Genomic DNA, 288,358 nt, shown 5'->3' with positions numbered 1-288,358 from the left:
TTTAACTTTATCTTACGTAAACACGAAAACGTATGTATAACACACAATTATACTATTTAGGACCCATGCGTCGTCTATACTGCCTAATCAAAAATAAAATATTAAAAACAATAAAAGTATCAACTGGATAGATATATATAATTTAGAAGCATACGTGCATAGCTGTTAGACCATAAAGTAAAGCAAACATTTCAAGTTCAGTTCAGTTATACGACATCTAATTTGCGTACAGGCAGTACATTAGATGTTAAAGGACCCCGCTAAATTTACAGCGCAATTCAAAATTTCAAAACAAACCCGAGGTTGATGTGTTGTTGGCATGTAGAGTGTTTACTTTGAGCTGGCTAACTGTTACAGACACCACCCAAAACTTCATTTAAAACAAATTTCACGATGGACGCAGATGAAAAGCACAATTCCAGCTCGAATGAGAAAACTGTGGATATTCCTAAAGCGCCTTCCATCGAGGATTTCGTCGTTTTGAAGCCCATTAGCCGCGGTGCCTTTGGCAAGGTCTACCTTGCACGGAAGAAGTCCAATGCGCGTTTATACGCCATTAAAGTGAGTCTTTCTTCCATTGTAATCAGTACTAAAACATTAACTATGCTTAACAGCTTAGCCACAATATTCTCACTCTTTGTCTTCTTTTTCAGGTGATGAAGAAAGCAAACATGGTTGATAAGAACATGACGGGACAGATGAAGGCAGAGAGAGACGCACTCGCTCTAAGCAAAAGCCCCTTCATTGTTCACCTGTTTTACTCCCTTCAAACAGCCACTAAAATCTATCTGGTAATACCCGATAACATAAGACACAATCAACACCATATACTTTGGTAAGTTATTGTTTCTAGGCGTGTTATTTAATCCTTGTTTTCCTGTTATTTTGCAGGTAATGGAATACCTCATTGGTGGAGACGTCAAATCTCTGCTTCACATCTATGGGTATTTTGACCAGGATATGTCTATCAAATACATTTCAGAGGTTGCTCTGGCTTTAGATTACCTGCACCGTCATGGTATCATCCACAGGTACTTCAACCTTACATACATTTAATTTCTTTTTCAATATAGAAGTTGTTATATGTAGAGGCAGACTGATTTATTCAGACAATTATTGAGTAGATGTGAGTAGATTTACATCTTTGTTCATAGAAATGTATACATGCTGCATTTGCACTAAAACTTAACTCAAAAGTTAATTTACCAACATTTGTTTGTGTGTAATTAATTTGATATTCATTTCATATCTAATTTATAATAAGTACACATGCTAAATGTAGATTTCAGACACAGACCATATGGTGATGTTAAAAAAAAGGATCCTAGATCTGCTGGTTTGTCCAGATCCAGTTCCACCCTTACGTCATGGAAATCCGTAAGGTACATTTTGAGAGTTGGAAGTGAAACTAAAGGCTACAAAAACATCTTTTGGCAGAGGTAATAGATATATAATTATTAGATTGACGCCTTGCAAAAATACTTCTGATTGTGTATGAGCAAGTGTTATCACAAATCTACAGACCTAAAGGACAGGAGAACCCACCCAAGTAGTTACAGGTCCAGTGTAAAACACGAAGGAGTTTTTATTGCCTGAAAATTGTTTGTTTTTGATCGGCATTGGCTCTAGAAAAATCTATCTCAGTTGATGTCCAATTAAATGTGTGTAACACTCTTGCGTATCATGTTGTTTACCTGTGCATTACTTTTACAGGGACCTGAAGCCAGACAACATGCTTATATCAAATCAAGGCCACATCAAGCTCACAGACTTTGGCCTTTCTAAAGTCAAGCTTGACAGAGGTATGACGTTGTTTCAGCTCTACATTTAAATAAATTGTGTTTTTTTTTTTTATCTTGGGGTGTCTTGATTTAAAAAACGAAATATTCTAATAAAATCATGATATGTTGTTGCAGTAATAAGTCTTTTATTTCATCCATGTGCTTTTCTATCAGAGCTGAATCTTATGGATATCCTCACCACTCCCTCCTTGGCTAAACCTACAAAAGATTACTTCCGGACACCGGGTCAAGTCCTCTCCTTAATCAGCTCACTTGGTTTTGTAAGTATAATTATTTTTTTCCTCATACATCACACATGGTTCATCATCATTTAATTTTTCTTTTACTTTAAAAAAAAAATGTTTTAATTCAAACACAGAATACGCCTACAGGGGAAGGCAAGCGTCACTGCAGTGCATCGGCCATGTCCAGTCCCATTTCCTGTGGCAGAATAAAACCAAAGAATAACTCTCTTGGTTCACCTGTAATGAAGAAAAAAGATAAACTGCACTCTCCAGGTCACTACCCTTGGAAATCCAGTAAGTCATAGCAGTACCTTGTTCTTTCTCTCCATTTTGTTTTTATTCCTTGATCACTCATTTTGGAAAGACTGATTAATTTCTCTGCTGTGTTTTCTCTGTAGAACTTAACAACAGTGTGTTCAGTCCTCACAAACTGACTAAAAACCTCACGCCTTCACTGCTCAAGACCAGAAGTAGGTTTGAGACGATGAGTGCTGGCAGCACCACTGACACCGAAGGTGGCATCAGTCCACTGTGGGAGTGTGAGGAGGTCAGTGATCACAGACTTTTAACTAGGGCTGCAACTAATTATTATTTTCATTATCGATTAATCTAGAACGTGCATGGTCCATCAAATGTTGAAAAATGTTGATCAGTGTTTCACAAACAAAGAAATTACAATCTTCTCAAATGTTTTGATTTGTCCACCAACCTTAAATTATTCAGTTTTAATGATTTCTTTATTATATGGTGAAAAAACCCCAGAAAATATTCACATTCAAGAAGCTGAAAAATCCTACTCGACCATTTGACTCTCCCCTTCTTTTCACTCCAGTCACTTGACAAAGAAAACTGTCTGTTATTAATGCATATACCATTGTTATTGTTACTAAGACATTTTTCTTACAATAGATGACGCCGTTGTAATATTTCGCCTAGCATGTAATGGCAGCAGGAAATTCAGTTTTCTGTGTATCGCAGCACAAAATAATTGGCGTTTCATGGAAACAAATTGAAGGATTTAAGTAATTCCTCGTGACAATAACTTTCTACTTTTCTTTATTCTTCAGAAAGAAAATGAGCAGAAGAGGAAAGTGCTTTCTGAAACAAAAAGACTTCAAGAAGACGTGCCCACAAAACCTGGCACTCTAATGCCTTCTGCTAAAATCAACAGGACTCTACACAAAAAGTCATATCCAGACCAAGCTGCTGAAAAAAGTCTGGAGTCCGTTTCTGATTCCACAATTTTGGAAAAAGATGACCGTCAACCTTCGGTTCCCTCATCTGTGAAGAGAACATTTTCCGATGTAGCGAGGAGTCCAGAGCCACTAGAGACCCAAGCCAAGAAGAGAAATGCAGACTACAGAAGATGCTTTGAGATTCCTGAGGAGTCCGCAAGGTTTCACACTGGCCTGACGGGAACATTTTCCACCATTCAAATAGGCGACTTCATGGTCTCCACTGAGGGGATTGGGTCTTCTGATGACCGCGTCCCAAAGCGCTCCAGTCCCATTGCTGTGGCCAAGTCCCTGTTTAGTGAACTGGAAGAGCAATCGGAGGACGTGTTTGATGACGAACCCAAAGACTTGTCAAACTCAAGTTTCACGTCACCGATTGCTGGGAACAGTGACATTTGCAGGAGCTTGAGTCTGGACTCGGATGGTTCAATGCATGAAACGTCTCTCACGATAGAAAGCCACACTTCACTGAAACTGAGCAAGTGTCCAAAAATCGGGAATTTGGGTCGTGAGGAAATTAACGACTCGTCCATGATAGAATCCCTGCCACAAACTCCGTCTGCTGTCACTACAGAAACACCCAAACTTGGTCATCTTGGCCACAGAGGTGAAGCCCGTTGTTCCTTTCCCAGCCCGCTCAATGATTTCATGCGAGCAGTGAAATCGCCCTCTTTCCTCAAGCCGAGAAATGTAGTTGCTTTCCGCAGCTACAATAGCTCCATTAACCGCTCAAACATGTCGGCGGTTTCCCGTCTCAGCAATTGGTCTGTGGAGGCCATGGAGACGTCAGCCATGTTTCACTCTGCGTCTGGTGTCGCAACACCAGTGCAGCGCAGAGTCAGCTCCAGCAGCTCTCTGTGTCAGGTAAGCTCACGAGGTTTACGTTAAATTCTTCTCATCCTTTTCCTTCTCACATGTCATTTACACATCCAAATACTTACTTTTTAAATATTTTCAGAACAAAACAAGATGAATTTTTTAGTACCTAAGGTTAATTTTTGTTAGGTTTTGTGCACAGTAAATTAAACTGCTCCATCTTTCAGGAAACTCTGCAGCAGACAAATACCTCTTACGTCAATAATATGTAAAATTGATATTGGTGTCGTATCAGACACAAAAATGAGTCTTCCCTTATGAAAAGTCCCAAAATATTCATAGAAAGTCATTGCAGATTTGAATCCTTTTTTCCCCACTCAAGAGTTGAAATTGTAGTAGAATTTTTATGCCAAATGAAAAATTATTTCACCTAAATTTGACACACTGGACCTTTAAGACTACTGTGTCTATCCAAATATTGCGACTTAAGCTTTAGGAGTTGTAGTTTGGACTTAGTGATGAATCATCAAAGCAGAGTAAAATAAGCAGTAGATACAACAATAATAGTGGTTATAGATATTTTTTATCTTTTTTCTCACATGTCCTATTTTGCTTCTTCCCCCTCACGTCAGACACCGCAGCCCATGTCCACGTCCCACACGCCCTTCAGAACCCCAAAGAGCGTCAGGCGAGGTGCGCTGCCTGTTGAGGGGGCTCCTATTCTAGGAACCCCAGACTATTTGGCTCCAGAGCTTCTTCTGGGGAAACCACACGGTAAGAGAGTCAATTGTATGTTAAAGGGCATTTACCGCAAAAAATTAAACGCGTATTAACAGGCAGCTCGACACAGTCCAGTGTCATTGACAGTGGATGCTTGATTTGTGACGAGCATTTTCTTTTAGTTTCAGGAAGTGCTCAGCATGGTAAGTTTATAATGATATTGATGTTTATTTTGCAAGTGAGCTTGCATGTTTACGCAGCCTGCTAATACGCCACAGGGAATGAGCTGATTTTTCCCCTGTCCCCACTTTTTCTGTTTCTGCCCTGGTTTCATTTTTATTTATTTTTTTGGGTGAGCAAAATGTGGGCCTGATCTGAGGGAAGTGGACGCCATTTTAAAGCTAACACCAACGTTAACAGCTGAGGAATGTGAGACTTAAAGGTCCAGTGTGTAACATTTAGGAAGGTTTATTGGCAGAAATTGAATGTACTACCCATCAGTATGTTTGAATAAGTGTACAATTGCTTTAAAATGAAACATTATGCTTTTGTAACTTCAGAATACGTGTACATTAGGTACAGGATTTATAATGTTTTTACAGCAGCACGAATGGACAAATCGAAGAAAAACATAAATCCAAAGCATGAACAAAGGCGATGAGAGTTCTGAAAGAATGTTTGCTTTCTGGTATGTGAAGGCCACAGTAGTTCCCTGAAACATGTTATCAAAGGGAGGAGAGAGCGTCTGGAGTTTCATGTATTTTTGCAGTTTGCAGTCTCACCATTAGATGTCACTAATTCTTACAGGCTGGACCTTTAAATGCTTTTAGTTGGGCTGGGTTTTCTTCTCTAAAAATTCATAAATGTGTGGTAACACGTGCACATAATCAGTGTGTGAAACTGGATGCATCTTTGCTGAACCATCTAAAAAATCAGCTCATGATTACCTCTCATTGGTGTTTGTTATTCTTCCCACACTTAAAAGCAACTCTGATTTCCGTGAAATTCTGTGTATGGGTGGGGCACGACCATGGGAAGAAATTTCAGATGCGGGTAAACCGGAAGATCCAGGATTATGTTATTTTTACCCATTTACTTAAAATGGCTTCTAATTAAACATGCTGTTATGTATTCAGATGTTAATATACTGAGAGCAGTTTTTCTTGTCAGTTTGGTCACACGCTTTTCTATTCATGAACCGCTCTCAAGTCATTTTCTTAATTTGATAACAAATCCACATATAAACCTTGTTATTGTCCACCACTGCAACATTTTGAGACGCAAAATTACTTATTTAGAAGCACAAATATAAAGGTTTGTGTGTGTGAAAGATGAGTGGAAAGGATACTCCGGATCAGATCGATTAGTTGTTTGTTGACCAAGTGGAAAAAAATGAGTGAAATGGCTGTTAAACAGTAAAAGTAGTAGCGATGGCAGCCACCGGTGGGAATCCCATGTCAGTGTTGGTGAGGTTGCTCCCACTTCCTTGGAAATTCTGACTTTCGACTGCAACTGGAACACACCGATTGTGAATGTTCCATGTGTGAGTGAATGAAAGTGGGGAAAATAAAATGGACTCCCTTCCTCCTGTAAACTAACGTCATCCCTGCTGCTTCTGCCACTGCAGTAACTCCACTCTAGTGAGTGCTCTAATAATCACAGGATAAACTGGTGTTGGAAACCAGCAGCTGTTTTAAATGAAGTTAAAATAAGACTTTTCAATCCTATCCAGACTTCATGGTGGACTGGTGGGCACTGGGCGTGTGTCTCTTCGAGTTCCTCACTGGCGTGCCGCCGTTCAACGACGAGACGCCGCAGCTCGTCTTCCAGAATATTCTCAACCGAGGTGGGTTTGAGTTTTCTTTTGATCGTCCTTCAAAGCACAACCATGAAACGATCACTTTCTGTGAAGATTTAGAATGGATGAGGATATTCCGTGATTTTTTGGTGCATCTTTTACTAAATGTCAGACATCCCGTGGCCCGAGGGAGAGGAGGAGCTGTCGGAAAATTCAAGGAATGCCATTGAAATACTTCTGACGATGGACATGACGAAGCGGGCTGGACTTAAAGGTGAGGGTGGCTTTACTTTATAGTTATTTATCATTTTTCTGAATCCAAAACTTCACTTTAGCCTTTACGTTGTGAATAGTATTGATCTTTAGAAACGCAGATGGAGGACAGGACCACAGTTTTTAGTCAATTAAGTTGATTTATAAATGAGATCTATAAATGTCTATAGAAATCTGTCTGACTGTTTGTTAGAGGTCCAGTGTCAGGGTATCCGAGGGGTCTTAAAAAGCCTTAAAAAGTCTTAAATCCAATAATTTGAATTTAAGGCCTTAAAATGTCTTAAATTCTCCTAAAATCTCATAAAAGGTCTTAAATACCATTTTGAAAGGTCTTGAAAATCTATTAATATTACTTATTCAAAACATGCATTAACCTCAGTCTTGCTTTGAAATGTTTCTATTTTTGAGGATGCGATAACATAACTACAACACGGAACTAAAGTAAGCCACCTGTGCTGCCCGGTGAGGATTTATCGAGCACCACCGCAGTGTGTTACAGTTTAGCATAGCAGTGGAGAAAACTTGATGAAAGCCCACAGCTAAGCCTGTGTTTGCACAATAAATACGACAGATATCACACAGCTCTTTTGTAAGCAGTGTCTTCCCAAACTCTTTGTACGGAAACCCACTTTTTAAAGATTTAAAGAAGCAAATGTGCACATAATATGGGGTTTCTGACTATTTTAGTTCCACCTAATATTATTTTGAACAGACAAATCAGCCATTTCCATGTATTATGAAATAAATCTCAAGTAAAAGACCGTAAATGTAATTTGCTAGACCCGTGTGTGTGTGTGTGTGAATCCTGACACAATCTTTGTTAAAAGTTAATGAACTCCTTTTTATCCTTGAAGATAACAATGTGATGTGTTTATTAATCTTGGCAACAGATTGAATCATGATTAAAGGAACAGTATGTGACTTTTGAACTTTTTCTCTCGCTCTCTCTTTTTTTTTTTATTATTTGTCCCAGAACTCAAAAGCCACGCCCTGTTCGACGGCCAGGACTGGGACAACCTGCCCAACCAGACGATGCCTTTCATACCTCAGCCGGAGGACGAGACCGACACCTCGTACTTTGATGCGAGAAACAACGCTCAGCACATTGCGGTGTCTGGTTTCAGCCTTTAAAAATAACAAAAACAAAAGAAGCTCCACAGACGAGAGAGTGTTGTCTGCTGGTGAAGTGTGAAGTAATCAGTGCTGTTGATTGTGGATCATTTTTTCACGTTCAGGCCTGTTTATAATTTTAAAAACAAAGTTTTACCTACAGTATGTGCAATCAGTGTTTGGAGCAATAGCAGATATAGATTCTCTTTTGTTATGGCTCTTAAAAGTCAGTTCTTCTGTTATAAAATCCAACAAATGCCACCTTTTAATACTTTAATTTCTGTATTAATATACCGTTGTATTGATGAAACACAAACTAATAATGTATAAAAGTTGATGGAAATGTCTAATTCTCCTGCAGATACATGTTTTTTGTTTGTTGTTGTTTGTTTTTGTTCCTCTGCTGTATGAAAGAAAAAAACATCCTAATATATTAATGTGTAGTGTGTTTTATTTGTATATCTTGTTCATGTCATTTAGTGTTGTTTTAAGACTGCAGTGTGTAGTTTGTGGTTGTTTTTGCTGCTTTTATGTCACTCGTTATTTTGATGTGATATCACATTCCCCCCCCCCCATTTTCCACACTACTGGTATTTGATTCCTTCTTTCTTTTTTTTAATCATTTCAGTGAAACTCACTCGACGCTTATTGAAATTTTATTTTGTTCCGCTCTCAGAAAAAGGGGAAAATAGAAATAAAATCTGTTTGTAACATAATAGACTTTGTTTTTTTCAAGTACATTAAGGGAGATCAGGTGGAATGTGTGCATGTTTAAAAGAACTGTGATATTTTTGACCTTGGCTTGTATCAGTGATTATATGAGTGGGATTTTGTATTTTAAATCAGTAGTTACCCTCTTGTTTACTCAGTCTATGTGACTGAGCTCTGATGTCAGACTCTTCTTCTTTGGGATTGACTGCTTTAAAGTAAATGTAAGATAACAATGTAATGTGTTTTATTAATCTTGGCAACATATTGAATTGTGATTAATTTTTGTCCCATGCACTATTTTTGATTATCAGTGGTCAGTATTTGTCATAAAAATCACTCTTCTTCTAATGTTTCTCTTGCAGGTTGTACCCTGAGAAGCAAGAAGTGAGTGCTGCCCTCCACAGGTAGGACTATGATTATTTATTCATTTATTCTACACTCACATATGGGGCAGTAGATTGGATAACTGCAATTAACAGATGAACATTTCCTGGATTCTAGTACCTGCACACCAGTGGTTCCCAAACACTGGGGTCGAGACACACATTAAGTATGGGAAACACAGCAGTAAACCGTTGTTTCTTTGGTTTGTGGACAAATCAAACCATTTGATTACCATTCATAATGTATGTGAGCTGTCAAAAATTACTCTTCTGAAAATAATTGATCTTACTTTATGTGAAGTGATGTGGACAACGTCAACGCTTTATGAAAACTTTATTAGGCTTGGATTATCACATGCAAACACCACTCTATCCACAGGCAGAGAGGGTGAGAAAGCCTCAGTACATTTCAGTAGAAAGTTAAACTATTACTCATTATTTTGTTCATCATCATCATCATCATCGTTATTATTATTAAAACATTAACAGCTCTGCAAAGACTGCAAACCTGTGTCAATATCATATAGTAGTCTACATTAATAATACATAGTAATGCAATTAAAATATTGCTTTTTAATCATCAGAACTATACAGCTACTGTATACAATGTTTTAATAGATCTCACCGCTTTGCAAACATGTTATGATTATCAGCTCAAAAAGAAAAAAATCTTTCCACAATATTCATACAAACGTTTTACAGCACACATTTAAATTATATAACGGGAAGAAACATGGCAGCGTTCATGACGACTACTTCATTAATTAAGCTGTGGGATGGAGAATCTCAACAACAGGACGTCAAATTACCGTCGGTTTTTGGTCCAGGGCTACACATGATAACGCTACAAATGTTAGAATGTATGAAATCATAATGCCACCTATGATTGTACCCATGATGTTGAGGCACTTTTTTTTCTATTTGGAGACAATTACGTGGAGGCTCAGATCTTTAGATCACACTACTGATGTAAAGCAACCACACACACACACACAGACTGCTGTCGGACGGCTGATGACAAAAAAACAACACAAACGACCTCGTTTAAACCTTAATCAAACATTCCGCAAATCACTTCGAATCGGGGTCTCAAACTCAAATGACCAATTGAAAGAAAAGTCCAAGTTTTGCGTAAAAGACACAAGAAATAATAATATTTATGATAATATTTCACAGAATTTCAAAATAAAAGTTTTTTGATATGGAGCGGTACATTTCTCACAATATAAATGTGAAACTATTAATAAAAAAAAAAACGTATAGAAATAACTCACTTCAATTTTAAGTGGAGGGTCACATGAAATTAATCGTGCCGGCTGTTTGAATCCTCTGCTCGAAACACAAAACCCTTCAGAAACATCCCGTAGTGCCTTCTTTACAACAAGTAAAAGCAATAAATATTAATTTAATCCTTAATTTTTTTTTTTCTCACACATTGATATCATTACATTCAATCCTCGCTTCTAAACAGTTATCTTTATAGCAGCATTAACTGGGCGACTAATGAAAAGTGAACTGTTAAAATTTATAATCACGTCAAGCTTTTACAACAACAAAGTGTCGGGCTCCTTCTCGTCCTTCGCGATGAGAACGGCCGACAAACTACTGTAGTTGGTATTTGAACGCGCTCCGCTCGAACCACGTCGTGGAGAGAAAACGGTCCCAGTACAGTGGCATCAACTTGGAAACAAAAGTGAATCGCAGGTTCACTCTTCATTTTTTACCCGCGGTTTACAACTCGCGTCCTGAGACTTTCTTCCTCTCGCTCTTCAATTCAGGTTTAGGTGCTTTCTTCATAGTGCAAAAGCAAAATTACAGGACTGTGGGTCCAACAAGCAGGGAGGGGACGGTGGCGACGGAAGTGGCTTCAGTTGATTCGTCTGTTACAAACGAAACAGAGAGGAACAACAAGGAGGTTGAGTTTATTTATATTAAATGAGTAAAACACAGCAAGAGAAAACACAAAATACTCAATAAAAGACGAGCTTAACTGGGACTAAAAGCCATTTTTATAGAATCTGAAGACCATGTCTTCTTTTCATATACCTTCTTTGAGTGAAAAGTGATCTAAAATCACATAAAATCAAGTTAAATCAAATATCAATGTTAACATTTTGTCTGTGTAAAAGAAAAATACCTCCTTCTCCTCTGCAGGAAGAGACGAATCAGCCATTGCACCACAAATGGCCACATCACAGCGAAGGCCAGACTGGTTGGAGAAATGTCAAAAGGCCACCAGGATGGCTTCTGGGTAAGGAAAAAAATAAAATACATTAGTGATAACATAAAAACTAAAGAGTCAACAGATGTTTAAATTGTTATGGTTCCTGTCGATAATCAGTTAAAACCCAGAGAATTTACTTCCTTACAAACTACAGATGCATTGATTTATTGGCGATAATATTGACTGTCTTCAGGAAATAAAATTACATTTGCTGCTGTAAACATGCAGTGAAGCGGTTATTGTGATTAAAAAGCCTCTAAAATATATATGTATCTAAAGTATAGTGAGACAGTATGAATGATTAAAAAGATTTAAAACATCATGCCATACACAAACGACAGCATAAATGAAACCAAAATATCTGTATTAGAATCATATATTTGTCATTTGTTACATTAAATATCTAAAGTATGTCTTCATTGGCCTAGAAATGTATAATTACTTAAAAAATATACAGATTACCTGACTCCTCTTGTTCAGTGGGGGTGGTGTATATGTAGGAGACAGAGCCAGTGATCTTGCCTATAGAGGGAAAATAAGAGAAAGAAAACGTATATAAAACATTCATGTGTCAGTAACTAAACAAGGATTCCTAAACACTTGTTTTAGTTGAGATTTATGTGCATATGTTTTTGTAATAGTAATGAATTTCCCAAACATCACTTTGAAATCATTCATTTACCAAGTTCAAAATGATATGCAGACAGTCACTACTTTATGCACAAATGTTCGTTTGTCACAATGGGTCCCTGTAAAGAAAGCTGAACTGAACTGAACCAAAGTTCAATCCCTTTATCTTCTTAATCCACACACTGAAATCATAACAGAGCAGGGTCTGTGTTAATTATTAAACTGTTACTAGTTACTGTCGAAAACACTCAAGTTATTTGTTCCTGACAACGGCCTTCACCTGATTCAAACTGACACTTTCATGTTGTATTATAAAGTCGTGATATAAATGGGCCTCGACAGCTTCATACGGTGTGAATATCAGTACTGAAATCCTCCGTGTTCTCTCCCGTAGCTTGTTTAAAAGAAACACAGAAAATCATCCTAAATATTGAAGTGTTTGACTCTTTAGTTTGTCAGTGACTCTGACCTGACTGGCAGACAGAACCTCCAGGGTGTGCAGCCTCTCCAGGACGCTCTGCATGTCCTCCTGCAGTCTCGCCAGCGCCACCACTATCTGCTCGTCCAGGCTTCCGCCTGGAGTCCCTGCTCCTCCCCGGCGGCCCCGGTCCCCGTCTCCACCGCCGTGCATGGGCATCATGGTTCCAGAGCCACGGTCTTGAGACCTGGAGCCTGATGGGGAAAAAAAAAAGCTGTTTCACCTCTGCTTCACCCAGGTAAGAAAAATACTGAGCACTGACCCAAGTTTTGCTTAAAAATGTATAGCAAATATTAAAGCTAAAGGCCAGAAGATTAATATACGGTACAAAGCTGCAATAAACAAAGCAGACGGAGAAGAAATTATCAAATTCATCTAGTTCTTGCATTCCTTCGTTTGACAATCAGAAACCAAGGCTGAGAAATACCAGCTTGTAATGTGGAGGCATTTGACCTGGAACTAACTGCCAATAAAAACACATTCCCACAGGTAAAATCCTGTTTAAACTATCAATCAAAAGTAGTAATGATGTATAAATCAAATAAAACTGCATTTTTATGCCTCTTTGTGGTTATGTAGTATTACATTTCCTTGGAAAAGGGGAAATTGAAATCCAGCTGGACAAAAGACACACAAATCCCCTGCTCAAAGAAAAGAAAGCTGTGAGAAAGTAAAAAGATAATGAGAAAATTCCTCTGCCTACTCTGCCTACCTTTAATCTTTCATTTATGAATCGTTGAAATCATCTTAGAAATGTAGGAGGGGATTACATCTATGTCAAATATGAAACAAAATCCCCAAAAATAAACTTTTAAATACAATATAACTGCGGTTTTTTGGAATCCTAGCGTTCTGTGAGAGCAACCTTACCTTGTCCTCCTCTGACAACAGAGCTGTCTGACATGTCTCCCTCCAGGCCCCGTCTCTGTGTCATTGTCCCACCGCTGTCTCCATCTTCTCCTCCACGCCTGACGACCTCTGCTGGAGCATAAAATTCATCCTGGATTCCCTGCGTCGCCTCCAGGGGCTGCAGCACGTGGCTCTCCTCTTCATCCAGGTCATCCAGAGAGCGGGTACGATCTGGACTCTGGAGAAGCGGCACATTAAAACAACTCCATGATGATTTAGTCACTAAATATAATCCATCCATAGGTGCGGGTGATTTCATTTTCCTTTAAATGTTACTTGCCTCGTCTTGGCCAAGCTGGTCCACAGAGTCGCAGTAAACTTCACTGTCCGAGTCGCTGGCAACTTGGTTTGGAGCCGAAACATCAGCGCTGAGATCTGAGATCAGCACAAAAACAACAGGAAACAAACAGGTCAGACTCTTCCTCCTCTCTACTATTTAAAATCTGCACTAAACCCATTTTTCATTTGAAAGTAGGGCTGCGACTCGTGATTGCTTTCATGATTAATTAATGTCGACTAATTTCTTGATGAATTGAGTAGTTGTTGGGTCCAAAATGACTCAGTTTTAATGTTTACTTACCAGAAAATATTCACATTTAAGAAGTTGGAAAAATCAGAGAAACTTGTTTTAATGAGCTAAAAAAAATAGACTCAAACCAACATTTTTTACATATATTAACTGCGTTTAAATCTATATTTTCTTAGAAATGATCTCTGTACCCCTTTAAGACTTTTTAAGAATCAGCCTCTGTAAATGAAAAGTCCTGTGAACTAAACTGCACTGTCGTTAACAAAGTGGCACTTAAATTTGTTGCCTGCTGCTTAATTTTCGCTGAAGCATGATTTTCCTCCGTTAAAAGGGTCCCATGCTTAGCAGATTATATCATCACCTGGTGAGCCGCTACAAAAACCAAAGAGCTCTGGGAAACAATTCCGAAACATTTCGAGGCACACGCTGCGAGTCCATGAGCGGCGTTTTCCTCACCTGCGTGGTGACCGTTGAGCAGAGGCTCGCTGACTGTGCCGTCCAGGGAGTGGTCACCGTTCAGTGCGACTTTGGACTGACTCCCGTTGGTCAGATGGGCGACTCCGTTGGCCAGTTTGCCGTTTGACAGGGGCTCTTTGTGTCTCCTGGTTGAACTCTTCTTCTTTGGCTGTGAGGCTGCTGAAGTCAAATCTGCCAAAGTAAATACATGAAATTAAGAATCCACTCCTGATAGTCTGGCATGCTTCAAAATTGAGGTCGTTTTTTGTTACCTTTTCCATTCTCCTTTACTCCTACTTCCTCCTCTTCTTCGTCGTCATCATCATCCTCTTCATCCTCTTCATCCTCCTCTTCTGTTTCTTCCACCGACGTCTCCTTCACTTCATTTGCTTTGAGTCTGGCAGGCCGAGTCTCCAGAGTGCCGTTCATTTCCATGGTTCTGACGATGCTCTTTGTGACGCTCTTTGAGTGCACCGAATTCAACATTGTACCGAACCCTGCGAAGAAAAAAAAGTTAGTATGCGTTTCTAAAACTAAAAGACAAGGCTTACCTTCAGGATTATAAAACACTCAGTCGCTCTCATTAGGATTTAACATTAGGGTCTGCCTTTTAAGGTCCGGTGTGAAACATTTTGGAGAGTTTATCAGCAGAAATTAAATATAATTCCCACAAGTGTAAATGTACAATTATTCTTGTTGCCTTAGTTTAATGTATTTAAGACAAAATCACAGCTCTGCCCACATAACAACTCGATACACTTGATGACAACAACATCTTTTCTGGTATGTGAAGGCCACCGTAGTTACCCAAAACAAATTTTTTCCCACTGGACCTTTAAAGCAAAAACATTGAACATTCAGTGTCTCACACATTAGATGAGCTGTAATTGTTCTGAACTAACCAATAAGTATGGGTAACTGCTAACACTAGAAGCACTAAAGCCATGGTTCTCAAACTGTGGTACATATACCACCAGTGGTACGCAAGCTTCCTCTTGCGGTACTTGCAGGAAATATCAGAAATACTGTCGTATGTGTATACTGTATATACCAGGGTATGTGATCGGAGTGGAGCTGAACAATTTTGACCATAGTGTGTAGAAAATGAATAAATTAAAAACTTACTCTTCCTCCATCTTAATCCAATTTCACTATGCCAGTGTGTGAAGTATATGTGAGGAAGAGAAGAGATTATGTTATTGGGAATAAATCTGCCTCCTGTGAAAAATCAGGAGCCAAATTTGCTCGGCCTCTTTTAACGTTGGCTCAATGTTTTCCTCAGGTGGTACTTGGCATAAAAAAAGTTTGAGAACCACTGCACTAACACCACACGTGTGCTTAAAAACTAGACCACCAGATGTTTTCACTGTCATGAACTTGCCTTCCAGCTGCCTAGCAAACTGTGTCAAACGGGCTGAGCAAAAGATGAAAGGCAAATGATTAAAGTGCCACATGCTGTTGCTGACAGAAGCATAAGAGTTTGCGCCACCTGCGCGAACATTACCTGCGCTCAGGTCTGATATCTGTGAAATCTTCTTCTTCTCCTCCACCAGCTCGTAAAACGGGCCGAGGACGCGCAGGAGTTCCTCCACCTCGTCCGTCATGGGCATCCCCTCCAGGATCTACACATCCAACAGAAAGTCGAATTGTAAGTCTGATGCATTGTAAATATTCCTTTTACACAATTTAACTTGATCATATTAAGGGTGAAACATACCAGTTTCATTTCATCAACATAGCCAGCCATTGCTTCTTCTTTAGACATATCTCCAAGAGAATGCCAGGCATCCCTGAAAAACAAACATTATTATCATTATTACAGCTGCAATTAATACTCGTATAATCAATTATTAAATTATTCATCAACTATTTTGATAATCGATTAGTCGGATTTTATTTAAACCATAAAACAAAGTTTAAATGTGCTTAAATGTGAATATTTTCTGATTCCTTTGCTCCAAGTTGTTGCAGCGCTGCCATAATTAAATATTTTTTTTGCTGGGAAATGAATAACTGCTTGGTTTAAAGTCACGGTCTCTTTGTGTTTGTTTTGCTCCAGTTTTCCCAATAAGCTCAGTTTATTCAAAGGCACCATGACATGTGCTATCTGTGGGTCAAAGGGTTCACACAGACATACAACAAGTTAATCTCAAACTAAGAGTCTTTACAATTTCCTGATTAAAAAAAAAAAAAAAATCACACCAACACAGCGGTGGCATGAGATAAACTGTCCAGCCAACATCTCTAAAAGGTCACATTCCAAGTCGCATTTCAGTGAAGTGCCGAGTCCAAAGATCGACGAGCTAAAAACTGAGCGTGCAGTTCAGACGGGGTCAGAAAACCCAGCTGAGACAAGTTTGCTTTGTCTTGTTTTGCACAGTGAAGTCGAACTGGGTAAAAAGTGAAATGTTATGCAACATGTGCAAGTCTGAGAGCTGTTTCAATTTCCACTGCTCTGTACGGACAACTTCAGCTTGTCATCTTGTCCTTGAAAGAAAATGTTCTCTCCAAAAAGAGACAAATAACAAAACCACAAAGGACAGAAATAATATTCCATGTTTTTATACCATTTTGCTTTGCCGACTGCATCCCAAAAGCCAGGTCGGGGTATATTGCATGGTCCCACTGTTGCTTGTTTGTAATAACTGTAGAACTTGAGCATCATGTCATTAGATGGCTGAAAGGGACCTGAAAAAGACAGCAATTTGAGGACAAATATGAATTAGTGCCTTTCATATCACCATTCATATCGGTGAAGCTTTCAAGGGCAACTACTTTAATGATAATGCACTGACTTGAAGACTGCTGCTAAGAAAGTGTCCACTCTGTATGCTTCCAGTAAAGTGGATTAAGCCTTTTAAATCTCACAGGATCCCAGCAAGCAGACCGAGCTGCTGCCCTGAATCTGACTCCATTAGTTCTGACACCATTGCGATTCAACCCCCATTCCTGGGGTGAACCTGTCAAACGGGCCTTAAGAAGGTATAACCTGTCTTTACGTACGTGCTTACTGTAAAGATCCAACCTCTGCTTATTATGGCGTTACGCAGAATAAATATTACCCTCAGCAAACTGGTATGAAAACAATTTGTTTTCCAGAAAAATAGCATTCTAATGTTAATAATAACAGAGTTCAGACCTGGTTAAGACTTTCGGTTTCTGTGCCATCAGCTTGTCCGGATGCAAATTAATTAGATCAATGTCTACGGTACAAAATCATGTGACTGAAACTTTACACTCGCTTCTGCAAACTGAAGACGAGAGGGGGAATGCGGGAAAACCACAACATTCTAGGACTAAGTGCAGGAACCAAATATTAGAAAACAGCAGCTACTTTACAGTCTTTAGTTATTTACATGTGCATACATTTTAAGATACCGTATAACGTGAATATTTAAAGTATCGTTTTCATTTTTCTGTCATGGAAAGTTTAACGGCATTGATGTGATAAATTTAGATGTGTGCAGGAGTTCTTTATTTACTCATTTATAGTGTATATTTGCTGTTTTGCCATGTATTGGTCTGAAATATGAAGTGAATTGATCCTCTTACGGTGTACTCAAATGATGCACCTGTTTATGCCACATGAATGCCTGTAATTACTGGTTATTCAGGAGATCTACTTACCATCAGGGGGTAAACTCTTGATCACTTTCACAGCTGCGTCAAATCTGCGCTGGGCCAACCGTTTTTCACCGTCCACCTCCATCCTGACACTGTCCACTTCCATCATGCAACACACGACCAAAACAACAACAACCTACAGACAGGCAACAAGTCAACACAGCACTGCAAGTATGTCAAACAAAAATGACAACAAATCAATATGAACTAAAAGCTGACGTTGCCCCTCGATAACTTGACAGCTCATGGATTCACACTTTCCCAACAATAAGAGGATTAGCTTAAGTTGTAAATGTAAGCTACAGTGTGATTTGACAGCCAGTAGGAGGACGTTGCACGGTTAGGAATCTAGGACACAACAACTAATGTGCGACATAGCGTCAAATAGAATCACATTTATACTACAATACACGCTGCATTTTAAAACTCTGCGGCGGAAAACGATTGGAAAACATCGACACTCACCGTTAAAGTTCCCCGGCCTATCTGTTTGTCAGACGGCGACTTGTCTTGAGCTCTTCATCAGACGCCATGAACAACATAAAAGCCAATAAGTGTGTGTGTAGTCTGGGAGGTGTAGTTTTCTGCGCGACTTTAAGATCTCCTACAACATCCACAATTCCCCGCTTCGAACAATGTTTTACTTCTTGCTGAGGTTTTTTTTGTCGAAAAATCAAACATATATTGGATCAAAATACGCAAACAAGTCAGATGTGAAATGTATCAAATGTCGTTTAAAACATGTTGCGAGCTTTAGCTTTGCGAATGGTACCATCTATTTGAACTACATATCCCAGCATGCTCTTCTCGGAATCCAAGTTGGAAGCGTGATAGGCAGACTCGACTCGAGAGCAAGAGTTCTCACTCTGGTTTGATTTCGAATGACTAGATAGATAATCGAATATTTGATCGAAATTATAACGTATAATAATATATAACACCGTAATTGTGTGCATTAATTCGTTATGATGCTGGTACAGTTTTCAATAATCATAAATTTAAGATATAGACCACCAATAAATAATCAACTAATCATCGGATAATAGTAATAAAACACACAGTACATTATTATATTAAAACATAATACATAAAATATGAAATAAATAAAATGTGATAGAAAAATTTACCATTCGTAATAAATGATGCAGGATAATATAATATTGATTAACACAATTAAACAATGGTAATAACCAACAAATAAATATGAAATAGTAAAAACAACAACCATACAAAAAATGCAGTCATCAAATTGAGATAATTAAATAAATTATTATTATTCTTTTTAAAACTCTTAACAATAATATTATTATAAAATAAAAGCTTGTTGAAAAATATATTAAAAAATGCGGTTGAAACGCGGTTCCGTTTCTTAAATGTTGAGTGACTACTCCTCGCAGCCACATACGATCTCTGGTGTGTGGTGACGTCAAAGTGAGGGCAGGAATCCCACAATGGGAGGCGAATGACTTTTTCCTTTTTTCTCTCTTTCTTTTTTTTCCCCTTCAGAGGCAGCTCTGGGTTTGCTGGTTGTTTCAGTGTGAGGGCAGGCAGAGGGAGAGGCAGCCTCTGCCGAGGGATGTAAGATGGCAGAGCTACAAATGCTGTTAGAGGAAGAGATTCCGGCCGGTAAACGGGCGCTCGTGGAGAGTTACCAAAACCTGACCAGAGTAGCAGACTACTGCGAGAACAATTATGTCCAGGTAAGAAAGTGGACGAGCCACCGCCTCGTTTCTTATCTTTCACGCTGTGTTTTTTATCGCCCTGAAACGAGTTCGGGATTGAATGGTTTGTTGGGACAGGAAATGTGGATAAAGACCCAGGACTCGCCCGGAGCTCCGGAGCTGGAATAACAGTTTGGGTCACTGGGCTTATTTAAGCCACCGTGGTGCGTTTGAGGACATTTTCAACGCCGATTTGAACACATTTATTCCACTAACACCGAGGGTGTGTCTACTTTGTTTGCTTTATTCTTTTAGTAGACGAGTGTGTAGGTTCGAAAGTGCTTACACACACACACACAGTGAAGTAGGCCTGTGTATGTTTGTTTTAGCAGCAGGTCAATGAACTACAAACGTTAAAAGTGATTAAATAAGGCGTAATAAGTCGAAAGTTGCAGCTTTAATTGAGCCAGACACCGCTTCGCATAAACTGTCACGTCACAGTGCAACTGCCTTTAAAGAGACGGGTCAATAATAACGATATTATCGCGTTATATCGCGATAACATCAATCACAAGTGAATTATTAAAAGTGAACCCTGTCTCTTCAGCGACCTCATGATTTTTAATGAGTCATATTTAATGTTATTGTTTATCACTTTGCAATGCTTGCAACACATATTTGTAGTAACATCATGTTTGTCTGACTTACATTACAACTTTTGTAATGCTTTTTGGAAATACCACTTTAGGTTTATTTCACCTAAAGTATTATTATTATTATATTATTATATATAGCTGATCCTATTGAACAAATGCTTTGAACGCTTTCCCTTGTGATTGACTAGTTCGTGCAAACATGTTTTGGGCTACCTATTGTTAACAATGCCAGTCGATAATACAGAATTAATATTTTGTGCACACAAACAGTGTAGCAACATGTTTACAGTTTAAAAAATTGTAAAAGTACTACGTGTACAACTGATTTACTGAGAAACAAATGTGACTTGAATGCTATAAACAGTAAAAGAACCAGTGTTTCTATAGTGGTAGCCTTTTGGAATCCCGTGTTGGGGCTGGTGAGGTTGCTTCGAGTTTCCGATTCGGAAATGCGAGACGCAGGAATGCCCCATGACCTCGGAAATTCTGATCTCTGACTACAAATGGAACACACCATCAGGCTTGGGGCTTAGCCCTTTTATGTTCAAGTATATTAAACCATATATATAGTTCGTAACACAATAATATGGTTCGAGAATTGCAATATCATAATAATTGTGACAGGAACTTTCCATACCGTCCTATGCCTAAGTCTTTATGAATGTTACAGTAAGGTTGCAATCCATTATATTCAGTCAGTCGTTAAACTCACAATTTAATACCACAGAACAGCTTAAATTCCCCAGTGGGCCTGTGCAGGAATATGACAGTGAAGTTCTTATGGACTTGCTCTGCAAATAAAATGTCAGTGCATGACTTTTATTGTTGCTACACACTTCTGTAGAGCCATTAAACACTTTATAATGCCACATACATGTAGACATTCACTGTTGCTGATGGATTATTCATGTTGCATTTTAATATTTTACTACCTCGTCCCTGTATAGGTTTGGTGTATGTCCTTTTTACCTTTTATCTTAATATGTTAGTCCTGTACTTTTGGATTATGGAGTATATTCATTCTATATACCCATTCTATATACTCAACTATATAGAGAATATTATTTTATTTATGTCTTCTTTTAAGTGTTATTTACATTTTATTCAGATATTTAGTTTGGGCTGGGCAATAATTAAACAACAATATACAACAATATAATAAAGGCTCAATACATATTGTTTACACATTGTTTAAACACAATTTGATGCATGTCACATAATAATTATGATTTCCCCCTCACATATGTGAAATCAGTGGAGGTAAGGGCTGCAACAATTAACTGATTATTAATCAATTAAATAAGGAATCAACAACTATTTTGATCACTTTAAGTGTGTTTTTTCTAATTAAATTGAAAGCAACTTCTCATTTCACCCTACTTAATGTGAATATGTGTGGTTGCTCTGCTCCTTTGTGACAGTAAACAGAATACTTTTGATTTTCTGATCAAAATAAAACATTTGACATTGTCATCATTTGAAATTTGACACCATTTTCTGCAAGAGACAACTAATTGAACAATCGAGAAAATAAGCAACAGATTTATAGACGTTGAAAATAAATGTTAGTTGCAGAAAAAAAATAGGCCACCAGGCTGTGAGACTGGGAGGAATGTAAAGCCATTGTTAGATGGTCAATAAAGGCTGGAAGTATTGATTTTTCTCCCTCCTCAACTTGTTCATGGGAACAAAGCTTGCCTTTTAAATCTCTGCTGGCTTGTATGAAGCTGCACATCAGTCTTCTCCTGTATTCTTTCAAATGTTTAAGCTTGTCCTTTTTTTAATTGTTGTACAGTAACTTCAACTCAAAGACCTTCTGAGAACAATTTGAGGGACAAAGCAACAGCGGGTTGTGCGAGAGAGTTCTCATTTTTTTCGGCAGGAAGTCAACCCACCATATCAGCTACAGAGGGTGTGTCCATTCCAGCTGTACTCCCACAAGGACTCCCTGTAATTTTGTTTTCTTCCTTGTCCTCGGATGATTTGGCATTGTGAGGCACAGCTCTGCAGCTTTGTGCCAGTTAGTTACAGCCCACGTTTCACAAACACTGCAGGACCAAACTTTAACCATCTTTGTCCTATTTTAAGACCACAGTCAAGAGGATGAAGCTCCCCCCCTTAACTCTAATGCAAGATAGAAACAAATGAACCATAGCTTTGGCTACCACAGAATTTCTGGCAAGATTTTAATGTTGATAATAGTTTTGTCAGTTAGTCATGGTCTTTTACATTTAAAAAAAAAAAAATATTCAGACAAAGTTCTTGGTGGTTTTTTTTTGGGATACTGGACATTTAGAAAATGTTCTCCAGTCGTGTTTTTTAAAATATGGTGCCACAAAAAAAAATTAACAAACTCTGAAACCTGTCTTTTTTTCTCTTTAAAGTAGATTTTTTTTTAACTAAAGTGACTTCAGGGTGTTTAAATTGTTGCGTTTACAGTAAGTGCCTAATCAGATGTGTACTTTCTTATAATTTACTTCCTCTTGAATGATGTTTTTCTTGCACAATTGCTTGTAAACAAGTTTTGCAGAACATTTTGTGTTAGCATTTGTTAATATGTTGCAATTATATGTAGATCTAAATGTATAGGCAAGACCTAAACTAATCTTTTAATACTTTTTTCCCCCCATATTTTGGCCACATTTTGTCATCAGCTGCATAATTTAATTTTCAGTCCAATCTTTTTTTAATTACTCCAATGAAAGGATAAGCATTTTTTCTTGTGTGGCTGTTTCAGTTTCCATGACTTTGGCTTGTTTTGTTGAATAGGGTATCGTAAAATCTATTGTAATGGCACTTGTGTTATAGTTTTTAAAACAAAACAGCCCTTTAGTTTCGAAGACGTACACTGATGCCATTTTATTGCATACAGTTGGCGCTGAAGTGAAAATTACATGGCTTTAATTGGACAGATGCTTTTGTTGTATATTATTCAGCCACATGTTAAGGAGTAAGAGTGGTGTGTGTCATCAAAAACGAGAAGATTGTTTCAAAAATGAGGTGTAGTAAGTTGGTCGAAGCTGTAGACTTCAGGCTGTCATCTGAAATCCGATCACTGTGGGAACAAAATGTCGAGAAAGAATCGGAGGGGAACAAAAGTTGTTTTCATTAAGTGATGTTGACAAGCAGATGTACAGAACTTGATTTTCAATTTTGTTCAAACTTAAACTAAACCCGCCGGTGAGTCATGTTTTATAAGTGGTTCTGTTTTATTGCAGCACCTCGTTTGAAGGGCTGACGTAAAAAAAAAAAGAAGGAGCAGGATTTGAGGCTCATATTTGGAGCTTTGTGTGAAGCGGTTGTCAGACTGAGAGTCCACTTTTCAGAAGCCTTCCCTCTCTTTCTCTCTTTTCCCCTCTATGTCTATCTCTGTCTGCAGCAGACACTCATGTCTCTGTGCCTCTGACAGAAACACACACTAACATAAAACTGCTCTCCTGACTGAACCTCGCACATATCAACATGTCCCAGCTCGAATCGGCCCGTCCTTTCAGCACTCCTCTGTCACATTTGTGTGTGTGTTCCTGTCATAGGCTCTGGTGTTATCTGGACTGTGTGTGTGTGCAGCTCATCAGCCTGAGCAGATGGTAAATGTTCTGTTCAACCAAGGACACATCACTTTCTCAACCCAACAGTGACTTTGGTCTGTCCAACTACACTGTGGGGGTGCTTGTGTGTGTGTGTTCGTGTGATGTGTGACACACTGACGGCTCAGAGTTATGTTTCCTGTTTGCCCTGCTGACTCTGAAGATCGGCTCCCTGGAAATGCCTTCTTTCCATGTGGCAGGAAGTAGCTTAATAATAGAGTTTAAAAAAAAAAAAAAAAAAAACCTTTCACATTAAGAACCTCACACTGAGATTAATCATATTAATCTGCATTGTTGTACGCTCATGTTCTCTTGCTTACTGTAGCGACTTAAGGCTAAATGGTTGGCTCGGATTCATTTAATTTTTCATTGAATTAGATTGGCATCCTGTTTGCTGTAACCTATGTGACAAGGACACATGTCTTGTATGTAAAGTGGACCACCTGGCCATGTTGGCAGGACACACTAAAGCATGCTCTAGAAAGGTCTGTGTTCACTAAATAGTCCATGCATACAGATTGTTTTAGTTGTGATTGATATTTGTCGATCTTAATCCGTTTTAGAACATATCACTTTCAGGCTTTCAGTTATTTGACTTGACGAAGAAAATAAAATATATTTCTTAAGAATTGTTATTTTGATTATAAGAGTTTTCTTTTTTTTTTTAAATCACAATAGTATCTTAATATATATAACATTAATATAATATTTTGCAGTATACCGAGGGTTGGTATTTGAGATTTGAAAGTGTAATCGAATACCATAAGCCAAGACCTGGGTGGAACCAAGAAAAATTTGAATTTCTATTCTGCTTATTGGTTCCCAAAATATGTATTTTTTTTTATACATCAAAATTAATGGATTTAATTTTTTATTTTGCAAAGTAATACTTCAGATGTCTGCAAACGCAGGACACAGGTGGGAATCACCAGAGACGGAGATCCAATAATACATTTTAAAGCCAATATCGGTGTCTAAAACTCTTATTCTGTGTGTAAATATAGACGATATACATTAACTTGGAAAAAGGGAACTGGAATTAAGATGTGGCAAGACAAGACGTCATGGATAGAGCTGGTGTTGCAAGCTTGGGCCATGTGACTTGTGCTTGCTGAGCCAGCATGATGCACTCTGTTACTTTTTCTAATAAAAATGGAAAGTCCAGCCAGAATTAGCACTTTCGAAATGAGTGCTGTAGCAATCCATGCTGGTAGCATCTCATCTGAGCAGGACAGGAGTCTCTTCATTGTCCAGGTCTTTTTAATCATGTTGTCCCTGTACTTTTCTGTTTTTCCCAGAAGAATCCATGTGAACTCTTCTCTCAGTTTCCTGTCCTCCTTTTCTCTTAGTCTTTCTCAGAGTGGCCTGGTTTTTTTCTTGTTGCATGCTGAGGCCTAGTCACTCTCTTGGCCCACCAGCCAAGCCCATTCATCCTTTTGACCACCTGTCACCCCTCCCCAAGCTGACTGGAGTTGGTTTGGTCCAGACTGTTGGACTGATCTGCTACAAGCTGGTTGGAACGTGGGAGTTTGGGCTTGTTCAGTCTGTTCCTTTTTCACAGACAAAATTTGAATAATCCGTCCAAACACTTTCATGTGTTATAGTGAGTCAGCAAGTGCAGAAAAAAATCTCCATTTCAGTATATTATAGATGTGTTCATCAGTGACATACGTAGCATTAGCCAAACAACAGTGACTTTCTACCGGGATGAAGAAATTACTAAGTCAGCGATGGAAGTTTAATGACTTTCCTCCATATGCTTCCCCGTTGTGTCTCTGTGACACAATGAAGGTTAGTTCTGTTGCATGCTGGCAGTTCTTCAAGGTCAGGTAGACCTTATGGCGTTTCAGTCAGCCTCCATGTGTTGCACTGGAGGGAGAGTGATTATGAATTAACATTTCATGCAGATTAGTTTTTTTTTCTTAAGATCAAGGAAAGTTGTTTTTATTCCTGGCACACTCTGGTGTCACTTTCACTACCTTGTTGCTCCTCAGGTGGCTCCAGTGGCTTTTCGGTTTCTCCTATTACAACCCGAGAACAAAGTCGCATCTCACATTAACATCTCTGTGAGGATGAGATTTGTCTCTTTATTTTAATTTCAACATCAACAGACAAGCCCTCTTGTTGGCATAATGTCCTATATCTATTATGTCCTATTTCCGTTTCACTGAGTCATCATGGACTAATATGCAGCAAGTACGGCATGACCCTTTGTCCAGATTGTAAAGTTAGTGTCAAGGACAAGAGCCAATAAGTAAATTATGAATTTGTCGGCACATTGACCTATTTAAATCTAAAGAAGCGTGTCACACGGAATTAATTAAGTTCATTGCAGTTGTGTGTTGCACACACATGCGGTAGACTCTGAGGCGAGATAACGCCAGAGTGACAGGCACGCTGACAAGAACGTGGAAATTATCCTTCCTTGAAACTACATCAAACTTAATTTACACACAGCTCAAAAGTTTGAGCTGTCTGCATGGATGGTAACTTAATTTACGATAGTGTGAGCATTCGATAGCAGGATAGTGCTATAGTATGCACATGGATCTATGATGCTTCAACGGAGCACAAACTATATGTTATGATGGTGTGAGAATTATGAAAAGATTGCCTCTTTAGTTTGTCCTCTCCACTGTTTTTGGTGTATTTCTGTGTCAGTGTTACAGTGCCACAGCTCTGGCATATTTAGAGTCGTTTGGGCAGTTTTGTGTGTATGAATTAATTTGTTGAAACAAATTTTTTTTAATAAGAAAATGATTATAAGGGATAGTTCCGTTTCCTTGTGGATAAGGCCGAACTTTCAATCAGTCCCTTGATGTCTGACAGCTACATAAATACAACCATTCCCTGAGCTCTACCTCTCAGCTGCCTCTTGTCTCACATATCTCACCCCTTTCTAAGTGGTCGATACATCCAACAGAGCAAAGTGGCATCTCGTGAGCCTTACGACCTCCTCGTTGGATTTACAGAGCGTTCATTCTGCTCCCGTCTGGTGCTGCTTTGGCCACAGGTTTCACTCCTGCTGAGGTGTTTTGAACTTTTCCTTCCCAAACCTCTCCAGTTTACAGAAGAGAAAAATAAACCCCCGGCAATTCCATGTCGGTGTTTATTTTCTTTTGTTTCCCTGAGCTCATCCCTGACATTTGTGGTCTGTGAAGGAGTTCTTCAACAACACTTGAAAGTTTGGAGACGTATGACATGCTGCAGAATTCCAAACATTCCTGAAATGTTTTTTTCCCCCTGAGCACACTCCCCCCTTTGAACAAGTGAGAGCACATAAAAGCAAATGTGCTAGTCAGCTGTACTAAAGCATGGGCAGTTCTTAGTACCACAAAAAAGTCGAACTCTTTATTTCACGCCTTCTGAGGAATTGTTGCTCCAAACTTAGATGTCGCAGTGATGGGTTTTTAGATATTTCACATCCTCTTTTAGTTAGCAGGCATACTAATGTTGTTTATTTGCTAATCTTGCTCAGGCTTCTGGGTAGAGGGGCAGCTACACCTCCTCCAACCTCTGAACAGTTTCTGTCCTCAGGGAGGAAGTCTGGACTTTTCCTTCCTACTGTCTCAAAGAAGCCTGTAATGCCTGACTGTAAAGAAGGGAACCACCTTGTTTTTAAAAAAAAGAAAAAGCACATTTGCACTTCCGTGGCGGCAGTTGGCCGTTATCTTGCCAGACTGGATGGGTGATAGTCGAAGTGGTTGTTGTTACCCAGTTCAGTGCCTCAGAGCTTGAAAAACTTCCCACAAAAAGCCACTCCCGAAGTCATTATCCCTACGCTATTGAGGTCCGTCACAATTTTTCCTCATAAACACTGATAAACCGGTCACTTAGCTGCAAGCTACAGGTTCATTATGACCTTGCATTCCTCTGTACTCCATTTCTTAAACCTGATGAGGTGCTGACGGCCTGTCTGCCTCCACCTCGATACTCTGATACCTCCTTCTTTCTGTCATTACTCAGCCCAGAAATATGAGATTAAGTGCCCCAGGAACGCTGAAGGGAGCTCACCTCATTCTCTGCATCTCCCACGGCTGCACAGTACTGTCAGCCTGTGTTTTATATTGAGCAATCTCGTTCTTTGTCCCTTTCCTGGCAAATGTCTCAAGCAAATATATCCCAACATGTTCTCACTGGGGAGGGATATCATGACGAGTTCAGATTCTTGAGTAACCAAACAACACATCTGGTTAATCTGAGGATTTGTGACATCTGACCTTGGTGTGTGAACAAGCAGAGGCTCTAAGATGCCTTGCTGGGGATGAAATGAATCAAGTGTCACATCTGTCCTTCCGAGCGAACATCACTGACCTCGCATCGCAGCTCTGTGAGCTTATACAATTTGCATCACTAAACCCAGAAATACAAAAAAAGAGAGATGAGTCAGAATCTGCTGTTGGACTATTGCTTAATCAGTTTAACTTTTTCCCCTCTTCAAGAAATGTGTCAGACATCAGGGATAATGTGGGGGATGCTTAAGATCAGACGTCATGTTAACCAGGGGAAAAAAAGGAATATCCTAGATCAGCCTTAACCCTTTCCATTCCTTGTATCAGATTAATCTGACCTCATTTTAGCTGAAGTCACTTTTTCACTGGGAAAACAACAACTGGTGGTGAAGCAAAGACTCTTGATAGTCTGATTAATGTATGTTAAAGCATGGTTTTTCACCTTTATATTCATAAATAATACTCTTGTGTGGCTGCATCTTGTACTTGGTGCAAGATAAATGTTTGTTTGTTGTACCCTTGCCTCTAGTTGTCAGAGCTGCCCCTCTTTTCTTAATTTTATACCGCATAAAACCATGTTTTGTGTGCTTTGAATCAACATTTTAAAGAGTACATTTCCTTACACGAAGGGAATAAAGAGAGCATTCAGACAGCGAGTCTGATAAAGTCTAAGAAAATGAAAACAACTTTATCAATAGCAGCCATTGAAGAACATGGACTAAACAGTATCACATGTTGTGCTCTGCATGAAAGCGCAGTCTACTGTGAATAAATATGTTTGTAAGAAACACTGTTGTCTTAACACTGTACTGTGTCTGAGCTGTGGAGCATCTGTGCTGCTGTTTGTCTCTTTGCTTCACATCTGCAGGACGCTGAGCAAATCACAGCATGTGCAAATATATTCATGTTGTATATTTTCGCAAACACAATGCAAGCATATAAATCCACTGTATTTCTTTCTATGCTGTATATATGATTCATGCTGTTGCTTCAGCATTGTATTGAGAAAGCATAAAAACAATGTAGTGAACCTCATAATACAAAAAAATTGGATCAGTACAGGCTGAGGAGAGACTGTATGGACTTTAATATGCAAACTTCCATTTTTCCAGTACATGTAGATGATTTATTGTAGTGAGTTCTCACTGCTCAATAATTAACACCCACACCATTAAACTCCACACTTTCAACTTGACATATTTTTCTTATGCGTTTCAAGTTCCAAGTCTAATCCTGGGATATCCCTGATGAGTAAATGCAACCCATTCCACAGGCTCACAATATGTAAATGGACTTGATGCGTAAAATCACTTCAATGGTAATGTAATGATTGCAGTTTGAATTGCAAATCACACTGAGTCTCTATATTTATGTGAAAGGAGTTTCTACAAAATCTGTTCTCTATGGTTGCACATGGATTTAGCCATAGAAGTACAATCCTTCATATTTTTTTGTGTCAATGAAAACAATGTTTCTGACTCGCAGCTTGTCGGCATATGTCAGCCAGCAGTTCTGCACTGTGAAGCGTATGCTGTTCACTCATCTGTTTTGAGGTCTCGTGTCCCAGCGAAAACTGCATTCTCTTGCAGCTTAAAAGAAATGTGCTGTTGTGGATATGAAACTTGTTTTGTTTGGTTTTATTTGGTTGTTTTTACGTAGTATACTGCAGCTGCTCTTCCATCGCCCACTTCTCATATTGCCATGTCATTATCATGATAAATGTCAGGTGATTTTACTCTTGAATTTAAGCTGAAGAAACCAGTAAATTGTGAAAAACTAGAAACTCTTAAACACAGAAATATTTTAAACGTGTCTGTGTTAAAACAGTCAAAGTGATTACATGTACTGCAAAGATTGTTTGTGCAGGGCATAAACAATAGTATTGAACCTTTGTTATGTCGCGACCAAGGAAAGTTGCATCACTTTATATACTGTTATTGATTTATTACACAGTCCTAATTGCTAGTTGTCATTACATCGCTCCCTATCAACAAATGTGACTCATCCAAATAATCATTACCACAGGACTGTAATTAGAGTAAGCCCCAACAAAATTAAACAAAGATTATCTCAACTGTTAACTTCAAGGTATTATTTACAGTTTTATCTTCCTGTTTGTTTTTGTCAGTTGAGAACTAAGATTAAGAACTTCAGCTTTCCAGTAAATGTAACATGTTTAATCAAGCCTCTCCAGAATCATGTGTTATTATGTTAAAAAGGTGCATTTAAACTCGGGCTGCAGCAATTAATCAATTATTAATCAATAACTAGATTAATTGTTAACTATTTTGAAAATTGTTTAATTGGTTTGAAGGTTTTTACATTATTAAAACTAGTTTTCTGACTATTCAGCTTCTTCTTAATATTTTCTGGTTTCGACTAAATATAATTGTCAGTTGCAGCCCCAATTTGAACATCATATTGGGTGTCTAGTTTATATGAAGAATAGTTATCTGCATGTACACACAAAAGATTGCAGTTTCATCTGATGGACTTTTGGATTAAACTTTGTGGAGAAATCTAGAAGGTGTAACTGCACAATGTATATGCAAATCTGCCGCACCCAGGTTAACCAGCAGAGCTTTGAGCTGCATGGATTGCCACTGGATTAGTTTTGTGCTGCCATGGTGAATCATGCCTCTTCTCATGTTATCCATTCATCCCATCTTGCGGTGATCAAGTGATCTTTTTCTTTGTTTTTCACCCCCCCCCATAACCTCTGTGACCAGTAATCGCCTCCTCCTCCACTAACACCACCTACTACCTCCTGCCAGGGCAGCCTGTTATCACAGCCCCTCCAGGCAGTGCTCTTTGGACTGCAGCTTTATGAGTGAGCAGCGATGGGATGAGCCCACAGACATCAAACATGATGGCTCATTTTGGAGCTCAGCTCATGGCCTCAGCCTGTTTGATGTCATGTGAAGTGGCTTTTAGCATGTCATTACCACAGTTGGTGTGGTTTTGCCCGTTTTTGTGAAGTTTTGAGTACAGTGGAACAGTGTCTGACTGTAGCTTTTTCCGTGCTGTCCATTTACTTCCCAACAGACACAAGAGGTTTATTCAGAACAATGTCTGAATGTGAGAAGCAGAAAATAAAAAATGTACAGTAGATAGTTTTGTTGTCTAGCTCAGTTTCAGTTTTCAGTTTGCTATTTATAGCCATTAGATTACGATAAAGATTCATTTTTGCTCTTCAGTGAAAGTTGATGAAACCATTAGCTTGTGGTTTTGAACTTGTAACTCGTAAATGCTACATAGAAAACAAGTTTAGACCTGAATAATTATTTTCAACTTTTAGCCTTGTGTAAGCATATTTTCTGGTTGTTTTGGTCACAGCCACCAACAAAGTGTTAAATATTAACTATTTTAACGTTTACATGCATGCAGTGTTTGCTTGTGTCCTTAGAACCTCCGTTATTGTAGCCACAGGAGGCTGTGCATGTATCACAGGAAAGATGTCGTGGCTGCTCTTTTGACCTGATTTCAGCACAAACCTGACCTGGATACGCAGCTCAACTGTGTTACATGATATTAAAAGCACTTGGATTCCTCTTACATCATTTTATTCATCTGTTTCTTTTCCCCCTCTTCTCTTCTTTAATCCCTTTTTTTGTACAGGCCACGGACAAGAGGAAAGCTCTGGAGGAGACCAAAGCCTACACCACCCAGTCCCTGGCCAGTGTAGCCTACCAGATCAATGCCTTAGCCAACAATGTACTGCAGCTGCTGGACATCCAGGCTTCGCAGCTGCGGCGCATGGAGTCCTCCATCAACCACATTTCTCAGGTCAGAAACACACACACAGAGATATTCACACACCACAGACCATACAGCTGTGAAGAATGGTGCCCCACATTTCCCACTTCTCTTCTCACTTTCACACTGACACAGTTATTTGCAAACACAGTACGCGCCCTTCTGTAGTAACCATGGTTCCTTTTTTATTGCCTTATCAGTCTCGTCCAAATGTCTTGACTGGCTGTGTGTTTGGCAGAATGACCCATGTTCTGTTTGTCTTACTATTGTGCTTCTGTCTTCTTGCAAGGCACCAACACAGTCAGCTCGCAATTACAAGTCTGGAAAAGTGCCTATGCTGTTATTGTTAACTGTGTCCACCACCTTCCTCTTTTTCTTCCTCATGAGTTTGATGCCAGACATAAATGTTTGTAGGGTTTTCATGCGGCCATCATCAATCCTGAAAGAATCCCTGTTCAAATACAACTGACGTTATTCATTTGAAGGCTGCGCTTTATTTAATGTAATACATGAACACGTTGGAAGGAAGTTCTTATCTTTTTTTAAGCTTGTCGCAAAAAGGGTGGTATTTTTGTGTGTAAAAATATCATTTTAGGTCAATTATTGTCTCATCGCATTCTACATACTGAAGAAAACATCTTTGTTTCTCACAGAAACAACTGCTCAAATATCACACAGTAATCATTTTAAATATGTGTTTCAAATGGAAATGACAATAATGATGTAAAAATTACCATTCCCTTCTGTCAAATAATCACAAATAGATATTTATTGATTTATTTCTTACCTCGTGGTAATGCTCCATCATGTTTAAAATCTATAATGCATTGACTTATATTGCTGGCAGAAAATGCATGTACATATTTTCCCTAAAATCATTCATCCCAACAATATCTCTGGTACCTGTTGGGAGCGATAGTACAGTATGAAAAAGTACCACCGGAATCAGCTTCTCTAATCCTAATTGATGTTTTAACATTGAAAAGTCACTCCTATACCTATAACCTAAAGGTGCAGCAAGTTGCTGTAATCCAAAGATAACACATTTTCACCTTCAAACCGTTTTTCCTCTCAAGCACGAAGCTTCTGCCATGTGCAGGTAAATCCAGTCCCTCATCCAATGATGGCATTAAGAGCTTAGACAAATCAAACAAAGAGCTCCAGCCATGTGGCATCTCATAGATTGGAAGCTGGGATGCATTCACAAACCCTGGAAGACACTCATGATGGAATCGAAACATGTAGAATAATTGACGGAAAGTAGGATTTGGTAATTTCATGTCGATTTAATTCTGGAACTGGGTTTTGCTGCTTTGGTTTGGTCTTTCCAGCGTCTGCTATCTCTGTTTTCGTCTGATTGAGCTTTGCTGAGAGTGCCAGAAATTCTTTCAGGATGAACTGAAGGTCAGGTTTTCAGACTAATGGAGGGAAAGAGGACTTTAGAGAGCGAGAGAGGGAGAGAGGGAGCTGGCAAATCAGGGAGAAGGAAGGCACAAGGGAATGGAAGATGGACCATGTCAAGCATTGACTCACAACGTTGTGAGTCAATATCCTGACAAATAACATGAAGGCAATTCTAAAGTCACCATTACCACGCAGCCCGTCTCAGTCACCATGACAACCCTCTGGACCACATCGCAAATATCTATGAATGGCACGGTGCTTTCGATCGCTGTATAAACTCCGTGTTTGTTTCCAGTGAAGTCAGTGCTTTACTTTAGCACGCGTTCGTCACCGTCTCTTGTCTTGTGCCTGGGAAATTCCATACTTCCTATGCTGCAGCATGTGCCTGTGTAGTTTTTGTAGCCACACTGAAAATGAACAAGGTCAAAAATGTGTTCCCTAAATAAATAGAGCCCTATGAAATCTGTTTTATTTGTTCCAAATTCCATTTGCAAAATGTTCCCAGCCTCTCAGAAAAAAAAAAATCAGGAATGACAAATACCAAATAAAAAAAAAAATTTAATTTCTCAATTCCATGATTCTGTCTGCATTTTCTGTATCATGGAAATTGTAGGACCCTAAAGAAATGCAGGCAAATGAATTAAGTTTAAAAGTAAATCACAAACTACATCTTCCAGCTACAAGAATAGTCCACTACTCTGGGTTAGGATCTGCTGTGTCTTTTCCAAGTTATCTGTGGGAAATGTGAATGATTTAGCAGCGTTGGCTTGAAAACATCAACAGTAGAAAACACACACACACAGAGTCTAATGGTGCTGTTCATTTCAGAACATCTTCATCATCGTCTTGTTGTTTTTTTTTTTTTTTATGGCTAATCCGAGGATGAAGTCCTAAAGTGTTTCCTGTAATGAAGCGTATCTCTGTTTTAATAATAAAGAGGCAGTCTTGTCTGCTTTGCAGGCAGTGGGTGTGTTTTATTGCTCTCCACTGTCCTGTTCAGAGGTGGATCATTATCATGTTGCTCTCACTGCTCATGGATATGAGATTATCGCAGGCCCTCAAGGACGGTGTTGCATTCTGCTGAATGGGAAATGGAGAGGAAAGCCTGTAGCCTGTGGGAATGCGTGGTGTTTTTATAGTGAAAATTTACTGGTGCCAGTTCAATTATGATAAATTCTCCCTCGTACGAATAAACACACTTCAGAATTTGCTTGCTTTACATAATCCTTTATTTTAAACGTCTTTTCACTCTGTAATCCTGTTATTTTCAGTTTCGCTCCTAAGCCTGGTACCCGTTCATGCCTGAAGCTCAAGAAGCCTCAGGATTTCGTCTCCCTTCCATTTTTATTTCAGTCAGCGTGTGGTGAGACGTTGCCTGGCGTCTGAGACGTTCCTATTGGTCTGCCCACAGTTACGTGTGGCTCACTTTGGTCAGGGTGTGTCTGCTTAGTGGTGGCATTTCTCCCATTTGAACTGACTCATCCTACTGAGTCGGGTGCCAAGTGCATTGTATTTGATCACTGATTCCCAAAGACTGGGTCGTCCACAGATGAGTCACAGGAGATTTCTTTTTGGGTTCTTCAATCAAATTTACGGAATTTTCCCAACATTTTATTTAAGATTTATAGATTGTGTTTGTCACTACATTTTGTCTACAAATATTGGGCACTGAGAATTGAAAAACAACAACAATAGTTTGCCTCAGTTATAGGACATAGGTGAACATTTAAAATTCAAAAGTTGTTCAGTTTCTCATAAAGATACCATTTTCAATCAAGTGTCTACAGATTCTGACATGTGTGATTATGCAAAAAGAGAACATCATATTAAACTTGTTGGCTGTGCTTTTTACTATAAATAATCTTTATTTAAATTGCTTATTGATATTCAGTGGATGTCAGGGTTTTGCATCTTTGTATCTGTGTGAAGTCACAGATGCTGGAGTTTGTGCTGTCAGGTGTTTGTTGACGTGTCACATCCCCTGCTGCGAGTGCCTTTTGACAAACCGGGGGTAGCCTTGCAGCATTGAGGTGGAAAAAGGGCCGATGGGAGAATAGAGAAGCTTGCGGGGCTTCCACCTTGTGCCGAGTGTGAAGTGGCTGCTAAACGGCTGCGAACAGGGAGCGCTTTGTCTGTCTGGCGGAAGAAAATGCCTCGCATTGAGAACCACTCTGTGATACCCGAATAGAGAGGGAAGACTAGAGAGAATAGTGTGTGTGTGTGTGTGTGTATGTGTATACTTGTATGTGTTACCACTTTTGGACATTTTCTGGCAACTTCATGGAGATTGAAATCTGGTCCTAAAAAGGCTCAAGCTCATATCTGCAGTTAGGTTAAAGTTAGGCATTAACTGGTAACGTTCGGCAGAGTGAAATCACATTGCTGACAAACTTTGCTGGATTCACCCAGGTTACAGTTGCTATCAGATGCAGCCTAAGAATGCTGTATTGTGACACAGCTAGAATTAGCATTTTTATTAATAAAAATCACAATTTCCATGTGTCTCTTAACATACTTGTTTTAGCAAGGGAGGAAGTACTGAGTCAGTTCCAGGCAACGACTGTGGGAAACTCAAGTAGGCGTCTGTGCAAGACAACAGTAAAATGCTTTGAAAATAAAAATTGAATCGGGTTCACTTGGCCAAACCAGTCTCCGAATAATTTATAGCATAACTTTATTTAAGTCATTGTTTATTTTACTGTTGATCAACTAAGTGAGGGTTTGAATCATCATCTTTAACAATGTAGTGATAAAACAGATGGATCGATTGGTTTGACTGTAGAAAAGACATTGCACAACAGTGCATCTGTGTTTACAATGCTTAGATGTGGAGCTGGACAGTGTGACGACTGAACCCAGTGGCCACAAAGATGAGGCTGCACAACGACTGGCTGGAGGCAGAAAGTGCTAAAGCAGCTGACACACACACAGACACACAGGCTTGCACAGCTATTCTGCTTGGGGCACTGCACAGGATTACATTTATTTGGACAGCCTTAACAGAGTGATATATCCCCAACCTTAACCACAGCCAGCTAATGCCTAACCCCAAACTTAATCTAATTTATCTCTAAACTTTACCAGTTCCTCAGAAATGAGGTTCTGGAAAGAGGAACCTCAGAAATGAGGTTTGATGTAAGTGCAGCCTTTGATGCTGTAGATCACTCAATTATTTTAGATGGACTCCACACTTCTATCGGCCTCTCTGGCACTGTTTTTAGCTGCATTACAATCCTATCTCACAGATAGTCTAGCAAGCATGAACAAATATGGGGTTCCACAGGCATCAATTGTAGGTCATATTCTGTATAATCTATACATGCGGCCACTGGGGAGGTCATCAGTAGGCATCGCACTGGCTTCCATATTTAATGCGAATGATGCACAGCTTTATTTTGCTGTCTCTTGATGTCTCAGTCCACATTAAACTGTATTTGATATAATAAGTTATGGATGCCAGAAAAGGTTCTAAAGAGATTACAAATACATTCACACACTCTGCCAGTTTGTTCCCACAGTTGTGTGCCTAGCTACAAAGCAATTAGTTACACAATATTCTTGTCTGATCACATGACTCTTCATGGCGCTTCAAAGTAGAATTTGTTTTCTATGTTTGTGATCTCAGCCTGGCACACATTTTTTTATACACATTTTTTTTCATTCTAATCGTCATTCCAAGGAGGTACAGCTGCATGCCATTACACTCTGGTGGTGGTTGTGTGTGCGTGCGTGCGTGCGTGCGTGCGTGCGTGCGTGCGTGCGTGCGTGCGTGCGTGTGTGTGTCTCTCTCTCAGTGCAGTGCTGTGCTGTGATGATGTCCTGTTGGGTTTGTCTCTGTGTGCTGCACTGATGGCTTTTTGACCTCCCTTCGAGGAAGAATGGCACTCATCCAAACAGGAAATGAAGCCTTACATCTCGGTGTGTGTGTTGTCTATGTTTCCTGCTGATCCCACCACTGCATGCTTGCCTGTGTATGTGGGTCTCTCTCTGTGACCTCCCCTGGTGGTCTCTTCCACTCTGGCTGTGAAAAGCAGACTGTGTCTGTATTAATGTGCCTTTTTTGTCACATTTGGTGAATGTTTACTCCTCATCTACATGCCTCCTCCTTTTTCCACTGGATTATAACAAGGTATCCTTCTGTGTAGCTGGGTCTTTGTGTGGTCCATTGGTTTTGGACGGCCATCGGTCAAACATGTTTGGGTTTACGGTCTCCAGTGAACCTGGATTTTAAAGTTTTTTTTAAAGGAAATAGTTTATAGTCATCAGACTATTGATTTGTTGATTCATTCTTTTGTTTTTGTGTGATGCACATAATTGCCCAACCCTCATGGGTTTGTAAGACACCACATGTGAGATTGCATCAATCCATCAACAAGTTATTACATTGTTCGATTGCATCCTGTCATAAATAAATAAACCAAAGCAAATTATCTTTGCAACTCAGTTTCTAAATGGAAAAAAAATTTTTTTTTATATTTAAGTGATCTCCAAAAATGTAATTCTTTACACACAGGGTATATAATTGGACTAATTTCAGACGAATGGACCCAAGTGTGAACAATTGAGCGATAAACACAATAAGCAACACAACAGCCACTCACAAATATTAGTTTCCCTGTGTTTTTGTCCAGATGTATTTATATAGTCGTTTAAAACAATATGACATAAAAGTGTCAACAAAAGACAACACACTGTAACAGTGATTACTTCACACTGCACTTACACTGTTTTTTTTCTGTAAAAAGTAAAAAATAGCCTGCTGTTGTTTCAAAAGACCAACGCACTGTCCTTGAATTTAGTCCAAAACACTAAAATAAATATTTATATAAAATAATCCATTCTTTGTTTTGTCCAAGTAATTACTTTAAATGTTTTTTCTTTGGCCAATAACACCCAAAAAGCCAAAGAAAACGACCATAAAATTCTACTCACAGTTGCCAAAATTAGACCATTTGTCTGTCGACCTCTATTTTATTAATCACCAGGACTCCTCCCCATTAAGACCATGGCTGTAGTAAGAGCTGTAAAGCCTTGAATGTCAAGTGCATGACATCCGTCCTGCATGAATAGAGTCCTAATGGGAGTGAGTGACGATGTGAAACGACTGGTGAGTAACGTTGTTCAGTAAATCATCAGCCCTCTGCGCTGCAGCGACTTCCTCTACTGCTTTTCCCCTTCCTAACCCCACCCCAGCAGCAGCAGCAGCAGCATCATTACCAGTGCAGTCTTTCCCATTTAACAACCCTCTGCAATTACATCTCATCATCGCACCTTTGTTCTGCGGATCCTCCATGCGTAAGAATAATTATTTGATAGCTCTGTGTAAACATGGCTGCTAAGAAAACACTTGCTCTCCCCCACAGAAGCTGTTTGTTATCTCAATTGGACAAAATGTGATGCCATAATTCTCAGCTTCGATGTAAACTTAAGAGCTCAGTGAGAATGCTGTTTTGGCTGCAGCCCAAAGTAAAATTGGTGAAAGTCAGATGAGGTGTTTTCATATGTGCTGTGTTAGCAAACAAAGTGTCGACCTTGGCATGCAGTCCTGACTGGTTTTGATAAGTGTTTTTTTTTTTTCCTTTATTCTCTTCTGGGAGAGTGGGAGAGATGATATTTTCAGGGTTTCACACTTACTCAGTCCTTACAACCTCTGTGCAACTCATGGGTTGTTAGGAATCTGTTTTGTTTTTTGTCAGGGATGCTTAACAAGACTCTGCCAAACTCAGAACTCCCCCGTGGGGCATTTGACCTCACATTGTGGCTCAGAGTGCAAAAGGGAGCTCGGACAGCAAAGGAGCATTTGACAACTGTTGTACTCCACAGATGACTGTCTTCAGATGTAATGGCTGTAATCAGGCTGAGAAACAGACCCGACAACGAGGCATCTGCTCTGCTTTAACAGCCGCTTTGCCTCAACGCAGAGAAGGGAGTGTTGGATTGCACTGCTCGTACAGACTGTCAAAACAAGCAGCAGCTACAGCAGCCGAGAAACACAAGAAACAGACATGTGACCAGTGTTGCCCTTAAAATCTAGAACATGATGCCCTGGAGCAGTGGTTTAACAAGCTGGACCTCCCTGTGGGTCACAAGATTGACCTGAAGGGTCATAAGATGTCCACAGCAAAGAAGCAGAAGAAGAAGTATGAGACAAAGAATATTTAGGGCTGCAACTAAAGATTGTTTTGATCATTGATTTATGATCTGTAGATTATCTTCTAGATTAATCTGTTACATGTTCTGCCCATATAATGCCAGCAAATTTGGTATATATGCATAGATATTGAGAGCATGTAGAATATCTGGATAACTTGGAAAATCTGATGTAAATCCACCAGATGCCTTAATGATAGAGCTGAGTGATCACAATTCAAGCTTTTTATTAGTCCATGTTTCCAGGAAAAGGCTGTAGAAAAAAGCTCACACTAGCTCAAACTACTGTACTTGCAGCACTTTATCATTAAATAACCATTGGAACACACTGAGCATCACAAATTGTTCAAATCCGCTCTCAAGGGTGAACGTTGTTAATGGTGTGTGAATAAATCCGGGTTTTACTGAGAAACAGAAGGTATGTGGCCTCATTGCGTTGTCCTCACCTGTTAGCAGCTCTGATAATGTGATAAAACCTCTCACATAATGAGCCTGAAAATTTGGATGTGTTCAACAGGCATGTTTCAAATGTTTTCCTCTTTGAAATCCCACAGAACAAGGTCTTGTGCCTGTGTCAAGACGAGCTTATCTTTGCCAGAAATAATAGTGATTTTCTGTTACATCGTGTTTCAAAACCAACTGTAGAAGCTGTTTATGAAGAGATTTGCGTAAAAATACTTCATGCCTGTTTATTCTTGGATAGCAATACTACGTGAAATTAGTACTTTTTTAAGCTCTACGTGGGTGTAACCTCAGGGGAGAATGATGAAGATGTCTTGCTGCCAGTTTGCTAAAATATTTGTTTAAAGTCTTCTAATCTTCTACAGTAGAGCTCTATCATTACCATTGGCACATTTGTCTGGTTTGGCCAGCCGCTCATGCACACAGACACATTGGTATGTAGGGTGTGTTTAGCCTTTTCCCCACGGTGTGTGTGTGTGTGTGGTGTGTGTAATCGCCCAGTTCAGACCTACTACGCCTATGGCACATGCTACTGTGCAGCTTTTTGTGTTTGTGTGGGCATAATAGGCATTTTCTTGAAGGTATCATCCAGTGGTCACAGCAGGCCAACATGGTGAAAAGACGTTTTTTCCCCTCTCTCAAGTATGTGTTGAAGTGAAACCAGCGCCTCGATTCCATATCTAAGTTTACAGTTATCTTTCCTGTCCTACATCACTCTTCAAAGCACTGTGTGTTTGTGTATTCCTCTAGTGGGAAGTTGTCAAGTTATGTCTGTGCAAGGCTTTAAAATGCCTTCCCTGGCCCTTTGATTGGACTATTCTCTCCCCTTATCTGACTGAGGTGTGTAAATCAGTATGAGGGAGATGAGAGAGACTGCGGGTCAAGCAGGATCAGTGTGGAATCATTCCTCGTCCCAGCTGTCCAAAAAAGATGCAGGTTGGAGAAAGATATTGTATGTGAAAGAAAGCAAAGCAGAGCAGATGCACTGTGATCTCCACAGCATACACATAATTTATTGTCAAAAGCTTTTAATCAGACAGACACGAACCAAACAAGCACAGTGGAGGAAAACATTAATTACCACACTTGAGATCATGGAAGACAAGTAGATACTATGAGCATGCTTTCTTTTTTATGTCTTATTCCATGGGCTTTTAATATTTGACATGGTGAGGGAAAGGTAACATAAATGGAAACTAGGAGTGATTGGAATTGACCACTTCTTTGTCCAATAACCTCAGGAAAATAACACAAACATGAGACTGAATTCATTTTAAGACCACCTTGATCAGCCTGTCTGCTTTACAGCTCCAATTCTGTGTCCAAAAAGTAATTTTTTTAACTGTCAGAGAGTCCATCTCGTCAAATTTAAAATAAATGTCCCTTAGTGGCATTTATGTGCTTTCTGAAGAGCACTTACGATCTGAATTTAAAAGAAAATAAATATATCCCAAATATTTAGGCACTTGTTGCTATCACAACAAGAATCCTCAACCGTGGCAGCCTCTGCGCTGACTCACTTGTTTCCCAAAATGGGAAGAAATGTGCCACATCGTCCACAAAGCAGAGTTCAAAGTGATCTCATTGACTAGACTTTTTTCTGTGTTTGGCTAGAACATTTGCATAATGATGATGATGATGATGTTGGCAACAGTTTAAAATGTATGACTGAGCGCTTCAGACTGTTCATAGGTGGATTTGAGGAAACTTGGGTGGAGGTAGAGGCATATAACACTAAGAGAAGGTCTAAGTGGTGGAATTGTTGAACATAGACGAGTCGAGGAGTAAAAATAAGAATCTGAACATGAGAGTGCAGAAAGAAGAGGTCTGTAAATCCTCTCACAAAGCCGGATCACTACAGCACAATCAGCATTAGAGAACAGTCTGGCTGCTTCTGTTGGGAACTGTCAGTGCTCATCTGTGCTGCTGTGAAGTAGTTGCTTGGGGGAATTGTTTGGGTGGAACCGTTGCACTTGGGGGAGGTGAGGTAATTCCTTTGCTGCAAAATTTCTATGAAAAAAGATGGATATTCACTGTCAAATCATCCTCAGCATTTGTCATTTTCAGCATGTATGTCATAAGTTTGGATGTGGAGCTCGACGTTTCCCATAGCAAAGGGGATTTAATTTGACAAAAGTGACATGTTGGAAGCAGAACTAGAGAGTGACACCTGAAATAGGCACTTACTGGCAGAATGTGGCATAAAATGTATTCAACAATTTATTGTAAGTTGATATAATGATGACATTTTGCCCAAAAGGGAGAATCACTTAAAAATAGTCCCTAATCCACTAGTTATGTCTAAAGAAAGTAAACAACAATAATTGAAAATTCTCCAACTTACCAAATAAAACCACATTTGTAGACTGTTAAATATGGTGGATAAAATGTTATCCCATTCCTCCTCATAACATTTTCTGCTTTTTGCAAGTGACATCATCAAAGTCTGTGTGGGTTCAGGACTTAAGGGTTTGGGGGGGGGGGGGGGCGGGGGGTTGTGGATTGGGTCCTACACTGTAGCCAGAGAAGCCAAACACCAGAGCCAAAATTGCTCAGTCCTCTGGGAAAACTGCTGCTGAACTCAAACATATGGTTAACAGTGGTTGAGAACATGTGTGAGTCATCCACCTTTCATTTTTGGCTAGACTCGGTATTCAGTCACTTTCCTCTCAACACATGGCCCACTGGAATCAAATAAACACCTTTTGTGCCAGATAATGAGTCAGATGAGGAAAAAACAAAGGGTACTGACCGAGTAGCCACTGCCAAGATACGTGTTCTTCATCAAGTGAGTCTATAGCCAGAATGGGCTTTTCTACTTTGGATTGTTCTCAGATGCGTTTAAAGTTCTTTGGGCACCGGTCAGTGGATTAGCAACACGGTCTTGACCGCTAGTAGTGTAGAAGTGTGCAAAGGAAGGTGGTTTTGAACGCACCATCTGCCAGCTGTTGCCAAACAACTGCCTGTGCTGTTTAAATTTTTCTGGACATACAGGAAGGAGATGAGCTCATGCACCACATTGCTCTCTCACTTCCTGTTCTTCAGCAGCAACGTTGATGTTGTCACACTGCTCTCTGATGATAAGGGGCAGTTTGTTATTCAGCCATATGCTTTCCCGTTTTTATTTACATATATAAATATATATGTGTATAAGAACAGCTCTTCTTTAGAAAGAGGTTTCAGATAGTGAGGGAAACATTTCCTCTTGGTCTGCACACCCACCCACACACACACACACCCACTTCCTCATATTATCTTAGAACAATGTTCCACACTCATGTCTTGATAATCATCTTTATTCCAGTCAGAGAAGTCATCATGTTGGTGTTGTGATGACACAAAATCGTATTATACACCAGACCCAGAATGATTGAGTCTAGTCCACCTCCCAACAGATTCGCTCATAGCCGATCTTTTGAACCCCATCACTCCCCTGTGAATGAAAGCCAAAGATACTGATTAGATTTTTGGCCCAGCTGTTTTCCAGATTGTCATGATTTATGACGGTGTGAAATTTGAGTATTATCTCTGAGCCACAGCTATATTAAGTCAGAGACAATCCAGGCAGAGCTTGTGTACACTGGAGATTCAAATCCAGCGAAAACTTCACATTGGTACACTGTTTTGTTCGCCTCATTGGACAGTTTTCTCTCGTCGATTTTTATCCAGCTCAGGTTAAAAAGAAGACTGTAGCCAATGCTCTGTCATCCCTCCCAATTCAAGAAAACACAACGGGGTATTGAAACGGAATGGATGTTTCCCTTTTTTCTTTTTCTTTTTTCTGTGGGAGCAAATATGTGTGAACAACTTTGACTGTTATTAAATATTTATCCCTCTTTATTCCTGTAATTTCTAACAATCCACCCTCTTGCATCCTTGGGTGTGATGGCCGGTAAAATCTGCTTTGCTCCAGCCTGTAAACAGTGTAAGTTGTCAGTTTTCAGGTCGATATCTCATTAATGTCACATTTTCTGGCATTGTGCAGCTTTAGCTCAGTTTCTGACTTAATCCGCACAGTGTTGTCCGTGTCCTCAACTCTGGGACGAATGATACTTCAAGGCTAAGTCGGCCATACAGTGGAACAGTGCTGCATAAGAAGACAGTGCTCAGTCCAGCTCCAGATCCCTGTGAAATGAAAGGAATCCTCTGTTGGTGCTGGCCGCTCGCTCCTTCCTCACTGTGAGAGACCCATCGCTTTACTGGTCTGCCCTCAGCAGACATTGCAGCCTTTCATCTGTCAAAGGAAGGGCAGCTGCTCCCGGGCTCCTAGCGACTTGGTGGGAGTTAGAATCCAAGCAATGGTTTGCAGACTAAGGACGGGCATTTCTAGCAAAGATGCAAATCAAATACTTGATAGGATTATTCATCGAATATTGAAATTCCATTGCATGAGAGCTAATGAAAATAATGCAGGGTTCACAGTATTTTGAGCTAGGAGGAGCAGTTGATGAGATGCATATGAAGACCCTGGTAAATGTCCTCACTTCTGCGGGATCTATAGCTTGTTGAGCTTAGAAGAGCAGCTTCAAGATGCATTCAAGAAACCACTGATAAAGTGCTTGCTTCTGCTGCTTTTAAATCCTTGGAATCATTGATTCAGTTTTGTTACTTTTGAATACAATTATGAATAGTCACATTAACTATTTAACGTTTTGTCATGCTCATCCCTTTTGCAGACATTTTTAAACACAATGGTCGACATGTATATGAACCATAGGGAATATTGTTGAATTATTTCATAGACCAAAGGATTAAACATTTGTTTAAGACAAAATTGACAGATTAATTGATAACATTGATAATCATTTATTGTAGAACTGACCACCACATGTACCAATCAGTAACCAATCCATTTTTCAACATTTTACATACAGATATAATCAAATATTGGCTATAAGCATCCAGCGATGATGGTGATGAAAATACGATATCTGAGTTGTTATTCACAGAGGAGCCAGGAGATTCATTTTTAATATGGCTGGGTAATTATGTGAACATTTTCTTCTTCACATTTCTTCGGGGAGTCCCACTTGGTCTTTAGAAGAATAAATAATACATTGTAATTTGCCACTTGCAGTTTCAAATGTACGCAGTGTTCTTGTTTTTCTAAAATTAGGTTCTTAACATCACTCGATATCTTTCACATTTGTCAAATGTCCCCTGAGCAATCTGGTGAAATAAGACGATGAACTCATTCATACCAATTCAATGATTTCAGAAATGTTCACATGAACAGGCCTCCTGCCATCATTCTCTCCAGGATCTAGTTTGTCTGCACCACAATCGATTTTTATTTGTGTGCACTGGTTGTTGTAAAAAGATTAAGACCCCAGTGATGAAAAGCACAACCTCATGATTGAATTAAAACCTGCTGCATGACATGTTCATTGGGTCCCAGTGGACCCTGTTGCACTGGACATCATTGTGTTTCTGTTGTGGCATCAATCAATCAATCACACTCCCCTCCTCACCGTGTCGTTCACAGACTGTGGACATCCACAAAGAGAAGGTGGCCAGGCGAGAGATCGGGATCCTGACCACCAACAAGAACACGGCGAGGACCCATAAAATCATAGCGCCGGCAAATGTGGAGCGGCCTGTCAGGTACATCAGGAAGCCTATTGACTACAATGTACTGGACGATGTTGGCCATGGTGTGAAGGTGAGCATATCCCTCCTTATTTACCTAGTTTTATATTGTTTTATATCCTCTCCTGTTGAACCACTTTCTTCTACATTTTTTCCGACCCTTCCTCTCTTCTTTCTTGCCAGAGGTATTTGTATCCCCCCACTCTTCTGTCTCTCTCTCGCCCACTTTGACTTGTTTTCACACTCGTACTCTTATATCTCTTGTGTTTTCTCTTTCATCTTCACTGTGCACCTTTTCTGACCCTACAGGAATATGTTCCAGCGTGGGTTGGTGGGAATGAGTTGGGGGGTGTAGGGGAGCTAAAAAGGCGATTACATCATGTAGCTTTCAGAAAAAATGGCTCTATTCTTAGAGCGCTGTGAAAGACGTGAGACGTTTTTAAAGGCACTTAGGCCCTGTCCACTCTTGTAATCTTGTTCTTGAGTTTCTCTAAACCTTCACAGAGGAATGATGTTGTTACAATTGGATTAGAGGGAAAGATCACATCTGCACCATCTGAAAGGCTGTATAAAAGCTGATTTTAGATGTGCTGAATTGTGATGATCCAAGGGCAACATCTCCCCCTCCTCCCTGCCATCAGGGCTCTTGTTAGGGGTCAGTGGGTCGTACTGACAGCGGTGGTAATGACATCATTTCCTGATGGCCGCAGGCATTTTCACGATCTCCGTCCTCTCCCTGAAGCTCCATCAATCAGCCAATCAATGGTAACTGTCCAGCAGATTGGATTAGAGCCGCCATAACCATCCCGAAGTGTTCCAGGCATTGATAAGGCAGGATAAAAGCCATTGTGCAACTCTCCATTTATTGTGTAGGGAATTATATTAGACTGCTCTGTCATGGTGAAACGGTGTGATGGCTAATGCGGAGTGATGCTTGTTATTTGGTCGCGTTTCCCACCACTTTCGCAAATTATTATGAAGATCCTGTACTTAAAACTCAATAAAAACAATATTAAAACAAGTGCTTAACATTTGTGGGAATACATTTGTATGAAGGAATGTAGCACTTTTTTGTGCTAAGTAATAAGCTAGTGCCTGGAGGTTGTTGGTTTAGCTTAATTAGATCGTTCAAGGTCCTAAATCCTCCTAACAGAACCCATAAAGCCAAATTATGCATGAATCGTTTTCCCTTTTATGTGTTAAAACACTTTGTTTAGACCCACAGTTAGGTACAGAGACTTCCTGTTGCTAAAAAATAGTGTGTAGCTGATCATAACAGCAAAAAAAATAGTGTTATTTTTGTGTGTATTGACAGTACAGCGAAAAGGTATTTTGTAGGTAGATTTGGAGATCTAGGCTAGAAATGACCCATGTTTTTATGTCCTTTAAGGACTATTCTCTATTTATTCTCCAGGAATAAATAGAGCAAATTCATATATAAACGCACGAATATGAAGTGGAATTATTTTTATCAAAATAATCCAAATTCATGAATGAATAAATCATTTTGGGATTTCTTCGGCACCTACACAAAGTTTAATGCACCGTACTCCACGTTTGTTTTGAGACACTTATTTGCATCTATTTTAAGAACATGAGGCATCAACTCCTCTCTGAATATCAGTCAATTTCCTCTCGTCTTCACACATTTGCACTGCGTTTGCAACACACTCCCACAGGTGCTTGCAAAAGTACATCACATCACATATGCATGTCACAGCCTAAAGAGCCGATCAATATTCACCATCAGCACTCCATATTTATTCATACAGTGTCCTGTGATGGCTCTGGACATAAGCCTGGCTTGTATAAAATATCTATAGCCATGGTTTACTTACTGACCAGAATCAATACTTTAATGGGAGTTTAAATCATGTCCACTGGCTCCAGTTAACTGTCAAACTTGCTGTTGGTAAATGCGAGTGTTTGTGTTGGCCTAAATGCTGAATTGGTTTTATGGCCACTCGTAGTGTTTGTGTAGTTAAACACCAAACCAGAGCAGTAAAACTGAAGATAAACACCATCTAGCCCCTCGTATGCATTATTTAACCAGAGCTGGATCTGAAGGAATTGAGACAAATAAGAAGTTGGAATTAATCTGTCAAATAATCTAATTCTTCTTTTTCACAGTGTTAATCAGTGAAATCAGTTGGCCACATCAGGAATATAGCAGGTGACATTGACAGATCAGGTTGCTTCGTCTCAAGGTGTCCTGACAGTGACATAATGTTTTTTGGCATTAATACGAAAGGCAAAATTTAGTCTTCCAGTCAGCTGATGCTTAATCTCGTCAGTGGGGCTTTCAGGAATTAAGGGACGATGATGTCATTTGTTGCACTCGCTGGATATTAAGTGTGATGTACTTTAAAACAGTAAGTTACAGGAAAGGTTTTTAAAAAAGTAATGTTTTTGTCCCTTTTTCTGTTTTTTTTGTACATGCAGTTTTGAGGGCATCGAATTATTTTGTTTGATTTAGGGCTACAGAATGTTTTCTGATTTTTCAGCTTCTTAAGTGTGATATTTTGTTTGGTTTCTTTGCTCGATATAACAAAGAAATCCTTAAATGTGGAATCATTTTGGTTTGTGGACAAAACAAAACATATTTAGAGGTTTGGGAAGGACTGTTCCAACATTATCTGACAATTTTTGGACCAAAAGATTACTTGATTATTCAAGACTAAAACAGCTGTAATCTGAATTTGCGGTGGGGTTTGATTTCATGTGTTAGGATTTAAAATCTCCCTGAACTCAGTCACATAACTTAGGAGGTGATTACAAGTTCACTAAGTCAGTTTCCAAGTCCTGGATTTGAGTTTACAGAGTTATGGACATCCTTCATGTCACCAGTTACTATAGTCAATGTTCCACCAGTTCCACCAGACTGCAGCACTGTGGATTTTCACCCCTGCGAAGCCTTCGCTGACTGTATGGTCTGTGATACATAACAAGGACATACAGCAGTTGCCACAAAGATGAGGGAAGGCGGTCAGTATGACCTAGATCGTGAATTGAATCTCGTCAAGCTCTGATAATGTGACATTTGAACATAAAATGGATGTTTAATTAGCTGCACAGAAGGTTGTTTTTTTTCTTTTTTTTCAGATCATGACCCATGCGCTGAATTTTCTTGCCTCTGGTTTCATCCTCTCTCCTTCTCTCTCTTTCTCTCTTGTGATGCTACAATGCTTTTCTGCAAAGGCCATCGGGGACTCTGCATTATAGATGAGCCACTTGACTCTGCAGTTGTCAAAGTGCAGATCATCCCCGCTGCTATGTTGGATTTATATTCTCTTTGACATCACTTCATACAATTACTGTAATGTTTTTTTTTCCATTTGTTGCAGCCAGGATTAAAAATAACCTGGATCTTTGTCTAAAAAAACAAAAACATATGAAGATATGTACTCAGAAGAATTACATAACCGAGCTTTATGATGAAATAAGGTGAAATTCTAAATGACAGGGAGTCTTGGATAGATAAAACTGGTTTCATTCATGCACAATAAACGTTAGATCAGTTCAGTGTGGCTCTGAACTCTGGGTGTGGTTCGAGCTACAGTCTGAAGCCACAGTGTTTCCCTCTGCTTGTGTGACCTGCCCAGGTCTTGCTAAATGTTTACTCACTGTAATTAAATACAATGAGACGTCATTGTACTTTGACCTCCTGTGATCCGTTCAAACATGTCCGTTTTGACGTGCCCTCTTTCTGTCTGTTTTTTTCTCCTCCTTTTTGCCCACGCTTAAGTGGTTAAAAGCCAAGGTAAGTCTTGTTTGTCACATGACCCATTTTACCGTAATGTATTATTGATAGAACTCCCCTGCAACCCCCTTTACATGTGATTATTGTCACGACTTCCTATGTTATTTCCCATTAACTGACCTGTAGTCCTTTTTAAATCTAGAATACACTTCCCTCCCTGTCAGTTGACCCCTTTTGTACATGTTGTTGTCTAATTTACACGTCATGTTGTCGTCCATAACTGTATATTAGTTCATTTAAAGTGTTTGTAGGCTTCCCAGACAGCTCTTATATATTCTTTATGCTTTGTACGTTATACTGCAACAAAGTAAATTATGCTGATTCTTGTCTAAGTTTTGCTTGTTATGATTTTTTTTTTACATTACAAGCAGTTTAGGCTCCAGGTGTTATGCAAGAAAATGTACTGTAACAACACAAATGTGTCTAAACTGCAATCACACTGAGTGAATGAAGCTGTGGTGCCGTTACGTAACTCAGTTCAGCTGGTGAAGAGCTGTTATCTGGGCAGCCTACAACATCTGATTCTTGTCACACGAGTAGTAATCATGCTCTTTGTGTCTGAAGTTATTTGTCTGTTTCGAATAAGGATCTTCCTTTTTTTTTCTTTTCTTTTCTTTAAACCACAGCAACATGGAAACAATCAGGCCATTAGAGGAGGAACACTATCGAGGACCAATCCGCCAACGCAGAAGCCACCGAGTCCTCCCATGTCGGGGCGTGGCACCCTCGGGTAAGATTCACATTTCCGTGATAAAATCATAAAAGTCAACTAATTATCAAACACTGATGGTGGGAGAGACACAAGGCATGTGCATAAGTTAATTTGATTGTTTCTTCAATGGCAAACTGAGCCAATGGGACGTTATTTTTAACCGGTTAACGGTGTCATTTGTGATTAGAGCAGAGAGAGTAAAATAAAGTGAATTTTAATGGTATTTTTTTTCAGCACTGTTGAAAATACGGTGTGAAATTTAATAAACAGATGCATAACGAGTACAAATATGTGAAAATAAGCAGAAAACGCCAAGTAATTTGACCTAATTTTTCTGTTTAAAGCGGGACAGTGAACGCAACACTGTCTCAAAATAAACCACGATGAGTGGATTATGTAAAGAGTTATTTCATACAGTTTAAGTTTCATCTGTAACGAAAGGAGAACTAATTGTTATTTAATGATTAGTCTAAAATTTTATTGCGCTCATAAATGCTGGTGATAACTTATAAGGTGTGTGTATCCGTGCATGTGTGTGTGTGTGTTCATGGGGCCAGTAGTAGCTTCCTCCTGTATGTAATGATACATTTTGTCAAATATCACAACCCTAAATAGAGGCTAACAACCACCTGCGTTACAGTCAGAAAAGTTTCAGCTTCCTCTAACCGTGTCAGGTATTTGTTCGGCTCGGAAAAAAAATCCAGGATGTGTATCTTGTTCAAATCGGGTTTGGTCATATGCATGTGAAAAAGAACTTTGGGGGATGCAGGAAAAAGTGTAGAAGTTTATGCTAAATGTATTCACATCATCTAATCGAGACAGGGGTCATGTGCTGATGTCGCCAGTTGTCATCTGATGCAGCAGCGAGCGGCGACTCTAATCCGAGTAAACTTTGCACATTCTGCAGAATCCAGCTGTATAAACTGGATTTACAACGCTCCAGTGAACACTCACTCACAAAAGTGGTGCTAGAATCTGATTTATGATGTTTCTTTGTCTTTGATTTATCATTATTTTGTTCTTTGTTTTCCCGTTCTCTCACACTACTGCAGCCGCAACACGTCCTATAAGACTCTGGAGCCGGTGAAGCCGCCCACAGTTCCCAACGACTATATGACCAGCCCTGCACGGATGGGCAGCCAGCACAGCCCCGGCCGCACGGCTTCGCTCAACCAGAGGCAACGCACACACAGGTAAATGAGATCAGACAGATACAAAAAGGATGCACACACTCATTCACCCGTTCACACAGAAGCTTATTACTATTGTTCACAGTTTTATACGACTGTAAATTGACTGCTAAACCATGCTCAGTATGACCTCAGCACAAAGTGAGGAGACAAAGGCGCCTCATTAATTTTAATGAGAACACTGCAGTGTTGCCACACAGGGCGAAGATGCACAGGGTCTTCAGGTAACGGAAAAAAAAAAATAGGTGGAATCTGTCTCTAACTGATGATCATAAAATCCCAGCACCATCCCGATGAGCACTGCATTAACCAGTAAAATAATTAAAATCACAGTAAAAAAAAAAAAAGCTTTTGTCCCTGTGAAAATCTTTTTATAGCTGTGAAATAGCAGACTGGAAAATAACTGGATTTGAATTTCAGTGCCGTAAACAATGTGACTCCATCAGCACAGCACTTGAAAACAGCAGTTGGGACACCATTGGCCTAATAATGATTGACAATAATTGCAGCCCTAATGCAGGGGTAAATATTTATCTTTAAAAGAACAGACTCACTGAACCAATCCTTTTTGTTCATTTTAGCTATGTGTAATTGCAATATTTGTTCGAGTATTTATCAAAAACAAAAAGTTGTAAAAGAAAAATAGTGAAAAGAAAATACAAAATCATGATACTCCAATAAGGAGCAGATTGTAGCAGGAAAAAAAAATAAGTCCATTAATTAAAAGTATCAAGCAGGGAGCAGCTCACTATTGGACTCTTGATATCAATTCGATTACATTGTTGCCCCCTGCTGACACAATAAAACTGAAGATAATAATCCTGCAGAACTCGTTTTATGGATGAAAGTCTGGAAAATCGACAGCCTGATGACACAGGTTTTAATAGAAAGTAAGATCTAGCATTTGTCTTTTTTATCCCATTTTTGTAAAGATACGAGTGGATTTAGTATTCCAACCAACAGAATCTCATGTCCAACTTCTAGGTCCTGTACAAATGAGAATGCTACTATGTTTCGTGTCCTTTTGTCTTTTTATCCACATGTAACAAGCGTTTATGGGATCCCTAAAACATCTTCTTCTCCATTTTTGTGGTTGTTTTCGTGTGGTTTCATTTGAATGAAGCTATTTCTTGAATTGATGCTGTTTTACCAAAAATATTGATTAGGAAAGGTTGAGTTTCACTGTGGGTAAGGCCTTATAGCATCTCACATCTCTCCCTCTGTCGCTGCACTAAATCCAGCACTTGTCTGACTGGTTTTTCACTGAGTCTTGAATCACAGATTCATATCTGTAAAAGCGTTTGATATCAAATACTGTTTAAAAAGAAAAAAGAAAAGCAACTGCAGCATTCAAAACCCTTGGACACGCCTCCCAAAATTCTCCAGCGCAGAAAAAGCTGCGGACGCTGTGATCAAACGTGAGTTACGAGTGAGTGAAGTTGCCTCATTAGCTAAAAAGCTTATTACGCTGACTGTGATGCTCATAAATATTACATAACTTTGTATTTTGCCTACCCTCGCCTCTCACCACTTCTCTCCCCCGGCTCGTGTGTGTTTGTACGGGAGCTGCTGTCTGTTGTCAGAGCTGCTGCTGCTTCTTTTCTCAATGAAATCCAAACTCCAGGTTGTCTGTGTGTAATTAATGGCCTTGTGGGGCAACAAGAAAACACACAGGCCACATCACTGTTACTCATCTGCTCTAATATTACTTTAGCAGACTCAGACTCTGCCGCCCTGCTGATATTGCTGTGGCATGACTATTGGATTACACATTTGGCTGTGCTTCTTTTTTTTTTTTAGCTCATCAATCTCTGTCATCCTCGACAGAAGCCAAAATTCAATAACCAAACAGTGTCTTTGTTTCCCCGCTGTTATCTGCCTCATGCAGGTATCACTGTTTCAAGAAAATGTCCTCACTGCAGAGGCCTGGTAATGCAATCTGTTTTATAAATGTTTGTTTTTCAAGTGTTGCGTCACAAAAACTTGAATTCTAACTCAGATTCTTTCTGGATGGAAATTTTAATCCAAATACTTGATTTGTCAACTCAAGTCTTGTTTATATATGAAACACATTCAAAGCAGGAGTTAAGCCAAAAAGGTTTAGACCAAATCAAAATAAGACAAAGTACAAGTAACAAATAACACATTTACAGTTACATAGAATCAGACGACACCAGGATTAAAAGCATGATTGAAAAAAAAAAAAAGGAGATTTAAAAGTATCCGTTGTGATAGAGGACTGGAGATTATTCCAGATCTTTGGAGCTTTGGGGCAGAGGAAAAAGCTCTGTCACCTTTAGTTTTTAATTGAAAAATGGGGACTGACAAGATCAGCTGAGAGGATAACATCAGTCACCCAAGATAAAGTGTTCAGAGGATAATGGATGAATGTACAGTGTGTGTATATATATATATATATATATATATACACACACTGTACTGTATAATGTGTATGTAACTATACAAAAACAATGGCCTGCCCAAACAACTGTTTGTCTCCCCATTTACTCGTTGTCATCCTTCCTCCATTTAAACTATTTTACCAGTGATTAGAAGTTGCCTGGGTTACAGAGCCGTGAACCACAACATCCTCCAACTAACACCATCTCTCTCTTCCTCTGCTGTAATTTCCTGTCTTAACCTATGGTTTATCTCAAATACTCTTTTAGAAAATAATTAAAGAATCACTTTAAGTTTGTCTCCTAATCCAAGGCTTAATCCAAGCTTTTTAACTGTATTTATTATATAAATGGAACTGTTTTTACTTGCAGGGAGGCAGAACTGCAGAGGTTAAATATTTCAACTGCCCTATATATTTTTTTACATTTTGACATCTGTACTAGAGGTCGACCAATGTCAATTTTAAGAAATTGTCCTAATTTTGCAATTCTTCGACAAGACCGTGAAACTAAAATCACATATTATGTTAGATTACAGAGGACCTCATGTTAATCCTCTTTAGGATGCTCTTTAGATGCTCCAGGTTTTTTTTGCACATCTAAAGCCTCATAAACAATGTCCAGGCTTTGAAGGAAAGCAGCTCTGAGTCTTTTCATCGTAACATTATTCTCTGGGCTAAGATGGAAGTCCATTCTTCTCACTTGTGTAAAGTCATAACATTCTAAGAATAAACTTTGTTCATTTTAGTGTAGAATTTACTTTGTGGCTCCAGGGAGGGTAGCTTTTTTTCAGTTATGAACAAGTGAGCTTCAAGCTCACCTGTGTGTGTGTGTGTGTGTGTGTGTGTGTGTGTGTGTGTGTGTGTGTGTGTGTGAGTGAGATGAGAGTGATGCTGGACTGGGACGACCAGTGTGGCAGGTCTGGCACAACCATGGGGTTGTCCCACAGCATAGTGGCTGTGAGGGCCCACATAATACTTAAATTAAGTTATACATTATATCGTATCTGGAAATAACTGAGAAATGATTGTAGTGTCTAATAAGCCCATGAGGGCTGGGCACCATGGTGTTTGACACTTGAATAAACAAATCAATCAATCAAAAAAATATACATTAAAACTTTGGATCCTTTCCTGTTTAGTCTGTTATGCTGATTTATGACCTGAATCTTCAGTAGAGTGTCTGTTGTCTGGCTCACCTGGGTGTGTCTCTCTGCAGCTCAGCCTTAACAAGCTGACACAGCATGAGTCAATCAGTATGGACATATATACAAAAAATGTAAGAGTTCTAGTAAAAACAAAATTGTGATATTTGCAGTTTTATTGTTATAAACAGGACAAAAGCTCAGATGCAGTGGAGTCTTTACACATGTATATACACCTGGTGTGTCTATGCTGAGCAGGTTGCCCTGAATAAACCCATGTCCCCTTTCTCTTCTGTCTCTGCAGTGGAAGCAGTGGGGGAAGCAGCAGCAGGGAGAACAGCGGCAGCAGTGGAATCGGCATTCCCATCGCAGTGCCTACACCCTCCATTCCACCGCCAGGACCAGGTGAGCACTGATTCTACTACTTACTGCACTAACATGGGAAGTCATGCTGCATTCACTTAAAGTCGAGTTATAATGAGTTATTTCTGTCTGTTTTTGGTATTTATAGATTCATATATCAAACACTTATTTTTGAAATTCTGTGAAATATCGTCACAAATGTAATTATTTTCATATCATAATGGAGTATCATGATATACCGGCCCCTTCCTGCCCAGACTAGATGTTCTTTGGCACCCCAGTTCATTTGAATTTGAGACCCCTGCTCTTTGTGTACGACGGACTAAACATGAAACAAATAAGACAGAAGTGCAACTGTAACAGTAAAAGTATATTAGTGTGCTTATGCTACTGAAGTGGCAGTGGTTTTGAAATCCTGTGTCAGGGTTTGTGAATTCTGAAATACTGACTGGATTCTGGAGGATTATACTCAACCAGTTTTCTTTTCTCAGTTTGCTTTTTGAAAATCCTGCAATGAAACTGTGTTACAAAGTTGCTAAATATGGTTAAATTAGATATTCATCCTTCCCTTTGCTCCAACTCTGGTTTAAGTGAGTTTCTGTCCTGACAAGACTATTTTAAATATAATTGTTTTATTAGCAAATATCTGCTGTGATACACAATCAATTTTTTTTCTTTTACTGTTTGACCTGAGGAAAAAGGGATGACTTAGAATTTCCAAACAGTAACAGGCAGCTTAACCATGTCAACACACGGCTAAGCTGTTTGCAGAGTGCACATACCTGTCTTGCCTCAGCCAGTTTACTTTTATGCACTTAAAGAAACCACAGATGGAATAACTGCCATGCAAGATTACATACTGCCTCTAAGTATGCACCACAAGTCCTTATCTGTATATGATGCCATTAAAAAAAACACATACACACATTGAATATGCTGGCTGGAGCAAAAGTAGGGCTGGGTGATATGTCCAAAAACATTATCACAATAAAAAAAAATACTGACTTTGTAGACGAATAACAACACTTTGTAAACAGAGAAAAAACATCCCTTAAATATGAGGCATAACGGTCTTAAATGCATAAATATATCACAGCTAATGATCTTCTTCCTATTTTCATTGATTAATCCTAATATTGTTTTATCGATAAGTTGTTTGGTCCATAATATGTCAGAAAGCGTTGGATAAATGTTCATCAAATCTTAAAATGGTGATGTTTTCAAATGACTTCTTTTGTCTAAGAACTAAAATTAATTAGATCAGGATTTATTTTGTATATGGAGCACAGCCCTCAGGGAAAGTGTATGAAATATGGAGCACCGAAAAGAGGAGATATGTTTATTTATTTTTTTTAATTTTTTTTAAAGCGTGAGATAAGAGTTATAGTCACCACTCGACGAGGCAAAAATGAATGATGTATTTGCAGATCGTGAGACAACACGACACAAAGCCTGTGTTTACCAGGCAGGGATTATGCAGAGACCCTTTGTGTTCTAAGCACAGCTCATTCTCTATCTTACTGTGTAAATAGGCCATGTTGTGATGTGCCTGTACAGTGAAACAGTAACTACCACATAGCAACACGCGTAGGCTTCTCGTAGTACTACATCACACTATACACGTGCCAGAGATTTACATATCAGTGCTTCGGGGATTCTGCAGCCTGTTTTTGTGATTGTTGTGACCAAAAATGCCAGATTTTGCTGCTGTTTTTTTAAAATGCATATTATTTCAATGATTTATGTTTCCATATAATGTAAAATAAAAAAGGCTAACAACACGGCTATACTGTCCTGAGCAATTTAAACAATATATCTACATATTTTTTACCTTTTACAAGTCAAAATGAGCATACAACTAGTAAAAATTATGTTGTTGCTGTATGTAGAGCTGCAAAGATTAATAGATGACTAATTGATTTGGTTTGTGGTTTTAAAATGAGATATGCAGCAGGACATCTTTATTTTAAGTTTTGGTAAACACCCATCTACAATTTTCAACATTTTCTAACCTTTCATTGACCAAACAACTAATAAATAAATCTAAATAATTATGGACAGATTAATCAGTAGTGAAAATAATTGTCAGCTGCCGCCCTACATATACAGTATGTAATGCTGATCATGAGTTTGAGTGTCCTGCAACAGCTGGATGCAACATCTCCCTGTGTAAATGGTATTGTCCTGTCTCTTGACATGACCCATGATGAATGAGTGATTTGCCTTGTAGAAAAACTATATAGCTTTGGTCAAAGGCTGCGGTGATTTGGCAAAAATGCAAGGTTGCATTAAAAAGTCACGGTAATTGGTTGAATTTGTGTTGATTGCAAATTCCTGGAGGGACTGACCACATTTGTGTTTCTGGTTGAAGTAGCTGTTTGGCCTCGTTGCCAGCAACAGAAGACTCACCACAGCTCTCCATTACCAGCTGGTCGCCATGGAAACACTCATTTCTTACCACAGAGACTTGTGTCAGGGTGTGTGGAGTCAAAGTGCTCCCCCACCGCCACAGTGTTCTTGAGCAAAGTGATGTTATGTAACAGAGTCAAGGTGCAGGAGGCAGCTTTCACGGTTTAAACTAAAATGCAAACACTCCTTCCAGTCCCGCCCATGTGTGCTCCTCCGGGAGTTCCTCCTCCTCCCCCTCCTCTACCTCCACCTGCTCCTCCCATCATGGGGTTCGGGCCCCCAGCACCTCCGCCGCCACCACCACCTCCACTACCACCACCCTTAGGTGAGACTATTCCGAACCCTGACGTCTCTGCTGTGTGGCGGGGTGGACAAATCAGCACGTCTGTTATGATCTTCTCACGGTGGAGGTGGCACAAAATGATTGGGTTGTGGTGAATATGAGTGGGTGTCTGTTTGTACACACTGCAACTAAAGAGGCTCGTCTTCATCATTAGAGTCATGGAGCTGCAGCCAGTTACATTATGATGCGTTTGTTTAAATTCATACGAAGATATAGCTTGGATTATCTTGTTTTTTTAATGTATGTATGAGATACGACCACTACTGACTTTACCAGGCGCACCCTCACGAACATGGCTCCCAGAGAAGACGCACAGAAAATCAGATGTTTTCCACGTTTCCTCTCTGTTAAACAGCCTTTTGTGAAGCTTGTGTCACCGCTCACTTTCCCACACCAAAATCCATTCAGAAAATCATCATCACGCAGGAGTTGCTGAGCCACTGCTGCCTCCATTATTAATTTCCAATATGTTATTTTGAGACTTCTGCGATTGATTTCCTTTGTTTTGAATTATCTAAGTGACACAAACTTACCGAATGAGGCAACAAATAGCTAAAAAAAATATGATGATTTTCTCAATGGAATGTGGTGTGAGTGGTTTACAAACTGGCAGAATATATCACTCCTAACAATTAAAAAACTATGTGCTTACTAGGCAAGCATATTTAATCAAATGAAAGAACTTTAGTACTTTCTCTCGGCCAATAAACTTGTTGACCCAAACACATCAGCCAAAATATGCTGGCTGTTCAGCTCTGTGTTTGCTTGCCCTGCAGTGTGAACAAACTGTATACCTGCTTCTGTTTAAAAACAAAACAAGTTCTGTTTGCTCTGCCTTTACTGTGTGGTTTTCATATATAAAAAAAGGCACTGGCTTTTTTTTTTAAATTGGGTCTTCATCCTGTGTGGTGGTGGTGATCTACTTTCTACTTCTTTATTTGTCCGTTATTGGCTGATAAAGAAGTCTCCTTTCAACTAAAATCAAGATGCAGTCAATTATCAACTTCAGAATTGTTTTTTAAATTTAGTCTCAAGCAGCTGTTCGCTGTATGTCAAGAAATATTGAATCTGTTTCTATCCATGTTTACAACCTCAAAAATTCAAGGACATGAACTAAAACCTGACAAATGTGATGCTGCACCAGTAGAGTCACATAAAACATGTTGATGTTTTTAAGGCCTATGAGGCTTCTTCAGCACAGGTACGGTATGTCACTCTTTTATTTGATAACCCTGTTTTTCTGCAGTTTTGACATCGAAGCTACATCAGATTGAAGTGAAATGATCTTCTTCAGCACCATCTTTTTCATATGCAAACTAAACACCTTTTGATTTTTAATGAGACCTGTAGGCTACCATAGTTTCTCCGACATGCTTGGGAGAGAAGGGTGAGAAACATCCAGCTGCAATATGCAACTTCACCAGTAGATGCTGCTGAATACTACACACTGTACCTCTTCTTTTTTTTTTTTTAAGTTAGCCTCAGTTATACCTGTAATGTGAAATAGAATGTTCTGGGTTTGTGCACATACATTAATGGAGCTCATCTGTAAGACTTAATGAAGCGCCGAAACAATGTTAAAGACTAATATACGTGTCATATTGAGTTAAAAAAAGCTGCTCCAGTAAAAATGTACATTCTTCAACACCACATTTTCATCCACAGTAAACAACATTTCTGCCCATGTAACTACAGAGAAGCTCATTTAGGTGATTGTGTTCCTCTAAATCTTCACTTCCTCTCGTCCCACCCATCCCTATCTGAGCACAGGGCCTCCCTGGAGACGCTGTGTGATATTTAGAAATATGAACAGGAAATACTCGAGCAGGCCGGCCTTTAACCTCCTCGTCTCCATCTTCACACACGCCCACACTATCTTTATAACCTTTGAATATTTGTTCACAGTGGATGCTGCAATAATTCTAAACGGTTTTGTTTTGCGCTTTAGTCTAATCATTATTTAAAAATAATAATAAAAAGCAGCATCAAGGCCATGAAGCATCTAGATTGTCTTCTCTCTGTGTCCTCTTCCTGTCTTTGACGCACACATTGTGTTTCTGGATCAATATGACACGAGACATTTATCGTCACGTGCACAAAATAATTAGAGTGAGAAAAATGAAACTTTCGCTGTTGAAAAGTGAAAGATGAGTTGGATGAATGATGCTCTGTTGCTGCTCTGCTTTGTGCTGAAAGAAACATGACCTGCAGGGTTTGTTCTGTTAACATCCTGGGACTCCTGTGTTTCATTTTCCTTCATGAAATGTAACAATATCATCGGTTTACAATCTGCATTGCATTGCTTCCTCTGATTTTTTTTTGTTTATTTGGGCTCTGATCTGTTTGTCAAAGCTCACATCATGCTTGCTAACTCATGATTTGGGTGCCTTTTCTTCACCCTCTCCCACCTCTCTCCCTCTTTTAACCCTCGTCATCCTCTCTTTCCCTCTCCTCCCTCCATGTCTTTGGGTGTTTCTAGCTGTGGCCCCTGGGCCTGGTCTGGGTCCCGCTCCAATGTCCCAGTTTGGAACCATCTCGCGGCAGATTTCGCGGCACAACTCCTCCAACTCCTCTGTCTCTATGGTTTCGGCCACTGGCACCTACCGCCGAGCGCCGTCGGTCACTTCCCAGTTCTCCTTGCAGCAGCAGCAGCAGCAACTTCAGCAGCAGCAGCAGCAACTACAGCAACAACAACAACAACAACAGCAGCAACAGCCTCACATTAACGGAGGCACTCCTGGTTACGGCCAGAACTCAAGTAAGGCCCTCATGTCTGTGATTTACTTTACTCCAAATTATGCACAGAACTAAAATCAGTTAACCGTCTTAGCCACAGTCTGTTATTTGAAAGTGAGTGACTGATTTCTGAAAGTCGAGCTTTAATCAGAATTATTGACATTTCTCTTAACTCTAAAAGTGCACATTAAGGCCTTTTGTAATCTTAAAATTGAACACCTTGTTCTTGAATTCTGCAGCAGATAAAACACAAGTCAATGTCTCTGCTAATTATGTCACTTTAGGCATCTCGTGTACTCGTGAACATATTTCACTCTGCGTAATTAAAGCTTTGTCGTCTTTAAATTATAACGTGCTAGAGTTTAGACTCTCAGTTGTGAGACTTCTGATGTGTGATCAGGATCTGGAGACACGCAACGTCCAATTCATGGACCTTTAACCTTTCTCCAGTGTTTGGTCTTACTCATCACCTTTCATTGAATAAGGCAGCAATTTTAGACATTAGTGTGGCTTTTGAGACACCAAGTATCATGTTTTTTTTTTGCCTGCGTTGCATTCTCAGTGGAGCTGGTACGTCGCACACAGGACCAGCAGTGCAACATCTGAGACTGATTCAGTTTTAATTACATTTTGAAAAAAAAAAAACACGCACTCTCTCCTGCTGTGTCACGACTCGCAGTTTAAGAGAGAAGAAAGATTTAGAGTCGAGTGAACTTTTTATCTTGCGTCCGGATTCAGTCACGCCGTGTAAATCGCGTCTGCACCTGACTGACATCAGATCATCGTGTGTGAGCCAGATGACGTCCAGATGTGTGTGGGTGAAAGCATTTTATTACAATGAGTTTCATCATGTGTTTGCACCTTTTGTCTATCACACCAGATGATACAGATCACATGATAATTAAATACTTGACTCCCTGATAAGATTATCATCTACTGAGCGGAACATTTTACCAAAATCATTAAGGATTATTGTGTTCCCTAATGTGAGGGAAAATCGACAGCTGGTTTTAGGGAGAGTTCAGCAGCAGGGGTTCAGGTTAAATGCCATGACGAGTCAAACAGTGCCCTCCTGTGGCTGCTGTCAGGACTTGCCTAAATAAGATTGATGAGAAATTTAACAAAATCTACAGTTGATCCTGAGATACTGTGAGAAATCTCCCCACCAAACACTAAAATCTGAATAACATATGTCTGATCTGTTGCCGTGACAATTTTTTTTTTCTCCCCAATGACAAAATACTCCACGATCAGTTTTATTTGAGTGACTCAGCATTCCACTGCTCACTGTCACTGCTGCACATCACTCTGTCTGTTCAGTTTTCACAAGCTCACAGTATTTCCTGAGTCTCTCTCTCTTTTTGGCTTGGTATTAGGGTTCACTCTCTTGGTGACTGATGTTTTCTTTTTATTCATTTATTTTTTTTCTGTCTCTGCTTCTCTTGTCGTTTCTTTTGTCGGCTTTCAGTGTCTATCGCTCCTCCTCCTCCCCCCATGCCCCAGCTGACTCCACAGATTCCTCTGACTGGCTTTGTGGCCAGGATGCAGGAGAGCAGTAAGTGATGAGGCAAAAAGACGCGCACACTCCATCTCCTCTTCCTCACCCAGCATGCACTGTTCCTTTCCATCTTGTTGTCTGTGTGTCTGAGATCGATTTCTACTAACCTCTCGCACCACGAAGAATGTGCCTCCTTAGAGCCATGTCATAGAGAAAAGTTTATTTTTTGATGATATAGTTAATGGTAGAATCTTGTTCATGTATGAAATTAGAGCATCGACTAACAATTATTCTCTGGATTTTCTTTAGATTAAACGTGTAGTGGTTTGGGCCACATTTCCCAAACCTTAAATCAAGTATATTGATCATGTTTGTGTTTGTCCACAAAACAAAGACATTCAGTTAACTGCAATAGCAGAGCAAATACTAAAAAAAAAGTAAATCCAGTAGTTGATTATGAAACTAGTGGTCAATTAATTTATCATTAACTCTGTAGATTTAAGCCACGATTTATCATACTTTTGAGGTGGAAAAAAAGCCAAAGTTCACTGAAGGCCAGGTTTGGAGAAGATGGGAGCCTTTGCTGCCCCCTGCTGGTTTGTTTCTCGATTGAAAGTTACTTCAGTTCATCAGTGGTGGACATTAATTAATGATAAGGTCTAGTAATTATAGTTTAAAAACAAACAAACATAAAATTCATTATTATAGATTTTCTCCTAATGTGGATGTTGTCATACAAAACTGAAATGCACTAAAAAGCATGACTCCGCATGTAAGAGCAACGTAATCTCTGCTACTGGAACAAAGAGTCAAAGCAATAAACATGTTATATATGTTGTTAACAGTGATGCAGATCTCAAACTGGGTTTAATGTAATGCATAACTGTACATACACACACAGTTCTGCATGCCTTTATCATTCATTCTGCATGACTCAGCCGCTGCATGTCGACCTCTGACCTCCTGACACCCAGCGCGAGTGAAGATCTGACTTCCTGTGTTTTCTGCTCCATCAGTTGCCGATACTCCCACTCCTCCTCCTCCGCCGCCTCCGGACGACATGCCCATGTTTGACGACTCTCCTCCGCCGCCGCCTCCCCCTCCCGTGGATTACGAGGAGGAGGACGCTGCCGTCGTTCACTACAACGACCCCTACGCCGACGGAGACCCAAACTGGGCTCCCAAGATCTACATCGAGAAAGGTTTGCTCAAATTTTTACTCACTTTTACTGTTGTTCTGAATGCAGTTAGCCATTGGGGGCAACTCCACTGGCTATTTTTAATGGAAGTCGATGGGAAAATTAGCTTTTACTTACCAAGATCGATCTACTCATTTTAAGATGAATTTCACATAAAGAATGTGCGTAAAATTTACACAAAGTTGAGCAAAAATATTTGGAAAATTGTATTTGAAAATGATGATTCTGACTAATAATATTCAGAAAAACAAGAATGCAGACTCAGCATTCCTAATTAATATATCCAGGAAAACTAGAATACTGTATCAACTGTTAATATCTAGTAAAACCTAGAGTGTTAATATCCAGAAAAACAAGCATATTTCGTCTAATATAGACTATATAGACTAAAGCCTCCCTCTGTGATTTCAGTGGTTGCCATCTACGACTACTGCCAGGACAAGGACGACGAGTTGAGTTTCATGGAGGGGTCGATCATCTACGTCGTCAAGAAGAACGACGACGGCTGGTTCGAAGGCGTCAGCAACGGCGTCACCGGCCTGTTCCCCGGCAACTACGTGGAGAGCATCATGCACTACGCCGACTGAAGAGGACGTCGCCGCCGCCGCTAACAGTACAGTCTATTTATTCAGTCGTATCGTAGTCCACCAAGAGAGACACACGCAGCAACAGTCGTGACTCGTCCTCCCGAGACGCTTAGACACAAATGTATGATCCCTTTCTTTCTTTTCTTTTTTTTTTGATATGACAGAATGTTCTTTCTCTAAATGATTGCAAATAAAATTAAAATTAATATCTATTTAGTTTATTTTGGTGTTATATGGGCGGGGCATTTACGGAATATGTAAAAACAACAAAAGAGCTGGACTGCACGCGCTCGCAGCTGGAGGATGGTCAGTTGGTACATCCTGCCTGGACAAAGATTTGTTTGCGCAGAAAATAAAACGTACAGAGTGAGCTGCAGCCACTTCAGTGTAAATTCAGTGAACGTTAATACGACGTCATTTCTCCTCGACGCCACGAGGCCCATTGGTGCGGAAAAACAAACGTGTGGCCTGTCCATCATTTCCCAAATTTAGATACCGTTAATGGTAAAATACTGTAAAAATGTCTCGGTAACCATTACTCCTGAAGATCAGTCTTGGCGTTCAAGCATGCAAAAAAAATAACGTAACTTTATTGTTTATTGCCATTATGCTTCCATTATTTTGTAAGTGTATTCACAACATTTTTTTTTGTTTAATTTCTATTCCACTGTTGTTTTCACAGAACTTTTTGATACCGGTCAGGAATTCCAGAGGAGTTGCGCGCTTAAAGCAACACGATGCAACTCTTGGCAGTGATATCACTGCAGCAAACGCCCCTCCACATTACTAAACAAGACTCATATATGTTGCCCCCTTCAAAACAGCACAGTTAAGAAATACATCCACTAGAGGGCAGCACAGAGTTAACTTAATTCCTGACATCAATCGTGTCCCTTCAACTATTGGCCCCCTACAGTTTCTGGTGGTACTGCTCCATTCATAATTGCATAAGACATAGAAGAAGAGTATCAAATTGTATTTATGTAGCTAACATTAAGAATACATTAATCTTAACCTGATCTGGGCAGATCTTAGCATTAGCACTCTGCGTTTAAGGTATTAAGAAGTTGCATAGTGTTGCTTTAAAGTCATAGAAGTGAAATTGAATTTTCTCTCGTTTGCATTTAGATCCAATTTTTAAAATCAAGAGCACATTTCTCCCCCTTTCCTGCCACGTCTTATTTTGAAAATTCTGTCACATCACTGTCATTGATGCTAATCAGAAAAAAAAAAACGTCAGTTGGATCATGTTGGTACCTGGTGGTGCAGTGACAATAGCTGGATTTTACCGTACTAAACACTGCCATGCGACAATTCAGACATTAACACACACCGTCGACCAGTACACAACTCTAATACCTCCTGAATCTCCTCAAAGCGAACGACGACCTGCTCCGAGCTCGAGGACCGCGTTGAACGATTTGAAACATTAAATCCTCTGGGCTGTACATATTTAACTCCTATCAACATTAGCTTTCACTCAGGTCTCCATAACATCATCATCCAACGTCTTTCTCGCAGTGGTTGCATTTCAGGATAACGCCTTCATTTTTTTCCCCCGTCTTTTCTTTAGTATTTCCAATTAAATAATTAAACATAAAAACAATTAGGTAGAAATTATTGAAATCTATCTCTCTGCCTGCCCTTCATTTGTACATATAAAGTGTTGATTGAGAAATGAATGTACAGTCTTTTATAATAAACAATTCTATGTACAACATGCATATGTGTGTGTGTGGTCACTTTCAGGAAGAAATGAGGACGAAGCAAAAGGTTGGTTTTAAATAAAAAACAAAAAAGAATTGGTTTATTGAGCGCACAGTTGTAGATGTTAAGGCCTCTGTCGTTGCAGGACACTTTGTGTTACAGCGTCAACGCCCCCAACATTTCACATGTCAAAGAGGAGACGTGACCGTTGGGCCTTTTCAGGTGTGGAAGGATCTCGGAGGAGACTCGAGCGCGGATCCGGACGGACACACCGGCGACAGCATGTGCATGTTATGTGGAATTTTCACAGATGGTGCAGCGGCTCCACAGATCGGGGACTGAAATCACAGTCGCTGTGACACTGTGACGCAGCTGCAGGTACAGTACTGTTAGAAGCAGTGGCATCTGATTGTTTAACATTAACCTCCAAAAATCATCACGACGAGCAAACCAGCTGTATACTTATGTGACCCTGTTCAGACCTGGCAGTGACATCATTCCCAACTAATCCAAGATTAAGTAACTCCAAATCCATCCTGAAGATGCCGTGTTCCATTAGTGATCGGAACTCTGACTTTTTTCATTTTAACTGAGGAACAAACAATGCTACCTTTAATAGCACTTCTGTATTCTACCAGGGTTACTGCCAGGTCTGAACAATTTTGGATGATTAACGACAGTTCAAACAGACGTCTAACTGCTGTTTTGATCCATTGCTTTTGGTTCAGTGTTCTGCCATTTTCTCCACTCAAAGCTGGCACTAAAACCATCACAAGGAGTTTTCTCCAAACGTCCATCGTCTTTCTCTCACTCTCTCTCCGCGTCCGTGTGTGTCTTGAAGTTGGCCGACTATTGGTAGCTGCCTTGAAGTCGACACCGCGGCAGAGGGAGGTTCATTATTTGTCTCTGGTTAGCACCATCTCAGTGAGCCGGATGAGGGCGTCTCTCTCCGCCGACGGCCTCAGCAGACTGATGTGTCTGATGGCTTCTCGACCGTAGCGCTGCGCCAGGAAGTTTGTCTGCTGCACGCCATCGCTCTACGAGACAAACAGGTCCTAGGTCTTCATCTAATACATGTGTAGTTCACTGTGCTTTTAGCAAGGGACAATACAGGAGAAGCAGACTTATGTGAGAAACTTAAAAATAGTCAGTGTATTACATAAAGGTGACCAGGGACTTAACCTAATTCATTTTACATCAGATAAAGTGTGCACTATGTAAAGACTTTGTTCACTTCTTTACTTTGCTGTTGTACAGTGTCTTGCAGCAGGAAACTAACTTTAGGTCTGTAACAAATTAACCACAAACTATTTTGATCATTGGTTAATTAGTTAGATTTTTCTTTAATAATTAAAACTCTCAGATTATTCAGCTTCTTAAAATGTGAATATTTTCCGTTGTCTTTGCTCTATATGATAAAGAAAATCAGGAAGACACACAAGTTACTTCATCAGTAATATGAGTGACTTAAATTAATCCAAAGAACAACAAATAAACTAACTAAAATTAACAACAAAAGAACAGTTTAACACATTGTTTCCCGCATTCCAGTCTAAAGTCCTAAAAATATCAAATGTTTCAAATAATTTAAAAGGACCTCATCTGCAAAAATGATTGGTCCTACCTTGAGGACATACTGCCAGGCTCGATCTACATCTCCATTGGAGCTGAAACGTCTCATGATCATAGCATGAAGCTCAGGAAACTAAAAAACACCAACAAAAGGACAGAAGATGACACTGATGGACTGTGTTAAAACAAACAACAACAACATGATGTTTCCAGACTGAAGGATAAATGTTGGTCTCACCTGTTGACAAGCAAACAGAACTGGTCCAGTGGCCAAACCCAGTTTGAGATCTGCAGCTGTGGGCTTCCCCAAATGACTGGCTCCTGATGTGAAGTCCAGCACATCGTCCACCAGCTACGGGACAAACACAGACACGCTCAGATTACCAATCGCTGTTTAATCTGATTCCAGTGAATGGGATTACCGAGGTCTGGACGTACCTGAAAAGCGATGCCCACGTTCTTCCCGTACTGGAAGGCGATTTCGTGAACGTCGGGATCAGCGTTGACCAGGATGGAAACCTTCAACAAGCGAGGGACAGGCAGTCAAACAAGAGACAGCAGGAGCAGAGACCGAGTCGTCTGTCCATATCTTTGATATTTGTGCGGAGACAGAACGTACATACTGCTTTACAACTGTTTGCAATAAGACTCGCCGTCTTCTTGAAGGTTTTCTCGAGGTAGTGTTTGAATCTCTCGTTCTCGTTCTCTTTAGAGCCCAGCTGCATGAATTCACCTGGAACACAAGAGAAATTAGACTTAAAAACGGTATAAGTAATATTAACAGACTCTCACATGAAGCTTTAAATCCACTTGCATGATTAGGGCTGGGCAATACATCGATATTCTATCTTTATCTGTGATGACTCTTCCTGGTTTGAAACTAGTGCTGTGCAATAGGTTAACGCACATTAACACATGACGCGTTTCCATGACGACTGACCGGAAAAAGACGCACATGGCGTCATGTTTACGTGTCACAACACCAGAGACTGTTTACCAGTTAGCTCCATTAGCTCCTGTTTATTAAATGAAGAGCAGCGCTACAAATAACCAGCGTACCCGTGTACGTCTTTTTCCGGTCAGCCGTCATGGAAACGCATCGTGCGTTAACGTTGACGCCGTTAAACGACCGTTAATGTTTGACAGCTTTATTTGAAACAATTACTCGATTTCTAAATTAATCGTAAAATAAATACATTCTTAAATGTGAACGTTTTCTTTTTCTGTTAGAAATGACCAAATATTCCCAAAGTGTTCTACTTTACCTCGGACCAGGTCTTCTATGACCTGGGACAACACTTTGACCACAGAGATGTTTCCAATCCGAGCCAAAGCCATGGAGGCGGCAGAGAGGATGAAATCTCCGACCAGGATTGCCTGAAAGTAAAAAAATAAATATTAACATTTCCTTCCATTAGAAAAAACAAACAAACAGATGAATCCCAGTTTCAGATTTTTACCTTTTTTTCACCCCACACTTCGTTGATTGTTCTCTTCCCTCGCCGCTTATCTGATCCATCGATGACGTCGTCGTGCACGAGGCTGGCGGTGTGAATCATCTCTGAGATCATGGCGATGGCCTTCTGCCCCGGGAGCAAATCTCTGCAGGACACGGGCACGTATGATTCATATCACAACTTTAATACTCCTGTCACGAGGCGTGGTCGAGTCTTTACTGCAGTCACTGAATCACGGGTCACTTATGAGAGGGAGAGTCGTGTGGGTGAAAGAGGCTCAGGTGAATGTGGTGAAAGTCTCACCCTGCTCTGTTGCTGTGGATGTTGAGGGCTCGAGCCATGAGAACAACAATCATCGGTCGTATTGCTTTGCCTTTGCCATCGAAGTAGTAATCGCATAAATACTTCAGCTCCTCTTTGGACACAAACAGCTCCTGTCAATTCAAGGAAGAAAACGTGTGTCTTTTATTTCAGCCATAAGAGAAACACAATTACACTGTCAGTTCTGTCAGAAATTGAAAGAAATTGATTCCAAACTATACGTGTCAAAAAAATAACGTACCTTTTTGATGTCATCATATAAAGTCGCCATGTCTTTTTGGGCTAACGTGAAAGGATCTTTGAGCTTTGCGTCGCTGTGTATCGTTCTGCAACAGCATGACTGGAGTGATGGAAACTGCAGACGTGACGCGTGTCTGAAGAGAGACGTAAAAAAAAAAAAGAAACACGCTGAATTATGTGTCAGACTCATGATATATTAAAAATACATCGGCATAAGCATGAAAAGTTGAGATCCCTGGTTGGATCTCATCACAACTCACCTGTTCAGGTTTAAAATGTTCAGGTTCTCCTGCATATATGATGGTGACTGTGCCTTTAAGACAACATACAAAAAGCATTCAGAAAACAAATATTCAAGGAAAACAAGACGAGTTCCACCACTCTCTGAATCCTGGTTAAAGTTATCTTTTGAAACAACAGACGATCCTTTTTAAATATAGACTTTCCTGGTGTACTGATGCAGATTTTCAAAGTGAAATGAATGAATGAAAACTTGACAGGTGACTGAAGATAAGAAGGTCAGTGTGAAAGGTCTTGACCTTTAGGAGCAGCTTCTGTTGGACCGACCACCACCCTGCAACAAGTTCCCATTCATTTCCGGTAAATATTACAAAACACAGGAAACTCTTGCAAAATCAAACTTACAAAACAGTTATTGTGTCAGGAAATGTGACAGCGACAGACACGGGGGTAAATCGGTTAACCGCTAAGACCACACCACGGGGCAGAGGCACCGGGTAAAGGCTCGGTAGATGTGTATGACCTTCCCGGGTTTGACAGATTTCTCTTCCTGGTGTCCTGACTCCTGCCGGCCGCAGCACTCACCTCGTTCCCCGGCCTGGAGATCCATGACGCCCGGCCCGGAGAGTACGCCGGGAAAGCCGCTGCCCTGCCGTTAAAATGCCGCACGGTTTCCGCGAAACACGCCCTCGAACAGGTTGTACTCCATCTGCGGCAGTGCCTCCACCACGGCGCGGCCATGTTGTTACCCCCCAGCCGCACGCGACTGCGCGTCAAGTTACAAATCTGAGCGGAACCGGAAACCTGTCGGCGCTCGTGGACTGATGACGCAGATGTAAACAGGAAGCATCATGTATTACCTTAAACTCAATAGAATAGGCATTTCATGTAGATTTAACTCGGTTCCTTTCAATAATATTTCATTATTAAAACGGTAAAAATAAGTGTCAGGTGTTAACTGCAGGTGGCAGTTGTTTTTTTGTTTGTTTTTTTACATGGGCGTAAGTGTTCGGGATGAGGCTAATGGCTAGTTAGCTCACAGTTAACTGAGACAACCTATTAACCAGCTTTACGTCGTGATGTTTTCACAAACAAACATAAATACCATTGTTAAGCCAATACAGTTTATTGCTTTAGGTCTATATGCTTTACATGTTGACTTATTAGCTAGTTGTGAGAGGTGACCTAACTAGTTTCTTTTGTTTTTTAAAAAAAAAAACTTTTAAAATAGAGAAGACAGGGAAATCAAGTAAAACATGCAAATTTGGCCTTATTATTGTTTTTATCCATTATTATTGACATGAAATAATTTGAGTTATGCATACAGGCTGTGAATGATGGTGGGTTTATTTTCCACTTATATGAGTGAATATGACATTTACCTAATAAACCCAAGTTAACTGTGAAAGTTATTTTGGAATCCATTCTGTTTATATGACATTGTAACCTAACTAGTTTTAATGTATTGGTAAAAATTGAAAAATGATCCACATAAACTGTAAAAATGTCCTAGTATAGTATGTCAACAATAACTGTCCAAATATAAACCTTCAAAAATATCCTAGTATAGTATGTTGACAAAAACTGTCCAGATATAAACCATTGAAAATGTCTTTATGCTGTCAACAATGTAAAAATGTAACAGCAAATTAGATGTAACATGAAAAATGCTGCCAATGCAATGAAAATAATAAACCTGTATCCTTTCAGCAGCTTTTTAAAGATAAAGGGGGGGGGGGGGGATACGTCCAGCAGATGGCAGCATTTCCCATGGTGGTGGTGGTTCCTGTTTTAGCAAAAAAGTTTTTACCTGACTGCAATTTCAGCTGCAATTTCTAACATTGAATAATTACAGATGGAGCTGCTCCTGCACAAAGCTACATTGATTTGGAGGTCATGGTATACTTCTGTGATTTGGTACCTTCCACTCTTACCGGTCGGAGCAGGCAGGGGGATCTCTCTACAGCAAACATCTTGTGGGTAAGTTTGTAATGTTAAAGTTACACAGGATGTAGATAATATCTGTCACTGCCATATTTATGACTTTAAATTATGTTATTTTTTAACCCTATCACAAATTCTTTGTATTGAATCTTGAACTCAAAGATATCATAATGAGATTTGAACTTACAACCTCAGGCACACAAGTCTTATTCTTACAGGACAAGCTATTTTTTAAAGGACTGCATAATGACACCAACAGATTTGTACAATATTGAATAGCTCAAAAGTGGTGTGTCATTATTTACGCTCACATTATTTTTTACCTCATTTATGGCGTCACCAGATTTTTGCCAATCCATAAGAACAAATTTCACACAATCTCACAAAAAACGTAGGAAACCTTTATTTTGAGAAGGTACTTAGATTAGCAGAAATGTGAAATCATAATGTTTGCCCTTCAAGTCTAATCTAGTGTCTTCATGTTTCTGTGTCCTGCAAAGACAGAATGAGCAACAATTACAATAATACGTACAGTTTTCAATGTGGTACTCTCTTTTTTTTCATCATCGTCATCAAAGCTAATATTGGTGAGAATAATTCCTTTGTTTGTTTTACCTCAGTCACAACAGTTGGCTGTGGTGGCAAAGTGGTGTTACTGCTCGTAGTGTTACTGCTCGTAGTGTTCAACGCTTCTTCCGTCTGCTGCAGGTGAAGAAAATCAATATTTAATGTAACAAAAACAGATTTCGGGGTAGATATATTAACCCATAAAATATAGGAAAAGAAAATTTAAAAAGTCGTTTTTACTTATTGTTTAGGGGAGAATGAATGGAAGTTTTTTTTTTTTTTTGGCTTGTTTTTATTTCCATTTTGTTGGAACATCAGAGCATAAACGCTGATTTCACTGATTACTGTGGAAACGTTTCTTACCATTGTCCCATTTTCATCAGGAGGAAAATCATCGGGGTTGTCAAGAGGAGTCCAATCGAACTGGATTGGAAGAAAAAAAATACATCATTAGCGACTGAAAACATTTACATAATACTGAATTATTATTTAAAATACACTTAAATCTTGACTCAAGCATAAAGCAGTGTGATGTTCCTTTAATATTTTGTGAATTTGTATCTAAAAAAGAAAATTTGTAAAATAAAATATTCAGGAAGCTACACAAAAAAAATCTATTGTAAAAACAGACCCCAAGAAGGGAACTTTGCTTGAATAACAAGTGAAGCACAGTTCACTTCTTCATTTAACAGCTCAAAGTTACAAAGAACAAAAATGGTGGTCAGGAACTGTTAAGATATCCATGAATTTTGAAGATAAATGTAGATCAAATTTTACCATAAAGGTATTATTTATTTATTTGTTTTTTAAATATCGAAACTCATTAAAAAACTATTTTAAATATTTATTCATTTTAAATGAACCATTAAGACGGGGTTAAAAAATAGTTTTCAAATCTTGATATCCATGATTTGTTTTTGGTTTAATATTGTATTTTAACTATTTAAATATTAGAATTTTTAACTATTAACATAAATGCTCAGCAGATAAAAACAGTTTTTATGTGGCGAAGAATTTAAAATTTTGAACATATCCGTGTGTGGAGTGTGTGGAGTCTGTGACTCATCTGGGTTAGTAAACAAAAATAAGGTTTTAAATAAACACGTTCAGTTTCCTATCTAAGTCCAAAAGTTCACACTTTTGTTGACTAACGGGAAAATGTTCTGTGAGGCAAAATCGACCGACTTTTCGGTTTGTTTGTCGTAAAGTCAAAGTTCTGTTCTGACTAATCTGCGCAGGATTTTCTTGTTCACTTGTTTTACCCTTGAAATATAAAGGAACAAATGTGTCAAATACACTGACTGAGAATTTTTCATCAAATCACTGCATTTATTCTTCCGTTTTTGACACAGATCCCTTCACAGCTGCTTCAACTGAACCCAGACTTTGATTGAAACTGGACGTCGTGGACGTTCTTCTGTAAAGTTTACCCACCGGTATATCTGTATCACCGAACTCATGCCCTCGGAGTGTTGACCTGCTTCCCGGCGGCCACTGAAAATCAGTGTTTGAGCAGTTACAGAGGAAGGACATGAACACACATCTTTTTTTTTTTTTTTTTTTCAATGTAATATGAAGTCTTAAATTTAAGAAAGTATAGTATTTTTAGGAAAAAGAACAAAAAAAAGACAAAGATAAAATAAGGAGGAAACAGTCTTACTCGAGTTGATGTCACTGCAACAATGAGTCCCACCAAACAGAGTAGAGTTAACCCTCTCATCCTGAGAACAGACCTGTGATTTAGTGCCTGCGTGAACGTGAACATTCGGCTTTTATTCGGCTCTCGTCAGGGGGCGGAGCTGCCTTCAGTGGTGGTGGTCAATTTTAACTTAATAATCAATATTTTAAAGCATAATTCTTTGATAGTTTGTTTCCGACCCAGGACTCTCTCCTTAAATGTACAGCTGTTACAGTAGATGCTATTAACCCCCCAAACAAATCACTTCAGACATTTCATCATATTTAGTCTTATTTAACAATTCATTGTCCAACTAACTACATATACATATAAGTAGTTATTTTTACTTACTTTTGTTTGCCTTTATTGAACAAAACAGGGGTCCTTGTAACCAGAGCTGGTGTTTAATATTAACAGCCATAACTTAGGATAAGATACAAATTAGGTGCAAATTAGGACACCTCCAGATATGGACATAGGCTTTTAGAGATTTATATTCTATATTTTTTAATTCATGGACTTTCATATTTGTACAACCTCCCTAAAGGCCATAAAAAGTTTAAAAAAAAACACCAACAAATAACAAACACGTCACAAACGCAAATTAAACACCACTGCAAATCACAATACACAAAATATAACAAGGAAAAGTCAATTATTAAAGTATTTTACAATTAAATTAGTGATGGTTTAATAATGCAGTTATCGTTGCCTCCCTACTTTTTATATATATCTTTTAAAAATAACCAGAGACACCATGATATGATTTATCACGATATTTGCTAAATCATATATTGCGTTATATTGACCGCACTAGTGAAAGTTAGCAGTTGGCACCATCTAGTGGACTGAAATGTTAATGTATTTAGTTATTATTTAATGCTCATCCACAAAAAAGTTTAATGTTTATTTGTAACATCAGTGGAAATAATATAATAATAATAATATATGCGAAAACGGATGAATACTTGCTGTTTCAAAATTGTCACACAAACTGTTGCGATATTTCACTGTATTTGTTCCCCCCGAGAACAAATTTCACACAATCTCACAAAAAACGTAGGAAACCTTTATTTTGAGAAGGTACTTAGATTAGCAGAAATGTGAAATCATAATGTTTGCCCTTCAAGTCTAATCTAGTGTCTTCATGTTTCTGTGTCCTGCAAAGACAGAATGAGCAACAATTACAATAATACGTATAGTTTTCAATGTGGTACTCTCTTTTTTTTCATCATCGTCATCAAAGCTAATATTGGTGAGAATAATTCCTTTGTTTGTTTTACCTCAGTCACAACAGTTGGCTGTGGTGGCAAAGTGGTGTTACTGCTCGTAGTGTTACTGCTCGTAGTGTTCAACGCTTCTTCCGTCTGCTGCAGGTGAAGAAAATCAATATTTAATGTAACAAAAACAGATTTCGGGGTAGATATATTAACCCATAAAATATAGGAAAAGAAAATTTAAAAAGTCGTCTTTACTTATTGTTTAGGGGAGAATGAATGGAAGTTTTTTTTTTTTTTGGCTTGTTTTTATTTCCATTTTGTTGGAACATCAGAGCATAAACACTGATTTCACTGATTACTGTGGAAACGTTTCTTACCATTGTCCCATTTTCATCAGGAGGAAAATCATCGGGGTTGTCAAGAGGAGACCAAGGGATCTGGATTGGAAGAAAAAAAATACATCATTAGCGACTGAAAACATTTACATAATACTGAATTATTATTTAAAATACACTTAAATCTTGACTCAAGCATAAAGCAGTGTGATGTTCCTTTAATATTTTGTGAATTTGTATCTAAAAAAGAAAATTTGTAAAATAAAATATTCAGGAAGCTACACAAAAAAAATCTATTGTAAAAACAGACCCCAAGAAGGGAACTTTGCTTGAATAACAAGTGAAGCACAGTTCACTTCTTCATTTAACAGCTCAAAGTTACAAAGAACAAAAATGGTGGTCAGGAACTGTTAAGATATCCATGAATTTTGAAGATAAATGTAGATCAAATTTTACCATAAAGGTATTATTTATTTATTTGTTTTTTAAATATCGAAACTCATTAAAAAACTATTTTAAATATTTATTCATTTTAAATGAACCATTAAGACAGGGTTAAAAAATAGTTTTCAAATCTTGATATCCATGATTTGTTTTTGGTTTAATATTGTATTTTAACTATTTAAATATTAGAATTTTTAACTATTAACATAAATGCTCAGCAGATAAAAACAGTTTTTATATGGCGAAGAATTTAAAATTTTGAACATTAAGATACATTTTTTTTATAATTTAATAAGTCATTTTTTACCATTGACATATCCGTGTGTGGAGTGTGTGGAGTCTGTGACTCATCTGGGTTAGTAAACAAAAATAAGGTTTTAAATAAACACGTTCAGTTTCCTATCTAAGTCCAAAAGTTCACACTTTTGTTGACTAACGGGAAAATGTTCTGTGAGGCAAAATCGACCGACTTTTCGGTTTGTTTGTCGTAAAGTCAAAGTTCTGTTCTGACTAATCTGCGCAGGATTTTCTTGTTCACTTGTTTTACCCTTGAAATATAAAGGAACAAATGTGTCAAATACACTGACTGAGAATTTTTCATCAAATCACTGCATTTATTCTTCCGTTTTTGACACAGATCCCTTCACAGCTGCTTCAACTGAACCCAGACTTTGATTGAAACTGGACGTCGTGGACGTTCTTCTGTAAAGTTTACCCACCGGGTCTGTATCACCGAACTCATGCCCTCGGAGTGGTGACCTGCTTCCCGGCGGCCACTGAAAATCAGTGTTTGAGCAGTTACAGAGGAAGGACATGAACACACATCTTTTTTTTTTTTTTTTTTTTCAATGTAATATGAAGTCTTAAATTTAAGAAAGTATAGTATTTTTAGGAAAAAGAACAAAAAAAAGACAAAGATAAAATAAGGAGGAAACAGTCTTACTCGAGTTGATGTCACTGCAACAATGAGTCCCACCAAACAGAGTAGAGTTAACCCTCTCATCCTGAGCATAGACCTGTGATTTAGTGCCTGCGTGAACGTGAACATTCGGCTTTTATTCGGCTCTCGTCAGGGGGCGGAGCTGCCTTCAGTGGTGGTGGTCAATTTTAACTTAATAATCAATATTTTAAAGCATAATTCTTTGATAGTTTGTTTCCGACCCAGGACTCTCTCCTTAAATGTACAGCTGTTACAGTAGATGCTATTAACCCCCCAAACAAATCACTTCAGACATTTCATCATATTTAGTCTTATTTAACAATTCATTGTCCAACTAACTTCATATACATATAAGTAGTTATTTTTACTTACTTTTGTTTGCCTTTATTGAACAAAACAGGGGTCCTTGTAACCAGAGCTGGTGTTTAATATTAACAGCCATAACTTAGGATAAGATACAAATTAGGTGCAAATTAGGACACCTCCAGATATGGACATAGGCTTTTAGAGATTTATATTCTATATTTTTTAATTCATGGACTTTCATATTTGTACAACCTCCCTAAAGGCCATTAAACACCACTGCAAATCACAATACACAAAATATAACAAGGAAAAGTCAATTATTAAAGTATTTTACAATTAAATTAGTGATGGTTTAATAATGCAGTTATCGTTGCCTCCCTACTTTTTATATATATCTTTTAAAAATAACCAGAGACACCATGATATGATTTATCACGATATTTGCTAAATCATATATTGCGTTATATTGACCGCACTAGTGAAAGTTAGCAGTTGGCACCATCTAGTGGACTGAAATGTTAATGTATTTAGTTATTATTTAATGCTCATCCACAAAAAAGTTTAATGTTTATTTGTAACATCAGTGGAAATAATATAATAATAATAATATATGCGAAAACGGATGAATACTTGCTGTTTCAAAATTGTCACACAAACTGTTGCGATATTTCACTGTATTTGTTCCCCCCGACACATACCGACACATTTTAATGTCAGGTGTAAACTATCAAACAAATCTTTTGCTCTGAACAAACCTGGGCTAAAACAATTTGGTTTTTTTCTCCCCCAAAGGGCGTGGACGGTTGCAGAAGACGTTTGTGGAGCAGTAATAATATTGAATGGGCCCTTGCTGATAAAAGTGCTGGACTGAAGAACCATCACTCATGTAGCGGGACTTGTGTTGGCCACATGAGAGACATGTGTTTGTTTGCCGGGGTTTTTGTTCCTGTTGCTGCTGCTGCTGCTGCACCAATGTTTCCTGTGCAGTTTTGCGGACTGTCTGCTGGGGGAGAGGACATGTCAATTTGTGCACCAGCTGCAGAAATCTTGGCCTCACATTTGATCAGTCGTTGCTTTTTGATGAACCCATAAAAACTATAACCAGGTCCTGCTTTTTCCACCTCAGAAACATTTCAAAACTCAGGTCAATTGTATCTCACTCAGAACTTGAGATGATCATTCACGCCTTCATCTCTTCACGCGTTGATTACTGCAATTCCCTCTTCACCTGCCTCAGCAAAACCTCACTAGATCGCCTCCAGCTAATTCAGAACGCTGCTGCCCGACTCCTGTCTAGATCCCACAAATTTTCCCATATCACACCTGTATTAGCATTCCTGCACTGGTTACCTATTATACCAATTTAAAATCCTCACACTGACATATAGAGCCATCAACGGTCAAGCCCCTCCGTATTTAGAAGATCTCCTTTCTCTCTACCACCCTGCAAGGTCACTGCGATCTGCTGGAAGCCTGCTACTCTGTGTTCCTCAGTGCAGACTGAAAACCAGAGGTGACAGAGCATTTCAGTCCGTTGCCCCAAAATGGTGGAACTCTCTACCATCTGAGTTAAGAGCTGCTCCCTCTGCTGACATTTTTTGTAAAAAGCAACTAAAAACATCTGTTCAGGCAGGCGTTTGAATTTTAAATATGTTGGTGTATTTCTTAAATGTGCTGCTGCTTTTGTTGTTTTTATTTTGTATTTTATTTTTATGATGTTTTTATTATTATTTGTATTGTTCATGTATCTTGTGAAGCACTTTGTGAGTTTCCTCTGTGAAAAGTGCTATAGAAATAAAATGTACTTACTTACTTACATGTGTCTGGTGGATTTACATTTGCAGGTGGCAGTTGTTCTCAGTAGTTCTCTCTGTTAAACTTTGCCACATCTTTTGTCATAGTAGTGGTCATGAAAACATCTTACTGGGTGCTGGCTGTGGTGTATGAGGGGCTGGTCTGAGTACTGGTGGGGGAACAACAGCAGAAGAACAAGGATGAAAAAGTCCATCAGTGATGAGTCATATTTACAGTTTTTATTTTTCTTATTAAAGACTGTACACAGAACAAGCACATCATTATTTAAGAAAAGAGTTACACCATGCATTTATTCACTTATTTGCTATATTTGTTGCAAGTGCATAGTGTGGACACTGCTTAGGAGAAAAATAAAACTGCATATGTATATACTGTGACACACACCTGGTGTAGAGACTGTTGGCTGAGGACCAGTCAGCTTTTTCACCAGAAAGTGTAGCTCAGAAGGAAGAGGTAAATGTCTCTTCGCTGTGGGTGTTGTAGAAACTATCTAACTAATAGTTACTAACTATGACGTTTTTGTCAAGTTTTGGACCAAAAAAAGGTTTTTCAAAAAAATGGTCAGATTTTGGACGACATAGTATAGTATGTCGTTTTGTCAATTTTTGGACCAAATTTTTTTTTCAAAAATGGTCACATGTTGGACGACATAGTATAGTATGACGTACTACATAGTATAGTATGACATTTTTGTCAAGTTTTGGACCAAAAAAAGGGTTTTCAAAAAAATGGTCAGATTTTGGACGACATAGTATAGTATGTTGTTTTTGTCAAGTTTTGGAGCAATTATTTTTTTTCAAAAAATGGTCACATTTTGGACGACATAGTAAAGTATGACGTACTACATAGTATAGTACAGGGGTCTGCAACCTGCGGCTCTAGAGCCACATGTGGCTCTTCAGCCACTCTGCAGTAGCTCCTTGTAGCTTTAGAGATCAAGGCGACAAATAAAAGTGTTTTAATATCTTGTGCATCACATCCAACGTCAACGTAAAATTCAATATTCAGTACATGTTTCGATGTGTCCTGTCCATCTTTGGATCCACATACCGTTTTCTTGAGCATGAACAACATACAATCCAAATATTTGCTTCATTTAATTCAAAGTGGGTTCATTTTAATTTCTCTAATTTGCCGCAAACAATGGAAGAACCAGGTCTATGGGATCCGGAGGTTGGGTATAAAGATTTTGGACGACATGGTATAGTATGTCGTTTTTGTCAAATTTTTGACCCAATTTTTTTTTTCAAAAAATGGTCACATTTTGGACGACATAGTATAGTATGACGTACTACATAGTATAGTATGACGTTTTTGTCAAGTTTTGGACCAAAAAAAGGTTTTTCAAAAAAATGGTCAGATTTTGGACGACATAGTATAGTATGTCGTTTTTGTCAAATTTTGGACCAAATCTTTTTTTTCAAAAAATGGTCACATTTTGGATGACATAGTATAGTATGACGTACTACATAGTATAGTATGACGTTTTTGTCAAGTTTTGGACCAAAAAAAGGGTTTTCAAAAAAATGGTAAGATTTTGGACGACATAGTATAGCATGTCTTTTTGTAAAAATTTTGGACCAAATTTTTTTTTCCAGAAATGGTCACATTTTGGACGACATAGTATAGTATGACGTTTTTGTTGAGATTTAGACCAAAAAAAGGTTTTTCAAAAAAATGGTCAGATTTTGGACGACATAGTATAGTATGACGTACTACATAGTATAGTATGACGTTTTTGTCAAGATTTGGACCAAAAAAAGGTTTTTCAAAAAAATTGGTCAGATTTTGGACGACATAGTATAGTATGACGTACTACATAGTATAGTACGACGTTTTTGTCAAGATTTGGACCAAAAAAAGGTTTTTCAAAAAAATGGTCACATTTTGGACGACATAGTATAGTTTGACGTACTACATAGTATAGTATGACGTTTTTGTCAAGTTTTGGACCAAAAAAAGGGTTTTCAAAAAAATGGTCAGATTTTGGACGACATAGTATAGTAATGTCGTTTTTGTCAAATTTTGGACCAAATTTTTTTTTTCAAAAAATGGTCACATTTTGGACGACATAGTATAGTATGACGTACTACATAGTATAGTATGACGTTTTTGTCAAGTTTTGGACCAAAAAAAGGGTTTTCAAAAAAATGGTAAGATTTTGGACGACATAGTATAGCATGTCTTTTTGTAAAAATTTTGGACCAAATTTTTTTTTCCAGAAATGGTCACATTTTGGACGACATAGTATAGTATGACGTTTTTGTTGAGATTTAGACCAAAAAAAGGTTTTTCAAAAAAATGGTCAGATTTTGGACGACATAGTATAGTATGACGTACTACATAGTATAGTATGACGTTTTTGTCAAGATTTGGACCAAAAAAAGGTTTTTCAAAAAAATTGGTCAGATTTTGGACGACATAATATAGTATGACGTACTACATAGTATAGTACGACGTTTTTGTCAAGATTTGGACCAAGAAAAGGTTTTTCAAAAAAATGGTCACATGTTGGACGACATAGTATAGTTTGACGTACTACATAGTATAGTATGACGTTTTTGTCAAGTTTTGGACCAAAAAAAGGGTTTTCAAAAAAATGGTCAGATTTTGGACGACATAGTATAGTATGTCGTTTTTGTCAAATTTTGGACCAAATTTTTTTTTTCAAAAAATGGTCACATTTTGGACGACATAGTATAGTATGACGTACTACATAGTATAGTATGACGTTTTTGTCAAGTTTTGGACCAAAAAAAGGGTTTTCAAAAAAATGGTAAGATTTTGGACGACATAGTATAGCATGTCTTTTTGTAAAAATTTTGGACCAAATTTTTTTTTCCAGAAATGGTCACATTTTGGACGACATAGTATAGTATGACGTTTTTGTTGAGATTTAGACCAAAAAAAGGTTTTTCAAAAAAATGGTCAGATTTTGGACGACATAGTATAGTATGACGTACTACATAGTATAGTATGACGTTTTTGTCAAGATTTGGTCCAAAAAAAGGTTTTTCAAAAAAATTGGTCAGATTTTGGACGACATAGTATAGTATGACGTACTACATAGTATAGTACGACGTTTTTGTCAAGATTTGGACCAAAAAAAGGTTTTTCAAAAAAATGGTCACATTTTGGACGACATAGTATAGTTTGACGTACTACATAGTATAGTATGACGTTTTTGTCAAGTTTTGGACCAAAAAAAGGGTTTTCAAAAAAATGGTCAGATTTTGGACGACATAGTATAGTAATGTCGTTTTTGTCAAATTTTGGACCAAATTTTTTTTTTCAAAAAATGGTCACATTTTGGACGACATAGTATAGTATGACGTACTACATAGTATAGTATGATGTTTTTGTCAAGTTCTGGACCAAAAGAAGGGTTTTCAAAAAAATAGTCAGATTTTGGACGACATAGTATAGTATGTCGTTTTTGTCAAATTTTGGACCAAATTTTTTTTTCCAGAAATGGTCACATGTTGGACGACATAGTATAGTATGACGTACTACATAGTATAGTAAGACGTTTTTGTTAAGATTTGGACCAAAAAAAGGTTTTTTAAAAAAAGTGGTCAGATTTTGGACGACATAGTATAGTATGTCGTTTTTGTCAAATTTTGGAGCAATTTTTTTTTTCCAGAAATGGTCACATTTTGGACGACATAGTATAGTATGACGTACTACATAGTATAGTATGACGTTTTTGTCAAGTTTTGGACCAAAAAAAGGGTTTTCAAAAAAAATGGTCAGATTTTGGACGACATAGTATAGTATGTCGTTTTTGTCAAATTTCGGACCAATATTTTTTTTCAAAAAATGGTCACATTTTGGACAATATAGTATAGTATGACGTACTACATAGTATAGTATGACGTTTTTGTCAAGTTTTGGACCAAAAAAAGGTTTTTCAAAAAAATGGTCACATTTTGGACGACATAGTATAGTATGACGTACTACATAGTATAGTATGACGTTTTTGTCAAGTTTTGGACCAAAAAAAGGGTTTTCAAAAAAATGGTCAGATTCTGGACGACATAGTATATTATGTCATTTTTGTCAAATTTTGGACCAAATTTTTTTTTCCAGAAATGGTCACATGTTGGACGACATAGTATAGTATGACGTACTACATAGTATAGTATGACGTTTTTGTCAACTTTTGGACCAAAAAAAGGTTTTTCAAAAAAATGGTCAGATTTTGGACGACATAGTATAGTTTGACGTACTACATAGTATAGTATGACGTTTTTGTCAAGTTTTGGACCAAAATAAGGGTTTTCAAAAAAATGGACAGATTCTGGACGACATAGTATAGTATGTCGTTTTTGTCAAATTTTGGACCAAATTTTTTTTTCCAGAATTGGTCACATGTTGGACGACATAGTATAGTATGACGTACTACATAGTATAGTATGACGTTTTTGTCAAGATTTGGACTAAAAAAAGGTTTTTCAAAAAAATGGTCACATTTTGGACGACATAGTATAGTATGACGTACTACATAGTATAGTATGACGTTTTTGTCAAGTTTTGGACCAAAAAAAGGGTTTTCAAAAAAATGGTCAGATTTTGGACGACATAGTACTTAGACTTAGACATAGACTTTTTTTTCTTTTTTTTTCTTTTTTTTTTTTTCACTTTTTATTCTTGTCATTGTGTATTGTATGTTTTGGGTAACATCTACTGCACGTCTGTCCGTCCAGGGAGTGGATCCCTCACCTGTGGTTCTCCCTAAGGTTTCTACCCTTTTTCCCTTTTACAAGGGTTTTTTTTTTTTTTTTTTCCCTGGTAGTTTTTCCTTACCCTGGTCGAAGGTCTAAGGACAGAGGATGTTACCAACCCTGTGAAGTCCCGTGAGACAAACTATGTTTTGTAAACTGTGGGCTATATAAATAAAGATTGATTGATTGATTGATTGATAGTATAGTATGTCGTTTTTGTCAAATTTTGGACCAAATTTTTTTTTTCAAAAAATGGTCACATTTTGGACGACATAGTATAATATGACGTACTACATAGTATAGTATGACGTTTTTGTCAAGTTTTGGACCAAAAAAAGGGTTTTCAAAAAAATGGTCAGATTCTGGACAACATAGTATAGTATGTCGTTTTTGTCAAATTTTGGACCAAATTTTTTTTTCCAGAAATGGTCACATGTTGGACGACATAGTATAGTATGACGTACTACATAGTATAGTATGACGTTTTTGTCAAGTTTTGGACCAAAAAAAGGTTTTTCAAAAAAATGGTCAGATTTTGGACGACATAGTATAGTATGTCGTTTTGTCAATTTTTGGACCAAATTTTTTTTTCAAAAATGGTCACATGTTGGACGACATAGTATAGTATGACGTACTACATAGTATAGTATGACATTTTTGTCAAGTTTTGGACCAAAAAAAGGGTTTTCAAAAAATGGTCAGATTTTGGACGACATAGTATAGTATGTTGTTTTTGTCAAGTTTTGGAGCAATTATTTTTTTTCAAAAAATGGTCACATTTTGGACGACATAGTAAAGTATGACCTACTACATAGTATAGTACAGGGGTCTGCAACCTGCGGCTCTAGAGCCACATGTGGCTCTTCAGCCACTCTGCAGTAGCTCCTTGTAGCTTTAGAGATCAAGGCGACAAATAAAAGTGTTTTAATATCTTGTGCATCACATCCAACGTCAACGTAAAATTCAATATTCAGTACATGTTTCGATGTGTCCTGTCCATCTTTGGATCCACATACCGTTTTCTTGAGCATGAACAACATACAATCCAAATATTTGCTTCATTTAATTCAAAGTGGGTTCATTTTAATTTCTCTAATTTGCCGCAAACAATGGAAGAACCAGGTCTATGGGATCCGGAGGTTGGGTATAAAGATTTTGGACGACATGGTATAGTATGTCGTTTTTGTCAAATTTTTGACCCAATTTTTTTTTTCAAAAAATGGTCACATTTTGGACGACATAGTATAGTATGACGTACTACATAGTATAGTATGACGTTTTTGTCAAATTTTGGACCAAAAAAAGGGTTTTCAAAAAAATGGTCAGATTCTGGACGACATAGTATAGTATGACGTTTTTGTCAACTTTTGGACCAAAAAAAGGTTTTTCAAAAAAATGGTCAGATTTTGGACGACATAGTATAGTTTGACGTACTACATAGTATAGTATGACGTTTTTGTCAAGTTTTGGACCAAAGTAAGGGTTTTCAAAAAAATGGTCAGATTCTGGACGACATAGTATAGTATGTCGTTTTTGTCAAATTTTGGACCAAATTTTTTTTTCCAGAAATGGTCACATGTTGGACGACATAGTATAGTATGACGTACTACATAGTATAGTATGACGTTTTTGTCAAGTTCTGGACCAAAAAAAGGTTTTTCAAAAAAATGGTCACATTTTGGACAACATAGTATAGTATGACGTACTACATAGTATAGTATGACGTTTTTGTCAAGTTTTGGACCAAAAAAAGGGTTTTCAAAAAAATGGTCAGATTTTGGACGACATAGTATAGTATGTCGTTTTTGTCAAATTTTGGACCAAATTTTTTTTTTCAAAAAATGGTCACATTTTGGACGACATAGTATAGTATGACGTACTACATAGTATAGTATGACGTTTTTGTCAAGTTTTGGACCAAAAAAAGGGTTTTCAAAAAAATGGTCAGATTCTGGACGACATAGTATAGTATGTCGTTTTTGTCAAATTTTGGACCAAATTTTTTTTTCCAGAAATGGTCACATGTTGGACGACATAGAATAGTATGTCGTTTTTGTCAAATTTTGGACCAAATTTTTTTTTTCAAAAAATGGTCACATTTAGGACGACATAGTATAGTATGACGTACTACATAGTATAGTATGACGTTTTTGTCAAGTTTTGGACCAAAAAAAGGGTTTTCAAAAAAATGGTCAGATTTTGGACGACATAGTATAGTATGTCGTTTTTGTCAAATTTTGGACCAAATTTTTCTTTTTCAAAAAATGGTCACATTTTGGACGACATAGTATAGTATGACGTACTACATAGTATAGTATGACGTTTTTGTCAAGTTTTGGACCAAAAGAAGGGTTTTCAAAAAAATGGTCAGATTCTGGACGACATAGTATAGTATGTCGTTTTTGTCAAATTTTGGACCAAATTTTTTTTTCCAGAAATGGTTACATGTTGGACGACATAGTATAGTATGACGTACTACATAGTATAGTATGACGTTTTTGTCAAGTTTTGGACCAAAAAAAGGTTTTTCAAAAAAATGGTCACATTTTGGACGACATAGTATAGTATGTCGTTTTTGTCAAATTTTGGACCAAATTTTTTTTTTCAAAAAATGGTCACATTTTGGACGACATAGTATAGTATGACGTACTACATAGTATAGTATGACGTTTTTGTCAAGTTTTGGACCAAAAAAAGGAATTTCAAAAAAATGGTAAGATTTTGGACGACATAGTATAGCATGTCTTTTTGTAAAAATTTTGGACCAAATTTTTTTTTCCAGAAATGGTCACATTTTGGACGACATAGTATAGTATGACGTTTTTGTTGAGATTTAGACCAAAAAAAGGTTTTTCAGAAAAATGGTCAGAATTTGGACGACATAGTATAGTATGACGTACTACATAGTATAGTATGACGTTTTTGTCAAGATTTGGACCAAAAAAAGGTTTTTCAAAAAAATTGGTCAGATTTTGGACGACATAGTATAGTATGACGTACTACATAGTATAGTACGACGTTTTTGTCAAGATTTGGACCAAAAAAAGGTTTTTCAAAAAAATGGTCACATTTTGGACGACATAGTATAGTTTGACGTACTACATAGTATAGTATGACGTTTTTGTCAAGTTTTGGACCAAAAAAAGGGTTTTCAAAAAAATGGTCAGATTTTGGACGACATAGTATAGTAATGTCGTTTTTGTCAAATTTTGGACCAAATTTTTTTTTTCAAAAAATGGTCACATTTTGGACGACATAGTATAGTATGACGTACTACATAGTATAGTATGACGTTTTTGTCAAGTTTTGGACCAAAAAAAGGGTTTTCAAAAAAATGGTAAGATTTTGGACGACATAGTATAGCATGTCTTTTTGTAAAAATTTTGGACCAAATTTTTTTTTCCAGAAATGGTCACATTTTGGACGACATAGTATAGTATGACGTTTTTGTTGAGATTTAGACCAAAAAAAGGTTTTTCAAAAAAATGGTCAGATTTTGGACGACATAGTATAGTATGACGTACTACATAGTATAGTATGACGTTTTTGTCAAGATTTGGACCAAAAAAAGGTTTTTCAAAAAAATTGGTCAGATTTTGGACGACATAGTATAGTATGACGTACTACATAGTATAGTACGACGTTTTTGTCAAGATTTGGACCAAAAAAAGGTTTTTCAAAAAAATGGTCACATTTTGGACGACATAGTATAGTTTGACGTACTACATAGTATAGTATGACGTTTTTGTCAAGTTTTGGACCAAAAAAAGGGTTTTCAAAAAAATGGTCAGATTTTGGACGACATAGTATAGTAATGTCGTTTTTGTCAAATTTTGGACCAAATTTTTTTTTTCAAAAAATGGTCACATTTTGGACGACATAGTATAGTATGACGTACTACATAGTATAGTATGACGTTTTTGTCAAGTTTTGGACCAAAAAAAGGGTTTTCAAAAAAATGGTAAGATTTTGGACGACATAGTATAGCATGTCTTTTTGTAAAAATTTTGGACCAAATTTTTTTTTCCAGAAATGGTCACATTTTGGACGACATAGTATAGTATGACGTTTTTGTCAAGATTTGGTCCAAAAAAAGGTTTTTCAAAAAAATTGGTCAGATTTTGGACGACATAGTATAGTATGACGTACTACATAGTATAGTACGACGTTTTTGTCAAGATTTGGACCAAAAAAAGGTTTTTCAAAAAAATGGTCACATTTTGGACGACATAGTATAGTTTGACGTACTACATAGTATAGTATGACGTTTTTGTCAAGTTTTGGACCAAAAAAAGGGTTTTCAAAAAAATGGTCAGATTTTGGACGACATAGTATTGTAATGTCGTTTTTGTCAAATTTTGGACCAAATTTTTTTTTTCAAAAAATGGTCACATTTTGGACGACATAGTATAGTATGACGTACTACATAGTATAGTATGATGTTTTTGTCAAGTTCTGGACCAAAAGAAGGGTTTTCAAAAAAATAGTCAGATTTTGGACGACATAGTATAGTATGTCGTTTTTGTCAAATTTTGGACCAAATTTTTTTTTCCAGAAATGGTCACATGTTGGACGACATAGTATAGTATGACGTACTACATAGTATAGTAAGACGTTTTTGTTAAGATTTGGACCAAAAAAAGGTTTTTTAAAAAAAGTGGTCAGATTTTGGACGACATAGTATAGTATGTCGTTTTTGTCAAATTTTGGAGCAATTTTTTTTTTCCAGAAATGGTCACATTTTGGACGACATAGTATAGTATGACGTACTACATAGTATAGTATGACGTTTTTGTCAAGTTTTGGACCAAAAAAAGGGTTTTCAAAAAAAATGGTCAGATTTTGGACGACATAGTATAGTATGTCGTTTTTGTCAAATTTCGGACCAATATTTTTTTTCAAAAAATGGTCACATTTTGGACGACATAGTATAGTATGACGTTTTTGTCAAGTTTTGGACCAAAAAAAGGGTTTTCAAAAAAATCGTCAGATTTTGGACTACATAGTATAGTATGTCGTTTTTGTAAAATTTTGGACCAAACATTTTTTTCCAGAAATGGTCACATGTTGGACGACATAGTATAGTATGACGTACTACATAGTATAGTATGAAGTTTTTGTTAAGATTTGGACCAAAAAAGGTTTTTCAAAAAAATGGTCAGATTTTGGACGACATAGTATAGTATGTCGTTTTTGTCAAATTTTGGACCAATATTTTTTTTCAAAAAATGGTCACATTTTGGACGACATAGTATAGTATGACGTACTACATAGTATAGTATGACGTTTTTGTCAAGTTTTGGACCAAAAAAAGGGTTTTCAAAAAAATGGTCAGATTTTGGACGACATAGTATAGTATGTCGTTTTTGTCAAATTTTGGAGCAATTTTTTTTTTCCAGAAATGGTCACATTTTGGACGACATAGTATAGTATGACGTTTTTGTCAAGTTTTGGACCAAAAAAAGGGTTTTCAAAAAAATCGTCAGATTTTGGACGACATAGTATAGTATGTCGTTTTTGTAAAATTTTGGACCAAACATTTTTTTCCAGAAATGGTCACATGTTGGACGACATAGTATAGTATGACGTACTACATAGTATAGTATGAAGTTTTTGTTAAGATTTGGACCAAAAAAGGTTTTTCAAAATAATGGTCAGATTTTGGACGACATAGTATAGTATGTCGTTTTTGTCAAATTTTGGACCAAATTTTTTTTTCAAAAAATGGTCACATTTTGGACGACATAGTATAGTATGACGTACTACATAGTATAGTATGACGTTTTTTTCAAGTTTTGGACCAAAAAAAGGGTTTTCAAAAAAAGTGGTCAGATTTTGGACGACATAGTATAGTATGTTGTTTTTGTCAAATTTTGGACCAAATCTTTTTTTTCCAGAAATGGTCACATTTTGGACGACATAGTATAGTATGACGTACTACATAGTATAGTATGACGTTTTTGTCAAGATTTGGACCAAAAAAAGTTTTTTCAAAAAAATGGTCAGATTTTGGACGACATAGTTTTGTATGTCGTTTTTGTCAAATTTTGGACCAATATTTTTTTGCAAAAAATGGTCACATTTTGGACGACATAGTATAGTATGACGTACTACATAGTATAGTATGACGTTTTTGTCAAGTTTTGGACCAAAAAAAGGGTTTTCAAAAAAATAGTCAGATTTTGGACGACATTTTTTTTAGTATGTCATTTTTGTCAAATTTTGGACCAAATTTTTTTTCCAGAAATGGTCACATGTTGGACGACATAGTATAGTATGACGTACTACATAGTATAGTATGACGTTTTTGTCAAGTTTTGGACCAAAAAAAGGGTTTTCAAAAAAATCATCAGATTTTGGACGACATAGTATATATGTCGTTTTTGTCAAATTTTGGACCAAACTTTTTTTTTCCAGAAATGGTCACATGTTGGACGACATAGTATAGTATGACGTACTACATAGTATAGTATGAAGTTTTTGTTAAGTTTTGGACCAAAAAAGGTTTTTCAAAAAAATGGTCAGATTTTGGACGACATAGTATAGTATGTCGTTTTTGGTCACATTTTGGACGACATAGTATAGTATGACGTACTACATAGTATAGTATGACGTTTTTGTCAAGTTTTGGACCAAAAAAAGGGTTTTCAAAAAAATGGTCAGATTTTGGACGACATAGTATAGCATGTCGTTTTTTGTCAAATTTTGGACCAAATTTTTTTTTCCAGAAATGGTCACATGTTGGACGACATAGTATAGTATGACGTACTATATAGTATAGTATGACGTTTTTGTCAAGATTTGGACCAAAAAAAGGTTTTTCAAAAAAATGGTCAGAATTTGGACGACATAGTATAGTATGTCGTTTTTGTCAAATTTTGGACCAAATTTTTTTTTCCAGAAATGGTCACATGTTGGACGACATAGTATAGTATGACGTACTACATAGTATAGTATGACGTTTTTGTCAAGTTTTGGACCAAAAAAAGGGTTTTCAAAAAAATAGTCAGATTTTGGACGACATAGTATAGTATGTCGTTTTTGTCAAATTTTGGACCAAATCATTTTTTCCAGAAATGGTCACATGTTGGACGACATAGTATAGTATGACGTACTACATAGTATAGTATGACGTTTTTGTCAAGATTTGGACCAAAAAAAGGTTTTTCAAAAAAATGGTCAGATTTTGGACGACATAGTTTTGTATGTCGTTTTTGTCAAATTTTGGACCAATATTTTTTTGCAAAAATTTGTCACATTTTGGACGACATAGTATAGTATGACGTACTACATAGTATAGTATGACGTTTTTGTCAAGTTTTGGACCAAAAAAAGGGTTTTCAAAAAAATAGTCAGATTTTGGACGACATAGTATAGTATGTCGTTTTTGTCAAATTTTGGACCAAATTTTTTTTTCCAGAAATGGTCACATGTTGGACGACATAGTATAGTATGACGTACTACATAGTATAGTATGACGTTTTTGTTAAGATTTGGACCAAAAAAAGTTTTTCAAAAAAATGGTCAGATTTTGGACGACATCGTATAGTATGTCGTTTTTGGCAAATTTTGGACCAATATTTTTTTTCAAAAAATTGTCACATTTTGGACGACATAGTATAGTATGACGTACTACATAGTATAGTGTGACGTTTTTGTCAAGTTTTGGACCAAAAAAAGGGTTTTCAAAAAAATGGTCTGATTTTGGACAACATAGTATAGCATGTCGTTTTTGTCAAATTTTGGACCAAAAAAAGGGTTTTCAAAAAAATCGTCAGATTTTGGACGACATAGTATAGTATGTCGTTTTTGTCAAATTTTGGACCAAACATTTTTTTCCAGAAATGGTCACATGTTGGACGACATAGTATAGTATGACGTACTACATAGTAAAGTATGAAGTTTTTGTTAAGATTTGGACCAAAAAAGGTTTTTCAAAAAAATGGTCAGATTTTCGACGACATAGTATAGTATGTCGTTTTTGTCAAATTTTGGACCAAATTTTTTTTTCAAAAAATGGTCACATTTTGGACGACATAGTATAGTATGACGTACTACATAGTATAGTATGACGTTTTTTTCAAGTTTTGGACCAAAAAAAGGGTTTTCAAAAAAATGGTCAGATTTTGGACGACATAGTATAGTATGTCGTTTTTGTCAAATTTTGGACCAAACTTTTTTTTTCAAAAAATTGTCACATTTTGGACGACATAGTATAGTATGACGTACTACATAGTATAGTATGACGTTTTTGTCAAGATTTGGACCAAAAAAAGGTTTTTCAAAAAAATGGTCAGATTTTGGACGACATAGTATAGTATGTCGTTTTTGTTAAATTTTTTGGACCAAATCTTTTTTTTCCAGAAATGGTCACATGTTGGACGACATAGTATAGTATGACGTACTACATAGTATAGTATGACGTTTTTGTCAAGATTTGGACCAAAAAAAGGTTTTTCAAAAAAATGGTCAGATTTTGGACGACATAGTATAGTATGTCGTTTTTGTCAAATTTTGGACCAAATCTTTTTTTTCCCGAAATGGTCACATGTTGGACGACATAGTATAGTATGACGTTTTTGTCAAGTTTTGGACCAAAAAAAGGGTTTTCAAAAAAATAGTCAGATTTTGGACGACATAGTATAGTATGTCGTTTTTGTCAAATTTTGGACCAAATTTCTTTTTCCAGAAATGGTCACATGTTGGACGACATAGTATAGTATGACGTACTACATAGTATAGTATGACGTTTTTGTCAAGTTTTGGACCAAAAAAAGGGTTTTCAAAAAAATGGTCATATTTTGGACGACATAGTATAGTATGACGTACTACATAGTATAGTATGACGTTTTTGTCAAGATTTGGACCAAAAAAAGGGTTTTCAAAAAAATGGTCAGATTTTGGACGACATAGTATAGTATGTCGTTTTTGTCAAATTTTGGACCAATATTTTTTTTCAAAAAATGGTCACATTTTTGACGACATAGTATAGTATGACGTACTACATAGTATAGTATGACGTTTTTGTCAAGTTTTGGACCAAAAAAAGGGTTTTCAAAAAAATGGTCAGATTTTGGACGACATAGTATAGTATGTCGTTTTTGTCAAATTATGGACCAAATTTTTTTTTTTCCAGAAATGGTCACATGTTGGACGACATAGTATAGTATGACGTACTACATAGTATAGTATGACGTATTTGTCAAGTTTTGGACCAAAAAAAGGGTTTTCAAAAAAATGGTCAGATTTTGGACGACATAGTATAGTATGTCGTTTTTGTCAAATTTTGGACCAAATTTTTTTTTCAAAAAATGGTCACATTTTGGACGACATAGTATAGTATGACGTACTACATAGTATAGTATGACGTTTTTGTCAAGATTTGGACCAAAAAAAGGTTTTTCAAAAAAATGGTCAGATTTTGGACGACATAGTATAGTATGTCGTTTTTGTCAAATTTTGGACCAAATCTTTTTTTTCCCGAAATGGTCACATGTTGGACGACATAGTATAGTATGACGTACTACATAGTATAGTATGACGTTTTTGTTAAGATTTGGACCAAAAAAAGTTTTTTTTTAAAAATGGTCAGATTTTGGACGACAGAGTATAGTATGTCGTTTTTGTCAAATTTTGGACCAAATTTTTTTTTCCAGAAATGGTCACATGTTGGACGACATAGTATAGTATGACGTACTACATAGTATAGTATGAAGTTTTTGTTAAGATTTGGACCAAAAAAGGTTTTTCAAAAAAATGGTCAGATTTTGGACGACATAGTATAGTATGTCGTTTTTGTCAAATTTTGGACCAAACTTTTTTTTTCAAAAAATTGTCACATTTTGGACGACATAGTATAGTATGACGTACTACATAGTATAGTATGACGTTTTTGTCAAGATTTGGACCAAAAAAAGGTTTTTCAAAAAAATGGTCAGATTTTGGACGACATAGTATAGTATGTCGTTTTTGTTAAATTTTTTGGACCAAATCTTTTTTTTCCAGAAATGGTCACATGTTGGACGACATAGTATAGTATGACGTACTACATAGTATAGTATGACGTTTTTGTCAAGATTTGGACCAAAAAAAGGTTTTTCAAAAAAATGGTCAGATTTTGGACGACATAGTATAGTATGTCGTTTTTGTCAAATTTTGGACCAAATCTTTTTTTTCCCGAAATGGTCACATGTTGGACGACATAGTATAGTATGACGTACTACATAGTATAGTATGACGTTTTTGTTAAGATTTGTCCAAAAAAGTTTTTTTTAAAAATGGTCAGATTTTGGACGACATAGTATAGTATGTCGTTTTTGTCAAATTTTGGACCAAATTTCTTTTTTCCAGAAATGGTCACATTTTGGACGACATAGTATAGTATGACGTACTACATAGTATAGTATGACGTTTTTGTTAAGATTTGGACCAAAAAAAGGTTTTTCAAAAAAATGGTCAGATTTTGGACGACATAGTATAGTATGTCATTTTTGGCAAATTTTGGACCAAATTTTTTTTTCAAAAAATGGTCACATTTTGGACGACATAGTATAGTATGACGTACTACATAGTATAGTATGACGTTTTTGTCAAGTTTTGGACCAAAAAAAGGGTTTTCAAAAAAATAGTCAGATTTTGGACGACATAGTATAGCATGTCGTTTTTGTCAAATTTTGGACCAAATTTTTTTTTCCAGAAATGGTCACATTTTGGACGACATAGTATAGTATGACGTACTACATAGTATAGTATGACGTTTTTGTCAAGATTTGGACCAAAAAAAGGTTTTTCAAAAAAATGGTCAGATTTTGGACGACATAGAATAGTATGTCGTTTTTGTCAAATTTTGGACCAATATCTTTTTTTTAAAAAAAAATGGTCACATTTTGGACGACATAGTATAGTATGACGTACTACATAGTATAGTATGACGTTTTTGTCAAGTTTTGGACCAAAAAAAGGTTTTTCAAAAAAATGGTCAGATTTTGGACAACATAGTATAGCATGTCGTTTTTGTCAAATTTTGGACCAAATTTTTTTTTTCCAGAAATGGTCACATGTTGGACGACATAGTATAGTATGACGTACTACATAGTATAGTATGACGTTTTTGTTAAGTTTTGGACCAAAAAAAGGGTTTTCAAAAAAATGGTCACATTTTGGACGACATAGTATAGTATGTCGTTTTTGTCAAATTATGGACCAAATTTTTGTTTTTTTTCCAGAAATGGTCACATGTTGGACGACATAGTATAGTATGACGTACTACATAGTATAGTATGACGTTTTTGTCAAGTTTTGGACCAAAAAAATGGTTTTCAAAAAAATCTTCAGATTTTAGATGACATAGTATCGTATGTCGTTTTTGTCAAGATTTGGACCAAAAAAAGGGTTTTCAAAAAAATGGTCAGATTTTGGACGACATAGTATAGTATGTCGTTTTTGTCAAATTTTGGACCAATATTTTTTTTCAAAAAATGGTCACATTTTTGACGACATAGTATAGTATGACGTACTACATAGTATAGTATGACGTTTTTGTCAAGTTTTGGACCAAAAAAAGGGTTTTCAAAAAAATGGTCAGATTTTGGACGACATAGTATAGTATGTCGTTTTTGTCAAATTATGGACCAAATTTTTTTTTTTCCAGAAATGGTCACATGTTGGACGACATAGTATAGTATGACGTACTACATAGTATAGTATGACGTATTTGTCAAGTTTTGGACCAAAAAAAGGGTTTTCAAAAAAATGGTCAGATTTTGGACGACATAGTATAGTATGTCGTTTTTGTCAAATTTTGGACCAAATTTTTTTTTCAAAAAATGGTCACATTTTGGACGACATAGTATAGTATGACGTACTACATAGTATAGTATGACGTTTTTGTCAAGATTTGGACCAAAAAAAGGTTTTTCAAAAAAATGGTCAGATTTTGGACGACATAGTATAGTATGTCGTTTTTGTCAAATTTTGGACCAAATCTTTTTTTTCCCGAAATGGTCACATGTTGGACGACATAGTATAGTATGACGTACTACATAGTATAGTATGACGTTTTTGTTAAGATTTGGACCAAAAAAAGTTTTTTTTTAAAAATGGTCAGATTTTGGACGACAGAGTATAGTATGTCGTTTTTGTCAAATTTTGGACCAAATTTTTTTTTCCAGAAATGGTCACATGTTGGACGACATAGTATAGTATGACGTACTACATAGTATAGTATGAAGTTTTTGTTAAGATTTGGACCAAAAAAGGTTTTTCAAAAAAATGGTCAGATTTTGGACGACATAGTATAGTATGTCGTTTTTGTCAAATTTTGGACCAAACTTTTTTTTTCAAAAAATTGTCACATTTTGGACGACATAGTATAGTATGACGTACTACATAGTATAGTATGACGTTTTTGTCAAGATTTGGACCAAAAAAAGGTTTTTCAAAAAAATGGTCAGATTTTGGACGACATAGTATAGTATGTCGTTTTTGTTAAATTTTTTGGACCAAATCTTTTTTTTCCAGAAATGGTCACATGTTGGACGACATAGTATAGTATGACGTACTACATAGTATAGTATGACGTTTTTGTCAAGATTTGGACCAAAAAAAGGTTTTTCAAAAAAATGGTCAGATTTTGGACGACATAGTATAGTATGTCGTTTTTGTCAAATTTTGGACCAAATCTTTTTTTTCCCGAAATGGTCACATGTTGGACGACATAGTATAGTATGACGTACTACATAGTATAGTATGACGTTTTTGTTAAGATTTGTCCAAAAAAGTTTTTTTTAAAAATGGTCAGATTTTGGACGACATAGTATAGTATGTCGTTTTTGTCAAATTTTGGACCAAATTTCTTTTTTCCAGAAATGGTCACATTTTGGACGACATAGTATAGTATGACGTACTACATAGTATAGTATGACGTTTTTGTTAAGATTTGGACCAAAAAAAGGTTTTTCAAAAAAATGGTCAGATTTTGGACGACATAGTATAGTATGTCATTTTTGGCAAATTTTGGACCAAATTTTTTTTTCAAAAAATGGTCACATTTTGGACGACATAGTATAGTATGACGTACTACATAGTATAGTATGACGTTTTTGTCAAGTTTTGGACCAAAAAAAGGGTTTTCAAAAAAATAGTCAGATTTTGGACGACATAGTATAGCATGTCGTTTTTGTCAAATTTTGGACCAAATTTTTTTTTCCAGAAATGGTCACATTTTGGACGACATAGTATAGTATGACGTACTACATAGTATAGTATGACGTTTTTGTCAAGATTTGGACCAAAAAAAGGTTTTTCAAAAAAATGGTCAGATTTTGGACGACATAGAATAGTATGTCGTTTTTGTCAAATTTTGGACCAATATCTTTTTTTTAAAAAAAAATGGTCACATTTTGGACGACATAGTATAGTATGACGTACTACATAGTATAGTATGACGTTTTTGTCAAGTTTTGGACCAAAAAAAGGTTTTTCAAAAAAATGGTCAGATTTTGGACAACATAGTATAGCATGTCGTTTTTGTCAAATTTTGGACCAAATTTTTTTTTTCCAGAAATGGTCACATGTTGGACGACATAGTATAGTATGACGTACTACATAGTATAGTATGACGTTTTTGTTAAGTTTTGGACCAAAAAAAGGGTTTTCAAAAAAATGGTCACATTTTGGACGACATAGTATAGTATGTCGTTTTTGTCAAATTATGGACCAAATTTTTGTTTTTTTTCCAGAAATGGTCACATGTTGGACGACATAGTATAGTATGACGTACTACATAGTATAGTATGACGTTTTTGTCAAGTTTTGGACCAAAAAAATGGTTTTCAAAAAAATCTTCAGATTTTAGATGACATAGTATCGTATGTCGTTTTTGTCAAATTTTGGACCAAATTTTTTTTTCAAAAAATGGTCACATTTTGGACGACATAGTATAGTATGACGTACTACATAGTATAGTATGACGTTTTTGTGAAGTTTTGGACCAAAAAAAGGGTTTTCAAAAAAATGGTCAGATTTTGGACAACATAGTATAGCATGTCGTTTTTGTCAAATTTTGGACCAAATTTTTTTTTCCAGAAATGGTCACATTTTGGACGACATAGTATAGTATGACGTACTACATAGTATAGTATGACGTTTTTGTCAAGATTTGGACCAAAAAAAGGTTTTTCAAAAAAATGGTCAGATATTGGACGACATAGTATAGTATGTCGTTTTTGTCAAATTTTGGACCAAATCTTTTTTTTCCCGAAATGGTCACATGTTGGACGACATAGTATAGTATGACGTACTACATAGTATAGTATGACGTTTTTGTTAAGATTTGGACCAAAAAAAGTTTTTTTTAAAAAATGGTCAGATTTTGGACGACAGAGTATATATAGTATGTCGTTTTTGTCAAATTTTGGACCAAACTTTTTTTTTCCAGAAATGGTAACATTTTGGACGACATAGTATAGTATGACGTACTACATAGTATAGTATGACGTTTTTGTCAAGTTTTGGACCAAAAAAAGGGTTTTCAAAAAAATTGTCAGATTTTGGACGACATAGTATAGTATGTCAATTTTGTCAAATTTTGGACCAAATTTTTTTTTCAAAAAATGGTCACATTTTGGACGACATAGTATAGTATGACGTACTACATAGTATAGTATGACGTTTTTGTCAAGTTTTGGACCAAAAAAAGGGTTTTCAAAAAAATGGTCAGATTTTGGACGACATAGTATAGTATGTCGTTTTTGTCAAATTTTGGACCAAATTCTTTTTTTCCAGAAATGGTCACATGTTGGACGACATAGTATAGTATGACGTACTACATAGTATAGTATGACGTTTTTGTCAAGTTCTGGACCAAAAAAAGGGTTTTCAAAAAAATGGTCAGATTTTGGACGACATAGTATAGTATGTCGTTTTTGTCAAATTTTGGACCAAAGTTTTTTTTTCCAGAAATGGTCACATGTTGGACGACATAGTATAGTATGACGTACTACATAGTATAGTATGACGTTTTTGATAAGATTTGGACCAAAAAAAGGTTTTTCAAAAAAATAGTCAGATTTTGGACGACATAGTATAGTATGTCGTTTTTGTCAAATTTTGGACCAAATTTTTTTTTCCAGAAATGGTCACATTTTGGACGACATAGTATAGTATGACGTACTGCATAGTATAGTATGACGTTTTTGTCAAGTTTTGGACCAAAAAAAGGGTTTTCAAAAAAATCATCAGATTTTGGACGACATAGTATAGTATGTCGTTTTTGTCAAATTTTGGACCAAAGTTTTTTTTTCCAGAAATGGTCACATGTTGGACGACATAGTATAGTATGACGTACTACATAGTATAGTATGAAGTTTTTGTTAAGATTTGGACCAAAAAAGGTTTTTCAAAAAAATGGTCAAATTTTGGACGACATAGTATAGTATGTCGTTTTTGTCAAATTTTGGACCAAACTTTTTTTTTCAAAAAATTGTCACATTTTGGACGACATAGTATAGTATGACGTACTACATAGTATAGTATGATGTTTTTGTCAAGATTTGGACCAAAAAAGGTTTTTCAAAAAAATGGTCAGATTTTGGACGACATAGTATAGTATGTCGTTTTTGTTAAATTTTGGACCAAATCTTTTTTTTCCAGAAATGGTCACATGTTGGACGACATAGTATAGTATGACGTACTACATAGTATAGTATGACGTTTTTGTCAAGATTTGGACCAAAAAAAGGTTTTTCAAAAAAATGGTCAGATTTTGGACGACATAGTATAGTATGTCGTTTTTGTCAAATTTTGGACCAAATCTTTTTTTTCCCGAAATGGTCACATGTTGGACGACATAGTATAGTATGACGTACTACATAGTATAGTATGACGTTTTTGTTAAGATTTGTCCAAAAAAAGTTTTTTTTTAAAAATGGTCAGATTTTGGACGACATAGTATAGTATGTCGTTTTTGTCAAATTTTGGACCAAATTTTTTTTTCCAGAAATGGTCACATTTTGGACGACATAGTATAGTATGACGTACTACATAGTATCGTATGACATTTTTGTCAAGTTTTGGACCAAAAAAAGGGTTTTCAAAAAAATTGTCAGATTTTGGACGACATAGTATAGTATGTCGTTTTTGTCAAATTTTGGAGCAAATTCTTTTTTTCCAGAAATGGTCACATGTTGGACGACATAGTATAGTATGACGTACTACATAGTATAGTATGACGTTTTTGTTAAGTTTTGGACCAAAAAAAGGGTTTTCAAAAAAATTGTCACATTTTGGACGACATAGTATAGTATGACGTACTACATAGTATAGTATGACGTTTTTGTCAAGTTTTGGACAAAAAAAAAGTTTTTTTTTAAAAATGGTCAGATTTTGGACGACATAGTATAGTATGTCGTTTTTGTCAAATTTTGGACCAAAGTTTTTTTTTCCAGAAATGGTCACATGTTGGACGACATAGTATAGTATGACGTACTACATAGTATAGTATGACGTTTTTGTTAAGATTTGGACCAAAAAAAGGTTTTTCAAAAAAATGGTCAGATTTTGGACGACATAGTATAGTATGTCGTTTTTGTCAAATTTTGGAGCAAATTCTTTTTTTCCAGAAATGGTCACATGTTGGACGACATAGTATAGTATGACGTACTACATAGTATAGTATGACGTTTTTGTCAAGATTTGGACCAAAAAAAGGTTTTTCAAAAAAATGGTCAGATTTTGGACGACATAGTATAGTATGTCGTTTTTGTTAAATTTTGGACCAAATCTTTTTTTTCCAAAAATGGTCACATGTTGGACGACATAGTATAGTATGACGTACTACATAGTATAGTATGACGTTTTTGTCAAGTTTTGGACCAAAAAAAGGGATTTTCAAAAAAATGGTCAGATTTTGGACGACATAGTATAGCATGTCGTTTTTATCAAATTTTGGACCAAACTTTTTTTTTCCAGAAATGGTCACATTTTGGACGACATAGTATAGTATGACGTACTACATAGTATAGTATGACGTTTTTGTCAAGATTTGGACCAAAAAAAGGTTTTTCAAAAAAATGGTCAGATTTGGACGACATAGTATAGTATGTCGTTTTTGTCAAATTTTGGACCAAATTTTTTTTTCCAGAAATGGTCACATTTTGGACGACATAGTATAGTATGACGTACTACATAGTATAGTATGACATTTTTGTCAAGTTTTGGACCAAAAAAAGGGTTTTCAAAAAAATTGTCAGATTTTGGACGACATAGTATATAGTATGTCGTTTTTGTCAAATTTTGGAGCAATTCTTTTTTTTTCAAAAAATGGTCACATTTTGGACGACATAGTATAGTATGACGTACTACATAGTATAGTATGACATTTTTGTCAAGTTCTGGACCAAAAAAAGGTTTTTTTAAAAAATGGTCAGATTTTGGACGACATAGTATAGTATGTCGTTTTTGTCAAATTTTGGAGCAAATTCTTTTTTTCCAGAAATGGTCACATGTTGGACGACATAGTATAGTATGACGTACTACATAGTATAGTATGACGTTTTTGTTAAGATTTGGACCAAAAAAAGGTTTTTCAAAAAAATGGTCAGATTTTGGACGACATAGTATAGTATGTCGTTTTTGTCAAATTTTGGAGCAAATTCTTTTTTTCCAGAAATGGTCACATGTTGGACGACATAGTATAGTATGACGTACTACATAGTATAGTATGACGTTTTTGTTAAGATTTGGACCAAAAAAAGGTTTTTCAAAAAAATGGTCAGATTTTGGACGACATAGTATAGTATGTCGTCTTTGTCAAATTTTGGAGCAATTTTTTTTTTTCAAAAAATGGTCACATTTTGGACGACATAGTATAGTATGACGTACTACATAGTATAGTATGTCGTTTTTGTCAAATTTTGGACCAAATTTTTTTTTCCAGAAATGGTCACATGTTGGACGACATAGTATAGTATGACGTACTACATAGTATAGTATGACGTTTTTGTCAAGTTTTGGACCAAAAAAAGGGTTTTCAAAAAAATCATCAGATTTTGGACGACATAGTATAGTATGTCGTTTTTGTCAAATTTTGGACCAAATTTTTTTTTCCAGAAATGGTCACATGTTGGACGACATAGTATAGTATGACGTACTACATAGTATAGTATGAAGTTTTTGTTAAGATTTGGACCAAAAAAGGTTTTTCAAAAAAATGGTCAGATTTTGGACGACATAGTATAGTATGTCGTTTTTGTCAAATTTTGGACCAAACTTTTTTTTTCAAAAAATTGTCACTTTTTGGACGACATAGTATAGTATGACGTACTACATAGTATAGTATGACGTTTTTGTCAAGATTTGGACCAAAAAAAGGTTTTTCAAAAAAATGGTCAGATTTTGGACGACATAGTATAGTATGTCGTTTTTGTCAAATTTTGGACCAAATCTTTTTTTTCCCGAAATGGTCACATGTTGGACAACATAGTATAGTATGACGTACTACATAGTATAGTATGACGTTTTTGTTAAGATTTGTCCAAAAAAAGTTTTTTTTAAAAAATGGTCAGATTTTGGACGACATAGTATAGTATGTCGTTTTTGTCAAATTTTGGACCAAATTTTTTTTTCCAGAAATGGTCACATTTTGGACGACATAGTATAGTATGACGTACTACATAGTATAGTATGACATTTTTGTCAAGTTTTGGACCAAAAAAAGGGTTTTCAAAAAAATGGTCAGATTTTGGACGACATAGTATATAGCATGTCGTTTTTGTCAAATTTTGGACCAAATGTTTTTTTCCAGAAATGGTCACATGTTGGACGACATAGTATAGTATGACGTACTACATAGTATAGTATGACGTTTTTGTTAAGATTTGGACCAAAAAAAGGTTTTTCAAAAAAATGGTCAGATTTTGGACGACATAGTATAGTATGTCATTTTTGGCAAATTTTGGACCAAATTTTTTTTTCAAAAAATGGTCACATTTTGGACGACATAGTATAGCATGACGTACTACATAGTATAGTATGACGTTTTTGTCAAGTTTTGGACCAAAAAAAGGGTTTTCAAAAAAATGGTCAGATTTTGGACAACATAGTATTGCATGTCGTTTTTGTCAAATTTTGGACCAAACTTTTTTTTTCCAGAAATGGTCACATTTTGAACGACATAGTATAGTATGACGTACTACATAGTATAGTATGACGTTTTTGTCAAGTTCTGGACCAAAAAAAGGGTTTTAAAAAAAATGGTCAGATTTTGGACGACATAGTATAGTATGTCGTTTTTGTCAAATTTTGGACCAAAGTTTTTTTTTTCCAGAAATGGTCACATGTTGGACGACATAGTACAGTATGACGTACTACATAGTATAGTATGACGTTTTTGTTAAGATTTGGACCAAAAAAAGGTTTTTTCAAAAAATGGTCACATTTTGGACGACATAGTATAGTATGACGTACTACATAGTATAGTATGACGTTTTTGTTTAGATTTGTCCAAAAAAAGGTTTTTTTTAAAAATGGTCAGATTTTGGACGACATAGTATAGTATGTCATTTTTGGCAAATTTTGGACCAAATTTTTTTTTCAAAAAATGGTCACATTTTGGACGACATAGTATAGCATGACGTACTACATAGTATAGTATGACGTTTTTGTCAAGTTTTGGACCAAAAAAAGGGTTTTCAAAAAAATGGTCAGATTTTGGACAACATAGTATTGCATGTCGTTTTTGTCAAATTTTGGACCAAACTTTTTTTTTCCAGAAATGGTCACATTTTGAACGACATAGTATAGTATGACGTACTACATAGTATAGTATGACGTTTTTGTCAAGTTCTGGACCAAAAAAAGGGTTTTAAAAAAAATGGTCAGATTTTGGACGACATAGTATAGTCTGTCGTTTTTGTCAAATTTTGGACCAAAGTTTTTTTTTTCCAGAAATGGTCACATGTTGGACGACATAGTACAGTATGACGTACTACATAGTATAGTATGACGTTTTTGTTAAGATTTGGACCAAAAAAAGGTTTTTTCAAAAAATGGTCACATTTTGGACGACATAGTATAGTATGACGTACTACATAGTATAGTATGACGTTTTTGTTTAGATTTGTCCAAAAAAAGGTTTTTTTTAAAAATGGTCAGATTTTGGACGACATAGTATAGTATGTCGTTTTTGTCAAATTTTGGACCAAATTTTTTTTTCAAAAAATGGTCACATTTTGGACGACATAGTATAGTATGACGTACTACATAGTATAGTATGACATTTTTGTCAAGTTTTGGACCAAAAAAAGGGTTTTCAAAAAAAATTTCAGATTTTGGACGACATAGTATAGTATGTCGTTTTTGTCAAATTTTGGACCAAATTTTTTTTTCCAGAAATGGTCACATTTTGAACGACATAGTATAGTATGACGTACTACATAGTATAGTATGACGTTTTTGTCAAGTTTTGGACCAAAAAAAAGGTTTTCAAAAAAATGGTCAGATTTTGGACAACATAGTATAGCATGTCGTTTTTGTCAAATTTTGGACCAAATTTTTTTTTTCCAGAAATGGTCACATGTTGGACGACATAGTATAGTATGACGTACTACATAGTATAGTACAGGGGTCACCAACGTGGTGCCCGCGGGCACCTGGTAGCCCGCGGGCAGCCAATACGGTGCCCGCGGGCTCACTTCACGTCACCTCACTTGCATGTATCCGTATGATCGCTCAGTAAAATATCTTTGATATTGTTTATAAAAACTGGTAATCGTTAGGAGTAAGCACTGGAATGAATGTGTATGCAGTTGAATGCATAATATTAATCATTTAAATGGTAAACAAACAAAAAAATATTATATGGTAGCCCTCCATATAATTTTTTACCCTTAAGGTAGCTCTCTGTCTCAAAAAGGTTGGTGACCCCTGGTATAGTATGACGTTTTTGTTAAGATTTGGAACAAAAAAAGGTTTTTCAAAAAAATGGTCAGATTTTGGACGACATAGTATAAAGTATGTCGTTTTTTCGTCAAATTTTGGACCAAATTCTTTTTTTCAAAAAATGGTCACATTTTGGACGACATAGTATAGTATGACGTACTACATAGTATAGTATGACGTACTACATAGTATAGTATGACGTTTTTGTCAAGTTTTGGACCAAAAAAAGGGTTTTCAAAAAAAATGTCAGATTTTGGACGACATAGTATATAGCATGTCGTTTTTGTCAAATTTTGGACCAAATTTTTTTTTCCAGAAATTGTCATATTTTGGACGACATATTTTTGGTCCAAAACTTGACAAAACTTTTTTGTCAAGTTTTGGACCAAAAAAAGGGTTTTCAAAAAAATGGTCAGATTTTGGACGACATAGTATAGCATGTCGTTTTTGTCAAATTTTGGGCCAAATGTTTTTTTTCCAGAAATTGTCATATTTTGGACGACATAGTATAGTATGACGTACTACATAGTATAGTATGACGTTTTTGTCAAGTTTTGGACCAAAAAAAGGGTTTTCAAAAAAATGGTCAGATTTTGGACGACATCGTATAGTATGTCGTTTTTGTCAAATTTTGGGCCAAATGTTTTTTTTCCAGAAATGGTCACATGTAGGACGACATAGTATAGTATGACGTACTACATAGTATAGTATGACGTTTTTGTCAAGTTTTGGACCAAAAAAAGGGTTTTCAAAAAAATGGTCAGATTTTGGACGACATAGTATAGTATGACGTACTACATAGTATAGTATGTCGTTTTTGTCAAATTTTGTACCAAATTTTTTTTTCCAGAAATGGTCACATGTTGGACAACATAGTATAGTATGACGTTTTTGTTAAGATTTGGACCAAAAAAAGGTTTTTCAAAAAAATGGTCAGATTTTGGACGACATAGTATAGTATGTCGTATTTATCAAATTTTGGACCAAATTCTTTTTTTTTCCAGAAATGGTCACATGTTGGACGACATTATAGTATGTCGTTTTTGTCAAATTTTGGACCAATATGTTTTTTTCAAAAAATGGTCACATTTTGGACGACATAGTATAGTATGACGTACTACATAGTATAGTATGACGTTTTTGTCAAGTTTTGGACCAAAAAAAGGGATTTCAAAAAAATGGTCAGATTTTGGACGACATAGTATAGTATGTCGTTTTTGTCAAATTTTGGAGCAATTCTTTTTTTTCAAAAAATGGTCACATGTTGGACGACATAGTATAGTATGACATACTACATAGTATAGTATGACGTTTTTGTTAAGTTTTGGACCAAAAAAAGGTTTTTTAAAAAAATGGTCAGATTTTGGACGACATAGTATAGTATGCCGTTTTTGTCAAATTTTTGACCACATTTTTTTTTCAAAAATGGTCACATTTTGGACGACATAGTATAGTATGATGTACTACATAGTATAGTATGACGTTTTTGTCAAGTTTTGGACCAAAAAACGGGTTTTCAAAAAATGGTCCGATTTTGGACGACATAGTATACTATGTCGTTTTTTTTGTCAAATTTTGGACCAAATTTTTTTTTCCAGAAATGGTCACATGTACGACATAGTATAGTATGAAGTACTGCATAGTATAGTATGACGTTTTTGTTAAGATTTGGACCAAAAAAAGGTTTTTCAAAAAATGGTCAGATTTTGGACGACATAGTATAGTATGTCGTTTTTGTCAAATTTTGGACCAATATTTTTTTTCAAAAAATGGTCAGATTTTAGACGACATAGTATAGTTTGTCGTTTTTGTCAAATTTTGGACCAATATTTTTTTTCAAAAAATGGTCACATTTTGGACGACATAGTATAGTATGACGTACTACATAGTATAGTATGACGTTTTTGTTAAGTTTTGGACCAAAAAAAGGGTTTTCAAAAAAATTGTCAGATTTTGGACGACATAGTATAATATGTCGTTTTTGTCAAATTTTGGACCAAATTTTTTTTTCCAGAAATGGTCACATGTTGGACGACATAGTATAGTATGACGTACTACATAGTATAGTATGACGTTTTTGTTAAGATTTGGACCAAAAAAAGGTTTTTCAAAAAAATTGTCAGATTTTGGACGACATAGTATAGTATGTCGTTTTTGTCAAATTTTGGACCAAATTCTTTTTTTCCAGAAATGGTCACATTTTGGACGACATAGTATAGTATGACGTACTACATAGTATAGTATGACGTTTTTGTCAAGTTTTGGACCAAAAAAAGGTTTTTCAAAAAAATGGTCAGATTTTGGACGACATAGTATAGTATGTCGTTTTTGTCAAATTTTGGACCAAATCTTTTTTTTCCAGAAATGGTCACATGTTGGACGACATAGTATAGTATGACGTACTACATAGTATAGTATGACGTTTTTGTCAAGTTTTGGACCAAAAAAAGGGTTTTCAAAAAAATGGTCAGATTTTGGACGACATAGTATAGTATGTCGTATTTATCATATTTTGGACCAAATTCTTTTTTTTTCCAGAAATGGTCACATGTTGGACGACATTATAGTATGTCGTTTTTGTCAAATTTTGGACCAATATGTTTTTTTCAAAAAATGGTCACATTTTGGACGACATAGTATAGTATGACGTACTACATAGTATAGTATGACGTTTTTGTCAAGTTTTAGACCAAAAAAAGGGTTTTCAAAAAAATGGTCAGATTTTGGACGACATAGTATATAGTATGTCGTTTTTGTCAAATTTTGGAGCAATTCTTTTTTTTCAAAAAATGGTCACATTTTGGACGACATAGTATAGTATGACGTACTACATAGTATAGTATGACGTTTTTGTGAAGTTTTGGACCAAAAAAAGGTTTTTCAAAAAAATGGTCAGATTTTGGACGACAGTATAGTATGACGTTTTTGTCAAGCTTTGGACCAAATTCGTTTTTTCCAGAAATGGTCACATGTTGGACGACATAGTATAGTATGACATACTACATAGTATAGTATGACGTTTTTGTTAAGTTTTGGACCAAAAAAAGGTTTTTCAAAAAAATGGTCAGATTTTGGACGACATAGTATAGTATGTCGTTTTTGTCAAATTTTCGACCAATTTTTTTTTTCAAAAATGGTCACATTTTGGACGACATAGTATAGTATGACGTTTTTGTCAAGTTTTGGACCAAAAAGCGGGTTTTCAAAAAATGGTCCGATTTTGGACGACATAGTATACTATGTCGTTTTTTTGTCAAATTTTGGACCACTTTTTTTTTTCAAAATATGACATACTGTACTATGACTTATTTGACCATTTTGGGACGACATACTATACTATGACTTTTTTAACCAATTTTGACAATTTTTGGACGACATACTATACTATGACTTTTTTTTACCTTTTTTGGACGAAATACTATACTATGACTTTTTTTTAAACAATTTTGACCATTTTTGGACGACATACTATACTATTAATTTTTTTACCATTTTTGGACGACATACTGCTATGATTTTTAGGTCACCGACCTTGTGAATATTGTTCCTACACTGTGTTTACTCCCACATTTATAATAAAGACCCAATAACAGATGCAGTTAAAGGGATAGTTTGGGGTTTTGTGAAGCCCAAACTATCCCTTTAACTGTAGCTGTTCGTCTGTGTTTCATACAAATGTGGGAGTGGCTGAAACATTAGTGAAGTAGTGAACAATAACGGTATTTCGAAGGTGCAGTGAGCTAAACATGGATCATCTAAAGTGTTTGAATAAAGAAGGTTTATTATCCAAAATGAGTGTTTTTGAAGTTTCTGTGTTAACATCCCAACACTGAAGAGCTCCAAACAGCTTCAGGTGAGTTGGACTGGCTGAATCATAAAAAACGTGCCAACAAGTGAATGTGGTTTTCACTAAAGTCACATGTTAACAATGAAAATCAATGCAGACACATTAAACAGAGGCTCTGTTGACAAGTGCTGTTAACGTCCGTCTGAGGTGACCATTTGTGTTTGTTCTGGGCCTACAACTCGCCATTGTTTTCATAATGGATTAAACTGTCCATTATTGTCTGATGTTGATCAGGATTTTTTTTAAACCTGGAAATGATGATGTTATCAAATGTCTTGTTTTGTCCACAAACCAAAAATGATTGCGTTTGAATGATTTCTTTGTTTTTAATGGAGCAAAGAAAGCAGAAAATGTTTTTAAAAATTTAAGAAGCTGTAAAATCGGAAAGCTTGAGTATGTGACGCTGTTTGAGTGGCTTATTAGTTGTGGTGGTGGTGTTGGGGGGGGACAAATTTGTCACACAGTTTGTGTGACAATTATGAGACAGTATTCATTTGTTTTCGCGTATATTGTTCTGCTGATGTTACAAATAAACATCAAACTTTTTTTGTGGATGAGCATTACAAAATAACTAAATAAATTAACATTTCAGTCCACTAGATGGTGCCAACTGCTCACTTTCACTAGTGCTGTCAATATAATGCAATATATGACTTTGCAAATATCGTAATAAATCATATCATGGTTTCTCTGATTATTTTCAAAAGATATATAAAACAAATAGGGAGGCAACGATAACTGCATTATTAAACCATCACTAAACTAATTGTCAAATACTTTAATAATCAATAAAAAAAAATTGTTAATTGTTTTTTTATTACAAATGTTGAACGTTTCCTAGAGTCTTTGTCTTTGCGTAACAAACAGAAAACAACATCAATTGTTGTTTGTGAAGAGAAATGAAATGAAAGGTGTGCGTTTACTGTGACGTCACATTAGCATTAGCAGCAGCAGCAGGTGTAATCTGAACACCTGTGATCAGATCACTCAGGTCGGATGTTGTTAACAACAGATGTGAACAGAGCGTCAACAGAACATCTAAGAAATGTGTGGATCATCTTTAAGCAGCAGTTACCACATGTTTGTCCCCGCTGCTCCTCCTGCTCCCGCATGTTGGTCCCACTGGCAAACAGGAAGTGGATCATTCCAATTAGATTTATCGAGAGGGGAGGGCACGGACCGCACTAAACCAAGAGGAGTCCACTTTTCCTCGTTGTATTTTGTGTTTTGTTTGTTATTTGTTGGTGTTTTCTTCCTATTTGTGGTGGTGATTTGCACTTCAGGGCCTTGAAGATCTCTCCACAATCCCCAACGAGCAGACAGGCAGGATTAAGACATCCGGTTTTCAAAATAAGATAGTAAATGACTAAATAAACTGTTTTTGGATAGGTGGTTTACAAATAAACTAGTAGTTATCATTGCTATAATGGTTGATATAATAATCACAGACAGCTCCACAGTCCACACTTTTACGTCTGTAAGAGGACGTCTCTTTTACTATTGTGGTCAATGGGAAAAATATCTTTTGGGGCCCAATTAGTATTTTTTTGTTGCAGTACCCACAGTGGCCACCATGACAAAAGTGTCTTCAAGGCAATCATTCTCTCTTGTATGCAATATACACTTGGGTATTGAAATGTTATTAATGAAATAACATTTCACCCAGTCTTTAGGAACCACCATGTTTTCAATTCCTCAGAAAGAAATACAGACAAAGTACAAAAGACACCACGCGATAAATCAGCTTCTTAAATGAAAAGTAAAATTTATTATTCCTGAACGACAAAATAGACTTCTTTGGTTGTACAAATTCACTAGTTACAGTCTTGTATGACCTCTAACCCTCGACCCCCTGGGACCTCTGACCTCTAAAATCCCCCCCCCCCCAAAACAGAACTCAAAAAAACACAAACACTGCATTAATAATGTAGTGAAACCCACCTGAAAAAAAAAAAATGATTTAACTACTGTAAGTTTTTATTTTATTTTTTTTAAAAGAAAAAGAAATATCAGCCATTGAAAATGTTATCAAACAAACTGAATTTCAGTCAGTGAGAGAAACATAGAAAGCTTTAATTATTAAACCCTACATTAAATTAATGAACACAAATGCTACTATGTTGTGATTCTGCTAAAAAAAAAACTAAATACCCGTCGGGTCATGGACTGACAGAAGAGAAGGGATTTCTGACTGGGTTTTCCGCCTCTGGTGGCTCTCTCCCATTCACAAACCAATATACATGCAGAGAGCGTCTCCCAAAGCCACAGCCGTCAGCGACGGTCCAGGTCAAGACCGGCTCAGTTTCACACCCACAAGTTTTGCTTTTTTTCTCTCAGTATTTGTACATTATTCACACAACAATAAATGATCTTTTTTCTTTCTTTCTTTGTTTTTTTTTGTTTTTTTCAGTGGCATCAGATTTAAATTAACCATAGTCAGACAAGAAAAATAAAAACAACCTGCTACCTTCACACGTTCCCACACACTCTGCTGGAAAAACCTCCAGATTAAAAGCGAGGATAGAAATGAACGATTCACATTGATTAAATAATAAGGAGAAGAAAAAAAAAAAAAATCACCCTGAACGAGACAGAGAAAAGTACCATTTATTAGTAAAATGATGCTGAAGATGTTCCCAAACCTTGATGTTTAAAATGCTGCAGTGTGATGTTGTTTATGTGGGGAATGTAAACACAGAAACTGATCTATAGATATGTTTGACTCCAAATAGATCATTTTAACGTGTTGATAAAACATATGCAATTCATTTAAGGTCCAGTGTGTAACATGTAGAAAGGTTTATGAGTGGACATACTGTTAAAATAAGATTATAATCACTTTAAAATAGAAATAGTTAACTTGTCGTCCTCTTAGAATAAACCTTTTATATGTACTTTAGGTAAGAGGTCGCAATTTTAGAAAAAAATTCACATTTAAGAAAAATTTTAGATTTTTTTTAAAAAATATTTAAGAATATTTTCGGTTTTGGTTTTTGTTGTTTTTGCTCCACACTTTTCAACACTTTCCGACACTTTCCGGAACAACTGCCCCTAATTCTGTTAAAATAAACAGGGCTGCAACTAACGATTATTTTCATAACTGATTAATCTGTCTATTATTATTAATAATAATAATAATAATAATAATAATAATAATTGTTTCCTCGATTAATTGGATAATCGTTTTGTCCATGAGAAGTGTTTTTTGGACATCTAAATGACTAAACTTATACCATTTTAATAGGGTTTTTTTGGGATAAGAAGCAAATAAACCAGAAAAACATTTGAGAGCTTGTTTTAATTATATAAAATAGATAATGCATTATAAAATGAGTTGTCATAATGGATTAATAATCCAATAAACGCAGATTGAAGGGTTTCTTCCTTCATTTTAATGGCACTGCTGAGAAACAATCGGCAGTGTCACCAGCAGGTGTCGCTACTTCTTACACACTGGACTTTAACGTCAAAGCTCTGTCTTCATGATGAAACTGTATTCGAGGAAGAAAAAAAATGTGTACTGGCAGATTATCAAAGGTGTCAGTAAACGCAGAGGGATTAGATGAGATAAAATAGTATTTGCGTGAAAGAATAAATTAATATATGTTCTTAAAAAGCCGAAGTGTAACAGTGCAACATGAAAAAAGAAAAAGATATGTACTGTAATGTTTTGCCCACAGTTTTTTGACAGTGAAGGTAGCAGGACGTTCCCTCCTCAGTTCATATTTACAACCTGACATTTTACAATCTATTCACTGAAAGCCTAAAAATATCATTCAACAAGTTAGTAATAGCTATGACCCATTTCTTTTTCTCTTCCAGTATGTGTGTGTGTTTTTTTCTTAAAAAAAAAACCATTGGAGCAGGACAAAATAAAAAATAAAAAACTAAACATTTCAGTCACCTCTTGTTAAAATAGATCAGCTTCTACTTCGGCAGAGTGTGAATTCAAACATGTCTGTAAGTAGCGACTCCTAACTAAAGCACACCAGCTCTTTCTCGGCCGCACACTGTCAAGGCAAGACTGGCACGCAGAGCACAAGTTAGCATGAGTGTGTGTGTTCATGTGTGTGTGTGGCGACTATGAAGCGTTCTTAGTCTCTGCAGTGGTTATTATACGCTCTTCTGACACTGTAGTGTTGAGTGACCGCGTGTTTGCCAGTGTTTTCCACAGCGTTATGTCAAATGTGTGTGTGTGTGAGGTGTTACGTGGGCACGGCGGTTTCCAGGCTGCGACGACCCTGACGGAGTTTGCGCTTGTTGCTGTACAGGGCCATTTCCTCCAGAGCGGAAGTGGCGGGCAGCATCGTCGCCGTCGTCGTCGTGGAAACCTCTGCCTCTGGATTTGCTGCGAGCCCTACGCAAACGAAGACAAAAAAAGAGAGAAAAATAAAGTTAAATCACAATCATGCTGCGGCTGTATTTGACATTCAATGCCAAATGTGAGCAGTGTTGGAGAGAAAGAAGGAACAAAGCGAACTGGACAGAGAATTCCTGCGCAGTGGACGGATCCCTTAAACCTGCCAGAGACGCCCCACATTCAAGTCAGCAGATACAAAAAAAACACACACAAGCAGGACCCAGAAAAGTGAAAGCCTCTCCACACCGTGTGTGTGTGTGTGTGTGTGTCCCATGTCACATTTACCCGTGATTCTGCGTCAATTTACCCTTTACCCACATGCGACCTGACCCCTAAAGTTATGGTATACAAGTCATATTTGTAATTCTAAATCTTTAAAGAAACATCAATTCTAATATTGTGTTAAATTAGGCTCTTTTAGATTACATTTAATAAGGGAAATGACTTTGATGAACAAATATTTTGGAAGGTGACATGAATTATTCCTGAAAATATGGGGTCTATGCTAGTCTAATTTAAAAAGCTTGTTTACATGTTAAAGGGAGAGACCATACACATTATCTATCATTTTATTCTAACACTTAGCCTGTGCACATTATTCATATTTTACTTACTTTTTTTTTCTTCTTTCTGTTTTGGTTAGTCATTTTTGTTGTCACGAGCAAAAAATATATATATATATTTTTTTAAAGAGCTTTAACTTTAAGTGTTACTTTACTTTAAACATTGAGTTAAATTTAAAGACTTGTATCAACTCTTTTTTGGTGTTACTGTTGTTTTTTTGCATTTTACATATAAAGAGGGAATACAATTATGAAGTGTTTAACATCGAAAGAGTCAAATTTAAAGAGTAAAATCAAAAGCCTGCAAAATATTTTCAAAATAAAGCTCTTGGCTGAGTGATGTAATTGGCTGTATTTTCCTGGAGCTCTAGTGCTGGAAAGACTAGAATTATCAATGATTTTATGCATCCTCTCTGGGTGCAGATGCAGAGTCACCTCTGGTTTAAACCAGAGCTATAACACGCTGTAAAGCTTCATTGTAACCACGACTATCAATGTAGCTTTGCACAATAGTCATGCACGTGTCTGGATGGAGGTTAGTGATAAAGTCTTAAGGTTAGACGTGACTAATTTCTCCTTCGTTTGGGTTTCAACATCAGCCCTGATGTTCGGCAGCAGGTGAGAAGCACCTGGAACACACAGCTACGCCACACAACGAGCATGTTAGGGTTTAAATCCACCACACATTCAGCAGCCTGACGATCACACACACACACACATGATCCTACCAAAAAGAGTTGCTTATCCCAGGTAGACTCCTGAATTAAAGGGAATAGAAGAATTTGCTTTACTTTAGCTCTTTCGTGGAGCATTTGTTTCTCTGTTTTCATATAAAGTAACAATGACACCGAGTCACTTCAGCACTCACCTGGGCTGCTGGAGCCGTCGTCGATGAACTGCAAGTCGTCGACTGTGTCAGGAGACTGGAAGAAGAGAAAAGACGGTGAGTACGCGAGCAGAGTTGGTGTTTTTACTGCTCTGTTTCCTTGGGGAAGCCTTCACCGTGTGAGTAAGTGGAGCTGGCAAAAAGGGAGACGGCGACGAGGCGACGTGCCGGCCAGCGGCAGCAGCAATGCTCCAGCTCCCCGTGTGTCAGAGCCACAAAAGCTACAGTATCTCTACTTTGACTAATCGCCCAGGAGAGATTTGACATGTTAAAGCAGAGGCAGGTTGAGTTAGGTCATCGGTTCCGGGGTTTGTTTTTGTGCCGGCACATTTCCAAAAGAGATGTCACCAAACACGAAAATGAAAGAACCAACACCAGGCAGCTGTGTTATTAGATCATAGATGATTCTACGTCACCTAAAGTCACCTCACGAGCACCAACACAGAATAAGTTCTGACTTTATAAGTCGATATAATACTCACATGTCAAAGAAGTACAAGTATGAAGTTATCTGGGAGTAGACTAACAATACGTCATTTAAATTTCACAAAAATCAACGGTTGTCTTTTATGTGAACTTTTAATCCATAGTCCACAAATATCAACTGTTTTTTTAATTAACCCTAGAACACCATTGCCGGGTGGTTTTCACCCAAGCAAATAAATGTATGTGATTTTCAAGAAAACCATGTTTTCATCTTCATTATTAATTTTTTTTTTTTAGAAATGTTTTGTTCCCAAATTCCTTATTTGCCAGTAATTTTGGAGCATTTTTATATGGTCCCCTCATGATGCTTTCCTTTCATTTTGTTAGACATGACACAGTTTAAAATAAAAGAACACTACTCAAATTCGTCATGTATTGTCATGTTTTGATATATTTTGATGATGGTACTTTTTACATACTTTTTATAATACTTTTTATTTGGTGTATTTATTATCTTGTGTAAAAATCGCCCGGCGTTAGTGATGGTGTTTTGAATTTGAACGATAGTGTTCCAGGTTTAAATTCATTTTAGCACAAAGTTCAGAGAACAATGAAGTAATAATTATCTAAATTAAAGACCAATACAATAATCTAAGGATTCTTTTTTTTTGAAATGTGAAAGGTCAGAGGTTATGGCTATTATTTTCTTTGTATGACCAACAGACAAAAAAACATAACTGTGTCTAAGACTTGCTTTTTTCATGCTTCATTTGTGGTTAAAGACAAAATTATGTCCCATGTTTCTTTTTGTGGAGTATAATTTACAGCAGGGAGGACTACAGTGATATACAATAGCTTTAACATCAAAATAGACATGTGAGCATTATATTACAACAGAAAATTAGAAAGAAGTAAAGCATCTCCTTTACACAACACTGAAGTCAGGTCAGGTGATGGAATCCACAACAGAATGCAAACAAAGGGCTGAACTTTAATGTCACTTAAATTACACTGAGGAACTGGACAGAAACCCCAGTGTAGGACACACAAACCAACACTGACATGACGACCACAGACGTCTGACCACAAATAAACCAAACACCACTTCCAGACAAAACTCGGCTCCACTTCACAGCACCATTCACCTGCTTCACCTCCATCGCTTTATACACCAAGAACCGACATAAATCTATTGAAAGTGCAGCAGCAGAAACCTTCAGCAAATCAGTGTTTCAGAAGCTGGAGGGCGATGTGTGACACATGCATGGAACGGACACCTGACAGATGTTAATGTGACAGTGGATGAGATGCGCTGAGCCCCCAACCCCGGAACCAATTCTGGTTAGTGGGAACAAAAATGTTTGAATCTGTGCAGCTGATGGTGAGTGACCGACTGATTAGTTAGCTGAGATATTGAAGGTTATTGTTACTAGAGGTCGACCGGTTGAACATTTGAACTTAGCATTTGGCTTGAAGAGGACATTTAACAACCCATTAGTGGACTCTAGCCTGGTGCCTGATGGCTGCGCTGCCTCCACCCATCAGGTGGATGGGCACATTATGGGTCAATGCTCATTTAGTTGTGACTTTAGCTGAACATTTCTCCCATTGACTGATAACAAAAACAACTGTTTAAAGACTGCAGCTGGATCCATGAAAATTCCAGCACATGAGAGCTAATAAGAGCAATGCAGAGACAACAGGGTGTCGAGCTTAGGCTGGCTTTACACGACAACGCTCCAGGGTGAAACCGACAAAATATTTTATCAGCCAAACAACAACAAACATGTCGGCTTATATCCGTCAGTCGGACATTCAAGTTGCCTTAGCTGCTACTTCGCGCTACTAGAGAGAAGTAGAACGCATGCGCACGCTCCTGGTGTTGTTGTATGGCAGTGCTTCACAGTGCCACCTAGCCACCTGGCATGCATACTACATCAAATTTCACACACTTTTGAGTTAGCACCCAAAGACGCTCGTCTAAACGTGAAATAAAAAGTGGGAACGCAACGCCACTTTTGCGGTTTGTGTTCAGATAGTTGATCGTGTAAAGCTAGCATTAAAGATGCATTCAAGGAACCTCATAGATTTCATTACCTCTGCAAACACACATTCTCTAAACAAACACCTGCTGCTGACAATGCAAGCAATGGGTAGTTTTTATCTTTTTAATACGGTAATGACTGTTGTTTATTTCATTGCTGATGGGTTTCTTTTGAGTCTCTTTGAGTCTTTTTCATGCCTTAAAACTATAATAACTATTCTCTCAATCTTTAAAAATCCACGCTCGGTCAACCTCTATTTGTCACCACTAATGTTGCCCTTACAAGAGAGGGAGTTAAGAAAGAGACTAGGGAGATGGAAAACGAGGGAGACCCAGGGCTGATTTTGTGTGTTATTTAGCGTAAAAAGGTTTATCTTCATTGATGCGAGTGAGCGTTAGTGAGTTACAGCCACACCGCTGTAACAGTGACTGAGCAGGAAGGACCTCTCAGTCACTGAACCACAACTAAGACTGCATTTGCACCGACGCCTCTTGACTGAGGTAAACTAGAGAGGAGAGGCAGCAGGGAGGGAAAGCCACAGAGAAAAGAGGGGAGGGGCCCCTGGGGGGTGGGTGGGATCTCAGCATGCAGCCAATACCTGGATGTCGTATACGGGTTTGGAAGAAGGAATGGCAGCAAACTGTCGGTAGTCAAACTTCTTTGCCGACAGGCACTAGAAGGACAGTAAACAAGGTCAAGGGAGAGAAATACGAGGACAGGAAGGAAGAGGATGGACAAAGGACAAAAAAAACAGAGGAGAACAGGTTGCACATGTGGAAATAAACGAGAGGGAAAGGTATAAAGGTTGAGGAAATGGGAAAAAGGAGAGGTATAAGATGGGTGATTCACAGCCAGTTGTGGTATTTGGTGGGAGAGCAGTGTGTGATTCTCAGCTGCGATCGGCTAAAGTGAAAATGAGTAAGATGAGGGATTAATGACCGTCAATGTGTCTTTGAAGCAAATGTACTTTTGCCTTTTCCAGCTTGTAAACAAACAACTGACCTTGTCTGGTGCCTTTCTTTAATAACGCTCCTTAGATTTAAAAAGTCAACGTTACGTACAACATTAGTTCAAATAACTGATGTTTCAAAGCTCTTCAAGTCCTCACAGCAGAGGACACATGAAATGATCCAACACTGACACAAAGGCCAGGGGAAAATAACAAATCAAAATAGCTTACAAACAAAAACATTAAAATTAAGAAAGTATAAATAGATGATGTACTTACCAGCCTGCCTGGTGAGGTTACTCCACGAGGACTGAGCTCTGTCAGAGAAAACAAACAACAGTTTTACTTAGACTATAAGTTAGCGTTACCCTAACTTTTATTAGGGGGGGTGCTGCCCCACTTTTTAGAGATGGTGAAAAAAATAGTGATATAAATCATGACAAAAGCAAATTATATAGAACTATTTTTTACATTCCAGATCTAAATTGTACTACAGTATTCATTATATGCATGTGCCATTTAAAACATACATAAATTAAAATAAAGCCCTGTGCGCGAGGTCCCTAATAACTGCACATTCAGTGTGAATATAATAATAATATTAGGTCACATTGTGATTTCGATGACGGATCTAGTAAAAGCTTCCTCAGCTTCCTACCTTCCATAGGTGTAGGAGACGGTGTGGGTGCAGGTGATGGCGACTCTGTCAGCTGGTCTAGCGTCCCACGCTTCTTCCCATCCCGAGACTTGGCAATGACCATCTGAGCCTTCAGTGCGTCCTGCTCCAGAGACTTCATCCTGCAAGAGAAACGGCCACTGTCAGATAAATCACTCTAAATATAAGGACAGTTGAAGCCTTAAAGATGTATTGACACAAAAAGGCACACGCCACACCAGGGTCGGTGCAGTACCTAACACTACCACTGTTGGGCACTCCTTGTCCTGGGTTGCTCTGACAAACTGTTTAAATTTCATTGCACATTTTTTTTTAAGAAAAAGGGGGGAAGCATTCCAGGAAAAGGACGACCTACTGCCAGTAGGTTTACCCTGAACTCACAAAGCAAACTTACTGCAGTTTGTGTGTTAGTTTAAATACCAGTATGGAAATCAAGAGCAAGGTGCAAATGAAAATCAAAAGAAGAAAGTGAGAGTACTGCAGATAGAGAGAGAGGGAAGACAAGACAAAGGACAGAGAGGAAGGAAATAGAGGAAGCTAGGAATGGAAACGGCAAAACGGCGTGCAGAAGCAAATACAGCACTAGAAAGGCAGTGGAAGCACTGTCGCAGTGTCGTCACTGCGAGTGCTTGCTTTTAGACCTTTCCCATAAAAACCGGCCTTTAGCAAAAATACCCCAACGGCAAAGCACCCCAGCACACCCCACTGATGCCGTGCATCTGGCCCTGGTGGCTGGGGCCGCAGAGCAGACCTGAGCTGGGAGGCTGCAGAGGCGCAGGTAGAGGAGGAGGAGGAGGTGGGGGGCTGGGGGGCAGTGGTCGAGCCCTCAGATGCCCTCACTCGGGCCTGGTAGAGCCTCTTAGCCAGGTCCTGCTCATACTGCCTAACATCCTCCTCTAGGCCACAGGGCCTGTACCCAGGAGGCCACAGAGGAGAGGAGGAGGAGGAGGAGAGAGTGGGATGAAGTACACCAGGATGAAAGAAAAAGATAGAAAGGAGAGGAAAAGCACACGGACAAGAAAAAGAGAAAGAAGAAAACCAAAGAGTGGAAGATAAAAAAAAACACACCCACACAAATAGAGAACCAGAAATGATAAATAGCCTTTTTCTTTTCTAAATGCTTCAGGGTTTTTGTTGTTGTTTTTTAAAAGGGAGAGGGAGAGAGATAGGAGACAGATGAGAAACAGTCAGCTGTGAACATAAAAGTGCAACAAAAAACAAAATATTGAACCATATTATTTATTAGGAAATATGGGAAAAGTGTAGGTGTCATAATAAATGGTACAGAGAAATATGTCAGCTTCAACTTTCTGTGTAGTCTGTTGGCAAAAGAAAACAAAAATGTTTATCTGTCCAAAAACTTTAAATGTTTTTATTATCTTTTATGGATTCTATTAGTACTGTACAGATCTTTGGCCAACCGTGTCGCTTTAAAATATTGCTTTATAAAATAAAACTGGATTAAACTGGAAATACCTTCAGGCTGCACTGAGATAAATGTAAACAAAAAAACTGGAAATATTTATTAGTGTGGCAAGAAGCAGAAAGTCAAAGCTTTGAAGACACAAAAAAGAAAGAAAATGTAGGAAATTAAATGTAGAGGTGCAAAAAGTCCCAGTTTAAAGTATTTGCTTATTCACATTCTCATAATAGCATTTCTGTTGATAACGTACGTCCATTTTGAGAAGAATATACCGTATTTATCAATATGATATGCACAAATGTAAAGGAAATTAATATGAAAAGTTGTCATTGCAGCCATAGCGTAATCAAACCTTTAAGAATACAGCATATAAAACAAATAATTTATTCTCTTACACATTCCATTTCTATTCACTGCTGCTGTTATGATACACCTCAGACCTGACCTGGCCATTTTGTATCTCATGTCGGTGTGAGTCAAGTTTACCGTGCTGCTCTCCACATGGCTCTTTTCTCTGCCTCCAGAGCTCGTTTCTCAGCAGGTGACAGGTCCTTGTCGAGGGCCACAGCCAGCTCAGGGCTCTGCATGCGGAGCCTCTCTTGATGCCTGCGCTCAGCTTTGGCCGTCCGGATGGGAGCCGACGACTCCCCGGGGTACACCGGAATCAGACTAAAAGGACACGCACAGGAAGAGATGAAGTTAAGAGTTAACCGTGTTCCAGTTGAGCAGTGTTTTTACTGTTGAGTGGCAGCCATCGTACCCAGTCATGGAGTTGGGCCTCTGTTCCAGCCTGAAGCTGTCATCCAGTGAATTCCTCTGAGAGTCTCCCTTACCGTCAACAGACGGGGGTCTACAAAAATAAAAAAGGTTTAAGTAAAAGATATAAGAAGTTACAACTTTGTATAAAACAATAAAATATTCAGAGTTTCTCACCCTGAGCTGCCGCAGTAGCTTGGAGGAGTGGAGCAGTGCGGAGACGGGGAGGACAACGGCTCCACTTTATACTCCACACCGTCCAGCAACACCTTGCCGGTGGCCTTCATCTGAGCCACCTGCTTAGCCAAGTCGTCGTCCTCCTCATCCTCCTCATCTTCATCCATAAGGTATTCCTGCGCTCGCTGGTCAAACCTCCTCGCTGTGAGTGAGATCAACAGACACATGCTTTTTTGAAGTTTTGAAAGCAGGTCAAACGATTCAGGTGTCAAATAAGGGACACTGTGGCTAACGTACCTTCTTCCTCCCTCATTTTCTTGAGGTCATCCTCTCCAACAAGCGAGACTCGAGGTTTGGGTTTCTCGGGAGTTTGCTGCTTCACGTCGATCTCAAAATACTTCTGTCTGTCTCTGAATGAGCGTTGCTCTGGGCTGTCCTTACCAGCAGGTGATGGACTCTGTGGAGTAACAAAGGAAAAAAATGAATGCTGTAATCTTGGCACCTAAATTATACAGAACAAATACAGAAAATAAAAAGAGGAAATGGTTTCTGCTGAAAGGTTGCTTTTCAATGCTATTATAAAGCCATTTGCCAAAACAGCAAGGGACAAAGACCAGAGATACAAAAGAAGAAAGCGAAAGACTTAAATCAGAACCCAGCACCTGAGCTGATTTAGGCTTAATCATATCATAGTGTCATCACGAAGAGAAGGAGCGCGGCTGTCTCAATCTCTGAGAGCAGAGATACCATCACCACCGGTCAAGCCAAGCACACCACGGCCCAGATAAAGAACGGGGCTGCCCTTAGCAGCAGTGGTGGAGGTGGTGGATACCTGCAGGTCCATTGAAGGCCTGGACAGACGAGGCACTGCTGCCAGACTCATATACTCCCGACGGTCAGACGTGAGCGACGGTCGAGGGGAGACCTCGCTGGTCAGACCCTTACCGGCTCCCTTCTGACCATCTACGTCATCATCAAACACCTCGTTGTTCAACTCAGGCTGAAACGGCCACAAAGGTCGACACCAGGCGGTCAAACTCGAGCAGGTTTTTAAAGTAATGACGGTACACTCGGGATAATACGTAGCATCTGTGCTCATTTCCTCCATTCTCCATTAATCAAATACATTTTTGGTCCATAAAATGCTAGAAAACATTCAGTTCAATGATTTCTTTGTTATATCAAGAATTTACGAGAATCAAGAATCTGCTTTAATGATTTTGTTAATGGTTGAGTGCTTGAGATTTAAGTGTTTGGCCATTGTTAAAATTACTTTAAACCTAATTTCTTTGAATTTCCACCATGGCAGCAAAACTCTTATTATTACTCAGATCATTTGAAACTTCTGTGAACGTTTAGAGAAAACTCTAAATCAAACTATCCTACCGTAGCAAAATAAGGTGCTAGAGCCTAGAAGCGTCTACTGCTCAAATTATATTCAATGGCTGATATTCTGGGATGTGCAGCACAACAGAAAGCTGCCCTTTTATTATTTAATTGTTCGATATGTTTACTCACCTCTGGGGAAATTTGCTTTGGGGGAAAATTGTTCCTCACACCATACAGGTCCTGTTGAGAAGAGCAGGAAATAAGATTGTTAATAAAAAAAAATAAAGAGCCTCAGACTGGAGTTGGGACAGGACAGAGATACAGAGCAGGCAGACCAATTAGAAGCTGGGATACAATATATAGTATTTTATAAATGAAGAAAAATAGGTTTGAATATTAGTACACGAGTCACACATGGTTGTACAAATGGATCAAGAGTCAACACCAGTATGACAGATGATGGCACTGAGGTACAAAAACCAACGATGAAGGCATTCCACAAGTCACAGCACGTCACAGGACCCCCGACTCAGTGCAGGCTCCTTACAGGACAGCCTGCTCCAGTCAGGAGAGGGGGGCGGGGTGAGACCAACCAATCATGCTTGTATCGTGACCCGGGGAGCGAGTCCGGGCAGCATGGCCTACCTGCGGCGGCTCCATCACTGCCAGTGAGCGAGGCACGGCGGCAAACGCCTTGTATGCCTGCTTGACATTCATGGGGAACTCGTCGTTGGAGGTGGGGGAGGGGGCTCGAGGCTGCAGGGGAGGAGGACCAGGGGACATGGAGGGTGGGGGTAGGTCCATGTGGCAGGACGAGGAGGAGGAGGAGGAGGAGGAGGAAGGGAGGACAGACAGATATGGACGAGAGGGTAGACAATGAAAAAAACCAGCAAAGTTGAAGACGACTGTGGTGGAGAAAGGTGAACAGCATGGCAGCTGGTTTCATGTGAGAGGAGGAGGGAGTATGTCAGAGAAAGACAGACAGTGGGGCTCGGGCAGGTTTGCGAAACAATCAAGAAAATCAAATTCGCCAATTAAGCTATCCTGCTGCCAAGAGAAAGAATTACAAAGGGGAGTTATTTAATTTGGGAGCCAAGAGTTGTGTTGGGTGCTTTCTTTGTAGGTTTACTTAAAACACACGTAACGTCCAGGTGTGCCTGGAGGTCAGCACCTGCACATATTCAGCTCCACCCTGGTGAATTGTTTTAAACTCACTTAGAAATATTGAAAAAATCTCCATTTGCTGTACTGTTGTTGGACAACATGAGTGTGTAGGGGATGAGCAGTCACAGCACGCTGCACAGAACCTGAGAATGGTGGAAAACAGCACTATATGGTGGTGAGGGGTCTTACAGAGGTCTGGGAGTTGAAGGGGGAGGGGCCATGCTGAAAGGGGTTGGGACTGTGGCCATCCGGAGTGGCGGGAGAGGTGCTCGACCACACGCGGCCAACAGGCTGGATGGCACCTGGTCGCGTCTGCAGAGAAAACAAATTGCATTGAAGAGATGGAAATGCACCGGAGCATAAATTACAATTTGGATTATCAACAATGATTGGAAGATCAAGGAACTGGTGCAGAAAACAGTGAACAGTATCTGTTTTATAACTGAATACATTATAATACTCAATTATGCTTCTAGAGGCACAACTAAGAATACAACTTCCAGAAATTGAAATATAACCATGTACAACAGATACATGTGGCTCCAAAGACACTCACTGATGATGATGAGGATGGTGAAGTGTTGTCCTTTGCAGTGGGAGTGGAGGAATAATGAATGTTTGCCTGAAAAGTAAATAAATGAATAAAAAAAATGACAATAAAATAAAAAATGTATGGACCAAGATATTAATGTCACACCAGGTTTGTTGAGAGCCAATTTCACCAAGTGATTGTGGGCTTGCTGCCACATTTTATTTCATTTTGCACAAATTATTTTAAACTACACTACTACTACTACATAAACTTGCTCAAAGAAAAATATATTTTTTAGCGTTAGCGTCCTTTTAGAAGGCACAGCTGGACAGTTAAGAGACATGACGGACAATCTTTCATTCGGTCTGCATGAGGCAAAGCCACGGGGGGCCACGGGGAAGCAGTCACATGCTGTTCAGACTGGCAGATTTGATAGCTAGTTATAGTCTCTATTATGAGATGCAGAGCTCAGAGCAGCTGACACGTGCTAAAAAAAACATCCAGGCCAGAGCACAGAGGGCCAACAAGGCCGACTTACGAAGCGGGTCTCCCTGCCTGTACACAGGGAGCTGTTGGAAGAGTGGTGGCTGGGCTACAGGTGTGAGGAAACGTCAGAAGGGTCAAATGTAAAAGAACTCTTCTCTAGTGTTGGATGTGATTCATGGAGAAGGAGAAAATAAAAAAAAAGATGGTATGAAACAGGTGAGGAGGAAAGGGGGGTGTTCAAGTTGCTCACCGGCTGAATAGTGGGGGAGTAGGGTGTTTCTCTGATGGGACTGGCTGTCCTGGTGAAATCAGACGAAGGTGCCTGGACAATTAAGACAAAACACAAACAACACACTTAACAGCTGTGACTACTTTCACCCAGTGCACTGAAGAGAAAAAGACACAAATTTCACTCAAATTCAATCATCAACAAGCTCCTGCTGAGAAACATGCACTTCTCCGTGTGGCTTGTAGGTCGCATTCCTGCAAGACTTATGACCTTCCTCAGCTGTTGGGACAGACATTCTGACCGAGTCCCGAAAATGTGCACAAATACCTTGCGAGGTGTCACACGCTCCGTGTTCACAGCAAAAAAAACACATGCACACCACTTCGGCCCCTTATGATACTAAGATACTAAAACAAATCTAAGATCAAATCTGGTTTTTGTCATCAATGTTTTCACGAAACAACTTTGATCGGTCTTTTGAAGCATATTTAATTTATCTCTTACATCTCTAGAGCCTTCATTAATAAAGAAAACATGAGAAATTGATATACAAACAAACATTAGCTTTATGTGTTTTTAAGTCAATATCAGTCAAAATAAGCAAAAATTTAAGTTAAAAGTGAAAGACATCTATTTATATCATATTTGTGACTGCTAAAAACCTTACAGCTATACATAAATGGATGATGCATTTCTAGGGATATATGATACAGCAAATATAGCAAACTGTGTGCAGTAACACGCCATGCTGCCTCCAAACCACACTCAGGCAGGCGGCTTGCCTTGCTGAACAACCATGGCTGCAGTTGGCCTTGTTTCCCGTAGCCCACAGGTGGGCCCGACAGGACCTCCTGTCCAGGAGGAAGCCTTTTTCCTTTGCGATTGGCCACCAAGAAAGGGTTCTCTTTGAAGCAGATAGGCTGAGAGTCCACCAGACATTCCTCGCCCTCCTCTTCAGGTGCAAATGTTGTTGAATTAATGGTTGTCGAGGAGCCGGCACTGTCGGCAGTCGACGTTCCATTAGCGGAGAACTTGGATCCGTTAAGGAAATTGTGCTCTACATTTAGACCAGGGCAGCACTCGGGGTCCATGTGGCTGAGGGAATTTGCAGGGGGACCTAAGCTGAAGCTCAGAGGCTCTAAAGGGGCTCCGTACTGGGCCTGCAGGGGGGCGGCCATGGGACCAGTCACAGTAGCAGAGGTAGAGAACTGAACAGGAGTAAAGGATAGAAGGACAGATGCAGTAAAGTGACTGAAGGAATTAGGCTGAAAAACTCCCTTCACTCACACAAAAGAGGTTATCAAAGGTTTAAAAGCAGAATGTAGGTGCGTATCATGGAGTCTTCCTGGTTTACAACAACCATACCTGTATTTTCACACAATAAGTTATTATTGCTGAGTAATGTAAAAAGTATTTGCTGAGATTTTGGAAAAATATGTCATATTTCCAGGTTAAAGGAGCAAAACTTGTTTTTGAGGGTTGACAAAGATGCCTTATCTTACAAGACATGTCTGTTTATAAATAGAAACTTGACACTTAAGCTGCTACAAACACTTACTCACACCTCTAAATCTTTCCCAAAGCCTTTAAGATAAGTTTCTCCGTGGCTCATCATTTAAGAATTGATAAGTGATGATGTACTGTTACTGGACACAGTTCTGCGGTTCAGGCCTCTGCCTTAAATAACCACATTATCAGCGCAGTGAGACATTTGGACTCCAGGACGTCAACGTCAACTCCTGCTGTACTTTGCAGAGAAGACAGCTGAAGACACGAGGACAGAAAATATGCAACGTTTAAAGCAAAGCATGTCACGAAACCTGATAGTGTAAATGCTAATGTAAAGGTGTCATGTCGCAAAGAAAGCTTTAAGTTAATAAATAAAAAAATGAAGCATGCAAACACTGGAATTCATTGGACGTGACCTTGACATATCTGGTCATAATCGAAACAGTTGGAACCAGAATATACGCATTGTGAAGGACTTGTGCGTGTGTCTACTCGCTGATTATAGGAGTTAGTGGTGATATGAGGGTCAGTGGGATGGAATGTGTACGAGTGCCCTTTTGGCTCTGACACAGACTGTGAAGGACAGCTGGTGTTTTGGTGTGAGTGAGGAAACAGGGGCAGCGAACCACTCACTGGAATGCCAAAAATACCGAGTTAGCAACGGAGATAAAAGTCAAAGAAACCAGGAATTGAACAACTGATACTCCATTGACAAAGATCTCATGCTGAACTGTTGAACTGGTGTTGAAACAGCTGTTCATTTTCTCCAGGTAAAATAAGAAGCACACTTACACGTGTTCTTACCACAGGCAGCAACAGGACATAAGAGCATCTGAGGTTTTTTTTCATGCTTAAAGCCTCAGTTGTTCCACGAGTCACTATAAACACCGTAATCTTTTTTTATACCTTCAAAACAGAGAGTCTATAAAGAAGGAAGACAAACTGGGGTTGAGTGTAAAATAACCTACAGTAATATTAAATCAATGTTAAGCTTAATGTTGGTGTAATGGGAATATCACATCTGAGTAAACCAATGGTCTGGTGAACCACTTTCAAAGATGGACGACAATTGTGACCCAAATATCAATCGTGACAATACCAAATGTGTGCCTTGTGTATGTAACACCTTATATCATTTTGAATTAGTAAAATGAATGAAAATCTTAGGTAAAAATTTGTTTGGGAACCCATGTGTGGGCCCTGGCCAGGTCTATTGGAATCCCTGGATTACACTGTATGTTTTTTCATACTTAACTAAAACTGAACAATGTCAGTGGCTGTAAATTAACAAAAAAAGCTGAAGTGACATAAACATCAAATGCAGGCTTTAAGCAACATTCTGCACATGTCTGTGTTTGTAAGACTTTAAACACAGAGTGGGTTGTGATTTATCAGCTCCTAAACCTGTTTTACTGGGTCACTGTGAGACCACGTGCTCAAGCAGCTAATCCACTTCTGATTAACTGGCCCAAGTCCTTGTAGTGTCTAGTGGAAGCTTATACACCTCGCATTAAAAGGAAGAAATTATTTAATATAACTTAAATGCTTCAAAAACAGCAAATCACCTGCTGGTGTTTGACATAGTTTGATCAGGACTGTGTAAGAGAGTATGAGAGATTAAATAATCAGATTATTTCAAAAATAGTTTTTTGAATTGGTGTCTAAAACCAAGTTAAACATCAAGGAAAAGCACACATAGACAGAAACCAATCAGCGTGAAAGAAGAATCACAAAAAGAGGAATTAGAAAAAGCTATAAAACGTAACACTTGTCCCATCGGGCAGCATTTTACTTACTGTATGACGTTAACAGGACAGCACTGAATGCCCGCTCACGCTTAATCCTCCGACGACTTTGACAACTTCAGGCGAAACACTTGTCTGTTTGACGACACCCCTCCCTTCTCTGTCTGGCGCCCCACCCACCCATGAGACACCGTCCAATTCTGTGAGAGATGCAGGTTTAAAATATCGCCGAGAACAGGCCCGGTTGATAGTGGGCAGCTGTCCCCTTCCCCCATCACGCTGCCTCTCTCTTACACACTTGGACTCTTTATCAAACAGGACAGTGTCTGCTCTTTGGCCATGTTTCCTTTGAACTGTGTGTAGGTCCCTATTTAAGTCTTCTTCATTTCAGTCTGTGGTCTTGAATTCTTCTCGATCCTTCAGATCCTTCTCGGCCTTTATTCAATCCCAGAAAGTCACGTCTGCTCTTGTTTATAGACATTAGTCAGAGTTCATCATCAACTGACATGATACGTTGAACAAGTTTGGCCCTTGAGCCAGAGGTTAATCATCCATAATGTTGACCCGAGGTTATGGACAAGGATGGGAGGTCTACATTCCTGTTTCTGAAGCCGCTGTTGGTCAGTGGGTTTTCCATGGATGTTAACACGTCGTCCCAAGTCTATTCTGAGCTTTGAAGGCCATTTCCAACATAGCCGACACAAAAATCCAAGCAATTCATAATCCTGGGGATTTTTTTTCCAAAGTTGACTTTTGCCTACTGATGAAAACATTAAAATGGACACTTACCCTGTTCACCTTCTGTAGACTGGTGGTGGGAAGTGCAGCCAAGGTTTTGTAGTCAAGTTTTAGAGGTCCAGTGCCAATGTTCTACAGGGGAAATAAATAGAAACAGAGGTGAAAAAAGGTCTAGGACTGAGGCTTAATATGCAACAGGCATCTATTCAAGGTGAATTAGTTCAACTGGGAAAAGCCATGTAAGGAAGTATAGTATATCATTGTTATGAGGTTTAGAAGCCAATGTCTCCAATGCCCAATTTATAAAGACAAGTCAAAATTTAGATTTTAACTCACGGTTCAGATATGAATGTCACAGCATTGTGAATTGAGGAAATACAGGTTGAGATTTGTTATACAAAGTGAATCACATTAATACAACTGCACCTTCCTCATGATTCCATCATTCTGTGACTGCTGTAGCTCCACTGCAGTAAAAGATAAACTGAACACGACTCACCAGTTTAAAAAAATCATTTTTTAAATTATCATTGTGTCACAAATCCATGAGAAACTGGTGTTTTTAAGGTCTCACCACCAACCATCATCAGTACTAATATGTTGATATGAACAACTATCAAACTTCACCATGTGGACAAATCAATAATGATACTTAATAATAATTTAGAGCTTTCCCCAGTTAAACTAAGCCATTCTGAATAATGCCCTAGACTGATTTATTTAAGAAAATCAGAAAAAGAAGATTGTTTTCTCTCTGTATATCCAGAGATAAGTTGCCAAGTGAAATCATGTGGCAGCAGTTCAGTGGTATTTGTGGCTCAGCTGCCATTTTGCACAGACAAGAAAGCTTGTCTGAGGACCTGCCGCTGAGGAGTGTCTCACCTCGGTCTCCTCTTCTAGCAGGCGAGTTGCCTCCTCACGCTCCAAGCGCATACGCTCCTTCACCAAGAAAGGAAGGGGAGGAGGAGGAGGAGGAGGACAGTAGGACAGACACCCAAGCACACAGCCACACAGTGATGCAATGAAAGGTGAAATGAGACAGAGGAGGAGGATTTGCGGGGGGTGGGGGGGGGGGGCGAAGTGGAGAAAAGTAAGAGAGAAGAGATGGTATGGAGACAGGATGATTGGATGATTACGTGTCACACCAAACACACCAAAAGGGAGGGGAGATAAGAGAGAGAGAGAAAAGAAGGGAAAGAAAGGATAGAATCCACACACATTAAATAGTACTCTATTCATTAACTATGGGAACAGAAAAAGCGTGCAAGGTGGGACATTACAGTTCTGTCAAACACGATACGCACATAGGAAAAGCTTCATTCACCCGATAACAGACACGCCTCGACATTTGACTATAATGTTTTACTGCGCAGTAATATCGCTGAAAATTAGATTTTTCATGCCCCGTGGTATTCTGCTGATCTAACTGATAAGTTTTATGTTCAACTTACCACTTTCTCCATCTCTTCTCGCTCCCACTGCGACGTCTCTCTCACCATCTCAGACTCCTGGAGAAGAAAAACAAGATGTATGATTCTCACATGAGTCTCAGTAAAACCTCACTATGCATCTTGTATATCTTGGTGAAAGAGCTGCTAGCCTGCGCAGTTTAATCCAATGACATTTCCATACGGGATGGCAGCATGTGTTCAGATGAAAGTTGTATCACCAAAAACTAAATAGATCAGTGTGTGTGTGTGTGTGTGTGGAGGTGCAGAGGAGCAACAAAACAATAGCCTTCAGTAAACCAGCGATCCTGACATTCTTTCGGTGTGGGCTGCCTCCCAAAAAACGCTACACTAAACAAAGTGAACAACTGTGTTGGCGTTTTCTGGCTGCTCTGGTGGAAAAGATGGGTAGGAGTGGTTTGCATGGCTACATGATTCCATCTGCTAACACGAAAATGCTGTGGAAGCAAAGTGGTGGTGAATCTGCATTTGATCCATGTGTTGATTTGAACGGCATTTAGATGATACAATTTTAAACAAAAGCTCTGTATTGTGAAAAAGACCCATAGGCAGAGTCACTGAGTGGTAGTACCTGACCGTACCTTCTGCATGATTTCCATCTCCTCTGGGCTCAGATCACGATCTATAGAAGAGATGCTTTCCATGCTGTTCTTTCGTACAATGCCTGTTGCAAATGGGTTTGCAATGATGCCAGGAGATGCCTGCAAATTGTACCAGAAAGAGTTTTGTAAACACATTTTAAAAACACCTTTCTTCAATTTTTAGAGCAAACATGCTTATGAAATGCCAAATATTACATGGTTCCAAGAGGTCGTCATTTTAATATTTAAACAAGGTGATTAACATTGCAGTTTATACCCCTTTTCCCCCCGTCTCTACAAGTGAAAGTATAATTTTGGAAGGACTCTCACCTCCACAGCAGCCACTTTCTGTGCGTCAAAACCGTCGCACACCAGCATGACCAGAGAGTCTCCCACAGCACGAAGCACTCTGACCGCCTCCGTGTGCGTCATCCCCAGCAGGCTGTGGTTGTTCACCTCCAGGATCCGCATGCCAACCTGCAGTCGGCTGTCTCTTGCCGCTGCACCAGCGGAACTCACCTGATGGAATATCAACCAATGAGCAGCAGTGGTTTAACCAAGGGTGTGACAAATGAGAATATTCCCTGTTTTTAAGAGATTCAGTTTCCCACAGTGTCAATAGACTCCGATATCTCACAAGGATCAGTTGATGTGTGTCAAGATCAGGATTTTTCAACCAGCAACATAGGGTTTGATAGGATTACCTATATTATCTGAGGATCTTCAACATCATCAGTCCCTATTTTGGAAGGTTAACCGTTGAAATCCTGAATCTGAATCACCACCAAAATTCTTCCTTTGGCCAAAAAAAAACATACATCCCCAGAAAATGTAACCAAAAACACCACATCCTTGGTAGATTCCACAATGAAGTACCTTTGAGATGAAGATTCCCTCATCTGTGGGGTCAAGCGGATTTCCAGCGTGACCTCTGGCACCTCCGCGAATACTAATGCCGAGCTTCTCCCCCGGCTGCTTCTGGATGACAATCTCCTGCATCCCAGGCGGCGACGGGTCCCTGCGCACCAACATACGGATCTCCTGCTTGTTGGCCAGCAGGGCTCGCACTGCCTCCTGGTGGGTGGCATGACGCAGGTCGATGGTGTTCACTTCCAATATTCGGTCCCCAACGCGTAGGCCACTTTCACATGCCAGACCATGAGGAATCACCTGATGAGAAGAAGGGGGCAAGTTATATACTGTATGTTGTTGGGTAAGAGTTGCAGTATTGTTTAGCTGCAAATTTAAAGGGAAATGCATAATTATAATCATATTACATTTGCATATGAAAAATATGCATTAAAGGGGGCGGATGGAGTGGTAAGAATATGACATTCAGTCTACTTTGGAAAAATTCACCCTTTACAATAATACCTTTGAGATGAAAACCCCAGGCTCATTGATGCCGAAAGGGTGACTGGCGTGATCACTGCCTCCCACGATACTCAATCCAAGAGGGCCGCCTGATTTCATCAGGATCACTTCCTGTTAGAACAAGAGACAAACAACTTGAAGTGAAAAGAGCTTTTGACAAATGCAGACATGCAAGAGAAATGTACCAGATCATGACAAGCCTCCCTGTGAATAACCATCATGCCTACGTTTATCCATGTCTGTAATTTGTCAAACAAACACAAACCACTCTATATAAGCAGGCAAATAGCAATAGGTTTGTTCTTTATTCCCTGGTTGGGATTGATTCATTTGCTATTACCTGGTTACAATCTAAAGCACACCAATACTTAAATCAGATCAAGCTTTCATACCATGAACCATCTTCTCTGGAACTGGACAGCATTAAGAATAAGGCAAGGGCCAAGTAAACAAACATAAATAACACAGTGCTTTAAAAAGCCTCCATCAACACCTTCTAATAAAAACAAAAACAAGCTATTGAGAATTAGAGCACAAGTGGCTTCCCGGTGTCTCACCTCAATCGGATATTCGTCTTCCATCTGACTCAGGTGGTTCCCATGAAGACCTTCCTCTTCCTGGTCTGGAGAATCGGACGGTTCTGGAGGTGGAGGGGAGTGGGCACGTGCCCGGGACTGACCTGGAGAACCACCTGGTGCGTTCGGATCTCGCTCCACCAGGAGAGCGATAGTGGGGGAGGTGCCGGTAAGGAGCGCTACTGCCTGGTCATGCCTGGCCTCTGTCATGTCTACACCATTGATCTGGATCGACAGTAAAAGCAACCACGGAGGGTGTCAGCCCGCCAGAATGTTGTCAGTGACAACCAGCCACGTGTGTCCTTGGTAGGATGACCATTTATCTCTAAGAGAATTTTCTTTGATGATTTTACTTTACAGGGATTTTGTTAGTGCACGAATGTGAGTACTGTTGGTTAAGGAAGAACCCAAAACCTTGAAAGTGCAAAAGGGAAAGGCAGAGAAAAAGCAGGCAATTTAAGCTGTTGAGCTTCCCTAGAGGAAAAGAGGCCATGAGCAAGCAAAATTATTCCATAAATTCACTGTATAATCTTTTAATATATACGTTTTCTACTTTTTTAACCTTACTTGCCTTTGTTCACATAAAACACCATTGTACGTGTGTAATTTGTCTAAAAGGTTTGAGCTTAAGTCAACAAAGGCAAGCAGAGACATCTGCAACTATGCCATAGAAAAGGAAAATGTTAAGTAATTTTTTTTCCTTGTATAATAAAGGAAATAAAGGGAGTGACAGCTTTTAGGCATGCACAGTTTAAAAAAAAAAACATATTGTGGTCCAAAGTGACAAGCAGAGGTCAGCACTGACCCGACAGTACCAGCTCCTACCATCAGCTGATTCAATGTCGTGGTTGCTGTCGTGGTACACGCGTGTGTTACCATGACAGCAGACTGACAGCAGGCTCAGCAAACTCCTCCCCAAAACCATCCCCGCCACCAAGCAGCAAAGAAGATGCACTTTAAGCATTAGTGAGCATGCAGAGCTGGAGTGTGAGGAAGAGGAGGAGGAAGAGGAGGAAGGCTACGCAGTGAAGAAAAACTGCAACGTGAAAGAGGAGAGTGAACCCAGAAACAAAGCAGAGTTATAATAATAAAAAACTTGAAAATCTGTCATCAGTGGATTAACAGTACGAGTGAGTGAAGAAAAGTCATGCTGTAACTCTTGTACTGGCAAGAGAGCAAAGCCACGCAGATCAGTAGAGGAAACAGAAGAACCATAGATATTCAGTGCAGGACGAACTCAGCAGAAGAGCTTATGCAAATCTAAGAAGAGAGATGTGGTGTTAGATTCAGTTTGACTGCTATAATATTTCTGCTATTAATTGTTGAATCTGATGCATCAACTTGAAATGTAATCAAGTTAGTCTGCTCTATTTTAGATCAGGTCATATGTAGTGTGGGGCACAGCATGTACAGTTACACTGAAAAATCATACAACATACTTCAAATATTAAATTATGAAAATCTACAGCAACATTGTTGCCCATTTATCGGTCTCTAACCTAATTATTGGAATCTTTATAGCAAAAAGAAAACATTTCCATTGTTGTCATGTCTATAAAAGTGGCGTATAGGAAACTTCACTGCTTTTCACAGCATCTACTGTCGTGTCCAGATGGAGATGTGGGGGTGGTGTAGTACTCACAGAAATCACCCTGTCGCCTACGCGCAGTGTGCTGTCTCGGTCTGCAGCTCCTCCCTCTGCTATGCGAGAGATGTAAATTCCCTAAAAAGAACAGATAAAAGAAACCAACTCAAATTTGGAAGATGCACATCCTCATGCTTTTCTTTTAAAGCAGCGGCCACAGACTAACGAGTAATTATAAATGGCTTAAGTAATTATTTAAAATTACACACTGTTGGTGACATTAAAAAAAGTCTGGCGCAACAGGCTGCAATCCTGTGATGAATCAGTGTGCTAACTGTGAGCTGTCTGCAAGCGGGGTTATCATCAGTGAGCATGTGATATCCCGCTGAGAGGAACACAGCCCGAAATAGATTATTTTATTCATTGCCGATCCCAGGGTTTATTAAAGTAACTGTGAAACACCAGCAGCACACAATGTCTCACACACACACACACCCAAAACCACAAACAATTGATTAACAGGACAACAATTTTCCATTTAGACACAACTGAAAACAGCTGCACAAGACGCTCATTAAAAGAAGAACCCGTGAGATATTTTACCTCCTTTGCTCAGACAAATTACACAATTTGTTTAACCAAATAAAATCAACCTGAACTCTTGAGTCTTCCACAGCAAAACAAAACATGTAAACATGCAGAAGCAAAAGTTTACAACGTCTCCTCACATCAACTACCTAAAAAACATAAAAAATAGAAAAATACATCACTGCAACTGCAACCAAAAAAAGCTTCTGAAATCCGCTCTGAAAGAGAGGCATGACACACAGTCAGACCTGCCTTTATCAAACGTTTATGAGTCCTTTCCTCTTTGTGGGCTTCGTGAACTCCATCAGCTGCAATGTCGTATTGGCTTGGCCCAAATATACACCTCACCCTGTCCAGTTACACTGAACATATCAGGTGTCAAGGCTGGCTATTCATATCTCTGTCTCCCTGGTGATGACTGTAAATGCTTTTCCCTGAAGCTGAGACTGTCACTGCAAACACTTAGTGGCCCGACTCCTCCAACGTGAAGATCATAACGGTAATAAATAGGACATTTAATGATGATTGCATGATCGATTGTGTCTCATCTGTAACTTTTAATTGTTTTCTTGGGGCCATTTTTCACTCTCTCACTGAAACCTGTGATCGGAATATTTAACAGACTTCATCTGGAAGCATTTTCTAGATTTGCAATTCAATGGCAAGTTTTTTTTTGTGAGCAGAAACAATGTAACATTAATTGAATGATGCATCTTTACCTGAAAACAGGCTGAGGGAGTGTTTGTGTGTATACAGTGGCAGAGCAGAGGAACACACAGCTTAATGACTGGGTTTGTTGAGCAGTAGAGATAAATTCTTCTGTATGTTTTCAGCCATCTCGCATTTCGCACACTATTCTCACACCTGTACCTGTGCAGGGCGGGAATGCCACTACACTACATGAGATCTAAACACTGTTTCTTGGATCTACACCAACGTAATGACAAGTTCTGCGATAAAGAAATTCTTCTTAATCAAGATAGATAATTGAAAGCATTGTCTCACCGTGTCTCCTGTGCGGTACGGCGTGGAGCCTTTTCCCCCAGCGATGCTGAATCCCAGCCCCTTGTCGTTACGGAAAAGAGAGGTGGAAAACCGCTGCCGGGGCCCGCTGAGACTCGGCTCCATGTTGAAGGCGATGCCGCTGCTGCGTCTCTCCCGCGGGAAGTAGTCGTCCTCTGGCCTCAGGGGCGTGGTGGTGATGGCGTTCTCCGGTTCCACCATGCGCTCCCGTAGCACCGTCATGGAAACTGTGGCGCCAGAGCTACGGAGAGCTTCCACGGCTGTGTGATGTTCTGCCTCGTGAAGGTCGACTCCATTTACCTGAGAGACAAAAATGGAACATTCAATGCTCTAGTACTACAAATCTTACCATCAAGTAGAGCTAACAGTTGCTCAACTAGAGCTGCTCACTCAGGTCTTTACCTCTAAGAGTTTGTCTCCCACTTTGACCCCTGCTCTGGCTGCAGGACCCTCTTCAGATACTCTGGAGATGAAGATTCCCTGCAAACACATTCACACAAATGTCTCTTTCACTTTCACTAATATTATGACTTTTGATTTCTTAAAAACATACAGATTCTCGGTAGACCCCTTACCTCGTCATCTCCCTTATAAGGCGTGGAACCTTTCCCTCCAGCGATGCTGATACCCAGGCCGCCTGTTTGTCGTAGGATGTTGATGTTGTGCTGCAAGTTGAGGAGGGCGCAGTGAGCACAACTACAAGTGAAAACCTGCCTAACACCACTTAACTCAGGACAGAGGGAGAGGGAGAAGCCCACAATATATTGTTTGGTTGTTTTAGATTTTTCTTTTTAAATAGATAGGGATACAATATGATTCAAATTGTGGGTGATCTCCCTCTTCCTGCCAGACGGTGGTGTCAACCTCTTTAATGTCATCCTGTGATCATGCCAAACAGATGTTAACTTGAAAGGAGAGAAACTGTGACTTGTTGGAAGCCTAATGTCAATATTAGTGGAAGGTGGAGTGACAAAGTAGCGAGGCCTCACAAAAACAAGGCTACAGTAGCCAAACATTCTAGTCATCGACCACTTGACTGACATTAGACTCCAAACCTAAACTGAACAAACACAAGTGTGAGTTTTCTTCACTTGAATTCAGAGGCTAAAACCTAATATAGAAAAGGTACTGCTATATGTGTTCTGTAAAAAAAAGACTAGTCTGAAAATAAACTTTCTAAATGGTGTATATTCTATGTATATGCAAGCCATGCAATAGAGAGGAGTAGAGACAGATGAGAAACATGTGAAGGGGAAAAAAAGGAAATGACAGGATGAACGTGCCGTGTTCTGGATGTGGAGATGATATTAGAGTGAAATGATGTTTAAATACCAACATTTGTCATAAAGAAAAAAATGCTTTGTTCTCTTCATCAAAACTAAACAGCACACATGGACAGTTTTCATACACAATCATATACAATACTACAAACAATAACACAAGATTACATGCACAATTAAGTAATGTAACTGTCTTAAAAATATTAAAAAGACACTATTAATAAGTAAGTTTCTTCATCCATCTGGAGCTCTTCTCCTGGCAGTCGAGTTACAGGCGATTTCTATATTCCTGTGTATCCAAAAAAACAAACAAAAAACAAAAGAAAAACAGTCCTGGAGGAAGCCGGTGATGTGGCTTTGCCTCATCACAGTGAGACCAGCCCATTCATTCCAGGGCAACACAGCATAGACAAGGGAATGAAAAGGGGCAAAGCAGCAGAAGCGATGAAAAGGCAGGAGGCGCAGTGTGGCAGAACACTCGGAGCACTTAAACCTAACTTCAATAAGAAGTGCTATTTTGTGGTGAAAACGTCATTATTAGGATGTTTAATATGGATGTACTATTATGGTGGATTACTTTTGAAATATAAGCAGCATTTACAGTGAATTACTCAATGAACATTTGGCAAAAAGTCAAAACTTCGCACGTTGCAAGTTAATACATTGATAAATAATTAATAAATAAATAATTACACTGAGCTTTCATGCCAACAGTAAAGAAATTAAATCTGTTATATCTTTTAATTATTTTGAGTGCTTGATTCATGCTTTTATCTCGACCCGTTTAGACTACTGTAATACACTTTACAATGGCATTAACCAGGCCTCTCTCGCTCGCTTGCAGTTAGTCCAAAACGCGGCTGCTCGTCTTTTAAAAGGAACTCGTAAGCATGACCACATTACCCCCATTCTCGCCTCCCTCCACTGGCTCCCTGTCCATTTTAGAATACATTTTAAAATGTTATTGTTTGTTTTTAAGTCACTTAATGATTTGGCACCTCAGTATATCACTGATCTTATACATGTCTATACCCCCCCGAGAGCATTGAGATCTGCTGATCAGCTGCGCCTTGTTGTGCCAAAAAGCAGGCAAAAAACCAGGGGGGACCGTGCTTTTCAGTGGTAGCTCCTAAGTTATGGAATGAGCTACCCACCCATGTCAAAATGGCCCCCACCCTGGATACTTTTAAATCTCACCTAAAAACTAATTTTAACTCCTTGGCTTTTAATACAGCGTGAGAGTTGTATGGTCTCCGTCTGTCTTTTACTGTATTTTTATATTTCTTAGTGTTTTATCTGATCTTATGATTATGGTTTTTGCCTTTTGTATGCTTTTAATTTATTGTATTTTAACTTTCTTTATTTTACCATTTGGTATCTGTTGTGCAGCACTTTGGTAACTTTGTTGTTTATAAAATGTGCTATACAAATAAAGTGGATTGGATTGGATCTAATGTGTCTGGGGGCTGCAGCTAATGGTTATCTTCATAATTGATTAATCTGCTGATTGTTTTTCTGGATTCTTGTTTTGTCCACAAACCGATATTATTAATATTTAATGATTTCTTTGTTCCATGGAGCAAAGAAACCAGAAGATGTTCACATTTAGGAAGCTTAAACTATTGATCATCACTCAAAACTATTATCAAAATAGTCACCGATTAATAATAGAAAATTAATTGTTGCAGCCCTAAATGGGTAGAGATGAGAAATTAACCCTGTAGCTTTATGTTTATAATCAAAAGAACATAGGTAAAAAGAGTCAAAAAGTCCAACACTGTGGGAGCTATGGCAAAACAGAAAAAAAAACCTGCATGTCAAACAAAATTTTTGATTAATTTTCCTGATTTTCCTGAATTCCTGCTTGAAAATAATCAACTTGAATAACGTGGTAACTGCTCTCTTTCATCCAGGCTCTGCCACACTGCCGATCCATGTTAAGTTATGGTTAGGGGGTCCCTAGTGATTGGCTTGGTTTCACAATGGATTTCAATGGGTATTTTCTCCACCTGTAAACGCAGGTGGGTGAATGAGTGGGTGAGTGAGGGACACAGAAAGACAGACTGGACGGGAAAGAGTAGGTACAGACCTCTTCCTCCTCAATTCGAGCAGGTTCAATCAGCAGATTATTGACTTGATCAAATGACACCCCCTGTTAGGACAGGAACCAGCAAGAAGCATGCGGATTAGTCAGGCCAAAATAAAAATATGCTCACACACACACCAAGGAAAAACACTTCCTCACACGTCACCATATTCCTCACCAGACACACACACACAAAACACTCCACAAGTCTGCTTGCAGGTAGTGGGATTTTCAAGTCCACTGGGGGTGGACTTCACCTGGAAGAAGAAGCGACCCCACATTCGCTCCCAAGCCACCAAAAGCAAATACAGGCAGAGATGGAAAGACAAGACCAAGGAGCTGAGCTGTAGTGCAAAAAAACACACACAGTGGAGAGAGAGAGCGGACAAGAGAGGGCAAAAGCTCCCAAAACCAGATTAATCCCAACCTCCACACCACAAACAGCAGTTTCCTCCAGGAGTAAACCTTAATTTAGAAAACAGGCCTTAGACTACAAAACATTATTTGACTTTCAGCCCTAAATTAATCAAACATATCTGGAAGGTGATTTTGAAGCAGTAATTTACAGAAAGTGAAAAAAAATTCAAAGAAATGTGTCTTCCAGAAACTGATTTATAAAAAAGGATCTTAATATTTAATGGATTGAATATCCCCTAAGGGTTTATTACCATATGACACAAACAAGACTCGTTGGATCTCACATTCCAGCTCTGCCAATACATGTTCTGGTTGATCTGTGGTCAGCCACACAAAACAGACCCACAGCCACAAACACACACACACATACGCACAGTCATGATTCAGTGAGATGATGGTCTGTGATCACAGTGTTATAAGCATGATTAATCATCAAATATCATCTAAGTCCCCCCAAATACTAATGATCAACAAGATTCATTTTGAAGAGCAGCATCTCGGCAGACTTCACTCACTCCATTCGCACAAACAGACACACACACAATATGTTATAAAAAAGCAGAGTATGAAAACGTATTACAGTTAAAATTCAGGAGATGGTGATAATATGGTGAGTTTAGTGCTGAAATGGGGGCAGTGTTGTGCAAGAAAGGGCTGAACTCAGCCTGCAGCTGCTTGTGCTCATATCTGGTACGTCATCTCTATGTAAACAAAGATCAAGGTGCAATCTAGTGTGGAGAGAGAAACATTTCGAGTGTTATTTATCTGATCCTCCTCCAGATACAAGGCAATGTTTTCACATCTGCTAGACAATGGCACAACCACGTAAAGCGAGTTGACTAACTAACACTAAAACTAAAGGCAAGTGCTGCTTTCCTTTACTCTGAACTCATATTTGCTGTTATTTGAGTCTATTTGTCTGAGTCTATTTGAGAGTCAACACAATCCAGTTTGCCCTATATCTCTGGTCGAAGTATTAAAAGACGCTGCGTTTGAAAAGGTTGACGTATTTTCATCTCAGTGTGATGTGAACACACCCAGAAAAACAGGTGTGTGGAGTGTCTGATGTGCATCTCCGTGGAAAAAGTATGTATTTGACACTGCATGTGGACGGTCCCCTAAAGGGTTTACATAGAGGTGATGAGCAAGTACAAATATTACTATATTTAAATATATTCTTTCAGTATAACAAGAAGTGATTTGGTATTTAATTAACCTCTAGATCTACCTCTCAGCTTACTTTATGTCTGGCTTTTCAGGAGACCAGAAATCAGGTGAGAAAACTGATATTTCTCTTCTTCCAATTCCTTCTATTCTTGAACAGCATCCAACTACTTCTAGAGTCTTTCCTTTACCTTCACTTGGCTGGAGTTGACCTGTTGCTGACTGTCCTCCAGCTCCTCCACTCTGTGATGGTGCTGAGGGGTGCCAATACTGTGCTCTTCTTCCTCCTCCTCCTCGTCTTCCTCCTCAGCAGCCTTCATTGGAGAGTTGAGGCTGTCGGGATTGAAGCCCTGAAGCAACGCGGCCACAGCTTCGGGCTTGGGCAGCTTCGTGATCTTGAAGTGCTTCTTGTAATGCGGCGTGTCCTTCCTGATCAGACGCTGCTTCTCTGCAGGGAGAGGCGGCCTCTCGTCTTCCTCGTCAGTCCTCTGGCCGTCTTCCCCGTCCTCGTCTTCATCCCCACCACGGATGATTGGCTCTTCTGCAAAGTGCACAGTGGGCTGAAAGAAAGGAGATTTTAGGATTTTAAAACGTATTACTCACATACACTTCCTTGTAGACTTGTAAAAGCTGAAAATATTCACCTCAATGTACTCCACCTCCATCTCATCCAGTTCTTCCTCCTCATGATGGAAGTGGCCATCCACAAGGTCCTCCTTCTGCTGCGAGGTGGCGGTCACATTGTGTCTGTCCTCGTGGGAAGTTGCTGACAGTGTGCTGTTGGACACCTGCGAGTCGTGACTTTGGTTGGAGAGGTCACTGAGCCGTTTGTCCTAAAACCACCAGCACATAGTTTTAATTAAATACTGTTGATTACAACAAAGTGCAAGACCTAACATCATCATCATTTAACGGGATGTACCTGAGGGTCAGGTGACTCTTCTCCATCAGGTCTGGATGAGTAAGCCTCGTTCCTCCTGTCCTCAATCCCCTTCTTCATCACCTTCAGCTCACTGGGGTGTGGTGTGGCTCTGCGCTGAAGACCCTGCAGAGAAGAAAACTTGTGAAAAACGTGCTTTTAAAAGCAAACAGTAGCCAAAATTGGCAACAATCTGGCAATATTATACATATCCTGATACAGGGGTGGCAATGCAACACCCATAAAATTATTATTTTTTTAAACTAAGGGTAAAAATAACATAGAATATATAAACAATTTTCTATTAAACGGAATGGAAAAAGTGGAATAAAGTGATATGTTTCAATAGGACTTGGATAGGATAACTAATCTTCTGAACATTGGGACATAACATGACACAGATAGGATTCCTCACTGTGTACTCTGCTGCAGCTTCATCATCCTCCTCAGGCTTGGTCTCTTCCTGGAACTGAATGACCGACACTCTGTTCAAGTTGCTGTCTGTCCAGCTGTCATCCACGCTGTTCTGTAACAGGTTTTCTGAGAAAGAGGAAAGAAAAAAAGCAGTTGGAGACAGAAATTAAACTGGAGTTAATATCTGTTCATCGCCTTTGAATTTCTTCAACTTCAGGAATGGATGTTATAAACATATTTTAAAGCCTCACATGTGACCCAAATCTCCATCCTATGAATGTCTGATATAAAATATACCAAACCACTAATATTGTATTAACAAAGCGCTGCTCACCTAAGCTCGGCGAAGGCTGCTGCGGCAGTAAATAACACGTCAACACCTTCTCTCCCGTTCGCTCATCGTCCTCCGTCTGGAACTTGAGCATTGGCTGTGACTGGTTCTCTGCGAGCCACATGGCTTTCAGATTGAGGTTTGTCAGAGCAAAAGGCAAGTTCTGTAATCTGGATAAAAGAAGGAGTGAGGTGAGATGAGCTGCACACTTCTTCTAAGAGTACTAAAGAAGAAGACAATGACTAGTTATAAAAAATGTCTATCCCTTGGCAACATAGCTGTGAAAATACATCTATACAAGGGTATCTTGTTTGCTCCTGTCAAGTTAACAAAACGAAAATGGGTTGACCTTGGAGCAGAAAAGCTGATGTACGGTATTAATAGTTGAATGTTTTCAGAGAGACGGTACCTGTTTCCAGCCACGTCCAGCACATGCAACTCAGTAGCATCTGCAAGCTCAGCAGGCAGTTTGCCCAGGCGGTTGTCTCTCAGCGAGAGAACGTTGAGGCTGGCACATCCGCCCAGTTCTTTGGGAGCGCTGCCCAAGCGGTTACGGTCTACATTCAGGTTGGTCAGCTTCTTCAGTTTGCCCAAAGAGCGAGGAAGTGTCTTTAAAAGGGGAGCGAGACAGAGGCTGTTAATCATCAGGGTGACCAATATTCAAACTTAATAGCTGCTAATGGGACTTAAATATTAATGGACATGCATAAATCCCAACTGGGTCAGAACGAGAGCGACGTGAGCGGGTTTTATGGCTCCCCTACTTGTAAAAGGTTCTCTGTCAAGACGAGTTCTGTGAGGTTTTCACACTCTCCTATGGAATCAGTCAATTGGGTCAGTCTGTTTTGGTCCACCTTCAGGATTGACAGCTGTTTCAGACAACCTAGAAACACAACACACAACTACAGCAGTGAGACAACAACATCAACAACTGAAACTTAACTACAATGTGATCATGTATTTGCATCAATGATTTAAAAAAAAAAAAAAAAAAATCTTGTGAGTGATCATTGTGGATCAGTTTCTTTTATCCACTAGAGGGCAGTGCTCACCCATACAGTGGAAAATGGTCCACACATTTACTTCAACAGTTGTTAATAAGACAGTAACCCTGACCTTTTTTTGCACCAAAAGGTGATGAAAGAATGAAAATCCTTCAGCAAGCAAATACGTCGTTGGTCATTTGTGCTTCTTTTAATTTGTTTTGACCTTGAAACATTTGTTAATATATTACCCACCTGCATGTTTTAGGTGTTTCCCTTCTCCAACACGCCTGATTCAAATAAATGGGTCATTATCAGGCTTCAGCAGAGCTTACTGACGAGCTGACCATTTGAATCAGGTGTGTTTGAGCTGGGACAGTGGCTCACCAGGACCAGGAGTGAGAAACCCTGATCTAATGCATCATGCATTACAATAGAGGGATGGCCACAGTTTATTGTACGACATTTCCTTTCTTGTGTTTTCATGCATGTATTATTCACCTATGCTGTCTGGAATGACCTCCAGCAGGTTCTGTGTGAGCAGCAGGTCAGTGAGAGCCAGGAGGCCTTTGACCTCAGAGGGAAGCTCCTCCAGACGATTCTCCGACACATCCAGACACACCAGTCTCCGGAGGTTCCCAAGCTCCTACGCGCGCACATCAATAACACGGGTTAATAACCCGAGACACAACAAAATCATTACCCTCACAGCAAAAAAAACAGGCGGAGGAAGTCTGCAAGTGGGAGTTTTTCCTGCGTGTGTAGTTTCTAACAGAGCAGCTATAAAACAATATTGGTTTCTTGCGGTGGTACTCACTGGTGGTAATGAGGATAACTGGTTACGGTCCAGCCACAACTCCCTCAGGTTGGGGAGGGCACCGAGGGTGTCCGGCTAACAGAGAGGAGGAGGTTGTGCATTTTCATTAGTACTTCAAAGTGGAAATCTGCTGAAGTCACAGCAAACACAAATCATGTGTCTTGAATAGACACAAACGAGTTAGATTAATATTATGGGTTACTCGTCACTCACAAACAAATGTAGATATTTTCGGGCATAAACGTCAGTATGACTTACAGGAAAAAGATCTTCAGTTGAATTAGATTTTCATAAGAATTAGATTTTACTGATACAGATTGTGTCTGCTATAAAAAGCCTTGCAGCTTTCAAAGTACAATCTTTAAATGCTGTTCTTCTCTTCGTGGGAATTTCTCAAATTTATGTTTGCTGCCCCAGGCAAACTGGGCTGTTTCCCTAAAAGGAGCTCAAATTAAATTCAAACTGACTAAACGGAACTAAGGAGATCGTCTGTGGAGCAGAAACCTAAGACAGACACGCAGACAGGCAAGGTTTCATTGTGATGTCATCTGTTTGCTCGGTCTCCACCCTTGTCAGGTCATGTAGCGTTGTTTACCCTGCTCTATTGAGACGGGTGGGCGTTTCCCAGGTTAAAAGTGGCACTACACTGGGGTACAGTGCAGGCACGGCCTCAGGTCTGACAGACCGGCTCTGCCGTGTTTTGCAATGTAAACACGGTTGGGATTAGAGGTAATGTGGTGGGAATGTGACACGGATATTTGTAAGACATGTCACACCATGTGCACGAGCAGCAGCAGTTGCAGTGCACATATGCGATCTATTATTTAAAGAGAGATAACTAAGGTTGTTGTTTCAGCGCTAAAAATAATAGAATGAATCATCCACCAAATAGTATGTGATTAAACAGGATGAGATGTTCACCTACCAAAACTTCCAGTTCATTGCTGCCCAGGTCCAGTTGTTCCAGTTTCACCAGGAAAGACAGCGACCTACACACAAAATAGCACGGTTAAGTTGTTAGTCCCACAAATATGCAAAACAAAGGCTGAGGATTATAACAAAACTTTCATTCACAATGACATATGCATTTTTATGAAAAACAAGGGAGAGACGTTCTTATCCAATTGGCTTGTGTGATCACGGAGAGTGTGGTAAAGTAACAAGGGATGGAGCCAATTTAGTATTTAATACTAAGCCAAAAACCACCAGATTGGATATTGTTAAAAGAAAAAAAAATCTGGTAGGACACAAAAAATAAAACAAATGTTCACATGCACCAAACACAGGCTCTAAATAAAATAGAGATGTGCAAATCCAATATCACCAATTTCTACATTTGTATTCTGTATACTGTATGTTTGAATAACCTTGTCCTGTTTAAAACGTGTATATATAAGCAGCTACCTGTATCCGTGAGCTTTATTCCTGGTTAAATTAAAGTTAAATAAAATAAATTAAAATAATAATAACAATAATAAGACTTTGAAGACTTGTGTTAAGATAAAAAAAAAGGAGGAAAAGCACAACAGATGAGTGTAATTCTGTAAAAACAACTGTATAGGACTGATATCAGTATTGGTAAACACAAGGCTGATATCTGTATCCGATATGAAACACAGATATTGAGCCATCCCTATCAGTAACAGTAGGAGATTGCATTTTTCATGCAGCATGGATCCATTGTCATCGTGTGCTGTCAAACAGGCTCTTACTGTGGTTGATGGAGATGGTGGTGAATCAGATAAGAGACTCTAAGCTCAGCACATGGAACACTTAAGGGAACACAACACTTACGAGGGCAGAGACTTCAGCAGGTTCTCCCTGAGCTCCAACGTCACCAGGTTGGCCAGGCTAGAAAATGAAAAGAGAGAGGAGGGTTAGAGAGGGAAAGAGGTTGGCAGGCAGTGTGAAGAGAGGGGGAGAGGAGAGACAGGTTGGTTTGTCAGATGGAAGGTCTGTTCGTCTGGGGGTGCCTGGCATGGTGAGGGGCTCTCCCATCTGTCTGAACACAACGGTGGCCCTCAAGCCCAGCTACGAGCCCACTCGAAAGTCCTCGAAAAATCTGCTGGGTCTCCTTATATCAAGGAGACATTTATGCCCAAGGTTGGTAGAAATTATCCACAGTAACCTTTTCAAATGGTTTGTTTTGTCCAACAAATACCTTTGGGATTTGAACCCAAAGATAATAACTTACAGCAAATGAATTGGAAACACAAAATTAAGTAATTCAAATTAATTTCTGTTCCTTTTGCATGTATTATTGTAAATGATGTTGAAGAAGACATATGTGATTTTCAAAAACTTGACAGCATCATTAAAACTTTAAGAAAATAACATTTCTAGAATGAAATATTCTACTCTGATCCATTGTGCACATGTACATACTTTCCAATGTCGTTGGGCAGCGTCTGCAACGACACATCATTGAGTGACAAGTGAGCCAGCGCTCTGAGCTGAGTGAAGCCATCTGGCAATCTGAGGGAGAAAGACAGGAGAGGGAATTAGCGGCGAGAGAGACTCTTCGGGACCGGTTGTACAACACAGGGGTTCCCTCACCTCACACAGACTATTGACCCTTTAGATAACGCTGTCTGTGATCACTTATCAAGGTTAAGGAAAAATGAGCGCAGTAAAATAGATCTTAATGCAAGACAGTGGCGTCCTGATTTCGTCGGCATGGCTCTTAATTTCATTCAGCCATGTTTGGTAGTAGGAAACATAATTCTCCTCCAGGCATTTACTCTGTAGGATGTTTAAATCTAAAGCCTGAAATGAGACCAATCAATGAGCTCATATTTATTTCCTCACAGATGGACCAACTCCCATTCAAACCTGTTTTCATTCATCCTTTAAAACATGCTCTGGCCAATCACAACCAGTTATATCAAACTGAACAGGCTGATATGATGACTACTATAGAGGCATTATCATACTTTGTTGTCTGTCTGCACAAAAGAAGCATGTTTTTTTCTGCCGCTGGGCTCCATTAAACATTACGTTGCTCTGATTATTTGTAGATAATATATTTACTGAGTGTTGGTAATGTCTAGCCTGGCTAACGTCAGACCGCATCTCACCCGGGCTAATCAACAGCCAAATTAAAAGACAGCTGCTCTTCAGTGGTCGCCGTGTTCGCAAAAGCTGCTAACGTGCCAGAGGAGGGCTTTGTGATTGGCTCCCTTTTTTTAAAGGAGATTCTGGAATTGGCCAAATCGGCATACTTGCCAGAAGTGTCTGCAGAGAGAAATCTAATTGCTGGCAGACGCTGCTGGTTTCAACCAGGCTAGGTAATGTCTTTTAGAATCTAAAACAGTCTGAGAGGATGCAGCTCAGACCCTGGGTATATTTCCATGAAGGGCTGCAATGATGAGCCAATTATTAATGGATTTACTGAAGCATAGCAAGTGTGAATATTTTCTTGTTTCTTTGCTCAACATTTTCTGGACCAAATAAGAAGAAATTAGCCATATTAAGATTATTGTGTGTGAAAGATTCTCCAGTGCAGTAAAACCAGGACTAACATTCAAACTCACAATGTGCTGTTACTCTCCCTCTCACATTGTCTCACAATGTTGATGAACTGAGTGACGGGTCGTTCCAATCCACTTACCTGGACAGGGGGTTCCCACTGAAGTCTGCGATCTCCAAGGCCTTGCAAAATTTAATGCTCTCGGGGATCTCAGGAATGTCTGCAGGAGAAAAGAGGAGGGAAACAGGAGTCAGCACCATGAACACACACACATGCAGAGAGTAAGGGGTCATATTCTTTTGGACTGAATCATATTTTAGTTTCTTTGTAATCACAACCAGATGGCAGAAAAGTAAGGAAGGGGGGAGGAAATGTTTGAAAAGTGTAAAATAAGACTTTATTTTCCCACAATCAGTAGAATTTTGAGGGAAATAGGATTATTTACAGCTAACTGTTCAAAATAACTTATTTAATAACTGGTCGTAACAGTTGTTGCCTGCGTTGTCTTGTGCAATATTAGTAAATTGGACCTTTTGGTGCGACCAGGTATAGTACTTTCACCGCTGAACCTAGCAGGTGCACATTTAGAAAACACAACTGAGCCAAGAAGCCTATGACTCTCGTTTTGGGTCACGATGTCCTGCAGCAGACAGGCAGACAGATGGGAAACTGCTCTCACAGCACCTTGTGTGCAGTTTGTAGCAGAGCAGATGTCTCACATCTACTGAGTGTCTGTGTGCAGCATGCAAGGACAGAGAGAGGGCAGTATATCTGTGAGCTGCAGACTGTGACACAGCAAGCACAACTGGAATGAATTTCATCTTATATCTTTAGGACATGTATTACTCAGGGCTTGGTCGGCATTGTGGTTGTAATTGGAGACACAATACAGCCTGTGCTTGTCTCAAATTTTGTCAAAAATATTTTAACAGCATGGAGATTTATGGGCCGTGTTCAGACAGGGGCTGAAATTGCATTGTTTCAAATTGTGATTTATATATCAACACAATTTATTGCTCAGCCCTAGCTCAGATTGGCATTGGCTAATTTGAACACAAGAGGACACCTGTCGCAGACTTTTTAATACTTAAGACAGGGCTGAGCAAATCAAGTCTCTGCAGCATTTGAATAAAAGATTTAAAGAAAATCATTATATCATGATGTCCAGCTGAGAAGGAGGTCCTTCAATCATGCTGTTCAAAAGAATCTGAATGATTGGATCTCAAATGCTTCCTCAAAGTGTCTGGGTAAAATCAACACCTGTACTTAAGAGCTGTCCCCTTATAATCATGTCACAACACCTAAGATGTGTGTTTACATCAGCTCTGACAGTGTATAATCTGGCCAAGAGGAACAGCCAATATTTATCTAATGGCTGCTTCTGAGGTGTTTATTCTCCAACAGATTTGGCCATGCTGCTCTGTCTTAACATGGCAGAAAATATTTTTACTAACTGCACAAATATATAAATATGTATTTATGTTCTTTACCGTTTGATGAGGTTGATAAATAAAGCAAACGTGTGCTGTAGCAAGCTGGTGCAGGCAGAACTATATTATTTTTATGTACCATTTCTGGAGATGTCCAGCTCCACCAGCTGCATGAAGTTGGCCACCTCAGGTGGGAGTCTCTGGATCTCATTGTCACTGAGGCCAAGCTTCCGAAGGTTCAGTAGTCTGAAGAAAGGCTGTGGAAACAAACGATAACACACGTCAGTCAAAACAGAACACAAAACATTTCTTGAAGCAGTTTGTTACATCAAATCATCATCATTTAAATGATACCACCAGCAAATTTAGCCTGCAATGCACCACTTGGATCAGATATTGATTAATAAACAATATCCTATATTTATTAAAACATAATAGTTCTTTGAATTTTGGGGCTGTTGCTGTCAACACATAAAACATCTTGCACATTCAAAGGAAAACCTTCTCAAGGGTAGATAGGATAGGAGAGCTGATGAGAGAGCAGAGTCTGTGACCATGCCAAGTGCTTTCACAAGAGGCCGGTTGTTGAACAGGACAGCTTTCAGAGGCATTCCTCTGCCAGCAGTGCTGGTGCGTCTGCGTGTCATATGTGGTTCAGATTGACAGACAAGACGAGCTCGCGAGGAACAGTAAGAGCAACCGGGGCAAAACTATGCCGTTATTAACCACTCAATCAGTCCATAGTTGCACGGCTCACAGAGGAACCACTGTGTCGGCTTATCAGGCGCTGTGAGGAGAAAAGGAAGACGAGTCTGAAGGAACTTGCTTTGCAGGATAGGAATTCCGATTAAGTCATTATTCTGAATGCAGACATGCACAAGCCTGGAGCCTAAACATTCAATCAAATTAAACCTTAGGCTTTCTTTGCTGAAAACATCTTTTGTGTGTCATTAACCGCAGACTTTGCCATGCTCAATTAGAATATCCAGACTATTTTCAGGCTCCACCTATTGCGTTAGGATTTAAGGGCCTGCACACACGAGAAGACGTTTAGGAGAATCAGCAAAAAATTATGCATGGTATCTGCTTTTTATCCAAACAGAAGCAATGTTGGAGGAGCCTAGAAACAAAATTCTGGGAAAAGGGTACAGGGCTTTATTCAAAAAATTACGTCATAGCACCAACTCTCTCTCTCATGGAGTCATTTTGGGAGATTTTGTGTGCATGATGCAGTGTTTACGAGGAGCATTATAGACCGACAAAGAAAAAAAATGGTACAGGGAAAGTGTTGTTTCCGTGTGGATAAGGCCAGGATTTCAAAAAATGTAGCACTGCTGCACTCCTGCCTCCTCCCTAACTGTTGCTTAAACATGCAGACAATCAGATAACACAAAATCTCCTTTGATGTCGACTGTCAGGTTGTCAAAAATGTTACACACACTTAAATACAGCTGGGAGACAGCTGTACAATTAAGCTGCCAGAAGAACAACCGCAATTTAGCTGCACTCAGTCCCGTGATGATGGACACTTCCTGCTCTTAACTGGTTTTGTGCATTGTGTTTGGATGGGGAGTGAGGTAGCAGCAATGTTTTCCACAGGCGTCTAGGGTTTTACACGCAGTGCAATACAAAAAGCTCGTCAGCAAAGTTGTCAGCACTTTCCTCAATATTGGAATGCACTTCCCAGAATGTGCCTGGTCCTTCACATGAGCACCTGATGGGATGGTGTAAAAATGAGGGGAGGAATGAGGAGATAAATACAGGAAAGCACACAAGCCAGAAAGGGACAAAGAGGGTGTTGGCTCACGGAGAAGCAGGTGACAGGTATCAAATGGCAGGAATAGGAAACAGGAGCCGAGAACAACCACGTGATCAGGCCAAACCCCAGATGGGAACCGTCGCTCGGGAGAGGGAGCAATCTTGTTGGTTGAACAGGTGACACTCGGACAGAAAGACACTCTGGATGCACATACACACCTGAAAATATAATTTTAAACCAAAACACTCGTCTATAATCAGTAAGTCTTCTGTTCAGGTCAAGGCTACAACCTTATACAACTATGTTTTCATTGCAGTGCCATTTTAGCATAAAAAAATGATAACCCTAACCCTAATGAGAATGTGAATGCAGGTAATGCCTGTCCAGACTACAGCACAGTTCCCATGTTTTCAAAAAAGAGCCAGCATAGTTATCAAACATGTTTGGAGCTCTATGTGTTTATAAGTGGATGCTTCCTAAAACAATCATTCAATTTAAAAAAGCAATAGCATCAGTGCATTCCGACCCACTTTAGATATTGTCCAGAGCTCCATCGGAGATGAGTGAAAGCTACACAATAATACAATCGGGCCTGTGAACAAGTAATTAGGAACACTCACAAAGATGGCCATTCACTCCTGAGTGGACACTCACACAAGCTCTCCGCTGTTTTTTCTCGGAAACGACCATGATGCTGTGCCCGGCAGTAAATTCTTTCTTAGAAACGGCAGAAACTGATGTTTTTTTCCTCAACACATCGTCAACTGCTGTTGTGTGTTCATTTGCTTTCAATAACGGCTAATTCCATCAATGAAAACATGATCTGATTTCCCTGCCGCCTGAGTCCGACTCCGGTACTTTCAAATTAAAACAGAGGACATCTGTGTTTCTGGATCAATAGGTCAATTTGAATAACAAGTGGGACCAGGGGGATTCAGTGTAGCACCACCACCGCCACCACCGCCCACAGCAGACTGCTCATTAGCCCAACCAGCCTTTACAGGACTGAGCTGTGGTTGTGTATTCATTTATAGAGTGAGGTGGCACGTTGGCGAGAACCGCAGCAATGCATTTCCTTTACAAGTCTGCAACTTGGATGTTTTGGTGAGTTGTTTGTTTAAGGGAGGGAGTGAAGTTGTTAACAGAAGGTTACAGTGCAGTGGAGTGGGGAGAGTAAGTGACGTGCATGTCAGCAGAGGGCAGTGTGGGGTCTCAGAGCAGGTACAGTAAGACTGCACAGCCCACTTCCAAACAATGTAGTAGAAAATAGGATTCTCCTTGAGAATACTGAAAAGAAGGCTGAAAGAGGAGCTAGAGAAAATGTGGGGTCCGTGGTGATAGAATCACTTGAGGATGTTACCCCCCAAACTGTATCTTATACTGGTGTTTTTCAAATCTATTTTAAAGTTTTCACATAAATACAGAGCGTTTACAACTTGCAGTTGGAACAAGCAAACCAAGACAATGCAGCCTTTCTCAGAGTCAGCTAATTCTGTTTCACTGAGTGAAGTCGCCTCGTCCTCCTCTTAAACAACTTTGAAATTCCAGAGAGAAATACACTGATGGTTGTGGGGACAGCGATGTGAAGTGACACAGCTGGGGGAGCTTCAGTTAGACTACGATAGAGTTTCCCACAGGGGAGGACTGGGTCTGTGAAACATCCATGGTGGCCAGTTTCAGCTAGTGTGAAATGGGTTCTGTGGTGTGGATACTTATTTGAAATATCCCCCATAATTACACAGCAAATTAAATCCAGTCAACCACAAAGAAAACCTATGACAGAGAGAAGTGTATTTGTGAGTCAAAGAAGCGACGTGTGTGTGAGAAAAGTTGCAAAAACGATGTCTTATCTACATCTGCTTAGCTCGCATTCCACTCCGATGGAGTGCCGCTGTGCCTGAGGATGCATGTTTGCATTTGTGTGCACGCAAGCTTGTGTATATTGCAGAGTCACCAGGGAGAAGATCCTGTGCTGTAGGTCTTCAGTCAACACACGTGACTGTTTGTACTCTTACAAAACTCGTCTGGCTACAGTAGTGAGGGCTCAGCATGTGTCTGTCGGGCATGGCACTATGTTAGCATGCATATTGTGTAATAGAACAGTGTGTGTTTTTAGCAGGAGACCAATTAATTGGCCGATTTTGCCATTTTTAATAATTAGCACCGGCTCATTATTATGTATTGATATATTTATGCACGTTTTCACATAATAAAAATCACAATTATGACCAAGTGCAACATCCAAAGACACGAGAAATAAAGAGCATCATGGTGAAATCCTGCAATTTCCCAGCCCAAACATCTCGCTCTTTGGATGGGAAAAAGTGATGTGGTCATACCTGATTCAAATAAATGGGTCGTTGTGTTAGAGCAGGGAGACATCTAAATTTTAGATGTTTCACTGCTCATTTAACACACCTCATTTAAATGATCAGTCGGGACCTACTGCCCTGCATGTTTAGAGGGTCCCGACGACCAGGATTGAGAAACACCGCTCTACACCAATAAATTAAATGTGAGTACAGCTGATATTCCAGTGGCGAGGTATGAAACATGCGAATAAACTGTAAGTTCTCTGTATGAGCAACGATCCACTGTAGGTGCAGTGAGCTGGAGCCTGGTCTTCACAGAGGCTGCACTGTTCCAGTCAAGTGACTCCATTTAGCGTACGGTTTCCCTCCAATCATGCCATCAGACTACAGACTGAGCAGGCTCTTCCTGCCTTGCAAAACACACACACACACACACACAAATAACTAATTCCAACCCTCCACTTACAGGCCGCATTTAGTGTTCAGGAGACCATGGAGAAACTCCAGACACCCAACTCCATGTGTGTTCTGAATCATCAGCCTAAGGCCCATTGTTTAAAAATACAAAGTATAAATATCCATATTTCAAAAAAAGTATTTCTGACATATAAGTGGGGGTTGGTACAACTTCTGCAGAGAGACAGACATACAGCGTTGGCATGAACCAGCTTAATCAAGTCTCAGCTTGTCAAGGCATTTAATCAATGGATGCGCTCATCTCGCTTCCATTATCACAGTCTGCCACATTTACAGTCACCTCTAATGTGCTCTGACATTTTATCCCTTTTTTCTCTTTTATACTCTAACACACTTCCTTTCCTCTGCCATTCCTCTGGAATTCCTATTCACACATTCCCAAGCCTCTTAATCGTGTGCCAAATCTGTCCCCGTCTCCGGCCTATTCCTCATGTCCCCCCCTCTCTGTACGCAATACCCATTCCCTCACAAATGCTCCACGAACCACACACTGACTACACTGCTCCGCACACTGCTGGGGTGAGGGGCTCAAAGAGAGGGGAGGGGAGGGCACATGCTTTTGTGCTGGTCTGGATTCTCTCAGTGTCCGGACAAATAGAAAGCAGAGAGGATTTGGTTGACTGAGTAACTTGGTCGGTCACTCGAATTGTGAGCCTCATTATTGCAAACTTATTTCTATAGACAGCTGCAGTCGTTGTTGTGGTATAAACTCAGCGCATAAATGACCACAGGCACAAAAGAGCTCCGGCATTAGGAATCATCTTGCTGCTGCTCATCTTACTGAATCCAATATGTTCAGTGCAAAGTTATTTGAAACTAACAGCACATGCATCAGCAACTCTGCATGCTCGCTCAATACAAGGCCAATGCTAATGGAGCTGCTCTGCTGCTTGGCCAAAGTGCCATCCTCCTGCAGACCAGTGTTTGAAACCAAGTTCACAAAACTTCTGGACATGAATGACAGTAACTGGTCCTCTCTCTCCTCCTCCTTCTCCTTTCCACTGCTCCACCTCCCTGGGTTCTCTCAATTTTCCTTGGCAGAAGGACAAAGGCTAAGCAGCAGCGCCACACAGGGCTGTCAGTCACAGCCGAGCCCTCGCTGCCTCCCCCACCCGCAACCAGGCCAGGGGGATTCCTCCATTGTCCAAAAAGGGTACTGTGGAGCCAAGAGAGAGTAAGCCAGCGAGGTAGAGGGGGCTAGAAATGGAAGGATGAGGGCAGACTTGAAAGAGAAAAGTGATAAATGATAACAAAAGACAGGAACGACTAAGAGGGATAGAGCAGGCAGAGTGGTGGAGAGAAGAGGGCAAAGGGAGAAAAGGAAGCTTTTGTGCAAAGTAGAGAGGAGAGCGCTGAGAGAAAGGCAGACTATTAATGAAGAATGGAGGGTAAACAATGGATTCCCACAGTGTTCTGGACATTACGCTTCACTAATGGGGGACAAAGACTTCAGCCACTGACCAACAAATTATCTCAACTCAATGCTCTTCACCCTGAGAGATGAATAAGGTGATTTATTAACCAAAACTCTCTCATACTGTAGAATACAATGCTCCAATTGGCCCAATGCACACTATTGTTTTCTTAATTACCTACATCCAGTTATGGGATACAACCTCCAATTTATGACCCCCTGCTTTTAAGGAAATTAAATATATGATGCATGTACTGTAGATTATTTTATATTTAGTATAATAAATCTGTTTTATAATACCAGTCTACACTTTACCTCCTTTCTTTCACAGTATTTTCTGAACCCAGCTGATGTGTGTGCATCTCTGCCACACACATCAGGTGAACGATTGTACTCCCACCATCTACCCACAAGCACAAACCTAAATGAACTTCCTCTGTCCTCACCCACAAGCTCCCACTCACTTTTCCTCGCAGCTTGAGTGTGTATTCGTGTGTGTAAATCCAAAAACAGCAGAACGCAGTGACGTTGCCGTGTGTCATGTGCATTTCATTTCCGACTGCACGGCTAATTCTATCAACTTAATCTAATATATCCTTGCACACAATCTTTAGGAGACATACAGCAAAGTGAGTACATGCCTCTGTGTCACATTATATAACAGCGCGTGCACAAGCCCTACACATTTGTTGATTTGCTTCACATAAAGTGGCACTTACATCACAACTACCTTTATCTGCAGCTCCAGCACCCGCGGCTGAACGGGCCACACAGTGAGATGGGAGTGGTAAAGCCAGTGCGACTGACAGCCCCGACTAACATACATATACTCACACCTGTCCTGGTGACTTTGATCAGTGCACCGATCAAACACACGTGAAACTCAGACCAAGTCCTTTGGATCCCCTCGCACCACATGTGTAGTTTTTAAATGAAGTGTCCAGGATCTGTCAGTGAAAGCTGAAGCTAGTCATAAGTTCTACTATTATTCACGACAATTGGCAGTAAATATTTTCTTGTTGTACAATTAAGAAAGTAATTGTAGCAGCTTTAAAATAGTACTTTCTGTCTGCCCTCTGGTTTTACTGTGCCTTGCCGTGAGTTTTCCCTCAGTGAGGATGAGTCAGGACAGGCTCTGAGGAATGACTGGACGGCCCAGGCTGAAGGGGTTTTGGGCCTAAGGGCTGTGTGCACACATATAGAGTTAATGAGTGTTTATGATTGTGTGTATATGTGAGTGAACCAGTGTATTTATGTTTGCTGCCTCACAGCATACCGGCCTGAATAAACACGAGGAAGCTGAGAGAGGACGTTGCTCAGAACAAGAGGGAAACTTGAAGAAGAGCAAATGAAACAATGATAATAAAACTCACAAGGCAACAAAAAGTACTGCCTAAAAAATCAGTTTAGTTAATGATCAGCCACAGTGACACTGGGGCTTTTCCCCTTTGCCTCGTGGGAATGCTGCTGAGATGATCAAACACTATTCAGGCAGCAAATGTGCAACCTGGAGTTTTCATCTTCTAGAGTCCTATTTAGCATGTGGTGTAAAACAAACACAAAGACCGAATCACACTTGAGTGTATCGATGTAGACTCCAGAGAGCTAAATGAGCAAGATTGAGAGGGAACAGGTGGACGTGACATTGTGTGACGAAGAAGATCCTACACCCACACACGGCAGAAGGCATTAGTCGGAAACATCTGTACCTTCTTACTATAACAGCAAATAATTAAAGAATTATGCTATGCGCAGGCAAGAATGTTGGTTTCTTGGTGGAGTTAAGTGCTTCCCAGTCAGTATTTAAAGAATAGACGAGTAATCCCTCTGCTGCTGCCATATTGGTGGGCTAATCACTGCTTTGGTTTCTAAAACTGTCACAGCCATAGACTGGTGCTGGGTCACCATGTCCACGCCACACCTTCATTAACACAAACACACAAAAACAGTAGGAGAAAGAGAGTTAGCACAGAGCAGATTTGCAAACCAAACTGAATGCAAAGCAGCAACCAAGCTAAAAGCCTTGAAGCTGATCTTGTCAGAGCTCTTACACCTGCCTGCACTTTGCGTCTGTTTCAGATTTCACGAAGGCTCTCGCTCACCTGACAATCAGAACACTTAAGAATAATCAATACATCGTTACTGGCAGCATCCTCAATAAGAGAATGATGAAAAAAATAAAGAAAATAAGCATGATTTGGGTAATCTGTAAGAGCGAGTGAGCAACAGTCAGCTGCTGGGAGGTTTCCCTGGTGATGAACCAAATCTAAAGGCCTCTGTCCAGAAAGGGAGGGGCAAACATAACACCACCACTGACTGGAAATGAACATGACGACTGGTCCTGCAGGTGTCTGGAGAGTCAGTGAGCAAAGCATGACCAAACAGAGAACATGTTTTGTTAGCGACACTTATTTGCCGCTATATTAACGGCCAAGCAAATGCACACTGCTCCCATTCAGACGTTGTTGTTTAGTTGAGCAAGTGGCCCGAGATTCCCCCGGCTATGCTGTCATTCAGCAGGAATGAAGGAGTACACGGGGAAATCAGAAAGTGCAGCGGAGGCCCTCCACCTCCACCTCCACCTCCACCCACTCTCCCCGACTTCATCACATGCTTTCTCGTTCTCTAGCCGTGTTCCCACAAACATGACACGAAACCAGAAGCTCTATTGTTTATAGTCGACAAAGGATGCTTGGCTCTTTCCTGGATGGGCTGGATCCGGTATGTGCTGCCTGCCTGACTGCCAGCTATCAGAGCGTCCCATGGTGCACAGGATCAGCACGGCAACCAGGGCCTCATAGGCATTGGATGACTCAGGTGTTGTGTATACAAGTACATTTGTGGCTTCATTAGTATCGTGTTAGCGTGTAATTTGAACAAAAGCATTACAAACAGTAAAAGGACTCTCTGTGTCTCACACTATAGCAGCATTCCAGAGCTGCACACGGGAAGTGATTTGTTTTATGAGAAAATGCAAGAGCAACTTTGTGCTGGTAAAGCTGGATGGCGACCCATGTGCTGCCACTGTATAAACACAAAAGCTCCCTCAGTCAGGTCTGATAGTTTTGCTTGACAGAGACTAAACAAAGGCAGAATTAAACTAAAAAAACTCCAGTATTAATTAACTCTGGCTTTCATATCAAGACATGAAGAGGATGCAGTTATCCTTCAATGTTAGTAAAGCTATGAAAGTAAGTGTTTTTTTGTTTTTTTACTTACTAATAGTGTATTTGTGTCCTGTGTGCACCAGTGGCCTCACTACAACTGTTTCATTGTGTGTGTCCAGGTTGGGGCCTCCCTCACAGGATCGTGTGGCTCAGACTCTATCGTTTTCCAGTAACGGACTTGGCATTCTCCTCTTTGCACTGGGCTTCACGCAGGTCTCACTCTCTTTTCACATTTCTCTCTTAGGAATGTCCCCCGACTGATTGAAACCGACATGGAAGAGGACAGCTATGGACAACAAAGTGTTTCACATATGTATGTACTGCTGACAGACCACCAGGTGTTTTTTTGTACTGAAATTTAGAATTCGTAGCCAAAAGACTTTTGAAACATTGAGAGAATTAACGCTGTCAAGTCACCAACATTTCTGCTAAACAGCATGACAAGGAGCGAACTAAAATAAAGAAAAAAATCACACCAAAGAGGGTGATTTGATGCCTTAAAAGTTACGATTCGTGCTAAAAATATAAATCTAAGCTCACACATTAATGTCGTCCATTCTGCTTAAATGAACTGATTAATTCATTAAAATGTGCCAAACCTGGTGGTCACATGAATTCATTCATGACTCATGAAAGTAACCATATCATGTGGTGGCCACAGAAGAGAGCCGCACAGGCATGAGGTGACAAACATCTGTCAGTTTAGCCTGGACACGAGAAATCGAGGATTATACTGGATTACTCGAAATTAATTATGAAAAGGGTTAAGTTAAGGGAACGTTATACATTAACAGAACATTCAGTTAAGCCCCTTCACATACTGTATGTTTTGAATCTTTACTGCATTGAACATTAGTGCAGCTGCGTTAATTTAAAAATACACTGCTTAAAAGATTTCTAGCACAGATCAGAAAAGAAGTCCAAAAGAGGAGCACAAAGTCACCTCTATGTAGTACACTGATCTAGCATGTGCTGTGGAAAATTACCTGCTCCACTTTAGGTGTTGCTACAAAAATGTCTCTGCTTTGCTGCTGCTGCTGCCGCTTTTTTCGAAACACAAGGACAAAGTGTAGCTGTGAAAGAGGCGTTTGCTTGTGCACGACATGTTTTGCTCAGACAGAGGCCGGGGTTTCTCTCTGATAGCAAGATTTACAACAGCGGGGTCCAGGACCCCCACATACATGCACCCATGGGGGTGTAAGGCAGATCCGCAGTGTGAGGGAAGCCCCAGCACATTTGGCATCTCTCCCTGACAACGAGAGTGCTGCTGCACCCCCGCATCAGACAAACCGCTGGCCCTGGGAGATCCATCACCTTGGAGACTAGCATTTGTTCAATGAAAAAAGCCAGGGGGACAAGGAAGCAGAAAACCTCCCTAGTGATGCACGACTGATGATGAAATGATGACTCACTTGATTTATCTGCTCAAACGGATCAAAGTGATATGCGAAATTAACAACTGTATCAAGAACTTCAGTGTTAATACAAGACAAAAGACAGGAAAGACGTTACTTATGATTAGAAGTCAAACCCCAATAATATATCATGGAGACAGAATAATTACAGACTTGTCTGCAAACCCCTCCCACACGACTCCAGAGAGGATCAACGTGAGGAAGCACCAAAACACTGGTGCTAAGCCCACAGGCAAGCACACGCTGATCCCCAGGCAGATGCTGTTTGAAATATGCTCTTCAATACACTCAACGTGTGAACCTAGTGTGGGATGGCAGACATTAAGTAGGGGAACCGGATAAATGATAAAAGTACTCAAGCCGGACTTTAGATAGAGCCCAGAGAGGACATGCTGTACATTTGCCAGCATCTCACGTCCCTTATTTAACTTGGTATGAGCTGACAGAGTCCAACCAAACATGGTATGTTCATGTCCATGTCCTCATGGGACATGTTCCTATACACATGGGAGCTGTGAGAAAACCAAGCTGCAGCAAACTTATAACAGAACCCATAGAAAATATTTTCTAGTTTAATTTATCCAGAAAATATTCACATTTAAGAAGCTGAACTATCAGAATTCTTTAAAAAACACTCCAACGGATTAATAATTCATTCTCAAACGGAATCATTCATTTAATAATCCATTAATAATTGAATAAGAGTAATTGTTTCAGCCCTAGTTTAATCAAGTTCATCAATGTTTTCCTACTGCTGTGAAAATATGCTTACAAAACTGTGTTAGCACATTATCAAACCGTCAGCATGCAGAGTGCAGGTAAAGTGCTGAAGTAAAGAATTACAGTTTGACACTGACAGCAAAATCCAGAGAGTGAATGTTAAACATTGACTAGTTTTAAACTTAAATGCTTTAAGTGCAAAATGTTTACAAAATATGGATCAGCTATAGCCTATAAAGCAGGATAATGGAAGCAGAAGCTTGATTTATTGGACACTCGCTAAGCTACAGTGGTGCAAAACTGCGCATAGAAAAAGGTGTAGTTTGGAATGGAAACATTTACAGTGGCCAATGTAAATGCAACAGTAAACAATGTAGAGGCAGAACAAATGGGTTCTGTGACAGTTCTCACATGGCTCTGGGGTAAGAAGAAGCTGTTCCTCAATCTGCCGGTGTGTAAAATGACAGGTGATTGGCTGCTCCGCACATGCAGAAGTATATAAATCCTCTTCAAAAAAAGTTTCCCTACCAGCATAGCTCCAATAGATAGTCGTGTGGTTGTTTAAGTTCCTGTTCAAAATTACAAGCACTGTTTCACCTGGTTTATTGACCATGCATATGCTCACATCTGCTGTTAATTGGGCTGAATTTACCTCGTAGAGACGAGAAAATATAGGAATTTAAATCCACATAGTTGTTCTTTTAGGCTTTGTTCCACATTCTTGAGCAACTTCACAGTACAGTATTCCCATTTGTGCTCCAAGGCTCAGTGGATCTCCAACAACTTAATTACAACAGTCGAGAGTGTTATTTAACAAGGTGAGGCTTAAATTAGGTTTAATTGGTTTCAAAGTTCAACTGCAGGCAGATCTACGAGTCATGTATGCGCCCGTATACGGTGACTGCGTGTGTGTGTGGGCTTCACCAATATGAGTAAGTTCAAGTGTATGTGAGACAAGAGGAGTGTGTGTGGAGCTTCCAGAGGGCAGGGCAAACTCCTGGAGATTCCAGGCATGCCTGCATTTCCTCGGACGTCACGTGCTGCAGTGCAAACACAGACTACGGCGAGTTAATTACACTGCACACACCAAGCTACTTACTGCTACTCAAAAGTTTCACACTTCCAAAGGGTAAGCTCAGGCAAACTTGCGCAAAATGCCGACATTCAGTAGGGCAAATGTAACAAAAATCTAAGAATAGAAAAGCCTTTGGGTGACTGTGCACAAAAATATGTTTATGTTCTGCTCCAGGAAACAACATTTTGCTTTGTGATGTTTAAATTCTCATATTTAAAAACGGTGCCTGTTGAGAAAGTACCGCAGAGACAATGGAAACAAAGGGCTGCATTGTGACTTGCTGCAGTTGCTCGACTTAAAATAACTGACCTTTCACTACAGACAATGTCCAAACTATCAACACTTTCTGAAATCAGTCATCGGTTCAAGTTCTGCTGTTGTGACTATGTCAAATGATTTAAAGGCTGGGATATCAACTCAAGTCATGGCAAAGGAAGGGGCTAACTACCGAGGGCACGCCGTTGACACAGAAGTGATGTGGTGATATTCTAGCTGCACTGGAGATGTAAAAATGTGGTTTTGGGGGGGACTGACATGCCCACTCATGTTCACGCATGTAACATGCACACACACAGTGGACAACATGAATCGCTGTCCACTTCTCTTTTCTACAGACGTTTTAGCGCTTCTTTTGGTATTTACCACCGACCTGAGTGTGACACATAAATGCGTGTGTGTGTGTGTGTGTGGCTTTGTTCTCCACAGAACCCTGCTGTGCTTTCTGTTGAACTCACTCATCTATTCTGTCATAGACATAAACATTCACCCATCAGCACTTTTCAATTAGATGGCCTGGCTCTGGTCATGTGGCACAACAACCCACACATTCACTCTTGTATTGTATTGTATTGTACATACTCAATAACCAACCAACCAACCATGACCATGTCACACACACACAAAAAAATCCCCCTAAAACAGAAGTAGACTTTTTCCATGCAGGTGGCCCAGCCTTTTGTATCTTATAATAAAAGTACACGGAAAGTTGCTCCATGTCTGACTGCAAGAAGACCACCTGGTCAAGAAATTCATGTTTTTGCTAAATTCATAATTAATAAAATAATATTAAAAAAATGTATCAAAAAGTGTTGTTCAGGAATCTCTATCAAAGAATAGGTATTGATATCAGCTATAGTTATAAGTGATCATAAAACAGAGTGTGCATGATGCTAAAGTTACTATAACTTGGGATATTTACCCTTAGTGTTGCAAATTTGTTGGCACTCCAACATCAAAAACAGGCCACTGCTTGTTTTTTAGCCCATTTTGAGTAGAAACATGCATGTTCACCTTTGCTTTACATCACTAAAAACGAAGGAATGCACGATATTATCAGCAAGATATCAGTTTCTGCTTATATTGGCAGTAAAATGTATTATCAAATATCACCGCACATGCCAAGATTTCCCAATATGACGACTGAATAAAACAGACTGAATGGCTCCTTGACTTTTTTCTGAACAATACATAAAAATGTATTTGCAAATGTATGTATCAAATCTGACATGAGTATGTAAAATATTGTGCTTTTGCAACATAAGAAATAAAATTACTTCTGCAGCTGGGTGCAGGGAAAATAAATATTGGTAATAATACGTGACATACCGTATTGTTTATCGCCGACATAATGGCATATGGGATATCTGCAAAAGTTCCACATTTCAGGAACTGACAGCGTAAGGTTTTGCAAAAAAAAAAAAAAAGAAAAAAAAAGCTCTAAGACATACGATTAATTTGATTGTGTCAATTTGAAACAGGTTTTTAAAAGGGAACCAGTTCTCTCAATTGCAATTCCTACTAAAGACTGCCTCAAACTGAAACTCACATGATGCCCCATTGTTGTTTTTACTTCATGTTTACACAGCTGTGCTGCTTAGGGGGGGGGGAATACTTCCATGCTCTCTTTATCATATCATTTCCATATTCCGTCTGTCAGTTTGTGCCTGTAGCAGAGTGTGGCAGGAAAATAGTCATGATGACATTAAACACATGCTTCAAACCAACTGAGCGACAGGAACCTTTTTTTGTACATAAATATGTAAAATAACATTAATAATAATGAGTGAGGTGGAAATAAGCCACTGAATCATTTGCGTAAGAGTGACTCGAGAGGAATACTTGGAATTACTGGTTGGAATTCCATACTTGGAATTTATGTAAATTATGCTAAGTGGTTAAAGGTTACAGCGCTACAAACAGGAGCATTTCGCAGCAGGAGTGTGAGTAAACCAGAAGAAAAATGACGTACTGAAGAAAACCCTTTCAAGTAACAGAAACACTGTGGATTTGTTTATATCTGTTGCTCAGCAATTGACTACAAAACACTAAACACTAATCAGAATAGGCAGCGCAGTTAATGAAAGAGCTTAATATTTTCACAATACCCAAAGAACACTTGCTTCTCTAATACGGGCCAATGGTAGACAAAATCAATACAGAGATAAATATGATAGAGGAGAGCGCAGCACGGCAATTTAGATGAGTTGTAAATGATTATTCACTCAATATTTGCTTGAGTGAGCAGAAAATTAAAAACACAAGGTCCTATGTGGGTTATATCAGTCAGCAGCTAAATACATAAACATACATTTGTACATGTGTTGAAAAAGTTGGCTTCAAAAAAAACAATCTTTCAGCATCCCAAACTATTCATCACATTTCACCAGATTAGTTCCTGGTAATTATTTGTCAGTGTCGTCAGGCCCATTTATTTTTACTGCGTGCATTCATATCCAACACTAAAGAGGCTTTGCTGGACATTTTAAAACAGATTTATATCAGTTATTTATGTTTTGGTTGAGAGGGTGACATGATAATTGATCATTTGCAGCAGTTTTCACAGATGTTATGGAGTAAAATAAACAGCATTTGTCAATGGAGACCAAACATTTCTGCTATTAGATACAGTATGTGGTGGGGGAAATAACTCCTAAATGGAACCAAGTGATTGCATTCCATAGTCCTGCAGATGAGAGGCAAAGAGAGATAGTGAGTAAGTGCAGACACTGCCATCGTGGATGTAAAACACTACTGCAGCAGCTGCAAGTTTGTAAGTGAACTGATATGTCACGACTCTTGGGCTTAACAGTTCTTCAGGGGGCTGGTGCCACATCTTGTAGGATTACACAGAAACAAGATGCTTTACATGGCTTATCATAAACACCATCATTTACCACCACAGGGATCTTCTAATGTGCATACAGGCCAGAGGGAAGAGTGAGGAATGAAAAACAAAGGGAGGAGGGGCTGCAGTAAACAATGACAACTTTGATTTTTCCTCAAACCTCCTGTTTTTAAAATTCGCTCCACAAACAATGTCCAAAGTGGGGACGGTCTCACAAAACAGGGCATTCCACAGCTCACTTGATTATTCCCACTTCCTGCTCGCAGAGACGCTCCCAACAAAAGGGAATCAACAAATTAAACTCGCTTCAATGTTGAAGATGCTGACCAAACAAACCAGAACTTTGTGGACACTGAAGCAAGTACCAGTCCAGAAATAAATTCAATCTGTCAACCTGTTTCTTAACATGATATGAAGGCAGAGTTGCTCAAAGCAGTTACAGATGGTTAAACACGACTTGGAGAAGGATTTATTCGACTGTAGAGGTAAGCTGCTTAATCAGTCGGGCCATTTTTTATTAATCAAATTAACATTTACTTTATACACGTATTGGAGTGAAGTGGAGACATTAGTGGCAAAGATGGAGGAAAAAAGAAATTTTAGGTTGTATCGACAAAAAAAATGCCTGTCGACCTCTATTCTACTGTAAATAATAAATTGGATGGGGATAAGGGAGCTGAAGGTGAATGAAAGTGACCCATCTGAAGCCATAGGTAAGGACAGAACAAGTTGGTGTGAAGAGTTATCTGGGTGTACAGCGACAGATAGAGGACTTCAATGACTGTGTGTGGTCAGCAGATAAAGGGCAGCATTTGTTTGTGGTCTGCTTTAATCCCAGGTGACCTATTCCTCCTCACGGTCAACACCCTGACAGATTAGACTCAAAGAGCCACTTGTGTGACTGAGGGTGCAGCTCCTGAGCTCCTGTGTGATCAAAAGATTCAAAAACAACATAAAAAAAAAAAACCAACGAAATGTCAGTGCTGCTGAATTTAACCAGTCAAATTTGAACGTGCACCAAATGTAGAAGCAGAGGCTCAGAAAATAGGTTGGCTTGATACTAATCCTCAGATACACATCTCAGTCTGCTATATTTTCTGATGTTCGATACAGTGATTTGGATGCTCGGTATTGTTCCGACTCATGGAAAGGCTTACTCAAGCAGAATAAACATCAGGAAACAGGGTGAGAGAAAAAAATCTGTCATGTGCAAAAACTATCTGATAAGGAAACAGGCTGAACTTTACGAGAAGTAGCTTCCAGGAAGAAGATGAACACGACAGTGACAATACAGGAAGAAATGTGTGTCTTATTTTACTACTTTACTAAACAAAGCTGATTCCAGTAAAGGCTGGTTTAAATGTGCTGTACCTCGATACAGAAGGACCTGTGTCCTTTCTAAAAAACAAAACAAAATACAGACATGGACATAAAAAGACAAAATGGCACCAACTTGCCCATCTAGTCTGTGTGTATTTAGTGTCTGTGGCCAACAAATCTCCTGTCCTATCACTGAGCTGCAGCAGGACATGCAGTGCAGCCACAGATGCCCCTTTATCACAACAGCTGCCATCGCCATCAATTATTCACTACAGCTTCGCCTCCGTGTTTACCTTTGAGGCTGGCGATCGAGGTTACTGTGCACAGGATAGCGGTGAGACAGTGTCAGGTCCAAATCACTCTGCCAATGCACCGAGGGGAGGCGATCATTGGAGACATGGCACATGACTGTCACATGACTGGCCAACCCCGAACAAGACATGATAGGTTGTGAACAACATTACAAAGGTGGGACCATACGTCATAGCCTTGCAACAAAATACTATTTCCATTATTGTATGATATTCATATTTTTGTTAATCTTTCTTACTGTAAGCCTTAAAAAGTAATTAAATTTCCAAAACATGCTCATACAAGCACATAATTAAGATTAGACTCATGAAGTTATTGTCCAAAAACCTGAAAAAAGAAACGTAATTTCTACAGACATCCTTCCATCATTGAGGAGGTTTATCCACAAACATTGAGTAACTGTCCATGCTACGCTGTATGAAAGCAGTGTTTTACACAATAGGCCTGATATATCACAGTTGACAATGCCGTCATTTCCCGGGAAGAATGCACGTCTTATTCAACTGAAAGAAAAGGAAGACGAAAGACTGGTGTGTGGTGTATGCGTACGCAGAGGTGTCCAGAGTACCTGCTGTTAGCTCTGACCAGTTCTCTCCCATCTGACACAGCACGTCAGCCCTGACTCGACTCTTCCATACATGGATGTATGGATGGTCCTGACACTGACAAAGGATCAACTCCTCTGGCGGAAGTACCAAAGACCCCCGAACCCCAGTTAATCCATCTCCGGAATTAAACGCACCCCCATCACCACTACATTCTCACTCTCTCTTACTCGGATACACACCTCCCATTAGCACTTGGCCCCTGCAGAATGAGGGGGAGGGGGGGCAGGCAGGATGTGCAGACCAGCTGGTCATCAGCTCAGACAAAGAAACCTGCTGAATGTGCTCTTGCATCAAAAAGACATTCAGATCCCTCACGCTGTTGAATCTTTAAAGCCCTCAACAGCTCTGGATCTCTGACTTTTCAGGCCGATCCCAAGTAGGGAGGACTTCATTATGCAAGTTTTTTCTCAAAAAACATCTACTTCTCTAAAATCATTGTGGGGGTGGTGTCAGTTACAACCGCAGAACTGAGGAAAGTATAACCTGATGACTTTAGCCAAACATTTACACCACACATTGTAATTTAAATTCATTTGCTATTGTGGTGAAATACAGCACTGATAGCGTCACATCGCTTTACCAAAGCAGAAAAAAAAGAAGAGCAGTGAGAAAGAGCTGAGCCAGAGGAACAATGTGAGTTCACCGCAGAGAGGCCAATGGCAGGTGTAATTTATCTCTGGTCCTAGCCTAGTTCAGTCATTCACTGGGGAGAAACAAACCAGGGCTCTTCCTGTAGAGTGAACTGGAAACTGAGAGAGCTACAGCAGAACTTAAAAGTGCATGGCGAGGTTACATTGCAAAGTATACATTGATACAAACTTTGACTTTACAACCAAGACTGCTTTATAAACGTTTCTTTACAATGATGCAGTGGATGCGTGAAGAGCATTTTTAAAATAGAAAAGCTGTCTCCCTCAAGTTGAATATGACTACTAAGGCTCGAGTAAACAATAGTGGATCGATTCACATGCATACAGAGCTGAGTGACAGGGCCTAATTTAGGTTTTACTTGACCCAAGGCCGAGTATACATGAGGGAAAAGCGCTCACATTTTTATCTCTCAAAAAGAGACACAAACAGCAGAGAAACAGATCCCAGAGGAGGCGTTCACGGAAATGCACTGGTCTGTATACAGAGGTCAAATCTGTACTGCAGCTGAGGGGTATTTTCACGGCCGGGTGAAGTCCTAATCTGGCCTTTGGCCACGGATCTGTTAGCACACACAGACAAGGCACAGATGATAGCTGAGGATTATAAAAAACTGCACAGTCATCTTCCCTATTTATTACACACATGTATCCTTCCACTAGGGCTGCGAAAGTGGGATATTCTTTCGAAACTTGGAAAGTTCATACTTGAACTTAAAAATCCACTTTGAGTGAAATTAAATACAGGCCAGGCCACCTGAAGTAATTACCACATTTTGAATGCCTTCTTGCTCCACCAGACAGTGATGTTTTGCTGTGAAAATTGATGGCTTGGGTAAGCTAAACCTGAGTAGATAATTAGAGCAACAACATACCTGAAATGTGGCACATGGAAGTGTTTTAGGTTCAACACCATAGATAGCAAAGTAACCAACAAATCTGCTGATTCAACCCGAGTGAGGAGAGTAAATGCCGTGTTTTTTCTGTGTATGTGGACAAGGAAGGAATAGCATGTCGTGTAATATTTGCTCAAACTTAATTTCAGTACAAAGAGACGGTCCTATTGATTTTCCCCAATCAGTGGATGTTAGGGCTGTCTGACTGATTTCCCCCAATCAATAAGACAAAATCTAACATCCACTTCCTTGGCTTACTTCGTAGTTCAGACACTGGCTGTAGTAGTTCTCATATTTCTACATCCGACAAGTGTTGGTGCAGGAAAATCATGAGTGTAGCATATCAACTGTACATAAAAGGTGCTATTAGGTAATAATACAGGGAGCAACATAAAACCTGTTTCGTAAAAGACTGGTTGGGGGGGACACACCCATTCGGGATGTGTTCCATTTTTCAACTATGGAAAAGCCAAAACAAGAACAAGTGGATATACTTGATGTGAGGTGGTGCTTGGGCTGCTGAAGTTCTCCTGACAATGAGAAAAATGCAACTTTATGATTACAGGCAGGTGAAGGTGACCTCCATGTAATCCTTAAAAATGATAATTTGAGTCCTGATGCGGTTATTGGAAGCTGTGTCGGCCGTGCGAGAAAAAGAGCCGTGACACTGGATACGAGGGAGGTGATCGGACTTGTGAATGGACTTCTTTGTAACCTGTCATGGGACTTGAGAACGGCTAAAATTTAATTCCCCCCTTCCTCAACATGATATTTGAAGCAGGGCCAGTTTCACAGAGCAGCAAAAGAGAGATTCAGTCTCACTAGTGTAGTGCAAACTTCCCAGCTAAAGGTATACAGAGCAAGCACAGGCTTATATATTATATAGGTTGGTAACCACACTATTATAAGCAGTTCTTCAATAACTGAACACATAAATGTTTCATCTTATAAAGATGTTTGTCAGTGTTTTGCAGAAAAAAACTAAAATGCTTTTGTAATGATCACCGACGGCTTCTTTACAGTTAAAGTACTTTTAAGGTTTTCACCAAAAAAAGTGTCCTACTAATGAAACAAAAGACCTATTAAAGGCTATTTGAGATTAGTTTTAAACCAATGAGAGAAAAAGAGCTGTGATGCAACATTAAGAGCTTGAGATGTGTGGGTATGAGGGGAATTCCAGACCAGCTGCCTCCTTAACAGGTCCAATAATCTCATTTTATACAGATATGTCATGCTCATGAACTGAAATTTCATGTAGTAATTATCGCTGTCTGTATACCTTCTTGTCCCACATTACTGCAATTTAACTTTCTTTCTTTTTTTTTTTTACAAACCTTATAAATGTTCTTGATGTAGCAAAGGAAGACATCAATACCACAAAGACCATAATCTGAGATTGGTGTGCAGTGCGGTGGGGGTGAGTCACAGCAAACTTAAGAAACTGTCAGCGCGTCTAAATCTCCATCTGTTCACCATCTTTAAACCGTGCATATATGATTTTGAGACCGTTCATCCTCAGCCGTCCTGCACCAAACAGAGCTACAGGCTGTGTCTTGTTAAATAATGTTATAATCATAATAATAATTCATTGATGTGGATCACACACTGAAGGTAATCTGTCTTGACCAGTCTGCATGCTTGTTACGGTCTGCTCTGCAGCTCCTCAAAAGAAGTGACAGTGTGCAAAGGTGTCACGTCTGAGCCGATTATTCCTTGCCTATGGCATATGTTGGGAGTCGGTGCAGACAATCAGATTGCCAAGATTGTCAAGAATGTGTGTCACTAATGGTAGGCTCATTCACATGTGCATATGATGAACAAATACTTAAGGAGAGAGAGGTGTTTTTATGTGGCCAGTGCCAATTTTTTTTTTTTTTTTTTTTAATCAGGGCAACAGATGGCTGATAATTGATGCAGATCTTTTTTGGCACATACATCTAGCTAATTTCCATCCGTCTGATAAAATAGAACTCTTTAATAAATTCCCACTTCGGAATATTTCCCAAATTCCTGAACCATGTAAAGTTTCTGGAAAGTTACTGGGCATGTTCTACCCCTTTGCAAACCCACTCTTTAACAAATAATACAAAAAAATTGGCTTAAATTCCGTAATTTTAAAAGGTTTTGGTAACTTAGCAATCATAATGCTGATTACTTAAATGACAAACATGCGCCAACCATTAAAAGGAATTTATAAAAACAGCCGAAAAAGTACATGTAAATTCACAGACTCACATCTCTGACTGGAAAAAACAATGACATGGAAAAAACCACAATAGTGCAAAAGACCCATACTTGCTTCAGAGATCATTATGGCAATATTGTCATCATACAGTCATACCTTTTTTTTTGTTCGTAACTGTGTAGGAGACTGACCTCTCACACTAATGCTCCCCCATTGACTCTGAGGACCAGAGTGCTCCCTCATGCTTTATGTCTGCACACCATGTATTCACCACAACCACACGAGACAGTCTGTCACCATGCATTTATGTCTCCTGGTTGAACAAAGCACCACACAGAGAGACAGGGTTGGTGAGCCGTCTGCACCAAACTACGCATGAGTGTATTTGTCATTCGGCATTTCAGGGACCATGAGCCAGGTACACCGTGGGTGTGACAGGTATGAACTAAGTGGTAACTGTCTGCAGGTACGCCATATCGGGTAAAACAAACATCCTTTTTGTTGTGCCAAGGAATGTTTATTTCCCTTTAACCAGTCTTGATACAGATTAAATATCAAGTGCATGTAACACTGATCATAAATGCAAAAAAAAAAATAGTGAGTGTAGGCTAAGGGTTAGTCCATTTCGTGCTCCTGAGTCTGAGCCTTATTTACAAAAACAAGGAATATCATAATAGTCAAAAGTGGTTAATGGAACAAATGTGATCCTGGGGCCAAAAGACAGACAGAAAAAGCTCTATTGTTTATGATTCCTGGGAGCGAACAGGTAGCACTGTGTCAACACTCCAGCCTCTGTTGACCTTGACTTCTTAACACATTTTCATTAGTGAAGCCATGAAACCTGTGTACAACTGACCATTCCACTGCTGGCTATTCATAAACACTCCCTACTCCATCCCAACAACCGCCAGTGACATATACTAATGATGGACAAAGCTTTTTAACTGAGTCATACTAGGGGAAAAAAAGCAGAGCAAGCAAATGTTTGGTTCCCCTCCAATGAAAAGCTGCACAGAAAACACACCAGCAACAACCACTTTCTCCTTTGAATCAATGTTTTCATCATGCAAGGAGGGTTTTTGTTGTATTTTAAATAAAGAGGGTGTGGGTGGGGACAGCATTGAAACTCATTCCACGCATGCCTTCCGACACTGCATCCATTCCAACTGGTCATCCTTGCCAACACCACAGGCGACACTGCATGTGTGCCAGTTTTTTTGTGTTTCTCAACATACATGAACCACATGTAGCCATGAAAATTTAAATTTCTTTAACATTATTGAACTAGGCAGCAGAGCATTTCTAAGACCATTTTAAGTTCCTAATCCTAATGATGTTAATTCAACATGAACATTGCAAGAGCTTCTAGAAGATGCACAAAAATATTGTATATCACAATCCCTATTTGTAACATTTAAAAAATGTGAGAAGAAAATAAATCCTATTATATTGACAAAAACAAATTCAATCTTGCAATTATGGCTAAAACCACATAACTTTGTTGACATCACAGCAGCACAGGCTAAAGTGACTGACCCCATTTCTGAGAAAGCAAGGAAGTCGGGCTGCATAATATATCAAAAATATATAATTATTACAATGTCAACATGGGGAATGTATACATTGCAAAAGTTCCAAACATGCTACAATGACTTCTAACATGGTGGCAAAGCAAGCACACTTTAGTGGACAGCGATAAGAAAGTGGTCAGGTAATTACATTATTATTATTATGATTAGACACTGAAATGTGATTTCAAACACTAAAAGTGAATCTCAAGCAGAAAGACATTAACATTATAAAGTTAAATGTTTAATTTTTCCTGTAACAATGCTAGTGAATATGTTTTTCCTGAAGTGGTGCAGTCCTACAAGGAAGTCTGTGTTCCTAGTTCACTACCTGTGCAGGTAATGTAATGCAAGCTTTTTTGGGGGGGGGGGGGGGTTTCTGCCACCTGACAGTGACCTTTGCTTGGCATGTAAATAAAAGTGTGTACAGGTGTTGTGGGGTTACGATGGCACTGAAAACAAAACAACACAGGACACAGATTGATTATAGATGGTTGTTTTTGGCCTACACACCTTTGGTAGCTCTTTGAGTTGGTTTGCATCGAGGAGAAGCTCTTCCAGGCTGCGACTGTAGCGGAATATCTCATCGGGGACAGTCTGCAAGTTGTAGTGCCGCCTGTCCAGCGACTCGACGTGGCGGTTGCAGCGCCACAAGGGGATACACTTCAGCATGTCCGGCCGCCGTGGGGGGTTTGGTTGCCGGTGCTACTGAAATCTCCGCATCGGAGAGTGGAGCAGTGGGGTAGGTCGCTGGGACAGGGAAAAAAAATTGTGGGTTCACTCAATGTCAAAAAACACTTACGGTGTTCCCTCGACGACCCTGAATGAGGAGGCCGAAAATCCACTTAATAGACACAAAATTAATCCCTTTGATCTGTTCGCAATATTCCCAGTTTCAGTTCAGCCGCGTTCAAGTATTGTCAGGTTCGTCCACCCCGGAATTGCAATTATCATAAACAAAACCGACAACTCCCACTTGGCTACAGCGTTTCCTCTCTTCTTCACGCACTCCCTTCTTCACACAGACGGGGCAGCGTTAGCATGTTTCGCTACCGCCACCACCATCCCTCCGTGTATCAGAGCGAAGCTCCGTCGTAGTGAGCTGAAAAACACGCAGCCGAGTCCGCTAAGCTTTGCAGAATTGCTGCTTGTAGTATCCCGGTCATGAGTGGCGACAGCCAATTCATTCACTGGACTCTTTAAGCAAAACAGCGAACATATCCCACGGAGTCAGCGGAGATTAACGCGCGTAACGGCTGCGCGATGATGTGCCCGTCCTCACCGGCTGTGTTGTTAGCAAGCGAGCTACTCTTAGCTAACATCGACTAGTAGCTGACTGAACGCCTTTGTGATTAGCTGCTGAGAAAACTTGTACCACAAAAGCTGTGGAAAACACTCCAAGGAGACGCGTGTGATGGCAGCATCCCAAGAAATGTCCAAAAAAAAACTACCCGACGACTGCGCTTTCAATACGGCGTAGGTGAAATGCCAGCAGTGAGAGCAGGGTATTCAGCAACAGCCGCACTTCTCCCGCCCCCCGCCTTGTTGAACTGAGGCAGGCCGGTTTGGCGTGTGGGGGGCTGGGCGAGTTCTGAGCTGGAGCACCGCCGCTTTGCTCCCGCATCGCAAAGGCCAAAGGTGACTTTTTAGCTCCACCTAGCGGCGAGTCCGAGTTATCACCATTTATATATTTATATACACACACAAGACAGAACTTCTTAACTAAGACGGGGAAAACGCTACATAAATACAAACCATTTAACATTCATCCTACATGTTCTGAAGGGCAAGTTGATATTCAACTGCAACTTCCCTAATAAATTATGCTTAGTTTTACAGTGTACCTATTAAGCAACTTTTCTAGATCAACAACCAACACTTGAACAGAAAAATGCACCAAACAATTGAGGACAAAACAATAGCCTTTAATAATAGAAAGAAAAAGTGTTTACATGTCCCGGAATTTCATGAATGAAAAAAAAAAAAGTAACTAAAGCAGGAAACCTAAGCTTTTTTTTTTTACAAGACAGGATTACAAAAAAAATTTAACCAACGCAGGAATCATCACTGATCACAAAGAAAATTCTGACAAAAATACTTGAACTTGAATGAATCAACCCAATGGGCTGTTTAACATTAATATCAACAGCAATTTAAAAAAAAAAAGAAAATAAAAACATTACAAGGTTCAGAGGCCCACATCTCTTGCTGCAGTGACTGTGGCTGAAAGGAGCAACAGATAGAGGATGGGTGCTGGTGAACAACTTTATTTTACGCAGACAGGTCACTGCTGTTGAAACGGTCTTGGTCATACACCTCTGCCACGACTTTGCGGCCCCCGAACCAGCGGTCATTCAGGGCCTGGATAGCTTTGTTCATCTCGGAGGCCATGGAAAACTCTACAAAGATTTTGACGATGATATCTGCATCCTCCTCTTCTCCTTGCTTTTCTTGGTAAATGATGACTCTGTTGACAGAGCCAAACTTGCCACACTCCTCCGTCACCTCGCCCTCCAGGTCATCGTCGATGTCCTCTGGTCCAACCATATTCCGAAGCACCATCACCGTAGACTTGATAAAAGAATTATTTTAAATCAGTACACATTAGTTAAGTCATAGTAACTGGGGGGGGGGGGGGAATTTAAAAAATGTTCCCTGAATCTCACCTCTGACTTTCTAAGAAGTTTCTGCATCACCATATGTCTGGCACTGCTGCCCGAGATGCTCATGTGCTCTTGGTCACTCAACATCTCCTGTCCTGTACCATCCTGAAGCATCTCTTCTTTCTCCTCTTTCTTCTCTTGTTGGTTGGAGCCACCAGCTTGATTAGACAGGACCGGTGGCGATGCAAGCACTGGGTTCACGAGACCAACCTGGGGAAGCACTGGTATGGGAGGACGTACCGGAGTGACACCTGTGGAGGGAAGACGGCACATGCAGTCAGAACAGACCAATAAAAAAAAGCGGATAATCAACAAATACTGATCCCATTTCTCAAAGGCCTGCAATGTGTCAATTGAGTGTACTCATGCTTTTTTCCATTTGACAACACTTCAGCCACTCTAAAAGAAAAAAAAAGATGAAGAGGATGATGGCAGATGAACACAACTATCATTTTTGCAAGTCTGTTTGACACCAATTATCTATAAATGTACTTGGAATATTAAAAACGCAAACAGGGCATAGTTTCAAGAAATGTGTCCATACTAGGGACAGCACCATGTCAACTTTTTGTGTCCGATACCACAACCTCCTGATCTACCAATATCAGTCCATTTTAAACTATGAATCCATTAAAACTCATCCCTATCAAGCTCTTTCATAGACATTCTATGAAACAAAATAACCTGCACCTTTAAAGAATAAATTGACCATTACAAAACTCTAAAATTTTTGTTTACACTTTAAAGTATACAACATATAGCAATTTGGACGACTCTTGGTGCTTAAGTATATGCCAGGACTGTATTGAAGTTGCAGGGCTGTATAAACACAGAAAATTGAATCACCAATTCTGATTTTGAAATTAGATTTGAGTCACTGGAGTATGTGATCATAGATCAGCTATTCATTATATCTACATGGCCATGCAACTTGAGTAAGGTTCTATCAGAATCCATGCACCGTACAGATGTGTGCTCACGTGCCGTTTCAGAGTTCAGTCACATTCCCATCAAAAGGAAGACACTTATAGTTATAATGTGAACCATAAATCTAATCTGTATAGGATAGAATTGAACAATGTGGCTGGTAATGTGCCTGAAGTTTGTAATGTGATGCCGACTACTAAGCAGTCATCACATTTGTGTTCACGCATTTACAACCGAGCCATAATCAGCCATTTTACAAATGCTTCACTGCCGTGTCAAAGCGGAGTTACAGTTTAACAATTGCTAAAAAGGTGCATATCCTGTACATCTGTGCTTTGAACGACATTAAATCATATTTGCTTTTATGAAACGATACACTTTTCTTTTCACTTGCCTGTAATCACCCCAGGTGCCTGGGCAGCCATAACAGCCTGAGGTATTCCCATTTGCTGACCAAGAAGTTGGGGCGCAGCCAACGCCCCCAAGACTGATGCGCCGGCTACAGCCTCCTTAAGAGAGGGGGGGCCGAAGACATTAGGTAAGGGAAACACACAGAACACAGCACAAGGCAGCACAGTCAACGATCACACAGCATGGCAGAGTGAGCTCAACCTCAACTCTTACTGAGAAATTAAGATCACCAACATTTCAATACATCTTTCTTAGTATGTGAAATATAAACAGCAGCAATGATTTTTTTAAAAATCCTACAATTCATAGAATTGTCTGTTAGTCATCGACTGACATCAAAGTGAGCACTGCAATAGCTGTCACGGTGCTAGCTAAGAGAGAAGACTCTTAGGTTCCGCAATCTCATCAGTGAATGGGAGGAGCTGTGATTGTTACGTTACAAGGAGATGTTTTCAGTATATACTGTAGATTGTTTGTGCATATTAAACTGGATTTGCGAAGACGAAGCCCACACTGTCTCATATTTCAGAGCTGTTAATTGACACGCTGAAAGGGCACCCACTACTTTCTATTAAACTGACCTTCTCCCAGTCACGTCAATAAAACTTATGCCCATATTATCTGTGCTTTTTGGTGTCAATTCTAGCTAAATCTGGGTTATATTTACCTGGAAGGCCATTAAATCCCTTTGGAAGGGATTCATACTTGCCTGGGCCGTTATCTTAGCGGTAGCTGCCGCTGCAGCCACAGCTGCAGCAGGTGGCAGACCACCAGGGGTCGTGGGGGTCAGTAGGGGCATGGGCGGAGTCACTGCTTTGCCCACCCGTAGGTACTGACCCCCCAGGTCAAAGAGGTTCATAGAAGACACAGCGTCCAGGGCTGACTGAGGCTTTTCATACTCTGTAAGGGAATAAAAACAGCTGTTAGTAGCAGAGTTAGGCCAAGGCGGGAGCACGAGCGAATGAGGGCCCCCAGCTCACCAATGAAGCCAAAGCCTCTGTGTCGCCCTGACGTGGGGTCTCTGGCTAACGTGCAAGACTTGATCCTTCCGAAGGCCTCAAAAACACTCTTGATGTCATCATCTGACAAATCCGGGTGAACGGACGCCACGTAGATCCGGTTAAAGGCGCGCGCCTCCTCTGCCAGCTGGTCAATGATGGGTTGCGCCTGCCCGATGTTACTTGGCCGCCCCACCTATAGCACAGATCATACCAGCAGTGCTACTGAGTAAAGGGGCTTACACTACCAACCAAGGACGCGTAACTGCAAAACTATAAATCCCTGCAAGGCTTACTTTCGGCAGCCACCGAGTTCAGTCAATGCCACTCTCACCTAGTCATAACTATGCTTTCCTGTCAAGTTTCCTCTGCTTGCGTAGAACTTCTGATGTTGATTTAAAACCTGGGGCTACTCTCATCACTCATCCTGGCCACCAGGCACAAAATATTTAACACTTAACCATCTCATCAGAAGAGAGCGGTGTTTATCAAAATTATATTGAAAGACGATATTCTTAAATTTATAAAAGTGAAGCTGTTTATAACATAACAAAAACTTAACTGAAAACACTCGACTATGAACAAAAATAAATCCAGTTCTTACATTAACATTAAGGGATTTCAATGAAAACGACCCCAATTCAAAATCAGGAAGGGATATCTATTAAATGAGAACCCAGATTTCACACAAATCTGATTATCCTCAGGAGAGTAGATATAGGTAACTGGACCTGCTGGAGTATATCTATACTCCTGAGGATACAACAAGCAACAGATAAATGTGAAAACAAGTTGTCAAATTGTCACCACTGGACAAGAAACTAAATATTCTGTTTATTTTGCAGATAACTGCATTACTGTTTAACAAAAATACAGCTTCACATCACCAGACTTATGCACAGCGTGACTGGCTGAGCTGGTGGCAAAACCGAAAGAGGAACGCAATACCTGTCCTTATGCCTCACTGATAGACGTCCTGTCTTTGGGAAAAGTAGTAAATTCCCTTTTTAATATGAGCAGCTATTTGGGACTGGGGATCTGTACTACAGATGTGGCGGCCAAGGAACACCAACCAGGCGCAGCCCATCATCAGCACACCATGACATGGAGCGGCGCCACGCGCCACTGGGCATCAGACTGCAACTGGTCACTAAAACAGCCTTGATGGTATTGTAGAAGCATAACACACAACACAACAGACAGTACTCTTAACATTCACCCAGACATACGCACGCACCTGAAAATCAAGACACAAGACAAGCAAAGAGAAGAATTAGTCACATAATCAGTTATGCATCATGTATGCAAGTAATTGACAAATTGACTTAGCATCTTAAATGTTGGGAGAAATCCAACGTTCTGCTCAAACTACACCAGAAACGGTTACAGAAAAGGATATATTAATTTGGTTCACTATGTTCATGTGGTCCTAAGAACCTAAAAGATTGCCATACCTCTAAACAAACGTACCTTTATGTTTCTCCCCCCCAACATGACTGAGTTCATCTGCTCAAGAGCCAGCTGAGCAGCCTCTGGCACATCATACTCCACAAAGGCAAAGCCCTGCACAGTCAAAGGAAAAGCAAAAAAAAAAAAACATCTACAAACACTGAAACATATTTGTTTGGAATATTCTGCATTTAAACCGAAGTGAGAGAAAAGAATTTGCCTTTAACAGTCATTCCGTTACTGACCTTGTGTTTCATTGTAACAGAATCCCAAGACATGTCAATGCTCTTGATTGGGCCGAAAGGGGCAAAGGCCTGCCTGATGGTGTCCTCACCAAGTTCATAGTATATGGAGCCCACATACACCCGACACATGATAGCCAGAGCACGCTGCCGCTGAGCTGCCACCTGCCAACCAGGAAAAACACATAAGCATTAGAGAGTAAAAGAAGGGACAGAATTACACACACACACACACACAAAACCACTAATAATAAATGTGTAGTATTTTCTACTGTGCTTGCTTTCCCCAACAATAGTTAGAGGCCAATTCAGGGGGTCTGGACAGGTAAATAAGGTAACAATCAGAAACTGTAATCAATGGAAAGAGCTGTGTAAAAAGAAAATCATGTGTTGCAGTATTTACTTATTGTGTCACCACTTGAAATTACAATATGGCCTCTATTCTGTTACTACTGAACAGACATATGGAGGAAAACACACTGAAGTGATTGACATGCACAGCCCTCAAAAATGTTTGGCTTCAGTAACTGACCTGTAGTCCAGGGATGCAAGTAAGGTAACAAAAGTAATCGTGGAGTTCAAACGAAAGCCATCAAAAAAGTCTTGATGAAAGCATTTCAAACTTCCTTCTCAAGTCTAAGGGAAGCAATTGTTTAACCACAAGAAGTTACCATCTTTTACTTGTGTTTTTATGTCTGCCTGCTTCAGTCTATTTTATTTCTGTTACCAACAAAAGTTTACATGCGCGTAAATCATGACAGAAATGTTTACTTATTCATTAACAGAAAAATTTGATGTTAAGATGGCCAAAAAGATCCCTGTTCCAGCAGTTCTCTCATTTTGGTCCATTATAGGGATTGCTATCCCTCTTTTGTCCCATGCCAAGAGCTTTCTGTATGTTAATAGAACAAATGCATATTTTTCAAAGACACATGACTTTTCTCCCACCCATAAGAGAATTTACTAAATAGGCAGAGAGCTACAACTTAATTCTGGTAAAATAATACTAATTCAGATGATCCCACCAGGACTTAAGTACTTCTGACAATTAACTAATCAATATCATCCTGAAGTACAGACATGATCTGATACTTGTAGCAGTAAGAAAGCCATGTTTTCATACAAAATATGCATTCTTTGGTTTAACAAAAGGGCAGGGAATGTTGTCAAAGCAACTAGTAAAAGAAGGGTAACAGTCCTTTTTCCATTGGGAATTCGCACAGAAAAAAAAAAATTAATAATCTATTGACCGATTGTAAAGGTGAGAGAGGATCTCCAAAGCCCATTGTCACTGCTGCCATCTGAAAGACAGTAAAGATGGAAAAAGTGCTGAAAAGTAGGTTAGATATCCCTTAGCTTTGCTTTTTCAAAAAGGTAATTGCTTTGCTAGATAAACAAAAGTGGATAAAGCTACAGCTATATTCAGACCCTCCATCTAAACAACATACAGTCTCTGGAGAGTTGCCTTCCTTATCTGAACTACAAATCACCACACAGCAATAAACATTTACAAGTCCCCTAAAGATTGCAAAGCATTTAACATGATAACCAATTTGTTCACGATGATCTTCAGCATCTGAAAAAAAGAAGAATAGAAGCAAAAGCAAGGACACATGGCCTACATGTGTGATTTTGGGTTCAGAGGGAGTAGGGAGCAAGACTTCCAAAGGAACTAACCCAAAATAGACATCTGAGACAGATGTCCGAATCATATAGAAGTACAGAAAGGCTAAGATACCCTATCTAGAATCAAGACTTAGGTGACACGCATTACAAACATTTAAATGGTGTACCAAAAACGTTTCACACATCTCACCTGCAGGTTGGTGAGCTGTTGTTGCTGATGGGCAATGGTCTGCTTCACCAACACACTCTTAATGCTTTGTTCCATGGCATACTTCTTTGCCTGAAAAATTAGTGATTCATAGATTTAAGATGATTCAAGCTGTTGTATTGTAACCAAGACACAGATACCTTATCCACACATTTATATACAAACAGAAAACAAGCTACATGCAGGAAATCAAAAACAACGTTAATATTATCTGTAGAAAAAATAAACATGCTTAGACTTCTACTGGCTTTAGTTACAAATGTGTAGTGTGTGACATTTAGCAATATTCCAGGACTCCCTGGAAGAAAGTATCTCAATGGGACCTTCCTGGCTAAATAAATTCAAATAATAATAAAAAATAAAAAACCGTATGTAGGAAGTAGTATGCTACAGCTGCATACCCCACATCTCACTCTTCTCTTGTGAAGTGTGTTGGAGAATCTATGTGGCCTTCTGTTACCATCACAACTCAAAAAAAAATTATAGTTTGTCCTTTGTGCATTGTTGTAAAATCACAGTGGTCAAAATGGCTGCCTCCAAAGAGTTGACCCAGCGCCTGATGAGAGTATAAAACTTTCAAAAAATGTAAGCTTAATTATTCAATCTTCAACATCTGCCACGTTAATATTGTTCCACCTACAATGCTCACACAGAAAGCACGATTTAAATCAGGGCTGGGCGTTATAACTAGAATAATTGTTTTTCCATCAACTTCAATACAACACTTTAAAAAGCCAGTATCCGCCAATACCGATATTTAGCCGATAAAAATCGCGCACCCCTACACCATCACAAAGGACTAATGAACATGAGATTTTTTTTACCCTCTGAAGTGCCTCCTGCTGCTCAGGAGTGAGAGGCGGCAGGCCAAGCTTGGAGCCTGTGCCCTGTCCATTCTCCATCGTCAGAGCTTCACCTCCCTGAAAATCACAAACAGTAAGTCACTTAAGAATGGAGTAAAATGAATAAGCAGCACCAACTCCCGTCAATGAATGCACCCCGAAGTGAAGTTACCCAGTAAAAACTCCCTCCAGTGCAATCATAATTCACATCACCTCATACAGCACATATTATCATTAAATATGATATCATATACAGGACATACACCCGGATTTAAACCAGGTGGGACCGGACGAAGTCCTTACCTACGCAACCCGCTAATCGCTGGGTCCACCAGACTGAGGCAGGAAAGCCCCCGAGGGGAAGAGCACTGATGGGGAAGCTTTAACAATTCAACAAATTCTAGGGAAATAAAAAATGCCTTCAGACTAAAAAAAAGAGAATCAGACAGCTAATAAATATATAAAGTTTAATTACAATATGGTGTATACACATCTAGTTATTATACCCGCTGATTTTTAGTACGCGAATGTTAGCTTTAAATACATTAGTGCTACCGAATGGATGCTAATGCTAATGAAACATGCGGTACGTAGGCACTGGAACAATGAAATACTGTAAACTTGAACATATGCTCAATATGATATAATGACTAACTCTAGGAGTCTTCATTATGCCACAGTCGCATGGACCGTGTAATAATTACAAATGCACAGCGCGACTGGCCAGGCCTAGTTTTGCAATTATTGTTAGCGCGGAGCTAACTCAAGTTAGCTAGCGAGGCATTCATTACGATGGCGCGTAAAATGGGCCGTTTGCCCCGTACTTACGTAGATAGTCACTTTACATTGCATTTAACACGACTGAACTGCACCTGAAATTGCGTTAAACCTACGCACCAACCGCTGTAGCTGAGAACGATTTAAAAGACTCTTTAAGGATTTTTATTTACCGCAGTCTCCGTGACCGCCATGAAGCACACCTTCTCGAGCATGGACGCTTTGAAGGCCTGTATCTCCGGGATTGACAGCTCGTTTAATTCGTTAGGGCCAATAGAAGGACGCGATCGTCGCGAAAATGAGATTGACAGCTTTGTTAGCCAATCAGCAAAACTCCGGATGTGACGTCAGTTTTAGACGGCAAAATGCTCCCTTGCTCCACCCTCTCTGCCTTGAAGACAATTTTGTCATGGTGGCCACTCTGGGTACTGCAACAAAAAATACTCAAAGGGCTCAAAAAGCAATTTTCCATTGACCACAATAGTCAAAGAGACACCTGTAAAACTCTCCAAAGGACACCTCGAGACATGCACACAGGCTTTTATAGATCTTTATATTCTATATTTTTAATTCACAGAGTTTCATATTTGAAAAATCCTCGTGAAGGCAATTAAAAAGCCCAGACAAATCTTATTTCCCAGAAGTGTGGTCATGTGAAGTCTCTGGAACAGCGCTACTGTCAGGGAACCATATGAAAACATTATGCAAAATTTGAATAAATGAAGGCAATGAGGGTTGTAGTTTTTAGTTTTAGTTATTTATTCGTCATTAGTGTTATATCTTGCGGCTCCACAAAGCATGACACACTTTCCAATATCTGGTACCGTTTATTCAAGCACGTTTCTCTTGGGTATACTACTATCATAGCATGTAATCAACAAAGGTACTAATCCAAAGGTCATCACAGGTCCACAATACCACAATTAGCATTTATTTTCTTCTTATTAAATTATTATTAACCGTATTATCGCTGTACTGCGACACTGCTCCACAGTAAACACACACCTTTCATCTAATTTCTCTTCACAAACAACAATTGATGTTGTTTTCTGATTGAAATGTGTGGATAATTTTTAAGCAGCGGTAACCACGTTTGTCCCCGCTGCTCCTCGTCCTCTTTCGGTGTCTCCTCCTGCTCCTGGTGGCTCTGCATGCGTGGAAGGTCCTACTGGCAAACAGGAAGTGGATAATTCTAATTAGATTTATCAAGGGGGGGGGGGGGTCACAGACCGCACTAAACAAGGAGGAGTCCACTTTTCCTCGTTGTGTTTTGTGATTTTCAGTTGTGTTTAATTTGCGTTTGTGCTTTGTTTGTTATTTGTTTTGAAGAGTAAACACGGCAGAATTGTGAGCTTGATGTGGTAATACAGGCTCATATATGTATATGCAGACACACACTTTAATATAAATACATACACATATACATAGGAGTGTTTGAGGCAGTTATGTTTAGAAATTATTAAGAGAAAAAGTGCTCACTGACATAAATGCTCCCCAGGCAACATTAAATATGAAAACACAGAACAATATAGAACAAATAAATAATATTTACACACAGTCAACATCTCACATTAAGTTTATTATCGTGTATTTCATCGCAGAACCAACAATATTAAACAAAGGTTTAAGTGGAACACATCCAAAGGCAAGTTTCATTCAACAGTCATGGGACAAAAAAATTAATCTGTCATAATGTAAGACTGATATGGGTTTTGTTTTCATGTTTGCTCAGTCTAAACATTCATTTCTTGATAAAACGCTAAGTTTTGAATGTTTCAGGCTATTAAGACATGCAGCTTTCTAGATCGTTGGCACACCTTCGCTTTGAAATCCGTTCTGTCCAAATTAAACTCTTTCAATAGCCACAAACAAATATGTACACCACATAGCTCATAGTAGGTGGATGTGCGGGGACATTCCAGGGCCTCGGTCTTGAAGGACATGGTGATAGAAAAAAGGCTTGACACAGAGTATAGTGAGTAAGTACTGTAAGCAAGCTGTACAGCAGCGTGACAGTTATGAAACTGCGACTTTACATATCCAGGAAACACATGAAGCAGACTCACGAACAAGACTGACCTCCTGCAGGTCAATCGGAATATTTGCTCTTGTTTTTCAGCGTTTTGACCAGTTTTTTTTTTTCCAGGACAAATCCACCCAAAATGGCTGCCTTTTGAAACAATCTGGCAGATTTTGTAATGTGATATACTTCTGTGTTTTCGCGTGGGGCCGCAGTGCAACTCATTCCAAGGTTCACTCCGACATTGTCTGACAGAGAAGTACAGTAGATGTGGTTATGGAGAATGGACATAATACAGTTGGAGCAGCCCATAGAAAATGCTGCGTGAACATACATTATGCGCTCTGTGTGCGGTAGTAGCAAGTAAACATCCAGTCATGCTCTGAACGCAGAGCAGGTTTATCCTCGTCTCGCTTAGAAAATCAAAGAGATCGGCTTGAACCTATATGTAAATATGTGTATCCTGATGGGAGGGCTCTCTTCCAGAGTGACAAGGCCCCCATTCTTATGGCACAAGGGGTCAATTAATGTGAATCATACTATCGTCTCCACAATCACCACATCTCAACCTAATTGAGCTCCACAGAGTTGTAGAATCAACGCTGAGATGCATTGACGATGTTCTCGTGGACCTGGTGGCAAAACAACTCTAATCCTTTAAAACAAATTCAGTCTAAACCATTGGTTCTCAAAGTGCGACCCACGGGCCAATGGCGGCCCCGCAGAAACATTGCTGAAGGCCCGCAATAAATTACAGTTGATAGTTTTAATCCAGGAGCTACTAAGCTTGTTAAATGTTTATTGGGCATTACTGGATACAGACCAATAAGTGTAAACTGTAGAACTGCAATCTGGTCATTAAAATGATTACAAATGTGATTTCTTTCTGGTTTTTTTTCCTTTGGCAGCCCTCAGTCCAATGTTGGGTTCCTAAACTGGCCCTCAGGTATCAAAACTTTGAGAACCCCTGGTCTAAACGTATTATTTCCTGATCATTTTGGGGGAGACAATTATAGCAATAACAATTATCGTTTTGTATTGTATTGATAAGCTTAAGATCATATCAGCAACACTTATCATGATGTCGTCCAGTTTATTTTCCTCACATAAGCTGCGGCTCTTCCTAAACTACAATAAACTGCAGCAGAGAGCATTAACATTTGATTCATAATATGTCAAATATACATTCAAGTTCATAATATTTACACAAGTCGACTTAGTGTACTGGTGGTAAGAGATGAGAGTCCAAATCTATCTGGTTTTTTATTAGTTTAAACTGGAAATAAAATAAAATCCCAAATTGCTGAGTTGGTTGTGATGCCAGTTCTTTAACTACACTGCCATAGTAGGCACTTTGCAGGTCTTTGGCTTTCAGAACATTTTCACAGGGGGAAAAAAAACCCTTAAGAGCACAACAGGCTGAAAGAGGGGCATCAGCTCATCGATCATCGCCGATTGATTGCTTTACATTTGAGCGTGGCGTGCCTTTTTATCTCGGGGGGGAAAAACCCTAGAAGCAGTAAGGTGTGTTAACTTTGCAGGTAAAAAATAAAACAGGACGGTGCAGTGCTTGTGTATTGTTCACAGTTTAACAGAAATAAATAACTCAGCAGAAAGAGTATGAACAGTGCAGGTTGGATGGATGAAACCGTGACGGAGTTTTGGCTCGGAAAATCAAGGGAATTTTTTTCATTTACGTTTTAAAGTGAGTCTTCACCAATCAGTGTGGACAGTGGAGTGCAAACAAGGCTTATGAGCAATAAAAAAAAAAAAAAACGCTCTCTGAAAACAGCTGCTGTGTTTTTGTAAGTAAACCATAGGCTTTCAGATTGGCTGCATTATGGAAAACCTAAGCTGTTGAAATTAAGGCGTGGTAGCCCTTTTAGGGAGGGGGGGTGTGTCAATCTTCCACTGCGTTGTGGGGCTGCTGAACACAGCCATGATGCCTCCGGTGCTGCGACCAGAGGTGCCTTCGTTATCCCTCTCTCACTGCTGCGTTTCCTCCATCTCTCTGTTGTGATTTACTGACCATCAAGGCCCAGCGTCCTTCTCTATTTGTCCCCATTTAATCCCCAGCCGGGTCAGGCTCCCTATCGGCTCCCTTCTGTTCCCCCAGGCTGTGTGATCCTGCCCCACCGCCCTCTCCCTTTCTTGATCAGAGTGGTCAACGCCCCCACGACCCTTAGTTCAGGCCAGACGTTGTCACGACCCCCTCCTCAATGTGTGCTCCCAGCGGCGAGCGCTCGGACCCGGTGTCGGCTGATGGCGTCCTCCAGGAAACCCGCCACCTTCTCACTGTCCTCCTACGCACACATAAAAAAAAAAATAGAGACACAATATGAGGGAAAGTAACAATGATGGCTGACCCACCTGACCTGCAGACTGATACACCTTATTGATTTTTTTTCACATAATAAAAAACCCCACAGTTTGGAATAAATTGTGTCTATTTAACCTCTTCCTAACCTGTGGCCGGGATGTGGAAAGAGGAATATCAGCACCCTGACCAGCACTCAGAGTGAGACCTCCTGACAATAGATGTAGTATTATATGTATAAGCCTTAAAGGCGCCATATGTAAGAATGTGGCCAAAAACGGTTACTACACTCAAATTCAAAATACCGAGATCTTTTAGGTATTGTTTTCTCCGCCTTTGTAGCTCAGACGTAACTGGCAACCCGTGGTTGCTCGGCAGCTGAGACTCTCCTGACTGCAGTGATTGGTAGACGGCGGTAGGTGGCGCCACATGCCAAAACATAATTTAAAAACATAAACATGATTTGCAGTCTGCAAAAGTACTGTTTATGCTGTCTGCATGATAAAAGAACACTGGTTTGATGTTGTTTTTTTAAATCATAGATATGTGAGGACATGGATTCAATGTTGTTCAACAAAAATATATATTTTTTTTACCTCATTTATGAAGGCATAGTGAACAAGTTCACTGGCGAGGTCTTTGGAGGTGTCAGCTGAAAGTTTCACAGGAAATATTATGGTTATATTCAGAATATATAAACGCTGGTGGTACGTTAATGTAGACCAAAATTATGAATGAGTATTATATTATATACATAATATATTATACACAAACCCCCCCCAGAAATATAAATATTAAATTTTGTTTCCACAATAATTCATTCCCTGCATGTTTTACTCTGCATGTCTGCACAAATATCATTAAATCCTTGTTTTCTTGATAAAAACACGTTTATTAACTAACACCAGCCTTGTCCTCGCAGGTTCAATGATTCAACAACTTACTTGGGAGAATGTCGCAGCTGAGCTGCCTGTGAAGTTTGTCGTCCATCTTTAAGAACAAAGACAGCTGCAGGAAAATAACAAGGCCAGGTTTGAATCAACTGAATTAAATGTTGCACCACACAGAGCCAAAAAAAGAAGATCAATATGTTTAATTAAAAGCCCAACAGCAAAGATGTTGACCCTGAAATGAACAAAGTACCTGTAATACTATGTGACTCACATGAGTTTTGGTCCCTTCTTCATTTGACTCCAAATTACAGTGCATCTGGAAGACCTACAACAGAGAAGAAAACTCAATAAAATCAGTCAATCAGTGTTTGTTTCTCGATGAATCCACAATTAACAGATTACTGAATTACTCATCAACTATTGAAACAAATTTCTTTGATTTTTCAGCTTCCTGAATGTGAATATTTTCAGAGTTTCTTTGCTCCACGTAACAAAGAAATAACAAATGTTTTGGCCAATTTCTTTTTTTGGGTGAGTATAAGCCTCCATTATATAAAAATATAACAACTTAAGTATAAAAAGAACAAAAAGGGTGACAGAAAATTCAATGAAATAAACACTTGGGTCATACTCTCCACATCTCCGCTGACTTCATATAATCCTCATATCCCCAAACACTAATCTAATCCAGTTCCAGGTGCTCTCTTATCGTTGTCAATCGTGGACAGTAACCGTGGTAACCTCGTTTAAGTGACACGACGGGTGCCCACACACGTACAACTCAGCACTCAAAGAATGCAAGGAAACACAAATAAGGGCAATTTCCTGGCGAGAAAGTGCTGCTATGTCAGTTGGAATGTGAGCGAGCAGTGATCTTTGTTTTTAAGGTTTTTAATGGAAACTTGTTCGTACACATGAAGAAATGCAAAGTGGCAGTAAGTATAGTCATTAAGGTCTCTTCAAACTTCTTTTTCATTTCTCTTGTGTGAAGTACCTTAAAGGGATACTTGAGTAAGAGTACAAGTATCTTCACCAGAAAATGACTTTGGTAGCAGTTGAAGACACTTTTTTATGTAAAAGTAAAGTGAGTTTTTAAGTAAAAGTCTTAAAGTATATGACATTTACTGTACTCAACCCTAGAACACCATTGCCGAGTGGTTTTCACTCCAGCAAATACATTTATGTGATTTACATGAAAACTTTTTTCGAAAATATTTTGTAAGTTCAATTCCAGGCTCTGCTAATCTATTATGTGTCTTTGAGCAAGACACTGAGCCCCATGTTGAAGTGTGCGAATGGCAAGACTATGAATAGCTCACCAAGACTAGAAAAGCTCTATATAAATACAGACCATGATACCAACTCTTCCTCTTCTGATTTTATTTGGTAGTAATGAGTAACAAAGGTAGTTAGAGGAAATGTAATGGAGTAAAATTAAAAGTAGCTCTAAAAAAATAAATAGTAAGTAAAGTACAGATATTTTGTACTTAAGCACAGTAACAAAGTGTTTGCACTTTATTTGCACTATATTTATGCTATATAAAAAACACGTACATGACGAAGACACATGGAATAAAAACGTTGTCAAGTAATATTGACTGGGTAAAGTGTGTTTAAGTGACTTTAGTGAAGGGAGCAACATTTTATCATGTTGACAAAATGACAAAATGTACACAAACAAGTAATACTTGGGTGATTATTTGAAAATAAATAAAATAAATGCAAAATAAAAGTAATGCTAATCTGCACCTCTTTTCCCCTTTGCCACCTTCTCTCCCCCCTGTGAAGTATATTGCAAAGCCTTGAGATACTGTAATGATAAAATTGTTTTGTGTTGTGTATCTCAAACCGTTGTGCGTCTAAAACACTGACCTTCCTCGTCTCCGTTTCCTGCGGTTCGGGCGTCGGCGTCTTGACCGTCTCCACCTGCTCCTGAGACAAGGACAGGGCGCGAGGGACGGGATGAGGCCGAGACGAAGCAAAGTTCATTAACGGGTAAATCCCGTTCCTGACGAGGGGAGAAGAAGATGACGTGACGCCCGCTTCAGTCGTGAGTTTAAATACAGTAGAAATCAGGTCAACGTCGCTGCAAGTTTTACTTACTTTACATCCTCCAGAAACTTGTCGAGCTCCAAAGGCGACACGTGGGAATATCTAACGAGGACAGAAAGAAAAGAAAGAAACACAGCTGTCGTCGATCTATTGTGAGACATTCACAGGTTGCCATAGCGACGAGGTGGTTATTTGATTTTACTTGAGCTGAACTCCCTGTCTGTCCTCGTGTTTAATCTCCGCCATGACAGCGCTGGGGTCGAAGGACTTGGTTTTCTCCTCCACGCAGTTTTCTGGAAGCAAGTCTGTGAATGCAGCACAAATTTGGGCATAATTGTAAGATAATTAAGATGAACATAATCCTTTATTAGGCTTAGGATGGGGGACATTTGTAGGGTTAACCCTTTAACACCTAAAAACAAATTTTTGTGTTTTTGGCTTTTAATTTCTAGCATATTTTAAGTGTTCTCATGTATTTTTTAATGTTTAGTCTATTGTGAACAATACTCTAACACACTGACACACAAACGTGTGCTTATTGAAACTCATTCAAATCACGATTTTTGATGCATCATGACAAAACACATTAAGTGTTAGTGAGTTCAGCTTGATGCATTTTTCAATGAGATATAGTGACTTAAAGGTGGACCAAATGGTTGAGTAGTGCCTTAAAGGGTTAAAATAGGGGGTAAAGATATTTTTTCAAACCGTGTGAAACGCCGTGATTTGAACCTTACGGCTTATTGCGATTACACGTCAATCGAAGGCTCAACATTTGCTCGTCTACGGCAGAGAAAACGACAGCTCTGCCACGTGGACGTGAGGAACTCACACTGGTTATTGATGAGGCAGTGGGCGGCGAGCAGTTTGAGGGAGTGCACCTCGAACAGGACCCGGTGGAAGAGAAGGTCGTGAGCCGTCGGACGCAGCTTGGCTTCGTGACGCAGACACGACTGCGTGAACTCCTGCGGAACAGAAACGCGGCACCACGCGCAAACGCACATTTGTTATACTGAGGTTTCAAATAGAAAAACGTAGAAGCATGGCAGCAGAAGAGCGTGGGAGAGTGTTTCCTTTGTTGCAGAGCTGTACGTTGAAGACAGTATAGTGGTTCTGACACTCACTCTCATGAGAGGGTCTTCCAGAGATTGACCTGCGTGGGCGATGGTCTCTTTGGAGACAGCTGTGTCTCCATTGGCTTGGATCTCCAGTACTGCCATCTAGGGACACACACATAAAATAAAAAGACCAGTCAAAACACACAAACACTCGAATGAAAACACACACACATACTGTAGCTCTTTGACACTGGCACGGCTCCAGCACAGTACTGGTCCCTGAACTAAATGTTGAACCAGTCCAGTGCATTCAGACTAAAAATACAAATTTGGAAGGAAGAACACGCAATGGTGTGCAGGAGAGATCAAATATTTGGTCATCTCCTGAATTCCAGCTCGCAGAAACTCAATGTAAAACCCCAAAACCCCCTTTGTCTCAACTTTTTAGAGGAAAAAAACAAGGGAAAAAAGCGAGGACTATGCTGGAAGATAGCAGAGTCAGTTTGAGCCTTTGACCTCTGAGAGGCGCTAAAGAGTTCCTCTGGCAACTCAAAATCTTTATTCCAAGTGCAATATGTTTTCTTGCAGCAGCAAAGATCAGTTTTTAACATAATTTAACCCCACCGTCTGTGTCAGGTTTATTAGTTTGTTTTCTGTTTCTCGCATCTTTAACAATTTCCTCTTATTTCTATCTCTTGTTTTCATGTTTTAATGCAGGGGTCTCAAACTCAAATGACCTGGGGGCCAATGCACATCTATTGTGGTCAAGAGGGGGCCGGCCAAGAGAACAAAAAGTGTGTGGGGGGGGGGGGGGGGGGACAACCGTTCACAATATTGCATCATGATATCACATATAGACTTAAAGGTGCATTATGTAATAAATGTAAAGCAACTGGCCATAAAATCCTCCTAATATGTCACATAGACTCAGGAATAATGTTCATATAACAAACTGAACTCACCAACAACAACAGTACAGACAAAATATTTGCATAAAAAGCCGCCGAGCAACCAAGGGTTGCCAGTTATGTCAGAAAACGGAACCTAAAAGACCTCGGTATTTTGAATTTGAATGTAGTTACTGTTTTTGGCCATTATTCTTACATATGGCACCTTTAATAATACTATTTATGATGCAAAATTAAACAGACATTGTGTGAGTAAAATTCGTACCAGGAGCCGTTTCGACCACTGCCATTCGTGGCTCGGGCCTTAACAAGCGTATTTATACTGTATATGTAATTGAATGTTGTATATGATACATTTAATAATGGGATAATTATGACCAAATGTCTTATTATTACTGTTATAAAAAACATTGCTTTATTATATTCTATCACCTCGCTGGCAGCTGTGCCTCAGTTACACACTGTGTTGAGAAGACGGTGAGCTTGTGGGCCATGTTTTCATGATAACATGATATTAAGTGAGGGGCTGCATGTAATTGATTGGGGGCGCTGCATGTGGCTGCCGGGCCGCCAGTTTGAGAGCCCTATTTTAATGATTTTTGGTGTCTCTCTTTGATGCAAATGTCCACCTTGGAGGATAAAGTTCTATTCTATTCTATCCACCGTATCCGCGTAGCCACTGTCACATGACTGTGCTTTGAGCACGGCCTGCCAGTGATGGTGTAGGGAGTTTGACTCAGTCTCACTGGTTTTGCCGAGAACACCAAAGGTTCTGAAACGCGGTCACCGTGCCGGTGCTTTGACGATAGACGATAAAACCTCGCAGCAGCCGTCACGTTCTCACCTCTAGAGCGCAGATGCCAAACGAGAAAATGTCCATGGCATAATCGTCTTCACCAGCTAGACGGAGGAAAAAAACAGAAAAGGTTAGAAATTTAAGAGCATTACCCTTTATCCTATTCTCTTTTTTAAGGTGGAGGAAACAAAAACACACAATTTATGATGAAGTAAATCAGCTATATTGTCACATTCTGCTGCTTTTTGCCTTAAGGCCACAAAAGAATGATCCTCATCTTTGAAAGAAAAGTGGAACAATGGAATTAAATGTGCTAATATAGCTGTATTTTTGCATTTGTAAAAGGTATATTGCTTATTTTTTTCTCACATCCTATTATCCTGCTGCTGTAACAAGTGAATTTTTTCCCCAGAGTGGGATCAATAAAGTCTCAACTAATCTCGTGTTAATGAATTCCTGGAGTAAATCCTCCCAACTGAGAATGAACGAAGACAGGTTTGAACACCACTCCATTACGCTTGCCTCCGTATTCTGGAGCAAAGAAATGCTGATTCCTCTGCTCGTCGCGGTGTTGCCTCCCTTTACCGTGGATGCTGGCATCCGGAAAGACTATTTAGAGAAGACACAGATTTCACAGATAGCGTTAGATAGATCGGATTCCATCCAGTTTGATTAGATTAGATTAGATTGGATTAGATGACGTAAAAATGACAGACACAGTACGACACCGATGGAAACACAGACGAATCTACAACAAAATTATCTATTTCTTACCATTAACAAATAGCCGATGCCAAACTGTGGAAAGAAAATTAAGCATAATTTAAGATATTTATTCCGCTTTGTAAAAAAAAACAAAAAAAAACTTCAGAGAGCAAATTGTTAAATCCAGAAATCCACAGTCAAGCGGTCATTGCCCTGTCACTGTAGTAACATTAAACGCCCTGCAGGGAGCAGACCTGAGCCGATCTTGATGAGGCCGTTGTGCTGGATGAAGATGGTGTCACATGTCAGGTTGCCATGGATTATTGGTGGGTCGCAAGAGTGCAGGTAACTGTTGGTAAAAAAAAACAAAAAAAAAACACAATAATAATAATGATAAATGAATGTTATTAATTCAGAGAATATGATGTTTCATGTTAAAAATAAATAAATCAGTCAAAAATGAAGGCGTCAGTACTTGAGAGCTGAGAGGATCTGGGTGCACCATCTCTTCCAGGCCTAAAAATGAAGACATATTGTTTCACATAGAGAATATATCATTTATATATTAATTATATATGTAAGTGTGTAAGTATATTACAGTGTATTATTAATCCTTCATTCTCTGGGACTGTTGTTTTCAGTCAGAGTGCTTTTACATGGACGCTGTTTTGCTTTACTTGTGCAGTGTGCTTCTTCTAATTCTGAACTATATACAATCTCATTCAAATCATTCATTGCTTAAACAGAACTTGTCTTCTGACTATTAATGAGAAAAAAGAGAATAACCTGTATGAATAAAATGTTTTTCATACATTCAGCTCCAGGTGCGTTACAATACAACATTTATATATCATAAAACACATTAGAGAAGTGTTAGAAAGTGCAAAATTAGATTTACGAAGAATTAAGTAATCTGGCTTTAATAATACACAATAAAATAATTAAAAATCTGATGTAAAAGGCAGATAAAAAAAAGGGCAAATCCATCCTGTGTCACTGAAATATTTGTCTGAATATTAAGATTTTAACCTTGCCCGTCACAGTTTTCATTTAGTCATTTTTGGTGCATAGATAAAAGTAGTTTATTTGCTGTTTAATTTGTGGCTACTTTGGGTGCTGTAAAAAAAACAGCAAACCTGAGCGTTCTTGGTTGGTGATAAAGTATTAACCCTCTACAGGGCACTCATTGAAATACTTGGAAATTAAAAACGAGACCCTTTTCCTTGAATGAAAGTCATGTATGGTTCCTTATATAGAAGAAAAACACAAATAAAGTGAAAGGAACGTTATTTTAGAAGATTCTAGAACAGTGTTTCCCAATCCTGGTCCTGGGGATCACCGTCCTGCATGTTTGAAATGTTTTCCTGCTGATTGAATCAACTTTCTATCGTTGGTTCTTGAGATATTACTATATGACCGTACTTTTTGCTTTCTGGAACTGCACTTGACATTTTGAGCGTCTTGGGCCTCCAATGATTGGTCAGTTTTCATGGTAATGTAGTTGTGTTTCTAGAAGTTACCAAATACAGTTCTTTGCCCAGTAAAGGGTTAAAACAATATGAGATTGAAGAGGTTGCTGTATTATTAGGAGCTTTGTTTGTGAGTAAATTAAATCAATTCCATAAAAGGACTTGGGAGCACGAAGAGAAGCTGACAGAGGATTAACGTCAGAGTCATGAACAATATACACACTGTATACGAGAACAATACGTAGGTCTGTTTTAACAGAAACACGGGGGCGTACGGTTACATAATCCCTAATCCGTCTGGGAAAATGCATGGATGGGATTACAGTACAGTGAGCAGAGTACAGTAAAAAAAACAACAACACCAACCTTCACATTCATAGACTTGTGGTTCTTCTTGGTTTTCTTCAGGAACTGCTTCAGGCTGCCTGACGACATGTATTCTGTGATGAATATAACCTGTGGAGAATAACACATGTTATTAATGTGTTCATAATTAAATAAACCATTTAAAAATAAATTAAAAAAACAGCCTCTTACTCGAGCCTGGCTCTCCTTCATGTCCAGCCAGTATTTGTGGAACTTGACAATATTTGGGTGTTCGACCTGCATCAGGTTCTCAAACATCTCCTTGATCTTCTCCTGAAAAAAAACCAGATTATGAACAAGACCATTTTTTTTACAGTGTAAAGGGAAACGCATCACATTTTTACAATAAACTTCATGTTACCATGTGAAACGTCTTATTTATTAGCAGTAATATACTTCCTAATATAACAATAATAATAATAAAAAAATCAATAAATGCTATTAACTCCAGATCCTGCTGTTATTTCTGGTTTAATTTTAATAACTGTATTTTCATGGCTTTTCTTTTAATTTCCTCCTTCTTTCCCCCCCCCCCTGTTTTCATTTTGTCGATTTTGGCAAGCGCCTGGTAAAGAGAGAGAGTTTTAACATGTGTACTGGACGTTGATCGCTCTTTTATTATGTTTTGTACCCGAGCAGAATCCTGGTTAAGCTTTTGGCACAAGGTTCACGATCCCTTTCAAAATATTTAGTCAGGTTCCAAGATTGCAAACACGTGCGTGGATGCAGGTGAACCCTCCAGATAAATAACAGACAATAACCGCTATGATACTGGTAAATATGTTTATATAATAATATGGCAACATAGTTAACCCTCTCAATACCGTAACTCCTCGACCGTTTGTGATATTTATAAAATTCGCGGCGATCCTCATGTTTAGGATAAAGCGGTAGAAGATGGATGGATGGATAGCAGAAAGCAGAGAAATAGAGCTTTGCGCCCATATACTGGTCATTACGGTAGCCCTCGGGACGTCCGCGGAATAACCGTAGACAAACTTGTCTATTCGTGGACTCACCTCCTGAGCTTTGAAGACCTTCTTGTCAGAGAAGAGCACTTCGTTCCACACCACCTCCACTCCCTCCTCTGTGTCCATGGCCAAAGACGCACTCTCCACCCCTGGGACATTTCCTTGGCTGACCTGTAGGAGGCAGAGAGGAGCAGAAAGTCTCAGCGCGATGCTAACACAACACGGTCTGCAAAATCTCACATATGAAAACTAATGTATAGACTTCAAAGAACTTATATGCGAGTTGCACATCCTGAAGACATGGAGCAATATCAGGATATTGACCTTTACTGTTTGTTTAACATTCACACTTGAAAGACATGGATTAAATCTGATTATTCTTCTTTTTTTTTTTTTTTACCTTTTTATATATGTTGTACATTGACAGATGTGAAAATGCACGTTTATTACTTATTCCCTTCATCTTTACTGTCCTTGCTGCTGTGACACTGTACATTTCCCCATTGCAGGACTAATTATAAAGGACCGTCTTATCTTATGGCTGAATCATTTGGGTAAAATATCTCCAATCTATTCCAACTTTATCGACAAAGCCCTTTAAAAATCAACATCGGCTGAAACAAAGCGCTCTAGATAAATAAAAGATCGAAACATAAGACCTAAAAGACCTGAAAACAAACAATAAAACAATAAAATACTGTTAAAATGGACAGTATCTGTGGTTTTCCTGAAAGATATTGCAGTTCCATTCACATTCATTCATTATATATAATTTTTTAACTATTATAACGTACTGCATGGGTGAGAATATAAAGAGCTGTATACAACTTGTTTGCATCACTTTTTTCAGATTTCCTACAGACCATTTAACAATCAAAAATGAAACCTCTGCAATTCACAAACTGTGATTTTTGCTCAGTCTTAATTCTGCACCTAAAACACAAAATAAAGGAACAGAATTGAAGCCTGTGCCGATTCAAACCTATACCGTTTGGATCAATAAGTAACTGTGCAGAATGAAGACAAAGGCATGGGAACACACTGGTGAAACTAACACACACACAGCAGTCGAGCCATTACCAAGCATTTGCTGAATCACTGAACACAAAAAAAAAGCACAAAATGATGAGAAAATCACCCCCCGCTGAGATTATAATATCTGCTAAAAGCTGCAGATAATCCACTCACTCCAGTGGCTTCCATTTGTGAAAAGCCGAGTTTGTGTATTTAGTGTTCAAACGTCATCAAATTCAGTTCAATCAAATACATGGAGATGATAGGAAATAAAGAAGGGCTGTAATATCATAGTAAAACGTATCATAAACTATCACCTGTTAATTACATTTAAAAAATATATATATTACCATAATGTTGCCATGACACTGATTGAAGACTCTATAGCTATAAATGACATTAGGGAGGAGACGTTATTAGTACACAAAGTCCATACGACCATACTTTTATTGTGAAAATCCTTGCTATCGCCGTAGTAGCATCACTATTATAAGTTTGAACTGAACTGTGCTGTGAAGTGTGTCAGGTAAAGAGTTCACTCAGGTTGTTGCCAGAACACGGACGAAGAGCGACAGCGTGAAGAGCGAGGATTTGGATTAACAGCAGGCAGAGACGGAGAAGTGGATGACGGATTTAGGGAGATGAGACGCACGGGCACAAGATGGAGGAGGAGGAGGAGGAGGAGGAGGAGGAAGTGAAGCAGAGTGATGCAGCAGTGGCTGCGTCTAAAACCTGGCAGACGCAGACGGCCCGCAGCTCTGTCACTGCATGAGGCTGCATTTATGCAACGAAGCCCTGAAGACCTGCTGCTGCTGCTTCAGCTGTGAAAAGCTGATTTCACTGCTGTTCATTGTTTATGCAGCAGAACTTAGAACTGGGTTCAAAGTCCTGTTCTAATAAGCTCTAAACATGATGCAAGAGCCTTAATCCTCACTAATAACACATGTTGTCTAAGGGGGAAAGATTAGTTAGTTAACGATATTTTTTATTACATCACATAACCTTTGTTTGGTTCTAGCTTTATGATTACGAGTATTTCTTTATTTTTTACGTCATCTATTATTATAATCTTTATAAAGATTTAAGTTGAGTCTTACCTTAAGTTTTCATGGTACCTTGGTGTTAAAACCCAAAAACCAGGCAAGAAATCTTGGATGGATTCTGTCCTGACTAAAAATATAAGGACATATCACTCCAGTTCTGAGGTTCTCACACTGGCTTCCTGTCTGCCAAATCGTTTATTTTAAAATATATATATTAAGTCTATAAATCATTGACTGGTTTAGGCCCAAAATAAATGTCTGACATGAACCGTCCAGACCACTGAGGTTCATCTGGGTCAGGTTTTTTTCTGAGCTCCCAGAATAAACTCCCAGAAGAGTGCAGGTCTGCAAAATGAATTTATAATTTTAAATCTAGATTGAAAACCTACCCATTTGTGACTGTGTTTAAATAAAAAACATAATTATCATCACTGCTGTAGCTCAGCCGGAACTACAACTTTCAATGTCCTCAATCGAACAAGAGTTCAAACTGAGGGCCTTCTTGCTCTGAGAGGCTGTGCCACTCTCTTCCCCCCCTGTTTACTGTGTGATTGAATAAAGCCTGGCTTTCAGTCAAATAGTCGAGTTCATCCCAGGCAGAGATGTGGGATGAGGCTGAGGTCGTTCAAGTTCTTCCTCTTCTTTCACGGATCTGGCCTTGAGCAGGACATGCAGCTCATGCAGGAAGTTGTACATTTAAAAGCTGGAATAACATAATTAGTTTTTCTAAAGATAATGCACCACGCAGTTTTTAACAATACTCAACAATCAAATTACATAAAAAACACATATAAAGGTACAAGTGACTCTTCTAACAAGATCATACTCTGTGATTTTGAGTCAGGCAGTTGATCTCTTGCCGTTTCTTTCATAAAAAGATGAAGATGGTGGATAATTGTTTTGCCACAACGTTAACTCACTTTAATGTGATATTACTTTTTCATGAACTATATTGTCGGTATCAGCCAATATTGGATTTAAAATGTATTATCGGATATCCCCTGATATGACTAATGACGAGACCTGAAACAATAATCGACTTAAAGGTGCCAGACGTAAGAATGTGGCCAAAAACGGTTACTACATTCAAAATTCAAAATATCAAGGTCTTTTAGGTTTTTTTTTCTGACGTAAGTGGCAACCCGTGGTTGCTCGGCAGCTGAGACTCTACTGACTGCAAGTCTTTCAAAATGTTAGGGCTTTTTAAACAAGGTAATGACGCAGATACACACTAAAAAACAGCGTTAATTGGAACTTCCGGTCTAGGTCCGCTTTAAACCAATGGAGACAATGTTTATCTGCATCTGCTGCAACACGAGTTTGCAAAAGAGGAGTAATACAAAAAATACAATATTTATTGCTTTTAATTGTGCATTCTCCAGAGTGGGATGAGGTAAACATGGTGTGGGAAAATGTCACGTGCCGTGTGGCTCAGACACACAGTCGGTCATTTTCTGCAAAGTTGCCGTTCATTTAAGGTGAAACCATTACAGCTAAATGCTGACTAACAGAGCTCCGCTTGTGACATCATCATTTTTAACTCGAACAGTGATGAATGGAGTCCAAAAAAAAAAAGAAAAAAAAAAAAGGGGCCTCTCAGTCTTTCACAGCATTAACAGGAGGAGGGTTTGTTTATCCAAGCAAACGGGCACAAGACAAGCATCAATCACGGCGACCACAAAGGCTGCTAACGCTCATATTCTCATTTTATACCGCGACTTAACAGAGGAGGTTTTCATGCAGTGAGCACACACAGAGACACAATGAAACACTGGGGTGTAGGTGGGCAGCAGAATATGACAATCTGATGACTTGTGTTACAGATCTGTAAAGGGAGCGCGCCGCCTCGCTGACAGCAGGAGGAATTCCTTCACTTCCTCCGCCGTCAGGACGGACTCATGTCAGTCTCTCACTGGCGTCGGCGGGAGCATAAACTGCTGTTTGTTTTCTCTAGACACCGAGAGACACTGGGTCACTTGTCCCCGGCGTCTCCTTGCCCTGGAAGTCAAACACTTGGTCATGGTAGCGTGAGACCCGTAAAGAGCGCACACTCGGGCGCTGATCTGTGATTGGCTTCTCGAAGGGGGAGGTGGGTTTGACGGGATTTAGACGCGCGTCACGTCAATAACAACACCGACCTGTGTTCCGATGTTTGTGAAATCGACGTCTGAGCCGGGCAGAACTGGATCTGACACACAAACCTCTCATTACCTCACCACACGAGTTTATTCCTGTGCTCCTTTCACTCACATGATGTTTTGGCTTTGACTTCTTCTTCTTTTATTTTCTTTTTTTTTCCTCATGTTGAAATGAAAATGAATAAATAAAGAAATAAATATTAAACATGGAGGTTCAGCATGTCAAGGAAAAAATAAGAATTGCTCCATATCTCTGATCAGAAACTGCAGCAAATACAGATAAACTCAAGGGAAGATTAAATCTTTATATTAAGGAACACATATTAACTAGGTACTAGCTAACATAGCATACTAGCCCTTTATTAGTATTTATTAGCCCTTTATTAAACCTTTAAGGTACACACCACGAAAAAAACAAAGGAAAAATATTTTTTTTGCATTTTTTTATTATTTTATTTTATTTACTTATGATAACAATAACGAAAATCAATATTTATTCATTTATTTTTTTAATTAGACCTTACAATATTTCAGATACAGGCCTCTACCAAACGGTTGAGACGTCTGTTCATCATAAACCTTGTTTTCATAATTCATTAATTCAATTCAAGTACAACATTCAGAGAAGTCACATTAAGTGTTAGTGAGTTCAGTTTGATGCATTTTTTAATGAGATATAGTGACTTAAAATGTGGTCGACCAAATGGTTGAGTAGTACCTTAAAGGGTTAGGCACATATTCTACATAAACTTATTCTACCTCTATTACAACATACATTTTTTAAGATTTTTCCTACATAAGGTGTTAAAATGTGCTTAATATTTACTAATAAAGAGCTAGTATATGCATGTTAGTAAGCACCTAGTTTATGGTGAATAATGTGTTCCTTAATATAAAGTGTTACCGGATTTTAATATTCCACTGGCAAATTGCTTAAAGGTGCAGTGTGTAAAATTTTCTAACATGCCTTCCCACGATACGGTTCTACTGCCGTGACGTTGTTTTCTGACATATGTTGCAACTGTGATTTACTACGTGCAATAAAACTCAGAGGTTCAGTTCAATATCAATGTGACGACATAACACCATTCAAACATGACCTTCTCTACATTCTTCTGCAGATCCTGAGACCTAGGACTTAATTCAATGAAATTTTAAATTAAATTGCAGCGTTTGGCATTGGCTAAAATATGTTGATTCAATTTACAATTTTGATCACTGTTTTTCGGAATCGGAGACGTTTGAATAAAACCAGATCTGTGACTTGACCTCTAAACCGATTATCTTTGGTCTGTGGGGAAAACTATTTGGAGGATGTCGTCGTTTTGAGGGTCTGGGGGAACGCCGATCCAAATACTTTTTCAGCCGTTTCAAGCGCATTATTTCGACCAAATAAAAAATAATCTGCAGATTAATCCTGAAACTGTAACTCTCTGTATAAAAATGTCACAATTAACAAAATAAGAAACCTGATTTGACTTTATCTGATGATCAGGTTTCACTGCGTTCAACACTGGCCTCCGAACGAAAAGACGAATTATCTTCAATTGTTTCCATTGTTTGTGGTTTTTTTTGTTGCTTTGAGGCCATTTTGTAGCTTTTCTTTGGAGATATGACACTGAGAGGTGACAGGAAATGAGGAGAGAGATGAGGAACGACGGGAATAAAATCAGTAAAAGTCAGGCACATTACTCTCACTGTATTGTTTTAGTCTTTTGTGGCAGTAGCTGCCAGTCTGAGTACAGACATACAGATAACATAGTAGAAAAATAACATTATTTCAATAACAGAACAGAAACATGAAGAGAAAATAATACATCTACATAAAGAGAGATGCTGAAAAGGATGGAATATAAATATAGTTTTCACTAATTCACTCATTTTTAAGTGCTCTCACAGTCAAACAGCACATTTTACCACGTTTAAAGGTGCCATATGTAAAAATGTGGCCAAAAACAGTTATGGTAGGTATGGCCGTAGGTGGCGCCACATGCCAAAACATGATTTCAATACATAAACATGATTTGCAGTCTGCAAAAAAAAATGTTTTAATGCAAATATTTTGTCTGTACTGTTGTTGTCGGTGAGTTCAGTTTGTTATATGAACATTATTCCTGAGTCTCTGTGACATATTAGGAGGATTTTATGGCCAGTTGCTTTAGATCTATTACATAATGCACCTTTAAACTAAAATATGGCAAATAAATATGTGTTTTTGAAGGTATGTATTCAGTTTTAAACTAATACTGTTGCATATAAAAGCCCGATTTTTATGTTGTAAGATAAAGAGCTTCGTAGCCGCTTTGGATTAAACTGTGCAGACTTGAATAGACACACCCTGCTCTCAGTGCATAGCTTTATTGGTTTATGATATCAATCCAAGAAGAGGGAGTCGGGGATATTAGCCTCTGCAACGCGAACATCACTAACGCTGGCTGGATTGGACCGTCCGCAGTGACAGTTTTATGACAGAGACTCAGAGCGAGATCGCCTTTACATTCAGCGTCGGCCGAGAAAAAGACAAAGTGTCTGATGAGTGAGGCAAAGAAAGAACAGACAGAAGGAGGATAAACTCATATGGCAGCTATTTCAACGTGACTCCTGCTGCAGAAAGAGAGTCTTTGTCTCAGACCGAGTGTGTGTGTCTGTGTGTGTGTGTGTGTGTGTGTGTGTGTGTGTGTCCCAGCTCGACAATAACAAAGCTCTTTGTCTCCTACATGTTCGTATCTCGCTTCCTACATCTCATACCTCGGCGATGAGCGGATAACGCCTCACAGCATTAATATTTAATGTCCCAGGGATCTGCTCGAGCAGAGGCTGCACTCAAGCAGATTGCGTATGCTGCTTATTGTATATGATTTTTGCGAGGCTGGTGTGTGTGCGTACATACAGCGTATGTAAAATAAGGGACGTGCCGCTCTCTGTTTCATCTCTCTCTCTTCCAGCTCTTATTTGCATCAGAGTGGAGCAGGATCAAAGAGTTGGGAGTGTTGTGGAAAATACACGAGAGGCGATGAGGAGATAAAAGGAAGACGCAGACTCTCTCGTTCAAACAGGGTTGACACGTCACAGGAAAATGCACAGGTAACCAGTTCAATGATGGCTGAGTTCCGTTTAGCTTCCTCAGTGTCAGGGTGCGTGTTATCTCATCATAAGCGTCTAAGTGGGCAGGACTCATGCTTTGTATGTGGAACAAAATATTGCATAGCAGCGTCTATAATGGAACATAATGCTAAATAAAGGTCTGTATTAATATCGACCACTCAACGCTGCTTTACTTTGCCATCCATACCCATATTAGAGCATTTTCTATCACAAGTCCTTCATTAGGGTCTGGGTCAAAATATCCGATTTGGGGATACGGTAAGACGATAATCGATACGCCAGGGCAAATATCGATGTTTTCATTAACAAATTATGCTCTTAAGTCAACAGTGTCTACTTCCTGTCACCTGAAGGTGGCTGAAGAAGAGGGAGTTTACAGCGGGATAACGGTGAAGAAAGGTGACATATTATACCCTATTTCAACAAATTAAAGTAGTTCCCTGGTGTCCAAACGAACATGTCTGTGACATGCTTTGATCAAAATACCTTAAGGATGAAGCACCACAGCAGTTCAATCACCCTGCCAAAATAGCCCTGTTCAAAACGCTCTGTTTAGTAGTATCTCTTTGGGTCCAACTTAAAAAAAAAAAAAAGGAAAACGAAACTTAAGGGACAGGAAATGACAGCCACAGAGGCTACTGCCTAACAGCAGTTAGCATTTGGAAAAGTGATAATTTGCAGGCTCTAGCAGGCACATTGCCGTCATATATAACATGTATCCACTGGACAGATAAATCCTCTGAGGCTGGAAGTTTGTGTAGGACTCTGTGCTGCACTGTGGAGCCAAGGATAGGACTTTTTGCGGACTTACGGTTTTCGGATACTATTGCCCTCGCCAGCCCTCTCGCGTGTTTTATGTACAAAGCGCATTGTGACGTCCCATTGAGTGAGGAAGTCAACATCGCGTGTTATATCTCCTGTACTTAGACTGAGGAGGACCACAAAAACACGACTGACACTCATCTGTTTTCACACTTTGCCGACTGATAGGGCCTCCAGTGTCCCAGATATAAGGATTTAAATGATAAAAAAGTTGATTTAGCATAATACGTCCCCTTTAACAGATGCTCCATCCACGACTTTATGCACATTCCCCCCCTCTATGTTGTGAATTAACAGAGAAATCCTGCACTTTTAACTTCACACGTGAACGTTTTGTTTCCTTCAGTTCGACAGCTATTGTGCTATATGATTGCTTTGCGATATATTGATTATCACAGAATCGTCGTATTGTGATATTATTGGTATCGCAAGTCATGTATCGCTTGTGATTCCCATCCCCATCTTCAACGTGGGGTCTTGCCCAAGAACACATCGGCATGTGGACCCGGGAATCGAACACACAACCTTCAATTTGAAAGACGACGCTCTCTGCGACTGAGAGAGAGTGCTGTCGCCTGTGAATGTTAAACATTTCTCAATTTTTGCCGCACGCACTGCGAGCACATAGTAGCAAAACAGACCCAAAATAGCACCATAATCTCCACTGTGAAAAAAGATAGAACCAAAAATGTAAAGTCTGTGATTATTTCTGATTTATTTTCGTAGTTGGCGCATATTACGTAAACAACTTACTCTCTAGTAAGATGAGGGTGTAATGTTCCAAACTGCACCATGGCAAACTGAACTGCGCTGTAACACTTGGTGGAAACAAGGGGGGAAAAGACACCGGCAGTGGTTTGGTAATTATTCAGAATCATTAAGGGATTTTGAATGCAAATCATCGAGGAGGGAACAAGCATGTCTAATTTTCAGGGCAATAACCAGAGTTTGTTGAGATATTTCAGTCAAAAGTAATGTGTTAAAGATCGTGCACATTTGTGTGGCACAAATGAAACTGCATACTGATTATATTTCCTAGTCTATTTTCCAGACTTTAAACCACACAGTCCTCCGACTGCTAAATGACCCCGAGCTCGGCAGCATCCACGCTGCGTAAAGATTAATTCGATGGCTGCGGCGGTGATAAGTCAAACAAGTGACAGGTAACGCGCGCCGTCCATTTTTAATTTCCGATGATGTTCGTGTGAGATCATCGACCCGTGTGAAATTTATTCTCAGACCAACGTCGTCCACATTATCGAAATTAAACTCTCCACACAGCATTCATAGTTTGTCCTCTTCTGAAGGACACACACACACACAGGTCACACAAGCTCAGATATTAGACACATCAAGCCTTCGTCGTATCTCACTTGTTCATTTTCTCACCGAGCAGCTGAAGCTGAAAACAAAGAGGAATGTCGGAGCGGACGGACGCGGAGTGCAAAGCAGACACGACAGCATCGGCCACACAAGAGATGGAGGCGACAGAATCATTCTTCACAGTCGATGCAAAAGCAATAAATTCATGCTCTTTTGTTAAAAATACGACCCATTTTTGTGGGACATAGTTAAACTAGTCCAAACTCTTTGGCAAAGTGAGTGAGCCTTGCACCTTTCCCTGTTTGTGTTTCAGTGTGAACCAGCACTGCGAGATTACAGTGACCACGCTGTCCTCGGTGCCATTGTCACCGAGACAAAGCTGCAGATTTACAAGGAGAGAGAGAGACGTGGTAAAGCCATAAATGCACTGGAGAAGAAAGGCGCTGTCCTTGAGAGGGACGTGATAAGCATATGGAATGTTTTCAACAACTTCATTACATAAGGCTTTGAACTTTCCTTTTCTTTTCTTTTTTTTTTTTAAACTGAAGGTCATTGAATTGTGCACTGTCATACTCAATTTATTCAAGCAATTAAGGCACATTTAAAATGGATTTGCACTCCCTGTGAAGGACAGAGCATCAAGTATTTATGAGCTACAGGTTATGAAACACTAGGACTGGACATATACACAATATTTTCTTTACCTCAGTTCAAATATAGCCTTATAACCCTATTAAACTTCATTTATATACAGTTGAGTGATACTTGAGGGGTTTCTTCTTCATATAGTGCTTATTAATCTCAATTTCAACCCAAATTATGGTGAGATTTATTTAATTTAGCTAAAACAAAGTGGCATAAACTTGAAAAAAAAAAGGTGAATTTCCACTGGACGCCTTACGGTTCTGCTTTGTGCTCTGCCCAGCAGCAATCCCCACCAGGCACGTTACAGCAGCGGCGCGGTGCCTTGAGAAGATCGGGCGATGATCCCGATCGGGCGATGATCCCGATCGGACGCGACTTCGCGAGATCCCGCGATAGACTGTGCGTATAAAGGAGACAACAACAACACAGCTTCTTTTCATTCTCCGATGTGGAAGAACTGTTGATCTGGTGTCATAAATGATTTCTCCACTTCAACAATCAGTCTCTCGTCGTACGTTATGACTCGCCGAGACGCTCTGATTAATTGACTGTTGACCTGGCAGCACCAGTCGCGACGTAATGTTGATGTAAGGTTGCGATAGGCTGTATGACCTGCGTATTGTGTTTTATTTTTTAAAGGGGGGCAGAAGTGTTTTACTTTGATTCTATGTCGGACTTCCTGTCTGGTGCGATCTGTTCTGTTGAAATTTACGCGGTTCTGCAGCGCGCCTGGTGGAAATGCTCTCATTGATTAGAATGGAAGCGATTTGCAATGGCGACCACTGTAACGCGCCCAGTGGAAATCCGCCTTAAAGGTGAAGTAAGTAGTTTATAGTGCCATCTAGTGGAGAGGCTGAAATTTACAACAAAGAACTGCTCCTCTGCTCACCCCCTCCCTTCCCTGAGCGCTACGGTATCCGCAGCCGGTCAAATGTCGTCCTCGTCGTCTTTCTCCGTGTCAGCAGATGAGGTTCGTGAGGCGAGGGAGAGGGCGAGCTACCACGACCGTAGCAGATGAAGCGGAGAGAGAGGAGGCGGGGCTTCCACTACAAGTAAAGCGACGCTTGATTTGTTCTCTCGTGTTTGTCCTTACAGGCTCCGGTAGAAACATTGCGTCTCGCTGCTAACAGTGGCAATGCAACCGCGGCCCGCGACCATGTTATTTTACATGACATTTTGAAACACTACGAAAATGAAACAAAAAATATTATACAGCGACTAGACAATGCAGGAGCACATAATATGTATAAAAAAAGTGGATTTTGGGTTATATAAACCCATAAATACTACACAGTGTCCCTTTAAGTCCCAAATGCACCGATATTCATTTTAAAATGATAATAAAGAGAGAAAATTTAGATTTGGAAGCATATATTTGGTCATTTAACTCCATAAATGAATGAATAAACACTATCATAAAGTGTTATGACGTATGAAATCTAAGCGAGGTTGCTGACTGTGCAGTCTGAACATAAGTTAAACTTCTCTAAGGTCAAGTCAGGGAGCTGAAAAAGCACACCCATGCATTTCAACCAATCACACTTTTCTGTGTTCAAGTGGAAAGAAAAACCACAAGGTCAAGTTTTTAACTGCACTGTGTTTACCCAAACAGATAAAAAAGCCCCCCCCCCGCTCTATGACAGCAGAGCTGGACGGTGCACGTCAGGCTTCAAAAAGCTTGTGTGTACAAAACAGTAATCCAACACGGACGACAAGCATTTATCTCTTGTTTCTGTGTTTCATTGATGAGTGAGTGAGTGAGACAGACACCTCTGTAAGAATGAAGGATATGAGGAGAAGGTGCAATCTGATAATTGAGACAGAAAAAGGTGAAAGGAACAACATGGAAGAAAACAAGACCCCACCGTATCTTCACACTTATCTGGTGCCTTTATGCCACGTGGTTCTGACTTTTTTCCCACTCAAATAATCTGCACCTTTGCAGTCACTCGTCATCTAATCTAATCTTGTCTGTTTTGTATTGTTGAGATTCGTGAGCAACGTTGTTATGCTGCCTTTTGAGTGGAATTTGTGCCGTTTTTTCCACGGGGACAACGCGTGAAGGAGGAAGGCGCATAACAAAGGTTGTGAGGTGGAGTTTCACGGCTGACACTCTACACCTCAGTGAGGGCCCACTCACATTATTTTTGTATATATTAAATCGTATCGGCTTCTTATCCGCACAGAACCTGTGTGAAAATAATCTCATAACCGCACCCTTGCGTTTTTGTTGTAAGCAACTAATTCAGAACTTTCAGAAAACTTCTTGCGCTCAAGTTTTATGCACATGCTCCACAACTTCTTCTCCATTTTTATGTGTTTCCGTAGCAGGGTTACAGCACCACACACAGACCTGGCATATGTAGTACAACTTTTTTTTTTTGCCATGTCTACTTTTTAAGAATAAATATACGACGCGCCAGACATGACACGTGTGAAAGAAAACTTCACAAAATACTCAGTTGTGGCCACGATATAGGTATAATAACACGCACACGAAATGCTAATAAATAATATTAATATCATTCCCGTGAATGTCTTCGAGAGCTGCGTAAACAAAGATTAGAGATTATAGTGTGATTAAGTTTTATTTTAGAGTTACAAAGATATTTTCGAAAGCTCGGCACTGCAAGGAATCATTATTTCCGAATTTTATTACCAAATACATGTTTTGTGGCCATTTGTGAGCATTTTTATGCTTATCTTTTTCCTCCGTTATGTGCGAAGATCATCATATGATTTGACATGATGATGATTGACAAAGTCATGGCTGTAATTATAACCTGTCACAATAACTAATGATAGATTTCTCCTGAGCTTTTATCGTCATTCATTCTGCATTTATTGTGGTACATTCAACAGCCTTATATAGTAGAGTATAGTGATTTACATTTACGGTTTGTGTGAAATCTCTTGTAATTTGTCTATTCTTAGTTGAAAAAAAAAGCAAACAAAAAAACAAGACCACAGAGACTTATTCCCTGGGGGATTAATAAACTATTTCTGATTCTGATATTTTAAAAACATGTAAATCGTCCTTTACTGAGAACGATTTGAATCGTGCAGGATTTCACGTAAATCCAGGACAAAACAATCGTTTGTTCACCTGAAGAAAGAAAAACAGATGTTTGGAGTCATTTTGTTTCTCCCGTGGAGAAGCCGACGTCTTCCAAAGACACACACAGTTCCTCACACTTTCCACTTGTGCCGAGAGGAATTAATATTCTGTCCTCAGTAATGAATTAATCAGACACAGTCTTCCCCCCCTTCCTCACTATCAGAGTTTTCCCTCACTTCTTTTTTCTGCAGCAGCAGATTTCACACATAATTGTGGTCAGAATCCTTCATCACCCATTGTTCAGCAGGATTCATTCATACTCCAGCTCTGAGCCCAGAGTCATAAGTGAAGAACACTTGAATGTGATTCGTTCATAAACTTCTTCTCTATAGATCGCTCAGTGATGTCACAGCTGTTTGGCCAAATCCCAAACTCATGTCACATTCAAACTGTCACAACCTTCCCCCCTTATTGAAGAACAAAACATCTGATATTTCACAATCACAAATCAGGTACAACTGCTTTTTTTTCCCCTCCCCTGACGTCCTCATATAAGACTTTAAATGATTCATGATTCAACCGCGAGATGCTCTTTAAATACTGGCCTGGTCCCAGTGTCCGGCCTGCCAGACTCACCGTCTTGGACTGAACTTCTTCATGACTCGGAGTTTTCCCACGCTGAAGGCAGCAGCAGCATGTTATTACGAGTTTCCACGAGTCAGCAGCCGCAGTCGTGAAGAAGTAACTGCATCTATTCAGGTTTTCTCACGAACAAATACTTTACTTATGAGCTTAGTTTGAACCTTCATATACTATGATGCGCTAACACCGTACTTAGGCAAAGTAGGATTTGCTCTTGGGGTCCCCCTGCAGTTGGTAAACAGTGTTGTTTATTACAACTGTTCAACGATAATTCGATTACGAATCGATTATTATAACGTTTTCTGATTTTTCAGCTGCTTGAATGTCGTTTTTTTGCATCGACCACAAAACCAGGAAGTTCCATTCATCGTGCCAAAACAGGCGATGTAGATCTGCCAGACGCGACATTCGCCCTTTTCTAAGTTGACAACCCATCAAAATAATCCTGGAGACCTTACTTGAAAGGTTGAAATCCTACATCGTGTTGCTTTAAAACTGGGATAGGTGACATATTTGTTGGGCATTTTCGATCAATAACGCCCTAAGCATGAGGAAAACTGCGATGAACAAATCACAGAGCAGTTCAGAGCGAGAGAACCCTTCCTATTGGCTGTTCCACTAAATCCCAAGACTCAACAATCAACAATTTCTTTTCATGATCCTGCCTATCGCAGCTTCAAATACGCAGCATAAAGCAAGGGGAGACTATAATTTAATAATTTAAATACAGTAGCTGGTGTTTGATCAGAGAGAGAGAGTACATACACTGATTATTATGACGTATAATTTCAATACTTTGCACTAAACTGCGAAGATTTGCATCGTGTTCAGAACTGATTTACAGCTGGAAAAAAAGGTGGTTTAAGGGGTTTAGTTCAACTTTAACTGCAGTGAAAGAGCCGTCAGTTTTATGTAAATGTGCCTTATACTTAAGCCGTTAAGTTCCTAACTGGCCACAGATGTGCCTGTCAACCTTCTGATTCACTCTCATTGAGAATGAGAAGCTCGTACACCTTCCAGCGCCGAGGAAAGCGATGACGTCAGTTAAAGAGTTAAAGAGGTCTGCACACTGGGATCAGACTGCTGGGTTGTGATTAGTTTTACTCACAAACTCACTCACACGTTTGCAAAGAAGTCTTTCAGAGCTGAAAGCGAGGGTTCACAAAACAGGGAGGTGTTGAGAGTTCTTGCAGTTGGTCTTTTGGCATTTTTTGTCCAACACGAATAGAGGCAGTGGTTCTAACTGGGCAGTTAATGAGATAGGTGTGTTTGCCTTGACCTGAAACTGGCCCCTTTCCCCACGTCTTTAAAAACATTTGCAAATGACTGAGTCCCTGGAGACTGGAGCTTTACACGCCCTGGCAGTGTGCAGCTAAAGTTCTCCTTAAAAGAGTGTCAATTTCTACCCACTGGATTACCCAATTCATGCTCATTAATCCACACACACACACACACACACCGCTTACCTCATTGCTACTACAAAACCAACGGAAGAGTGATGTGTTAGGTACTGCACCCCCCTGTGCTGCAGCTCCAACAGAGGGTACTGCAGTGAAGCTTGCCAGCTTAAAAAGACGAAGGCACAAAAGCTCTTTTTTTTCAGTTTTTGCCACACAAGGCAGTAGGCCTGGCAAACTCGATTCTTTTTAAGGATTCAGGTTATTCTGAGTCATTCACTCAAATGATCCGGGTTATGCGAGTCACTTGAGTCAGTATTGCTAAATCGCCAAGAAAACTCAGTCCTAGCCCCATTGTCTCTAACCACTAACATAGTAGAAAGCGTGGACTCACTATTTCAGATCTGGTATTTTTGAATCTGCGATGTTACTGGCTTTATTATGACAGCAGAGTTTTCTGTTGTCAAGTAAGCCTAAAGAAACCCATTAGAATGAATTAGGGTGAATTCCAATTCCTTGCTTAACCCTCAATCTCAAAAATGCACGCTCCCGCTAGTGCAAGTGCTGTCCCGATTCTCAGAAAAATTAAGTTGAGGGGCAAGTTTAAGGGCTGTATCGCCCTCAATATTGAGATTTTCCGAGACCACACTTGGGAGCAAGGGCTACCCAGAATGCATTGCGTGTTTTCACATAAGAAAGATGGCGTTGAAAGCAGCGAAGCGAGTACGCTACAAATTAAGTATTTTCTTTGTTGAGATATAAAAATGATGAAAACCATTGTATTACCTTAGTTTAGGCCCATATTATGGATGACTGACGTCATTGTTGCGTAACATTTATTTTTATTTTACGATCTTTTGTCAATAGCCGGCGCGGACAATCGATGGTTTGCTATGGTTTACTTTTCAATAAGCCGTGGTGTGTGGTAACTGTCAGCTGAATATGTCCGTGGTTGTGGTGTTTGTATGAGTATCATCTTATAACTAACTGACAACCTAATAACTTGACTGACAAACGGATTGTAATAAATAATTGTGACGTAAATGTGTTCTTCTTCTTCTTCTTTTTTGGAGTTGACAGACTGGACGCAGCTTTCGCGTTATTCTGCCCCCTACAGTCTGAAGACGTATCTGCATTTAAGGGGTGTCCCATTTCTAAGTGACAAAATAACGGGCCAGTTAAAATTAAGAGTTAAGAGGGTTAAGATTGAGGGTTAAGATAGGAATTGGAATTGGCCCTTACTCTTTGGGGACAGAGAGGATATAATAATTCATCCTTTGTTGTTGTTTTGTTAACAATGGAAAAGTGTGTCTAGCATTATTATTATTATTATTAGCCTATTATTATTATTACTATTATTAGCATATTATTATTATTATTATTATTATGAGGCTATTTAACAACTCCACCGACATCATTTTTATATGCTACATCTATACACCAAACCTAGGCCTATAACCTATAAACATGCTATTTCAGAAGTGAAAGTATGGCTTTTGTTGTGGATTTGCTGACTCGTGGAGAAATAGCCTACCTTATGCTAACGTAACCGACTGATTAGCGCGAGTCACGGCTGTTTATGGCTCTGCAGGAGGTTTCCATCTCGGACTTGAGTTGACTTGTGGAGTTGTGGTTGCCTTCGGAATTGTAATTTACACAACTTTTGACAGCTAAGATGGCTAGGACTAGTAGCTAATGTTGCAAGATGTTTGTGTGTGTAGCGCTGTTTAAATTAAATTGTAGTATGACTCAACTGATCCGGGTTAAGGACGCTAGTGACTCGCGACTCATGGGTTAATTTAAAGACACGGGTTAAAGAGTCGGTTGAATCGTGACTCAACCAGCTCTCCACAGCAGCCAGCAACAGTTATAAAGTTGGGGTTGAGCACAGTTCCCTCACACATGTTGAGACTAACATTAGCTCCCAACTGCTGAAGCCAAGAGCGAAAGAAACAACAACAGGAGAAACAAGTTAAGGACGTTCTCCTCGTGCGGTTTTCCCTGTGTTTACGGGCCACAATTAGTCAAGCGTCTTAAAGTGAGCTTGTTAAGGGGGAAGCATGTAAAGAGAAGGCAGAGACGGCTGAAGGAAAAGCAGATATGGATAAGATGTCGGAGCAGAGGCGAGAGCTGTGTGTGCATCGTGTGGTTTTCATCTTAGCAGAAAGAGAGTGAGAGTCAACCTGAGCTGGCTCTTCAGCACGTGTTCAAACAAAAGCCAGTTGGCAGACATGTAATACAGAGAGAGAGAGAGAGAGAGAGAGAGAGAGAGAGAGAGAGAGAGAGAGAGAGAGAGAGAGAGAGAGAGAGAGAGAGAGAGAGAGAGAGAGAGAGAGAGAGCTGCTTTTTTAGGTGCCCGTTACTGTTATGCAACACTACAGACGAAGCTCAATAGGCAGGCATGTCTGTGAAAGAATGACCCGGGGGGTGTTTCTGTCTCTATATCTAACCCTAAAACAACCTATTCATGGTTTCTGCAAAAATTAACATCAGTGCCAGTTTTAGGGCCGTTAAAGGTAGGGCTGAAGATCAGTTTGAGCAGGCTGCGTTTTGAATTCAAAAGGTCCAAGCCCCTTTCTTCAGACTTCCCCTCCCGAGATACGACTCCAGAGCACAGGAACATGCAGCGAAACACAGATCTTTGGTAACTTTGGCTGGGTGTCTCAAAGACATCAAGATGTGTATGAGAACAGATTGTGAGCGGTCGCAAGGGAGTTACGTTTTTTTTTGCAACCGTCGCTGACCGTACCATTTTACTCTGCTAACCCAACGGAAGAGGGCCAAAAAAAAACAACATGGAACAGTAAGGGCTGGTTATTTTGGTTCAATTCCAAATGGAAATGTAAAAAAAAAAAAAAACTGAATCACTCCACTCGAGGGAATCACGGCATATCTGATCCTTAAAAAGCCTCCTGGTGCTTTCCACGAATATGGAATTATGGAGCCATAATTACAGACCTGCAGAAACCCAGACATCCTTCTCACGACGTCCTTACTCTGACACTTCATATACTGTTCGTGTTTAAATGACACCAAGTGTCACTTACACTTACATTTTCCTCCCAGCGTTTTTTAAATATGTCGGGGTTACTGTTGTCGTTATTGGCTGCAGTCACAAGAACAAATTGGGACATCGGTAATAATTTTTAAAAGCGTAAATTAAGAATAGGGGAAGCCTCTGAGCCAAATGAAAATGGCAACAGAGAAAGGATGACAAGCATTGATGCACGGGTTGTTTTAAGGCTATTTGGTTAACATTTACCAAATGATAATACAGCAACTCTTCCTGGCTGTTCATCACGAAACTGACGATAAAAAGTATTATATATTCTTAAAAAATGCCACATTTGCTTTCAGCAACACTTTATTTAAGAGTGAATTCAAATGGGGACATGACTTTTTTTGTCCTCTCTGTCCTGATGATGACTGTGCAGCACAGGATGAATGAGTGAGCGAGGAGGATAATTCAATGGCTCCATATTTAATTCATCAGCCGTCGCCCTGACTGATGATTACTGGGACCTGAAACTGATTTAACTCTGGCTCCTGTTGCTTTCAGTGTCCCGAGCTGCATAAACAAAACAAAAGACATTCAAATGTCCCAAACGCAAATAAGATCACGTCTGCCACACACGACGGCAGCAGATTTATGAAGAAGTTTATTTCAGAGTGCTGATAAGCTCAAAACCTGTTAGTGTTGCTCGAATCTGATTTGAATATGTCCTGCACGACTGAGAGCTTCTGCATCAAGTTTGTTCCTGCAGCATTTTCACTTTTATTACATCAAAGAGTAAATGGTTTGCATTTGTTTACCGATCACGACTTCAACAACGAAAATGAAAACCTCTGTTTTTTTTCTTGCAGGCATCTACTCACACATTTATTGATTTAGCTACAAAAGGAAATATAAAACAGATATAACAGCAGAGGCTTTAAAAGAAACAAAACCACATATTTTGGCTCAAGCGATTGTCAGATCAATCTCTTGCCACTAAACTGTGAGTGTTCTTCCAAAAGGGCTCACTGCTGATACACTATGTGTCACATTTTACGACCTTATTTGACATCAACACAAAGACATTTATATGTGGCTTCAAAGGTCAAGACGCAAGCGTTTCAACACATGGTTTTGTGTGTCAGCCACTCCCCTTTGAAGCCGTGCAGCATGTGTGTATGAAATTAAATAGAGTGCAAGTTGGAACACAGTTATTAAGTGCTGTTCCCTCACCACCTCATCGTCCTCCACCTCTATGCATATTCAAACAGATTAACTGGATTTGGGGTGAAATTTAGCGAGAAAGTTCTCGGATGAAACGCGGAGCACCACAAGGGTCTATGTTGGGCCCGATTCTGTTTCCATTCTGTACAAGTGTGCACCACATCTCTCCATGTATAGATAGAGCTGTAACTGCCATCTAAACCTGGCAACATTAAACTAGGTCAGAGGTGTCAAACTGGGGGCCCGCGGGCCACATGCGGCCGCCCGATCGAGTACTTGCGGCCCTCCACTTAATATCATGTTGTAATGAACGTCACAGCTGCCAATGAGGTGACATAAATAGAATATAGTACGTAATATATTTTCTAGCAATATTTCTATTCACATACAAATAAGACATTCGGTTGGAATTAGGACATTATTAAACAATACATTACATATATAAGCCTTTAGGTGTTTTAATTACAGTTGTTCACCTTTTTATTGATTTCAGGGGTTTTTGTAGTATTTTGCATCAGATATATGTTTATATTGTGAAGTATATGTCATTCCATATGAAAACAAGCACTTTTACATTGAAATTCTGTGAAATACCATCATGAATATTAGGCATGGGAACCAAAATCACTGGCTCAAATAAAAATGGAAAATCCAATGCAATCCAAAAATCATATGTCGCATGCTTCACTGGGCACGGGCTGTAAAAATGTGAATAGAAATCAACAAAAGCATTTTAGCTGAGTCATGTTTGGGCAACAGCATTTGTTGCACAGTTGGAGGATTATGTCTTTGAAATGACAATCACAAATGTGTTGTTAACAGCTTCATATGTTTTGCATAAATAGTCTAAAATGACTGTATCTGACTAATATCGGTATTAGCAGATACTCGACTTTGTGATATCTGACACAAAAAGCGGTATCAGACCAGATTAGATGCTCATTGGCCCCCAGGTCAGGTCAGATGGACGTCTCCCAAAAAAATCTCATAAAATTGAACTTAAAGTAGGTAGTTGTGATTTTGTTCAACATGGAATATTTATTTTAAATTAGATCAGTTCAGATAAAATAATACATGCCTCCATTACACTAATTCCTTGTTTATATTCCAGGACCGTTGAGGCATGAAGCAGACAAACCAGACAAAGTGACATTGGCTTTCAGCTGCAGCCTCTTTCAGACTCCACTACATCACTGTGCTTCATACACTTCTCCACTGTCTGAACAGGCCCATTAGGTCTAATAGTCCAGGTAAATATCCCAAAGTTCATTTTTAAAAAATAAGGTGAACTGACTCAGCAGATGTAGCCTTTTCGTCCTGTGCTGAAACTTAATCCTTATACACTTTTCCTTACCAGCTAATTAAACACAAGTCTGTAGCAATGAGATTTTATTTTATCATTATTATACGTTATCTCCGTTTTTATCATCATGTCTCTATATGAAGACTGCAAAACTGCTCAAATGTGCTGCATAAACAAAAACACCGTTTGTTGTCGTTGTTGTTGATATCATACTGTGGGGTTAATTCTGTATCATGGGGAGGAGTTACACAATCTGCTCTCACATACCTTAAGTGGTTGGAGGACATCAGCGGGGTTTGCTGTTACATATACAGTTATAACATTAGTGCAGCCTGGTCTTTGCTTTTAAGCAGGAGGGAGGTTTAAAAACACACCTTCAATGACTTTATCGTCTCTTTGCGAAGACAAAAGCCCTTTTAAAGAGGGCAAGGCTCGGGTGTGATGGGAATCAGCCAGGACTTACTGGAGTCTATGCTTTTAATAAAGGCTTCAAACTATAAGACACAGCAATAATGTGGAACTATTATTATACACAGTCGTGTGTGTGTATCATAGTTATAAGACTGCAAAGTACTGCAGGTTTAAAGGAAACTCCCAAGATAAGTTTTTGATGTAAGGTTGTTTTTTTTGCGCTAAACCCCATGCATGTACAGTACTATATTATTTTAAGCAATAATAATCTGTTAGTTGATATGCATGTGCATATACTCTCCACACTAGAAAGAGAAATCCAATGGCAGCAAAGGACAGGTAGAGTCCTGCACCAGATACGTAATAATAATATTATTATGTATATTTTTGCAACAAAACATATTTATTTTTCATAATAAAACTAATTTTAAGATGTGCATTATAAAATAAATCCCTCCTTTCAAGACAAAATACATTTTATTTTGAAAGGGGGAAAAGACAGCATACTCACTGCATGGCTCCAGAATACAGCAAGCATGTGTGAGGCATTCTTTTTACTTTTTATTTTTCAATACATGTCTTTTGAACTCTTAGAGGTTTTTTTTTGTTTGTTTTTGCATTTTCTGTGTCTTATTAAAGAATAAAACTACAACACTGTCTGTTTAGACGTGCGTCTCACTCGAGTGAGGAAAATGGAAGTTTGACGTATCAGTTTTAATCTATAAGGCGTGTCCCAAACTTCAATTCCCAGAATCCATTCATCATGTATTATGATTTATTTGGACTCAATTCCAGGGGAGTATTTAAACTGTTTAAAAAGTATAGTTTTAAGATTTCTAAAGGCCAAACCAAATAAAGCAGAAGCTCTGTAACAGATATTCTTCCTGTGCCACAAGCATTCAACTTAATTATTGCTGTTCAGAATCTATCTCCAGGATGATGTATATCTTCGAGCAGTCACCCTAAAGAACAGAATCTTAATTGCATAAGTACTGTATTTAGAAATAAACAGTGCATTTAAGTGGAGTTACTTTAATTGCAAACGGAGACAGTGAAAAAAGCTGAAAATGACGGGGATTACGGAAACTGGTCTGACGTCTGTTTCTGTACAATAACTTAATGTATGACAAATAAAAAAAAAACAAAGTTTGTTCAAACCAGTGGGTCTAAATTTATCACACAGCCATAGAAAAACAGCCAACTGTGTCATAAGCATGCTTCGATGGGTACGAGACATTCCTCGCAGGCATGGATGTCACGTGGCATGAACGGCCCTCGACAACTCTGCGAAAGCCATGTCCGACATTCTTCGAGGGTTCCCTTTCATGCCAGCTTTCCCACTCGACTGGCAAACAGAGCCCGGGGGGGGGGGCGGCTCGGTTACACACAGCTGGAGTGGAAAAATGCTGACACAAAACCCCCGTGGGTCTGATGACGCCCCCCCCCCCCCCCCTCAGGGACCAGCTCATATTTTACAACCAGGTGACAGGATCCCTGACAATCACATGACCCAGTATTTGATGAACTGCAGGTTCTAACGTAAAAGATGTTCCGAGGTCAGCAAGTAAAAGGTCAGGATGTTGGGGCCAGATCATCTGAGCTGCTGTGCTCACAGCTCAACAAGAGGCGATCGCAACAAGATTGGGACTAAGACTGATCGATTTTGAAGAAATATCTAATTGCGATTATTTTTGACAGGAATTGCGACTGCGATATGATTCGCGATATCCGAGGGAATGTTGATTTTTACTAATTTTCATTCGAAAAAACACATTTAAAAGGATTATCGTCTGGTATTTGTGCAGATCTGTAAGAAACAAAGATTCAGTATTCAGAATAAGATGTGTATAGATATTTTGACAAACATTTTGGCTTTAACAAATATTGAAATCGCTATATTGTGATCCCGATAGAATTTCGATTAATTGTTCAGCCTTAATTGTTACGTGTCACTAGTTCCGGTCAGAATAGACGGATCGTCTTGAGCGATTTTCGTATTTCCGACAAATACGGCAAAAAAATCTCACTTCCACGGAAGCTCAGCTTCTCTGGGAGTCAACGGAGCAGTGGGCTGGCTTTGATGCTAGGCTTCTGCGTGACGATTGGAGGATACATCTGAAAGGCGGAGCCAGTTCTTGATTGACAACTGGCAGAAACATACACGACAGCGGAGCCTTTTTTCTGCCTTAGCCCTGTGCAGATTTTTGCTAGCATTTTCATTCATACCTATACCTACTTATTTATCTTTGACGTACAGCACTTTGTTTCAGCTGTTGCTGTTTTTAAAAGTGCTTTATAAATAAAGCTGGATTGGATATACACTGTAAATAAAAACACATAACACATAATTATCCCGTTTCCTCGTGCCAGTTGCTCTTTTGCAGAATTTATGTAAGAATTTATGTATAAATAAATAACTGGGCCTGACCTGAAACGAGCTTCCCCAGTTTCAAGGACCAGCAACCGCCACTGCAGCTCCAGTATACGAGGTTTATAATCTGTCATGGATCTGACACATTAATGATCTGACACATACTTATTCTTAGCCAGCTGGTATCAGGCAGAGAGCCTGGAGTTCACTATTCGGACGGGCCACAGGCGTTTTTTTGGCTGTGCATTTTAATTTAAATAGTTGGGTGGTTTATGACCAGCAGTCTGTCAGTAAGAGTGACTGGCACAGTATCACCATCATCACTGTTCATTAAAAGGTGTGACCAGTGCACTGCAGGTACAAAACATGCTCTGTACTTTTCCAATGGGACATTGGAGCCTGTAGCTTCTGCTTGTGTCATAAAAAAGCAGTACATTTGTATTATTTTTACGCTAAAAAACAACTTTTTTTGGATGTTTCGGAAAGACAAACAATATCAAATGGACTATTTATAGACTTTGATGAACCAGTGGCGGTTGCTGATCTGCTGATCTTCATTTTATGACATTATAGAGGAAGCCGTCATAGAGCATTCACCTCTGACTGAGGCCAAACCGAGACCGAGACAGGGGACGTTGAATGAATCTCGTTTCACATGACAAGGATGTAGTGTGAGGGAATTTACGTATTTCAAAGACATTTATATTTGTAGGAATGCAGTTTGCTTGTGCGTGACGCACATAACCGTGAATTTGTTTTAGTTTGCAGCCGTGAACAAACGTCGTTGACCGTTGTTTCGAGTGACAAGGCAAGGTTGAGACGGTTTGGTCACGTGCGGACGATAGCGGAGGGATCGTGTTTAAGTGATTGTATCGGGACAAAGGAGGTTGGAGATGGAGCTGCAGGGCAGGAGGGGAAAAAGACAGAGAAGGTTCATGGATGAGGACAGTTGGTGTAACAGAAGAGGACACAAGGCAGACGATCTGCAGCAGCGAAGCCGAAAGAAGAAGTTTAGTGTTGACTGTTCTGGTGGATGTTTCTAATAAACTGTGACATATGCAAACCCCTGGAATAAAGGAGCATCATCACAGGATGATGACAGCAGCGTGACTCCATTCATTTTCTAATTCCTGAGAGCTGTACCGTGAAACGCACGGATACAAATTGCATGCAGCCGCATGTTTAACACAAGGTGAAAGGCTGGGTCAAAGAAGAAGTTCAGTACGTCACCTCACACACACACACACACACACACACACACAGACACGATGGAAAATTACAGTGTCATTGAAACATTCACAAAGCCTCCCCCTGCAATTTCTGCACAGAGAAACATGTTCAACCGGAATAGCCTTGATTCAACCGCAACACAGATGAGCTGACACTTTCCTCTGACGGCGGAAGACGACACACCCATACTGGTACAAACACAGACTAGACCAGTTCTGTCGTCTGGAAACATCCATGTGTTTGGAGCTCATGGTGGTTCTCAAGTTTTTTAAAGAAATAATAATAATCATTAGATCCATATTTATATGCAACATGTGTAACATTTACGTTTTTAAAAGTAAAAATGCTGAAAAAATAACACAGGCCGCATGTGGCCCCAGGGCCTCATGCTGCCCATGTGTGTTCTAGATGAACCAGGGTCTTGTAACTTACTACAACACAATGCAATCCAATTCAAATTCATCAAGACATACTTTTCTGGACTCAATCTCTTCTACATCTATCTAATAAAAAACATCAATAAAAAATCCGGAGTTGACCAAAGTCTTGAGGACACGGTACCTGCTTCCAGACATGCACCAAACTCATTCCAGACATGAACCAATGAACACAATCTGACTCCAGATCAGTCAGCGTACCAGCGTCCCAATATAATCCAAATAAGGTCATTTAAAAAATAGAATGCCAACAGTCAAAACAGGGAAGACAGACAATGTCACACTTATGTCACCCAATTATATTGGGACGCTGGTCAGAGAATCTCTGAAGAATGTCTGGAGCGACTTTTGCATTTATATACACGGCCCCTGCGGAGAATCTGACTGATCTGGAGTCAGATTGTGTTCATTGGTTCATGTCTGGAATGAGTTTGGTGCATGTCTGGAAGCAGGTACCGTGTCCTCAAGACTTTGGTCAACTCCGGATTTTTTATTGATGCATTGGACTTGTATAAATATACAATCTCTGGCAAATATCTTGACCCTATTCTCCTGATTAGGGCTGGGTATCAAACCATAAGACTTTTGTGAAAATAAGCATGCAGCATGCTGCTTAATTGAGATCCAACAGATAAAACTAAAGAAATTCATCAAAGCCCAACATATCGATACTATACTCAACAAAAATATAAATGCACAAACTTGAAATGGTGAACAAAAATAGAATGTCATGACATTTGCTCAGATTCTTGATGCATTTGTTTATGGAATGATTTGTTTTGCTCAAACCCAGTAGTCCAGTGTCACTCGGCCACTCCTATTGACTACAATCTCAGATTGAGTATTTCAACTCACGAGAGTCATGGAGCATGGCAGAGTGGTGGTCAATATGCGTGACCAGTACACAGACACTCCTTATGGTCAGGTCAATGAAAGGGCACACCAAAATGTGGACTTTTGTCACTTGTCAATATGCCACAGATGTCACAATTCATGAGGGAGCGTGCCATTGTCATGCTGAGTGCTGGGTTGAACGTTACAGCTGTGGCAACACAACTGAATGTGCATCATTCCACGATCATTCCAGGCCACGATCGACAACCCGGTGATGTCCATGCGTCGCCGGTGTAGCGCTCTGCGTGAGGCTAATGGTGGACACACACGTTATTGAAGTTTGTGAACTTGGATCATCGACCCCCATTGTGTTCTTCCTGCCGTTACTCCAGGACTTTTGTTTTGAAATTGATCCTAATGCTCGCAAATTAAAGCCACTTTTTTGATAAAGTTGTACTGTTATTTTTGGATAGTTACTCTGTTTTGTCACAAAACAATAACTACAAGTTTTTCTTTGTGCGTTTATATTTTTGTTGAGTGTAGTATCGTATGGAACATTTATATTCAATACTCAGCCCTACTCAAATTTCTTCCAATATTTCTCCCATGACCTACGACGTGAGTAGACAAAATATGATTATATTCTTAGATGGAAAACACACACACACATATATATATAGTTATTGTTTATTGGCCCAAGCTCTCCCTATATATAGACATATCTGATATCTAAAAAAATCCAATATCATGCATCCCTAAAACAACATGGTGAACCTGTCAACCAGAGTGAATCTACGATCCCTCAATGAATGCCACCCTGGCCAAAAGCTACCAAGAATCAATTCAGTCACTGACATAAGTCATTACTCTTGTATTCTTGGAAAGAAAAGGTGTGAATGAGTTTCCGAGTGAACCTCATGACTCCATGGCTCATGTCCCCGGCCCGCTCCTTGTTTTCCCCTTCGAGGAAATCCGAATCCGAGGAGGATGTCATTCCTCGCGGAGCAGCTGTAAAACCATCGAGCATGTGGACACCGACTGCCGGATTACAGGGAGTGTGTCATTAAGCCGATCCCCGCGGGACACGAGGCGCTCGCTAGCAAGCCACAACTCGACATGTAATGAGCTTATGAGGGGGGGGGGGCATGATCCATGCTCGATTTAACAGCTCAACTTTATAACATCACAGATGGAAAATGTCCAAAAAATATTTACTTGGCTTTTATTTGACTTGTAAAATCCTCACACCATGTGTAATAAAAGGTTTCAGTTTTATTTGAAGCTTTTCAAATCCATGATAAGATATAATTGTGGGTTTAAAGTACTAAAAACATTACATTAGCACTACTACAACTAAAATCTCTATATATCCTGTTTGGATTATAACCCAGATGCCATGGAAATATGTGATTTAACCCTTTAAGGTACGCACCAAGTAAAATGCAAAAGCATTTTTTTTAATTATTATTATTTTATTTTATTTACTTATGATAACAATAACGTGAAATTAGACTCTAAAGTATTTCAGATACAGGCCTCTACCAAACGGGTGAGACGTCTGTTCATAATGAACCTGGTTTGCATAATTCATAAATGTACAATATTCAGAACAAGTCACATTAAGTGTTAGTGAGTTCAGCTTGATGCACCAAATGGTTGAGTAGCACCTTAAAGGGTTAAACCAATCCTCTACTTTTTAAAGTAAATACAAGAGGGCAGCTATGGCGAAAATAAGCAGCAAAGTAAGTAACTAAGTAAAATACCCAAAATAAAAAGCACTGCCATTACTTAATAAAGATAAGATGTGCAGAAAACAACATTCAAACTCATTCATTCATTGTAGACATTCAAAAAGTCAAATTTTCATGATCCTGATTATGTTTTTTCATGAAAATTACCAAGACTAATTATGAATAATACTACAACTGCAATCTCCGTCAAACTCAACTGAAATGGTAATTATTTTTGGCTTAATTATGCACCTCTGTCTTTAAAGGAGCTTATCCTTTTTTATTCAGCGCTCCAGCATCATCCAGCAGACATTGGTGCAACAATAGGACGATGGATTAGATGTGATTTGTATTTGAATTATTCCTGTAAAAACTTATCCTATAGTATTTTCCTCTCCTGACCACAGTAATTGCGTCTCTGGCTTCAGAGTCTCAGCGCTGACACGGACGCGTGAGCGCCGACACATGCCTGCGACTTTGGTTCACGAGCAAACGCGAGAAACGGCGTCTGCCTCCCACATTCAAGCTCGCATACTAATCTGTGAATTAACTCCACGCCGAATAAATGCAGTCCTGAGCCGACTCGCGCTGCCTCATTGTCCTGGAAATAGAAGGTGAAGCCATTAATGTAATGAGCAAGTGGTGCACCACAGATCAGGAATCACATCAGGAGGTCGAGAGTCTACCCTGCTGCTGCTGCTGCTGCTGCTGATGCTGCTACATTATCCAGCCTAGATCACAAGAGACTAGCAATAATCTTCTGTCCAAGCTGCAGTGCAGTAAAACAAGCTCAGGGTCAGAGGTCAGTGTGGACTGTGTGTGTGTGTGACGGACGCATTAACTCCCTCTGCTCTGGAAAAGTCCCCCTCAAAACCAGACAGGAAACATTAATTGGTGACAACAAGAGCTGTGTTTTCGACTCTTTACATTTGTTTACGCTGTGGAAATTGGCAATATTATTAAATTATGTGAATTCAGCTACATTGTTTCCTGGTTGGAAGCGTTGAGATTCACGTTTTTCAAACAGGAAGTCCACAGACGTGGCTCCTATTGGACGATACCAGCTGTCAATCACACTGGTGTCCACTCATATGTGTCGTAAAGCGACTCAAGGCCACATCATACTTCTCCGACTGCGTAATGCGTTATCCGACTGCGTCACCACGGAGACCCCTCGAGCCTTCATAGTCCTCCGTCGTGGTGCCAGATATGCACGGCAATTTCCCGCCCGATCAGTAGGGGTCGCTACGCAAGGTTGTTGTGCTTTTGGCTACAGTGAGCAATGGCGTCCGAGTGAGAAAGACTGTTGTTGTTGTGGAATAACATTGAAACAGTGGCCGTTTCTCACCTGAAATAAATATTTTTTCTGTCCCGGAACGCAGTTTTAAGATCATTTGAGGCGTGAAATTAGCCGTTTAGAGTCCAACCATCTATGGATCGATTTGAGCGCCACTAGTCGCGCGTCGGACCAAAACAAACAGCAGAGCGCCAGTAATCTCTCATGTCTATTCAAACAGGTCACCAGTGATGCCAGACGAGTAACATCATGAGTCATTTTTGGAGTCCTGCTGCAGTTTGTCGAGCTCTTTATCAGGGAAATACCACAACCCTGGTCTGAAGCCTTATTTTGAAGCCAAGTTTTCTTTGGAGGTAAATCCAGAGATTTGAGAGAGAAAGAGGAAGCACTTACTGCCACGACAGAGCGGCTCATGACTCACTGTGTCTATAGCTGCAATCAAAGTGGAAATCATAAAACATGCCATCAAAAACATAAACCTCGACGACAGGACATTCTGTTTCTGAGTATTTAAACACAGAGGCTGGACGATGACAAGCCTCTAATTATATACTACAATACATTAGTCAGCTATATACCTTATATTTATATGGGTAATATTTGTTTATTCCAATCTTGTGATGCATAATGTTGCATGCTGGACCTTCAATTATGATTATTCTGAAAACACAGAGTGTCACACCGAGCATTTTTTTTTTTTATATTCATTTTTTTACCGCTTAAATTTGAATAGGTATGTTCAGATTTGCCTTAAAGTACACTCAACAAAAGTATAAACGCACAAAGAAAAAATTGAAGTTGTTGTTATGTGACAAAACAGAGTAACTATCCAAAAATAACAGTACAACTTTATCAATAAAGTGGCTTTAATTTGCGAGCACTAGGATCAATTTCAAAACAAAAGTCCTGGAGTAACGGCAGGAAGAACACAATGGGGGTCGATGATCCAAGTTCACAAACTTCAAAAACGTGTGTGTCCACCATTAGGCTCACGCAGAGCGCTACACCGGCGACGCATGGACATCACCAGGTTGTCAATCGTGGCCTGGGGGATGTTGTCCTATTCCTCCTGCAGAGCCACTTGAAGTTGGCGACCGTTTTGGGGAACTGGAACTGGAACCCGCTGGTGGACACGACTATCCAGAACATCCCAAAGGTGTTTCGATAGGCGACATGTCTGGTGAATACGGCGTCATTCAGTTGTGTTGCCACAGCTCTATGCCAATGGCACGCTCCCTCATCTGTCGCATATTGACAAGTGACAAAAGTCCACATTTTGGTGTGCCCTTTTATTGACCAGACCATAAGGAGTGAAAGAAACCCAATTTCGTCACATCTTGTGACTCAACAACAACAGTGTTTTGAGTCACTGCATCACCTTTGCGGGACGTCCTGCGATGTCACGCGTGTCCTCATTCTGGGAAGTTGATGAGCACGATGATTTGCCAACTGTGCTTCTGCCGACGTGCAGATTCCCTCACATCAGTGTCGTTAACCAAAAGGAGCAGCAGCAGCAGCAGCAGCTGTTGTCGTTGTTGTTGTGCAACAAATGAGTCAACTCAACTTTTGTACTTGTGTGTTGCCTTGTGAAGCAACGGCGAGGAACATTCTCCCACAGACTTCATCTGGAACAAGGAAGCTCAGAGAAAACTCAGTCGCTGACATTGCCCTGCTCCCCAATCACAGCAGCGCTGCAGATTCCCCCTGGGGAAAATCAATACACCACCGATCGTGTGGCGTCGAGGAAGATGAACCGACTCTAAAAAGGCAACACTTTCATCCTGTTTAAGCGAAAGAAACTATAAACATATTCATGCCTGTGACGGCTGAGAAAACATCCACGCAGGTCAACAATAACACCATGTGTGGACCACGTGACTGTGTTGATTAGCCTGTGTTTATTTTAATGGCGGAGCTGAATAACAGATATGACAGTGTGCGCACTCAACTTTCACCCACTGACTGAATTTACCGAGTGCATTTAAAGCCGCGTGGACGCACACGCCCACACCTCCTGGACGGAGAGTGAGAGACTTAAAGGTGCATTATGTAATAAATCTAAAGCAACTGGCCATAAAATCCTCCTAATATGTCTGAACTCACCAACAACAACAGTATAAAAAATATATTTTTTGCAGACTGCAAATCATGTTTATGTTTTGAAATCTAGTTTTGGCATGTGGCGCCACCTACTGCCGTCTACCAATCATTGCAGTCAGTAGAGTCTCAGCTGCAGAGCAACCACGGGTTGCCAGTTACGTCTGAGCTACAATGGCGGAGAAAACGATAACCTAGAGCTCCGTATTTTTGGAATTGAGTGTAGTAACCGTTTTTGGCCACATTCTTAAATATGGCGCCTTTAAGACTTAAATTTAGAGGTTAACATGTTGTTTTTTAAAGGCAGGGCCGAAGCCAAACTTTAGAAATCAGGCAAATATCAGCCAAAAATATGATGTAGATCTAGAGCTGGAACAATTCATGGATTACTAACTAAATTAATCGTCAACTTTTCCTTCTTTCATGATTAAAACAAGATTTCTGATTGTTTTAGCTTCTTAAATGTGAATATTTTCTTTGTTTCTTTGCTCCACATAAACAAAGAAATCATTCAAACTGAATCATTTTGGTTTGTGGACAAAAACAAGACATTCGAGAACGTCGTCATTTTCAGGTTTGACAAGCACCGATCAACGTTTTTTAACATTTTATGGACTAAACGATTAATTATTATTGAGAATAATCGTTAGTTGCAGCTCTATGTAGATCTGTCTGATAAATGTATACGTGTGGATGTTAGGGCTGTCGCTGTTTTTATTAAAAATTGGATATCATTTATTATTTTATGAATTATTTGCACATTTTAAATATTTCTTTTTGACCATGTGTCTGCTGTTGACTTTTAAAAGAAAGAATGACCTTAAGTTACACACTCCAGCTTTAAAAGATCACCATTATCCAGCAGCTTAACCTGCTGGAGCAGAAGTGATTAGCTTAGCTTGACCTCACATTTGCCTGTCAAATGCCGAGTCCTGTTTCCTGACATTGAAAAACCTAGACTTAGACAGAGGTGTTACACAATGCCAATAACATTGAGTGTTATATATATATATGATGATATATGATATATTTCCAGTTACTCAGATGTGACAATTTACTAAAAATTTGCTTTTTTTTTAGAGTTGAAATAATGAGTACACGAAAAAGAAAAGAAAATGATTAATAGATGAAAGTTCATTACAACTAAATTTAGCCCTACATGACACATACAGTCAGTTTACTTCAGTCTGAATGAGCCTAACTCATGTGGGTGTTACCAACTGTTTGTTATTATCAAGACAAAAAGCCAAAAAACATTTGCTTTTTCCAACTATTACAACTAAGTTTCTTATTTATTGAAAGTTAAAATCAGAAAAAAAAAATGGTGACGTTAGTGAGTTAGAAAAAGGACAGAGTGAGTGTTTAATGGTGGGGAGAAAAAGGACATGTGACAGTTGTAACCTAGAAAACATAGATGGGTAATCAATGGGTGGAAAATGTGTGTGTGTGTGTGTGTGTGGGATTAGTAGGGCTGTAAATATTTTCAAAATCAATGAATCCCTCTCTATTGCTCTGTTGGTTGTTTGGTCCATAAAATGTAAAATAAAATGACTTAATTTGACTTATTAATGGTTTCTTTACTTTACATTCCCATTTAAGAAGCTGAAAGATCGGTATAGAGCGATATAGAAAGTGCAGTGAGGTCAGGATGTCGCAGCGTCGCATGTGTGCCAGAGATAACCTTCATCTTAAATCCCCTCCTCCTTATCTAGAGCCGCTGGTGGAGGCGACACCCGCCGCCGCCGGCGCCGCCGCCGAGGCATTTGTTTCAGTTTCTGCATTTGAGAGCGAACAGTGAACGTTTGTGGAGCTTGTGCACGATCACGTCTGCTGCCGATGCTGTGAATCAAGCAGCTGTGAATGTCACACATGACCAACTATTGACGATTATTGATGGGAGAGGAAACTTCACACACTGGGAAAGTTACGCCGCTTTTTTTTTGCTTTTCCATTTTAGTATCTGCTCTGGCTTTGGTTCCAAAAGCGAGCTGAGCTGACTGCCGGCCACTGATTGGTCAGAGAGCGTCGTCCCTGGAAGAAGCACGAGCAAAGACGTGAATCGAACCGAACAATGGCGAACTGTAGATCAGTTAAAAAGACTTTAAAATCCCTGAAAACTTGCATTAATCGCCAACATTTAACACAGAAATATCTAAAATCTCAACGTTTATCAGTGTATTTAGCGACAGCACTGACGAAAGCCTGCGGGCGACGAGCCGCATCATCACCCCTACCCCGGAGTCTCCGCTCCGGTCATGGAACTAAATCATGAACTAATCTTTTTAATTAATTGATTCTAATGGTTCACTTACATCTACTGCTGATCCTCACATGAACACAGGAAGGTGTTAGAGTCTTACTGCAGCTCCAATAAATAAACCAGCCAATAAAAAAAGTACTTTTGTATCCATATTTGCATAAAAGACGTATTACATTGTCTATATTGTGACAGAAAATGGTGTAAAACTGTCTAAAAAGCCCAAAGTAACATCCTCAAATACCACGTTTGCTCCAAATCTGTTGTTAGAGTTCGATCATATCGCGTTAAACTGCTTCTAACTTGAAACTGACCGCGTTCATGATCATGTGCAGTGCACCTCTAAAGCAATAATAATGACTGTGCAATATCACTCACAAAGGGTTTTTCATGGTGGATGCACGATATATGCCAATATGGGCTGATACGATACCACCGACAGAGGAGATTTAGTACCATCTGCAGTGAAATTAACATCATATTATTTTTCACACTCACGTCACAGCAAATGCAGATATAACATTTTTTGATTGTACAAAATAAATACACATTAAAACAAACAATAGTGGTAGAGGGCGCCAGCACGTAACAGTCCACTGTTTTACTAGTGCCAATCCTATTCAATAACACATTTTAAAGCCAATAACAGCCAATAATACCAACATCGCTGCCATTTGTTTGTGGTTGTCTTAGTGAGCTGTGGGACGAGGGAATGAATAAAGTGCTTATCTATCCATCCGTCTGTATACAAACAAGGTTCCTTTGTATATTTGTGCTTGTGTAAAGATGTGATCTACTCTATCTCTGTTTTGACCAAACAACAGTGCACTCACAACACGTGCACATACATTACAGCAACACTGATTATTTCACTCCACTGAAGCTTTTATCATTAAACGTGTAATTTAACGCTTCTGCTAAATGAAAGCTGTCAGACTTGTATTACATACACATCCACCGTGTGTCACAATAGTGAGTTTATTATTAAATCTCACAGGGTCCTGTAGAGAGAAATCCTGACCAACCTGCTCCTGTCACAGGGAAACCACACCGGGAACAGGTTTTTATGTGGACTTAAGCAGATCAGGCTGCAGGTCTGGATGGTGTTGATGCAAAACAACGACAACAGCTCAAAGAGGACATAAGAAGAGGACGTTCCCCCCGTCTGTGTGATCAGGTTTGGTGATTGATTTGTGCAGAAATCATTCACATGAACACACCACAAAGACACAATTTGACTGAATATCCATCAGTTCTTAACATTTGCAGATACAATAATATTTTTAAAAAAAAGAGTTTTACTTAGATTATTATGACAAAAAGTTGTGTTTTCATGACCATGTTTCAGTTCTTTACTCAATGCAACTTCACCAAGCTTCCACAACTCCTACATACTGGACCTTTAATGGTTTTAATGAAGTTTTAACCCAGGTTTTGGGCACATTTTGTTTACTTATACATACTCTATTTTTTTTTTTATAGCAAAGCTATCTTGGTTTCATATTGTTCTTGTATCTTGTACATATTTAATAGTATTTAATACTCTTTATTTCTTTACCTTAATAAATAAAGTCCTTTTTCAGTCTTGCTGGGGAAATTCCTTCTCTGCATCTCTAACTCTACTAGAAACCTTCCTAGAATTAGGAACAGTCACAAAATAGACACTTTTTTCTGCTATTTTTGTTCATAAAACAAAAGATATTTCCAAATTTCACGAATTCAATCTGATCAATTATTATTTTTTTCAGTACTTTTTGCTAAGGTGTGTTTACATAGTCATCATCATGCCATCAGATGCATATAGGTTGTTCTTATTATAGCCTCTGTATATTATGATTTAACATAAGAATGCGGGGGAAAGTAACCTAAATGCTCTGTGTTCTAAAGGTTAAGGTCTAACCCTTAACTTAACTTAACTTAACTTAACCACAATTCAAACCTAAGCCACGATCTTATCCAGGGTCAGTGACGGCCTTTCAGAGGTAACAAACACAAACACACACATAAATAAACAAACCCACGGAGCACCAGCACCACCAGCACTAACCTGCTCTTTGCGCTTCTGCCAGCGGCCACACGGACTCTCCTCCAGGATTTCGCTCTCATCCTCGCTCTCCTCCTCCTTCCCCTCGGATCCTGATTTCCTCTCCGGGACGGACATCGTCATTTTCACGGCGCGTGTTTGTCGCAGATTCCCCCCACACTAAGATCCTCTCTCCTCGGTCCTGTGTGTTGGTTGAGAGACGAGCGGAGGCGCAGAGACGCTCCGCCGCTTGTCTGCGCACTGATCCTCCTCCTCCTCCTCTCTCCCTCTCTCTCTTTACCTCCCTCCCTCCATACTGAGACACCAGCAGCTCTCTCTCTCTCTCTCTTTCTTCCTCCCTCTTTCCCTTTGGTATTTGTTTAAAAACCAGCAGAATCCTCCTCTTCCCACTGAAGCCTCTTCTCTTTAAACGCAGACGCGTATACGTGCCGCGCGTGAGCACACTTCTTCTTCTTCTTCTTCTTCTTCGTGCGCCCCGCAGACTGCACACAAAATAGGTTGCGAAATGGTTTTTTTTTTCCCCTGCTTTTATCTTTACAGTCACACAGCAACAGCGGAGGAGGAGGAGGAGGTCGCGGATCAAGTTAATATTCGTCCAGTGCGCGCAGCCTTCGCCTCTCAGACGTCGCGTGTTTTTACGCAGAGGACTTCATGGGTGGTTTTTTGTTTTCCCTCCCTGTCGAGTGTCGACCATCTTCCACGCGCGTCGTTGTCAGTGTTTTGAAGCAGCCGTGGGTTCCTGGCTGCCTGCCACGGTGCGCAGAGTGTCGGGACACATTACCGTAAAGGGTGCGCAAAGTGCGCACCACGTGTTTTAAGGGAGGCGTGTCCGGGAGCTGCGGCACAAATGATGAAAAGTGTTGTAAACTGTGGTAAAACATCACAAAACACTGTTTTAATCCACTATCCTGTAATATAAAGTGTGAATATAACCGGGGAAGTTAAACATTAATACATAATAATAATAATCTCCCAATTTAAGACACGTTTTGACCCATATCTGACTTCTTAAAACCTTCTGTGATCCAATTATTTACCATGTATTTCATTAGAATGCTGATACTAACATTTTAGCTTTGAATGCAGCCTCTGTGTTAATTAAAGGCGCCATATGTAAGGATGTGGCCAAAAACGGTTACTACACTGAAATTCATTATACCTAGGTCTTTTAGGTTTAGTTTTCTCCGCCATTGTAGCTCAGGCGTAACTGGCAACCTCTGGTTACTCGGCAGCTGAGACTCTACTGACTGCAGTGATTGGTAGACGGTGGTAGGTGGCGCCACATGCCAAAACATGATTTCAAAACATAAACATGATTTGCAGTCTGCTAGGATATTAGGAGGATTTTTTTATAGCCAGTTGCTTTAGATTTATTACATAATGCACCTTTAAGTTAATTTTACTTTTACTGATTTCCTTATTGACTTTACTCAAGATTACATTGGATGAAAACTAATATTATTTTAAAATTGTATACTCACATTGTAGGCTGTAAATTAAAAAAAAACAAAAAAACGTATCTATTTGTTTATTTTGTGGCCCACCTGCAGTACCTGTGCGGCACACCAGGGGGCTGCAGCCTGTAGGGATCACTGGTCTAATTGAATTCAGAATAAACACTTATTTATTTTAATATGAAATGATGCTGGATTAGAAAATAATCTCTGTTTTTAGGAATTTAACTAATTTAACTTAACAACTACTATTTCAGATTATGAACATTAATTCCCCATGTGTTTCCCCATTAATTATCATAATTTTGATGCCCTCTCCCACATATTAGCCACAAGATCACGAGATGATGTTTGTGTGCACTCTCTGTGTCGTTGTGTGGTGTATTAATCGTCGTGTTTTGTCTTTTGCATTTCCTTGTTCGTGTTTTGCCATCTTCTAGGTCACCATTCGCCTTCTTATGTTTGTTTTGCATTTCATTGCAGACTCTCTGGCTGTCAACATGCCATTCTTAAAGTCACCTTGACGTCAGTGAAGAGTCTTCTTTTGTCATTCAAGGGGTTGTTTTGACTGATTTTATTTCATTAAAAGTCACGTTATGCGGAAACTCTCGAGTCTGAGCTTCACTTTGGTCCATTCACTGATCCACGTGATGAGAAATAAACCACATTTCGACTTATTTTAGTTTTGTTTTGGTCTTCTTTTGGACAAACTTATTAAAGGTGCGTTATGTAATAAATCTAAAGCAACTGGCCATAAAATCCTCCTAATATGTCACAGAGACTCAGGAATAATGTTCATATAACAAACTGAACTCACCAACAACAACAGAACAGACAAAAATATTTTGCAGACTGCAAATCATGTTTATGTTTTCAAATCATGTTTTGGCATGTGGCGCCACCTACTGGCGTCTACCAATCATTGCAGTCAGTAGAGTCTCAGCTGCTGAGCAACCACGGGTTGCCAGTTATGTCTGAGCTACAATGGCTGAGAAAAGGAAACCGAAAAATTATTTTTTTATCTGAGTGTAGCAACCATTTTTGGCCACATTCTCACATATGGCGCCTTTAAGTACAGGTAATTTATTACAGCATACGAGGGTGGGCCGAAGAGTTCAAGTCAAATTTGGCCACATAAGGACACGACGTCGGAAACGTTTAAGAAAACCATTTGGATCTCTTCAGACATGACCAGTCTGGTGTCCTTTCGACCGGGGGGTCAAAAATCTGCAGCGCCCTCCAGAGCAGAAACCTTCAACATGCCGAGCTCATTGTGCAGAATGTTCTCTGCTCCTTCACAGGAGATGCTCGCAGCATCGTCTCTCCAAGTGAAACATCTGTCGTCCATCACCGTGTGGTGAACGCCATCAATGTGTTCTTTTGTGGTGGATGTGGCAGAGGACATCCGGACCTTGGGTGATCTTCAAGTCCTTATGAAGCAACCACGTCAGCGTGAAATGTCCATGGGGGGCTTTTGTCTGCAGATGTTTGATAAGGCCACGTTGCCTCGTGTTCAAAGTCCTCCATTGGGTTTTATCTGAAAGGGAAACAGTGCAGTTAATATCATGAAAGGTTGAATTCAGAATTATTACAGCCTGTGAACTTCTCAGTCCACCCTCGTAAACCAAACCAACAAGATCTGGACTCAGAGCCTGAAACAGTGCAACAGTCTCTATGAGTTACAGACCAGAACCAACACCACAAACCAGAAAAGGCTCTGCTTGTTTTTTATGGTAATAAAAATAAAAGGGACCTGTTGTCTAATGTTGGCTGATGTGGTGAAAGGAAATGAGAAAATGTAGAGATGAAACGGCAGTTACACACCAAATAATCCTCTGTATGATACCCTAGAATCCGAGGAGCTCAAAGTGTGTTCATGAAACTGACAATAAAGTCTTTATTTGAGGTTGTGGCTCAGTTTTATTCATATTTATGGTCAGACAACATTCCCCGCAGGAGCTGTAAACGACAGTTTCACACACAAAAACAACTCCTCAGGGAACTTTAACATGAGCGCAGACTCTTTTTTTTTCAAAGATGCAGAGAAGAAGGAATACGGTATTTCTGAATATCAAGCTGTGGTTTTCTTTTTATTGCTTCATGGGCACATTTTTGTGTTTTTGGTACAAATATAGTTTGCCATCTAGTGGTTTTGGCTTTAAAACTCCAACAATGTGATAGCACCAGATTTCTTCAGTTCATTTCACTTTGTAATCACAAGTTCGTACAGTTTTCACAACCCCGCTCTATTTTTAGTGCCCAGTTTTTCGCACAAAAGGCCGTGATTTGCCAATTCCTCTCACTACTAATGAGATTTATTCTTGTCACAGCGAGCAGAGGGAAGCGGACACTGGTGCTGTCTGGACGTCTGCAGGGCACAACATGGCTGTTTCAAAGATGGCCGCAATAACATAAAGTGTGAAAAAGTGCGTGATTGCTTCACTGAATTCTTTCTTTATTAAATTAAATTAAATTAAATTAAATTAAATTAAATTAAATTAAATTAAATTAAATTAAATTAAATTAAATTAAATGATCTTATTATTCTTTTTAATAAATAACTCTTGTGTGTTTTACAATTTATTTTACTCATTTTTACTTTCTGTCTTTCACAGTTTCACTATTTCTACAGAAATTCCCATGAGATTAAATATGATTCTGGTTAAATTTGAGGTCTAAATTCTATATACTGTTTAATTCACGGTGGAAGTCGATGAGGATGCGCAAAACTATGTCTTAGAAGTGTTAAAAATACAAACTTTTAGTATTTTTAACTGACCGCAATCATAATTTTACAGATTTACATGATTATTTCAAATTCAACAGTGAGTGTAGTTACTTTTTTTGCACAGTAAGGGTGCAAACATCTCTCTATTTTAAAGTTAGCGTGATACAATTAATTAATGTTTAAAGTGACATACAAACTGACACATTTATTGGGATTCTCTGTTAAAAAACAACCAACAACCATTGACTACTGTATTTATTGCGATTGAGCTGGCGATGAAGATTGAGAAGAGTCAGTGCGACATCTTGTGGTACTTTGTTGCAGTTGCAGTAACTTATTTCATGTTGACTGTTCCTCTCTGGAAGTGGATCACACTGAGTGAAACATGACTTAAAACATGCATTTTTGAGTGTTCTAGTGTTTCTTCTGATGTGCATACAACTTCCGACACTGTCTGTAAATGTCCCTGTCACCTGATAGATCATCGGTGATGCAATGGCCTAAATATTTTTCGCCTCATTACACACTTGAAGGACAATGTCAGACAGGAAGAAGTCAGGAAATCAGGCCCGTCGCGAGAAGGCAAGTAAACCAAGCAATTGCTTGGGGCCCCGAGCTGACCTTGGCAGAGGCGATTCTAGAGTTTGTAGGGGCCCTAAGCAAAAATTCCCAGGGGGCCCTTCCAACCAGTGTTCATCACCATTAGGTTATAAATAATCTGACACCAACGAATTATTATATATTTTTTTCGAAATGAATGAAATAACATGGAAAAACCTTGTAATTAAAAAGTATGTGAAAAATATAAATGTAAAGAACAATAAAATACTGTAAATAGCTTTTAAAAAACTATATAGACTTAGTAAAAAAATACATTACACTGTAAAGAACCCACATTATAAAACAATATAAATATATAGAACAATAAAATACTGTAAATAACTGAAAAAAAATATATATAAACTGAGTAAAAAAGATATGCATTACACTGGAAATAATCCTCTTCATTTTCCAACTTGCAGAACGATAACTTCACACTGGTTAACGTGAGGTGGGGCCCCTTTAGGGAGGTTTCCTACTGAGATGTCAATGCAAATCGCCCATTGTTTTTTAAGGGGGACTGGGATGCGCCTAGTCACTGCACATTTCAGTAAAAACAGCCCTCAGGCTCCGAGTGTCGGGGGCCCCCTATCAGCTCGGGGCCCCAAGCAGTTGCCGGCCTTGCCTGTTCACAAGCTGCACCCCTGTGCCTTGGCCTCTCATGTCCATTTTTGCTTGGGGACCCCAAATTCCTTGAATCGGCCCTGCAGGAAATACCACTTTTCTGTCATCCTTGCTTCTGACAATCATAATATTATTCTTTTTTTATATTATATTTAATGTCAAAACATATCCCATATAATATATATAATGATGGTAAAGGTCTGTTTTTCACTCCAGTGAAGGACACTTTCTTTATACAGAGACATGTTGGACAATACTTTGTTTGAGCGAGGTGTCCCCTGTGTCCCCTGTGTCCCCTGTGTCCCCTGTGCACAAAGCAAGGACAATAAAGACATGATCTGTGGAAGAACTTGACTTGACCCACTCATGGAGCACCTTTGGAACAAACTGGAACAGAATCAGAACATCAGTGCCTGACCTCATCAATGCTGTACAGAATGAACGGACACAAAACTCACAAAGAAACACTTGAAACACGTGCATCTTCACATGACACGTTTTTAATTTCAATTTCTGTCTCTGATTAGTTTAATCTTTAAGCTCGGTTTCTATATTTTTCAAGCAGTTTTTATGAAAACACATGTCAGAGTCACTGCAATGAACGAGAATGAAGCAGTTTTTAACGAGGCAATAGGTTCATGTGAGCGTTTTATCAAACATAATGTGCGTTAGTAAAGCAGTGAGGTGGTTAAAGCGCGCTGGGCTGTTTGTCTTTAGCCGGTGGACACGGCCAGAAGTGTCGGAGCTCCACTGTTGTAACTCATTTTCTTGCAGTGCTCCAACCTGGTTGTTCTAATTTCCTGAGGAAGGAGAGTAAACACACGTCAAAAAGGTCAGTTCAAAAAGACTTGTTTATTAAAATAATAATAATAATAATAAGAAGAAGAAGATATTATATTATATATAATATAATAGCCCTGTGATGGACCGGTAAACTGTCCAGGGTGTACCCCGCCTATCGCCCTATGTCAGCACCCCTGCGAACCCTCCAGTCGAGGATGCACAGTTTGGATTTACCAATTTTACATGATGTAATCAAGAAGATTTTATATAAATATACTAGAACTGGATTAATAAGTACCAAATATAACATTATATTTATTATTATCACATACCCTGGTACATACAGTACAGAAGAGCAGTATTTCTGATTATCCTCACGTACCACTGGTGTTACACGTACCACAGTTTGAGAGCCATGGACTCAATATAGACGTTTAAAGGTAATAAATCTAAAGCAACTGGCCATAAAATCCTCCTAATATGTCACAGAGACTCGGGAATAATGTTCATATAACAAACTGAACTCACCAACAACAACAGTACAGCCAAAATATTTGCATTCAAAAAAATATTTTGCAGGCTGCAAATCATGTTTATGTTTTGAAATCTTGTTTTGGCATGAGGCGCCACCTACTGGCGTCTACAAATCATTGCAGTCAGTAGAGTCTCAGCTACAGAGCAACCACGGGTTGCCAGTTACGTCAGAAAACGAAACCTAAAATACCTCGGTATTTAGAATTTTAATGTAGTAACCGTTTTTGGCCACATTCTTACATAGGCACCTTTAAGTGCTGATCACATGCAATTGTAGGTGTACATACAGAGGACTATTATTAAAAAAAAAGTAAAATAGAGGTCGTAAAAAGGTCAAAGTACCTCTGTGAATCTCGGTTTCTGGATGCAGTGAACGTACGGCCTCGGGAGATTTTCTATCTGGTCGGATGCTGTTTTGTAGCAAACAGCACAGTCCATGACAGGCTGTTAAAAAAAAAGAAGAAGAAATAAATACAATTTAAGTAAATGTGAAAAAGACAAAGAAGAAGTAGACGATTGCTTTTCTCTCCCTTGGCGTTTGCTCACCCTGTCGTTCCTGAAGGGACATCGCTCAATGCTGAACTCGGTCGTTCCCTTGGAACATCTGGTGGGCTTCAGGTAAAAGTGGTGGTAGATGTATTTCACACCGAATCCACCCTGCAAGAGACAAGGATATCAAAACTGGTCAAACTGGATAGAGATGTGTAGCCAATTCCATGCATGGTTCTCAAACTGCAGCACGTGTACCACCAGTGGTACGCGAGCTGGAGAAACTCATGTGTTTACATCATTAAATGAAGGCAGTTAAAGATCATGATAATTTTTGTTGTTTTTCTTTGACTTTCAAATAAAATGGTTCTATTCTACTTAGGACAACATAATCTGGATGTAAAACATAAAGAAAATAAAGATTCCCTTTTCTTGATTTGTTGTAAAATATACAAAATAATCATGTTTAATTAAATAAATATATGTCCCGTTAAAACGTCGAATATTGATTAACTAACTATTGTTTGCCATTCAATCACCTTTTTTACAAACAGGAGTAGTAGACAAGTTTGACCTGTTGGTGGCGCCACATGAGAACTCACAACCAAGCACATTTTTAGGCCATTATCATTATCAACGGGTATAAAAATAATAATCAAATCAAATGTTATTTTACTTTTAATTTTTTTTTTTTTTTTTTTTGTGCATTAAAAGTGTTTTACAGAATAAAACTGATGAATGACGATGATACAACCTCACAGGAACGCTGGTAATAATAAAACCATGTGTCTGTTCTGCAGTTGCTTCATATTTCATGGACGGCATTTGTCCAAGTCAACAACTGAAAACCACAAATGTGTGCCAATACATGTCCAAGTATCAGAGTTGAAGGAATGTAGTCTTCCTCTTTTCTTCTTCCCTCTCTGATGAAAACATGTTGACGTTGACACGATTCAAAAGTGAACGTTTAAGCAGAAGTGAAAACAAGTATTAACCAGAGTTCCCTGAAGGCAGCGTGGGTGTGCCAGGCACTTACCACACATCCAGTGAGTGAAAGGAAACTGGAATTGAAATGAATCAGAAACAGAATTTTCTTTACTTTTCAAATGAATCTACCAGATTTTACACTGTTTTCCCATTACTTTTTTCATTTTAAAGTGTGGAAAAATACTTAAATTACAATTCACATTCATTATAATTCCAGTTTTCTTAAGTCGTCATTAATCACAACCACACTTTATACATTTTCTCTTCACTTTTAAGTACTCACAGTGAAGTATTCAGTATTCAATGGCATACAATGTTTTAAAGTCTTTATATATTTTTTTTTTTTTTTCCTTTTATACATATGTTTCAGTTTATATTTAGACTGTACATAGACTTGCATGCCTCTTATGTTTCTATCTTGTTACATATTCTGGAGCTGCTGAACTGTGAATTACTCTGTGAGATAAATAAAGTATCTATCTATCTATCTATCTATCTATCTATCTATCTATCTATCTATCTATCTATCTATCTATCTATCTATCTATCTATCTATCTATCTATCTACAATACAGTTAATCTTTATAAAACGGCAGTGGTTTATTTTGATTAAAAAATTGGTTTATTCGAGCTGTGATTTATTTAATTCCAGTTATATTGACTATTAAAATTTCTAAAATGTTTTTCTAATAAATCCATTTAAATGGAAAATATCAAGACATTAAAAAAAAAAAAAAAAAAAAAAAAATTCACAACATTTGAGTCCCAAAAATAAACAAACAGCAGATCAAAAAATCTCAAACTCCATAGTTTACCTCGATTTCAGACTTGCCCAAACTCCTCAGGAAGCGAAAATGGTGGTGCACCCAAGCATGAGAGTTCAGCTGCTCCAGAGACAGATCGACTCCTATCTTGAAGTTTTCAGGCAGCTCGTCATAAACCTCCTGGGCCTTCGCTGAGAAGAGCGCAGCTCCAGCACAAAGCAGCAACAGCAGCAGACCACCAGCCATCTTCCTCTTGAGTGTGTGAGCAGAGCAGAGGAGGGAGCAGCTCAGCTCTGAGGGTGAGGGATGAACTCCCTCCTCTTCCCGCAGAGATTCGGCACTCACATCCAAAACAAGCCCTATTATGGCTGTAGGAGTAAATCATGAAACAGAACACACTGACCATGAAACAGCCTGCAGCTCCTGCTGTTTGTGTTTTAAGCCCCAGTTCCCGAAACCCGCCCGGGGGGGGGGACACAGATTAAGGCTTGTCTTAACAAAACACCCTCTAAGTGGGGAGTTTCCACAGGATCAAAACAGCTTACAACATGTGGAATTACACTCACATCCTGAAAATCTAATCACAATGGATTAGCAACCCAGGTCCTGGAAATGAGGCCAACATGAATGAGGGCAAATCAACAATACTTCAAGGGTCAACGTTTAAAGTTGACATTATCGCATTAATCCTAAATCAGGTCGCCACTCCCAGGAATCTGACGTTTTCTCTTGAATTCAGTTAATGACTCGCTTAATGAAAAGGGCCAGTCACACAAAATCTACCTCAACTCAGATGTCTCAGAGTAAAGTGGGTCATCTTTAGAATTAATTAGGAATGACTGTGTTTTTTTTTTCCCAACTTGCCGCAGTCTTTCAAGTTGTAGTCACAAGTCAAATCTCATGTAAGATTATTATTAAAAGAGTTCTACAAACAAGAGATTGAGATTATCTGCTGTATGTACGTAACATTGCATTATCTATCACACACAAATAACTAGTATCAGACCATGTGTGCTTGATTTTCAGACTCCTTTCAAGCTAATGATGATCTCATCAAAGTGACATCAAAGGAAAAGTGATGCAAGGTTACAGATCAAAGTGACTTAAAAGGAGGTATGACACGTCCTTGTTTGATAGATATCCCATACGTACCATTTGGGGAACTCATTATCACAGATTCCACTTGTGAGATATTTGCTTACTCAAAATGCAGATCTTTGTGAAAACTCTGACCGGCAAGACCATTACCCTTGAGGTGGAGTCCAGTGACACCATTGAAAACGTCAAGGCTAAAATCCAGGATAAGGAAGGCATCCCTCCAGACCAACAGCGTCTAATCTTTGCGGGCAAGCAACTAGAAGATGGGCGCACCCTCTCCGACTACAACATCCAGAAGGAGTCGACCCTCCATCTGGTGCTACGCTTGAGGGGAGGAATGCAGGTATTTGTAAAGACCCTGACCGGCAAGACCATTACCCTGGAGGTGGAGTCCAGTGACACCATTGAAAACGTCAAGGCTAAAATCCAGGATAAGGAAGGCATCCCTCCAGACCAACAGCGTCTAATCTTTGCGGGCAAGCAACTAGAAGATGGGCGCACCCTCTCCGACTACAACATCCAGAAGGAGTCGACCCTCCATCTGGTGCTACGCTTGAGGGGAGGAATGCAGGTATTTGTAAAGACCCTGACCGGCAAGACCATTACCCTGGAGGTGGAGTCCAGTGACACCATTGAAAACGTCAAGGCCAAAATCCAGGATAAGGAAGGCATCCCTCCAGACCAACAGCGACTAATCTTTGCTGGCAAGCAGTTGGAAGACGGACGTACCCTCTCCGACTACAACATCCAGAAGGAGTCAACCCTCCATCTCGTGCTACGCTTAAGGGGAGGAATGCAGGTATTTGTGAAGACCCTGACCGGCAAGACCATTACCCTGGAGGTGGAGTCTAGTGACACCATTGAAAACGTCAAGGCCAAAATCCAGGATAAGGAAGGCATCCCTCCAGACCAACAGCGACTAATCTTTGCGGGCAAGCAACTAGAAGATGGGCGCACCCTCTCCGACTACAACATCCAGAAGGAGTCAACCCTCCATCTCGTGCTACGCTTGAGGGGAGGAATGCAGGTATTTGTAAAGACCCTGACTGGCAAGACCATTACCCTGGAGGTGGAGTCCAGTGACACCATTGAAAACGTCAAGGCCAAAATCCAGGATAAGGAAGGCATCCCTCCAGACCAACAGCGTCTAATCTTTGCGGGCAAGCAACTAGAAGATGGGCGCACCCTCTCCGACTACAACATCCAGAAGGAGTCGACCCTCCATCTGGTGCTACGCTTGAGGGGAGGAATGCAGGTCTTTTCAATGGTCTTACATTGACTGACAAGACCATTAAAACAACGGCCAGAATACAGGATAAGGAAGTCTTTCCTCCAGATCTGCAGTCTCATCTTTGACAGTTTACCGCTGGTCAACAGGTTATGGACACTGCAATGAAGTGGAAAATACACATGATTTGCTGTGGTTCTCAGAATTAACTTTCATCTCGTAATTTACAAATACAAGTGTTGTTTTGTGATAAGGGCCATTTACAAAAACAATAGGTAATCCTTTTTTTTTCAAAATTCTAATTCACTATCCCATCCCCATCATATACTTCTTTGAAATTTGATTTTATTGAAATAAAGCTTAACAAACGAAAAGTGAATTGAATCATGTTGGACTTAGTCAAGTATTTTCAAGTAAAGTTAAAGCTGTATTGTGTAAGTTTTTATTATAAATGTCTGTTACAGTCAAACCATTGACGGGTGACTTCACATAAGTAAGATTAAATAGGCATGCTGGTAAAGTGAGATTTGTTTGGAAGTAAACAACAAATGATTGACAATGTGACACAAAAGTCTCACTCAAAAAAAAAAAAAATTAAAGGTCCAGTGTGTAACATTTAGAATAAACCACCCATACCTGTACATTTATATAAGTGTATAATCACTTAAAAATACATTTTGTTTGTTTTTTGTAGCCTTCCTGGCGCTAACTAGCTTGCTAAGCAAAGGAAAACAACATCCTGTATTGTAGTGCGGTTGGGAAAGGGAAGGATGAGTGGAGGAGTCTCACCATTAGATGTGACTAAGGGTGAATTCCAATTCCTTGCTTAACCCTCAATCTCAAAAATGCGTGCTCCCTCTAGAGCAAGTGTTGTCCCGATTCTCAGAAAAATTAAGTTGAGGGGCAAGTTTAAGGGCTGTATCTCCCTCAATATTGAGATTTTCCGAGACCACCCTTGGGAGCAAGGGCTACCCAGAATGCATTGCGTGTTTTCACACAACAAAGATGGCGCCGAAAGCAGCGAAACGAGTATGCTACAAATTAAGTATTTTCTTTGTTAATAGAGATATAAAAATTATGAAAACCATTGTATTATCTTAGTTTAGGACCATATTATGGATTACTGACGTCATTGACGTGTAACATTTATTTTTATTTTACGATCTTTTGTCAATAGCCGGCCGGTGCGCACAAGCGATCGTTTACTTTTCAATAAGCCGTGGTGTGTGGTAACTGTCAGCTGAATATGTCCGTGGTTGTGGTATTTGTATGAGTATCATCTTATAACTAACTGACAACCTAATAACTTGACGTAAATGTGTTCTTCTTCTTCTTTTTTGGGGTTGACAGACTGGACGCAGCTTTCGCGTTATTCTGCCCCCCACAGTCTGAAGACGTATCTGCATTTAAGGGGTGTCCCATTTCTAAGTGACAAAATAACCCTCAACACTTGGTTTTGAGGGCCAGTTAAGATTAAGGGTTGAGCTTGAGGGTTAAGATAGGAATTGGAATTGGCCCTAATTCCCGCATACTGCATCTTTAAGATAACACTAATAATGAGTTTACAAAGATGAAGCTGTACAGTTAACTAGAAGGAGTTAAATGATCCACATATTTTCAGACGGTGTTAGTTTCCAGTCGATGCCAGGAGAGTCGTCGCTCCGCTGCTGTAACCTATTTCGTTGCAGTGATTCACTCTCATCCCCTTTATCTCCTGTCGTGAAGAAACACATGGGATGTGAGTTTGTTCATTTAACATAAAGGAGACTGAAATCTCAGAAGATACAAGAAGAGATTATCGTCAAAAAATGAAAAAGTGGAGCAGACTCACCTGTGTGAGGGACGGTTTGTGCATGCAGTCAACGTAAGGTTTGGGCTCTTGTTGAATTTCTCCTCTGAAGGCTTTGTAGCAGACTGCGCAGTCCATTAGTGGCTGCACGAACGCACACAAACAAAACAGCAGAGACAAGTTAGGGCAGGCAGCTGCTCTCACCCTTCACATTTCTGAGCTAAGTAAAGAAACGCAGCTTGAAATCAGGGCAGACTTACTCTGTCGTTTCTGAACTGACACCCTGCGGAGTCCACGGTCCCTTTGGGGCACCTGGTGGCTTTAAGGTAGAAGTTGTGGTAGACGTAGCTCACATCAAACCCAGGCTGAGGAGTAAAGGGGGGGGTGGGGGGGTTAGATGTGGACAACTCACAAAAGCCTAGAGACCGAGTTATCCTCAGTCGCCCAACGACTTACCTCAGTGTCTGACTTTACGATGGTCTTCAAAAAGAGGAAATGGTGCTGGATTCCAGAGTGTGAGCGGAGCTGCTCCAGAGCCAGGTCCACTCCTTTCTTGTAGGTATCAGGAAGTTGACTGTAAGCGTCGTTCGCGTTAGAAGAAAGGAACAGAGCTTCGAAGCTCAGCAGCAGCAGCAGCAGCAGTGGAGCAGCCATCTTTTCTCTCTCTCTGTAACAGTGGGAACACTGTGATCCACCCCCTCCCTCTATGTGCACTTTTAAAGGACCTCACAGCCAGCCCTCTTTCCACTTGGAAAACATTGTCTTTAATTTGTGAGTCACGCCTCAGGTGATCTACCATCTTCATACCACTCTTTCATCAGAGCTGAATTTGATGTACAAACTCAAAACATCCTTGTTAAACAAGTCCTTTTTTCATTAGAAATATGACATTTGGGGTTCCACAAGGTTCAACACTGGGTCCCCTTTTATTTACACTCTACGAATGAACATTTCTTATCTAGTTATTTCTTTGGAGGTAATTGAGGCACAGTTTCCCATTTGTACTTGCTTGATATCAAGGCTGAAATTGATGATTTAAAAACTATGTCTATTGTGGAAAACTGAGAAAATCTACCAACTTTTGCCCCTAAAATTCACACTTTCCACAATTATAGGTTAATAAACTTAACATATCAGCTACCTTCATGTTGAAAACACCATTTATTTGCGCCAACCACCGACACCATTACCTTTTGAAGTATTTAAGTTTTTTCTGGGGTTCCACAAGGTTCAACACTGGGTCCCCTTTTATTTACACTCTACAAATGAACAATTAGCACATTTCTTATCTAGTTTTTATTTATTTCTTTGGAGGTAATTGAGGCACAGTTTCCCATTTGTACTTGCTTGATATCAAGGCTGAAATTGATGATTTAAAAACTATGTCATATCGTGGAAAACAGAAAATCTACCAACTTTTGCCCCTAAAATTCTGACTTTCCACAATTATAGGTTAATAAACTTAACATATCAACTTCCTTCATGTTGAAAACACCATTTAATGCACCGACCACTGACACCATTACTTTTTGAAGTATTAAAGTTTTTTCTGGGGTTCCACAAGGTTCAACATTGGGTCCCCTTTTATTTACACTCTACAAATGAACAATTAGCACATTTCTTATTAGTTTTTATTTATTTCTTTGGAGGTAATCGAGGCACAGATTTCCATTTGTACTCGTTTGATAGCAAGGCTGCATTTGATGATTTAAAAATGTATGTCATATCCTGGAAAACTGAGAAAATCTACCAACTTTTGCTCCTAAAATTCACACTTTCCACAATTATAGGTTAATAAACTTAACATATCAGCTACCTTCATGTTGAAAACACCATTTAATGCACCAACCACTTTTTTTTTTTGATAGTGCTGAATTTGATATTGGGTATTTCTGGGGTTCCACGAGGTTCAACGCTTGGTCCGCTTTCATTTACACTCTACAAACTTCTGCTTGGCTCTACAATTCACATTAAACACATTTTGTATCACGGGGTGCAGTGTTTTGGTCATCAAAGCTACGTACATACTAGAGATTTAAATGTTATAATGGACTGCCGTTCTTTGTTTAAAATAAATACATTTTCCTCAGCTTCTTCCAGATTGAATTATACTGAAAACATGACACAACCACCACCATGATTAAATAGAAAATAACTTTTTATTTGTCATCAATATTTGAACCATTAATGTACAAGAGAGCATCAGCAATATCCTCACAGACTTTTATATTGCTTATGAAATGGATACCACATTTCACATCGTCGACAAATACTTTGATGCGCATAAACAACCTTCACTTCATTCACAGGCACAAAACACAGACATAAAACGGACAGTGTACACTTCACTGCCTTCATCTCATAAATATCCTTCTTCAGTGTCATGGCCATGTTGCAGCCAAATAGGTGTGTGTGTGTGTGTACACATAAGAAAAACTTATTCTTTAAAAAACAAAACAAAACAGCAATAATGCCTTATACTGTGACAGATAAATAATGGAGAGGTGTTTGAATTATGAGCACAAGTACAAACTACTGTAACGTGTGTCGCCCTTTTTCCAAAAACAACAGACACTTGTAGCTGTACTGTATCACTTCATGGTCCCAACAGGCACTTTTTTTGTTTTTGTGCAACTTTGTGACAGCAAACAGGCACAAGATCACACCAGTGATGGGACAGTTCAGAGGGGAAAGAAGTGTAACAGAGGAACATCAAAGCTTTAACTGTTCTACGATACACTGATACAAGTTACAACATGAAATGAAAAAAGACAACACATATTTAAAAAGCCTTCGAAATGCTTCAATATTGAGATTGTCAACACAGGTTTTGTCGAAATTCGGTCGACCAAGTTTGTGAATTTCAATAAAATCATTTTAATCAGCAAAAGAATTTAGTTTTGATTTGAGTAAGGAATGTTATATTCTGAAATAAACTTGTTGATTAGGCCAAAAACGTATCTGCACAGTTAGGAGATTTGAGATGATTTGAACTGAACTGCAGCTTGTTGATCTGAAAACAAAAACCATTCACATGAGCCACAGTTTGGCACTTGAACAAAGAAAACACCCTCAAAAAAAAACATGACATCGATTCCCAGAAACCAACCAAACCAAGTGAGACAAGTTAGAGCAGAACATTAGTGCGCTAATCATGTGCGTTATTATTATTATTATTATTAGTAGTAGTAGTAGTATAATTATCCCACTATCCTTCAATCATGTGTCCTGGCATTAGTGTAACCAGAGTTTGTGTTCCGTTTTGGTTTCATAATCGCCGCAGTCCTGCAACAGCTCCCTCTGCTGGTGATTTTAATTCACTTACAGACACAGATTTTGACAAATAAAAAAACTGAAATAAACATTAGTACAACAAATTAATCAGTTACAAAAGTACAGGCTAAAAAAAAAAATCAACCAAAGATGATCTAACAAGCAAGCGAAAACAACACTGGTATTTTCGTGAATTTAAAAGACGCTAAGGAGATAAAATTATTACATTAAATACAGTCATTGTTCTGATTTGGTGTTTTTTTTGTTGTTTTTTTTTAAAGTGCTACGAGCTTCAGGAGGCGGGTAAAGTGATCAGCTGTCTAAAATTAGACAGAATGAGGGAAAATAAAATGTTCTCAGTATACTGCTTATTTCCTTCATAAGGCGCTTGGTGAGCTTAAAACACACGCACACACACACACACACACACACACACACACACACACAAGCAACACACTAGAATAGCAAAAACTACAGCTTGATAATATAAAGGAATGTATATCACATATCCTCCACATAATTCAATGTGAATGAGAGCAACATTTCAGGGCTGAATAACGACATGTCTACTTTTACCACGAGTCATTTTGAGCTTCAGATTAATATAATTTGATTTGGAATACTTTGCCCCTGAAATTCATGTTTTAAAAACGTGTGTACAACAGTAGGATTTCACTGTTAGAAACCCCACCCCCTCCCCTGAAAATCTGCTAATATTCATAAAAAAAAATGACTTAAATAGTGACCCCCCGAGTAACCACCAAACACGTACTGTACGTTGACGTCTTCGTGATGCGGTGGGGTCAGGGGTGCGCAGCTGAAGCTTTTTTCCTCACGGGCGTTTCAAGAGACTCCGCGCGTCGTCGGCATTTGCGACCATCACACGGGCATGTGCATCTCGGAGTACTCGTCGTGGCAGTCTCGCTCGTCAAACTTTGGCTCCGCGTCGTCCGCGTCCAACTGGAAGAAGCATAAATAAAGACAATCAGAGTAAACATGTCAAACTTGCTCTGATATTTGAAGAAAGAGCTTATGTTGGATTTTGGAGTGAAGAAACGTCAAGTAAAATACTATTTATTATTTTTGATTAGTTAATTAATAGTTTTTAACCACAAAAACGACTGTACATCTATGGTAATTTCCTATTCTTACCTATAATCCAAGTAAGAATCAATGTCTTTATTCCTTAACTGCATGCTGTAATCTATTCATTTAAATATCTTGGTATTGATTTTATCTAATCTGTTAATTAAACCCATTTCTTTCTTTAACTTATTTTACTATTTCCTTATTTTATTTTATTTTTTAAATTGCTTTTCAATACTTACATTTTTTATTTGGGTTAGGGTTAGGGTTACCTAACCCGTTGGATTAGACATAATTTAATGTTAATTTATTTAAAGGTGCATTATGTATTAAATGTAAAGCAACTGGCCATAAAATCCTCCTTATATGTCACAGAGACTCAGGAATAATGTTCATATAACTGAATTCACCAACAACAACAGTACAGCCAAAATATTTGTCATGTTTATGTTTTGAAATCATGTTTTGGCATGTGGCGCCACCTATCGCCGTCTACCAATCACTGCAGTCAATATAGTCTCAGTTGCCGAGCAACCACGGGTTGCCAGTTACGTCAGAAAACGAAACCTAAAAGTATTTCGATTTTGAATGTAGTAACTGTTTTTGGCCACATTCTTACATATGGCACCTTTAAACGTATTGCTGAATTGGCACCTCACTGCTGCAGCTGAGTAGTGGACAATATAGCAGCATGTTGCGCCCCCGTGTGGCCAAACTTACACATGCCATCTCTCTGCCGTTGAAGATGCGGCGCAGCACGAACATCTTGACCGGAACGGTGAGTATGAGGACGAAGGGAAAAGCCAGAGACGCCTGCGTAGACATCACAGCCCACAGAGCGGCCAAACACACCACCTGGATGCTGGTGAACAGATGCATGCGCAGCGTACGCACCTGCAAAAGAGACATCATTGATGAGCATCAAACCTTTAATATACAGAAAGACTTGGCTGTCGTTTGCTTCGAATGCTGTAAATCTTGTTTATTAAGCTATTTCGCGTCACCTTGCGCACGTAGGTGTGGTCAGGGTGATACTTGGGCGGCATCAGCAGCAGCATCATCCGCTCTGTCAGCTGGATGCCATTCAGAGACATCACACCCATGTAGAGGAAGATACCAAACAGCACAGCCAGGGGGATCTGACGCAACAGGTCAGCGATTACAATGGACAGGCCTGGAGAGAGACGAGCGGAAGGTAATTAAAACGACACTAAATGACATGCGGCATAAAATGCAGCTTTAAATTCAAAGTGTAGTTTTCTTTATGGGGGTTGTATCGTCATGTGAGCACTGACTGATTTTAAAACCAATCAAAAACAGGCACAATAAGCGATGACGTGTCAGCCACTCACCGACCATGATGGAGACCAGGAGCCCAGTGACCCTCTGCTCCTTCACCTCCTGGATGCGGGGCTTGTCTCCGGGGGCGACAGCCTTGCTCATGACCGTGAGGGCGTTGACGTGGGTCACCGAGCGGACGGTGGCGGCCGCCATCCACGGCAGGCCGAACAGCGCAGAGGTGCCGCCCAGCACCACGATCAGCATCAGGTCCAGATGGAAGCCGGAACCTTTCACCAGCATGCGCTCCTTCTTGCTCACGATCAGACTGCAGGAGGTCACGTGTCATGATTTAAAACTTGGTTTTCCACATACAGTTTAACGATGAGCGACGGTGGAGAATCTATAGAACAAATATTGCACACAAGTAAAAGGTTTCCCCTCACGTGGTGATCTGAGTCTCCATGAAGATGAGGATGAAGACCAGCAGAGCCGGCAGGCAGCAAGCAAACATCATCCAGATTGGAAATTCACCGTCCGAACCCAGAGGATTAATGATCCAGCCGCGTTTGTCGGGACTCGTCACAGAGAAACCTTTGGGAACGCTCAGTTTCTGTGGGAGAAGAGAGGAAGGCGATGGCGTCCGAGCATTAACGGAGACATTAACATTCACATGCTCAGTATTTAAAGTTGCAGTGGTCGTATTTGAGTCTTACTTGTGTGTATGTGTCATCCACGCTGTAATCTACCAGGACCATGAGGAGGATGGCGATTGGCACCCCGAAATCTCCGATAATTCTGCGAAACTAAAACAAAACAAGTATCAATAGTGTATACAATAAGGTAACCTTTAACACTGCCAGCATTGAGGAAGGGATGGATCATAGAACATATATAAACCAAAAGTGGACATATTCTTCTGGTTTGCTGGTTGGAGCTAACCAGGAAGTACGAATATAATCAATAGGCACCAGGGGGCGACTCCCAGTTGATTTTTAACATCAGTAAACATTCTCCTGAGGAGTTAATGGTCTCAATTGCTAGTTTCATGTCTTCTTTAGTGCTGTCAACGTTAACGCATGACACGTTTCCATGACGTTTGACCGGAAAAAGACGCGGGTGACGTCATTTTTACGTGACTCCGTATTGTTAAAATTAGTCTGTAAAGTAACGCTAAACTTGAAAAAAAGAGGCACACATACGCAGTACACAGGTACGCTGGTTATTTGTAGCGCTGCTCTTTTCGTTTAATAAACAGACCGCTCCAGTTCGACTGTAGGCGCTAATGCAGCTAACGGAGCTAACTGGTAAACGGTGCCTGGACTCCGGTGTCTCGGCACGTAAACATGACGTCATGCGCGTCTTTTTCCGGTCAGTCGTCTCGGAAACGTGTCATGCGTTAAACTATTGCACAGCACTAGTCTTCTTTAGAACACGGTGTCAATTTTGTAAATTCAGTTCCAATTCAGAGGGAAAATAGACGATAAAGCACGTCATATACAAGCGTGTAAGCTCCTTACCCTTCCGGGGAAGAATGCGCTGTTCTTGAACTTGCGCAGGTAGAAAGCGATGAAAAATGTCCCAGCCATGAGGACCAGAGAGAGCAGAGCCGTGTTGGGTTCTCCTCTGACCTTGACCACCTCAGGCAGGGAGCTGTTACTCATCATGACGGTGATATTTTCCGTTGAGGCGGCCCCTTCTGTGCCGTTGTCAAGGGAGCAGCGCTGCAGTGGGTGCTCCTTGAAAATCTGCCAAGAAAAACATGAAATCAATGCACAATATTTTACACCCTGACAGTATCAGCCCCATCATTTTCTAGAAAATAAGCCCAAAGCCAAACTGTTCATAAGCCTGTGGCATAAAACTACCACAGTTCACAGCTTCCACAACAATAAGCCCGGATAATAAAACTAAATCCATCCAACCTTCAAGGACAATCACTCACAGGTGATTTCTGCTGCACTTTTAAGAAAAACACTCTCATTTCGACCTTGGGCGTTTGAATATATTCCAAAGATCAGTCCGTTCAGTTTCGTGTCAGGGACGTAATCCTGCAGCGTGCCAACAAAACATGAGCTGTTATTTTGAGTGCCGGGTTTACCTTGATGAGCTTGATGAAGGTCTCGCAGATGAAGATAAGCGAGATGAGGAACGAGAAGATTTCTTGGGTGAAGCGGGAGACGAAGCGGACCAGGAAACTGCCTTCGAAGGCCACCGTGACAAACACGATGATGATGAGCCAAAACCCGATCCAGACCCGGCCAGTTAGGTACTCCATCTCATTGGATTTACAGAACTGTTAGAAAAAAAAAAAAACATTTAAACATTTTTAATGGAAGAGTGTGTGGTCGATAGATAGTTTAATGGTTATATGTGAATAGGCAATATGATTTTTGACATTGTACAGAGTTGCCTGAAGATACTTCCTGAGCCAAATCAAAATGCTCCTACAGTACGTTTCTAATAATTAATAAAAGCAAATGTTTGCCAATTTTTCGCCTTAAAAGGGAATAATAAAGTGGATTTTTAGCCAAAATATTGCAAAAAATAGCATTCACACTGAATTCACACTTTAAGACCTTGACCAAAGAGAAATGGAGAGGGTGAGTCGACTGTTTTATTTTAAATTAGATGTAAAATACTTCATATATCATTTAAAATGCAGTTGTTGTGGTGAAGTGAAGTTGTTCTTAATATTGTATTGTAATATTCTCAATAAGTTAGAGTATAAAAATGTGGGAACTGAGTTTTTTAAGGATGAAGGTTGCTCAAAATAGTAAGTATGCAAACTTAAGTTTTAAAATGAAGGCCATTGTTATCACTTACACTGTAAAAGGCTTCTTCAAAAACTAGCAAGGGTCCAGAAAAGCCCACAATCAGCAGCGGCTGGGCTCCGAGTAGACAGAAGATGACGCCCTGCACGGCTGTCGACACGATCAACTCCGAGACGCCAATCAGACCCTCCGTTTTCTCACCTGGCAACAGAGACACGTGACTCATTATCACCAAAACGGACACACCCAAACAGGGTTTTAGGTTTCATGAATAGACTTTTGACTAAAAGCACAAAAGGGATTTGACGCTGTGAGACAATGAAGTCTTCAGTTTCCCCCGTGCCACTCACCCAGAAGGCCTCCGAATGTTATGGCTGGAGAGAGAGCGGCAAAGTAGATAAAGATCACGGCAGCCATGCACTGACTGTTCAGGGCATCCTTGAAGTCGCTCAAGTACTTTGGGTAACGCCGACGCACGTCTCGTACCAGTCCACCAAAGGGCCGTCCTGTGCGCTCTAAAGGGTCGTCTTTCTTTGACGGTAAGAGCAGCGCCTCTGTGTGAGCAGAACAAAAATGACACGAGTCGAGTGAGAACATCCCTTGAGAAGGAACACAGTCGTTTGATGCGACGCTTACCTTTTTCTTCAAAACTTTTAGGCTCCTTGGCAAACAGCTTGACCTCCTGCTCCTCCCTCTTGCGTAGCATCTCCCGCTGGAAGCGAGCGACCGAGCGTAGCAGCTCGTCATCTGCCATCTCGGACGGCGGCAGCACGATGCTGCAGTCCAGGAAGCTGTTGATGGCGTTCAGCAGGTCGTGCCTGTCGTCTGCCATATAGGCTGCCTCGTGGAATTGCTGGGAGAAAATTCAGCCATAAATAAAGCAAATGCATTCTACCCTATACACTACTGTCACAATGTTGGGGTCACTTAGAAATGTCCCTATTTTTGAAGGAAAAGCACTGTTTTTCAATGAATATAACATTTATGTGGCAAACGACTATTCTAGCTGCAAACGTCTGGTTTTTAATGGAATATGTACATAGGTGTATAGAGGCCCATTTCCAGTGTTCTAATGGTACATTGTGTTTGCTAATCGCGTTAGAAGGCTATTGGATGATTAGAAAACCCTTGAAAAACCTTGCGCAATGATGTTAGCACAGCTGAAAACAGTTTGCTGGTTCTATGATGAAAGTAAAATTATTATTTTTAATAAAAATCATTATTTGTAATCTTGTCAATGTCTTGACTATATTTTCTATTCATTTTGCAACTCTTTAGATGAAAAAAATTGTGAGTTTTAATGAAAAACACAAACAAATTATATAGGTGACCCCAAACTTTTGAACAGTAGTGTATATTTTTCTTTTGTATACAGTAACCATTGCCTCTTAAGAGGATAGTAAGGAGATGTGTGCACCCCCTGCTGGCCGAATGTGACTAGAACCAGTGTAACACAGTGAAAACATGACTACACTAAGAACACAAACGTATTATAGCTACTTTAATAATGTAATTTAAGACTGTTCTAGTCCATGTTATCTTAAGAATATGTCGCTTTATAAACCAACACCAAAGTCCATAGAGAAAATCTGCATTTTTTACATCAAGAAACACAGGATGGACAGGACGTGTTGATGCCTCCATCAATATGTTCAAATGTGTTGTTTTCTGAATTCAGGGTTTGGAATTTTTTGTTTGGCTTTACCCAAGTTACACAAACTTGACAAATGAGGCAGCAGCAGACTCTATTGAAACGGAGATGTTGTGTTATTATGGTACCACAGGCTTAATTTGGTTTGCCTTTTGTTTAGTGGTTGAAATCAGATTTCCCTTTGTGTCACCTCTGACGACATAGTCTATTGACAGATCCCCTGCTCACCTTGTCAGACATGAGTGTGGAGATGGACCGTCCAATCTCATGGTAGTCCATGCTGGTGGACGAAGGTCCCAGCAGAACAAAAAGGAACCTGACGGGCACAGGGACCTCCAGGACGGACTCCAGCTCCACCGCCTCCTGCAGACGCACAAACGCCATTGTGGGCTGCTCCAGGAAGTGCACGCTTCCTAAAAGTCAGAATGGTGGTTGGAAAATGAAGGAATGCAAGTGATTTTTAAGGTTGTTTTGGTGTCGTATGTTGCGTTTTGTGGCTTAAAGGGGCATCAGAGACTCACCCACAAGGACGACCGTGGCCTCAGCATTCTCAGGAATCTTCTCCAGCAGCTTCAGCTCGTGTTTTGACTTAGAGCGCGGCATACCGGGCACCGGGGTCGACTCTTTCTGTAAAAGAAAAAGCAAAACTAGAAGTTAAATTAAGGATAATTAACCCGTGTTTTAGATAACAATGGAGCACTGGACTTACTTGTACCTCGTTTTTCTCCATGTCTATGCGCGTGTCTCCTGCATCTCCAGCGGATCGGACGGTGGTCAGGAGTGGCTCAGTGACAGCGCCAGAGCGCTCTGGCTGGTGGCTGTGGTTGGCGTTGTGGTGGTGAGTGATGAGGCTGCCGAGGCTGGCTGCCGAGATGTTCCTGGGGAAAGGGTTGTGGTGCTCTTTCTCGTCGCTCGGGTGACTAGGGACGGCGGGGAAAGGCAGAGAGAGGGTGAGCAAGAGGAAGAGAGGTAAGGACCAGACATGAAGCCACCTAGCAGCAGCAGCAGCAGCAGCAAGCGGGAACAAGTATACCTCTTAAACAGCAGTTGGACCTTTGTACTAATGTTTATTTGATAGGAATAAGTAGTATGAACTAGTATGAGCTTCGTCTGTGAAGGGTCTCAGTCATCCAGGTCCAAGCAAGTGGACTTGTTTGAGGTTTTCTTGAAGAGGTTTTACCTAATTTAACTCTAAAAAGCCTCTTGGATACAAGATTACAGTCTTCAAGAAATATCAAGCTGCCCATATCTGCACTCCTGAGGTTAGTATTAGCTTTGAACTTCAGCATAATGATGATCTGTATGTCGTTTTGATGACAGCTTAAAGCTTTTCACATTAGTTTTGCTATTTTGTTATTCTGGTATTGGGAGTTTGGTTTTTTGGTACACAGGACTACAAAAGAATACATTATCTTCATTTTAAGATAGTGGACAATCATTTTTGCAGCACTTTTTTTTAATCACACATCAATGTGCAGGATGATGTTTTTGCCCAAGTACTTGACGATTGATTTTGTTTCAAAAACTGAAGCTAAGTCAGTTCAAATCACCAGTGTTTAAGCAGCAGTGCCCTCAGGACGTTGGATCGGTCTTCAGCTTTGATCTGATCAGAGATGATCATCTGCTCCACCACCTGGTGAGCAATGCCAGGGAGGGTCTTCTGGTCCAGGTCGAGCAGCACTGCACCTGCAATCACACACAAACACACACAAACTGAGCTCTGCACTGCCCGAAGTGCATCACTGACCTGACGACATGTTCAAACTCCGTTTCTTCTTACCATGCGAGATGGTCTTCCTGAGCTCCAGCAAACTACGGAAGGACAGCGAAGCCACGTGAGGCTTCCCCCAGCGGTCCGTGTCCTCCTCCACGTCTTCCTCAAACTTGATCCAACGGGCCGTTTCCTTCCACTGCATCTCCTGGTTCTTGTCCATGATCAGCTCGTTCAGCTCCACAAACACCTGGAAAAACATTGCACAGGAGCACAGTGCGAGTGTGTGAGATACAGCAGCTAGCATCCATTGCAGGGTCCGGTCAGGAAGCACAGAAAGCTCCATCGGAACAAGTTTTGCATGTCTTCGTGCTTATTTGGTTACAAAGTAGTTTATTCTAAATCACTTCACACAAGGAAAAAGATTATGTTCGGTCATTTTTCGGTTTAAAAACACTCAAAAGGGTGATGCAGGACCCCGCTATGAGTATTTAACCAAGCTGTGTAACAAACTGAGGCATTACGCTTGTGTTCATCTTTAAAAAAGCTTCAATAAAAACACACAAAAAAAGGACAAGGACATCCTTGCAAATAGAGAGCGGGAGAGAAAGTTATCAGTTGGACATCTCTCCATTCTCTGCGTTACAAATATCAGGCGATTAAATGAACACCATGCAGGTCAGTCGAGGTCCTGTGTAAAACAAGACTCCACAGAGGTTGGTAAAAATCCATCATGTGCCATGCCTGTGAAACCCCACGCTCACACGAGAAGATCAGACCTGACTGCGGCCGAGGAGGGGGGGGGGGTCAACCCAGCCTCACCTTCTTGTTCCGAGCCATTTGACCGAAGGAGTCCAGCAGAAAGGCTTCTGGCCGCGAGGCAGAGCGGTACAGAGTCACCGGAGGTAACCGCTAGAGGAGCGAGAGACGGTGCAGGAGAGTCTCAAACACTGACACAGGAAGATAGGGAGCCTCACTATTTACACACACACACATGCCCACAGGTGACACACACACCTGACAGCGACCTGTTGTTTACTTGGGCTGCTGGGGGCTTGGAGTACTGTAAGAGAGTGTGTGTGTGTGTTAATAAAACATAGCTCTCTCTCTCTCTCTCTGGAGCTCCCAGTGTCTGGTTACCTCTGCTCCTCTCTCTCTTTTCCTTTCCATGTGTGAAAGAAAAGAACTCATTCATTCATTTTTAATTGTGTCCTTCCCTCCCCGTCCCATCCACAAAAAACTTTGACAAAAGAAGGGATGGGAAACACTTCCCAGGATTTGATGCAACTTATTTATATTGGTGGAAAGAGTAAAACAATTTTTTTTTTCTTATACAATCTAATAACGGAGCATGAGTACAGACTTCATTATTTTGTGTTTTATTTCATTGTAAATTACAAGCATTTTTGGATTTTAGACAGTTTAGTTTGCAAAGGTCTCACCTCTGCCGCTGGAAAACTGAATTCTTTTCAAACTCTTCTCTGATATTTTAAGCTCCATTGTGTAAATTCTGATGCCAAAACACTTGTAGTGTCACCAACCACTGCCAGACTTACCTCCACCCACACCTCAAGTGAGCCTGCAGAGCTTTCTGAAAAGACGACAACTCTCGGTCCACATTCCAACTTTCAACATTTGCCTCGGTATCTCACTACCTCGCTCCTGTTTCTTTTATTATTGCATTTAGATCTCAAATTGCACCTTCTGCATCATCAAAACGAATACATTCTTTTCCGTCTGCGAGCGAGTAGCGACTCACCTCATGCGGCGTTCGGTCCTGCTTGCGGCAGCGCGTGGTCGGCTCCTTGTGGTCTTTGCCGATGTGCACCATTTGTCCCTTGGTGCTCTTTCTGACCAGGTGTCTGCGCATCCCGGGGACATCTTCAAATCGATGACCTGTCATAGCACGGGAGAAAAAAAAAAAAAAGAAGAGGGGATGAGTTCAGGATACAGTTTGGACAAAACACAGTACTTTAAACCTCAGCCCACTGAGTCACAGAGTGTGAGACCACTTTGCTTTTGTTTGCATGCTCCCACAGCAGAGAGTTGGGTTTCTCATGCTGGCAGACATTAAATAAAGATGCTGATGGCACAGATACAACGCATCACTGTAAACAGGAATTCTATCCTGGAGTTCAAACATCAATGGAGCTGCAGACAATCACTCTAAGCAAACACAGAGTAAATCCCATCATGATCACTAATCATCTTACCTTTGTCGGCACTGGTAAAATCTATGTGAAAAACAGTGAACCCTTTGACGGACTTCATCAATGTTTTAACACATTATCTGAAAACCAGATGATCCAGGATAAAAAAAAAAAAAGATTTGATTCTCATCTGCTGTGCTTTACGCGCTCTCACTAAAGAAGCTACTGTACATGGTCAAGTTTCTCCACGATGTGTTCACTGGTGTTTGAGTCAAGTGCAGGCGCAGACCCCGGAGTTAAATGTGCTCCGACTGGCACGTAGGGAGGAGGGTGTGTGTGGTGAGCGTTGGGTAATTGCTGGCACGGCCATTTGACGAGTCAGAAAAAGTCGCTCGTTTCTTGACCGCCGTCCGACCCCAGTGGGGGGATTGAACCCATCAGAAATCATCAGTGAGGAGAGGCGTTTATTTGCTCAGGTTGAACAAAAGGGGAGAGATTTAATAATTCCTGTAGTTGAGCAGCGGCCAGAGTCCTAGACTTTCCCAGGATGATTTGCGGAGGTGTGGAAGCAGATAAAAGACAGAAAGACAATACATACACGACCATTCAAAAGTTTGGGGTCACTTAGAAATGTCCTTATTTTTGAAAGAAAATAACTTTTTTTTTTTTTTCAATAAATATAATCATCAGAATCATAAATACACACTATACATTGTTAATGTGGTAAACAACTATTCTAGCTGCAAAAGTCTGGTTTTTAATGGAATATGTACATGGGTGTATAGAGGCCCATTTCCAGTGTTCTAATAGTACATTGTGTTTTCTAATCGCGTTAGAAGGCTATTGGATGATTAGAAAACCCTTGAAAACCCCTGTGCAATGATGTTAGCACAGCTGAAAACAGTTTTGCTGGTTCTTTATTTTGAATACAAATCATTATTTCTAATCTCGTCAATGTCTTGACTATATTTTCTATTTATTTTTGCAACTCTTTTGATGAATAAAAGCGTGACTTTTAATGGAAAACGCAAACAAATTTTATAGGTGACCCCAAACTTTTGAACGGTAGTGTAACTAGTAATGAACTTCACTCCACTTTTTGCCACTAAGCCTCATAACAACCAAACACTGCATCTGAACTGTATCAGGCCAAAACCTCCATCACATCCTCTTTATTTTGATGTGCAACTCTTCTGTTTGTATTCCACGAGTAATAATTCAACGTTTGATATCCATGTTTTGCATTTAGCAGCCATGTTGGTTCGTGCCGGAGTCCAGGTGCCTCAGCTGACCAACTTGAAAGAATTGCTAATTTAATTACGGGGGGGGGGGGCCTGTCTGCCACACTCTCTGATAAGCTGCTGCTCTCTGCTAAGGGGTCAGCTATCTGACGCAAATCTCCCCGGCCCCGAGCACAGCCCCACGCTGGGGCCCGGGGCCCGGGGACGTCACAGGGCAGCAGGGAGCAGACTGCCGTGTGGAGAGGACGTGAGGTGGATGATGTTTCTAATGGAATGCAGGCCTCAGTAAAAGCCAAGACTTTCATTATTGTGCCGTCTTATCACATAACACATTACAGGAGGTAACGAAGCTGTAAAAGAAAGTCAAATACTCATGTGATCCAGTAGAAATACTAATCAAGTAATTGTAATATAAGTATCATCTAGTCTATCGGTCTAATGTTAATATATTTATATATTGTAAATTTTTTTGTTAATGCATGTTTATTATTTATTATCTTTACTGCCTTTGCTGCTGTAACAATGTACATTTCCTTCCTTCTTATCATTAGAGTAAAATATCTCATCATTAAGGGTGTAGGGTGATAATAAATAAAAACTAGTTGGATACATTTTGAAAATAGTGTTCTATAGGTGCATTATGCAAGACATTTACTGTATTTGTAAGTCACAAAATGACCATAACGTGTCATCAGAGAAAAAAGGAAACCGATTAAACTCAAATACTGATAAGGTACAGCCACAATATACACAATTTAACAATTTATTTTAAGGCCTGATAACTCAATTTTGGTTGAGTGATGCAACAAGCCAAAAAAATAAGCTTTAAACAACAAAGGAGCTGGTAGTATTTCGACACCCATGTTCGTTAAACACAGTGCACAGCTATGGGTCACAAACGCCTCATGTTACCAAACCCCTTAGCCTTAGATACACCTCTCTTTCACTCATACACGTTGTGATAACATATATAATGTTTTACTGTCTGTCAGAATAATCGCCCCATTATGTGATAATTCTGCAAAAATTTACATTTATTTAAGTACATCTAATTGTGGGACAAACAAAGTGTAACAGCAGGTGTAAGTGTGGCGGTTTTCATCTTTCAGAAACTATCTGGCAACCCAGAATCACCTAAAGTCTGTGGAAGAAGGGTAAATAACACCCGTTTTATATGCTGATGGCTGTAGTTTCACATATAAACTCTGTTAAAACACACAAAACAAACAAGAATAATCCCTCAAAATCACCAATATGATGCATTTTTTAAGATGGAAGTCACCAGTTCTATCAACAGCCCTACATTATTAATCATGATGTGCAAGAAGGACTGCATTTTAAAAAGGAAACAAAATGAATTCCACTCACTCTTGATGCCGTCCAGATCAGCGGAGGCCAGAGTCTGAGCCTCGCACTCATCAGTGGGGATGCGTTGGTACTTGGCCTGCTCGGTCCCCGTCATGTTGCCCGTTCGCCGGCGTTCTTGCAGATCGTAGCCGCGGCTGGCCGACGTCAACCGGGACAACGGCGGGTGTTCAGGTGCCACTGGCTGTGGAGAGGGGCTGGAAGCGTCGGACAAGACCTGCTTACTGGATGGAAAACAGAAGAAACGAGACAAAGCTGAGCTGAGATCAAAGATAAAAAGAGGAACTATTACTATCCTTTGGGTCGATTCAACAGTGAATGGTACGTTAAAGCATTTCAAGTCATCAAAAGTGTTTCAAGTAACTGTGGTGAAGAAAAATCACAGAAAACTGCAAAAAAAAGTTACCACTGAATGAAACGAGAGGAAATATATGCCCTACATCACTTAAACTAAGCATTTCAAATAACCGTAATGAGGCAAATCATGAAAAATCTGCAAGCAAAGTTTTGAAATTAACATTTTTGCAAAATACACCATTTTAATACACCTCTTTAAATAATTACACACTTTACGGCTCCTCCTAAGTGTCAATTTCTTTGTACAAACACACCTTTGTGATAAAAACAATGGACTCACCTTCCTCCCTGTATCAAACCTCTTTACAGAACTTCATCTTTTCCCCTTCAACTTTCCCGTTATTTAGCAAAAATACAAATCCTACATGTGTGTTTGCTTCCCTCGCTCTCTTATATGGACTGAAATGTGCAGCGAGGGTGTAAACGCAGTTTTATCCCAGCTTTAATCAGGTGGTAAAAACTAAATGTCACAGGTGGAGCCTTGGGCAGCTGAAGTGTGTTGTGTTGTCTGAAGCGACAGGTGATATACGGCATCACGTCAGGCCCAGCAGGCCCACTGGATGCCTAAGACATGGTAACGTACAGTGTGTACCTCGCTGACCAAAGTGCGCATGACTGGTTTTCCTCCAAAATCAAAACAACTGTGAGAAAATTTCAACAAGGTTATAAAAGTCAACACCATTTCTATTTATTGATTTATTCCAAGAAGTAGACTTGACTCACTCGGTGGATGATACATCAGTATCTGAGCCGACACCGGACTGCGGAACAATCTCAAGCGTTCTGGCAGAGCGAGGGCTCTCCGTGCCATGTTCGTCCTCCGAGAGAAAGAACTGTGGAGGAGACGCACACAGAACTGTGAGAGCAGCAGCAGCAGCTTAACACGAGAAAAAAAAAACAAAGACCTGAAATCGTACGACAAAACCTCTGCTCAAACATTCATGAAATAAAGCTTGTTTAGTAATGACCCAATAAATTCTGCAGCAGCGGACATCATTGAGTTACATCGCGATCGGGTTAAATCTGGTCCCGTTATGTGACGCATCATAAAGAACAGCCAAACATGAAACCCACCGATGAATAAATAACTAACACCACACTGAAATATTCACGAGGGGAAAATATAGTAATGTTACAACAGTGAATGGGCTTTTTGTGCCGCAGCACGTTCCTGATTGCTCAGTGAGGCACACCGACATGCAAATGACTGCGCACACGTACAGGAAAACTCATATAAGAGAGTATTTATACTGTGTAAACAAATGACAAATATGTGGAGGAAAAATGGAATTACAGCACAAGGAGAGAATATTTTTACTAAAAACAGTCATCACTGTAAAGACGAACATGGGGCCACACGATTACCTCCACATCTTTGACTTTCTCCGACTCAGACGGAGCAGAAATCACCTCCGCCCCATCCTCCTCGTCGTCCTCGTCCTCCTCTCCTTCCTCTATGGGGCCGCCGCTGGGCACGTGGATGCTTTTGTGATCCTTGTCCTTCTTCCTTTTCTTGCCGCCCTTCTTCCTGCGTCCGTCCGAGGGCAGTTTGGACAGAGGCCGGTGGATGTGGTGAGAGGAGTGACGGTGGTCTGCGGAGACGGAGGAGACAGAAATATTACACCATTAACTACTATATTCTAATACAATTTTAATTGTTTTGCACAATACTGAAATAGAACTTCAGTATAGATTTATCTACTGATTACTTTCTTGGATGGAGTGGTTATAGTAGAGCTGCAACTAACGATTTTCGTAATCGATTAATCTGTCGATTATTTTCTCGATTAATCAATGAATCGTTTGGTCCATAAAATGTCAGAAAATGTTAAAAAACTTTGATCAGTGTTTGTCAAAGCTGGAAATGACGATGTTCTCGGAAGTCTTGTTTTGTCCACAAACCAAAATGATTCAGTTTTAATGATTTCTCTGTTATGTGGAGCAAAGAAGCAAAGAAAATATTCACATTTAAGAAGCTAAAACAATCAGAAATCTTGTTTTAATCATGAAAAAAGCTTCAAACCGATTATCAAAATAGTTGCCGATTAATTTAGTAATCGATTAATAATTGATTCATCAATTAATCGTTTCAGCTTTAAGTTATAGCTTCATCTGAAGTATTGATTGCTTTCACCAAACCTTAAAACAGCATCTTTAAAAGTTTTGCTTTGTCCACAAACCCAATCTAGGACAGCAAACAAGGACATATTCACATGTATGCCCTTTTTTCACAATTTACTTAAAAAACAAACAAAAAAAAAACACTTTTTAAATCAATTACTAGAATAGCTAAGCAAATAATTAAGCAAATAATTGATTAATAATAGATTAATTCTTGCAGTTCCAATGTATTGAATTGCACATAGTCAACTGCATTCTTTTTATTGTGTTTCTGCTTCGAATTATTCAGCCCTTCTGTGATGTTTCAGTGCGGTTTACATTCAATGTCCTCCTCGTGGTAGTTGTGGTGCTGCTCATCGGGTACGGCCGCAGCGGGGCTGAGGATCTGCTGGAAGCGCTGGACGCCCAAAGCCTTGTTCAGGTCGCCATCGTCCTCCTCCTCCGGGCGCGGAGTCCCGTGCGGTGACGAGGTCGACGCCTCGGGCTGCGAGAAAAACAGAACAAACTCTTTCAGTCGAGCATAATTTACCGCTAAGAGCTACGACAAGTGATCATCTGCCTGTAATTGTTTTTAAATTGTCGTCACAGCAGTTATACAATATTTTCCACTTGGGCTCACAAGATAAGCAGCGTTTAAGTGTTGCCTATATCTTATAATATGGATTTTACGGTGTCTTTTATGCATGCAATATTGATGTACTCTCTGTTGAGATCAAATCTAACAATAACAGCAAAACCTATCTTTTATATTTGTATGCAATTCCAGTATGGGACTGCACCTTATGACTGCATGATTTAAATAGTAAAACGGACTATTTCCTGTAATAAGGAAATAGAATTTTCAACTCTCTGGATGTTTTTTTCTGCAATTTTTTGTCGTTTTCTCATGGAACTTTAATTTCTTCTTCTAATATAAGCAAATAAATAAAAACAAATACGAATAAATAAACAGGACAAAATCTGCCCAGAATCAACTTGAGCTATGGATTTGAGAAGCACAGTTAAACCAACACTAGAGGGAGCTGCGGTGCCGTTAACACACCACAGTAAGAGCATCACATGAGGTAACAAGTACTGCATGCATTCTTCACAGTGAGCTTTAAATTGGACACAATCGTCACAAGCTTTCTCTTCCGTGCCGCACGGTGTGACCGTGATCATGTGAGCGATAGCGGATCCGTTTTCCTATGCTGCAGGACACGGCGCCCCCGCTGCGTGGAGCTCTGCCGGTGGGATGTTTGCGATACGGGTCGACTGGGGCGTGATACAACAAGTGGATTCAACACTGGCTGACGGGTTAACTGCTCCGTTGCCACGTCACGGCACAGTTACTGTTGCTATGGCTACCGTGCAGATGCCACAGACCCTGTGGCGAGCCCCTTACCGTGGGGCTGCAAGTCATGTGATGCTCCCACTCCCAGGTGAGTCTCAGGACAAACAACAGATCAGTCATACATGAGGTTTCTGCAGAAAGCATGTGATGAAATACAATTACTCGTGTTCTCCATTGTTTTTTTGTGAAAAAAAATTTCCATTGTATTTATGCAAATTAGAGCAGCCCAGATAAACTATAATTAGTGCCCGTTCAGAGCAGGAATTCCTAATAATCATGATGCTTCTTTTTTTATCTTCAACAAATCTAGTCAAACTGAACATGTTTTACTTATTTTCTTGTCGTTTAGTACATAAAATGTTGATAAATGTTCACAGGTTTCCAGAAGAGGAAATTATAAGGATTTTGTTTTTAACATTTTTTTGTTATATTGAGCAAAGAAATCAGGAAAAATTCACATTTAGGAAATCTCAGTAAGCCTGGTTTAATAATTTAAAAATAGTTGCTGATTTATTAATAAGTAAGCAATTAATAATCCCTTAATTGTTTCAGCCCTACTTTGCCGTTTTCTTGTCGTTGGAGCAGGTGATGCAAGACCCATTTATACATTAAAAGGACAATAAAGTATTATCTTATCTATTATTAAGGCAATAATTAACCTGTCAAATGCGATTTAAAGCGGTTGTTTGACGACTTCCAAGTGTTTTTTTTACTGACGTCAGGGTTCAGCTTTAATCTTGAACTTGATGGACGGGATTCTGGCAGGTTCGAGTCTCAGAACGTCATTGAGTGCTCAGCCATTCATCAAAATGACACAATGCAAGGACACAGGTTCAGGTGCAGTGGAAAGAAATGAAAGAAACTCCATTCTCCCCTCTTACAAGTCAGTCACCATTAAAAATTATTCAGAAGTTTAAAAAGCTGCATAGTTTCGATCTAAAGAGCGCAAATAACCTGCATTTAGAAACATGACCTTAGTAAAGGAATATTTATAGACATAATCATCATCTTTGGGACTCAAACAGAGAAAAAACGAAAAACTCTTCAATCATTCCTCGCCTCACAACCCCTCCTGTTTGTCTAGAGATGCATTTAAGTGTTCGGTTTTTGTGTAGGAAACTACAATTATCCGAGTCTAATAAGGTTTAAAAACTCTGGTTATATATAGACAAGTGTGTGTGACTTAATCGAATTGTGTGACATATAATACTTTAGCAGTAACAGGAAACACTGAATATTGTATGCAAGTATGTTTATTTCTGATGTAAAATACACTATTGAATGCTTTTTATAACTTGACATTACTTTTTCCACGTAAAATACTTGCCCGACTTGTTGTGTTCACTAATGCTGTGCAATAAGTATGGGTTACATGCAGAGGTCAAATTCACTATCACTAATCGTTGCGTGTGCAAAAATAACTAATTCTATTCTGTATTCATTCGTAATAACTCTTTCTGCCATTAACAACAAACTGGCTTTGTGTCGTTCAACCACAAGCTGCTCTTCTAACGATCCATTAACTGCATCAAATCCATTAAGACGAGGAAAACACGGACCGTTCGAAGGATATTTAACGCCGAATCAGGGAATGTCCACAGACGGTGTGAAAAACCGACTCCCATGACCCCACACGGCCACAGCCGTTTTTCACTCGGGGCCAGTTTTGACAAGCCACACACAGGTGACAAAAGCAGGAAAACTCCTGCACCAGAGACTCACGAGTAAAAAAGGAGGAGCACATTCATTATTGACATTAACTTCAATTCAGTATATCTATCATTTTACTCTGACAGAACAACAAAGTGACCTCCAGAACAAACCCCAAAGACAAGCACTTTATAACGGATAACATGCAGTTTAAAAAAAGGGCCTAAATGGAAAACTAAACACCCGACTTTAAAAATTAAAAAGGCATCACCAATGCATCTGCATCACCATCTCAATAACTTGATATTTAATTAAATGCCTGATCCGAAAATCCTCAAAAACACATGTCCTCAACCAGGTGCCGTAAGCCTCCGACCGCTGCTACACAATCCTGCAGTTTATTTTTACAGAGCCGTCATTCATATCACGGTTTCACAGTAAATCCCTCTTGGTGGGAGAGATGTGCGAGGGTATTCTCAAGGAGGAGGTGAATTATCCACAACCAGAACCATGTGTGAAAAACTCCACGCCAGAGGCGTAAACACGAAAAAACTAAACGACGAGAGAAATCATCTTACCTCGCTCATGGCAAACGTGAGCTTAAATCACAGTCACGTCAGAGCCTCCAGTTTGACAACTCTGGAGATCTGACCCTCAACACCTCCATTAAGAAGTGCAGGCACAGAGAGATACGAGTCTGCCCCCCGCTTATCAAAGACCTCCTAATCACAGCCTTATCGGAACAACCCGCAACCTTCACCGAGTTTGCTTATTGTGCCAGCGGCAGAATAAACAAGAAGAAGTCATGTTTTTTTTTTTTTTCTCACTTTGAGGGCAAACGTCGCCTGAAAGGACACGCTGTGTTTGAACAGCCAGGAACACAAGAAACATTCATCTCCACGCACACTTTAACTCTCTAATATTGACCAAGGTGCTTTCAGGTAATGACCCTTATGATCCGACACTTTTTAAAGAGAGCTTTTTAAAAGGCTAATATTGACAATGATGTTAAGTAACAAGCTGGAATGAAATGGGATTTTGAAAAAAAATGTTGGTAAACCACAGGCGGACTGATTTCTACATGACATAATGACTCGAACTAAATTTGAGGTGGACCCGAAACTTTCAATTGCTGAACTACAATGATTCAAACAGCAGCTTTGTGTGACGATGTCATTTCTGAGAAAAAAAACGGGACTTTTGTGGCCAAAAATGGTTACTACACTCAAATTCAAAATACAGAGGTATTTTAGGTTATCGTTTTCTCCGCCATTGTAGCTCAGACGTACCTGGCAACCCGTGGTTGCTCGGAAGCTGAGACACTACTGACTGCAATGGCTGATAGACAGCGGTAGGTGGCGCCACACGCCAAAACATAAACATGTCTCTGTGACATATTAGGAGGATTTCATGGCCAGTTGCTTTAGATTTATTACATAATGCACCTTTAAAGAAATATTGAGCTCTTCAAGTAACACCATTATCGCATTAACATTAAAACACAGTGGTGTAAATCAGTCGAGCAAAGTCAGCTACGGACTTTTCACAGGAGCCAGATTTATTCCCGATAAGCTAACTTGCCCTCTCATCATCCGCCTCTTCCTCACATATACCTCACACACTGGTATAGTGACATTAGATTAAGATAATTGATGCATTTTCTACGCCCTCTGGTCAAAATTCCTCGAGATTACCACCAGAGGAAGTTCGCGTACCAACTGGTGGTATATGTACCACAGCTCGAGAACTTGACAGCAAGTAACCAAAACGTAAACAAGCAGGAGCTTGATATTCACACTGTAAACATTGTTAAAGGATTACATGTAGGATACCGTTTCAGATACATGTACAAGTACTAAAAAAAAGGAATAATTACTGGGTGGAGCTATGCTGATCGTTAAAAAGTAGTAGTGTGCGTGCGCAGCGGCCGTGCCGCTTCACGGCATGGACACTTGAGAGCGAGCGAGCGGAGGCTGCAGCGGAAGATAATCCGTGTCCTGCACGAGGCTCAAATCCCACACAGTCAGCAGTGGAGAGGAAAGGGTGAGAGAGGCTAGGAAGGATCCAAACGCTCAATATGATCAGGGTTTCTGATGATCGCTGTGAGCAAGGAACTTTGAATTTTGCACAGCTAGAAACAAAATCTAACATAAATTTATCAAATTTTTTTATTTAACCGTTTAAATAAAGTATAATCGCATGGTTTCTTGGAAAGTGAGCAATTGAGAATTAGGTTCATTTTGTGTTTTGTCAACATAATGCATGTGCTTTTTGGTGAAATGTTCTTTACGTGTGCTGATTTCCGGAAAACAGAAAGGGATTTTTTTTTTTGCTATAGCAGATTTTTATTGCCAGGTCTGGCAGAGAAGGCAGAATATTTTGTGAAAAAACACAAAGTTTTAACTTTTATACTGAATTGAAGTATACTGGAAAACTACTGCTGCAAAAAAAAAAACAAAAAAAAAAACACTCAAAATCAACGCGTCATGTGAGGTTTTTTTATCAGTAGGAAAAAAAGAGGAGTAGATCATTTGCCTGAGAAAGTGTTTTGTCTGCTTAGTTTTATCTAAAGTGAAGATTTTCAGCTGATAAACTGTAGGTTTATTGCAGAACAGAAGTTTCTGCAGAAGCCATGACTGATATAACTCACAGGAAACTTCCTCCTACCCGAGAACTGAGTCATTAGCGTGAGGGTCATTAGGTCGCGAGCAATATTAAGATATGCTACACAACATGATGATGAGGATGAAAGCTGTAAACTCACAGTCAATAAGCTTCAGGTCTGGGTTGATTTGGAGTCACCAAGAGCGAAAAAAGAGACCGCGATGCGTCCAAATCAAGTCCCTGTTCTTTTAGCACCGGACAAGTACACAGTGGACGTGTCAACTGTTTGAACGGAGAAACTGCCCGTTTCTTCGTTTGCTTGCAGAACTTGTCAGCTCAAGTGTCGGCCAATCAAATCACATTTAGCTCAAACGGCCCAAAACCGAGCTGTCGGATATAGTTTTTTTGTCACACAAAGCGTCAGACCAACCCGTCCCTCAATCATTACATCGACATGTACGTGTCAATAACGACACAATTTACACTATTTCAAATAGTCTGAAGTCATCTGTTGTCTAACTGTTTGAAAGAGTCAAGTTATTACAGTTTTAAAATCTGCGTACACAAATATAATGTATGATTCAGGGCGCCTCTTTTGGCATCAATTCCGTTAGCATCCCTAAGTATCACAATGCAGCAGCATCGTGTCAACATTATTACAGTAACATTCCAGTGTTGTATGCCAAATGAATACAGACTATTCCACAATGTGAAATAAAAAAAAGCCAGAATCAAAGCAAGTGATGAGTGCACAACTCCTGAGAACTAGGACCTGAGAAAGTCTACAAGACAAAACAAGAACTAAGTGCACAAAGTAGAATTTCTGTACTCGCATGGATCTTTAAACCTCACTTATATCAAATATTATTCGTTTAAACCGATGCAAAATTGATAGAAAACACTACGACTGGCTGTATACTTCAAAATCTACAATTGTATCTATCTATAAGCCGACACAGTACAGTACAGGCAGACACCTGTTAAAGTGCTCCGAGTTTCACTGTCAAGAAACCTTTCGTGACCCACCTGCTCACATTAGAGGGGGAACGCCTAAATAGTGACGCATTAAACTAACTCTCGGTTGTAATTATTACCTTGAATTTCTAATAACTGCCAGAAGTCAATCGGCTGTTTGACCACGAAAGTAAACGTAAAAGTTCAAGAAACCCAGTGAACATTAACCCGCTCCAGAGTTCGTGTCGAGGTTAAATTTACCTAAAGAAACAAGAGTGAGTCGGGCTTCCTTCGTATACGCACAGAAAGTTTGTCTTTCTGGCTCTATGTTGGATTATGTATAATGACTGACCCGGGACGATAAGAGCCACGTTACACACACACACACCCACACAAGCAAAGCATGCTTTTAACTCGTGTTTTGTTGAATCATCTTCACAGGAACTGAACAAACTCACCTTAAATGCATACAGGAAGTCCATCAAATTACACACACAGCTGAACTGCTGCAGCCTTATATAAAACACAGCTAAGACGCTCTGTTTACTTTCCTCGTGTCAAAAGTAAAAGCTAGATGTGCCGGCCTCTCTGAATACCGTTTCCTATTTCCTATTTCCTATAATGCTCCCCTGCCACCCCCATGTCACATGACCAGTGCAGCTCTTCAGAGAAGGAAGAAGATATAAGTTTCACAATTCTTGGCCCTTAAAAATGCAAACCGGATAATGTGAACTCTCCCTGACCATGTATGCACATGCACGCACAAACCACACATTGTAAAGGAGATAATAATTAACTTGGCCGAGTTGGAGGCAACAGGACAGCCAATAACTGCAACTTTTTTATCTTTACTGAGCTTCTTGATCGCCGCGCCAACAGCTGCCAAGTCTTATTATGCAATATTGTATTCTCACTGAGATTAATGGTCTTTCTGGGTATAATTAACAATAAAAACGTGTAGAGTCTGCGCGGGCTTAAGGATATAATTTAACTCCTTAGAGTTCAGGGAGGACAAAGTTAAAAGTATAATCTTAACAGCACCCTGAAATCCTTTTATTTCACTGTGCAATAATAAGACATTTGTCTTTTAATCTCATCTCATATGTCGACTGATGAGATTTTAGATTCAGGCACAGCACGACCAATTTTGTGTCTATGTTTTAAGATTAAAACCTAAGAAAAGTAGAAATGAAGGATGATAAAAGCTCACATTACGTTATTTTGTATTAAAAAGGAGGAAAAACTCAGGAATAGATAAATCTGGCACATATTTCATGGATGAGTGGTGACGGCTCCACATTCACTCCTCAAACACCGTGCACTCTTCGTCATGACTGCTGGGATTAGGTTTCAAACTTGGACAGCACTCTGTGTGTGTGTCGTGTACGTCGTCCAGTGACAAAGCAAAAGGGCTTGGTAAAGTGTGGTCGCACAGTTGTTGACTATCAAAAAAAGGAAGCAGCTGACAGAAGAGCAGTGACAAAAAGTGCTAAGCTCAGGGAAAGACATTTCCTAGATCTGTGTCAGGACAGAACAACACAGATGCTGCTGAGTTAACACCTCAAACAAGTACAAACTCATGATATGATGTCTTGATTACTTGGTACTTCTGCTCCGGTCACTCTATAAACGCATTTCTACTCGCATTCAAGCAACAACTGTTCAAAATGGTGGGAAACAAATACTATTATAAGCTCAGAGAGGTGGGGTAAATCCACTAACTGATGCCATCTTGCAATATGAAAAACTAAATGTGATTTTTTTTTTTCCTGCTTCAGCATCTTAATAATCCTGAGATGAACTCTGGAGTCAGAGAATGTTGCTTTCTTTGGCTGTGGACCAACCGCTCTACTGGCTTCAATTCAATCCCACCAACGGCGCCGCAATTATATTTTTCATTATCATGTGCCAGTATTATTTCTGTCAACTCAAAAAAAACTGCTCTGTAATGAAATGGGAGGATTTCCACATGGAGCCTCTTTAAATGCAGGTCTATAATGTTTCTTTCTTCACTTTGCAGAAGATGTATACACACACACACACACACACACACACACACACACACGGGGAGGAAACAGCGTGTCCAAAACACACACTTTGATGCCAGAGAGAGGACACAGACAGCTGATGCAGCAGAAATCTGGAAAAAAACATGAATTTGACTAAATGCAAGTTTGGAGTTTGAATAGCTACCGTCTAAGACTATAATCTGTTAAATGCGAGTGTCGCCACCTCCTGAACAGCATTTAAACCTTTTTTGTTTGCTTTTCTTTTAACTAAAAAAGGCCAGTAAACTCATGCGTTTCATCATGCGTCTGATGACTTTGTGTACACACACACCGAGGCGTTTCATGCGTCCAACTTACACTGTGAATAACCGTTGCCACGGCATCTGTAATCCGGTTGGGAGCGCTGGGGTTGCTCATGGCTCCGCAGTGGAGTCGCTGCTGTAGAGGAACTTGGAAAAGCTGGTGCGGATCAGTGTGACTTTAGCCCTTCTCTTTCTCACTGGGACTCAGACAGCTTTTGGGCAGCATAACCTGGAGATGGACATGGATCCCGGGGAGTTAGTTCACACACAGATGGAGGATTTGTAACCAGAAGGCAAAGTGATACAACTGTGGGAAAGTCGCCTGTGAATATGAAGCACAGCCAGAGAGTATAAGCGTGGTGATGCAGTATTTTTACAATGCAGGCTTTTAAAAACAACTCATGTTTTTTGAGATTTGAGTGCTCATTTATAGCTTAAAGCCGTGGTTGTTAAACTGGCAGTACATAATGGCAATCATAATGATCAATTTTAGGGCGTCACATTAAGAGAATGACCATAAACAAAATGTCACAATATGACACTGTGTGAAGGTTAGATTGACATAAATTGTTCTGAAAAAACAGGAAGTGAACAACGGTGTTGTTTTTCAAATAAGACGAAATAAGTCTGTGCTCTTTTGCTCATTTCTGCTACATCAGGCAGTTAAACTGGATAAAATAAAGACAAAATTAAGTCATATCAACAAAAGGAAATCCATCAAATATTAGAAGTACAAAATGACATGCATCACAGCTATAAAAAAACAAAAATCATGATCTTACCAGTAAACAGTTTGTGTACAGGCCAAATATTTAATGTAAAGACTGTAATTCTATATACAGAGATAATGTCATCCACCCAGTTACTTTGTAATTTTGAGCCTTTAGACTGTAATTAGACACTGTGTGCAAATGCTGGCATTTAGCTCTCAGCATCAAAGTACAGCTGAGGACGAAGGCAGTTTTATTTATAGAGCACGTTTCCTATACGGAGGCAGATTCAAGGTGATGTAAAGTCAGGGACATTTAACTGCAACACATTTACACACAGAGATGAGTAAAACGTTAACACTTCCAGTTTAAAGAGTGTAAAAGAAGCTCCAAAATAGTTTTGGATTTCTGACCCTTTGTCATATTTCTACTTCCCTCACCCCCCACGCAAAGAAACTAAGTAACTTTTACTTAAAGTACATTTCAAATGAACTACTTCATTCTACTTGGGTAATATTTCATCAAAGTATTGGTACTTTTACTTCAGTACAATATTTTAGTACTTTTTCCACCTCTGTTGGCACGTCCTGAAACAATGTTTGTTTGACCAACACACTGCATTATATATTATCATGAAAACCATGAGTCGGCACCATGAGTCGACACTGACTGGATTTAAACATAAACTGGAGACGGTTACATTAATCTTAAGACAATGGCAGTAAACAGTGACACTCTTTTCATTTGCGCGATTAATGGCGTGACGCCGTTATGGCACCTCCACCGCCACCATTCAAGGTCATTGGCTATTAGCGAGATAAGAGCCTGATAACAACAGAGCTACTGTGCAGAGGACCCTCTGATAAGCAGCCGCACGCGTCTCGGGCCGCAACCTCCATCTCTGCCGTTTCTCAGCCTGCGATAAACGGGATAACTGCAGGAAGCTGGAGATAATCATCGGAGGAGCTCGTAAAAACAGCCACACATAATAATACGCTGAAGATGAATTACCTGACAAAAATAACCTACAGGAGCGATGAGTTGTGCCGTTTACCCAATCAATATATACATATACATATACATATATATATATATACATATATATACATACATATATATATATACACATATACATATATATATATATATACATATATATACATACATATACATACATATACATACATATACACATATACACACACATACATATATATATATACATATACATACATATATACATACATACACATATATACATACATATATACATATACATATACATACATACATATACATACATATACATACATATATATATACACACATATACATAAATATATATATATATATACACATACATACATATATATACACATATAATTGTATTTTTTTTAAACTTAAAAAATGTCTAATTTCTTAAAAATTATTCAAATTTATTGTGATTCAAAAAAAAAAAAAAGGTACAGTGCAGTGTTCTCTTCAACCTAGAATTAGAATGAGCTGAGCAGTTGATTGCAATTATGCAACTTCACCACTAGATGCCACTGAAACCTACACAGATTCCTTTAAATAACTATTGTTGCAAACAATATTTGCATTAATTGGGAAAAAAAACAATCATGGATGATAGATTTCCTTTCTTCCTAGTAATAAAATACTAAAAACATTAGCCCTCATCTTGCATTATTGTCACCTACAGGACTGTATACTACATCAAAAGAGACATTTTAAGCAGTTGCTTTACCCTTAAATCTGCTTTGATGACTCATCGTATGCATGGGGCCGAATACCAATAAAGCAGTTTATGATCATTTTCTAGCTCCGCCCTCCTCCAGTTACATCCATCAACCCCATTATGTTGATTAGTCTGCGTTTCTCCAGCATCTCTCTCTCTCTCCTCAGCATAAACGTATAATGGACTCATTCCAGAAATTTCATAATCATGATCATTCACTTCCTCAGAAACACCGCTCTGCGCTTCCTTTTTGGTTAAGGCCGCAAATATAGGGGACGAGTGTGACGAGAAGTGCTCCACGGCCATATATGTGTAACTAGTAACGTTATTTGCTGAGCCAGGTGCAAATGTTCACAGTTTAGTTTTGGAATTATACACAGAAACACACTGGCGGCCGTAAGGTCGTAGGCGATTGTTTTGGTCCGCACCAGTCAGAAAAATGTTACAATGTATCAAACAGACGTGGGTACGGTTTGCTTTCACATATGCATAGTTCGAAACGAACCATAATAGACTGCAAAGACCATCGGCACCGGAACCGGACTAACACCTGATTTCCACGTTTGGTGCGCACCAAATGCCGTAGGTGTTAAAGCGCCCTTAGTCTACCCTGGAATCAGTGTTGCACTTTCTCGTCCCCATCTTGCCCAACTAGCCTCATTGTCCCAGACTCCTCTCCCATTTCATAAACGCTGGAGCAGTCTTTCTCCACCACTGTGTGAATGATTCAAGACTGCTGGATACTTAAATGCTACCAATATGGTAACAAGTCACTCCCTCACAGCTCGTTTTAACTGGAAAAGTGTAAATACGCGGAAGCTACTCGAACTCCAAGAATCATGTTATGAAGCCTTCTCCAATTAGGGCTTACCACAGCAAATCATCTGTCCTCTCCCTTGTGTCTTCTTCTGTTGCACCAACTGTCACCCATGAACCTTCTCTGTGGTCTTCTTCTTTTCCCCCTAACCGGCAGCTCCATTTGCATCCTTTGTCCAATTAATCACCAAACCATCTCAACCTTGCCTCTTGTTATTTCTAACCCTTTCATCCTCATCCTTAAATCAACCAACTAATAAAACTTCATAAAAATGTAACAAGATTCTTGGTGAAAGTAGGACTTTGAATGGTTTTCAGTGTTTGAAGTTGCTCTCTCCTCTTTGCAGTGCCGTACCAGACCGTACCAACCTTCATTCACCTCTGGTAAAAAGTCAGAGCCCAAATGGCAGAGAATGTGTTGCTAAAAATTAATTGAAGCAAACAAGTCGTGCTTAGAAATTAGCCCTGAAATCTTATTTGCAACAATGGTTTCCCTTCAGCCTCTAAGTCTTTTGTTTTCTCTGAATCAAAGTTAGAAATCACGCTCTGCCAAAGTCTCTATGGCAGCAGCTATCAAAGACACGATAAGCCTCCCCGCCGCCTGAGCGCAATCATATCAACGACCTTGTTGACAGCGAAGGACTTCTAGGTGTGTTCCACTGAAGTACAATGAATCACAAAAGATGTAGGAGGTGGACAGAACTGGAATGAACAAAGACATCGCCTCCCGAAAGAAACCCTGAAATTGAGACACACTCTTTGTTTGCCGTGACAAAACTGCTTATCAATGCACAACATGTTAATTACACACCATCAGCTGGTCCCACAACACTAAGGACACTGCAAGCGGTGTATTGACGCTGATAAAAGGAGACGACTGCTGGCAGTGGCGTGGTGTTCTTGAAGATTGCTTTCTCAGTAAACCTAGACCCCACCACTGTGGAGGAGGCAGGGCCAGCTTCTCAGGCGTAAAGTTACAAAACCCTGGGATCCTGGGCAAAAACCATGGGAACCGGCTCATCTACCTGAGTTCACGTCTGTAATAATACCACTAGGATAACAACAACAATGATCGGAAGAAAACGATAATCCAATCGCAAATGTCCAAGTTGGCACGTAGATTTAAAACCCACGTCCGGAGCCAAATCATCTACACGTCTTTGTTTGTGGTCAGGTACAATCAGTCAGTCTGTCAGAAGACTGAATAAAAAGGAACTGATTGTTCCTTGTGTAACAGCTGAAATGCCCCAAAAGGACATGGATGAGTGCTGACGGTGCAGAAGGAAGTGAGGTCAAGATGCTCTGTATTTCTCCTGGCAGAAGTCATCATGCCTCTGCAGAACAGGGATCATTCATGCACCTTTTCCCATGGTCAAATTTAAGTAGGGATGAGCCGACATGACTCATAGTACCGGTATCTGTTCGATACTTATCAAAATCACTTGATCAGATATAAGAAAAAAAACCACAGCATTTTAGCTGCGTCATGTTGTGTGTAATGGTGATTATTTCTTCTTTGTGGGAGAAGTCGTCAGATAATGTCTCTGTGGTTTGGTGGTAAATGCATTAGAACAAATGTGTTGTTAATGGCGTCATAGGTTTGGTGGAAATGACTTCTGTTGGCCTGAGACAAGAAAGAGCGACATCGAGTCGTACCATCGTTCAAAGCCTTCATTCTGGCAGTGGTGGCTAATGCATAGGAATACATACATACTCAACATGAGGTGAGTAACTCAAGCAAGACCAGTTCCCTTACAGCTAATTCCTATGACCTGATGACGACTGAGAAACTTTCTAAGTAATATCCAGAGTTTCCATTTAGACTCTGTGACTTTTTCTGATCTACTGTAATAAGGAAAAATGGTCACAACTATCCAAATTTCAAGCACCTTTCAAACCTTGAAAACACAACATGACTATTTAAGTACTTTCAAAGATTTCAAGCAACCTAAGAGTTTCGGACAGGTCATCCAAGTCCACTACCTCGCAAAACTGTCCTTAGAGGAAGACAAGGTGTCAGGGGAATTATTTTTGCCCAAAGCTTTTCCGAACTGGATTTAGTCATAACCCCAAATGTGCACATACAGAGCTTTGGGGGAAAACTACTCTTTTGGGAGGAAGTAAGTATAAAAACAGGAAGAAAGTAACCGCTACAGACCGACTTGTATCAGGAGGAGCTATGAACTTATAAAAAATAAGAAATATTAGAGACATTATTCTGGTATCTATAAAGTCAAATCTTCGTATGAGTTAAGTGAAAGCATGTGTATTTTTTCATTGACCTAGACCTGTGTTGATCCACAGGTATAACGTCTATTATAAGTTAATTTAACACATCTTCATCTTTCCCTCCCACAGATGGAGAGAAGTGTGTGAAGATCCAAGGTTACACAAAACAAATAAGCCAGGGGTAAATCTGGGCCAAAACATCAGGCAAAACTTACACTAACCTTTATTCTTGTAATCTAAGTGATTCAATACTGTACAAAAATGGCACATTCAAGTACATTTGCCACAGTATGTCGTTACTCGTGCTGCTCTTTGACTCAGTTAATCTTTTTTCAGAATAAAGACTCTTTGGAAGCAACATCAAAATGACTCAGATGATTTCCTCCACTGGTATCTACACGTAGATCACCTCAAATTAATCGGAATATGAGTGTGTTAGAGGGAGGTGGGTTATAGATTATATCAGATAAGGTTTTTTCTGTCATATATGTTGGTCTAAAATAAATATACATATATGAGAGTATGCTGTACATTTTCCATATTGATAAAACTGACCTGGTCTACAGTAATTTCCTTCTTTCAATCAAAATGAAAAAAGGGACTTTTTGTGTGCACTTTCAAGTTGAATCAAATGTGGGGGGGGGGGGGGTGGCTTACACTTGTCATTATGATAGTAAATCTAGGAACATAGTGCAGAGGCGGTAGAAAGACGACACAAGTACACGCGACTTCATTGTAGGCTGCTGACTTTTTCTCCTGCTGCTTCATTCTGACATTTTTTAGTCCTTTTTTGAAGTGATAAGTTTATCACTTTTTTTCCCCTCATTTAATCTCATGTGAACCTTTGGGGAAAAAAATAAAGAAAAAGTCAAAATGACTGGATAGATGTTATGAGCCAGACTAGAACTTATAATACAAGCCGGCCTGCATCTAAAATCCAATGGTCTGCCAGCAAGGACGCACCAGCTTGGCACAGCTATAATTGGTAAGTTTAGCAAGTCGGTGATCTATAAACTCAATTTAAAAAAGGGTATAATTAAACTACAGTTTAATAAATTAAACTGACATTAAAAAAAAAAAGTGTCCTGTCTAGGTCAGAAATGGAAGTTTGATCAAAATGTCCAAACCTCAACCCGGCAGAGACGCCTGTATTTATGAATGTAGGACAATGACAGAGAGGAAAGGAACGGTTTAAGGTTTCATTAGAGAACTGGGTTTCTAAGAAAAAAAAGAATGCGAGTGATTCATGGCTTTTTGTTTTCATTATTGAAAAGGAGACAAAAGTGATGGGCGTCCAAAGAAGCGTGGAGATAATCTTTATCTAAACACAACAACACACTGGAACATTCTGACTACATCAAATAATTGTGTCCTTGTCTTCTGATGCAGATTTAACTGGTTCTAATTTCAGATTTACAAGAGTGGAGAGCACGTTGTCCTGCTAAATCTCAAACGTTTGCAGGCTTTCTGTTGCTGTGTGACCTGTGGAACTCAGCAGGATTTGTTTACACCTCTATTTGCTATGGCTACAGACCCTGAATAGTCCAAGCTGGACTAAACTCAATTGTAAGAAAGAGTCACACTAACAGGAAGAGTATTGTTGAGTTTGAATAAGTCCTGACGTGATAATAGTGGCTCGGGTGAAAAGAATTAATTAACTGGACAATCAATCAACAACAACAAAAAAAACAAAACCTACAAATAAAATAACAATATAAAGTGATAAATAAGAGGATAGCTGATGAAGAAATGCATGACTGTACCATACCTTTGAGTGCTTACTGCAGAGAAGCCACCGCAGACATTGTAGGGCAATTCTGAACTCTGCTGTGAAGAACGACCCCGGAGCTGGTCAGAGTGCAGGGCAAAAACAAACAGAGGGAGAAAAGAGAGACAAAAGAAGCCAGAGTTAGAGATGTGGAGCGCGCGCACCGGCAGAGCATGTGGAGTCCAGCCTCTCGTCGAGCCGAGTGCTCTTTCACACCAACATGCACCGACTGATAACGGCAGCCTTCCTCCTTAGGATTAAGTTTCCTCCTCCGGGCCTGCTGACGAGCAACCATGTGACTCCAGAACCCATTCAACACTGAGTCAGTGGCTGCTGCCCAGACACACAAATCTGTCTCCGTCTACCTTTCTCACACACACACACACACACACAGGTTTTTATGCCTCAGTGAGGACACATCATGGACATAATGCATTCACTTACCCTAACCTTAACCAACACAATTAAATGCCCAACCTTAAGCCTTACCCTAACCGAAAACAAATTCCAACGCTAAAATCAGGTCTTAAACCTGAAAAAGCCATTTAAAGTCATTGGGCACAGACAAAATGTCCCGACAAAGATAGGTTTGTATGTTTTGTGGACCTCACAAAGCGATAAATACAAGTAAACACACACACGTACTGCAAGATTGAGGAAAATCAATCACAATGATCAATAACTGCCTCTAACAAAGCATATCAGTTGCTGTGAATCAGCGCTGAATATATGATATTCAAACTATATGTTACTAGTTTGACTTTAGAAAAGTTAATGATAAATTATATTAAATACTATTTAAACAATAAAAAAAAGACCGCAAATGTAAATACAATTTACAAGGTTTACTGAATGCATCTTATAGCCACTCCTCTGCGCTGAACAAGCCAGGTTTATATTGTGACAGTATTTCAGGGGGACTTGTGCTTAAAATGGCTCCTGAGCATCATCGAGCCATATTTTAGATGCACCTAAAGATTTCAGTAAAAAATTATTTGCATAATAAGCTTCCATTTCAAAAATGACGTTTGCTTGAGCTGCAGTTGAGACACATCGGCACAAGATGGCAACCTCCTTGAAACATAAGTAAATAAAAATTGTTTATTCTAAGGCTACAAAACCCGATTTCTCTTCTATACACTGCTTTATTCAACATTGGACATTTTAGGGATGAACTGATACTGAATGGGCAGGGTTTAACCTGGACACGCCATCAGTCCATCATGCCGAGACAAACCACCATGATTCACACTCAGACAGAAAAATTCAGACATTTAATTTAAGGTCTCCAATTAAACGAACCCCAGTCTGCGTGTATTTGAGCTGTGGGAGGAAATACACGGAGACATGCCACGCACCTCACATGAAGAACACGCAAACTCCACTCACAAAGATCCAGACCTGAGGGGGGTTTGAAGTGGGTAAATAATAACCTTGTATTTTTTGAAAACAGGTTAAACCGGGCAAAAAAAAAAAAAAAAAAATTGCATGATTCTTTGCCCACATGATGATTACACACCGTGTTTCCTCGTGTGGAAATAGTGTATCAATTCCAATTGACTGCAGTGGCACAACTTCCTGTTGTGACACAAGACAATAAGTGACGCATCTGTTAAAGGGGGAGTGCGACAAAAGTCTAATTTTACAAAACCAGGGATCATTTCAAATCACACAGGCTGCAGGACAAGGACTTAGTAATTGTAGACTTGCTTTTATATTAAAATTCACCACCAGGCAGCTCCTGAGCATCTCTCACGATGAGAATAAGAAACTGATGTTGTGAAGTAGGCAAGGCTGCAGCGGTCACCGTGGTTACATACATCACAAAACACACGTTCGCTGGATGCATTTATAAATCTGCATCAGGATGTTTATTCAGATTCGTCTGCTCTGCCTCGTGAAATGAGCAGGAAAGCAATAACACGTCTTCAATTATTAACCGTGAGTGACTTTAAGTGGAACTGTGGATGCTGAAACACCCGCACCCTGCATCTCTAAGCAGCGGAGTCCATAATAATATTATGGACTGCTGTATTTGGCCGGGGAAATAAATACTAGTCAAGTCATGGGAAAAAAAAAAATTAACACTATTACACGGTTAATCCCATCTAAAGTCATACAAGTTACTGGAATAATTGTGTTTTGCAGCGGACAAAGAACAGTCCCGTGATCTAAACAAGTTGCTAAATAAGTTCTGCATTCCACATCAGCTTAGACGAGCCTTAGGGCTATAGAAATACCCAATCCCTGCAGGAGCGCGTGTGTGTGTGTGAGTGCGTGTGTGCGAAATATGGGATCACTATGGAGTCACATGCGTGTCTTGTGGGGGAAAGAAACGCAGTTAAAAAAGGCAGCTAAAAATTGCACTTCATAGTCTGGGGCTTTCCTCAATCCCAACCCTGTGCTGATAATCTGCAGCGGTCAACTATATAAAGAAGGATGACTTCATGCACGCACGCACGGACGATTGGCACCTTCTTCTTAGCCATGAGCAACACACGATACGCTTGTTTACGCGGCACAGAGACACTGTCCTCGCTCGTCCTTGCTGCTGTGTCTTAAATTTAAACTTTTTTTTTTGGATGAAGGTGGTGAAATTAAATACGCATAATGTCATTCCTGCCACTAGGGGTCTCTCATTCAACCCCCACCCCCCCAAAAAACATGTTTGATGACATTAGGAAGCAGCGTGTGGGACAATATGCAAGGTTAGAAGTAGAATTTAAACACCTTTTTCACTTTAGGCCAATGTTGAATCCCAGACGTCGTTAACGTTACCTAACAAAGACCAATTTTCCACTTGGCGACAACCGAGCGGAAGTTTAGGAGTTGGCTTATATTTTAGCGGAAGTAGTAAATGACAATCCGTGCATGCATTGTTGTTATGTCTCGTTTGGTTTCCTTGCAGGTCTGCACTGCAAGGAGAGAGATTTGGCAGCAAGAAGATTAGTAGTACCGAATATGTCCTTTTCACAGGACGTTAAAAGGCCACCAAACAGATTTCTATGCATTTAAAGAGTGTTGGACACGTTTTGGCTGATACTACATACCAGAATAGGACATTAAACTAAATACAACACACATTTCATCGCACAATAACATCCCAACCAACCAGTTGTGGTAGCTTTCATCCTAAATGTCAACACAACTCGGAAACTCTCTCTCTCTCTCCGGCTTCCTGTTATTCTTCTCTCCCTTCAAGTCCACAACTAGGCCATATACTATAACATGAAGAAAAAAAACACACAGAAGAAATGGTTCACATCAAAGAGAACAACATACCCAAAAAAACAGCATAGCCTTACTTCAATCATCCAAAAATGGAAGGAGGAAAAACTCACCAGAACCGAGTCCAGTGACCCTGACCTCGTCAAATCTCCTGTGTATCCTAGTAAAACAAACACGGGCCTCGAGGTAGCTGTATGCCTCGGACAGCTGGCCCGTCTGTGGCTCTCTGTATGTTGATAGCTGCGCCTCTGTAGCTTCTGAGTGTTTGGGCCTGAAATAGCTCAGGAGTTTCACGTCCTGAGCCTTTCAACCTTTGAAACATGCAGACATCACAGTCTCTCCCTCTCCTGGCTCGTCACAGCCCAGCGGCCACAGCAGCCTCACCGAGGGTCTGGCAGAGTCTGGCACTCAATGTGCACAGAGGCACTGGAGCAGGTCCAGTCTCTCACAGCTGACAGCTGCTCTCTGGGTCAATGTATGTCCATCTTTATTTCACCCTTCATTCCGTTTCAGGCTTTCGGACAGCAGCAGCCGTCCATTGGGCTTAGAGAGCACCTGTCTCAGGGGTGAGGAGAGATCGAGGAGGACGCTAATGTAATGCCGATCCATTATGGAAAAATAAACATCTCATCAGTTGAGCATTTTTCATTTAAAAATAGAAACTTTTTCCACTGGGAAAGTCCAGTTTATAATAAAGAAATGTATGATATAAAATATGGACAGACTACGACTACGAAAACTTGGTCAAAATCTTAAAACGTAAATTTTGATTTTCCTCTTGCACAATCCCCAATCACTGTTAAAAACAATTGTTGTTCTTAGCCCAAATGAGGCTTCTATATGTTTTTCAAGCAAGAGACTTTCGTTTCTGCCACTTTAGGTCGCCATGTTTCCACAGCAGCCTCAACAGACAAACCATCCAGAGCACGAGTTTCATGTTCTGAAGCACAAGCCAACTATGCGAACGAAGAATATTCTTCCTTGGTATGAGAAGGACACAGTAGTCCCCCCCCCGATTTGTTTACTAAATGGAAGGGCGTTACAGTCAGCAGTCTCACCGTTAAAGGAGCATTATGTAATAAATCTAAAGCAACTGGCCATCAAATCCTCCTAATACGTCACAGAGACTCAGGAATAATGTTCATATAACAAACTGAACTCACCAACAACAACAGTACAGCCAAAATATTCACATTACAAACAATCTTTTGCAGACTGCAAATCATGTTTATGCTTTGAAATCATGTTTGTCATGTGGCGCCACCTACCGCCGTCTACCAAAGAGTCTCAGCTGCCTCGCAACCACGGGTTGCCAGTTACGTCTGAGCTACAATGGGGGAGAAAATGAAACTTAAAAGACCTCAGTATTTTGAATTTGAGTGTAGTAACTGTTTTTGGCCACATTTTTTGCATATGCCGCCTTTAAATACGACCAAATCTTACACATTGGACCTTTAAAACTGATCTGCGATTTCTCACAGGCAAATAAATGTTGATGGTGAAGATTCACGGAGGAGCAACACACCACAACAGCTACACCCTGTGACAAAAAGTGAGATTTTCATAACTTTTCATTGCCTTGGTCTTCAAACACAAGGCAGACGACAAATCCTAGCAAAAGGGCACGTCGCCGAGGTGTGCAAAGGAAATAGAAGATTGAATAAGGCAACATTACCAATGCCAAGTGCTAAAAAAGAACACATTAAAGTACGCCACATGGAAATGCAACAGCCACAAATCAAAGACTAAATTAGAAATGGCCAACGCCTACTATACCTATTATATACACATGAAAGATAAGATAGCCTACTTAACAACGATGCATATATTTTAGATAGGAAGGAAGGGGTGGGTTTTAAAGTAGAGAAACAGGGGCGTACAACATCTATGACGCCATTCATGTCCCAACTCTAAAGCGGTCACGTCATCTATTCTCAGGAGGTTTAACCTCATTATTCACAGGCGTGAATGAAAAAAGTGATGTGCTAAAACACACGAGTGTGGATTTAGCTTTGGCCTTATGTGACCCGCATGGTCTCAGGTGACTCCAATGACCCTCATTACAACAGCCAGGGGCACCGACAAATGAAGTGACGCCAATGGCCTCAACAATAACCCCATTTAAGTTAAATACTTACAACCAAGTCCAGTTTTTTTCCCTTTAAATAGATCAGCAGTTTTTTATATTTACATTTAAAGGGTGTGTACAAGGTTCTGACTCTAAGAAAAACAGATTTTAGCCACTTAACAAAAGAAAAATCCTATTAAATACTAAATCATATTAAGTCTACGGTATCTTAAGGACATGTTCATGTGTCTGGAGTCTGGAAACCCCTCACTCTCCCACACCAAAGTCCACAGAGAAAATCAGTGATTTTAGCTTGTGGGGGACACAGGAGCTGCCGGTCTACTGCTGCCTCATGTGGTCAGTTTGCGTCAGGTAAATCTGAGAGCAGGATTTTAAACAAGCAAGTCACAACATAACACTTACTTATAAAGGCAGCAGTGGATCAACAGCTCCTGTGTGCTGTGATGTAAAAATGCTGATTTTCTCTATGGACTTTGGTGTGGGAAAGTGAGTGGTTCAGTTTTCTATTGGAAAGGCATATCCAACTGTGAGATAAAGACGTGAACTTGTTGTTAAGTTTTCGTAGACTTAAAATGACATCGATTTTATTGCTGTGTCTTTGGTTAAGTGGCTAAAATATGCGTTTCCCTTGTGTCTCTGCTGCCAGCCAAACTATCCCTTTAAGAGCACATTGTGGTAAAAATAATGCAAATAATGTGAACCTTGTAATAATAGCTGTATTTATGAGAGGAATAAAATATCCAGAAAGCTAAAGGGGCCCTACCATCTCATACTGCGCTCAAACACAAATCAGCCTTTTATTAAACTCCTGGGAAACAACACGAGTGATTACACTTTAAGATCTGCAAGTATAAAGACCGAGTATAAACAGGCATGAGAATTTAGCTTTATAGTCCTGTGGGAACAGCTGTGGTTGATAGGATTGGGGTTAAAAAAAAAAGAAGATATTTGAGCCAACATGTACTTGAATGTTTAAAAGAGATAATTATTTCCAACTCCGCAGTCTGCAGCCTTTAGTAAACAGGTCAAAGATCATGGTGTTTAGGTTGGGATTGTTTTTTTTGGTTTTTTTTTAAGGTTGATGTGTTTAAAGACAAAATAATGGATCTGATTATCTGTAGAGGGTAAGATAAAACAAACATAAAGAATCAATAGGCCGTGATGAAAACAAAGCCTATTATCTACCTCTTCCTTCACTTAAGCATGACCAAGCATTTCACAACAGGAATGTGGAGATGCACTGCTTTGACTTATTTTTTTATCTTCGATAACAATAAGTCTTTTTTTCAAATTCCACTGAGGCAGAGAAAAAAAATAAGAGCTGAAAGTAGGTTCACAAAAAAAAAAAAAAAGATAAGATGAAGATTTCAAGCACCGCAGCGGATCGCGTGACAAAAGAAAGCAAAAGCCGCAAAAGAAACCACGGATCAGATGGCGTTCAAATACGGAAACGACGTCGGATTCGGTGACTGAAATGTTTCAGATTGCCTCTATTCCGAGCACTACAAGGACGTTTCATTGTTTCATTTACATTTAATACGCGTCAGGAAAAAGATATTCGCTGTACGATGGGTCACAGCTTTTGTATTCTCCTTGAATAACCTGGCGTGAACGAGGAGACGATATCAGTGACTCAGCAGAAGTGACATCCTTCCTCCTTCCAGCTCGAGGGTACGGAAGGACATCTATGAACCATGTGACAGAGGCACAATTCTGGGGCCACATTTCCCAAACTATCTGTACAGCTATTAAAATTAATAAATGTATTTTATTTGTAAAAACGTCATATTTTTCCATGTGATGTGATTCATATTCACTAGATGATCAGTGACATTTTATCTTCAATCCGTCAGACCATAATATGCTCTTGTTTTAACAAAAACACTGTCACCGTCTCCAAACTATACAACTTCATCAAATCCTTCTATTATCAAAACAAGAAAGAAAATTGGCACTGGTATGTATACAAATAAAGAAGCTGACAGAATGGGATGATAAGTTCAACCGTAAGATGAAGCACGACAGGTCCAAAGTGTAACCATTTCAAAGATCTAGTGGCAGAAATGGAATATTCCAACCATAAAGTATGTTTTCTATAAGTGTACAATCGCTTTCAAACAATTGAGTATTGAAGAGGACGATTACTGCCAACGAAGTACTTAAATGGCCGCCTTAGTTTAAGAAAAGAAGCCATGAACTTAAACCTGAGATTAAGTCGGAGTCTGGAAAGGGTGAGGGTCCTTGAAGACCATTTCTCGATAATTAAAAAAACACATATTTGTAGGGTGAGGTTTGGGGAAGTATTGGTCTGACCTACGACCTTCCGATTTGATGTCGTCATTCAGTACATTTTGGAACGATAAAGGGAAGGGTACGGAAAAACGGAACGGTTATCTTGGTACTGTTCTTCATGAAAGTGCAAAAATATACGTACTGTACCAAACCGTTCCACTCAATGGGAACATGGCTTAATATCACACAACCAACTGCAATTTGAAAGGATTCGGTCGCGTTAAACTCGCTTTTTAACTAGGGGTTAACGATTCACATAGGAATCGCGATTCTAATCATCCACGATTCTGAATCAATTCGTAAACTTCAAAAACGTTTATGAATCGAAATTGAAATTTTAATTTCTATTTTGAAAAAAACACCAGTTTGTGTTTTTTGTGTACAGTTTATTTTTGTAACTCCTGGGAGAAAAAGGCAGCTTTATTTATGCAAGTAATTTTTTTGTACAGTAAGAAAGTTTTTATTTGTTTTGAATGAATAAAGGCCACATTATACTTCTCCGACTGCGTAACCACGGAGACCCCTCGAGCCTTCATACTTCTGCGTCGTGGTGACGGATACGCACTGCAATTTCCGACCCGATCAATAGGGGTCGCTACGCAAGGTTGCTTTTGGCTACAGTGAAAAATGGCGTCCGAGAGTATACAAACTCTATTGTTTTGATACCATATTTTGCCTCAACACACTATGCATTGTATCAATTTTTGTATCGAGAATCGATTTTGAATCGAATCGTGAGCCACCCAAAGATTCCCATCCCTACCTCTAACGCGCTGTGGTAACACGAATCTGTTCATGTATGGTTCCCTTTTTTTTTTTTTTTTTTCTAAAAAGAGATTCTGAAGTCACTGTTGTTTTTGAAACAAAGCCAACATTTCCAAACTTGTTCCAAACGGAGTTCAAAACTTGTTCTGTGTTGACGTAGCTACGGTTAGTTTATGATGCTGGCAAGATGCCTTTTGCTTGAGGCCCCCGAATTCCCTTGAAACACCCCTGCTTATGATATGTTAAACAGCAAACGCAAAGCTCGAATGAATAAATGAGTAATTCTGACCATATTCAGTCTCCACACAGTCTGAACGACTCCTTTATTTGTTAAGGACATGGGAAATGATTTGTCACACACGGAGACATCCTTGACCACAACCTGCTGCTGTCAGAGGCAGTCACCGTTAGCCTGCGACGTTAAATCAGAATAAATATGTCGGAAATGAGAAGTTTCTTCTCTTCAAACGCCTTTAATTATTTCAGCCGCTTCTCCTTTAATTGTTATCTTGTTAAAAAAAAGCCTTGAAACAAAGCGTAGTTTTCTGATAGTACCAGCTGCAGTGGACACCGTTGGACACACTCGTGCCTGTGTGGCAGTCCATAAAGTGGCTGCTGTCATCACACACAACCCGCTCCACGCGAAAATAAAGTCCGCACTTCACGAACTTCACCGCTTCGTACAGTTATTTGTCAACACCACGAGGAGGAAACATCGTAATTACGTTCAGAACATCACAGATAATGAAGATTATCAACACGCCGGTGGCTGGTACTCACCCCAAACTCTCTCCGAATGACTTGATGAACCGGTGTCAAACGGCCTTAAATAAAGACGTTTCCACATCCGGTACAGATATTTCAAAATAAAAAAAAACTCTTCTTAAAACAACCACAGAACTGGTGAATGGAGGATGTTTGTTGTAAGTTTTAATTCACTGAAATCTTAAACTCAAATGACCAAGGGTCCGACCAATAATTGATTTTTTTTTTTTTTTTTAAATGATGTTTCACATAAATTCAAACCAAAAGTATTCTTAAAACAACCACAGGATTATATAATAATAAATAATTTAATTCAGGGGGGTCTCAAACTCAAATGATACTTCAAAATAAAAGTG

At 39.5% G+C, this 288,358-nt stretch overlaps 12 protein-coding genes across 18 annotated transcripts; 3 read left to right on the top strand and 9 right to left on the bottom strand.

Annotated features, from left to right (window-relative positions):
- Positions 1–1,717: 1,717 nt before the first annotated feature.
- Positions 1,718–7,999, top strand: mastl (microtubule associated serine/threonine kinase-like; the record flags this gene model as incomplete). Its single annotated transcript, XM_083901948.1, has 10 exons — positions 1,718–1,802; positions 1,956–2,062; positions 2,161–2,320; positions 2,425–2,573; positions 3,094–4,125; positions 4,710–4,851; positions 4,980–5,000; positions 6,530–6,643; positions 6,768–6,869; positions 7,842–7,999. Exons 1-10 carry the CDS (start codon positions 1,733–1,735, stop codon positions 7,997–7,999), a joined length of 2,055 nt encoding a protein of 684 aa, XP_083758074.1. The 5' UTR covers positions 1,718–1,732.
- Positions 8,000–9,420: 1,421 nt separating this feature from the next.
- Positions 9,421–18,460, bottom strand: acbd5a (acyl-CoA binding domain containing 5a). Of its 2 annotated transcripts, XM_083901680.1 has the most exons (14): positions 18,388–18,460; positions 17,926–18,058; positions 16,866–16,986; positions 16,016–16,088; positions 15,803–15,920; positions 15,680–15,712; positions 14,571–14,795; positions 14,299–14,490; positions 13,594–13,688; positions 13,275–13,491; positions 12,396–12,598; positions 11,759–11,818; positions 11,210–11,319; positions 9,421–10,952 (listed from the first exon to the last, which is right to left on the bottom strand). In XM_083901680.1, the coding sequence occupies exons 2-14, from the start codon at positions 18,029–18,031 to the stop codon at positions 10,940–10,942; spliced, it is 1,566 nt and encodes a 521-aa protein (XP_083757806.1). In that variant the 5' UTR covers positions 18,032–18,058; positions 18,388–18,460; the 3' UTR covers positions 9,421–10,939. The 2 variants fall into 2 exon arrangements, with proteins under 2 accessions (XP_083757806.1, XP_083757807.1); XM_083901681.1 differs by lacking the exon at positions 15,680–15,712.
- Positions 18,461–19,496: 1,036 nt separating this feature from the next.
- Positions 19,497–65,436, top strand: abi1a (abl-interactor 1a). Of its 3 annotated transcripts, XM_083901650.1 has the most exons (11): positions 19,497–19,622; positions 31,677–31,844; positions 45,316–45,492; positions 49,165–49,179; positions 49,806–49,909; positions 50,944–51,084; positions 54,929–55,029; positions 60,219–60,497; positions 61,944–62,030; positions 62,990–63,175; positions 63,584–65,436. In XM_083901650.1, the coding sequence occupies exons 1-11, from the start codon at positions 19,506–19,508 to the stop codon at positions 63,757–63,759; spliced, it is 1,551 nt and encodes a 516-aa protein (XP_083757776.1). In that variant the 5' UTR covers positions 19,497–19,505; the 3' UTR covers positions 63,760–65,436. The 3 variants fall into 3 exon arrangements, with proteins under 3 accessions (XP_083757776.1, XP_083757777.1, XP_083757775.1); XM_083901651.1 differs by lacking the exon at positions 49,165–49,179; XM_083901649.1 differs by lacking the exon at positions 60,219–60,497 and having other exon boundaries at positions 19,502–19,622.
- Positions 65,437–65,581: 145 nt separating this feature from the next.
- pdss1 (prenyl (decaprenyl) diphosphate synthase, subunit 1) lies at positions 65,582–70,042 on the bottom strand. Its single transcript, XM_083902002.1, has 11 exons — positions 69,882–70,042; positions 69,317–69,369; positions 69,058–69,190; positions 68,799–68,929; positions 68,499–68,640; positions 68,304–68,415; positions 67,662–67,771; positions 67,477–67,557; positions 67,277–67,390; positions 67,091–67,171; positions 65,582–66,503 (listed from the first exon to the last, which is right to left on the bottom strand). Exons 1-11 carry the CDS (start codon positions 70,035–70,037, stop codon positions 66,363–66,365), a joined length of 1,254 nt encoding a protein of 417 aa, XP_083758128.1. The 5' UTR covers positions 70,038–70,042; the 3' UTR covers positions 65,582–66,362.
- Positions 70,043–110,580: 40,538 nt separating this feature from the next.
- On the bottom strand, positions 110,581–172,222 carry scrib (scribble planar cell polarity protein; the record flags this gene model as incomplete). The annotated part of the gene is made up of 42 exons (XM_083901530.1): positions 110,581–112,410; positions 113,845–113,899; positions 116,932–117,006; positions 117,562–117,599; positions 117,941–118,080; positions 119,868–120,050; positions 120,142–120,231; positions 120,315–120,516; positions 120,612–120,771; positions 121,833–121,883; positions 122,997–123,119; positions 123,364–123,429; positions 123,878–123,931; positions 124,076–124,147; positions 124,837–125,331; positions 128,029–128,178; positions 129,498–129,554; positions 130,097–130,216; positions 130,427–130,615; positions 130,973–131,266; positions 131,471–131,581; positions 132,028–132,270; positions 133,688–133,768; positions 135,224–135,541; positions 135,644–135,721; positions 135,817–135,906; positions 138,611–138,673; positions 140,380–140,748; positions 140,833–141,021; positions 141,111–141,233; positions 141,523–141,647; positions 141,856–142,022; positions 142,262–142,461; positions 142,617–142,735; positions 143,337–143,481; positions 143,653–143,727; positions 144,578–144,641; positions 145,447–145,503; positions 146,038–146,127; positions 147,263–147,341; positions 148,691–148,808; positions 172,064–172,222. 42 exons carry the CDS (start codon positions 172,220–172,222, stop codon positions 112,259–112,261), a joined length of 5,829 nt encoding a protein of 1,942 aa, XP_083757656.1. The 3' UTR covers positions 110,581–112,258.
- On the bottom strand, positions 120,782–121,819 carry LOC310937341 (uncharacterized protein). The gene has a single exon (XM_083901576.1). The coding sequence runs from the start codon at positions 121,420–121,422 to the stop codon at positions 121,039–121,041; it is 384 nt and encodes a 127-aa protein (XP_083757702.1). The 5' UTR covers positions 121,423–121,819; the 3' UTR covers positions 120,782–121,038.
- Positions 172,223–173,500: 1,278 nt separating the features above from the next.
- Positions 173,501–181,915, bottom strand: LOC310937650 (poly(U)-binding-splicing factor PUF60). Of its 3 annotated transcripts, none has more exons than XM_083901961.1 (12): positions 181,867–181,915; positions 181,220–181,316; positions 180,899–180,994; positions 180,057–180,146; positions 179,491–179,541; positions 178,244–178,405; positions 178,020–178,112; positions 176,532–176,745; positions 176,219–176,451; positions 175,535–175,649; positions 174,217–174,464; positions 173,501–174,121 (listed from the first exon to the last, which is right to left on the bottom strand). In XM_083901961.1, exons 3-12 carry the CDS (start codon positions 180,974–180,976, stop codon positions 173,822–173,824), a joined length of 1,584 nt encoding a protein of 527 aa, XP_083758087.1. In that variant the 5' UTR covers positions 180,977–180,994; positions 181,220–181,316; positions 181,867–181,915; the 3' UTR covers positions 173,501–173,821. The 3 variants fall into 3 exon arrangements, with proteins under 3 accessions (XP_083758087.1, XP_083758088.1, XP_083758089.1); XM_083901962.1 differs by having other exon boundaries at positions 176,261–176,451; XM_083901963.1 differs by lacking the exon at positions 179,491–179,541 and having other exon boundaries at positions 176,261–176,451.
- Positions 181,916–183,371: 1,456 nt separating this feature from the next.
- nrbp2b (nuclear receptor binding protein 2b) lies at positions 183,372–230,788 on the bottom strand (the record flags this gene model as incomplete). The annotated part of the gene is made up of 18 exons (XM_083901755.1): positions 183,372–186,016; positions 186,627–186,682; positions 186,975–187,038; positions 187,195–187,248; positions 188,796–188,931; positions 189,027–189,077; positions 189,178–189,280; positions 189,808–189,940; positions 190,100–190,195; positions 191,786–191,841; positions 192,254–192,346; positions 192,512–192,535; positions 192,697–192,791; positions 192,918–192,958; positions 194,278–194,367; positions 194,449–194,550; positions 195,297–195,419; positions 230,669–230,788. The coding sequence occupies 18 exons, from the start codon at positions 230,786–230,788 to the stop codon at positions 185,930–185,932; spliced, it is 1,524 nt and encodes a 507-aa protein (XP_083757881.1). The 3' UTR covers positions 183,372–185,929.
- Positions 230,789–236,557: 5,769 nt separating this feature from the next.
- Positions 236,558–239,972, bottom strand: LOC310937467 (uncharacterized protein). The gene is made up of 4 exons (XM_083901747.1): positions 239,680–239,972; positions 237,935–238,045; positions 237,731–237,832; positions 236,558–236,871 (listed from the first exon to the last, which is right to left on the bottom strand). Exons 1-4 carry the CDS (start codon positions 239,872–239,874, stop codon positions 236,785–236,787), a joined length of 495 nt encoding a protein of 164 aa, XP_083757873.1. The 5' UTR covers positions 239,875–239,972; the 3' UTR covers positions 236,558–236,784.
- Positions 239,973–240,835: 863 nt separating this feature from the next.
- Positions 240,836–242,005, top strand: LOC310937299 (uncharacterized protein; the record flags this gene model as incomplete). The annotated part of the gene is made up of 1 exon (XM_083901529.1): positions 240,836–242,005. The coding sequence occupies one exon, from the start codon at positions 240,836–240,838 to the stop codon at positions 242,003–242,005; it is 1,170 nt and encodes a 389-aa protein (XP_083757655.1).
- A 389-nt stretch (positions 242,006–242,394) lies between these two features.
- LOC310937164 (uncharacterized protein) lies at positions 242,395–244,405 on the bottom strand. Its single transcript, XM_083901373.1, has 4 exons — positions 244,200–244,405; positions 244,004–244,108; positions 243,786–243,887; positions 242,395–243,668 (listed from the first exon to the last, which is right to left on the bottom strand). The coding sequence occupies exons 1-4, from the start codon at positions 244,395–244,397 to the stop codon at positions 243,582–243,584; spliced, it is 492 nt and encodes a 163-aa protein (XP_083757499.1). The 5' UTR covers positions 244,398–244,405; the 3' UTR covers positions 242,395–243,581.
- Positions 244,406–245,893: 1,488 nt separating this feature from the next.
- On the bottom strand, positions 245,894–282,334 carry slc4a2b (solute carrier family 4 member 2b). 2 transcript variants are annotated; one of them, XM_083901723.1, is made up of 25 exons: positions 282,205–282,334; positions 278,864–278,943; positions 271,658–271,831; positions 263,069–263,234; positions 261,995–262,221; positions 261,353–261,462; positions 260,276–260,496; positions 257,276–257,412; positions 256,339–256,428; positions 255,586–255,766; positions 255,356–255,491; positions 254,515–254,725; positions 254,327–254,432; positions 254,034–254,218; positions 252,791–253,007; positions 252,505–252,708; positions 252,207–252,355; positions 251,482–251,676; positions 250,901–251,128; positions 250,097–250,186; positions 249,827–249,993; positions 249,455–249,708; positions 249,107–249,276; positions 248,823–248,996; positions 245,894–247,976 (listed from the first exon to the last, which is right to left on the bottom strand). In XM_083901723.1, the coding sequence occupies exons 3-25, from the start codon at positions 271,715–271,717 to the stop codon at positions 247,896–247,898; spliced, it is 3,759 nt and encodes a 1,252-aa protein (XP_083757849.1). In that variant the 5' UTR covers positions 271,718–271,831; positions 278,864–278,943; positions 282,205–282,334; the 3' UTR covers positions 245,894–247,895. The 2 variants fall into 2 exon arrangements, with proteins under 2 accessions (XP_083757849.1, XP_083757850.1); XM_083901724.1 differs by having other exon boundaries at positions 254,521–254,725.
- Positions 282,335–288,358: the final 6,024 nt, after the last annotated feature.

This window comes from Microchirus variegatus (assembly GCF_963457635.1).
Source record: "Microchirus variegatus genome assembly, chromosome: 15".
Taxonomy (NCBI): Eukaryota; Metazoa; Chordata; class Actinopteri; order Pleuronectiformes; family Soleidae; genus Microchirus; species Microchirus variegatus.
The sequence above is the reverse complement of the archived record's forward strand: the minus strand, read 5'-3'. Positions and strand labels throughout refer to the sequence as shown.

Bases quoted from the DNA above. Each gene is read 5' to 3' on its own strand.
- LOC310937164 (XM_083901373.1), bottom strand. From the start codon at position 244,397: ATGGCTGCTCCACTGCTGCTGCTGCTGCTGCTGAGCTTCGAAGCTCTG. The intron at 244,109-244,199 runs GTAAGTCGTTGG...TTTACTCCTCAG, and splicing joins TCGTAAAGTCAGACACTGAG to CCTGGGTTTGATGTGAGCTA. The intron at 243,888-244,003 runs GTAAGTCTGCCC...GCGTTCGTGCAG, and splicing joins GTCAGTTCAGAAACGACAGA to CCACTAATGGACTGCGCAGT.
- acbd5a (XM_083901680.1), bottom strand. From the start codon at position 18,031: ATGATGGAAGTGGACAGTGTCAGGATGGAGGTGGACGGTGAAAAACGG. The intron at 14,796-15,679 runs GCAAGTTCATGA...TTTTCTTCGCAG, and splicing joins GTTTGCTAGGCAGCTGGAAG to GGTTCGGTACAATGTTGAAT. The intron at 14,491-14,570 runs GTAACAAAAAAC...TTACTTTGGCAG, and splicing joins AGTAAAGGAGAATGGAAAAG to ATTTGACTTCAGCAGCCTCA.
- LOC310937467 (XM_083901747.1), bottom strand. From the start codon at position 239,874: ATGGCTGGTGGTCTGCTGCTGTTGCTGCTTTGTGCTGGAGCTGCGCTC. The intron at 238,046-239,679 runs GTAAACTATGGA...TGTCTCTTGCAG, and splicing joins TGGGCAAGTCTGAAATCGAG to GGTGGATTCGGTGTGAAATA. The intron at 236,872-237,730 runs GTACTTTGACCT...CTCCTTCCTCAG, and splicing joins AGAAACCGAGATTCACAGAG to GAAATTAGAACAACCAGGTT.
- LOC310937341 (XM_083901576.1), bottom strand. From the start codon at position 121,422: ATGGAGGAAATGAGCACAGATGCTACGTATTATCCCGAGTGTACCGTC.
- LOC310937650 (XM_083901961.1), bottom strand. From the start codon at position 180,976: ATGGAGAATGGACAGGGCACAGGCTCCAAGCTTGGCCTGCCGCCTCTC. The intron at 179,542-180,056 runs GTGAGATGTGTG...ACTGTCTTTCAG, and splicing joins AACAGCTCACCAACCTGCAG to ATGGCAGCAGTGACAATGGG. The intron at 174,122-174,216 runs GTGAGATTCAGG...TCTTTTATCAAG, and splicing joins AACTTCTTAGAAAGTCAGAG to TCTACGGTGATGGTGCTTCG.
- pdss1 (XM_083902002.1), bottom strand. From the start codon at position 70,037: ATGGCCGCGCCGTGGTGGAGGCACTGCCGCAGATGGAGTACAACCTGT. The intron at 68,641-68,798 runs GTGAGACTTTCA...CGTGTCCTGCAG, and splicing joins ATCCACAGCAACAGAGCAGG to AGATTTGCTCCCGGGGCAGA. The intron at 67,772-68,303 runs GTAAAGTAGAAC...CTTGTGTTCCAG, and splicing joins CATAGAAGACCTGGTCCGAG to GTGAATTCATGCAGCTGGGC.
- abi1a (XM_083901650.1), top strand. From the start codon at position 19,506: ATGGCAGAGCTACAAATGCTGTTAGAGGAAGAGATTCCGGCCGGTAAA. The intron at 55,030-60,218 runs GTGAGCACTGAT...GGGTGTTTCTAG, and splicing joins CATTCCACCGCCAGGACCAG to CTGTGGCCCCTGGGCCTGGT. The intron at 60,498-61,943 runs GTAAGGCCCTCA...GTCGGCTTTCAG, and splicing joins TGGTTACGGCCAGAACTCAA to TGTCTATCGCTCCTCCTCCT.
- slc4a2b (XM_083901723.1), bottom strand. From the start codon at position 271,717: ATGAGCAACCCCAGCGCTCCCAACCGGATTACAGATGCCGTGGCAACG. The intron at 260,497-261,352 runs GTGAGTCAAGTC...TTTTCCATCCAG, and splicing joins ACTGATGTATCATCCACCGA to TAAGCAGGTCTTGTCCGACG. The intron at 254,726-255,355 runs GTGATTTGAACT...CGCCGTCCCTAG, and splicing joins GCACTGCTGCTTAAACACTG to TCACCCGAGCGACGAGAAAG.